The sequence below is a fragment of the Rutilus rutilus genome, assembly GCF_951802725.1.
Source record: "Rutilus rutilus genome assembly, chromosome: 3".
Lineage (NCBI taxonomy): Eukaryota > Metazoa > Chordata > Actinopteri > Cypriniformes > Leuciscidae > Rutilus > Rutilus rutilus.
The window spans coordinates 20,614,781-20,903,138 of NC_140211.1; the positions used below are offsets into that span (position 1 = coordinate 20,614,781).

The following is a 288,358-nucleotide window of genomic DNA, read 5'->3' on the forward strand; positions in this document are numbered from 1 at the left end:
GAGAAAACAAGCCCTGTTTTGAAATTAAAGTTCAAACAGTGAGATAAGACAACTCTGCAGACAACACGAGGCGTGGTTTGAACAGGAAAATGTGCCTGATTTCTCTCGGATTCTTGTACAGGATTCACAGTGCAAGGATATTTGAGCTAACCCGTAATAATCAGCATGGCTGTAGCTGAAAGCAGCAGCAGGTGCAAAGGGAGACTCTCTGCTCGACCCAGCCAAACGCCTGTGTGTGCATGAAATCACTGTGTCAACATTTAATTCATGCTTCTAAGCAGAGACTGTGAGACAAATTACACCACTGGGAGGGACTGCCAATATTAGCTCAAGCAACAAATGTCATCCACTGACCATTGGGCTTCTGACGTAAAGTAAAATACTCAAAGTACTGTCAAAATGATGTTCTAGAATAAAGTTTCTAGAATAAAAAGGAATTTTAAAATGAAAATCGACTACCTTCCTTATTTCTTTGTCAGCTGAACAGATGACTGATCACAAAACGATGTGAAAGAAAGTGCTGTGAGTAAACATTCTCAAGATTTTGGAGTAGAGCAAGAGCGGTAAGGACTGTTTGGTCAGCCATAAAACATCACCCAGCAAACACTGGCCAGGACTATTGTGTCCCGTCAATGCACTTCAGGCCTTTCAGCATGTTGCCAGGCGACTGGGTCCGTTGACACAGCGATGCTGGTCTGAGTGATCAATCCCCTGCGTGTCTGTGTGTTTGGTGTTGTGAGTGGGCAAATGCAGTTGCTTTGTCTCACTAAGAGACCTCCAGTGAGAAGAACAGCACGCTTTTGTGTGTGTAAGTTTTTTTGAGTTTACAACGCACAATGTAAAAGTGGCTGATGCCCAATGCCAAAAACACTAAAAAAGTACAATAGTTTCGAGTTTCTGTCTCTTTCAGAGGAACAATCATTAATAGCACCATGGGCAAATGAACAATCACCTGAAATGATAGACCTTCTTAGCCATCGTTTAACATTAAATCGGTTGTACTTTTTGTAAGTTTGTGATCATTAAGATTTTTTGAAAGAAATGAATACGGTTATTCAGCAAGGATGCGTTCAATTGATCAAAATGACAGTAAAGACTTTTACATTGTTGCAAAAAAAATGTCGCTGTTCTTTTCTATTTTCCTTCTTTCTATTAATAAAAGAAACCTGCAAAAAATATATCATGGTTTCTACAAAAATATTGAGCAGCACAACAGTTTTCAACATTCAAAATAATAAGAAATGTTTCTTGAGCACCAAATCAGAATGATTCCTGAAAGATCATGATACTGAAGACTAGAATAATGGCTGCTGAAAATTCAGCTTTGCCATCACAGGAATAAATTACATTATAAAATATATATCAAAAGAGAAAACAATATTTTATATTTGAATATTATTTCTTCTTTGAAAAAAAAAAAGAATAATCTTACTGACTCCACACTGTTAAAAAAATCTGTAGAAATTACAGTATTATTGGCAGCTGCTTGCCAGTAACTTACTGTAGATTTAAATTGATGTTATTTACTGGCAACAGTTTGTTCAAAGTTAAATGAACATTAAACATTAACAAGTCTTTATCTTTACAGGATAAAACTAAAATAACAGCCTCATGCAAAGCATTCTGGGAACCAAAATCTGAAGGAAAAAAACAGAAAAAGGTTGATGAAGATTTCTGGTTCCCAGAATGCTTTGCATTAGGTTGTTATTTTATAGTTTTATTCTGTAAAGACAAAGACTTGTTAATGTTTAATGTTCATTTAACTTTGAGCAAACTGTTGCCAGTAAATAACATCGATTTAAATCTACAGTAAGTTACTGGCAAACAGCTGCAAAACTACAGCAAATTTTTTACAGTGCAAACTTAATTGTTTTGTTGTAGGGCTTAATAAGAAGAAGCCTTGAAGGAGTTCAGTGTCTGAACACTCAATATTACAAAGTCTGGTTCTGATCTGATAAGGTGGCGCCACTGACCCTCTACCTTTATACTGTAACAGCAGATGACTGACAGTTCCCTAAAGATGACAAGGCCTTGAGGTGCTGCTCTTGTGTAATGCTGAAAACACATACGCTGAAAGAAACACGCAATAACACTTACGGGGCTCCAGAGGCATCAGCATTCATTGTCAAGGAATGTCAAGAAGTTTTTTTGTTGAATATTGTCACAAGTTGGTCCAATTGGTAAAAAGTACAAATTTTAGGTACAAACTAATAATCTGCTTGTCCCTTGAAACTCTTACATTAGGAGCATAATATCGCTCATCATCAGCTATTGGCAAGCAGATAAACAGGTAGCTAAATATTTGACATAACTACACTTTTTACGACGTTACTTTTTCCAAACAACCCAAATAGCCATTTTCAATTATTAACACCCTACCTTAACTGAAGCTCTGGGGCGTCTTCTGGTCTCAGGTGTTGTGATGTTTTAAATGTGCGAGTGTAATGACAGGCTAACCTCTGCCGTTTTCCCTGCAGCCGCTGACTGACAAGTTGATTTAGGCTGAGCAGGAATCTTCCTGGTTTCTCATAAACTAACACCTCTGTGACACTTCAAAGAGCCAGTCGCACCTGAGGTGAGAGAGGGCAGCGTGTTTCTGTGCACAGAGTGAGATGGACAGATAAAGGGTTAGGGTTGCGAATTGCTGGGGGTCAGGTGCTGCTTCCAGCTTTGAGTCGCATTTTTAAGGAATCCCAGAAGGAACGCAAGCATACCTATCACAAATTATAATTTTAGTATTAAAGTCCTCTGTGGTCACTGAAATCTCTAACCTGTATCTAAACCTATCAGCTTCTAAATCTAAATTTAGACTCAAATGATTATAATACAACCTTGCAAGAAACAAACTACAGAATTAAATGAACTAACCAAGGAAGCAAATTACTTACAGCTTTGAAACATTTCCTAAAATATCTTCTCCCAATGTTGCATTAACAGGAAGGAAGAGTACATTTTCTGCTTGGCTCATAACAATGGCCTGAGTTTCTTTGATCTGTGTTAAGTCCTTCCCAATGTCAGGAACTAATAACTGACCTTTTGTAATTGGGATTAACTCCTCTGTGCTTTGTTCATGTTAACTTTGTTCTATTGTCAATGTATTTACAAAGTCAATGAAAAGATAATTAGTAATGAGTAGTGTAGTTTGAACTACCATGAAATCACTTGCCTTTCAAAGCCTTTGTTTCTTTGGAACAACTCCAAGCAGAACTATATCTTCCATTTTTTAACTAAGCTGTGCTGAATGTTTAAAATGATGCTGATGGTGTTTTACATGACACACTAAGGCCTGGTTTCACAAACAGGGCTTAGATTAAGCCAGGATTAGACCTTAGTTCAATTAGGATATTTAAAGGGATAGTTCACCCAAAAATGAAAATTACCCCATGATTTACCAATCTCAAGCCATCCTAGGTGTATATGACTTTCTTCTTTCAGACGAATACAATCGGAGTTATATAAAAAAATAATTTTAGCGTAGCGATGTGAAACATATACATATTTGAAACTACTGTTATAAACTATTGTTTGAACCGCGAGAGGCATTAAAGCTTACGCTACTCCTACGTCATACATTGCGTTAGGGGTTACTCTTTTCTTACAAAAACTCATCGCTTTGCTTCAGAAGGACTTTATTAACCCCCAAGAAGTCGTGTAGATTACCTTTACGATGAGTGAATGCACTTTTTTGGACCGCCATTCACTACCATTACAAAGCTTGGAAAAGCTATAATATTTTTTTAGATAACTCCGATTGTGTTTGTCTGAAAGAAGATAGTCATTTACACCTAGGATGGCTTGAGGGTGAGTAAATCATGGGATAATTGTTTGGGTGAACTATCCCTTTAAGTAGCTTTTATAAATGTACATTAGAAGAAAAAAAAAACATCACTGGAGTGCATCTTGAGACAAAACAGGGGCACTGACATAGTCTGGGACTATTGGCTATTCCTTTAACTCTTAAAAACACTCACTGTAGATGTTGTAGTCTGACTTTACATCACACATGAGATGGTATTTGAACACAGAACCATAGAGCATTATGATAGTGTGACTGACACCTGGATGATGGGCAGAGACTGGTGTTTCTATCTTCCACAGGTGCGTGGCCTCAAGAAAGAGGTGGGCTGAATGTGGTGGAAGCAGTTAGTATTCTGTGAGAGTGAATTACTCAAGCCTCCATAAAAGCACTCTTTCTAAATAAGGGTCAATTTGATTGCTCCCCTTTACCCTTCAGCCAATTTTCACACAATGGATGGAGGAAACTGACCATGTCTTCATTCTGAAAAGTCCAATTCTCCCATCTAGAGCAAAGAAGGATACAGAACTCTAATACAACTGTAACTATGATATATATTACAATATTAATTTTACAATTAAAAGTCAGAATGTTTATTTAATTTAGCAGGCATTATATGCAAAAGCAGCATATGCAAAAATAATGTGAAATGCATTAGTTTTCTAATAAGTTAAATCTGCTTGAATCAGTTTAGTAGGTACACAATTAAATAAACAAATTTCACATTTAAATAAACATTTTTTTTAACTTGTTCTTGACTGTTCTTGACTGCAGGATATACAGTCAGAGTCTATAGATCTGATTATTTAACTAAATGCAAACAGCAGGCTTCATTTTTCCTAGAAAGTCTGAGAGGTACAGATGGACACAAAGAGCAACTGTACCTCAATGTGAGCTGTACTATTTAGGTCAAAGCAAATCAAACAGAACAAGCTGAAGCTGAATAGAATGATTTATTCAAGCAGTGGCAGCTGATTGCCGTGACAACAGATTGCCTCCTGGTAAAGTTCCATTACAACAAACAAAGCTCTCAGGAACTCATAAACCGTCTGATTCATGACACAGTGTTTGAATAAAGTTCTGATGGTTTAATTACAGGCTCATTATTAATGTTTACATTTCTGATCATCAGTGGGAAGTTTGGCCATTGATCAATTTTTTTTAACAATTGCCCTGTTATAATGTCATGAATTTCAGTGCAAAAAATTGGAAGAAAACCATATTTGTGTATAATATTTACTTCAAGGAGTCACCATGATCCATAAATAGATGATTGCATTAGATGAAATATTAAATCATATGACATTCGAAAATAAAGTGCCATTTTTCCAATTACTTTTAAACAAATTGATCTCAAAAGTAATTTTTTGTGAAATCAGTTGACATCAAGAGAAGAGTAACAGAATGAACACTGGTGAATTTGCATTAAAAGTCTGCTTGTGCTATTTCTATTTCTTTTAAATAAACCACTTGATATTTTGTTAACTAATGCATAACATTCAAAAAAATTTAAGCAAGGTTTATGGGTATCAAAATATCTTCTGTGACTGTTTATTTAAAATCAAACAAAATGTGCTCCCCAAAAAAGGCCTTTTTGTCTAGTAATAATTCTATGATTTCTGGTTCAAAATTAGAGCAAAATGTCCATTTATATTGAAGGTAAGTATGTTGAAGTTTTATGTACACTGTACTGTGGTGGTCACCATCCTGAAATGATTGATTTTATATATCTGGGTCACGGTGCCCACTCCTGACTCATTAAAACACCCAGAAAGACCCCAACTCAGCACAACAAGAGACAGTTACAAGGGTAAAATAAGACTGGAGTAAAGCCTCTTACTGAAAAAGAGAAAGACTCCCACCCTAGAGCTCCACAGGACTGAAGAGGGGGCGGTGTCAACATCACATTGTTTATTGGAGTGGTAATTCAGAGCTTGGTGGTCTAATGCGCTTGTGAAGCACTTTTAATTTTACCAAGTTTGCGTTTGAAAGGAACAACGGGTAGCTTTCATTCACAGGTAGCTTTGAAGTCTATACAAGAGGTTCTGACATAGTCAGTCCCTAAAAGTCTGAAACAGAGAACAAACCTCCCAGCTTTCCTTGGACTTGCCACAAAGTAGAAAATCCTTATAACTATCTTTTTCCAGCTGTAGGTTGGAGTTTAAGAGTGAATCAAAAGCGGGGACAAAGCGGGAAAATTTTTCATCGAAATTCATGCTAAAAAAAATTTATACATTTTGAATATGCTAAAGTGTTTATTATACCATTACACAAGCACACACACACACACACATATATATATAATGATCTTCTCTGGGCTCAGATTAGGACTATTTGAGCTTGTATTCACTGATAACTATGGTTCTTCTCTCCCTCTAGTGGTCATAATCACTTCTCTTTCAAATTTGGTAATCCAATGCAAAAAATGACATTAACCGATCAGTGGCTGACAGATGAAATGTTACACCAAAGTAGGGTAACATGACAAAGAAAGTAAACTATTGACATCAGAGCCATGTGACTGCAGATTCATATTTTATAAACCACTGATGAATATAAAATATTCAAATACATTCTGTCAACGATACCTGATTTTCTGAGTATCGTTATTATTCAATCTTATGTTTTGATCCAGTTAAAAAAGTGAATCAAAATCCAGTTAATTGAATAATATCTACTGAGCATTTAAGATTCAAAATCTGAAAGTATTTCATTCCTCTATTCTTGTGGTAAAGAAAACCACTTTGTACTTTCGAGAATCCAGCCTCCAATTGAGGAGAAAATAAATGGGGTGTGTTCTTTACATGCCATAATTCTTTAAAGTTAAACAACCATAAAGGCTAAGAACTCTGACCTTCACCATCTAACTAAGCAAGAAAAGTCAATGATGTGTGAAGGCCCCACTCTCTCGTCATATACTGATTATGATAAAATATGTTTCAGCCTCACGAAAAATAACCGTATGTCATCCATGACAACACGGGGCCAGATTTCAACGAGACCCAAATTTCTTCACCGCTAAAATGTTTTACTGTCGGCTGTAAAGCTCAAACTGATCTGGTCTGGGACTGCATTCATTGGACGTTGTTAGACCCTCCATTCTACAACATTTCACATATACTTTTAGTTTGTAGTCTGTACTACTTTTATCTTATCGCTTTTTCTCTGTCAGGTAACCTAAAAATGAAATCAAATCAAATTAATAATTGTATTTAATTCAGAAATATTATTTAATATCACTAAATCAACTTGACTACATTAGCTTAACAAATCTACAGTGTAGATTATGCTAAATAACATTATTTAAAAATAAACAGAACAGAAAATAAAGTACTAACAACTCACATTTCATGTTTAGATTCACAAATAAAAAAACTAAGTTAGAAAAAAAAAGCTCAAATTCACCTATATGTTTTTTTTTTGTTTTTGTTTTTTTGCATATTTTACATATTAACAGTTGAATATGTATCCAACATTTCTATTTTAGCACTTGCTTGGTTAACAAATAACTGACAGAAGGAAGAAGCCGATAGGTCTGTGGAGCGTCTCCGACTGCCTTTGTAGAGGAGCCATGATGCAGAGGGTGCCATTCCTGCCGAGGGCTCCCTGAGGCCATGCCTCCCTCTCCATCACTGCCATATGTTTGCATACTTACACAAACATATGAGCTTTGCACCCTGTTTGGCTCCGTTAGCATGTATCATTACCCGTTTGGCAGGACAAAATATAGAGCGCGTGGTGGCCTAATTTAACTGCTTGGTGGATTATGTTTAAATTTTAAGATGTTGCTTTAAAAACAAAACCAAGATTGCTTTTTACTGAGCTAACACTGGAGGTGATGGATGTTTTATTTGTTGTTATGACTTCCGCAAAAGTGAAATAAGAAAAAAATCTTTTGTAATGAGAAGTCAAATTGCAATGAGCCATGCTCGAACAATAAACCTGTGAAGTGCCTGATGTTTTATTCACTCTTATTGCAGGAAACAAGAGGATCTTCTTTCATTATCAAGGGTCATTTACAATACCATAACGCATTTTGACGCTAGGGAAACCGTCCCATGATAAATTCTTTGCCGTGCCCTTCACAGTTGTCATAGCAGGACCATAAACAGCATTTATAATAATCTAGCAGGGCGGCGCACCCATCTCGCTGATTAGCATGCAGAAGACGAGGGGATGGGAGAAGTGACAGAGGCCACGGAGCTCATTGATATATCCTCATTGTTCTTCGTCAGAAACACCATGAGTGGTGCAGAAAAGAAAACACACATCAGACATTAATACTTTTGGGGATCATTCCTCTTGTTTTTGTAGTGAAAAAGATGTAAGATAGGCTGTACTTGAATTTGATTTCAATAATTGTGAAATTATACAGAAAAACGTCTCAGGACTCATGACATAAATTACTGCTTGAAAGAACAGTTATGCTGTTAAATTGGGAATGTTTGAGGTAAAGAATTGCTTTATGATATCTAAAATCAAACATTTATCTTCAAAACTTTTGTCATATAGAGTCATAACTCTCAAAGCAATAGTTTACCCCAAAAATCATCTTGTTCCAATAATAACTCATAATTATATATCACATCGTTTAAATATAATTAACATCCATACAACTGAATGTATGTAAAAGAACACTTTCCTTTTCTTCAATTTTGGCTTCCTAATTTTGGTAACCCATTAGCCCACAAAGTATTAATAAACATGCTTCACCACATTATGCTATTATAATAATTGTACATGATAATGGACTTCAATCTCTTTCTGTTCAGACGCTAACGCTGACTTGCAGAATTATGTTTTTTTTTTGTGCTTTAAGCATCTTAAATTCATTATGTAATTCCTTTCATGGACGGTACAATGTTCACCTATATTTCCTGAGATGTTATTCTGTTTGTTGTGGCAAGACTTTTTCGTAAAGAAAACAAAGGACAAAAAAGTAATTAAGTTCCGTAATAAAATCTCAAGCATCATAACACGCAACATTAAATACCCATCCAACTCCATCAATTACTCCAAGAGCTCACACACACACACACACACACACACACACACACACACACACACACACACACACACACACACACACACACACACACACACACACACAAACACACACACACACACACACACACACACACACACACACACACACACACACCTCAGTGCATGCTTCTGTATGGATGACAGTTAATCTCACTCGCAGATTCAGCACTCTGCACCACCCAAACCTTGAATTGCCAGACTAGTTTTAAACGTGTAGATGGAGAGCCTGAAAGCTAAAAATGCTGAAAGCATTAAAGGGATAGTTCACCCAAAAATGAAAATTCTGTCATCATTTACTCACCCTCAAGTTGTTCCAAACCTGTATGAGTTTCTTTGTTCTGCTGAACACAAAGGAAGATATTTGGAAGAACCTTTGTTATTAACAGATCTCGGTCCCCATTGACTTCCATAGTAGGAAAAAAATATACTATGGTAGTCAATGGGGACCGAGATATGTTTGGTTACAAACATTCTTCCAAATATCTTCCTTTGTGTTCAGCAGAACAAAGAAACGCATACAGGTTTGGAACAACTTGAGGGTGAGTAAACAATGATAGAATTTTCATTTTTGGGTGAACTATCCCTTTAAGTCATGTCTGAATGCAAAGTTTCCTTTCCTTAAAAGTCAATGCAGTTAAGCCTTTGGTTTTGGACACAGCCTAGAAATATACAAAAGTTATGTTAGTGAACACTTTTTTAAACTCTGTATTTCCACTTTAGCGAGGGGCTATTCACAGTACTTTAGTATGGAGGCACAGACACAGACACAACTTAAAGAAGTATAAATCACATGTCTACAAAGAACAAAGTTTAAGGGAATTTTTTTTTTTTTTTTTAATAATTGTATTCAGCAAGGATGCATTATTTACAAATTAATCAAAAGTGACAGTAAAGACATTTATAATGTTACAAAATATTTTTATTTCAAACAATTAAAAAAAACGTTTCTTTTACTTTTTATTCTTCAAATCATTTTGAAGAAAATGTATCACAGTTTCCACAACAATTTTAACACTGTTTTCAACCTTGATAATAATAAGAAATGTTTCTTGAGCTCCAAATCAGCATATTAGAATGATTTCTGAAGGATCATGTGACACTGAAGACTGGAGTAATGATGCTAAAAATCCAGCTTTGTCAGTAATTGCATTTGAAAATAAACTAACATAGTTAATTAACAATTAACAGTTATTTAAATAAATGCAGCCTTGGTGAGCATAAGAGTTTTTTTTTAAAATATTACCAACCCCAAACTTTTGAACGGTATGTGTGTTTACATTATTTTCCTTGCCAATTATTTCTCATTTTAATATTGCTTTAAAGTACTTCACCTGAAGCACAGGCATTCAAATATGCAGATCACTGATATAACTAGAATCAGTCTTTAAGAGGTCGGCTGACACACGAGAAGGACACTGTGCACGGCCTCTGCATAAGTTTACTTTGTTTTGGTTTTGGAAGGAAGCAGGATTGTTCACTGAGGCAGGGCATTTATCTTATATTCATCAAAGGCCGCCCACATAACAAACAGCCGTACTTGTTTGATTTTATAAATAATTGAAGTCCACAGGGAGTCACATTGTTTTAGGCCTAAATCTGTTGTTTACTGATAGTGTGTATGTAACAGCACCATTGCAGTGAGTGTGTTTGGATAGAGAGAGTGAATGAGAGAGAGAGAGATAAAAAAAAAAGGGAAACTCACCCAGGGCGGAAGCGCTTGGCGCGGAAATGAAAGCGTCTCTGTTTGTAGGCTGAGAGAGAGCACTGCACTCTCTTCGTGGCCACGGGGCAAGCGCAAGTCCCCAACGAGCACTCAACACGACGTCTCCTCGTGACAGAGAGGCATCAAACAACCCATCTGAAATGAGAGAGTAAATATAAATGAAACCAGAATGTTTTTTTCTAAACATTCTGCATTTATAAATCTCTGTAAGAAGGGTGAAACATGATCTTAATTATTAGTTAGCAAGAAGCAAACTAATAATTTGATCACTTTTGATACATAGCCACCTTTTATGATGACAACTGTGTGAGTGACAGAGGCTTGAGGAGTTTCCTTCATTTGACATCCTCTCATTTTCATTCTGTCATCGTGTACTCCTCAGTCAAAATAAGAAATCGAGATATGACAATAAGTTGATTCTGTATTCTTTTTGTTCCTTCAAGTGCAAGCTTTCATAAAGCTGCAAGGCAGAAATGGGGGAAATCATATATTCATCTCTAAGAGGTCTGTGAGTTAACGTTCTTGGCCAGAACAACCTGTGCAGAAGTTTCAGTCTCCAAATCAATTATTAGCACTGAGGTTTTGACACGCTCAAGAGGAATCAACAACTAGCATTAAGAAAAGTACAAAGCTGATATAAACAACACCAAATGAACTCAAGGCAACCCATGTCTATAAATTATACATGCAATCTAGCAAAGGGCCGGTGTCACCAGAATAGGGGTCCATGACAGAATCACAGCATCTATATGTAAAACAGCAGAGGCCAACACAATGTTCTGGCTGCACTGCTTTAAAGTGCACATAATGAGATGCGTCTTCCCCCCAGTCTGTCTGTTTTTATTTAAGCAATATTTAATAGACTCCATATAAATAAAAATGCATGCTGCCTTTTATTGTTTGCCTATTGGATTACACTAACTTATTCATCTTCTTTCTTTCTTTTTTTTCTCAGATGAATAGGTCATTTTCACTGACCCCACCACAAACGAATTATCTTTTCTTTTTTCTTTTTTTTTCACACAAAAAGTTTTTTTCTTTACAAAAAGAACATTTGTAACAAGCTGGAAAATGTACAATAGAATAGATCATAAAAAAACAAATGTTTAAGCTTGCAAGGTATTAAAAAATGAAGTGTCTATTGAAGCCCCCATTGTTGGCAGAGGCTATTTACATTAACTCCTCCCATTGACGTCTGGTTGGGCCAGACAAAATTACGGAAGACACTAGAGTGTGAAAAGTAGCAATAGTGTAGAGATAAGGCACATGGCAGGAAGTTTTTATGCAAATCGTTGTATCTGCCTTTTGCCTAACTTGCTCTACTCCCTTTTCCCATCACATATCAGATCGGAAAGGCATTTATTTTAAATAAAAATGAAGAAAATATTTGAAAAGTGGAAATAAAGTGTCTAACGTGTGTTTAATAATAAAGTGTTTATCGGTTAGAGGTAGGGGTAATGTGTAGGGAGGGCTTTATTTTTTCACAATAAGGCGGCTGTCACGTTTTAAATAGATTTTTTTTCATGTTTAGAGTTTTTTTTTTTTTTTTTAGCTCTTTTCAAGTTTTGTTCATGTCTGTGTTTCCTAGTTAGTTTTCTAATGTGGTAATTAGTTCAGTCTTCCTAACCTGTTTGTATCCTTGGTTATTGATTAACTAGTTGAGTTCAGGTTTGTCTAATTACCCTCTGTTGTTTTGCTGTGTATTAAAGTCCCGTGTTTTGTCCTGTTTAGAGTTTGTTTCTATTTTCTGGTTGTTCTGTTCTGGTATTCCTGAGAAATCTGAGCTTTTCTGTTAGTTTAATGTTGTTTTCAATAAAAACTGCTGCACTAAGATCCAGTTTCATCTCTGCTGCAACCAGACCCATGACAGCGGCATCCATTTAATAATTTTAATAAACACAATCATTCAGACTCTGTTATTATTGCTTACATTTTAATTGCTTACATTATTTATAAGTATACATAGCATCTAACTACTATTTACACTTATTGCAAAGAAAATATTGCTATTTTTATATAGTGGAAATAGAATCTATTGCTATTTTCACTCAGTGGAAATAGAATCCAGTTGCTACTTACACTTACACAAATAGCCACTGCATAAAAAAAGTCCTTTAAAGCCACGTTATTAAAACCACACGGTAACAAAGTTCACAAAAGTCCTGAACAAAGTCCTCAATGGCCCGGTTGCCTTGACGAAGGTGGATGGTAACTTCTGGGTTCATGGTAAGAGTCTAGCTTTCTGTAACAATCAGTCCACTGAAGGCGAGTTGAAAGAACCCATGTGCAGTTTATTTAAATCCAAAATTGATTCAAAACAATAACTTAAAACAAACATAGCTTGAAACAGACATGACATGACATGACATAGACATGACACAGATATGAAACAGACATGACACCGGTACGGACACACCGACACAGACACTCCAATTATTCACAAGTATAAATAGCATCTAACTACTTTTACTTTTACTAACTTACATTGCAAAGAAAATATTGCTATTTTTATATAGTGGGAATAGAATCTATTGCTTAAGTGGAGGGCCTGGACCACGGAGTGGTGGTGGACCTGGACCGTGGAGAAGTGGTGGGCCTGGACCGTGGAAAAGTGGTGAGCCTGGACCATGAAGAAGTGGTGGGCCTGGACCGTGGAGAAGTGATGGGCCTGAACCGCGGAGCAGTGGTGGGCCTGGACTGTGGAGAAGTGATGGGCCTGGACCGCGGAGAAGTGGTGGGCCTGGACCGTGGAGAAGTGATGGGCCTGGACCGTGGAGAAGTGATGGGCCTGGACCGTGGAGAAGTGATGGGCCTGGACCGTGGAGAAGTGATGGACCTGGACAGTGGAGAAGTGGTGGGCCTGGACCGTGGAGCAGTGGTGGGCCTGGACCGTGGAAAAGTGGTGAGCCTGGACCATGAAGAAGTGGTGGGCCTGGACCGTGGAGAAGTGGTGGGCCTGGACTGCGGAGCAGTGGTGGGCCTGGACCGTGGAGAAGTGATGGGCCTGAACCGCGGAGCAGTGGTGGGCCTGGACCGTGGAGAAGTGATGGGCCTGGACCGCGGAGAAGTGGTGGGCCTGGACCGTGGAGAAGTGATGGGCCTGGACAGTGGAGAAGTGGTGGGCCTGGACCGTGGAGAAGTGATGGGCCTGGACCGTGGAGAAGTGATGGACCTGGACAGTGGAGAAGTGGTGGGCCTGGACCGTGGAGCAGTGGTGGGCCTGGACCGTGGAAAAGTGGTGAGCCTGGACCATGAAGAAGTGGTGGGCCTGGACCGTGGAGAAGTGGTGGGCCTGGACTGCGGAGCAGTGGTGGGCCTGGACCGTGGAGAAGTGATGGGCCTGAACCGCGGAGCAGTGGTGGGCCTGGACCGTGGAGAAGTGATGGGCCTGGACCGCGGAGAAGTGGTGGGCCTGGACCGTGGAGAAGTGATGGGCCTGGACCGTGGAGAAGTAGTGGGCCTGGACCGTGGAGAAGTGATGGGCCTGGACAACGGAGAAGTGATGGGCCTGGACCGCAAAGAAGTGGTGGGCCTGGACCGTGGAGAAGTGATGGGCCTGGACAACGGAGAAGTGATGGGCCTGGACCGCAAAGAAGTGGTGGGCCTGGACCGTGGAGAAGTGGTGGGCCTGGACCTTGGAACAATGGCGAATGAGATGACCACCTCAGTACAGCAAATGGAGGAGCGAAGACCTGGACAATATTCCTGGCTGTGAAATACGGCATAATGAGTTAATATACGGCCTCCGTTGCCATAAAGTGGGGCACAGTGAGTTCAGAAAAAGACACAGCTGCCTTGGGATTAACCGCCGCCTTAGGAGAGCTGTTGCCGTCATCATCGCTGCCACCTCTGGAGGAGTATGTGTGGCTCAAACACACAGAATGGCGGTTGCCATCACAGGCAGGCCGCCGCTGCCTCAGGATGAGGTGTAGCTGTTGTCGTCGCCGCCGCCTCGCGAGGAGTGTGCATGGCCCAAACATATGGCGGTTGCCATCACAGGTAGTGCCGTGGACAAAGTGATCAATTCTCGGACCGCCAGACTTGGACTTGGGACCACTGTCCAAGTCCTCAATGGAGCGTGAAGCAATGGCGGATGAGATGACCACCTCAGGACAGCAAATGACCCCAGGGGATCAGGCGGCTATTGTGGAGCAAAGACCTGGACAATCCTCCTGACCATGACATAGGGCACAATGAGTTATTGGATGGTAACTGCTGGGTTCATGGTAAGAGTCTAGCTTTCTGTAACAATCAGTACACTGACGGCTAGTTGACAGAACCCATGTGCAGTTTATTTAAATCCAAAATTGATTCAAAAACAAAACAATAACTTAAAACAAACATGACTTGAAATAGATATGACATGACATCACATAGACATGACACAGACATGATACAGACATGAAATGACTCCGGCACGGACACGAGCACACAGACATGGAGACAGACCTGAAACACAGACACCGGCACCAGCACGGACACCGGCACACATACATGGACACAGACATAAAACACAGTGCACGGACATGAAGCACGGAGACCGGAACGGAAACGGACACCGGCATGGACACTGGCACACAAACATGGACACGGACATGAAACACGGACACCAGCACGGACACCGGCACAGACACCGGCACGGGCACCAGAACGGACACTGGCACAGACACCGACACTGACACCGGAACGGGCACGGACACTGGCACGGACACCGGAACCGACACTGGCACCAGCACGGACACCGCACCGGCACGGACACCGGCACACAGACAAGGACACAGATATGAAATACAGACACCAGAACGGACACCGGCATGGACACGGACACCGGAGCGAAAACGGCACTGACACGGACACCGGCACACAGACATGGACACAGACACGAAACACGGACACCAGCACAGACAGTGGCACAGGGACCAGCACTGACACCTGCATGGACACTGGCACGGACACCACACCGGCAAGGACACCGGCACACCGGCATGGACACAGACATGAAACACGGACACCGCCACCAGAACGGACACTGGAACGGACACCGGCATGGACACAGACACCGGCATGGACACCGGAACGTAAACGGGCACCGACACAGACACCAGCACGGACACCGGCATGGACACCGGCATGGACACCGGCATGGACACCGGCACGGACACTGGCACACGGACACCGCCACCGGAACGGACACTGGAACAGACACCGGCATGGACACCGGCACGAACACTGGCACAGGGAACAAAAACGGACACCGGCATGTACACCGGAACGACACGGACACCGGCACAGGCATGGACACTGGCACCAGAATGGACAGACACCGGCACAGACACTGCAACGGAAACGGACATCGACACGGACAGCGGAATGGAAACGGACACCGGCAGGGACACCAGCATGGACACCGGAACGGACACCTGAATGGACACCGGCACCACCACGGACACCGGCACCAGCACGGACACCGGCACACAGACATGGACACAGACATGAAACACAGACACCGGCACGGACACCGGAACGGACACCTGAACGGACACCGGAACGGACACCTGAACGGACACCAGCACGAGCACTGGAACAGACACAGACACCCGAACGGACACCCGCACGGGTACGGATACCAGCATGGACACCAGCACAGAGACCGGAACGGAAATGGACACGGATACCGGCACGGACACTGGCACACAGACATGAAACACAGACACCGGCACAGACACCGGAACGGACACCTGAACAGACACCAGCACGAGCACCGGAACAGACACGGACACCCGCAAGGGCACCGGCACGGAAACGGACACCTGCATGGACACCAGCACGGAGACCGGAACGGAAACGGACACCGGCACACAGACATGGACACAGATATGAAACACGGACACACCGGCACGGACACCGGAACGGAAAAGGACACCAGCACGGACACCGGAATGTAAACGGACACCAGTACAGACACCTACATAGGAATGGGCACGGACACTGGAACGGACACCGGCACAGAGACCTACACCGGAATGGGCACGGACACTGGAACGGACACCGGAACGGACACCGGCACAGACACCAGCACAGACACTGGAATGGGCACGGACACCGGAATGGACACCGGCACGGACATCGGCATGGGCATCGATACAATGGACAATTTTTGTGGAAACCGTTTCCCTTTTTTTAACAGGATTCTTTGATGAATGTAAAGAGCAAAATAACAGCAGTTATTTGAAATGTATTTGCAAAATCTAAACGCATTTACTGTCACTTTTGATCAAATTAATGCATCCTTGGTAAATAAAAATATTAATTACTTTAAAAAAAATCTTTTTGAACGGTGGTGTAGCTCTAATAGAATTTTTTGCAGTTGTGTGGTCACAGTGACTGTTTTCCTAAGGCAGAGAGGGATGCCATTCACTGGCTGTCTTCACCCTAATTACTCAGCTGAATAATTGAAATTAAAATAGCCACCGCATCCAGCACCACAAGGATGGGATCGTTCACCTCCGATAGCACCCGCACATTAATAATCAGATTATCAGTGGGCCATGGATAAACAGAAATAGCTGGCCTTAGCATATTTAAGAGCTACTTTAGCCGACTGCTATTAACTCATCTCCCTGGTTATTTATGTCCTCTGCTTCTTAATAAGACTCTTGGCAATATTATTCTAATTATATAAGTCCAATCAGCAGTATTGCATATCTGGCCTCATTTACATTTGCCAGCACTTTGTCTTTCACACTGTGATACTAATTCAATGAGACGTCTAATGTTTACGTTATATGTGGCCTGCAGAGTTTGGCCTCCTCTACCCTTCCAGTCCATTAGAATCGCAGTGTATGTGCAAATATGTTGTGCCTGTATGATTGGGTTTGTCTCTGAGCACATGACTGATTGATCAGGGTTGCTCTATGGCACAATTGAGTTTGCTTTGTAATACAAATATGTGTTTAGTTCTGTGAGGGTGTGCTGGCGGGCTTTTCTAGATGCCTGCCCATAGCAATTATAGCCTGTAGCTGTTGTAAACAAGTTTAATTTCACGAAAAATTCTCTTATCTTGCCTGTGAACATCTACAAAAAATATCAAATGAATGTGTTTTGAGATTTATTAAGTGATTAGGTGAAACTAAGCATCTAGATTGGTGATTAGATAAAATCAACTCACCCTATCCATGTTTAAACCAATATTCTTACAACAGCTGATGCCATCACAAAATAGATCATAATAGGCATATAGATTTTTTTCATAATAAGTTTTTGGAGCTTTTGGGGGAAAAAAGAGAGGTAAATGAAAGGACAGAGGGAAACCAGAGAGAAGCTATGACAACATCCTCAGTGCTCTATCCTCTGTGCTTCTGAAGAATGACATTAATCTGGAAGATTAAAAACTGTCACGTCTGATGATGTACTGCCATCCACCTTCAGAAAACACACAGCAGTGCACACTCTCTATTATTCATGCTCTTTCAGACTGCGATCATAACAATATAGTTGACCTGGAGGACTCAATTACAATAACCGTGGGTCAGAATGTCGACAAGGTGTGTGGCAGTGGATTGTAGGTCTACACAAGCTCAACAATGCATTATCAAGATACCAAATACATTATGTTCAATTGACAAATACATACATCACATTCTTTTCTGACATAATTCCTAGTTCCCCTGGTTCGAGCTGTAATTTTACCTCAACTTGAGATCATTAAGATTACGGACCTTTAATGACATTATATATTAGGCCTAATCTATATGTGATACAATATTGAATTATTGAAAAAGTTGCTTTTTTAAAAACGTAAACATACAAATAAACAGGCCAGGACAGACCTGTATCTTTTGTACATTTTATTCAAATGTAACTTTATAAACAAAGAGTAGCCTATTATTCCTATAGGAGCTGTCATAGCGATCCAATCTATGAATGTTAAAGTTTATTATGGCTTTGTTATAATTAAATCGCCTGTTAAGTTTTAATAAAATGACTAAAGGATGCTAGAGGATGTTAAGATCTGTTCCGCACTTAAGAGTTGGAAGGGGCAATTCAGTAGTTCAAGTTAATCTACTGCCCTCTTGTGGCAGTAGCCTATACAGCCAGTACACAAAGTGTTACACAGCTTCTTCAGCCTTTTCTTGAAAATGGCTAAAGATTTAGCTCGGGTTGAGTTAGGCAGGTCATTCCGTCAGCTTGGAACAGTCAAAGTAAAGGTCAGTGAAAGTGATTTTGTGCCTCTTCTTGCTTTGTAACGCAAGCTTCTGTGGGGCACATAGGTCTGAAGTAGGCTAGTGAGTTTAGGAATAGGGGTGCACAGCCAGTTGTTGTGCTAAGTGGTTGTGCTCATTTAAATCGTTAAATAACAATTAACAAGCGATATAATAATGTATAATTACTGCTTATAAAGTAATCATACAAAAAAAAATAGTTATCATTCAAAAAAAATTATATTAGCCATTTATAACAATGTGATTCAGAGATGAAGGCTATTATACTAATGTTGTCCACTAGAGGGAGCCACATGATAGCAAATCCTTTTAAGATCTCAGTTTAAAGACTGAAATTTTTTAATAAATTGCCTTTTAGTAAAAACTCGCAAATAAATTCATTATAGTTTCATAAAGTTTAATAAAGCCCAGTAGGCTACAATAGTTTGCAAAAACTGTGATCTCCAAAATACTTATAGACCATTCTTTTTTTTTTTTTTATCTTCATTTTAATGATATTTACACAACATATGTCAAGTTGTAGGCATGGATGAAGGTTTGTCCAATTGAAGAGACACAATATTATTTGTCTATAGTAGCCTATATATAATAATATTTCCATAAAGAGACTTAAAGACTAATATTGTATTTGGAAAGAGACATATCCATTGAATAGCCTAACTATATCGTCTGCAAAAGCCATTGTGCTTGGACGCCGATGATCGCCTCAAGTTAAACTGCATTGTTTTATTTACCTTCTGTGTTGTTGCCCACTACGCTTTGGAAGGATACATCTATGCTGCCTTCAAAAATCGATCAGATGAAGGTATCTCAGGAGCTAACATTGGATTCGTACGTGCCCTGATGCCTTTGTTCCTACCTTGGAACGCCCTCCTGCATCACATATTAAAACTGTTGATATCAACACCGATCTTGAGGATGCAATACATCAGGGCAGAATTATATATATGCTGCTCGAAGCTGCAAAGAGCTTCATGAAAAGTATCAGGTTTATGATGGTACGCTCATTTTAAGTTAATATTTTATGTTAAGTATGATTTATGTCAGCTGTTCAAACGTGGATACTAATGTAGGTTGACAATACTGTTCAGACATCAGATTAAAAATGTACTTCAGTTTAACTTCTAGTCTACAAGATACATTGACAATGTTTTATGAATACATATTGTGGAGGAATTTTTTAATTAATCATTACTAAAAATGTTATATTCTTTTGAAAACAGAATGTCCCCAGCACTAGTAAAGAAATTAGGGATTATTCCAGCAACTCAACTCTGCTCAGTGCCCGTGAAAACCAGTGTGTCCGACTGATTCACAGCACTGAAAAACCACACCCCTACAACAAGTTATACCCCCTGCAATGAAACAGCTCCCTCTGGAATAGCTGTCAGCTGCGCCCTAATTCAGAGGCTGCATCCTTCAAAGGCCGATTGCGTCACCTCGGCGCGTAAAAGGCTGTCCCAATTCAAAGGCTTCTTCAAATGCGACCTACAAATGCGTCCTTCGTTTTCCGTGCAATGAAGGATTCAACAGATGGATCCCTCGCGGCCTTGCCTACCCCACCCCATAATTCATTGCGCGCCAGTGACGACAGGATTTTTGAGAGAAATTGGCTTATTTCATCTTTAAACGTAACTATTGGGTTTAAACTTACTCAAATATCATGATAAAAATGTAAAAATAAGAACAAAACTTTAAAGTGGTTCAAATGTTGACTTACATGCGATTATATGTAGCCTAGTTTATATTCTTTATTATATACAGAAATGGACCATGGTAAATATATTTTTTGTTTTGTGAACCCTGTTTTATTTTCAGACAGTTTAATATAACTTTCAAAAAAGTCCAGTACAAACTTTAGACTGTCCCATTTAACAACACTCGTTCCGACCTTCTTGGCCTTCAAAGGTGTTCATCCTTCGTGAAGTTTCAGCTCAAAATACCCAACGGATCATTTATTATAGCATGTCCAATTTGCCCCTATTTGGGTGTGAGCAAAAACACACCATTTTCATGTGCATACCTTTAAACACAAAAGAGCTGCTGCTCCCCGTCCCCTTTCCAGAAGAGGGCGGAGCTTTTACAGCTTGTGCTTTGGATACTCTGGAGTTATGAATCAACTGGGTATTGTGTTTACTGGGGAAATGCACGTACAAGCAAATCATTTTACCTGACTTGGTTGGTGGTTGGGACAGTTTACTTGTCCGTCAGCACCACCCTAACTTCAGGTCTGATGCTGTTGGCCTGGCGCTGCTGTCCTCTGACTGCTGTGACGTGTGGTTCTGCAGTTAGATATTTCTTGTTTTTATGCATGTTTGTCATGAGTTTTTGTTGCATTTACATTGTTTCGACCAGCAGGCGTCATATGTCAGAGTAATGGGCAGTCAGAGTGGATGGCTGCAGGTCAGATTAATGGGCATGCCAAAAGGAGACGTTCCAAAAGGTGAATTGCTACAGCAGAAACTAACCCCTAACCCTACCCCCCACCCATACATATATATAATAAATGTCTGTCCACTGAATGTGACCCACAATCTTTGATTACCCTCCGTGGCCATGGGAAAGTGAACATTTTACACATTCAAAACCACGTGTACTTACAAGTGTTTTTATTAATTTAAACAACAATTAAAAAAAAACTTTATTCTGTATTCTTTTGTCTGGGTGAAATGTGATCAGTTTAACTAATAGTAAACATCAGCCATACTAGCACAAGAAAACACAAAGCATGCTCCATAATAATACAGCATTTTAGCTAATTGTTTGGAAAGGTCACTGCTAGACATCTGCAGCAGAACATTATAGATTATGTTTAGTCATCTCCTCCACAGAGATTAAGTAGAGCTCTCTGGTAGTCACCCTTAGTGTGCTCCTGAAGAGAAAAAGACAATGAAAAGAGATTAAAGAGATTTTGATTAAAATGCTTCTTGAATGAAGGCAAACTAAGAGCAGAAAGAAAAGAAGAGGGAGATAACAACAAAACAAATAAGAAGGATGTATACAATTGGATACTTACTAAAATTGTCTGGTGCAGAGATTTTCCAAAATTCCTCTTAAACTCTGTGCGAATCTTCATTAGATCGACTTCACAGCGGGAGACGACGATGCGCGTTACTACCTTATCTTTCACACTTTTACTCTGCAAACATCAAAATCGATAGAAGAAACTGACCCACATAACTCAAACTTAGCCAATGTCATCTCCTTACATGTCAAATGACACATTTAGATATTCAAATGTGACCGTTTTCAAATTAGATACTCACCTTCATGGAGTCATTGAGTCTGCTGGCAAAAAACAGATGTTTGTTCTCCAAGCTCTCAACTGCAGAAAGACAGAGATCAGTCGTAAGAAAAGGTTACAGGTTCTCTGACTTTGGTAGGAGACTCACTTCAGTTCTCTTTTGGCTTCTTGCCACTGATGCATTTCCTCAAGGCTTTCCACAAAATGTTCCTCAAACAACTTGTGATTATGGTTAACAAGACATGATAAAGAGATTCCCAAGGAAGGAGTAAGAGTGTGAAAGTGTAATTGAGCCAGCAGGCAAAACCATCATCAAATCTGCCAAACACATCTCTTAAGTGTTCTGACAATTTGACGACAGCTTATATAAACAGACAGCTGATGGATACCTAGTGTGAGGAAGGATTTTTCCAGATCTCCTTTCACCTCCTTTCGAATGCTTTCCTTAATGTCATATGGGCTGTATCTCTTGTACCTTTCAAACACTGAGAAAAAGAGGCTTTGATTAGGTTGGTGCACAAAGGATGATCATGAGAGTTGACTTTAAATACATCTCTGTTCATTTGTCACCTTTCTGCAAGTGTGGGACGCTCCTCTCAGAGAAGATTGTAATCCAGGTGGTCACATCAGTTCCTTTTCGCTTCACTCCAGCATCATAAAGAGCCTAAAAATCACCATAATGGACACAGGAACTTTTTGGTTATTCCAGTGGTCATCTGAATGGTTTATCATAATATTATTTTAAGCATGTTGAAGTCAGTTGAATTTCTTAAGTTAAAAGGGCTCTACTCACTCTTGCATCATTGTCAATCTTCTCATAGTCCACCACGTTACTTGGCTCATCTCTCTTGGCCTGTGGACATGAATGAATACAGTATGAGCACAGCAATACATGATATGCACTTTCCAGGCTACGTTGGCAGTAAAGGAATTACCAGTTACTTATTGGGAAATAAAGTGGAATTTGATCATAATTATCACAAATAACTCAATAACTCTATTGGTTAATCTATGTTACCTGTACAAGGGCCAGGAGCAGCTTAGCGACATCACCAGATGTGTCTCCAGAAACATCTTTCTCCAAATCCTTCTTAAACACTGCAGGAGAAAAGGGGATATGAATGCCAGTGTATTTGTGCGTTGCTTGCTTTTTATGCTTTTTAAGGGCACTCACTTTCTCTGTAAACCTTCTTGATTTCCAACAGCTCTTCTTTACTGCGAGAGCACACCACCTCATTAAGACTGTCCTCATCAGTGCCCAGACCCTGCAAAACACATGGCACTGTCACATGAATGCGATGAATGAATACAACTCTAAAGACATTTAGAATGTTATAAAATGTTTTCATTTTTAAATAAATTTTTCAAAAAATACTGAAACAAATGATTTAAAATATTAAGTAGGCTAGATCAACTGTTTTTACTGTGATAATAATAAGATAAGAAATAATTCTTGAGCACCAAATCAGCATATTACAATGATTTCTGAAGGATCTTGTGATACTGAAGACTGGAGTAATGAGGCAATCTTAAAATACACTAATATAGAAAACAGTTATTTTAAATTGCAATAATATTGTACAATATTCATTTGAATTTTGACCAAATAAATGCAGCCTTGGTGAACATAAGAGACTTTCAAAACCATTCAAAAATCTTGCAGACTCCTAACATATGAACGGTAATATGTCCCTTTAATGCATGCTCTTAGCAGGACAGAACATTTTTAAATATGGACCAGGAGCTGAATTTTAAAACAAGGGAGAGCAGAAAGCAAGCAGAGTTTTCATGAACGATTACAGATCAATGCAACGTACTTTCATTGATGATTTCAGTTCAGAGGCATCATACTGTGCTGTGCTCTTCATCAACCCCAGAATCAGATGCTCCAAAGAGCCCGAGAGCGCCCCCTTCAGGGCACTTACCAAATCCTACAACACAAACAGCGTCAGGTTGTTTGAAACTTTGATAGACAATATACAGTATGTACATACATATATTAAAACATAGCTTTCATTAAGGTTAGATGATCCAGTTAAAAAAATAAAATAATTAATTAATTATGGTGTGTAGCCTACCTTCTTTGCACGTTTTTCATACTCAAACGCAATTTCGCTCCTTTGTGAGCAACAGCGTTTTGTCAGAATGTCAATGATCGTCTGCTCATCAACACCTGAAGCGAGAATGAGAGGAGAAGATAGTGATTGAGAAATAAAGCCAGAGAGCATTATTAAGATAAGGCCTCGAAGGACTAATTGCACCTTTTTATTTCCTAGTATAAAATCATTAAACAGTCATTAGCTAATTTGACACTGACACTACTACTAGCATACATTTTTTTAAAGAAACAGAGTGCACAATCCCACGCACTTCAAAACATGGAAGGATGCATGACTCCAATGTTGTGCAGCAAAATATTTATAAAATAGCAATGCTTGAGAGAACTGTTATGTTATTACTTTATATGTATTATGTCTTACAAGGCAGTGCAACACAACCCCGTTTTTCTTTAATTTCTACTAAATTGAAATTCTACATATATTTCCGGATGCTACCTAAATACAAATACCAAGACACTTACTCATATTTGCCAGTTAGCATTAGTTATTTACAAATACTATTTCAACAGAGAAGGGCTCACCACCCATTGAAATATAGAGTCTTAAAGGATCCTGTTTAAGGTATGCCATAAGAGAAGGCCAAAGATAATTTAGTTTGCTAAGCAAATATAAAAACAATGAAAGAAATATTTCCCTGAAACAATTATGAAATGACATTGAGGACTCCTTTTTGTGTTCAACAGGAAAGTTTGGAAAGTTCCTTTGCAAATGTTTGGGGAAAATGTGAAATATTTATGGCACTATAGCCTATAGTTTACCTTTGGTTTTGATGGCTGTCTCTATTTTGGCTGCATCCGCTTCTGGGTTAAAATCATAAGCTGGTACCACTGTAGGGCATTTAGGTTCTCTCTCCTGAAAAAAATACATAAAGAAATATAGATATTATAAAAAAATAATAATATAGAAATATAAATATAACTAGATAATATTCCGAACAGAATCAAAAATAGGTTTTGGCCAAAACAATCTTAATAGCAAAGAAATGTACTTGGTTGCATTTTTTTATAATACTGCATTTTATATTACAGTTGTCATACTCACCCCTCCATAACTCAATGTGAGTTTCGTCAAAAACTCAGACACTAAAGCCATTTTCCTGCAGAGGACAGAGAACACGCAATCATCCAAGGTGAACAATGAAATGAAATAAGAGCTACAATCTGTGTTTTAAGCCACTGTAAAATACAACCTCGCCCATAGTTTCAAAGGTCTAAGTTATAGTTGTCATGGATACAGTGATTAGTGGGGCAGTGTAGATACAGACTTCAGTGTAATCACAGGTCAATAAGCCATTTTACTGGCCTTAAAGGTGTCGATAAGAAAGCTGTATGTCATTAATAAAGACTAAATAACAGCTGTTTGGTGTGTTATTGTTCCTTAGCAGCCAACACAACAGCGGTTAAACTTGGCGCCCTGCAGTGCTGAAATCATTTTCCTTCTGAAGCATACATTATGAGGTGATTTGTGAAGGAGACAAGAAGGTTTGCTGGAACTTTGTTCAGGCGCACCCGAACACACACCCATGACACATTCCACAGACCAGTGAACTTCTGACCATCACACACATACACACACACATTCTTGTACATCTATCTTTATGAGGACATTCATTGACACAATGCAATCTCTAGCCGCTTACCCTAACCTTACCCATCACAACTAAGTGCCTAACCCGAACCCTTACCCTAAACCTACCCATAATTATAACCTTATCCATAAAACCAAGTCTTGACCCTCAAACAGGCCTTTAAAGGGGTCTCAGAAAGTGAGGACCGGCCAAAATGTCCTCACTTTACTCTCTTTGTCCTCACTCCAATGGTCTAAAACTCAAACGGGTCCTCACAAAGATAGTTGTACAAGTACACACACACACACACACACATTATACTGAATAAGAAAATGAAAAGCAGTACAATCAGAAATAAAAATTTCACAATGCTAAACTTTTGATAATATTCACAATACTGCTGTAGTCCTGCCAAGAGAGTCTTACCTTAGATGCTGTGGAGTGTGAAGGTGTAGCTCTGGAGTTCCAGTTGTATCTCTCTCAATGGGATTACCTCTTAAATGCACCCAGCCAATGACTCACTGCCTCCTCCTATCAATCCGCACCCACACCCACTCAAGATGCAGACCCAAAAGTCACATAATAGTTATTCATTTACTGGGCTACACATTCCTTTCAAAAATGGACCATGGCATTCACACTTTGTGCCAAAACGTCATAGTTATTACAGTTAAGGCTGTATAATTGTACATTTTCAAACAGAATTTGGTATTAACCATCACTGCCATCATAAATAAATAAACAGTTGTTTTTGTGTTTTTGTTGTTGTTGTTGTTGTTTCATTTTACATTATTTGAAATGTAATATGAATTAAATTATATTTCTGGCCACATTTTGGAAGTGGTTTTAACATAAAATGAAAATGAATACAGACAAAATTAGAAAATGTGGAGAAATTTCCCAAATTGTTCACATGTAAATCTCTTCAGTTGAACTGAGTCAAATTGTCACCAGCTGTTTTGAAATATGCACTTGCAGTTTTTAAAATTAATAATCTGCATAATTATTAAGGTACCAAGATTTGCCAATTGTGAATCACAAACCCACTCATCTGACTAGTGTTGGGGAAAGTTACATTTAAAAGTAATGAATTACAATATTGCGTTACTCCCTAAAAAAGTAACTAATTGCGTTACTAAGTTACTTTTTATGGAAAGTAATGCTGACTTTTAACTTACTGCTTACTTTTGTATGGAAAGTGACGTTGCGTTACTTTTTCTCACCTGGGCTGGGGTTGCTCGTTTGTTTAATAATAACAACATAAACAAGTTATATTGGCAAATGTGAAGGCCTTTTCACACCAAAAATGAAATGAATAACCCTCGGGCTAATGGAAATGCAAATTCATGTCTGTACAGTAGAGGGCGCAGCTCAAACTAATCTTTCAGCTGTGCTGTCATTCAAAATTTCACACTATTAATTAATTAATTAATTAATTAATTCATAAATAAATGTGGTTTATCTTAAGTCATTTTTTGCTTATTTAGAACGGTTGAATTGGATCATCCAAGGTCAGCAGCAAAGGTGGTGGTTAATAATGTGAGATTAAATACATAAAGTAAGGAATACTGAATCTGTTTTTGTGCAAGAGGAGAAAGTTAACGCTCACATTTAGTCTAGAACTACAATAACCATCATATTTACACAGCACACACAACGCCTCTGCACCTTTACTTCCGATTTCTCTCAACATCGGGACAGGAGAGCTGTCAGTCAATAAATGGGGAAACAAAGTAACTTGCGTTACTTATTTGAAAAAGTAACTCAGATATTTTTTTGTAAATGTAAAAGTAATGTTACTTTACTAGATCACTATAAAAAGTGAACAGTTGGATCAACTTAAAAAAATTACTTCAATTGGTAACACCTAAAGAAATTAAGTTTTCTCAACTTAAATTATCACGTTTTTCCACGATAAAATGTGATAATTTAAGTTGAGAAAACTTAATTTCTTTAGGTGTTACCAATTGAAGTAATTTTTTTAAGTTGATCCAACTGGTCACTTTTTACAGTGACTTGACAAAAGTAATTTGATTATGTAACTCACATTACTTGTAATGTGTTACCCACACTGCATCTGACACAGACATGCATAAATCTTTTTTTATGTCTTTGAATACATGGGAAAAACTCAGTTTGGATGAAAATTACATTATGGTGAATGATGAGAATTAGAGCTGCCCATGTGTTCTTGGCAGAGAGGGCATGAATTAAGACTCACTTGTATGTGGTGTGTGAAATAAAGGCACTATAGCACTACAGCAACTGATGCCAGTTAAACATTCCTAAATTAAAATTCTGCAAACATATTCACTCAGTAACTTACAATGACAATAAAACAGAAATGACAATGTGCTATGTAATCCATACAATCATTGAGAATGAATAAGTAAACACATTTGACTCGCTATCAAAAATAAATGATGGATAAACAACCATCAAGTCTTTTCTTGATGCAATTATTTTATGGATTACAGATTAATTGTTAAGAGTGAGTTAAACAGCCATTAATGTTTAGCAGGATCAACATGTTAATTTGGACAGCCAATATGTTGCATTAGACCATGGTGTGTAGTATTGGGATAATGAGAGTGGTTTAGGGATTCAAAGTAAGTATGTTTGCTGAAGGTGGAGAAGTATTCCTCAATCAGCAGTTCCTGCCTGTACTCTCAGTCAGAGTCACAGTGATAACAGTGGGCTGGGTTTTATAGTGAGAGCAGACAGTACACTGATGTCTACACACACATCTCACACTAGCAGACTACAATCTATTCTGCTGATTTTCTCCTTTGTGCCTTTCTTAACTAAAAGCAAAATAATGAACATAAATGAGGACGACTGTTACAGTAGCTCAGAATAGATGTACAGTAAAAATCCATCTTGCTTAGGGTTCATGTGTTTCCTTAGCAATCATTGTTCTAGACTTGCATCCATGGCAACATATGCAACAAGCACTGAGTAATGACTTACCATAATGAGGTTACTGAATCCATAATCATAAAAAAAGGATCAGTCCATCTGCGCAGTGATAGCAAATACCATCATCATCCCAATCTTAGCATTTTAATCTTGAGTTTGAATTGATCAGAAGCAAACTATTTCATTTTCCTCAAATTCAACTTAAACAGAACTGAAATTATTTTTGTGTTCATATGTGAGGCCTGTTTCTATAGTAAAATGATAGTGACTATACACTCATATATCTTTAATATTTACATACTGTATGAGCTTACATTTTTAAAACTACTGTAAAATTCAGTGTCTTCCAATACTAATATCAAAGAATTGTATGCTATATGTATGCCAATTGTCAATCTTTTTTACGATAGTGGTCCTGAAAGAAAGACTGTGAGCTCCTTTTAATGGAAAACACAGGCAATCACAAAGCAGAATTTCAGAGTCTTGTTGTTTGGTTACCAAACTTACTATTTAGGTTTTTTGAAGTTAAATGCAAATATTCAGAGTAAAAAATAAAATATTAATTCCATAATTAATGCCCCAGGTTCATACATCCTCTATAGAAATGGTTCGCAACTTCCAAGGTTCCTCATGTATGATCATTTTGCTGCTTCTTGATCCTGTTGTTTTTTTAGTTAATTCATTTTCCAGTCTTCATATTCCTTTTCGGACATCGTTGACAAATGAGAAATCACACCCACTCAATGAACCTTTCCATCCTCCCTCCAAACTTATGAAAACGGCTTAGTTTAGTAAGGGGACAAATTGAAACAAGAAATGTGTGGTGTTGTTTTTTTAGCATGTACATTTTTAGAAAAAGTTATATTATGTATTATAACATTAATATAACTTATTTTAATTCTAAGTCATCAAATTTGCTGACGCTGCCTAGAATGAACAAACACGGAAAAGAGAGCAAGAGAAAAAGGACAACTTCGATTTTCATCACAAGCTGTGGGATTTTTTTTTATTGTCCTCAGCACGTTCAACACACTATTTGTCAATGTGTGACATGCGTCTTTAATAAAAGTAATTTAGGGGGTTAAACCTCTAAATACAAAAATCACAACATTAGATGAAAACTGTATTTCAAAGAAAACAATACTTTTGCATTTTTTGTACAGGTGTATATACAAAACAAAGGCAAAATACCTCAAAACGAACAAATAGGAAGAAACCGACTTTTTCTACAGATGTACTGGAGAACTAGTTAAAGAGTGCTTGTGGATTAAGTCAAAAGACCATTGGTTAATCTGTTAAAAATTAAGAATGGAAATATGTACAGAGGAAAAACCCCAGACTTCTAAACAATGAAGTTTTTCTTCAGTACAAACTGTGATCCACTCAAATGACAGCATTACTCACAAATTAGCATATTATGGTGTGCATATCATACAAAACATTTGGTCATTTGTCAGTGAAAATATGACAACCTTAAAAGGGACTGTGTTACTGTGATACTCTTGTTTTAACAGATACATAGAAAGAATAAGTACTCATGCCCCAAAAACCAAAGCAAGAGAAAAATACAATACTGCCTTAGTGATGGACATTTAAAGGATAATTGGCAAATTAAAGAAAGAACATTCCAGGCCTCTGGACTAGCACACAGAGAATACCACATGTTACACATCATAATAATAAACAGCTAGAATTCATACCAAACCTTGATAAGGTCAGAAATCAAAAAGCATTTAATCGATGTAAGAAATGAATTCGCTAACCATTTAAGTGCCATAATACTTCTTTAACAGCCAACCGAAAAGTTAGATATAACCAGCACAAACAGTGGGATTGAGGACTGCTAAAAAGATATTCACAGAGAATACGTAGGCCAAATCAAAATAGGAAAGGGGATAAAGACACTGGGACATGGGAGAGGCCAAACCAAGCGAATTTCAAAGCAAACAAAAACACATGACAAAGTTCTGCATTTAAAGCATTTGCATGCAATTTTCATATTCAAAACATGATTATGCCGTTATTATTGCTTTCTGCTCAGTATTGTTTTGGATAATTCTTCATTTACACACCAGACCCTGATGCTCGAAGAGGATGATTTCACTGTGCTTTTTACACATTATTTATTTTTTCAAACGACTGTACTATACCGCCGTCTCCTTGCAGTTTCTGACTCTCCTCCTCAACTATAAAACAACAGTTTCCCTGAGCAGTCCCAAAATACCCTTTAATGAGGTCAGATATCGGATGGATTGTCTTTCACGGAACAGATACAAACAAGAACACTACAGATAAAGCAGTGCCAGCCCTTACAAAAAACATTAAACAGAGATGTCAGATCGGAACATCTTTACTAAGGTTATTGCTTGTCCTTGTATTTAGGCTGCGTGCTAAATGCATTCAATTTGGTTCAAATGCGTGTTGGTGAAGGGGCACAAAAGTTGACTGTGGGAAAAACAAAAACAAGCCTGTGTACACAGCTGCAAATTAAAGAATGAAACGAAAAAGTGACTATTTTTATTCTCTCCTCAACGCATCTCAAAAAGGGTCAGTTAGGAACAACGTCAAACACCTCCATCCCCACGACATTTAATACAAACTGCTAGATCCCCTGGAATGTCAACACATGCCCCTCATCTGTCAATCATCTCTCTACTCAGCTCACTTTGACGGAAATCTAATTACAGAATCAATATGGCACAACAGGGTGTCACACCACTGTCTAGACAACGCGAGCTGGCTTTAAAAGACAGATTTGACAAAACACAGACTAGTATTTCAGATCTCGCAGATCAAAAATAACCGCATGTTCCTTCAGATTTTTTTCACAAAATGAATTGAAATCGTTTATTGCTGGGAAAAACACAAAGTGCTACCTTTCGTTAAGTTCTATACATCATACATTGCATGATTTAACTAACCATATAACAAGTATATATGCACGTATTTGAGCTCACTGCCTCAGAATATACCATTTGATCATGAAAGTGATTCAGGTCTCATAGTTTGAGTCCCATGTCATGCCTTGTCCCCACTGTCTTCTCCTGCGGCTGGGGCAGTGGTCTTGCCGAATGATGTCCCTGCTGAATGTTTGTATAGTGTAAGAGGTCAGTAAAGGGCAGTGCTGTGATGCTAGCACCAACATGGGCTGTTCATTGGGCCATCGGAGAAGAAAGACAGGGATTTCAGCTCCAGACGTTCATTTCCTGTTCCCTGTGTCTACCCCAGCCAGACACCCCATTACTCTCCATGGCCAGTAGAGGGCGCTGGTGGGGCAGTTAAATGCAGTGGGCGTGTCGGAACAGGAGGCTGAAAGATAAAGCTGTGGGATTGAGGAACGCTCTGATTCACATTACAAAATATCGGCCAGTTTTTTCCCCCCTTGCATCTATATTTTCCTCTTCTTGTCAGCCTTCTGGTGCACGGCCAATGGGGCAAGTTAAAAGTGTAGCTGGACTCTGAGAAGTGCTGTGAGAATGCAGTGTACATGAACTGAGGCTGAAGTGAGATTAGAGTTCTTGTCAGCATGTTAGTATTATCTCTCTCTCTGTGTCTTTTTTTTTTCTCTGAATTTGTGCAGTATTAGGATAAGTCTCTATCAGGCCTCCTGAGGCAGAACTTGCTCAAATTCTGAGCCAAACAGCTCCTTATAGAGTGGAGGGAAGCGTGTTTGGACCGTTTCTGGGTAAAGAGCTCTGAATGCGCTCAGTTTCTCCATGTGGCGACGGCATAACATCCGAACGGTGGACACTTTACAGACAAGCTAAAGGAAGGGGATCAAAAATAGAGAAATTTGACTTGGGTAGACAACTTAGGCAGTCAAATACTTTACAAATGAATACCAATAAATATGTGCACAACATACATACACACATTCACACACACACACACGGTTAAAAGTTTGGGATCTGCAAGATTTTTTTTATGTTTTTGAAAGAAGTCTCTCATGTTCACCAAAGCTGCATTTATTACACATACAGAATCATTAGGCACGTCGATTTTCTGATCATATTTTTTTTTCAGGTACATTTCACCAATTCCAAATTACATTAATCTTAATAACTACTATTCATTTTGTATTTAATCATTTATAAGTGATTTTTCATGAAGGCTGGAAATGAAAAACGCCTTATATTCAGGTGTGCGTAATTATTAGACACGTTTTCTTTTACAGATAAAATAAGCCAAAAAAGAGATTTAACGTATTAAATGCCCATGAGATAGCCTGACTACGTCAGACTTCTTACTTCCGCTCAATTTCATTTCGCTTCTGTAGTCAGTCTGATACAGAGTAATAGCTTTCCGTTTGCCTCCGGCCTGAAAACAGCAGGGCCAATCAACGAACAGAGGGCGGGCTGAGAGCCGTGACGTAGACGCTGATTGTACCGTGGATGCGTTGATTTTTACTTCACATAATCTGCAAAAGTCGCGCACAGCCATGTTCACTCCGGTATTTCGCTCGATGGTTTTGTTTTCGCATCATACATGTGTTTACAGTGGAAGCTAGATGCGGCTGAGCATGCGCATAACACACGCCATAACCAAACGTTATGTGATTGGCTTACGGGTAACCAATGATTTTAAACTTCAGACAAGCGCCCCCCGCGAGAGAGAAAACACTTCTCTATTATGCCATTCCAGACTCTGTCTACGAAGCAAAGCGAAGTAGCAGAGTCTGGTATTACCAGGCTACCCATGAGAAGGATGCAATAGTAGAAATTGCAGTTAAGGCATGACCATTGGACAGTGAAATGCTCAGTGGGTCAGCAGGGTCAGACAAAAACAGGTGGAGAAGAAAAGACACATGTTAACTGCAAAAGAATAAAGAATTAAGTGTGAAAGCATCAGGAACCCTTTAGTCTCCAGCGCCACCAAAGTTTTGGGAGTTCTTTTTTAGTCCATCTCTGCCAAACGGACTTCAGGGTCGGAGATGGACTAAAAATTGACTTCCAAAACTTACTGCCAGATTCTGGAAGATGAATTCTTCAAACAGTGGTACAAGAGGATGTGGTGCTGGTCCTTCAAGAGTCACTCTCAATCAGTCTGTCTATAAAGCCTATAAAAAAAACCAGCCTTCATGTATTTTACTACACTTCAGCTTGTGATTCTTATTAGGTGGGGGTCATTTTTTAGGATTCTTTACCTAACCTAAGTCTCTGAGATCCTGACACCTTGCACTTCTGGAGACTCCAGGTAGGTTGAAGTTCTGGAAAATGGTGGCGCTGGAGACTAAAGGGTTCCTGATGGTTTCACACTTAATTCTTCACCTTAATTATTTGCAGTTAACATGTGTCTTTTCTTCTCCACCTGTTTTTGTCTGACCCTGCTGACCCAATGAGCATTTCACTGTCCAATGCCTTAACTGCAATTTCTAGTATTGCATCCTTCTCATGGGCATTTAATAATTTCTGACTTTTCAGTCTGAGTTAAATCTCTTTTTTGGCTTATTTTATCTGTAAAAGAAAACGTGCCTAATAATTATGCACACCTGAATATAAGGCGTTTTTCATTTGCAGCCTTTATGAACAATTATAAATCACTTATAAATGATTTAATACAAAATTAATAGTAGTTAAGATTAAGATTAATGCGGTTTGGAATTGGTTAAATGTGCCTGGGAAAAAAAAAAGATCAGAAAATCAACGTGCCTAATAATTCTGCACGCACTGTATATGTATACTGTACATATAAATATAATAATAATATATATACACATATACTATATAAACAAAAACTTATGTTAGATCGCAATTAATCGATTTGACAGCACTAATATAAATACATGATATATATATATATAAGCCATATAATATATATAGGATATCTATATAAACTAGTATAATATGAACGTAACCGCATTCATGCGCATATGTACCTTTGTGAGAATTCCCTCATCCCTCTGGTTCTTCTGTAGGAGGTTCTGCAAGGCGATCTTGATCTTCTGCTGGAGTTTCTCCACTCTGGTCTTCTCCTGCAGCCAGGAGCGATCTACACACACAAAAAGAGATCAGCCTCTGTACAGAATCAGCAGGGTTGGGAAACATTCTGATGAGTTGGAATTAGAACTGAATTGGTCACACCCCAGAGAAAGTTCAATTGGAATGACAGGAAGCGGAATTAACTTAATCAAAGAAATTATGTAATGTGTTCTGGGAAATTAAGCGTCCTTCCACAAAAGTGAATTTATTAAATATGATTAAATATAAACTACCTTTCAAACGTTTGGGGTTGGAAAGATTTATTCAATGTTTTTGAAAGGAGTCTCTTTTGCTCACGAAGGCTGCATTTACTTGATCAAAAACAGTAAAACCAGTAATATTGTAAAATACTATTACAATTTTTAAAGAACTCTTAACATTAAAGAAATGTTAAAATGTAATTTATTCCTGCGATCACAAAGCTGAATTTTCAGCATCATTACTCCAGTCTTCAGTGTCACATGATCCTTCAAAAATCATTTTAATATACTGATTTGGTGCTCAAAAAATGTCTAAAAAACAAAAACTTGAAAACAGCTTAATATTTTTGTGGAAACTGATTAATTTGTTTCAGGATTCTTTGATGAATAGGAAGTTCAAAAGAACAATTTTTGTTATCGTTACAAAACCTACCATAACAATACTGAATGAAGTTTGCAACTTAAATAGGCTTTATGTCAAATGTCACATGAATAAAAAGGAAAACGGATCTCATTTCATCCGCTTCTCAGAGAGTGTTAAGCGTAGTACGAACTGAAAGCGATAGCTATGGACTTTTAAGGTAATCAGCTAAACTAAATGGTTCTTTTTATTGTTGCCATTTGATTTAAAAATCTAAATGTTAGTGAGAAGAAAAATAAAAAAACGTTTAAATATTAATCCGCATATGCGATGGACATCGGTTATGCTCATCTTTGCTCGCTCCTTTGAAGGTATCTTAAGTAATATGGCTCTATATAATAAACAAAGCACACACCAAAGGCCTGAACTGGAAGTGATGCCACCTGTTTTACAGAAATTTCTATTTTCTATTTTATTATTGAAGGTGCACAACCCTGATATTCAGAGAACGCAGAATTAAAGCCTCTGCATAACTGATGCAATCCCAACTCCCGTTAATGAATCTCTCTGACATTGCCTTTACTTTTCTTCCCTCACCTGCAGACATCAGCACGTATGATGAAAACAGGCCAATCTCATCCTCACTTAGCTGTAGAGAGTTCAGGCTCTTGGCAAACTCGAACACAGAGCTGATAAGATCATCACAGCCTAGAAAAGCATAAAAACAGTGGTTAATGCTTTGCATTTCATTTTGCAATTTCCTTTTCCTTTAAAGAAATCTAGTTCCTAATGCGCACCCAGAGCTTTGAAGACCTCCGGCCCAGCGTATTTGCTGTCAAAATAGACAGTGTTGTTCTGGGAGTTATATGCCCGACACATCCTCACAAACACAACTTCTAAAGAACCTGAGAAGCAGAAAAACACGCTCATTTTTCAGTGGTTCTGCCACAGTTTGTCACTTCACTGATGTACTGTTGCTGGTTATGTGAACTAGGATATGTTTAGAGGTTTATCTGAGGCGTACCTGCTTTGAGCAGCACGATCTGATCATTCTGACAGAGCTCCATGAATCCATCAATGCGCTTGGCAAACTCAACCACATACTGCACAGCTTCGGTGACTTTAACCGCACACAGCTGCCACATGTCCTCCTGAGTCTAGATGGTGCAGAGAGAGAGTCTGTTAGTACACACACCTGATTATTCCCCATAAAGTGCACTCATCCATCTGTCTGTCTGTCCATCCATTCATACATACAACAACAAAGAGGAAATGTGGGGAAACCAAGAAATAAACTAATTAGCACAAATTGTGCCCTTTTTTAAACTTTTTTCAACACGCACTACTCATAATACATAGCATATGACGCATGCATTCGCTCCTATAGTCGACCAAACGTTAGCCGATGAGAAGAGGCTTAGTCAACCAAGGCTTAGTCGACCAAATTCCACAGGAATTGGCGAAGTCACGTCAGTTCGTGACAGACAGATCGTTAACACAAATGGTCCATGTGGTAATTATGTCAGGCAGGAAATCCAAACATTCGCCTATCATTCATCAACCTCAAACATGGCTTATCATTTAAGAACATTTAAGTAGTAGCCTTATGTTAGCCACTTTACACGGCCGCTCGCTCTAACGTTAATCTAGATAAATGTGTAATATTATTAGGCGCATATCTAGCTAAATTAGTACCACACTTAAATTCAAAATTTGTTACATTTATATCATAAATGTGCGACTAGTCGACTAATGGCTTAAATGAATGGCTACAAGTCGACTAGAAAAATCTTTGGAAGCCCTATAAAATCCAGTGGTGGTCATTTAATACATTTGAGAAATTAAAACGATTCGTCTCGGCTGACCACTTGTGATAAGATCACCCGAGATGTTAATACCGGGTGTGCACAGAGCCTAAAAGACATAACCAAACACCTTCTTTTGGTACGTGTCCAGGTCGGTCTGTAAGACTGTCTGCCAGTTGCTGGGCTGCAGTTCCTCTCGAAGATACTGGCACGTCTCCAGGTGAGACTTGCAGATGTTCTCTGACAGATGTTCTGTGTTAGAAACACACAAATAGAGTCAAACAGCTGGAGCTGACACACATTCCTGGGTTTGTGAAATGCACGTCAGACATTTTGAAGCTGAATATTATTGCCACATTACATTTTCTAAAACAAATTCATTAAGACTAATTTCAGTAAAAAGGGAAAAAAGTGCTCTGGTACTCTTTGACTGGTCTGTGTTAATGAGGCACTTCTTACTAATGACATGTTAAATGGGCCATGGAGGTGAGTTCACAGATCCCTGCTGTTTCAAACCCCACAGCTGTCAATCATGCCCGTAATGGCAGTAATGGCCTTTATAATTATTTAGGGCGGCATAATGTAATTTAATTTGATATTTCCTTTCTATGCAATTACGTGCCAAATGATGCCAACATAACTAATAGTTAATCTATGATAAAAATATTCTATCTATGATGCATTGAATTCAAGCATCCAAAATAAGACTATTTTTTTTAATGTGTAATATATATTTTTGCAAGTGATTAGTATTTTTTAATTGTTACCTAGATCACTGTCAGGAGGTGAAGATTCTCCATTGCTATAGCAACAATACTGATCCAGGCCAGAGTCTGAGCTAAGGTCGCATACAGGTTCTAGTTTAATGCCATCCATGTCTAGACCTGACTGGTCTGGAGAGGGCTGAATGTCCAGATAAAATCCACCAATTGCTGGATCTGCCTTTCCCTCTTCTGGGGTCTGACCATTCACGTATCCACTGAGGTCATCGGGGAGCTCTGTGACGCCATTGGTGGACAGGGCGTAAGACGGTGTGAGTGGCTCTGCCTCTCCTGGAGGTTGAGGTTCCCGTCCCTTCTCTGTCTCATCACCCACTTTCTCCTCCTGCTGCTGTTGGCGGTGTTTCTGAACTTCTGCGAAAAGACTGTCCCTCTGCTTCTTAGACATGCGACCGAACTTCACAGCTGCGAGTGACCACACACACAAGCAAGATGAAAACAGTCGGTTAATCATTAATGACGTTATCATCATACTATATGTTTTAAAGCATCAGTAACGCTTTACAAAAAGGTCCCTTTTGATTTTAATAATGTATTAGTAAATGTTGGGATTAACATCAAGTAGGATTAATAAATGCTTTAAGGCCCCGGTATACTCAAGGCAAAGTTCTTTTCCATTCTTTGATTAGGGGTAAAACGAAGTGCGAAATACGTGAACAGCGATATACCGTTAGCGAACATCCGACACCGCCCACACTGCTAAAGTATTTTAAAAAAGCATAAGAAAAACATCTGAACATAGCAACATGGATATGTTTGCATGAGCTCTGCAATTCGGCACTCTAGTAAAGTCACGTCACGTTTATTTATATATCACTTTATACAATAAATTGCTTAAAAGCAGCTTTACTGTATTAAACATGAAAAACGGTGTCAGTGTCTGGTTTCATCAAAAGGACAGCTTAATTTTCTACTATAAAGCCAGTGCTTTAAAAGATGCAACTGAAATGAAAACTGAATTACAAAATATTTGAATAAATGCAAATGCTTTAACATATGCCATTGCTTAATAACATCAAAGCTCATGGTAAGTTTCTCTATGGAGAAAATGACTGGGATTTTTACATTATAAACCCTACTGTCACACTCTGTATAACTGGGGAGAATTAGATACACCAGCAGCCACATGCACATCACTCAGACTACTGTGAGAGTTGAGAGCATACCATCTCTTGACATGCCCACTGCTAAGCATTTCTGCAGGCGACAGTGCTGGCAGCGGTTTCTGCTGGTACGGTCGATCAGACAGCTCTTCTGCCGAGGACATGAATATGACACAGTGCCCTGCTGACTCCTCCTGAAGAAACCCTGGAAGAAAAAGAGAGAGTGAACACAACAATAGGTCACCTCTAGTTTCAACTTTTGACGTTTGCAGCACGATTCAGATTGATTTATTAAGTCTTTGATCAGTCCAGTAACTAAATAATACATGTGTCTATACCGATTACTGTGGCCATAACATTCCAGTCGCATATTTCCATCCAAATAAGGGACTTCTAAAGGAATATGTCATGAAATGCGCATTTTTATGCCTCTCTTTCCAGTGCAGTGGTGCGTTATGTGAGCTCCAAATGAACTCGGATGCATGAAGAATGCATGAAGTGTAAATGCCTCTAGAGCACTATGGTGTGCGCATGCACCTTCTGTGGTGGTTCGTGCCACACTCACATGAAAGTATAAACAAGGCTTTGGCATAGCATTCTGATTTCACTTTAATCTTTTCGTGTCTGTGTGTAAATTGGAAAAATTTGGGCCATTTTATATATAAAATGAATGAAGGTGAGGAATTTGGGAAAGAAATATATTCTAATATTTGTAACTGAAATATTAATAATAATCTACACAACCATCCAAAAGATTGAGGGTGAGTATTTTTGGGGATTTTTTTATGTTTTGAAAATATGTCTCTTATGCTCACTAAAGCTGAATTTTCAGCATCATTATTCCAGTCATCAGTGTCACATGATCCTACAGAAATCATTCCAATTTGCTGATTTGATGCTCAAGAAACATTTCTTATTATTACCCAAATTAAAAGCAGTTCAGCTGCTTAATATAACCATGCATTCTTCTATGAATGGAAAGTGCAAAAAGCATTTATTTGAAATTTATTTAGAAATCTTTTGCAACATTATAAATGTATTCACTGTAACTTCTGATAAATTAAATGAGTCCTTGCTAAGTATTATTCCATGTATACTCTCACACTATATTTGCTTCTATTTTAGAACACTTGATGATTATCTAATCAACATAACAAAATATGTATTATAATGACAATAAAAAATAACTGAAATCGAATGCATTTCTGATTTGTTTATACGTTTCTGCCAGTTGCATGACGATACGGTTTACTTTCTCAAGGCACTAGCTTTAAATATGCAACTTTGCTGCATGCCGAATGCATAAAAGCGACCATTAAACATTTGGGTCTAATGTTAGCGTCCTCTCAGCCTCGATGCCAAACATAATGCTGTTCTCCACTAATGAAGCATCTAGTCAACAAATGAATTACTTTAGAATGATATGAAAACACGTACGGTAGTGTTACTGTATACATAGTTTTTTTGTCTATGTTTTAAATCCGTATTTGTGCAGTGAGCAGCCTCACGTGTCAAAACAAACACCACGAGGTGTCAGTGATTTTGCCTCTACAGGGCGCTCTTATATTGTATAATGATAGCGGGCCCTTCCCAGCTGCTCCAGCAACGGACGCAACCCGGAAAAACAATAGGTATGGATTTTTGCAGATAACCGATTGTTCCAGCAATACACCAATATAGGATAAAAAAAGACTATGATTTTAAAGAAAATAATCGACTGAGATGTTTCTTTTTCTGGTTGTCTTACCTTGCATCCCTCACAGGTGATAACACCATAATGGATCCCTGATGATTTATCTCCACAGATTTTACAGGGAATACTCTCAATCTGAGCTAAAAACAAAACAAACAAAAAAGACAGAAAGACACTTTTAGGAAATTGAGAAAAAACAAAACAGTTGTAATTTTCTTTTTCTATGCTAAAATACTTTTCCCTGTGCCAGCTTGACATGCAGAGACAGCTATAATTAAGGAAATTTGTTAGTAAGTTTCCCATGAAATTGAAATACTGTGAGGATTTTAACACTGCTCTGTTTGAGCGGCCCAACCATCCATAGCAACACTGGTTCAAACAATTGGCATGAGTTTGGGCTTTTTGTTCCATAGGCTACAACTAAAAACGGGCAGCGCGTTTGGTACACTTGTTTGGGAAAAATCTAGACTAAAGTTCTTTGGCTATCCGTTTTTGTCTCTTGAAAAAATAAGTTTTTATTCATTTAAACTGATCAGCAGAGACCATAATCACATCAAGACTCCTGACAGCTCCTGACCTCCTGAATTAGCAAACAGAGAGAACAAGGCCTGAGGTTTGTTGTGCAGAGTGTAATATATATATATATATATATATATATATTTTTTTTTTATACACACACATTTAAATGAATCCAGACAGCATCACATAAACCACTCCACTTATTCAAGCAGAAAAAATGGCTATGACTATTGAGATCACCCACGGGACTGACATCATCTGTAAGTACAATCTGCTCTCCTAACATCCAACATTCATTTGGTTAACAACAGTATGACAATGCCATCCTCCCTCAAGCCACGAGCTTGCTTCATGATAACGCTGTGGTGCATTTCAGTAAATACATAAAAAAGTCAAAATGCACTCCTAGTTGGAGATGGCGTCTGCGTGCTCTGGATTGTATGCCGTAGTCGTGCACGAGTCCCTCAGCGGCACGGCTGCGGTTGGTTGTGGAAGAGAACGCAGAGACGCAAGGCTGTTGAGAGGGATGCTGGGGGAATAGAGCAGGAGGAGAAATCCATTTAGAGAAGAGCAATGCAGTTGTTCCGGCAGCCCTGAGGCGCATACAGTAGAGGATGAAAAAGTAAAATGCATCTCATCACCAGAGTGCTCTCTTTTCTCTCTCTCTCTCGGTCTTAGACTCGTACGTTTTTTTTTTTTCATCTGCGGACTCTATTTGCAAAGGCATCAGAGTTTGAGAATGACTATTTTCTCATGATTACAGAAAGGGCTAATCCCCTTTGGTTCTGCATGCCGTATTCATTAAGGGCATCCTCACTCTCTCTCATTAGATATGTAAAACCAATCGGCAGTAATTAGTTACTCCAAAGCACAAGACGCTAATCTGGTCTGAATTATGGATTAATACATCAAAGGCACATTCTCCCAGAGCAGCCGCTAAAGTCTTGCAGCAGTAGGTACCGCTGTTCGGCTCTGATGCAAGGGCACGGCTTACAGAGCTGCTATTTCAGACTACAGAAAAGGAACGCTCATGAAGGCCATATACAGATGAGGATTGTGAACGCATGAACACTGCACAACAATAGAAGGGTGTGTGTGTGTAAAGAGATTTGATTGCTGTTCTCAGTAGCACCGATATATCAGCCAGGCCAAATAATTTTATGATATAAAAGTCTAAGTGTTTTTATTTTAGATATATATTAATACAAATTAAAATACTTACACTTTTATATTATACAATTATTCGGCCTGGCTGATATATCGAGACACACACACACACACACACACACACACACTCTGGTTCGCTATCTTTGTGGGGACTCTCCATTGACGTAATGGTTTTTATCCTGTCCAAACTGTATATTCTGTCCCCTTACACTAACCCTACCCATCACACAAAACTTTCTGTATTTTTACATTTTCAAAAAAACTCATTCTGTATGATTTATAAGCTTGTGAACCCATGTTTTCAATTTAGCTCCCCAACAGTCTGTGTGCATTCAGGTTTAAGTCCCCACTGAGACAGAAAAACATGTACACACACACACACACACACACTATAATTTTGTTTAAAAAATTACATTTTCTAACCTACAATTTTTTAAATATGTGTCCATGTGTGCCCCTTAACATTATATATAAACATGCTCATAAATATGGTATTTTATAAATTATTAAATTATTAAATAATATTGCATTATGCATATATATACACATGTTGAAAGTATATATATAATTTGTTTTTGTTTTTTAAGTCTGCGTTTGCGGATAATGGTACACGCTTGTAAAATATTGGTTGGTTTGTAGATGCTTGTCTGTAAAATGTTTCAGACAAGATAAAACATGTAGTGGTGGACTGGTATGGTTTTTTCAGTCTACTGATATTGATGCATATATACAAACCAACCAATATTTTACAAGCGTGTACCATTATCCGCAAACGCAGACTTTCAAACACACAAGACTCTTTTTTCTGTTTGCAAGTGTCGCTTCCTCCTCATGAGATGTTGTGGTTTAACATGTTTGGTTTCTCTCCCGGTGTGAAAGTGCTGATGTGCTGTCTAAGTAGGAAACATAAAACACAACACCCAACCAATGTCAAAGCCTGCAGATACACACGCACAGACACACACATGCGTTCCCTCCCCCTTTGGGGCTTCTGTAATCTGTTGACAACACTGACTCACATCGGCTTGAGATAAACACTCCATCATAACAAAGGAGGAAAGAACATTCTGGCACATAAAATAGTCTTAAACTGAACCATCCTCAAACTTGAAAGGTTTTTGCAAACACATAGACATTATGTCGCTATTTTCTGATTACCCTAATACATTCATTATTGTCATTATCTGTAATTAGGTTGAAAATAAACACTTAAAAATGATCTGCTCCAAGAACAAACTGAATGGTGACCAAGCCCTTTAAATTCAACAAAATTAACATTCATGGCTAACCTTAATTGACACTAAATGAAGCCATGGGGTTCTGTGTGTAAGTGAGTTTCAGTTCTGGCATGTCAGTCTCAGGATGAAACTCTTTAATCTTATTAACCTCTGGTCAGGATGTCAGCAGGTCATGCAAGAAAAAAGAGATGCTTTGGCAACAATCACTAGCTTTTTCGTAGACAAAAAAGATCATTGATAACCAAACATTTTTGTCTGATCTGAAAACAGTGAAGGAGGACACATTTGAAGTGCTGAAATAATCTCTAATCTCTTTGAAAAGGAAACAGCGGAGGCTCACACAGATGTTCCACTGCCCTATACCTTATCACTAATAGATAATGACAGCTGCCAGCAAGACTTTGCATTGCCTGTGTATGTGTGTGCGAGTATATGCGCGCGGTGATTCAGAGTGGGGGTGGGGGGATTAAGTAAGACACAGCCGTTGGTGGAATAAAAATCCATGCGCTCCTATGGCAGTCTACCATAAATAGGTCAGTGGAACAACATTCCCCAATCAACCAGCATGGCAACATTCCCATGCCGTGCCAAACAGCCAACATGGCCGCCCATGTACGAGCTGTCAGAAAGACGCCATCGTATCGCATCACATCCCACCGCACACTTACTGACTTATTAACTTATGCTCACTGCAGTTTCAGATGAACTGAGATGTTCCCTCAAACGCACACAATGCGCATTACTACAAATCAAAAGAGATCTAATAGTCACTTTGCAATTCAAAATAGAAAACATGTAAATGAACATGCAAAACAGCACACAGGACAGTCCATGAGATGTTTTGGAAGCAAAACAGCCACATTATACATCCAAGAGGCATTAAGAGCTCAACACATTAAAGAAACATTAACATAACAGCTCAGAGATATTTCTCATGCACTCAATCTCTCAAGTGCACGCACACACACATTTCCATGGATTTTCCCAACTTGTAAGTCCCTCTCCTACCTTTCATGGCTGTGATCATTAAGTACATCCTGAGGCTCTGTGGCCATGCAGAGGACCGTCAACAGCCTTGCCTCAAGAGCATGTGCAGGTTTGGACACAAGCGTTGTGCTGCCGACTGACTGTAGCGCTGCTGTGCCTCCCTCTGTCTCGTCTCTACCGCATGAGAATCCATGTGACCGTGACATAAGGACTAAAACCCTTTCTTCCCGCCCCCTCAACCCCGGAGTGACAGCTGTGTCACCCAATAGGTGATTAGTGAGCAAGTGTTTAGATGACTATGTGGTTTAAAGGGTTAGTGTTGGCTCACCTTGCACTGCTCTGCAACGTGTTCTACTGATACTATACTGTATGCAGGAAGTGGTCTGCAGTTAACGCTTCACATTATGAAAGCAGACCTAAACATTTTCCCTTCCTCCATTAGAGGCATCGGTTACCTGTAGCCCTTCTCACACCATCAGTAATGATTGCTTTTTTGACGATACATCATCACTATTATTACTTAGCACATTATACATTACCAAGGATCTTATCTAGAAATGAACTAAAGACATATAAAATGTGCTGAATAAATGTTTTGAGTGGACTTTTCACCCTGGAGGTGCTTTGTGGCACTTTTTAAATTGACAAAAGTTATCAATTTACCCAGACTTGTTTTGATTTCACTAACTTACTGCAAGTACAGTAATTTAAAAATGCATGTATGTTTAATGCAAAATATATATATACTACTTTTTAAAAATAAGAATATATACTACTGTTTAAAAATAAGAATATATACTACTGTTTAAAAATAAGAATATATACTACTGTTTAAAAATTTGGGGTCAGTAAGAGATTTTTAATAAATGATTTTATTCAGCAATGATGCATTAAACAGATCAAAGGTCAAGACATTTATGATCTTACACAAGATTTCTATTTCAAATAAATGCTGTTCTTTTGAACTTTCTTTTCATCAAATAATTACAAAAATGTAATCATGGTTTCCACAAAAATATTAAGCAGCACAACTGTCGTCAACATTGATAATAATAAGAAATATTTCTTGAGCACCAACTGAGCATATTATAATGATTTTTCTGAAGGATCATGTGATTAAAGACTGGAGTAATGAAATTTTAGTTTTGAATCACAGAAATAAATTACAATTTAAAAGATATTAAAATAGAAAATAAGATTTCACGATAGTACTGTTGTTTTTACTGATCAAAGTAATCAAGTAATTTTTGATCAAATAAATTTTGATTTGGTGAGCATGAGCATAAAAGACTTCTTTCAAAATCATGAAAGAATGTTACTGACCCCTGAACAGTAATATATATATTAGAAATGTTTGATAACATTTTGTTCCAAATAAAAAAGGTTAATTTAATTGTATGTACATTATTAAGATGATTATTAACTGTTTAAAATAATAGCTTAATAGCTAGAGAATTTTGATGAGATTGTTAATTACATTTTTTGTACATAATCATTAATAAACAATAAATTATGATAAATTATTACTTTTTTTAAATAAATGTGTTTTTATTTTATTTGTATATTCCGTAAAGCCACCAGCAGGACAGCACTGATTTGAAATTGCATGTGTTTGCCTACAGGATAACTGGCTTATTTGAAATTCTACCCATATGTGTGTGGGGGGTACAAACACATGCGCATGTAGCCTTATACAGGTCTGGCTGAATCTTAGGGGAACGTAGCCATCTGAATGCTAATGATCTGGCCTGGACCCAACACAACACCCTCTTCAATCCACTATCGCCAAAAGGTCTGCTCAAAGAAGAAGCCACACAGCTAACTGAACCAAGTATCCAGAAAAACCATCTCTGCGGTTGTGAAAATCACTATTACACAACACAGAAGCTGTAGGTAAGAACCTGCTGGCTAACCATATCAGGTAAACATGTCTCAAAGATGCCGGCCATGTGACCTTAAAGCAACAGTTCAGCCAAAATGAAAATTCTGTCAACATTTACTCACACTTCAAACCAATATGGATTTCTTCTGCGGAACACAAAACATGAATTGATGTTTGGTTTGTTTAATTATTTATTAATTCATTTTAGTTCAATCTAGTTCAATCACTGCATGGACCACAGTTTGAGAACCACAAGCCTCTAAATCATGTTCCCTCTAGAAACATCTTCCACATGCTGTCCAACTGAGGACTGAATAGTTGAAATAGAGATGCTGGAACTGCTTCTGCAGGTCTCATGTTTCACGGGCATGACAGCAGTGTGAGGATGGGGTTCTGTTGTGTGAGACACTCTCATGGAGAGAAATGCATCCCTCTGCAATCCTGAACACAAGCCCTCACTGGGCTGGGTTTAACTTCAGCAGGACAGACATGCTAATACATGCTCCCAGCTGCTGCTTGTTTGCTTGGTGTCTCCAACACAAAAATCAAGACACGCACATGTACAAATACATGTGCAAACGCCTACAGTGACACTCTAACACCAAAATCTCTTAAGAACCACCAAATACATCTGAATGCAATATGAAACTAAGCTCGGGAATAGTACAGCGCATAAACTTGTGCCAACGTTTTTCACACTTTTCTTAAGTATAACACTTTGCTTCAAGTATTTTCAAAGTACACAAGGGACATCTCAGCCAGTAAAGGGGATTTCAAATCATTCAGTGCACAAACAGGAAGTCTCTGTTGGTAAACCACAGAAGCATCCCACTAGTGTGCAATAATTTTTTTGAGCAGCTCCTTTCACCTTGACCAACATTTTTCTGTCATGTAGGCAAAACGTTTCAGCATGAAACGAATATATAAGAAATGACTCTTTCCTGTTTCCTTTAACACCTACATTAGTTTACGAAGGGCATGTAGAGCACATCAATTAATAAAAGAACAGAATTTATTTATGGTTTACGAATTAAACCATCTAAATCAAAATCGTTGTCAAAAGTGTATGTTCTGAAAACAATAGGGCCTTTGCCCTTTCAGGGCTTGGGCCCTAATAATAATAATATAAATAATATATACATTTAATTAAAGGTGACATATCATAAAAATCTGACTTTTTCTGTGTTTAAGTTAGGGCTGGGCGATAAAATCTGTGTGAGAGCATGGGTCAGCTGTACACATCGTCATGTTTTGCGGTGACTGTCCCTGTTTACTGCTTCTGCCGAGCAGACACTCTCAGCCCTAAAGCGAAATAAAACTTATGCCAGATATACGACGGGACAGACTCGACTTTCAGCATTAGCCTCGATGGCGATAGAAAGAGGTTGTTGGGACTGAAACACACAGATAACCTGTACAACAGAGTAAATGAAGTTCTTGAGGAAATAAATAAGGATGGATTTTGTGTAAAAATAATCAGTAGTTTTGGTGAGTATAATAAGAAATAACTTTTAAATTTGTTTTTTCAAACATACATACTTTTATAACATCTAAAGAACGACAGACACGCGAGGCTCCGTTTCGGAACTTTTTAATTGGAACGCAAAACAACTGTACACAAACGCACCAGCCAAACTCGCTCACTCGTTTCTCTACCCGGCCTTTTCCGAACGCACCGCATTATTTCAGAACAGAGTCTGTGCGTTAATAAAAGCGTATTAAGAGGTGGATTAATTCAGGTGGGACACCACTGAAGGCCTAGGTGTGAAATGCACCGCCAGCCACTGATTACATCTTGTGAAAAGGGGCATAATATTTCACCTTTCATATAGGTTAACTTTTTTTTTAAACATAATTTTATATAATGTCATTTTTTTGTATAAGAACAAAATATTTTATATTTATTATAATAGCAGAAATAATACAATAAATTATAATTGATGAAAAATAACAAATTGTATTGTATACACATGTACATACAAACATATATGTGTTTGTGTTTGAGTGTGTGTGTGTGTGTGTGTTGCATAAAAGAGAGAGAGATTGTACATGTAAACATGGTGTGGGGGGAGAGGAGGTGAGAAAGATCAGTTACACCACTGACAAACTGGTAAACACAACTTTAAGCAGCAGCTATATCTCAAAACAATCTTATAGGAGGTGAGGTGCAACAATTACCCAGAAATAAAACCTTCCTGAAAAGTGATGGGCGTTGGTGGCAGAGCACTTTTTTAAACCATCATTTATTATCACCGTCATCTGATCTGCCTATTCTTGAAGATCAAAGCATGCATTTTCACTTTCTCACATTAACCCAAAAAATCTGATTAAACCAAAGTGAGATGGATGTCAAAGTGAGTGTCAACATTCTCTGTTTCTTGAATGCTCGAGAAGTTTGGTGTCTCCTCCTCACTTACATTTTTTAGAATATGTTACAGAAACATCTGTGGCCACAGGAATTTACACTTACATGAAAACTATACTTACACGTGTGTGTTTTCTTTACTGAAGACACATCTGAAAAAGACAAGAAATAAAATGCATATTAAACAGGGCTTGTATATTGTGTGACTTTTTACACCTCTGCCTACATGAGAAATGAAAACAAACAAACAAACAAAAAAACAATTGCGATTTTAGAATAATTTCACTTTGATTTAGATACCACAAAACATTTAGCCTTGAAAAGCTAAGGGATTTTTCAAGATGGATGCTAATATCTAGAGAGCAGGGTGACTACCAGCCAATAATCTGAAAATGGCAAACATTAGTCAATTAAAGGGACACTCCACCCATTTGCATTAAGCTTTGCATTGTTAGAAACCCAGTCATACTATTGAATGGTTGTGCAACACTCTCTCATTTTCCCCTGAGACGGGAGAAATCCGTTATTTACCTCTTACACTTCCTCCTACAATGACGCAAAAATCGTCATTTTGCGTCATTGTAGGAGGAAGTGTAAGAGGGGGGGATTTCTGTTGAGACTACAAGCACTCGTTCCTCATCTTTCCCAGGGGGCGGGACCCGCTCACGCTACAGACCTATTACAGATCAGTGGGTGGGACTTTACTCTCTGAAACTGAAAGCAATATCCTCCATCTTGTTTGAAGCTAAGCTAACAGGCGCTGTGGAGACAGATGTAAAGTTATGACAATAGCGGAGGAGAGTACTCAAAATGATATAGACTAGAGGAAGAGGATTTCGGAAGTCTGATGCTTGAATCAGGTGTTTGTGGCTACCTTTACAAGCCGCATTATAGCGAAGAGCAGCCGAGGCAGAAGACCTGCCTGCCGCGGACGAGGAGCCCGGACTGGCTCGGGTTAGGGCGGACTGGTGGCGCCGGTGATCTCACTATGCAACTACGAACCGCTACGAACACAGAGATAGAGTCCGTCTGTGGCAAAGATTTTCAACGATGACAATTTCTCCTGGACGAAATCTCTGAATCAGACGAGGACACGGACGTTTGTGTTGTGAACTAGTTTCCTAGTTTCGCACCGCATATGTTCTGACTGAACATCCAGGTACCATGCAATAATTCACCTTTTCGAAAGAAATACAAACGAGGAGTAATGCACTAATGAGTTCGCCAACTAACTAGACATTTTGTGTGAATGTGAAATTAATTTCAAGCTCTGGTGGTAGCTAGACTTGTAGACGGAAGAGTGATTTCTCTTATAGGCAGATATGCGCTTTCTGGATTAGTGGGAGTGGCTAGCGGAGCTGTGCAATGTGGTGCATTGTGGGAGTTGTTGTCTTTCATACAAATGCGTCCTGAAGTTATTTTTTGTCTTTTCTCGGTCACAAAGGCACCAAATTCTAAATTTCTTTTACATTTCGACTACATATATGACCCACTTTAAATAAAAAACAATGTTCAAATGGGTGAAATGCCCCTTTAAACGTCCTGGTCAATACATTGCTAAATATGATAATAAAGAAAATACTAAAATATAGTACACATATAGTGCATGAAGTACACGTTCATGTTTATGTAATTGTTTGGAAGAGACCTGAAGGCACTCTGTAATCCCAAGTCATCACAGGCCCTGGCTTACGCTTTTACATTCAGGGCAACTCAGGCCAGCGCAGTCAATCACCATTAATCCATCCACTCCCTTTAATCAGGGCTATTGTACTACAGCCAGCTCTATTGTGATGTAAAGTGTCCATCTGAGAGAAATACAATCTGTCATGACTAGTGATACTGTCGAAACGAGATACAAGTGGTAAATGGCAACTGCCAATCAACAAAGCATTAACCAGTAATTTGTGCCAAATGAATTTCCATCTGCTTGTAAATTAGACTCAGTAATAAAAGAGTTCATGTCCAACACAGCACGAGAAAAATTAGACAACCAATAAATTGAAAGACATTAGGGTTGTCACTGTACCAAAATTCCAGTAGTTGGTACCAATACCAGTACAATTTTACGGTTTCTCGTATAAATTTCGGTACCAGACTGTTGGAACAATTTTACTATTTTATTGAAAATAGAAAATAATAAATTTAGTTTAATTTAATTTATGATGATAATAATTATAAGTAAATAATACATGTAAACAGCATCAGCATGTAGCCTTTGAATGTTTAAGTAAACATTGTTTATAAAAAGATCAAGTAAAAAATGTTTTAATAAAATGAAGGACAAAGAAACACATAGACATAGAACAAGTGGCAGGTCTAATAGTTTGCATTTACACTCTAAGACTTAATGCACATCTATTTTAACATTTTTGTTAACAGTTTTATCCTGCCTGTTGCTATGGTTAATATATCACAGCCAATCAGTTGTAAATCCAGAAACTTTGCAGTGTACTGAGCAGCATGAAAAACAAAACTTTTATTCAAACTATGTGTGACATGTAATAAACAGAAAACTTGCAAAGAGCACTCCCTTTATAATCACTGAAGCTGTCAATCCCTACTATGTTCAGCGCCTGCATAGAGATCTACACTCCTTCAAAAACTCCCGCTATAATCAAAAAAGCGGTCTACACTGCATAATAAATCTCTTAAATCGTGTATACTTTGTTAGCAATAGTGAAAGAATTCACAAGCGTTCAGAAAGTGTCCATTGCTGTGAAGCATAGCGAGCGTTTTCAATTCATTCCTATGGAAGTTGAGCTTCACGCTCGCGCAATGAATTGTGGGATTGACAGCGGGCCAGGGAAAAAGTTGGGAGCTCATTTGCATGAACATTTTCTGAACTCATGTCATTTAACATGCGTCTACATTCTGTCGCCAATGGTCACTGTCGCTTGTGTCGCCAGCTCTGCATTGAAAATGAATGGGATCATGTCGCTTTGTAACTGTGGCGCTGGCAGTGTGAATGGGACTTTAGGCAGTTCCCGACTTTATGCAAATATCAAGCGAATAACGCGGACGGCAGCCATTCCCTGTGAGGTTCAGGTAGTGACGTCTTTCTTGAGCATTTTACACTTTACAATAAGGTTCATTAGTTAACTACATTAGTTAGCATGAACTAAAAATGAACTGCACTTATAAAGCATTTATTAATCTTTGACATTCTTTAACTTATTAATTATTGTTAACTTCAACATTTAGTAATACTTTATTAAAATCTTGTTAACATTAGTTAATGCATTGTGAACTAACATGAACAAACAATGAATTGCTGTATTTTTATTAACTTAAGTTAACAAATACAGTAACACATGTATTGCTCATGGTTAGGTCATGTTAGTTAAGGCGAGACACGGCAGGCAAAAACATCGTTTTTTTTTTTACTGGTCAATTTTGAGATTTTTGGATATTTGTCTTCAATAACATGTCTTCTTTCAGACTTGTGGTGAAAAAAAGTCCGAAATACACATTTAGGTCTTTATTTTATTACACTTTGTCTGTTTGCGTCTGTAGATTTCTCATAAATTCAACAAAAGTTTGCGTCCTTAATCCTCCCGCTGCTCCGTGATCGCTGCCGGTGTTGTGCCGAATTTCGACCCCCTGCCAAATTATTACCCCCCTCGTTGAAGTCAGTACCTGATTGCCTAAACCTAACCCCACCCCTAATCCTAACCCCTCCCCCACAACTAATCTTAAACCTACCAATACTAGGGGGGTAATAATTTGGCGGGGTCGAAATTCGGCACAACACCGGCACCCTGTCATCACATGCACCGTTAGGAAGCTCTCTCTCTTCTGTACAATCCTGTCGGATCCAAATATGGTCATTTCCTTTTTATCAGCAACCAATTGTGAAAGTAAAAGGACTGAATGCGCAATCTCATTGGCTGATGATAAATCTTTAAAGCCCGTTTTCTCAAAATTACTTATCTCTTATACTCCAAGTCCGAAATCTCCACTTCAGTAGCACCTACAGTGAGGAAAATAAGTATTTGAACACCCTGCTATTTTGCAAGTTATCCCACTTGGAAATCATGGAGGGGTCTGAAATTGTCATCGTAGGTGCATGTCCACTGTGAGAGACATAATCTAAAAAAAAAAATCCAGAAATCACAATATATGATTTTTTAACTATTTATTTGTATGATACAGCTGCAAATAAGTATTTGAACACCTGTCTATCAGCTAGAATTCTGACCCTCAAAGACCTGTTAGTCTGCCTTTAAAATGTCCACCTCCACTCCATTTATTATCCTAAATTAGATGCACCTGTTTGAGGTCGTTAGCTGCATAAAGACACCTGTCCACCCCATACAATCAGTAAGAATCAAACTACTAACATTGCCAAGACCAAAGAGCTGTCCAAAGACACTAGAGACAAAATTGTACACTTCCACAAGGCTGGAAAGGGCTACGGGGAAATTGCCAAGCAGCTTGGTGAAAAAAGGTCCACTGTTGGAGCAATCATTAGAAAATGGAAGAAGCTAAACATGACTGTCAATCTCCCTCGGACTGGGGCTCCATGCAAGATCTCACCTCGTGGGGTCTCAATGATCCTAAGAAAGGTGAGAAATCAGCCCAGAACTACACGGGAGGAGCTGGTCAATGACCTGAAAAGAGCTGGGACCACCGTTTGCAAGGTTACTGTTGGTAATACACTAAGACGTCATGGTTTGAAATCATGCATGGCACGGAAGGTTCCCCTGCTTAAACCAGCACATGTCAAGGCCCGTCTTAAGTTTGCCAATGACCATTTGGATGATCCAGAGGAGTCATGGGAGAAAGTCATGTGGTCAGATAGAACTTTTTGGTCATAATTCCACTAAACGTGTTTGGAGGAAGAAGAACGATGAGTACCATCCCAAGAACACCATCCCTACTGTGAAGCATGGGGGTGGTAGCATCATGCTTTGGGGGTGTTTTTCTGCACATGGGACAGGGCGACTGCACTGTATTAAGGAGAGGTTGACCGGGGCCATGTATTGCGAGATTTTGGGGAACAACCTCCTACCCTCAGTTAGAGCATTGAAGATGGGTCGAGGCTGGGTCTTCCAACATGACAATGACCCGAAGCACACAGCCAGGAAACCCAGGAGTGGCTCTGTAAGAAGCATATCAAGGTTCTGGCGTGGCCTAGCCAGTCTCCAGACCTAAACCCAATAGAGAATCTTTGGAGGGAGCTCAAACTCCGTGTTTCTCAGCGACAGCCCAGAAACCTGACTGATCTAGAGAAGATCTGTGTGGAGGAGTGGGCCAAAATCCCTCCTGCAGTGTGTGCAAACCTGGTGAAAAACTACAGGAAACGTTTGACCTCTGTAATTGCAAACAAAGGCTACTGTACCAAATATTAACATTGATTTTCTCAGGTGTTCAAATACTTATTTGCAGCTGTATCATACAAATAAATAGTTAAAAAATCATACATTGTGATTTCTGGATTTTTTTTTTTTAGATTATGTCTTTCACAGTGGACATGCACCTATGATGACAATTTCAGACCCCTCCATTATTTCTAAGTGGGAGAACTTGCAAAATAGCAGGGTGTTCAAATACTTATTTTCCTCACTGTATATACACCAAACTTTCCAGTCTTGTACCTAGTTATATTATGAAGACATTTACAGAGGGATTTGTAAATATATTATTCCTAGCCTGATTTATATAACATTTTATTCCAAAAAAACATGGCGAAAATCATTTTTTTTAAGGCTATTGACAGTATTTTCTGATTTACAGGATAACGAAAGTAGATATCCATAAATCCCTCTGTAATTTTTTTCCCATCTAATATGTGAACACAATGAAAAAATAATTTTTAACCTGGCTTTATCCAATACTCAGATTTCGTTTTATTTATTTTTATTTATTATTTATTTAGCTTTTCATAAACAGGGAAACATTAAAAACAATCACCATATGTTCTACAATAAGTGTCAAAAACAAAGCCTCCCCCCAGCCCTCAAACATAGATAAATTCTATAAGTACAAGTCTTATGTATATATGCATATATGCAAATATATGCAAATTAGTGCATATTTAATTAGATATTGCCTAATTTGCATATTTAAACATTAAATTACAGAAAACTTGTAATACATTTTTTTCTCATCTTAATATAGGTAATCAACTGGGAAAGTTTCATGGTGATATCTGCTAGTTAAACATTGTACCCTATTCAACTGTAGTGTAATGTTAACAAATTAACCTTAGTGTAAAGTGTTACCAAAATATATATATAGATTGTGCCAAGATTGTGTTTATGCTGGATTTAGTGCGTAAATCATATTGTTTACACTTTAGGGCTGTGCAGATGTTATATCATGTATGTTAAATATTGCAGTTTAGATGCTATCACTGTGATTATACTGGCTGGGTTAACAAAAGTTTATAAAATTGACAGCATATCTTTACTTATGGCATTCAGAAACAAGGCTTGCTTCTTTCCAACTGTAATCGCTCATATATGTGATTATTACCAGTGTGTTGGAAAAAAATCGATTAAACATACTCGCTTCAGACACACTCCAAAGTTGAGGCATTTTAGTGTTGTCAGCGGCATTGTGCAGAGTTTTGCCGCTGTAGTGGACATACACCATAAAGTGCGCACTGAACAAAAGCGGATTTTGACAAACACCTCATCTACACCGGATGTGACAGTTATTACGTGTGACAGTTATTATGGGCAGCTTGCGGCTGTCTACACTAGATGCGACGAAGCGACCGTTTTCGTGTCAGAATTAGCGCGAGCGCCTGAAGAACATCAGAAATAGAATGGGGCATAAGTTTACTGTCGGGAATTTGTAGTGTCGCACCGCATCTAGTGTAGACAGCATTTACTGATTATATTGGGTTCTATTTGATTTTGAGGCGTCACATCACACCGCTTGCGTCCGGTGTAGACACGGTGTAACAAACACCTCTGATTGGACATTGTGTTGACACGCTCAACAGATATGTCTGTGATTGCTCAACGCTTCAAAAACACGCTATAAAAAGAAACATTTGAAACTCTTCACAGAGCACTTACAGAGATACACACAGGAGCATTTGAAAGCAGTAGCCTATCAGTGGGTACCGAAAATACCCAGTACTCTATTACCAGTAATGCAGAAATCCTATTAGCATCACACTTTAAAATTTCAGTACAGACTTGATGCCGAAGTACCGGAAATCTTGACAACCATAGAAGACATAGTAAATGATGTGCAATTTCATATGTTAGATTTAAGCTTATTTTTCAAGAATGTATTTGATCACAGATGTGAAAGTGATAATGTTGAAAACCTCAAGTATCCGTATTAAAATGTGTATTGTTTGTAAAATGACTGTAGGATCTTAAGAAGGAGATTATAATGACATGATGCTTAAACCAGCATATTCATTAAACTGATGAGAAGAGCTTTCTCTTTTCTTAGCTCTTTTTCATGTGTTATTTTCAGCTGGACTAGAACAAATGTTCTGGCTTACGGCTTTTGAGCAGGCACATTCATTATTCCTCTCCAGCTGAAAATCAGAATGATGAAAAGAGTGAATCTGACTGCAAACCTTTATTTATCAATCTATTTATGAAATGAAACTGAAGAGGCACGAAAAAACAAGCCCGCTTTGTTTCCTTTTATTCACAAAGCTAAGTAAAGAAGGGGCTTCAGATCTGATGATACTCAGCAGCGAAATGACAGCGAATCTCCAGTCGTTGTTCTTTCCATCCATTTCTAATTGGTTTAACTCCTTGGTCTCAGTCTCAAACAGCCTACCCCTGAGTCTCTTTGTTTCTGTCTGTTCATATTGAAATTTCCCTGTAATTCTCATTCCATGCTGAGTTTGGCTCCTATGCGAACAGAGAGCATGTTTTTGTGGATGTGCATGAAAAGAAAAAAAAATGGCTGAAGAGGATTAGACCGCAATAACACTGAAACAGTGTGGAAAGCAAAGATCAGATGAACGTCTCGTAGTCATATCCTGTAAAATTCTATTGCTGTTTAGATTGATAAAAACGTATGGTTCATTATGTCTGTCAAACTATATTGTATTTATCTATCTTATAAGTCAGTTGGTGTGTGCGTGTGGTCAATTAGTGTGTGTATAGGCTATATGTCTAGAATTAAAGAAAACAAATGAGATCAAAAGATGTAAATGGGTATTATGGAATTGAAAGCAGTGACATCAGTGTTGTGCAAATTAATCAAACTATTTTTACAAAAACATTCGGTTACACTTTATTTGAAAGTGTCCTTGTTACAGTGTAATTAGACATTTAAGTACTGAGTATTTTTAATTAACTATATGTGCTTACTATATGGTTAGGGCAGGATTAGGATTGGTTTAGTTGCATGCAATTAGGCAAAGGTTATAGTTCTAACTATAGTAACAAGGACACTGTAAAATAAAGTGTTACCCAACATTCTTCTAATTTTTATATAATTATTAGGCATGTAGTATTCATGACAGTTGTTATTTATTGAGAGAGCATTTCTTCAAATTAACACATTAAGGATTCCCATACAACACTATGGTTGTTATAGTAGTCTATATTCTGCTATTCTGAAAAATAAAGAAAACCACGAGAAGAAAACATTGTCACTATCTAATTCTGTTTGTTTGCGGGACAACTTTAAATGCTACTTTCAATTTTTTCTCACAGGACCTGTTTTTCTTACAAATGGTCTTTTAGACAATGAGATAAAACTGGAATGCAGGCCAAAAAGTTGTTACAGCTCACTCATTCCACTCCGCTCCATACTCTTTTGCACTCTGTTCGACTATTTCAGTGCTTCATAATGGGATAGTTCACCGGCTGAACACAAAAGAAGATATTTTGAAGAGTGTCTGTATTGTTTTTTCCATACTATGGAAGTCCGTGGGAGTCAGCGAATGTCAGTTACACTGGTGCCAGGTATTCTCTCTTCAAAATTCTCAGGTTTGAAGATCGCACTGATATCCATGACAGACTTTACACTCACACAGCTCTAGCTCTGCACACTCCCTGGGACACAAACATCATAAACTCCTGAATCAATCAACGTCAAACAAAGTTGATGCAGCAAAGAAATGTTATAAAACAAATATTACAGACTCTGGAATCTGATTGGATGGGCCATGTTGTAGCCGTTGTTAATATAGATAAACATATAACTGTAACTGCACATACTGTATATTAATGTGCCAAGTTGCTACTTTTTTGGGAAAGTGTACACAAAGGCTAGGCTGATGAACTATATTACTTTGCGGAATAATTATTTACTCAGATTACTGATATCAATAAATGTAATTTGCTATTATATACCATTTGAATTCATTATGAATTATTTAAAGGATTATTTATAATTATTTAATAAAATAAGAAACGGATTTGTACTGCACAGAGCACACTTGCCAATTATAGGGCAACTAAATGGTCACAAATGTGACAAAACAATTTAAAATCTAAATTGTTGATAAAACTGTGTATGCGGTTTTGTCAGATATCATCTCGTTACCGTGCGCAGTCCATGTTTGTGTCTGTCATTTAACAAATGAATGAAAGACTGAAATAATCATTTATGGAGCCCTGTGGCCTGGTTTCAGTTGCTACCCAGGTAAGTTCGAGATTAGTTTGAGCAAACTCTGTTTTTTCGGGCACAAGAAGGTGGATTGGCTTTTAGCGGTGTTCATCGCCATGGCAACTTGCGCTACACACCTAACCTGCTCCAGAGTGTGGATTTATTCGGAATTAGAGATCGCAAACCCAAACTGGACCAATCAGCTGTAAGCAGAGTGACACGATGCAACAAAGCCACTCCCCCTGTATCTCCAGCTGCAGTTTATATAAAAAATAATAATAATAAATTATTTATCACATATATTCTAATTAAGAACATATTTTTTTAATTCATATAATATATTCATATAATTATTATATAGTATATATATATATATATATATATATATATATATATATATAGTATAGAATAATTACATATTACATTATATATATATATAATGCTTTTAAACGTCAGATATAGTGAGATATTTTCTTTCAGCTGCCTTCTCAAACTTTCACTGAAGCAGCGTTTATTCCTGCCTTGTAAACGCTTATAATTTCATGATCATTTTCGAAATGATTTCTTAACCCTTCAGAAGAGAAGTAAATTGTGCTGTCTCTCTTGCGAGAAGTGAATCAAACGGACGCTCTCCATGTTTCGTGTGATTGGCTGTCACACTTTCAGGTGCACACGCTTCAGAGTCAAGCGCAAACTCTGGATCAAACCTGAATTGACAGAGAACATTTAAGCCGAACTTTGTGAGACCGCTGAACCTGATCTAAACCAAGTTGGATTTATCTGGATTTGTCAACTCTAAACCCACTCTGAAACTCAGAGTTTGTTCAGCTAGCTTCGTGCAACAGGCCACTGAACTATCAATAAGTAACTAAAGCAAAATGTGGAGTTTATATGTCAACAAAGTAACCTCTGTTGTCTGTTGTTGTTGTCAAAGCAGATGTTGGGGTCTTTTTGATGGAATATTGCAGTGTTTATTATAAACGATTTATCCGTGCACATACATTTTTTTTACTTCAAATACTCGTAATCTTTAATCAAATGAACTCCCCCTCCCTCTTGCAGCATTATCTCTTCTTCTCTCTGATGACGTGTTTATTGGCACAAGGGTGGGACAACCTGTCACTCACATGACGTCACAGCAATATCAAACAACAACGATCTGACAATCCAATCAATTCCCCATGGACAAAATCATGTCCCGCCCAACATTTTTTCCAATTCGAGAAGCCATTTCACACGGATAAACGTCAGTCACAATAGGGAAGAAAAATTACTACCACAACTTCCGTTTCAGGCTGACTTTAAAGGCATAAGGAAATGGAGAATATTAAGCATCAGTCAGGTTCAGGTAGAGTTTCACATTATATTTAATCGCCTTTCCAGTCCATTTTCTCTCTTTCACATCCTTCACACCACTATTTCTTTTGTATTTTTCCATCAGTCTATTTCTGGCTGACAGGCTTACAAGAGATGATGATCGCATTTACGTAATAGGCACACACGAGTGCACAGACACACACACACACACACACACACACACACACACACACACACACACACACACACACACACACACACACACACACACACACACACACACACACACACACACAGAGAGATCCAGACAGCACTTACACAAACACTCCCACTGTGCATTACAGCACAACACTAAGATTATGCCAAATTGGGTTAGTAGAGCAGTACTGTGTTACACAGAACAACAAATACACACTGAGGAGGTACGAGAAGGGAAGAGAAGACAAGAAAGAAGATAAAGGGAGGGGAACGACTGGTCATGTAGTGAACTGCCAACACCAGCTCATTTGATTGCTTATGACCCGCTCTGCATGTTAATCTCTGCAAGGAAAAAGCATGTTGATGTTCCCCTGCCGTGCGTAATGAGGGGGCTATCAGCTCCTACTGCGGAGAGGAAAATAACGGTTATGCACCAAAGGGAGGGAGAGAGAGAGAGAGCGAGAGATCACATAAAGAGATCATGGAGAGTGTATGTTAGCAGCAGGATAACAGAGTTTAAACCTCCAAAGGGATTAATAAAATCTGGTTTCCAGGGACTCTGGGATATTTGAATTTAAAGGTTTAAATATGGAAGTAAAATAATGACAAATGTTTTTGAAAAAAAAAAAGGCTTGTTGAATTGCACTACTTGAAAAAACATGCATTGCTTGCATTTTAATGCATAGTATTTTTAGGGCTTGAATTTTTATGGGCTGAAATTCAACATGGTTGTATATTTAAGCTGTGAATATATTTTAATTCAAAATATTTCACACACGTTTTCATTAACAAAATTCAATAATCCATATTCACCTTTCAGATTTCACTTCCAAAATATTCATTCTGTTTAAAAATTCAACCTATAAAATTCGACAGGCAATTTTCGGCTTCTCAAAACAAAATATTTATTAAATAAAACTAACTTAGCAGTCAAATGGCAACGTAACGGCATGTAGGAACGACAATACTGGATAACTCAACTGAGAGCAAAGAGGAACTTAAATACACAGTTATGACGACTAAATAACTAACAGGTGTGATGATCGAATGAATGTCCATGACAACTAAAGACTGGCGGGAAAATAGAACAAAGGAAACAGGTAATTAAAGAGAAACAAACAAAAACAAAAGTCCATGAAAATGAAACTAAACACTCAGATCGTGACAGAACGCCCCCCTCCCGGGAAGGCCCGTGCTTGCACCATGATGGATGGCTTGAGGGACGAAGGGTGTTGGTTCAGGAGGTGGACGAGGGACCGGCGAGGCGCTGGAAATCCATGGGGGGCAGATGGAAGGAAGCATGGAGGATAGGATGGTGGAAGGACCCATGGAGGAGTTGACGAAGGGGGGACCCATGGAGAAGTTGATGGTGATAAGATCCAGGGAGGAATGGATGGCCGACCCAGAAGACGGCCATGAAGGAGGCGACCCACGGTGGCAGTGATGGAGGGAGGAGCCAAGGTGGTCCTTTGAGCCCAACCAAAAGCAATGATGCCTAGAGATGTAAAGGCCCAGGTGGAGTCCGTTGGACCGAGAAACCTGGTGATGCTGAAGGAATGGGAGACCAAGGCAGAGTCAGAGGGCCAGAGGACCAAGGCAACGCCTATGTGAGTAAGGATCGCGGTGGAACCTCAGGGATGGAGGAGGATGACGGAGCCGTGGGGGTGGAGGGATTGAGCGCAGCAGACAGCCCGGAAGTCTGTGGCGATGATGGGGCAATGTCTGACCAAGGTGAGGCCGGTAGGAGGAGAGAGCCCAGTGGAGCCAAAGGGGGTGAGGAGCTGATGGGCTGAAGAAAGTCAGTGGAGGCAGAGCCAAGGGAATGGCTGGCTTTGGTGGAGAGGAGAGGAAGACTGGGTGTGGAAGCAGGGTCTGTGATGGACAGGGATGGTGGTGACGAAGACAACTCAGTGCTGGACAATGATTGCGTCACAATTTAGTCCAGATGGTGATGATGATGAAGAGCCAAAAGATTTTCCAAAACAAAAGATTTATTACATAAAACAAACTCAGGTAATCCACAAATGATTAGCAGGCGAATGGCAACGTTACAGCGTGTAGGAACGGCAATACTGGACAACTCAACTGAGAACAAAGAGGAACTTAAATGCACAATGATGACTAAATAATGAACAGGTATGATGACTGAATGGATGTACATGACAACTAACGACTGGTGGAAAACTATAACAAAGGAAACAGGAAACTGAAGAGAAACAAACTAAAAGTCCATGAAAATTTAACTACAGAACTCTCAGATTGTGGCATTTATGTTACAAAAGATTTCTATTTAAACGCTGTTCTATTCTTCTATTCATTCATGGTTTTCAACATAAGAAATGTTCAAGCACACAAATCAGCATATTAGGATGATTTCTGAAGGATCATGTGACACTGAAGACTAGAGTAATGATGCTGAAAATTCAGCTTTGCCATCACAGGAATAATTACCCTGGAAATCCAGAGTTCTCGCGAGAGCACAAGTTGAATTTGCTTACAAGTTGAGTTTACTCTGGCGTCGAGTAATGATGCTCATTAAATATGCTCAAATCGTTCCTTTGCAAGAAGGGCGTTTTTGCTGTTTTGCCGACCGGATAAGGCAAGAGTCTAATCTACCAGTTAGCTCCACTGGTAGCTAAGCGTATGGGGTTTATTATTGTGATTGGTCGTAGTGTTATCCAATTGCGTGCAGTGAGATTTTCAAATGCATGCTTTGCCCCTCGAGCTGGCCGATTTTCATTAGTCGATGCCAGACCATTAATCTTTCAGATTTAGGTCTGGATTTCCAGGCTAAGGAATAATTGTAATTTTAAAATACCGGTATACTAAAATAGAAAACCTTTGGTTACAAAGGTAATAGTGTCTTTGTTACACTATAATTATACATAAGTACTGAGTAACTACATGCAATTACTATAGGGTTAGGATTAGGGTTTGGTTTGGTTTGGTTTAGGGTTAGCATGTAATTATGTATAATTTATAGTTATTACTAAAGTAACTACATGTAACAGATTCAACACATGAAAATAAAGTATTGCCAAACCTTTAAAAAAGGTTTAATTTTGTATTCTTAATTTTGAATGAAATTCAGGAATATAAAACATATATAAATTAGTTATGAATTAAAAAAACATTTTATAAAAAAAGAAGATTTTTTGGAATTTCTTAGTAGTTTGTTCCTCTTTTGCTTTAATGACAGCAGCAGTCCACTCAAGCCTAACTCCACAGGTTTCTGTACAAATACAATTTTAAAAACCTGATCAAAAACCTGTTCTCCAGCATGATTTGAGAATGATCTATAACAGGGCTCCTGCCGATCGACTGTCCTGCACAGTTTATCTCCAACCCTAATCAAAAACACCTGAAGCTACCAATTAACGTCTCCAGGATCGCTTGAAAATTAAAGGCAGGTGTGTTTGATTAGGGTTGGAGATGAACTGGACAGTCGATGATTTTAACATTGAGCTCATTTTTTTGTACATTTGGAGTGCTGTCAGTACAGAGAACGACGACAAAAGTCGGTGTTGCCTACACTGTGTTATCCTCGTTTTAAAATGTGCACCCTGTTGACTTCAATGGGGCAAGTTTTAAACCTGCTTTTAGCCTCTTAACATCCTTGATGTGTCATTTCAAGTGCACAGGTCATGTGAGTGATTCCTTTGGAGTGAACGCGGGTGAATCTGACTGCAGTAGATGTGAAAGAAATATATAAAAAATGATGTTTATTCAGCCAGCGCACATACCTGTATTTACATCCTGTTCTCGGTCGAAGTCCACAGTGGTCGATTGTCGAGTTCACGCGCGTGATCATAGGTACTAAACCTATGCGCGTGAACTCGACAATCGATTACTGTGGACTTCTACTGCAGTCAGATTCACCCGCGTTCACTCCGAAGGAATCACTCACATGACCTGTGCACTTGTAATGACACATCAAGGATGTTAAGAGGCTAAAAGCAGGTTTAAAACTTGCCCCATTGAAGTCAACAGGGTGCAAATTTTAAAACGAGGATAACACAGTGTAGGCAACACCGATTTTTGTCGTTGTTCTCTGTACTGACAGCACTCCAAATGTACAAAAAAATGAGTTCAATGTTAAAATTGACATGAGTTCTCCTTTAAAGCATATTAAAAACACCACATAGACATAAATAAAATTAAAAACTTGATTTTAACCACAGGGGGACATTAATAAATGCAAAGCTGATTGTAAATGTTCTGTATTATTCTCTGTTAACTTTATATGGTTCTTTAATTACTGACCGACAAAGTGTAGAATATAAAATATGTATTCTTAATTTTGTCAATGTTTCTTTATTATCAATGTTTAAAAATACTCTAACATTAAGTTCATTTCCAGACTTAAATTAATTCTGAAATCCCATATTTTCAGAATGATCTCAGACTTTTGGCCCCCAATGTGTATGCTGAAACTTGCTGTTTCTCAATTGCTGTTCTGTCAATAATCTGTTCATAAAACCATCTGCTACTGTACAGATGCATAGTGGGCAGATGCCAGTATAGATTCTTATGTAATATGTTGCTTTTATGAATCACCCACGAGATGTCACTCTCAACGGCACTAAAAGACTTGATCACATTTCACAGCATGAGAAAAAGGTCATGTTGTCAGTTTTATGAAGACCATCGCCCCCTCATGGCACATAAAATTAATGCATGTAATCAAGTAATCTCAAATCAATCTCAGAATCCACCAACTACTGAGCAGTATGATTAAACAGGCAAATAAAAACGGGGAAAACATCAGCATTTATATGTAAAACCTGTTGTATTCTTTCTTATTAAGAATATCTCTTGTCGATAATGTATTTTTTATATCCAAGTAATAAAAAAAGAGTGCAGGAGGAGAGGCGGTGAGAGAAATAGCAGATGTGACTACGAGAGAGAGAGAGAGAGAGAGAGAGAGAGAGAGAGAGAATAAAATACACTTTGAATGCAGACTTTATATAATCCCAATCACTAAGGATTAGCTTCATCTTACATAAACCCATGGCTCGGCTCTCTCCTCCCTCCCATCCAGATGCTGCATCTGTCAAATGACTCATTTCCGCCACTGCCAGGTTTCCACTAACAACAATTCCACTAACATCTCCTCTCCAGACAACAAGCACTCATGTTTTTACTTGATATTCTGGACTAAACGAAACATTAAATCTCATAAAATGTAACTGTAAGAGTCCATTTTAATTCCTGACATTTGCTAGTTTGCCAAAAAACAAAAAAACAATGTACACTGACGCATATTATTATATTATTAATAGCACCCACTAGTGGCACTGTGACGCTTTAGAGTGAGATACCATTTAAATAATCAGAAAGTGCCGTTTCCCCCACTGAAGGGAAGTGCTGTGACAGAGCAGCTAATGCATTTGAGTCACCAAATCACATACACACTTACGACAGCCAGCCATAACATTACAATTCAAGTAGACACCTAACAGTGACGGATATGATGATGAGGCATCTTTAAGAGCTGTTCTGCTCAAACGCACTTGAAAGATGTTTATTTGACAAAATAGTTGGTGAAGGTGGACGCATATGTGTTTATAACTGCAACGAGACAGAGCCGGTAGATTCAGTCCCACTGGCTGCATGTGTTTAACAGGATGGAGAATGAGTTTAATGGAAAAATGTAATGGCTTTATTGACATCATCTCCGTTTTAAAATTCCACATCGCTCTTACTCTGGATGCAGATTTCCCTGGGCCACAGTCATGTGTGTCTGCTTCCAACAGCGTCGCTCTCGCTCACGATCTCGAATTCATCAAAGATCGCTCATCAGCACAAAACCCTTTTGACTCAGATGTTATCTCATGGTAAGCTCACGCTTTTCATTTAATGATAAATAAAGTCGCCTGATGAAATTTGAGATTTGCACACATAACGCCATGTTTAAACTGATGCGCTGGTTGGGACAACTGGTTTGCCCTGTTTGGATGTGGCTAAAGTCATGCCTTAAACTTTCCCTGTGTTATGTACAAAGATATATCACTATTTTCACTCGCATTTTCTGTGTTAGTGTAAGAGCAGAGAGAAAGAGAAAGAGAGAGAAGTGAAAGAGAAGGGGAAACGGGTGGACATGAGATAGACATACATTTACTAACTGGATATTTGTGTTACAAGGGGCACCGGGGCTAGTTGTCACACTGGGAAGTTGTTGGTAAGATTTTCCAATTAAACAAATTGTCCACCTAAAGGTTTTTGTTTTTGTAAGAAATTAATACTTATTTTTAGCAAGGATGCATTAAATTGATTAAAAGTGTCAATAAAGACTTTTACATTGTTCTGAAAAAGTTATTTATATAATTTTTTTTTTATAAAATTATTTTAAACAAATGATGTTCTTCTGAATTTTCTATTCATCAAATAAACCTGAGAAATACTGCAAGTTTCACGATTTCCACAAAAATATAAAGCAGCACAATTCTTTTCAACATTGATAATAATAAGAAATGTTTCTTGAGCTCCAAAACTGCATATTAGAATGATTTCTGAAGGATCATGTGACACTGAAGACTGGAGTAATATTCAGCTTTGCCAACACAGAAAAAAATATATACATTTCAAAAATATTACAATAGAAAACAGTGAGCAAAAGAGACTTTCAAAAACAAAAACATTACAAAATATTACAGACCCCATATTTTAATTACATTTTTTTGTGTTGAAGTGGTTTTGTTGGTTTCAAACATGTAGTTTACTTATTAGAATATTAAAATAATTTTTTATTAAATTAAAAAAACAAAAAACATTTGTTAACCCTTGTGTTATGTTGGAATTCTGTGTACTCCCCTTATGGTTCGGGTCAAATTGACCCTAATTGGATTCAATACAATTCCTCATAAATCACACTATGAAAAACAACAAAGATTCAGGTACAAACGGTAAACTTTTAATATCAACATTTGTCAAATATTCCAAAAAATATATATCTGAAGATATGATTTAATGAAAATGTTTTTTAACCATTTTTTAAAACTGTTTTGTTTTGACAAAATTTGAATACACATTATATTTATATATATTTGCATAAAAATTATTATTTTTTTGCTTAGAACATCTTAACTGAACAATTAATCAATTAATCTGAGCTCATTTTTCCTGCTGTCTATGTCGAAGTCTCAAGATATTTCAGATATCTTGAATATATAAATGAGAGCTTATTTTACTATCTGTGTCTGTCAAAGATTTTCATTTGTAATTTTCAATTCATTCTGAACACCATGATTTAGCTTTTTCAAGTGTGTTTGGTTTGGGTTAGGGCACTTTTAGATACACTTACACTTTATTACTGGAATTGATGCCCTGACATACATAAAATAAATGTTTTTATTTTGTGTCTGTACAGTTGCTTTTGAATAGCTGCCTATGATGGTCAAATTGACCTGCGAACATCACAAACGTAATAGTAATTTTTTGAATATGTCAAAAAAAAAAAAAAACACCAGCATGTTGAAACTTTGCATGCATGTTCATGATGATAAATGCGAAAAAGTCACAAAATATATATATATATATATATATATATATATATATATTATTATTATTATTATTATTTCAGGTAGCTTGAAAAAATAAATGATAGGTAATTTTTACCATCTGTGGCTGACAAAATATTTTTCTGTATTGAAATAAGTTTGGAAAACCTCATTTTTTAGCTTCATAAGGTAGTAAAAAAATAAAATAAAGTATAACCAAGAAATGTTATTATTTTGGGTCCGTACAGTTGCCTTAGAGCGTTAAAATATGCGGGTCAAATTGACCCGCGAACATCACGAACGTAATAGTAATTTTGTTTGTATATGTCAAAAAACACCAGCATGTTGAAACTTTGCATGCATGTTCATGATGATAAATGAGAAAAAGTCACAAAATATCAAGAAAAAAAAACATAGGTTAACCAGTATTTCCAACAACTATAAAATCTAAACGGGTCAAATTGACCCGCAACATAACACAAGGGTTAAAGCTCTTAGTTAAAGCGAACACAATAAAATATCACTGGGACACAGTGAAGGAAGTGTAAACTACATTATGCATTTGATTGTGTGCTCCGGATAAGTTTCCGATTAGATTTTATTTTTGTAAATCAGCTGTTGTGTTTCATGAATTGTTTTACGTCTAAATAATGCAGTAAACTCATTATTATAGCCTAAAATATTTGTTTATTTACAGGTTCCCAATGGGACAGCACCTAATGAACTTGTGCGCCAGAGAAACAAGCGCGCAGCCATCTTTAGAATTTTATCTTTGAACTTTCCATTTTTGCAGTAGCTGTTCATTTTTATAGCAATGCTGTCGAAGAGTAATTAGCTGGTGAAGTGGATTTACTTATTGTAGAGTTAACAAATGTTATCATGAGAATTGTAATGTTTGAAGAGGATGACATAACAAATGTCACCAGTAAGTCTTTAAAACGAGTGGTTCATTCATAAAATCGTAAGATGTTACCTTCATGCTGAGGAAATACAAAACGGAAGACAGAACACAATGAGCGCAGCGCTGAAAAGGGCCGGGGCTACATAAGGTCTACATCAGTGTTCTATAAACTGTATCTTTTTTTTCTAGGCAACAACAAAACAAGAACACGAGAACAGAACATACTGAACATTTATCCAAAAATGAACTAGTACTTCTCTATGGTTACTGTGGTTAAAGTACAACTTCAACAAGAAGGTTTGTGGTAACAACCCAGAGGATGATGTAAATAACCAGTTCTGCTACTGTATAAATCACTATGAGTTGCATAACTGGTTCACTACATATTCCTGCCTGACACTGGCTGTTAAGTTTATCAAGATAAGACGATAAGGTCTAATTTTAAAAGGTCTAATTACAAAGTCCTTTAACAAGTTATAACAGAGTATGTTACAACACTGATCACAAGAAAAAACAAAAAAAAAGCTTTATGGAAAAACAGATGTTCTCTCACTGTAGTGCACCACTGCTACAGTGTATCACATACCATCTCACTTGCAGATGTGCTGTGTAAGGGTAGCTGAACCACCTGCCTAAACCAGTGGGAAAACTGTCACAGAAGACAAATAGCCTGGCCTCAGTCCAGTAGCTTAATGAACGAGATGTTTACTCTAACCTGGCAGAGGCCAAACATAATGGCCAAATGACCTATCCATACCCAACAAATTTTATGCATATGGAATTATAAATAACATTTAGTAGGCCTGTATGTGCACATTTTCAAAGGATCAAATTAAGTAAGAAAGAATAACTGGACAATCTCACTGACAACTAAACATGAAATATAATGGGGTTATGTGATTATAATGTAGCATACTACTGTGTGAAACATTCATGGTTGCATAATGAGTTGTTTCATACACCTTTTTTTTTTTTATCGTTGTATACTGTACAGCAGGTCTATTTAACAGGACCCAAGGACCAAATGGAAAAAACCTTTAAGGCATGTGGGTCGAGAGAGGATTTTTTATATATAATGGAAAAACTACTATAAATGAGATAACAGTGCTACAATAAAGTTTAATATTTGATCACTATATAAAATGTCAGTATTTATAGCTTTTAAAGGTTTCGTCATTAGAAACATTTTAACCTTGTGCACATTATTCTATACTTAAGCACTAAGCTAGTATTGTATTCTGAGCATAGCCTAAACGTTCTTTACAGATGTCTTTAGATGCACTGCAGTGTTCCTTTAGCTCAAACAGTAGAGCATGGCACTTGCAACACCAAGGCCATGGGTTCAATTCCCAGGGAATGCATGAACTGATCAAATTTATGCAATGTTTGTCACTAGGGCGCGAGTCCATTACAGATTTGCATAAAACATTTGCGATTTTTTTCTAAATGTCAACAAAATATTTTTTTGAGAAATGACGGTGTTTCCATTGGACGTTATGCGACTTTCCTCTCGAGATAAGTCATTCCAAAACTCATGGCGACGGATGTTGGTAGGTTTATATCCCAGCCACTGCACTGGCCATTATTATTAATCGAAGGAGACGTATGTGTGTTATCCGAGCATTAATGGTAAGGAAAGACCCTTACACTTGGAGTGGCTGGTGTTTCTGGGTGTTTCTCCCTCATATCTGCTTCGAGGTCTTGATTGTGGCATTTCTTTGAGGTTTAGAATTCTTTTGTCTTTTATGAATTTAATAAAGAACTCCGTCTCGTATTCTGTCCAAACATACTGCGTCAGCTACGTCAGGTGAACAATAAGGGTTACTGTCGTAACCCTGGTTCTCTGAAACATTGAGTGGAGAGATCCACTAGCTTTGCCCCACTTGCCACACGAGAAGCGAATATACTTACTGGAGAATAGCAGCGATTGCAGGGCGGGGGCGGGGGCCTTACCTGGCATTGGCTGCGCGCTTCTGTCTGTCTAGCCAGACTTGGTGCAATTGGATGCTTCTGCAGAGGTCAGGTACGGATGCCCTTCCCATAGGTGGATCTCTCCACTCGATGTTTCAGAGAACCGGGGTTACGACAGTAACCTATTGTTATCCGGTTAGCCGAAGACCTACACAATATAAAAAACAACAGGTTCTGATTCTAAGAAACACGTTGGTCCAAATAAAGTGGGTACTGTCCCATCTTTAATGGATAAACGTTTTGCAAATCCCATTTAGAAATTAGACCTCATGGAGATTTGAGAAGTCGTCGTAAAAAGGTTATACAGCTGTTATACTGTGGTAATTTTAACTACTGACTCATCACATTCTCTTCCTTTGGAAGTGTTTACAAAGACAATTTGCTTTTGCAGAGCAGAAAACAGCGTCTTCTCGACATGTACTCAACACGAACCAGCTACAGTGTTTGAGGGAAGGTCAAAGTAGACGTTGTTCGCGGGCAACCATTGAAGACCATAGGCGGGCATTATACCGCGTTACGTATGCAGGTATATCGTGCAGCCCTACTCCAGCTGGATAAGAGAAAGGAGGATGTTTTGTCCAGGCTACTTGACATGACACTCTGACAAATGATACTGAGATTATCACACTGTTTAGACTGGAACTCTGTGCAATGGAAAATAGGATTCAACACAAACATCTTCTCTTGGAAGGTCAGTGTGTGTGCGTATACTGACAATTTATCAAATTAAAGAGATTAGATGATTCATCTGAACTCAAATCTTCTGGCAAAAGAAAGTTGTGAACATCATCAGTGATGATGAAATAGTCACTCAATGAAACATTCCTGTGAAGAAAGGAACTTTCAAAAACAGCAGGGATTTGCAAAACGACATATTTTCAAAGCTGACTGGTCAGTTGACTGAACAACTAGCAGACTTGTCTGTCTTGAGGTATAATTGGGCAAAACAACATGTAAAATGGCAGATTTTTGACTAGTCGTGGGTTGGCTGACCAAGACTTGAGGAAATCCTGTATTAGGCTGGTTTTTAGTTTCTTTTAAGAAGAGTCAGTTCAGTTTGCAGTCATATTTGCAATACCTTTGGGCAGATAATTCCGGCATGCAAGACCAACGCCTATTTACTTGAATGGGGAAATACTGAAATCTCAAAACCTGCTTGCCAAACCCACATTAAAATGACATAAATTGGCAAAACAATCTGACATAAATCTGATGTACCTTATACAGTAAATTTCAAGTTATGCGCATATGCCAAAAGCGCATTTCAGCACACAGACCATTTCTATGGCAGGTGCATTGATGCTATGACTTTAACAATTGCCGATTGGCTCTTTTATTTAGAAGGCAGGACTTATTCTGTGATATTGCACAATGCAATTTTTTCTTTTTGACAGCATGCAGTGTTTTATTTTTTCTACACATTATTAGAATAGTGTTATAAACCTGAAATGAAACATTTTGAATTCTGTTAAAAATTAAGGCTGTCAACAGAATAAAATAATTGCAATTAATGTTATGGTTTTCGACTTTCAAGCTAGTCGACTCCATTAACCAATTAGCTCCATTCCTATGGAGTGCAAACTTTTTGACCTACTCATCAAAACACCCTAATACACAATGTACCACAATGACTCATGGGGAACCTGTGAGGTGGAGAGGCTTTAAATGTAAACAATCTAGTAGCTCTCTGGTACATGCTGCAGGGGAAACATGAGGCATGCAACGGGACCCAATCCATGGTTACAGCCCAGCGGGGAGTACACGGAGTACAGTGCAGCGTATTCAGATAAACTCAGCATGAACGCTTGCCCCTTTTCTTCTGGAATGTCACTGAGCAAGAAGGTAAAAAGAGCACCAAAAAACAACAACAATCCTGTGAATGTCATCTCCCCTTCCAACAAGTCCCGATTATCTTGTTGGTTCTACGGATTATCTTATCAAATTTTCCTGTCGTGTGAGGTGTGTTAAGTGATTGAATCTGCTCTTAAGAAGAACGTCAGGGCCGAACCGATCTCAAATCATAAATATCCAACATAAAATCCTGTTGTGTTGGGGGAACCCCGAGGACAAACATGCACGCACTCTGTAGATTGTCATGTGGAACAAAACGATAGCCAATCAGAAAGCAAGCTGTATTTTGTGACATTTTCTGTATTTTTACTTACCTCCCGCTCACGTTGTAACATGTAAAGTCCAACATGACTTCATCCAAACCTTTTTCTTTTTTTCTGCACGTTTTCCATAAAAAGCAGTCCAAACACTATTATCGCAATTTCTTCTTGCCTGTCGACCCAAATCTATGTTTGTTTACTCTAAAAGTCACGTTTGACTGCGAGAGATTTTGCGAGATTTCCCATGTTCACAGTCGGGACTCTGATGTCTCCCGGTCACATTTTGTATTTGGCATTGCCAAAATGCTAAATGTTATTAGATGGAAAGAAATGGAAGCGTTACATGACAAATGGACAATTTCCTGGACCTACTGACTTTGGTAAATGAGTGTAAAGTGAGATTCCAAACATCAGTGTATCATGTAATCAAATATTCCAACAGATGGACAACGCATTTCTCCTCGACCTAAAAGAGCAGTTAATGATTTGTATCTACTTGAAAGCTCGTCTTCATATCAGCAGCTCCTCAACAACCCCATTTACAATCGGTTCAATGTTCTGTACTTCTGAACCGTCTAAATCCACAGCAATTCTCAGGTTACAGTGAGGCCCGGTATCAAAAGCCAATTAGCCCAGAGTGAGTAGATCATTTAGAAGCTCCTCTCGCCAAACGACATGCTATGGCCATTTTGCAAGTGCTTTAAATGGTGTGTAGAGTACTTAGAAACCTGGCAGCATCAGATAGGCTGCACCTGTAGCCAATTACGACTGTCACCACTGCAATAGCACTATCGCTAGGGTGTTTTCTCTCTCTGTGTGAGTATGTTCATTTTTCTGTGTTTCTCCACAATTCCAGACAAGACTTTGTCAAAGCCAATTCTAAAACACCAGTTGCATGGACTTTGGAAACTTCCCTTATTCCCCCACTTGTGTTGAAGGCAACATGCCCATATTCATTTCATTCCACTGGAAACCCACACATCCTAAGACAGTATTTTCCTCATTCACTCCTATATTCATGTTAACAATACAAGCCTTTTAATAGCAAAGGCCTGATCAATACCTAAGGTGGTGGCCAATATATACATATGTGCCCAAATCTGTTGAAAATAATGCTTATTTTACACAATATTTACTGGAATAAATTACAATGAATTTACAGGGCAGTAGATGTTGGAACTAAGGCTGTGTTCACAAAATTCTATAAATACCGTAATTACTGACAACCCGGGACGTCCTACTTGGAGCTGTTCATGTTCTATGGCAACACTATGAAAGTCGAAATTAATCTGTGTAATTTGAGTAATTAATAAATAAAACTATAATACAACAATTAACAGTTGTTATGCAAATACCTTATTAATAAACATTATGAATAAAAATAGTTTATTTAGGGCATTAGAAAGTTATTCAACTCTGCGCCAGCTACATTAAACTGTATCTGTTCTTGGATTATTAACACATTACCAATATTCAATTATAGGAATTATTAGAAATATTATGAAATAACTGTTTCACTACATTTTACTGCTGAGGCCGCTGCCATTTCGAGTGTTTCTGCATGACATTGCAGAGGTCAGGTGGAACAAGTCGGGGCTCTCCAAAAATTCAGAATATACTAGGGTGTAATGATACCCTCATGTCACGATTCAACGCATATCACTCATGATACAATATTATGGCGATACTCCAAGACATACGGTAAAAGGTTAACAAAAAATGCACTGTTGATTAAAATGCACAATTTGGTTTTACATTGGGGGTGGAAATGAATAGGCTTGGACTTGGTGCTGGAAACCCAATGCACAGGACAATGGTGACACCAGAATAAAAATATTCATGATTATGAAGCTGAAAATAAAGAATTATTTTAGACGAAATTTTTTTACTGGTAATATAAGACATTTGCCATTATCAGGAGGACTCACAAATATCCCCACATTGCGTTACTATATATTATATTCAACATTATATATAGTAGTTTAATGTAGTACTGACACCAAATCTCAAAATCTCAGCATTTTTGTATTGTGACACAATATATTGTTACATCCCTAGAATATACAGGTTGTAATTATGACTTTTATGAGGACTGGAACACTTGACCAAGTTGGAATCACAAATTTTGGTAATTCCAACATGGCCGGTGTGAACACACATTAACATTACACCGAATGACTGCTTCTGTTCATGTAGACACTGTTATTAGCCAACGCATCATTCTCCTTCAACTGAAGTCCATTGCTTAGACATGTAATACAGCTCCTCTCCTCGTTTGTTTGTTGCATTTGAGCACAATCTTGCGCCTCACTACACAAAAGCCTCAAGTAGACAGAAGATGCTCAGCAATGGCCTTGCGCATTTTTGGCTGAGTGCTAGTGTGTAGCCACTTGTCCACCCTGAGGCCCACCAACTCCACTGGGGTGAAGAATTTGAGGAAGCACAAGAGGTTATGTAACATCATCTCGAGTAGGTAGTCCCTGTGCGGTGTAAAACATGGGAGCTTTTAGAGTGAGTGCTGAGTGGAAGAGTCTCAGCTGCTGTGGCTGAAGAAAACTCCTTAAAGGGATAGTTTACCCAAAAATGTCAAATACAAAATGTAGATATTTTGAAGAATACAGGTTTGAAACGACATGAGGGCGAGTAAATAATGACAAAATTTCCATAGTTTGGGCCTAGGTATGAGGAATAAAAAAATGTCTTCTGTACTTTGGTGTAGGGCACAACAGGGCTAAAGGTGCACCGGGTAAAAGGCTCCTTTGATTTTATTTTCCTCTAAACCACTAGATGACACAAAAAATTGTCGCAGCACTTTCCAAAACATCCGCTTTTCAAGATGCATATGGAAATTTGGCTGATCATTGACACGATCGCAGGCAGCAGCGCAAGTTCTCAGTTTTGTTCAAGGCAAATAAAGCAACAGTTTTTCAATAACGGAAGAATATGTAAAAATATGGTATTTGGGGTAAAAGGCAATAGGTAAAGGCGAAAAGCACAATAATTAACATGATAACAAATAACTGGCTGACTTTTGCATTTGTTGACATGACATGGTTAGATTCAGATGGTAAATATCATATATTAAATTGGGTGTCCACTTTAGAGAAAATCACCATATTTATAATGAAACAATCATATTTAAAAAATATGATATTAATCATATCATATATTAAAATATAATTTATTTTTACTACTGTAAATATATATTAAATTACTGAGGGATCTCCTTCGATGCTTTCAGAATCTATACTTTTTAAAATAATTAAAATGTTTAAATCAACATATTTTAATGACAGTATATTGAACAAAAATTATTTTATTTATCAAAATAAACTAAATTGTGCAAACTTATATAAATTGTGATAAATTGATTGTTTTGAGAATTAAGGAAGTATTACAGTTTTTCTCAGTCTTTTTGGTGCATTTCTCAGATCAGAAATGAAATTATCAAAACTACTTGTGCACAAGTGACTAGATGATGTGGAGGTTGAACATCATAAAAGCAGTTTCTCATTCTTTTGAACAAGTTGCGATTGCTTTGGTACATTCATGCAATTGATTAAGTACAATTGTCTGCGGTTTCCTACATTATCAGTTGCTAATGCCATGTTGCTCAAAATGTATTAAATAGTTCTCTGTGCAATAGTCTTACCCCTCAAAACATCAAGTCATGAGTTCATCGTGTAAGTCATTAAATGCAAAATGGTTGATCTAGGCTAGTTGTCATAAACTGTCAAGCATATTTTCTACACATTTCTATTAGACTTTGTGCAAATGTGTCATGAATTGATGAATTGTGCTGGTGAATCTTGACTTTCACTAATGAAGAGAATGCAGATCAACCAATGAGAAACCAGTTCTCTGAAATAGCTCAAAGTTGCATCTCATGAACCTTCAATTGGCAAGCATACAGTGCTGCATGCAAAAGCACAGTTTTGCCTAAGGGGTCTTTCCTGTGTTTGCCTTTCTAATGTTGTATTTTCGCCTTTGTGCCCCTATTTCTTTTTCTTTTCTATATCACAATAATATTGTAATGTTTTTTTGTTTTGTTTGTTTTGTCAGGCCACTAGTAAAAGTGTAACTGTGAACCCTATCCAGTCTCTTTCAATCAATAACTCACGTACAGTAGTGTGTAAATTTGTACTTTTGAAATGGATATAATTGGCATACAGAAGCGCTGCTTTGTACATTTCAATACAGTAACTGTCATCCAAACTGTTGCCATAGTTTACATCAGGTAATACTAACAGAGTGCAGTGTTTTATTGACAACATGACTAAGCAATTTGACTGTCTTATCCGTACACAATGACACAAGGACTTGTCATTCTGATGGCACTGACATGTTCATTGACAGACATTTACTTTTGAGAGATGAACTAAGGATTTTGAACAAGAGACTGGCTTTTGCAGGTAATCCATGGTGTTTTGCTATTTGTACGAATCGTTTTGAGAAATGCACTTACTGTTTTGCAAATGTCGAGGATGAGTCGAGAAATGTACCAAAGCGACTGAGAAAAACTGTAACTTAGACTTTATGCAAAATATAATATTTTACCGAAGTATTTGTATCAATAATGTGTGCCTTTTGCCCCATGCTGGTGAGCCTTTTACCCCGTGGGGTGTGGGGTAAAAGGCTCACCTTGCCACCTCATACATTTATATGATTTTTAAACAAAATAAACCACTTTCATGATTTATTTTCACACAAAATCAGCTGCTCCATCAATGTTCAATACAAACATATTTTTTCTGCAATCATACACTATGGAAGAAGTGAAAAGCACATTTTTCTTAAGGTGTGCCTTTAGCCCCGTTGTACCCTATATCAGAGTGAAACAAATTATGGAGAAGAAAAAAATGTAGGGTGGGAACTTGTTTTTATCCATCAGTTGTTGATAGGATGGAAGCATCTGAATGCTAGCTTGCAGTTAATTGTAAGAAAGGGGTGGGGTTTAAGCAGACTAAATGATTGGAGAAGTCCAGTATATGTCACCAGAGAGAAGTATGTTGTTTCACTGTAAGTTATGACATTTTGATTAAAAATTGAGCTAAAAAAGTATTAAAAATGAAACTTATGGATCGATGAATCATTCACAATAAGACCAACAAGATGCATTTACAAAATATATAGGGTGAATTTTCATTTCATGCTAACTTTTTTTGCTCTACTTGCATAATGTTTGATAACATTGACAACAACAACAAAAAAACATTTAAATCACATATGGATCAATATGCCAGTGAACAATTTTCATGAACTGACTATGGACAGAGTGATTACAGCGGCTGATTAATTATGTTGACCATCCAGGGTTTTAATGTGGATTTAAAAAAAAAAAAAAAAAAAAATGTATAACTGTATCCTAAATCATTCCTATCTGCTATGATTTAAACCTCACCCAGTGTAAAACGATGTTTTTGTTCTCCACGCACGCACCGTTAAATTATTCTTCAATACTGGGCAAATATTTTGGCCAAATATCAGAGAAAGTTATCTTAACCAAGCAGGAGCATTTGAAAATATAGGTTAGCGGGTTAGGAGTGTCAGACCCTTTTTTTTTTCCTGAGTCCAACTGAAACTCCTCGAGCGGCCGGATCCATAAGCGTACCTGCCCTCGTTCTCTAGTTACGTAACCGGACAGCGCGACCGTGTATCCGCGAAGAGAAAACGAGGCAACCGTGTCAACACACATTTAAAAACCGCAGTAGTCAGGCATGAAACCCCATTTGTTTACACGAGCAGTAAAAACAAGAAAATATCCCTTCATATCCTCTCCTTCTGTGTGTGACTTAACCTGTTACATAACAGCGCTCCACACACACGCAAGCACAGCGAAACGCCTGCCAGACACACGGGCGGCGTCTCAATACCAAATAAGCTGCCTATTCAGACAGCATTTGAAGGCGACATAGTAGCATATGATGCTCAAAAATACTGCAAAGCTAGGAAGCTACACTAGGTTTTAAAGCACAGCCACGACTGCCAAAGCCAAGCGGACCTGAAATCTGCTCTGACTAAACTGTCAACTATGATAGTCTACCGTACCGAATGACACATTAACCGACCTTTCTTTGACTTGTATCCCCAAATCAGAAACATACAAAAGGGGTGTGGCAGTCCCATGTAAAAAAAAAAAAAAAAAAACGGCTTTATGCTTATTTTACACACTAGAAATCACCACTTCGCTATGCAAATATTCTCTCGTCTGTGCTTATAGTGACCTAAAACATTTAGTGGAATAGACGTTGCATTCAAATGTGTATTATTAGTAGCCAACTGAAACATGTGGACACGTTGGCCACACTGCTGTCTATCGACTACATACACAATGAGAGCAGGAGTAGATAAAGAAGATACACTCGTGAAAAATGACAACAGTTTGATTAACTAGTAAACAGCATGTGAGTAATAGATCAGAAATGACAGGTAGCCAGTGGCAAGTAATGTGGGCTCGCTTACAAAATGTGTGTATTATTAGTTAATTTGCACTAAGCGTGCATGAGCTAGCTAGAATACCACAAGGCCTCCATATATGAAAAATAACATATTTAATCTGTTTAATCCATTGTAAAATCAGAGCTAATGTGAAACGGGTCACATGCAAGGACTGGAGTTTAAGATTAAACTCAAAATTTGATCTCCGTGAACTTGAATAAAATGGAAAATAATCCACAAGCAGGCTTTGGTTCTGTTCTTCAAGCTTACCCTTGTTGGTACTTGAGCAACTCTGCCGCCGAACTGGAGCGGGTTTGTCGGTTTCAGCCTTGCTGTCCAGTTTCACCGGGCTGTCCTCCACCGAAGCGTCCGCTTCAGAAGCGCTCTTGCGCGGCACCGTGACGGACTCTGGCGGAGACTCCATCTTCATCTGCGGCTTTCAGTTACTTTTACAATAGGATCGCTTTGTAGAACAATTCGGATTCGTTTTACATCGTCTTTTGGTTCGGATTGCACTTGAGCGTGTGACAGATCTGTTAGTGTTCATGGGAGCGGGTGTGGCTCTTCTGTCCACAGACAGCGCTGTTGAGCGCGCGAGACATGGTCACGCCAAACACACTATTGACATGCTCTCTAAAACATTCCTGTAAAGCCATATGTGGCACATTTTGTTCAAGTTGTATTAACATAGCAGTTTATTGCGACCAAATTCAGTTTGCAGCCACGACTCATCTTAGAAAAATGAAAATATCGGCTAATTTAGAACAAATTATGATTTGCATTTACAATAAACAACGATAAAATTCATTTTGAACAAGTAAAAATGCTAATGCTCATTAAAATAAACAAATAAACTATATTTCCCTGTACTTTACCCATGTACAATTTAATTAAACTGATCATTTCGAAACGAATAGACGAACCAGTTTCAAACGGTTCATTAAAAGATCAGACTCAACAGAACGATTTCGTTCACTAATAAGACATTAAGATAATAATAATCTTTGAAATGTAGATCTGCTCACATCGACAATTGACTGGGAAATGCATGTCGTCAATATTTGTGCTCAATTTGGGTGATTTATATATTTTCTTTGTGACAATAATTGAACAACTCCTCTGCGTTGTCAAAATTTGAAGTCGTTTGTCCCAAAATACAAGTTATTAGTGAATATAGGCATTTACTCAGTAAATCAAAGGCTGTCTCGTCTAGACTTGTAGGCCTGCCTTTAATTTCCTCTATCACACACACAAACACACAGGACAGACAGCATGCTTGACATGTGATGAGCGAACATGCTGCTGACGTACTTCCGCTGAACGCGTTCCAGTCGAGGCGCAGTGCGTGGACTTCACGTTGTCGTCATGTTGTGTTGAAGGACTATACTGTATGTAGGCTATCTAGAAACACAATATATAATACAAACAAACAACAGATTTATTTCAGGCTTTTATTAGGTATCCTGCTGCTGACAGTCTTTTCGAGTTTCTAAAAGTGTATTTTTATTTTCACTATTGAGAATTGCAACCTTTAGACCCAATTTTCATCAGCATTAACAGCTAATTTGCTAGATTACAATAATACATTTAACTATGAAAAGTATGTACATTATGTAATGCACAATAGACCATTAGTTTAAAAAACGTTTATAGCCTATAGATAAAAAAATAAAAATAAACCTCAATAGTGATCTTCTCAATAGACACCTGGTTCAAAGTATTGGCTCTTGCATAAGAACTCTGTTCTATAAAGGCCCTTTAACTGACACTTTAAAGTTTAGTACAAAAAGAAAATCCACTTCCCCCCAATTTGGATTTTTTTCATACTTAATGAAAGCATTTTTTTCCCCATTATTTAACTGTGTGATTCTCTAAATGCACTTAAAGTTGTATCCAGGTGCAATACTATAGTTTACATGTACAGTGGCATAATCATAGTTTTCACAATAAAGTTCAGTCTAAGACTGTAGATCAGATACTAGCTTTATTGTCCTGTATTGACATGATCACAGTTACAGAACACAGTATGCTTCTAAAAATGTGCTTTTATCTAGAGAAGCTGATGAGATCAGGAAATTATAATGTAAAGCCTGACATTCCTCGTGTTTGCATTGGATTCGATTATTTATTATGTTTTTGGTGTCTTTAGCTGTTACAGCTGTAACTGTAACACTGTGGCATTGACCTGTGGGCGTATCTGGTCTTCTGATGCATAGGAAATAGGAGGACATGGAAAGACCCACCGCAGAGGGCATGGGATAACCAACCTCTCCTTTCCTGCCCACACCAGGCCAATAGGGGTCACTTGCACCCACATCCAGGAAGCCGAGTTACTTAGCAACTTGGAGAGGATCCATTGCCAGGTGCTTTGATACTACATTCACTGTACATCATTGTGGGAAAACTCTGGAATACAGTGCAAGCTTTCCTTGCCATATAGACACGCACCCTTTAATCATATCATGGTTACTTACAAAACAAACATGTAACCATGTAACCATGAGAGGTAGAGCTAAGCTTATGTCATAGTCTCCACCTCAAATTCCAGGTGTGGTCTGCCATTTTAACTAATTGTGGAACAACAATGACACTTTCTCTACAGTCATAGTAAACCATGTCTTCAAGTGCAGTGCAAGGGACAAAAGAGGCATATGTGTTCTGTAAAACAATACAAAAGAAAACAAAACATTTGAATGTTATAATTTTTAAGTGGAGAGCAATCTTATGCATCATTGTTGAGTACATTTACGCAACACCTGTGGAAGGATGATCTAGAAAAGAAAAGGAGAGTACTATATATGTCAGCTTTTTGTCTTCTTTTTTGACAGGATTTGTGATCAAGGTAAGTGAGCTAAACTGGACAAGCTTCACATTGCACATTACAGTTGTACATCGCAGTTATTTTTTGTAGCAAGTGCCATTAAAAAAAATGATCTCTTTTAACATATTTGTTTTCAAGACACCACACAAAACAAAATAACAAAAGGCAAAGTGCTTAGATCAAGAAAGTCTAGTGCTAACTCCAAAATTTCAGAGATACATTTAAAACTTCAGTGAGTTTAACTTATATATTTGCCAACAAACCAAAACATTTACATACAGTAACTAATGCTTTGAATGCAAGGCAGGATAATAATCTTTGGAGATGTGGCCACACGTTTACGTAGTTCGACTGATTTAAATTTTGCCCATTTTGATGAAGCGCTGAGATTTCTGTCTTGCCATCTGATATTGCTTGCGTGAAAACGTGGCATTGTCGATTCCTTCTCGTAGTCTCTGTGGAGTGTGAAGCAAAAGAGGTCAAAGAGGTCAGTTTGTTCTTGACAGAAAATTAAATGCAGTCATTTTGATAGCTATTTGCTCAATGTAAAAGCAAATGTGAGCCAGAAAGGGATAATACTAGTGCAACCTGTGTAACTACCTTGATCACAGCTTAAAATCTATTAAATAGCAAGCTAAATATAAAATGCCCAGTACCATATTCAACACTGGGGATTGAAATTTTCGCTTTAATGAAATTACATTCATTAAAACCCAACAAAATTTCGGATAATTTCAAAACAAACAAACGCCTGTGATGTTTACCTCAGCCATGTCAGCATGTTTCATGTGTATCACTTTCACTAGCGGCTGTCCATCCTTCCTAATGAGGTTCATTTTGTTCTGTTCCTGCACCAACATCAAGATTGTTGTCAAGCAATGATCACTTATTCACCATATATCAGTTAGAAAGCCTGTACAATTGTCAATCTACTATCAATGTAATTCCGTATCTGCTAATACTAAAAGTAGCATTTATGTACCCGGTAGTATATCTTCAAATCTCCTCCCTCTGAGCTTGGAGCCCTTAGGAAATTCTCAAACTGACATTCCCATTCTTTATTGAAATGTCCAATCACATCGATCTCCTTCACACACATCACTCTCCTGAATGAAAAAGAAACCAATACACACAGCATATGGAAAAGAGAAAATTAGGAAAATGTCACTGTTTTCACCATTTTCCTGTTGTTGGAATACCTGTTGGTGATAATGATGTTTGTTTTTCTGTGCCCTGGGTACTCATAGTGTTCTCTGAAGATCTCTCCATCCAACTGTTTAATCTCAGACCTCTGAAAGACATACACACTCATGCAGCACTATACACAAGATACGGCACACGCTGCTTTATGGCTCTGCACGTATACTCTTTCAGCAATAACAATCGGAATCATTTTCAAATTAACAAATCATAAATCATCTGAAATGCATAAAATGATCATAGTTTCATGTCAAAGAGGAGTATTGATTTATTCCAGGTTAATCACAGGAGTCAAGCAAGCTCTTCAGTTAACACAATTACAACACAGTAAAGCCACATTAAAACAAATGATTACATGACAATTATGTGTTATGTACTGTATATAAGATAAATATACTATAAAGTATATAGGAAAATACATCAGACATCAATTCCAACATGCACTGTAAAATGCCTATTTATTTATTGCATATAAATGAGGTTGCATATATTTATATGCACATTTGATGTATTCACAATGATTAAGAATAAACATGTCAATAAATATATTTTATATAGACTGTAATTGTATGTTATCAGAGTTCAGATGCATGGAAATGCATTTACAGACATAAGTTTTAAGAAATTAAAATGAAGTTTAGAAAAATAGACAAACTTTGCCAGCTCCATATCCTATTCAAAACAAATCCAATAATTATTTAAATATTAATACGGAAAATCTATTATTGTTTGCCATCATATGGTCTTAAAACTACCTTGTTTTCTTAAATTTAGGAAATTAAATTTAAATAAAGGATATAGTGATAAAAAACTACTAACAATGTTTGAGGTATAATGGTGAAATTATTTTTGGCAAAACGAATAGAGACAAATAAAATAAAAAAGTTTTCTAGATAAGAAAAGTAGCAAAGCTGTAAAGGTGCACAAGACAGACAACTTCAGATGCAGACTTAGGATATTATGTAATTTCCTAAACATTCCATTGTAGGTGGACCAGGCTAGACTGGATCTAGCACTGAATATCCAGTTTGGTTCATTTAAGTGCAACAATATCTGAAAAGTTATTTAATAACATGGATCTTTAAGATAATAGTCCCAAACCCCATCTCCCACTCCCATTTTACATTTCCTCAGGCTGCATTTGGGAAAAGACAGAAAAGAGAGAAAATATGAAATATTAAAACAGGAATTCATTTCTTCACAGCAGGGATGGAGTCAGTTCAACTTTTGAGTTTAAGGTCAGTTTCAATTAAGAATACAATTAGAATATTTGGAATTTGGTTGAGTTTAAAGGCAAAACACCACAGTTAAACATCATAAAAAATACATCTGGGGTTAAAAAAAAATATATATTTTGTTGACACATTAGAGTTAAATGTTTTTTATAGAGTGGATTTTGGATATCTCTTTTGATCAATGTCAACTGTCAGAAGACAAAAACTATCATGTTTTTAAGAATAAAATGTGTAAAACAGGAAAGTTTGGTATACGTAAGTGGAGATTTCTGGCACAATGAATGAGAAATATTGAGAACAGCCTTTAAAAGGTATGTACTGTAATCAAAATCCATAGACACAAATAGATAAAATAAACACTTAAATATGGGTTTTTCTCCCCACTAGTCTGAAAGAAGACAATGTAATGAAGAAAAATAGCCCCAAATCCTCAAAATTGACCAGTGCATGAAAAAAAAACAAAAAAACATTGGTTTAGCCTGTAGTGTGTTGCCTTAATCTGTCAAGCTGACTCCAATCCTTCAAAACAATTTGGCTGTTAGTAGTTGTAAAATTAAAACAGAGGGTCATGCTGAATTTAATCCTTCTCATCGGGTTTAGTAGCCTGGTCACTAGGGTTGACAGGTGACCTCACCTGAAAGAGGTCATAGCCCCCCGACTCATGGTGGTCGTAGGGCCGTATGATGCCGTCCTCTTGTACGAGACGCACTGGCCTTAATTTGGTCACCTCTTCAGTTGATTCTGCTACCCTGCAAATCAAGTCAGAAACAGCATCTTAGATAACTCTGACAAAGACGACATCCTGTGATCTAGCGGTTTTATATCCATGTAAAAATGCGTGGGCAACGGGTGAGTCATTCTTAGTGAACAGAATCTACTCAATTAAAGTTCATCTAAGCATGCCCGAACAGCCTTGATCAAACGCAATGCATCTCAAGAGTCATTTAAAAACAAAGTTTCTTTGTGCTATTGCGTGCAGTGTCTGATTCCTTAAGCCCTCTCTCACCTTTGGTTACTTCTACAGGGCGAGCATGGAAAAGCAACATGATTAGTTCACACAGTTAGCGTTGATCAGTTCGGATCACGTTATGGGGAGCATAACGAATGGATGGATGATTGAATGTATAAGCTAGAGAGTCACTGGAGGGGTGGGGGGGGCATCGCTGTTCCAGCTTGTCAGGAAAGGTTTGGCATGAAAAAGCCAGGGGTGGGAACACAGTAAAACACAACAGATTTGCCAACTCATCTTTTCAGGGCAGAATTAATGGAATGGGTGAAAAATGTGATTGGTTAGCCTGGTCATCGACTGCCTTTAAAATCATAATGCTTCTCTTGCTATTGCGCGTGGTTACACCATAGAGTCCAGTGCATCAGCAGTGCAGTGAGCTCGTGCGGTGGACTTGGTCTGACAAGCAGAGCAGTCGGAGAGTTCACCCAAAGTTCACCCCAAAAAATGGAACTTATTTACTCACCCTCATGTTGTTACATTACTTTTACATTACTAGTAAATGATGACAGAATCTTTTACCCCTTTAACTATGTTTGATTATTGAGACACTATGTATAAAAACACATGTCCATTTTTGGATTTAAAAGGACCACTTCCCTTAATATAGTTACAAGTGAGTACGTGTGCTTATCTGTACTTCCGCTCCTCTATATTACATCTCTGCTCCTGTCTGTGCTGTTCTGCTCATCAGACTTTCCACTGGCCCCAAAATGCACCAGTGAAAGGGGTGTGGATATAAGAAGCAAATGTTACAATGATGGGAAAATAGGCACATGTTGATGAATCCAGTTATAAGGGGATTTTTGAACTGTAGATTACGGCAGAATGCTCTGCGCTACAGCTCACATCCTTTGCATCCCAAGATGCAATACTTACCTTTCAACAATTCACACCCTGTAAGATTAAAAATTCATTCATGCTGCCAAATTTTTTTGGACTCAAGCAAACCCAACTGAGTGAATGCAGAGGGATCATTCACTGTCATCTCTCTGGGTAACATGGGCATAAATACACATACATTCACGCTTCAGTCATCCAGACCTTCATACGCACATCTGTACACATACACTCATGAGTGTCCAAATACTCACAGAACTAAAAAGAACAAACACATCCAGGAATTAACTTATGAAAAACATGAAAGAAAGAGTCACAAAATTAGTTGACACTCAGGGAAAAAAAAAAGAAGAAAAAAAGAACAAGACAACAAAATACAAAAGAGACACAAATTAAGACACTGACACAATACAGTAGATACATCTTAATTGATAGTCTACGGTATATAAAAAAATTGCCACAGGAACACGTTTCTTGTCCTTTCAGAATGGATATCATCATCAATATCTTCCTCCCTTCCAAAAGATTGCTTAGATAATATAAATATTTTTTAATTTAGAGTGCAATGACATCTGCGCTTACATAATATGATACATCAAAACATTCTCTCTGTCCTATAGCAGGAAGTAGATAAGATTTCCAAGCTATACTTAGGATGGGGGGAAGTGGCCTCATGACTTCCACTCTGCAATGAGTAAATGTGGGTCCCCTTCAAACTGCTTGTGGTCCTATTATGACTACATATTGGTTTTTGGATTCAAAATATTGCTTAATAAACATCTTCATTTGAAAATAGGAACTATGTGAATATATACACTACAGTTAAATTGTTTGAGGTCCGTAAGATTTTCTTTTGTTTTAATAAAATTGATCTGACTGAATAGAAATTCGAAAGAAAACAGCATTAATTTGAAATAGAAATCTTTTGTGACATTATAAATATCTTTACTGTGACTTTTGATCAATTTAATGCATCCTTGCTGAATAAAAGTTCATTTCTTAAAAAAAAAAATCGTATTAACCCCATACTTTTGAACAGTGTGTTTGTATGCGTGTATATAGATGTAATATTCATGTGCATGTGTGTCTCACCTCTGAATGCCCTGAAAAGTACTGCTTGCCATGTCTATGATGCCCCCTGTAGGTCTGGCCACCACTCCAACCAGGCCTTTCCCAATGCCCTTGAAGAAGCCTGCAGCCCCCTCTTTCTTCGCACCTAAACCCATGACAGATTATTAAATGACATATTATACATTCTTGTCCAAGGTTCTGCTGTTGAGTGGTTGCCATTATATACTGTATGTACTTGTGTATTTTCAACTGGCCAATAAATTGTTACTGTTTACCTATTTATTTTTACAAATATTTTTGCCAAAGCTGAATACAAAAATAGATAGAATCTATCCCAAGTGATGCATCAGCAGTAAACTGTCATACCTTCCACCGGTTTTGTCACAATTCCTGTTACTCCACCAACCACTCCCTGAAGGAGAACATGACAAAAGTCAATTCATGCTATACACAATGAAACTTTGTTATATAATGGAAACATAGAAAGGGTAATGCTTGGATGTTTTCTTGGATGTATTTTTATGGAAGTCAGGAACTTCAGTACCTTAAGGAAACCCTTTCCTCCTTTAGCCAGACTTTCTCCAAAGTCCTTAGTGGGTCTGTTCATTTCCTCCCTCCGTTTCTGCTGATACTCTTTGTCCATAGTGATGGCAGCCAAGCCTTTACCTACAGAGCCTGTTATACGGGACACCATGCCAGCTGCGCCCCCTAGGAAGATAATGTAGAAACAAAATAAGAATGTGCAGTAAGGATCCTCAGTGAGTATATACAGGCTTTAGAGAGAAAAGCAAGGTGCCTTACCCACTGTGTGGCCCAGCAAACTTCGAACACCGATAACAAAACCTTCTGCAAATTCCTCAGGTCCTTGAACAGCCCCCTACACACACAAACAAATAGCACAAATGTAACCAATCTCAGACCACACAAATCATAACTTGATAACCTTGTAAACCTGACACTGCAATGGTGATTTAAATAAATATACCTCAAATCTGTACTTATATCTGGCATTTAAAAGAGAACACACTCACATTTGTACTGAATTAAATGATGAGGCCTGAATGAACATATAAATTAACAGCATTTGTCTGACCTGGATGGGCTCATAAAAGAAAGCCTCCACTCCTTCTGATAAGCCTCGGATCAAGCCAAATGGATTTCCAAGAACATCCAGACCCAAAACCAACACGTACATCTGCGTCAAGAACTATGAGGAGAGAAAAAGACTTTCAGATACAATGATGATGTGTGTTAGAGTGTATGCTCATGTAACAACCTCTGACATTGTATGAGTGTGTATTTAGATCACCCACTTGTTCAGTGTAGTGTCCGATCACCGCCCACATCAGTTTCTCTCGCCGGTAGAACTGATATTTCACCTCAAAGTAAGCAAGTCTGAAAAAAAAAAAGAGCGAGACAAAAAGACGTCAATCAATGCCTAAGTGAATCGTATTTTCAAAGAGGCATATGAGTCAGTATTAGAGTGCATGCACATCTGAAAGCCTTACTTGAAAATCAGATCATCTACATCAGTGAGTGTGGCACCAATGCTTTTGAGCAGGAGGTTGACGGACTGGATGGCCACCATATCACCCTGCTCAGAATCATCTCCACTGGAGCCCAGAGACAGACTCAGATGCAGCTATACACACACACAAACACAAACAGGTTAAACATAAACAATTACATGACTTGTTTGATGCAGCTACCCATCAAGGAAATTTATCAATCATTTCTCATTATTAAATCATTCATATGCTGGTAGACAAGTAAGATTCAGTTGATTCAGTTTAGTCTTTCATATGAAAGTATAGGCAAGCACATCATTAACTTGGGTAAACATTGGGGGGGAAAAGGTTGACACTGGTAGATCTTGTTTTGCTCATTAAATGGTTAATAATGGACAGAGTTTTTGAAAGTAAGAGACAGAATATAAATGAATAGAATTTATATGAAACTCCACCACTGTTCAAAAGATTGGGGTCAGTATTTAAAAGAAATTCAGAAATAATGCATTAAAAGTGAAGGTAAAGATATTTAAGATGTCTATTTCAAATAAATCCTGTTCTTTTGAACTTTCTAGTTATCAAGGAATCCTGATTTTTTTTTATCTCAATTTCCCAAAAAATATTATGAAGAACAACTATTTTCAACATTGATAATAATACGAAATGTTTCTAGAGCACTAAATTGGCATATTATAATGATTTCTGAAGGATCATGTGACACTGAAGACTGGAGTAATGATGTTGAAAATTCAGCTTTGCAATTACAGGAATAAATTACATTTTAAAATACATTAAAATAACAGTAATAATATTTCCAAATATTACTGTTTTACTGTATATTTGATAAATAAATGCAACCTTTGTGAGCATAAGAGTCTTCTTTCAAAAACATTAAAAACTGTATCGAGTCGACCCCAAACTATTGAACAGTAGTGTGTCACTGTCCAATCATGCTGTAGCATGTGGAAGACTGAAACTAGAGAGAAGGTCTTAATTAAAATGTTGTTGACAAGTGACCCTGAAGAGATCATGTGCTGTGTTTTGAAGTGGACTGTGGTGCTGATTCATTACTTTAATAGGGGAGATGTGGAAATGCTCAAAGAAGCTCAGGCCCGAGGTGTCTGTCATGGAGCACTCCATCAGCTGAGCCTGCAGCGCCTCCAGATCCTTCTCTATCAGCTTATTCTGAAGCACAGAGAAACGCATACTGACATCTCCAGCCCACTCTCCATTCACATTTCATAAAGCCACACATGAGTGAAACAAACACAGAAGAATGTAACGATGGAGGAAATGTTTACCACTGCGATCATTGTGGATTCATTTCACTAGTAACATTATGTGATAGAATGTGAACACCTGCAGGAGGATGCAGTAGTTACCTTCTGTTTACAATCCTGGGACTCGATGGCTGGGGTTAACAGGTTGATGATTGCCCCCAAGAAACCCTGATCGAGCTTCACTGCCATCTCCTGTACTAATGCCATAAAGTACCTACAGAAAAACAAGCACTGCCAGTCAAAGGTTTGGATCTACTCATTCTTTCTACTTACAAATAACAATAAAGTCATCAAAACTATGAAATAACACATGGAATTAAGGTAATTATGTAGTGTCCAATTTTGTTTATTTAAAAAACCCCAAAAAAAACAAAAAAACATACACTTCCATTCAAAAATTTGGGGACAGTAAGAAATTGTTATGTTTTTGAAAGAAGTCTCTTATGCTCACCAAGGCTGCAAGTATTTAATTTAAAATACAGTAAAACAGTAATATTGTGAAATATTATTATAATTTAAAGTAATTGTGGAAACCGTAAAAATAAAATCAGGATTCTTTAATAATGATGATAAAAATTACATTTATATAGCGCTTTTCTTTTTATGGAAGGGGGAATCTCCTCAACCACCAGCAGTGTGCAGAATCCACCTGGATGATGCGACGGCAGCCATACTGCGCCAGAATGCCCACCACACACCAGCTTATTGGTGGAGAGGAGACAGAGTGACGAAGCCAATCAGTATATGGGGATGATTAGGAGGCCATAATGATGGACAGAGACCAATGGGCAAACCAGTGGGATTTTTAATGACCTCAGAGAGTCAGGACCTTGGTTTAACGTCTCATCCGAAGGACGGTGCTTTTTGACAGTATAGTGTCCCCATTACTGGGGTGTTAGGACCCTCACAGACCACAGGGTGAGCACCCCCTGCTGGCCTCACCAACACCTCTTCCAGCAGCAACCTAGATTTCCCAGGAGGTCTCCCATCCAGGTACTGACTAGGCTCAACCCTGCTTAGCTTCAGTTGGCAACCATTCTTTGGCTATTTGGGACATTTAGTATAAATGAACAAACGCTATAACTTAATCGCAAAAAGTAATTACATCCCATTACTCCTTTAATACATTTAATACATGTCTACATTAATAATATAATAAAATTTTACATGAATACCCCACATTTCCGTCACAATACCATAGTGCAGTTAGTGTTACAAAAGTAAATCCATGGTAAATGATAGTGATTTGTAGATTGAAAAGCCATCTGTCTGTATCGTTGCACAGTTTTTCTCCTGCTTGTCAGCGCTGTTTCATCTTCATCTGGCTTTAAATTAGTTTAAATCACCAAGACATTTGTGTTCTTCACTGATTTCAAACGCTTGACACTGGATCTCACAGCGATGTTTAGTTGTCGCGTGATCGAGACCGATTGAGCCGAACGGATAAATGGTCAGTGTGACGCGTTTCAAATGTTTTTGTTACGCTTTTGGCGTATATCAAACATTTATCTCTTTTTATCGTTATATCGAGAAAAAATATATAGTGAAAATTATCATTAAGATTTTATCGCCCAGCCCTAATTTTACACAAGAGAGAAGAATGCAATGTGGTTAATTGATTTTAATTAGTACATGTACATTTAAAAAAAAAAAAATTAAATCAGGGTGCCATCACTTACTTAAACTGCATGACTTGGCTGTGCTCATTAAACCTTGTGATGACGCTCACGTCAATAAATGGCTTCGGCTCTAAAGATAAAGGGGATATGGTGTGTTCATGTCCACTCACTCTAAATGTGCACTCAGAACTGTATTAGCTTAGATGCAGCCTTTATATGTTAGCTGGTGTTTGTACCTGTGTCTTGAACAATAGATTTTGGAAGAGGAACAGGATGAAAAACAGTAGGAAATATAGCTCCCGGCAGCTGATTATCCACCTGGAACAAATATATGGTGAACATAATAACTGAACGACTGCCAAAAACGACGGAAGTGTGATATTCAACAAGTACGTTGTGTGTGGGTGTTACCTGTAGCCAATAGAGTTGTGCACGTAGACTCCTCTGGTGAGGCGACTGTTTCAACTCAACATGAATGCCTGGCAGGAAGTTTCTCCTGATATAGCAGGATAATGGCTGTCTCATCAACATGGGCAATCTCCCAAAGTTGACCTGTTTTAATAAAGAATACTATAAAGTCTAACAACACAAACAATCTTATTAATCAAAGTTTTCCTGGTAAAGTCCTTTATTACCTCTAGGCCAGTTTCTAGTCTAGTCCAGACTGGTTCACTCTTGCTGCTGATGTGGTTCTGGTAGGCTTTCTCCAACAGTCCGATGTTCTTGTTGTTAAAGGACTTCCAGCGGTTCTTTGGTCTCATCTCCCAAACCACACCAGAACTTAAAAACACAATTCAATCCATCATCAAAAATCACTTTGACAGTCAAGTGGAATTTAGGTTCCCCTTAGAAGCATTTTAAACTAGATGTACCGCATGGCGGTACAAAATATGACCGCCGCTCAGGCCTGCACTGGCTTTCCACAAAAATAAATGACGTGGAGCAATTTGGCTGTATTGCGTGTTTATGTATATAAGTTGTATATTTTAAAAGACTGTCTGGAGTATTCCTGTGGATCATGGATAATTTAGAGTTTTGTAATTATTTGCTATTACTATTTAAGTTTTATATCAAAAGTCATTAGTTTAGACACTTAACATCCGTAATGTGAAAATGTCACATTCATAACAGTGGTTTTCCCTACATAATGTATTATAAAAATGAGTTTCAAAAACACACTTATTGTGTTCAAGCAAGTCTTTTTCATGCTACATTGGTAACAACAAACAGCTTTTTAAACAAAAAACAAACAAAATTAAACTCATTCCCACTGTACCTAGTAGAACACTTAAGTAAATGTCCCATTGAAATTAATGGGATTTTATGGATTTAGGTGAAGAAAGTGTACACATAATACATTTTGGTCTGTACCATGAAGAGAAAACTGATTCAACTATATAAACTATATATTTTCTGAAAGCGTAGACTCTCAGGATGTGATCTAACATGGCATGAAACATGTCCCACCCACCTCATTAGTATACTGCCCAAGCATAACACATTGGGTATTGGTAAATCGGGTATATGGCTGATACCTAAAAAAAGTAGTAGTATGTGCATGTCTGTCTGTGTGTGTGTGTGTGTGTGTGTATGTGTGTGTGTGTTTGTGTATGTGTGTGTCTGTGCGTGTATATATGCGTGCGTACATGTGTGTGCGCGTGTGTGTTTGTGTGTGTGTGTCTGTGCGTGTGGATGTCAGTGTGTGTGCATGTTTGCGTTTGTTTGTATTCCTGCATGTGTGTGTGTGACAGTATCATCCTAAACCAGCAACCCTTCGCTCAACAGCACCATCTACAGGCCGATGAGTGTACAGTCACTAAATGTGCACATAAATGAATTTATTTTATACCCCCCCCCATGGATGAAATTCTACGAAACTTAGCATACCCCGAGAGGATGTCAAGTTAATCATACACATGAAATATGGTGCAGTTCTGAACATCTCAACTGAAGATAGGGGCGATTAAAGCAGAATAATATTGCATTTGAATTTTTTATGGGAAGGGGCGCAAATCACTAATGAGTGATTATGGGCTAGGTTGATGTGTCATAATTATTAGTGTTACAACAACACTACTGAATGCAGGGTGTGGGTTTATTTACCTGGTGATGCCAACGTATGCAATCTCCTGCCTGATGTCATTGTTGATGAGTGACAGGCCCAGGTTCTGTAATGAGATGTTGACTTCCTGCTGGAACTGCTCCAGCTCCTCCGCCTGCCGTGCTTTTGTGACTATGCCGACATCCTCGGTGAAGATCAGCACCCGCTGGCGGCCGTCCAGGAAAGACACCCAGTGAGTCTGAACTAAGCTGCTATAAGAAAACTGCCCACACTCGTCCTAAAGACAATAACATGGGAATGACATGAGCAGCAACATAAGACGATCAGCAGATTCACTGACCCAGAATCCTTCTCTAACCTTGACAAGGTCCAGTTCTCCACTGTGGTCTTGACAGCTCCAGCAAAGCTTCCTCTCCCCTGCTGGATCGTCCCATGCAAAACGCTGAGCTTCACCTGGTCTCAGTGCCCAAGACTCCTCACATCCTCTGCACAAGCAGAGACACAGACACCGATTAGAGTTAGGAAACATATTCACACACACAGATGTAAAAAAAAAAAAAAAAAAAAAGTACCAGTACTTTTGGTACCACAGTGGAAAAAGGAGAACTTGTGCACAGCTCGCATGTGAAAGACACTTCGTAATCAAATTCCTTGTCTTGACGATTGGTTTGGTTTAACACCCAGGTAAAAATAATAATAATATTAATAATATTTTGGATCTGTGCATTAAACAGTTTAAATGAGATCTTACAGATCTTTCTTTGAACATTAAATATATTTTTTAGTTTATTATTATTTAACACTGTATATACTATACAATACAGACTGTATTTGATCAAAAATACAGTAAATACAGTAATGTTGTAAAATATGATTACAATTTAACAACTTTTTTCATTTTAATATATTTTAAAACACTAGCTGCAATAGCTGCTTCTTAAGGATTCTTCGATAAATAGAAAGAACATTTTTGTAACAATATAAATATCTTCACTTTTGATCAATTTAATGCATCCTTGCTTAATAAAAGTATAACCACAAACCACAAATGTATTTAATTGTTTATATTCATTTGTTTTGTTTGTATTTTTTCTTTTGTCTTTATTTTACTACTGGCTTAATTCAGTTAAAACAACAGAATGTAGTCTTCAAGTATTCCTCAATTAAGTAAACATCGCTCTTAAGTTAATATTTATATCAACATTTAACATTTAAATAAAACAGCGTTGTCAATAGCAATTCGTTTTTGCTGTGGTATAACAATTACTTTGTGAGATTTGTGAAATCATGGTATTGGTCTTATTGACTACTGAAACCTGGGTATTGTGATAACCCTAAGTTTTCACAAAAGACCTTTGATTAGATTAGATTTAGATTTTCTAGATCTTCATGGTCTATCTCTTCAGACATATTCAGACTTTTCATTCATCTGTCATATGAAGTAAAATATTAAAGCGGTCAGACCTCTGTCTAAAGTTGACCGTTGCTGCGGGCGTGTGGTTCACAACCAAAGCAGGTGCAGCTCCATCATAGTAATCAGTGAAGCTGACGACAGTGGAGTGGTCTGAGATATTCACATCCGCTATAACGCCACCATACTGATGGAAAAGAAGATTAGAATTAGTTGCTCAATACGGTCTAATAAAGTATGTTTAGCATCCTGTTTACATTCAGAGCATGTTCACCTGATCCATGCGCAGCAGAGTCCCGCTGTCCTGCTTGCTGAAGAAGAACGATTTGGAGGTAGATTCAGATCCCACAACTCGTGCACACAGCTTCCCTGTGCTGGACTCAGGCCAAAAAGGCAAACACTGTAACACACACAATTGTACAGTCAACACAAATACAATGAGTGCATACTGCTGCCTTTGATAAAAGATGAATTCATCTCTGACCTCAGTGGAGGAGATGTAGTGCCACTTGTTGCTGAAAACATTGTTATTTTGCACCTCTCCAACCTCAAGCTCAAACGAAGACTTGTTGACCAGCGTGTAGAAGGGACTCATGGTAACAATTCGTGTCAGATTAAAGCTGCTCATCTTGATGCTGACCCCAACCTGGTACATCAAATGAGATTTTCCATACTGTACATTATAATGTTGTTGTGTCTAAATTCACATGTACAGTAGCGTTTATTTTTAATGTATTTTAGTGTATAGATTTTTAATATCGGGCATCTCTAATCAGCCATAACATGAAAATAATAAAATATAAGAGAGATGCACCAATATTAAAATTCTTTGACGATTCATGGACAACCTGTCACTCACATAACATCACAGCAATAGCAAACTACTATGATCCAAAAAACAACAACAACAATCCAATCAATTCCAGATGGACAAAATCAAGTCCCGCTCTACATTTTTCTTGTTCGAGAAGCCGTTTCACTCGGATATATGTCACAATAACGGAAGAAAAGATTATCGCAACTACCGTTTCATGCTGAATTTAAATGTTCAAAGCATTTACCAGGTAGTCCCCGCCTTTGTCTGGACAGCGCACACATCCATAGCTGCCGACAGTGTCCAATGAGAAGCCATCAGACCAGGAGCTGGTGGACACACAGAGTTGCACCTGAAAGGAAGAGCAGCATGTTAATTTAGAAAGGAATATCTGAACATTTTGTATTCAAATCTACAGGTAAAACATGGCTTTCTGAACATGACAGTCCAAACACATTTTTATTCATGATTTGGCTAATAGCTGGTACAGATTTATTGTTCAAACACTGCCAACGAGCACAATCCAACCTTATTTTTGCTGAAGAGATTCTTCTTTTTAAAGGAGAACAGAATGACGTCTCTGAAGTCGGATGGGTGTTTCACACAGGTATCCTCGGCACGATACTGCAGCACGCGGGACGTCTTATTGATGATCCAGTATGGACTATAAACAGAGAGGATCATTTTGCTGTTCACGTGAGACACATGCACACCCACGTCCAAGGTCAGTCCCTCTGTGGTGTCGCAGGTGAAGCAGACGGAGAAGAACTCAGGCATGTCTCTGCTAACCCTCATACGCCCAGTCCAGTTGCGACCTTGGTACTTGATCAAAACAAGTTCCATTATTTCACCGCCAACATTCGAATTCAGCACATCAGCCGCACTGCCCTCCTGAAGCTCATAGAAGTCAGCAGAGCCCTATGAGAGACGTGATGAGGTTAATAAATGTATGTTGGCTAATATGAAATAGGTAATAAATCATACTGATTTTTAATATGAACGTGTCATACAAAAATGTTTGGGGTCAGTACGATTTTTTGAATTATTTTTTTATTCAGCAAGGACAAATTAAATTGATCAAGAGTGACACTATTGACATTTAAAATATATTAAATTACGAAAAAGGTATTTTAAATTGTAATAATATTTCACAATATTACTGTTGTGACTGTATTTTTGATCAAATAAATGCAGTCTTGGTGAGCATAAGAGACTTTTTAACATTTAAACAAATCTTACTGACCACAAACTTTTAAATGGTAGTGAATGTCAAATGGATTTTAGCATTTGTGTATTGAAACTGCAATATTCCACACCTCCAGTAGATAGCGTATTGAGTAAGGTAGCAGGTTTTTGACAGTCACAGCTGGGTGCAGGTGGATAACATAAGCAGGGTCCCAGTCCCCTTCCCCGTGGCTGGCGATGTGGCTGAGGTCATCAGGCACAGCCAGTGTGTTCACCACCAGTGGCAGGAAGCTGCTGTCTATGGCAGGGCACTGCAGCACTGCTTGAACCTCGGAGCTCAGGTGCACCTGTTCCTTCCATGAGATGCACGTGGACGATGCGCGATACAGATCTTCTAAAGGACCAACAGGCAGCAAGAACAGCTGACTCCTGATGGAATACATATAGCACAGAAAGTTACATTATAAAGTACAAAAAAGTACAGGTAGTTTATTTGACAGTATATTGCAGGGGTGTCAAGCTCAAGATAAAAAAAATACTAAATTATGCAAAAAAAGAATTAAATGTTTGTGATCATTTACAATTTTGTATATTTGTAATATATTATATTTTTTAGCTTTTTGATAGGGTCGCAGAACTCTTTAATGTGTTGTTTTGGACCTTTTCGTTCGCTTTGTACTCTGAAATGGATAATTAAATCTGAAGTTATCCAGCTAAGAGCAGCATGTTGCTTCTCTTTTTCTTGTCAAATGATGATTGTTTGATTAATATTCTCTAATTGGCGATTTTATATGTAAATGTAATCTAAAGCCCCCTGGTGCATGAAAACAATACACTTGACACCCCTGGTATAGTGATTGAATTGTAAATATGCATGATATGTAGTCAAAGATCTTCTTTACAGTTGCCACTCATGATATTTAACGCATGTGAATTCAAAATGCACTGAAACAAAGCAATTACACTTAGCCCATACCTGTAAGCTTCTAGGGGAACATGACACTCCTTCTCAGGCTCAGCAACCCCTACATTCACCATCACTCCAAGTTCAGAAGAGTACTTCAGAATGGCAAAAGGCACTGAGAAATGGTTCTTTATCTGTTAACACATAATTGACATACAGTTAACGTACAATAAAATATCAATGTCACCGTGATTTTAACAAGGTCGTTTTCATGAATGATTATTTCTTTATCGAGACAGGTGGACAGATGTACGCTCTCTGCAGGTAAAAGTGAGCAGACGAACCTGTAGGGGGGACCGTACTGTGATGACCTTGTTGCCCTCGCTGGCGTCGATCTGAAGCAGCACAGACACAGCTTCCATTTGCATGGGTCCTCTGACATTATACAGTCTGCGGCCAGGCTTACCCAACGGGATATTTGAAATCTCACTATAACCTGAGGGAACTGCACAGAGGACATTTAGGGTAGGGCATTCATGACCTAAAAAGTATTACACTATCTCAAATATCATAGGATAATATAAAAATGATTTAAGTAAATAAACAATTTCAAGTATTCAAGGTAATTTCAAGGTAATATAACAAATAGAATAACCAGATCTGACTTCCTATATGCTTGTATGGGTAACTTAAGCCGTTTCTCAATACCAAGTACGCAAAGTTCGGACTTGAGTCCTTGGTAGTTCGGACTGACAAGTTCGACTCAGGAGAACGAACTCCCGAGGACGGGAGGACACAAGTCCGATAATTCTGCAAATGGAACAGCGGCGTACTTGATAGCGTCACTCATGCAGCTCGCTCTGGCTACTCCGGTTATCTCTTTAGGCTACAAATAAAACAAAATATGTTATAAACCACCACTTTGCCTCTTTTCATTTTCATTTAAAAAAAAATCTTTAACATAATGGCCACACAAATGTGGTTCAGGAAGCGCAATTGATTATCTTCACTGCATATTTACAACAACACGAAATATAAAGCACAACCCTGACTCTTTTTGTTTTCATTTTAAAAATATGATGAATAAAAAACATTATAATATTGATCATTAAAACGAATATTTAGCAAAAAGAGACAGGGTTGTGTCATATATGTATATACAGTGAAGAGAATAGGCATGCAGACTATAATAAAATATTGTATAGGCTATGTTTTAAATAGCCTATATAAAATAAAATGACATAACCTTTTTTGTTAAATGTCAGTTTTAATGATCAATAATAGCCATTCTAAAAGTATAAGTAGGCTAGCCTAAAAGGTATAAGAAGCTATACAACAATAAAGCCACAACGATTCAGTCAAACATAAGTCAGCTCTCGCTAAAACGTTAAATTTAAATAGACTAACGTTAAATAAAGCTATGAAACTTCACTTTGCTCTCAGCTAAAACGTTTTGCCAGGGAACAAATTATACATTAATGAGACAAATAAAATAAATAAATCGCCTGTTGGATATACACAAGACGATTTATATCTCATGTTAGTTAAACCACTAGACTAGACATCCGAGCCACCGGCAAGTCAGCAGCACTAGCCGAGAGAGGCTGTTCTCGGCGGGGTACGAGCGCCGAGCGTCCGATTGCCTGGTTCTCAAAACTCCGAAAACGTCAGATCAAATTTTCAAATAGGCGCTATCTTTATAAATAAACCAAAGATTTGAGCTTTTAACAACTACATTCTCGCCTGAAATACTCTTAAAACTACATTTTGTGACACAATTATAGCAGTATTTTTAAATTACGCGGGGTTTCTCCTCTGCTATTGACGCTTGCTGGTTGGTGTGAGATGCATTCTGGGATACCTGGCTGTCTGAAGTCCGCACAAGTCACCTCTCGATGCATCCTCGGTAAAAGGGGCGGATCAAGAACACATCCGGGGATTCGAACTGGACTTGGCTAGATGTGAACTTTGAATTGGAACAGTACTAGGGCAGCGACTGATGACGTTTCACAAGTCCACAAGAACACAAGTACAGACAAGTTCGCATATTGAGAAACGGCTTTAGACAGCGACCTACCAAGACAGCATTTTTGGGCATCATAGACATGCTTGAACTTTCTAAGTGCATATTATGCCCAAAAATGCTATCTAGGTAGGCAGCTTACTAGGTTTTGGGGTGCAACCGTAGGCATTTGAATAGTTTACAAGGTGTATATTATCCATGTTACTGACCTACACTGAGATTAAATAAGCAGCTTTCCTGCCTCTGCAGTGTGGACAGTCGTGATGAACGCTCAAACGATGAATGGTCTAAATCCACACTTTTATCCACAGCCAATTCATGCAGTTTTCCCGGTGTGGATGAGCCAACCAAACGCAGGTTAGCGCTGTGCTGAACAATGAGAGGAATGCCTAATGAATTGCGAATGGTGAATGAGGATTTCTCCTTGAGAGAATGGTCGAAAGTGGAGGCTGTGCTCTCGGAGAATGCCTGACAAGAGAGAAATAAATGAACAAGTTTAATTTGTATATGTTTAGCATACACTACTGTTCAAAAGTTTTGGGTTGGATTTTTTCTTTTTATGTTTCCGAAAGAAGTCTTTTATTCTCACCAAGGATGCATTTATTTAACAAACATACAGTAAAACAGTAATATTGTGAAATATTAAAACATTTTAAAATAACAGTTTTCTATTTTAATATATTTTATATTTCCTGCTGAATTTTCAGCATCATCACTCCAGTCTTCAGTGTCACATAATCCTTCAGAAATCATTCTAATATGACGATTTGGTGTTCATGAAACATTTCTTATTATTATCAAATGTTGAAAACAGTTGTGCTACTTAAAAGTTTTGTGGAAACCATGATACTTTTTTTTCAGGATTGTTGGATCCTTCATGCGAAAAGTAAAAAAAAAACAAAAAAAAATCTTTTAGAACATTATAAAGGAATATATTAATGTCACTTTTTGTTTACCTTAGCCAGGTTGTTGAAGACACCGAGGCAGCACTTGGACACTGTGATGTTCATGGTGTCTTTGGAACATATGGTGATGGCTGTGCGAGGTTCTGGCAACATAATAAAATCCTCCCCAGGACCTGGACTTTTATCTCGAACAGGGTTATTCTTCATCTGCACACAGAAACACACAAATAATCACTAACACAACAACCTTCAAGATATTTGATAGGGTGGGAACGTGGATTCATGTGTATACGCAGAAGTGAAAAAAGAAGCGAAATTCTACTTGCGTCTAATTTGAGCTTCCACCTCTGTTTCCCATTGTCCACTCTCTCAAGCAGTGGCTCCCATACTGCATGAGTCTCGTTGAAGTAATTCACCTCCAGTGTCATATCCGCAGAGACACTAAGCAATGACGACCAGTTCTGAGCAGTACCGGTGAACGATGATTCTGCAAGCAGCAAGGGAACAGTCCGATGCCCCAAGCCGGACTCCAACGTGACCTGCACCACCTTCACGCTCAACCTAAAACTCTCTCCGTCCTTACTGCTGTCCACGTCCTTAAAGCTCTCGGTGACCTCGGAGGCCATGTCCACACCAAGGAACCAGTAGTTTGCATTAGCAACTTTTATCAAAGACCAGAGACTGTTCAGGTCATCGGGCGTCTGCTGTGACGGCTCTTCTTTAGGTTTGGGAGCCATGGCCGCCGTGATGGTAATGAAAGTGTTAAGAATGATGGGAGAGATCTGAGACAGCAAGAGGGAGAAAAAGCAGGTTAGTTCAACACAGATTAGTAAATACTCAAATGATATGTAATGAAAACATAAGATATTTGCATAATACTGTATACATTTACACAGAGAGGTCAGATGTCAGATGTCATAATCTTGACATACAGTTACAGCATCTTTGTACACACAAAAAAAAAGGTGTAGTCTTTTACAGTTTAGGGAGCAAATACACTAGCGTTCAAAAGTCTGGGGTCAGTAGAAATCAATACTGTTATTCACAAGGATGCATTAAATTGATTAAATGTGACTGTAAATTTCTACTTCAACTACTGAAAATGGAATTCCTTTGAACTTCTAATCATCAAAGAATCAAAGAATCCACAAAAATATTAAACAGCAGAAATGTGTCTTAACATTGATAAAAAGAAATGTTTCTTGAGCTACAAATCAGTGTATCAGAAGGATTTCAGAAGAATCATGTGACACTGAAGACTGGAGTAATAATACTGAAAATTCAGCTTTTCCATCACAGGAATAAATTACATTTTAAAATAATTAAAACAGAAAAAAGTTATTTTAAACTGTAATAATATTTCACAATATTACTGTTTTACTGTATATTTGATAAATAAATGCAGCCTTGGAGAGCATAAGAGACTTCTTTTCTAAAACATTAAAAATTGTATCGACCCTAAACTACTGAACGGTAATGTATATGTTCCTCTATTTATTTCACAAGATATCAATATGGCAAACAGATAACACCCACTTTTACTATGACCTCCTCTACAGTTACAGAACCAGTTAATGGGGCATTGGCTGGCATTTTGGTCTCAAAGTCAACAGAGCACGGTCTCAGCACCTGCACAAATTCATAGTTTGCAAATCATTAAAGAGACAACTGCAGTTACATAACATGCAATATATTTTCGCTGCACCTCATGAAAAAAACAAACATAAAACTTTATTCCTGTTGTAAAAATAGAGTTAAAACAGAAAAACAGTAGGAATCAATAAACATACGGTGGTCACGGCTTTGTCACCCTCCGTCCTGATGAAGGGGCAGGCGAGCACTTTGAGGCTTTTGACGCTGGCCTTCATGGCCTGGCCGGTGTCTTCAGACAGCAGGCTAAAATTACACTGGAATGAGGCTACCAGCGCAGGAGCATCGGCCTTCATCAGATCAGCCACAAACACAACCTCTGGGTCCATCACAACTGCTCGCAGTTTTGTTCTCGGAGCTGGGGCTGATGATAGAAAAGAAGTTTTTTTTTTTAAACACAATTTTCCATGATTTTCCCAGTTATGAATGATGATCAGATAAATATTTTTGTTTTAATTTATAGACACTGTACTCAAGTATTTCTAGCCAAAATACTTTAGAACTGATAAGAAAATGCATATTATTGACTATAACTATTTTCATGATCAGGAAGGTTTGATTAATTTCCATGACTTTTCCAGGTCTGGAAATAACACTTTTGAAATTCCCTGACATTTCCTATTTCCAGGACTGTGAGACACAAACATTATTTTTGCAGTTCTGTTTGACGCTGCTGGTAGCAAAAAATGACAAACTTAACCTTTACAACTGCAAGTACAGGTTTAACCCAAATTGTTCTGAGACCCTCAATGACAAAAAGTTGTTCACAGTGTAAATCTACAATATACTGGCATCGCACAACATTTTACATGCAACAGCTCATTTTGTTCAGCATAAGCATTCACACCTGCTTTAGGTTCACACTGGAATTTGGGTTCTGAGACGTATTTGAGCGGCAGCTGATTGGTTTTCTCTTGCTGTGTAGGCGAACTTGTAGGCAGGGCTTGCACAAAAAAGTCGGCAACAGCCAACAGGAACTCCACGCTAGCACACAGATAGAGCTTCTGCAGCACAGCGACCACCGAGCGCTCATCCACACTCTGAGAATATTTCACATCAATCATGGGATCCGTTGTCTCCTCATCACGCCTTCCCAGCATCCTATAGGTAAAAATAATAATGAGCGATCAAACCAGAGGGATGAGGCCTAGAAACAAGACTGTACAAAAAGTAGATGCTTATTTCTTCTGAAATGCTCTGTCTGTCAATTATTTTATGTAATGTAACATTAAATAAAAGTGTTTCTTAGCTGTAATTAAATGTTTAAAACTATTTTTTTTTACATTTCATGTTTTTGAAAGAAGTCTCTTGTGCTCACCAAGGCTAGATTTATTTGACCAAAATAAAGAAAAAACATTAATATTATGAAATATTATTACAATTTAAATGAACTGTTTTCAATTTTCATATATTTTAAAAAGTAATTTATTCCTGTGATTCCTGTGGCACACTCCAGTTTTCAGTGTCACATGATCTTTTCAAAAACATTTACAAAAATGTTTTAATCATAGCTAACTTTTGACCGGTAGTACACATATTGTAATTTATAAATAATATATATATAATTATATATATAATTATTATTTATTATAATAAATTATGTTTATTAGGTGTATAATGTATTATATAATTGTCAGTTATTGTATTAGGTTTTATTATGTGTAAATCACCTGGATGTGACTCTTTGAATGCCGCTCCTCCTGTCATCCAGTGTGCATGTGGTGAGGATGGTGGAGACCTCTATATTTCCATTACTAAACATTTTGCCTGAAGTCTCCATTTTACGCAGCATAAATTCACCTAAACACAATTGCTCCTGATGTACAGAGGGCTACAGAAAGAAAGAGAGATAGAGAGGGGGGGGATAAAATGCTTTTTTTAAATGATCACTTTAGGACTGTAACTGTAAACAGTCACTGTTGTCCACCAATCTGTAGGCTTTATACACACCTGTACAGGGTCGTTACTGTAGAGCATGAGGCCAAGCGACTCAACATTAAATCTGAATTTGACACTCTCCAGAAGCTCCGTCTCCTTCAGTTTATTTTCAGACAGCTTCTCCACAAGAATCTCAGAGCCTACACAAAAGAAGGCCATCCGTTGAGTTCTACTCTATAAGCAAGATCATTATATAAAACATCTGTGTGTAACTGTTTTCTCTCACCAGTGGCTGTACGTGCTCTGACAAGCACACTCTCTTGTTTGAGGGCTAACTCTGAGCCAATCGGTGTGTCAGATTGAAGGCTGCTCGCCTCCCCGATGTTCTCCATCAGAATCCGCAGCAGGACAGTCAGGTCATCTTGACACAGAGCCACCTGGAACATGTGAGAATCTTAATTCATTTTCCAACAATCACTCCAATTTTATAATTACATATAACCAGATCCCAGAATATATGGACCAGCCAAAACTATAATAATTATTATAGTTTATAAAAATAGTAATTTCCACAGACAGTGACATTAGATCCATTTAAAGGGATAGTTCACCCAAAAATGAAAATTCTGTCATCATTAACTCACCCTCAAGTTGTTCAAAACCTATATGAATTTCTTTGTTATGTGGAACATAAAAGAATACATTTTGAAGAATGTTTGTAACCAAACAGTTGTGGGGCACTATTGACTTCCATAGTATTTTTTTCATATTATGGAAATCAATGGTTCCCCACAATTGTTTGGTTGCCTTCAAAATATTAATTTTTTGTTCAGCAGAAGAAAGAACACAAGAACAGGTTTGGAACAACTTGAGGGTGAGTAAAAGCATGAAGTAAAAACATTTATTTTTTCTAATTGCATGTTAATGATGTTAGAGTGAACGATTTATCAATGCAAATTATTATTTTTTTCTTTGTTATTTTAATAAAAATATAACTAGATCTTGCAGAGAAACTACCAGACTTTTTCAATAACCTGGTTAAAAAAAATTATAATTCACTCTCTATCTATCAGGGTTTCTCAAACTCGGTCCTGGAGGGCCACTGTCCTGCACAGTTTAGCTCCAACCCTGATCAAACACACCTGAGCAAGCTAATCAATGTCTTCAGGATCACTAGAAACTCACAGCTAGCTGTGTTTGATCAGGGTTGGAGCTAAACTGTGCAGGACAGTGGCCCTCCAGGACCGAGTTTGAGAAACCCTGCTCTATATACTTTGCTACTTCTGTTATATTGCGACTTTTTAAAAAGCGGAGAATATGTTCTGGCATAATACATGCGGTATGTGAACAGACCTTCATGGGCTTCAGATCTCCATCCACCTCTATGGCAGCCATCTTCTGGTACCATGATGCCGCCAGGTTACGTTTTACAGACAGAACCAGGTTGACTGGCTCCAACAGTTTTGAACTAGGCTGATTTGAGTCCTGCTCCATGAAAATTCTGAGGATATCGGACAAAAGGATGCATAAGAGGAAACATGCAAAGTTGTATAATGGACAACTAGAATGCTGGCTTTGAAAATTCATGAAATGAATTCTGTTCAGTTTATTATCAGATCTTTAAATGGACATATGCTGCATATAATTATACTGTGCAAAGTAAGTCTGAGAATCCTAGATAAGCTTCATGGCAGTGGGCTACCTGGACAGCTTTAGCTGAGTGAGCTCGATATCCATATTATCTATGACAGCAGGCAGCGGACAACCTTCCACTGGGAGCAGAGAGAAGCTGTTTCTCACAGTAATGAGACCCAGGTCCGCCTCCACAGCATTATGGGATGTGGAGGACTGAGGGATTATGATAAGGGGGGCCTTCAGTCTAATGTTCATGGCAAGTCTGAAGCTCTTTTGAGCAAAATCCCTCACACTGGAAGCTGCTTTCTCCGCGGCCTGAGCCGTGGCGGCACTGAGAGCCTCTTTAGCTGTCTGGAAGTTATTACTGAAATTCTGTAGAGAGAGAGAGAAAGTAAAGGTAAGTTAGTGTGCTTGAATTAGCAGAGGCCATGGGTGCAATTCAAACTCACCAGCAATGACATGACAAATTTGTGAAGGTAGACCACTTGAATACAGCCCACGTTGAGTTTCACTTTGCCATCGACATTTGAAGTGTCTGTATACCCAGCCCCCTCAGTGGCTTTGGGTGTTAGACTCATGCTGAAGCTGAACACCTCATCGCCAACGATGGAGATGGCCTAGAGAACCAGAAATAACAAATAACAGATATTGCAGTTCACTTTACTTTCACTTCAGTTGTATTTTGTTTAAATAAAATCCAACTTAAAAATACATAATTGTAAATAAAAGAGTAAATAGTTAAATGAATGGTAAAAGTCTATAAGATTAACTGTCTGGCTAACTTGCCTTCTTGTGAATTGTTTTAGGATCCACATTGATGACGATGAAGTCACGCAGACGTGTGGATATGTGTGTCTGAGTTCCTTGCATTTGTAGAGAACCATCCAAACCTACAGGAGGAGCAGTTTTATAATCAACCACCAAACAAAACCAGCTTTAGAATAAACAAGAAATATATATAAGCAGATGATACACAGAAAACAAATAAACAAGTTGCTTTAATACAACCATTTAAAAAAAAAAATACAATAATACAACGTGATTATAAAATTTTCTGGCAAAAAACTAAAGAAATATCCTAAATACAATAATAATGATGTACTAAAAGCTTACATTTTAAAGCCTGTATTAATTTATTATTGTTTTGCAGTAGCAGTAATGTAGTAACTTTATAACAATATATAGCACATACGTGTTTTTTCATTTTCAAAAAAGAAATGGATTGAAACCTTGAATCTTGATGTCTGCCATGTTGCTCTTCTGGTCACACACCAACACATTAAATGCACCAAGCTGCATATTCACCATCAGGTCAATGATGTCACCATCAGAGGGAGAGCTCAATGCAGCTAAGACAAAAAACAATTCTTTATTACTTCATTCTTAAAATGTGTGAAAGAATTCAGTGTTTGTCAGTTTCAGTATGTTTACTGGATTTAGCTGAGGTAGTTCTCATGTCGTCACTCTTTTTGATCTCTCTCTCAGGCGAGGGCAGACTGCTGGTGGTCAGGGCAGCAGACAGGAAGTCCATAGTAGAGAGGAGAGCCTCAGTATGCAACATCAAGTCTAGGGAGGAGAATACCACCTAAAGACACACAAAGGCCTGTCACACCCTAAATTTCCAAAACTGTATATTATTTTACATTATTTACAGATGCTTACATTGATCTTCTGCTCAGTATTCTGGTAAACGCTAGCAAAGTTGGGCCCATTTCGATCAGCCTACAAAGACAGGAATCAAGTTTAAGATCTCCATTCATGCATTCAATGGAGCATGAACCTCTCAACCCCTGCTACTTGTTTGTCTTCCATTATGAAGATTTCAACTAATTCTAGGAATACATTAAAAATAATCCAATCAATATTGAAAGATCAATTAGCACTGTTTCTGAAAATATTACATAGCCATCTATACATTTACACATCTATGCATTTCATCAGAACTTGATAATTATGCATTCATGTCTCTGGACTTTTAACAGTATACTCATGAATGACAGTCTCAATTCAGAGAAATGGCCATCAGGAGCTAAAATAAAAGGCACTCCATAAACACTAAATAGCGTAATGGCTAATAGCTGGATTTAATTGTCCAGATGCTTTGAATTCATGTGCTGACTTTAATTAAAACCCAAACACAAAATTTGTTGTCATCATTTACTCACCCTCAAGTTATTCTAAACCTGTATGAGTTTCTTACTTCTGTTGAACAAAAAAGAAGATATTTTAAAGACTGTTGGTAACCAGACAGTTGACGGCACCCATTGACTTCCATAGTTTTTTTTTTCCTACTATGGAAGTCAATGGGTGCCATCAACTTACCAACATTCTTTAAAATATCTTATTTTTTGTTCAACAGTAGAAACAAACTCACACAGGTTTAGAACAACATGAGGGTGAGTAAATTACAAAATTTAAATTTTTGGGTGAACTACCCCTTGACAATATAGGCTTGACTATATTTTCAATCACTTGAAAATATAGGAGGTTTTTAACAATGTTGGTATAGGGAGTTTGAGCTTACAGATTATGCAATGATTGAAATTGTGCACTCACATTTGTACATCAGAAAGAATAGATACCTTAAAATATTTGACTTCAAAAAGATCTGCTCCAGACTCTGCTGAAGAACTGATTATACAGAGCGGCTCTCCATTTGAATCTAGAAAAAAAAGAAGATTTATTTATATTATATACTTAAAATATGTGTTTATAGGTTCACAAATATAAATTAATTCTACTAATTTATAAAATTGTGTTGCTTTGCACTGTGAGGTTTTTAAACCAAGCGCTACAAACCAGGGAATTCTAGGCACTTCATGGAAATGGTTTTGATGTATGTTGTGGCCTCCATGTCATATTTTCGAACTTTGGTATCAATTCCAAGCTGAGCTACATGGAGAACCAAAAAGGGAGACTCTTGCCCATTTTTAGCCTTTTTCAACTTCAGCATAACCTACAAAAATGGGAATATACAGGATTCTCAGTCCACACCAGGTTTCTAGTCAACAAATCTGAAGTTATTACTGCAAGACAACTGAAAATAAGAACTTAAGTGAGGTTAATCACCTCCTTGATTTCAAAATTGAGCAGCACATTGACAACATTCTCAGTAAAAGCACCATTGGTCAATTCAGGTTGAAGCCCTGTCCCCACAGGAAGTGTCACTATCAGTCCTTCATCTATAACAGCTTCATCTGTGGAGGAAAAAAGGGTCAAATTAAGTACTCAAAGAAACTTTACTGACTGAAGTTTAGTGACAGATTAAACCTTTAGCAGAAGTTTTTGTTCCCTCCACCGCAGCGGTCCTGCTTCCCTCGCCAATGTTCTCTGCTAGGATTCTCATGAGGACCCCAAAATCCTCCTGGCCAAGAGCCATCTACAGATACCAGAAAAGTACTAATCTTTAGTCTTTAGTTCTCTCCAGGCAATCATCTTTGGCTCCCATTTTAAATTTTAGATTAAACACTTTCACTTTCGAAACATCCACAAGAAACTCACGTTCATTGATCTAAGTACTCCTTTGACCTCCACTCCAGGAATTTTGTTGTACCAGTTGGAAGCCAAATTACGCTTGACTAAAAGCTCGAGATTTATGGGCTCCAGAATTTCAATATCTAGATGAGCAGCATCATGCTTCAGAACAGTCCTGGAGAAAGAAGATCAAATATACAAGACTGAGAAAGTTAGGAGCCATCTCTAAATCATCTGAATCAAACACCAAACAGGTTCAGAAAATCAGTGTTGTTATTGTTAATAAACTAAAGCTATTAATTAAAAAGTACTTAGATTTTACTCAAAAGGTTGCCTTGCCAACGAACTGAATTAAATAAATGTATTTTGAAGTACTAACATTACTAAAACTAAAACTGAAAAGTAAATAAATCTAGATAAAAAAAAGAAGTTTTTATACAAACCCACAAAACATAATACTTAATAGCATTAATACCCAAGCATAAAACTTAAACTAAAATTAAAATGAAAAAAATAAAAAATAATATTATATATATATATATATATATATATATATATATATATATACACACAGTACTGTGCAAATGACCAAAGAGTTTCGATATTTTTCCTATTTAAAACTTGACTCTTCTGTAGTTACATCATGAACTAAGACCGACGGAAAATGTAAAGTTGCGATTTTCTAGGCTGATATGGCTAGGAACTATACTCTCATTCCTGCGTAATAATCAAGAAACTTTGCTGCCGTACCATGAGTCCAGCAGGCGTAATGATATGACGCAGCGCCTGAAAATAGTCCCCAGCTCGTAACTTCCAACGTGACCGGGAGTTTGTCTAAGTTTGTCTAACCTATTAGACCTATTTTCAGGCGCTGCGTCATATCATTACGCCTGCTGCACTCATGGTACGGCATATCGAAACTCTTTGGTCATTTTTTTGAGAGAGATGCTAATGGTCTTGTCCGATTCAATGATCTATGCTAAGCTATGCTAAAAGTGGTACTGCCAGACCCGGAGATCGGCTGAATGGATTCGAAAACAGTAAAACTCAACTGTTTTACTCTGGGGGAGTTGTAAAATGAGCCTATTTCCAAAAAAAGTGGAGTATCCCTTTGAGTCAGTTATTTATATATTTTGCTGTAGTGTGTCAGTAGGAAATATCAGTTTACATTTCCAAACATTCTTTTTGCCATTAATTGTAATAATCCAGTGAGATTTGTGTATGCACAAGGAGTCTGACAACAGCCGGTATCTGATCTCACCATCATCGAGTCCGTCTGTGATTACATGAAGAAACAGAAAAAACTGAGACAGACTAAATCCAGAAGAACTGCGGGAACGTCTCCAAGATGCTTGAAGAAAACCTTCCTCCAAAGCTACAGTACTGTGAAAAGTACTGACACTTGTGTTAAAATGCTGTAAAGTGAGAATGCTTTCAAAAATAAAAATCACAAATTGAATTTATTTATGATTTAACTTCTATTAACAAATTCAAATCAATATATGGTGTAACGACCCTTTGCGTTTAAAACTGCTTTTGTCCAGGTACACTTGCGCATAGTTTTTCAGGTAGCTTTGCAGGAAGGTTTCCTCAAGCGTCTTGGAGACGTTCCCGCAGTTCTTCTGGATTTAGTCTCTCTCAGTTTTTTCTGTTTCTTCATGTAATCACAGACGGACTCGATGATGGTGAGATCAGATACCGGCTGTTGTCAGACTCCTTGTGCATACACAAATCTCACTGGATTATTACAATTAATGGCAAAAAGAATGTTTGGAAATGTAAACTGATATTTCCTACTGACACACTACAGCAAAATATATAAATAACTGACTTAAAACCATTTTTTTGGGGGGACGGGGGGTGGGGGATATTAACATGCCTAAGACTTTTGCACAGTGCTGTATATATATATATATACACACACATTATAAATACTATAGTATTATAGTATTTGTAATACTTTAGTAAATACTAATAGTTTGTTAATACTAAAATAATTCTGCCACTAAGACTAAAATTACCTGAATATAATGCACAATTTTTTAACTTGATTGTAAAATCTGTAAGATCTCCAGCTTTCTTTGTTACCTAGATAGTTTGAGCTGCGTGAGTTTTACATCCATGGTCTCCAAAACTGCAGGCAATGGGAAGCCCTCAGCTGCCAGCAGAGAGAAGCTGTTTCCCACAGTAATGAGACCCAGGTCAACCACAAATGCATTATATGACGTGGAGGACTGAGGGATTATGATAAGGGGGGCCTTCAGTCTGATGTCCATGGCAAGTCTGAAGCTCCTCAGAGCAAAATCCCTCACACTGGAAGCTGCTTTCTCCGCGGCCTGAGCCGTGGCGGCACTGAGAGCCTCTTTAGCTGTCTGGAAGTTATCCACAAACATCTATGGAAGACAACCAACAGTTAGTTACAGCTTAGTGTGACTTGACATGGATGTGAGGGAAGGTTTTAATGTGACAGCTTGGGATCCATAGTAGGAAAAGTTCATGCAGGGATGTTCTTGTCTTTTAAAATGCCTGAAAGCCAAATTTACAACAAAAAGTTGCAAATTCAACATGGGTGGAAAAAGCAGTGCTGGTGTGAAACAGTCTATTTTTTGTGAGATAAAGTAGTAAAGTTGATGATTATATTGTCTGGGTATGACAGGTGAGCTGTTTCTATTAAGCATGTCGAGAATGAAAGTTAGAACCAGTAAAATAAAGGCATCCATATCGTGCGAAATTCCATCTCATATTTCAGTGATTTCTACTTCAGTGTGCGTTATGAGATACAAGCAGACATGCAAATCCACACATTCGTGATCAAGTCATTTAAATATGCTGGGCCTTACTGCATGTAAAGAACACCATAGCGTGAATATGCATAATTTAATGTCCACTTCTTTAACTATATCTCACAGGAATACCTCACAATTAAAACTAAGTAGTGAATGCTAATATACTTAATTACAAAAAACAGCATTAAAGCTGCAGTATGTAATTTCTGTAACATTAGCAGCAGCGAACAGAATCGTGAACTGTTACTGACTCAATACTGACTTAACCCTTGGCATTTGCAGGTGCCAGAAAAGAAATTCCAAACTGCAGTTTTAATGTTTAAACAATCTCAAGTATGGATGCAATCTTTTGAGAGATGCACAAAAAGACAAACCTTTCCTGTGGTATTTTGAACTCCCTTATTTGAAAAGTAAAGCATAACTAAAAATTCATACCCATTATAAAAGAGTTTATTATATATCAGTGGTATATATAAATGTAATGCAAGCAATACTGAAATATTATTAACAATATTAGTGACTAGAAACTGCTTTAGTTTAAATCTAATTCAATTCTCATGACTAAGCAGCAGAGCTAACAAATTCTAAATAGTGTTTTCCAGCTTTCAGAATATATATTTTTCTTTAATATTGTTCTTTATTTTTTTAACCAGTATTAACTATTAGTATTAACCTGCCACTAGAACAGTGTTTCTCAACCTTTTTGACCCAAAGTCCCCCACCCAATACTTCCGGTATTTCTGCTGCAATAATGACAAAGCTGCTTTTTTTCCCCAAACTTTTTTATAAATTATTTTATTTATTATTATTCATTAATATTAATTCATTTTGTGATTCCAGAAGTTTCAAAAACTGCTGTTTTTATTAAAACAGCATGATTTCAGCTTACATATTATTATTATTTTTAGCATTTTAATTTAGATTATAGTAAATATTTCATTTTTATATACAGATACAACATTTTGATTATTATTAATTTAATTTCTTTCATGAATTGTATTAATCTAAATACTTTTAAGTCATCCAGCTGCTCCCTTAAAAGTTTGCTGAGGCCTAGTTGAGAATCACTGCACTAGAAACAAAACAAAGGCAGTCATAAACATCGCTGTGAATGTTGTTAACCTGGATTAACGTTTCCATCTTACAATCAAATTAAAGGTTTAATTATGTGCACAACAAATTCAGTACAGTTTAGTGGGGTGTAGACATATTTCAGTGTGTGCAGAGGTGCAGTAGTTAAGCTGCAAAGCAAAAGACTTTAATGCAGCATGCCCAAGGCTGTACCTCATCAGCAGAGTACTGATAGCTAAAAGAGTCCTGAAAAGAGGAAGACACAGTTAACAAAAACTATGAGGGGGGGAGGAGGAGGTGTCCGAGCAAAAAAAAAAAGGGGGGGGGGGGGGGGTATGGGACATGTCCAGACAAAATACAAAAAAATAAAATAAATACAGACACAGAGAAATACTGATTTTCAAAAGCTTTGTCCCTGTTTGTTTTAGCAATAAGTGACTTATCTATCGGTATTAACTTTAGATGACAGAGTAATACAGGCGACAGCATTTGAGAACATATATGAAAGGGAAGTGCATTTGCATTCATTCTCACCAATAAAGACATAAGGAACTTGTGCAAGTAGACAATCTGGATACAGCCAAGTCTCAAGATAACTTTCCCATCCACTTTGGAGGTGTCAGTGTAGCCTTCGCCTTCAGTGGCCCCAGGGTACAAGGTCATCTTGAAGCTGAACACCTCTTCTCCAACAATTGACACCGCCTGGTGGGATTCACACAAATATGACTGGAGCAAAGAAACTCGGCATCTGTAAATTTTCCAAAAACAGTATGACTGATCTCTTACCTTTTTATGGATGGTTTTAGGGTCCACATCAAGAACCACAATGTCACGAAGACGGGCAAAAACATCTGTTTCTTTGGCCTGGACCACCACAGATGCATCAATGCCTGACATAAATGAAAGCACCATGTTTTGTTAACTTGCATAAAATGTTCTTATGGATTTTTTTTTTTAATTAATATATAATGCAATGTAATCATTTTAAGAAAAGCTGACTTTGATGTACAGACACTTTAGTTTTTTCTACCTTGGATCCGTATGTCAGCAATGTTGCTTCTGTCATCGCAGACAGCCACTCTGAAGGAGCCAAGCACAGCAGACAGTTTAAAGTTCACAACACCAGAGTCCTTCGAACCCTTGGACACTAAGAAAACATAGAAACTCCAGTTAAAACACTCAAACAACTCACTGTGTGACAATCTGAAACCAGTACTGTCTGCAACATGCTTTAACACAAGCAAAACAGATACTCTTTCAGACTCCTGTTAGTACATGTCATGTCAAGACCAGTGCAAGGGTTAAAAAAACAACAACATTAGTTACCCATGAAAAAACCTATAAAGTGGAGACAAAGACAACATGGATGCATGAGGAATATTCAGGGACAACCTAATAATTTGACAAGCAAAATGCATTTGTTTTCACACAAGTATTGTCAATATGTGTGTGTGCCTGCGTTTCCTACCTGTCTTCCCTGCTGCTACTCTCTGGTCTTGTCTCTTGGTTTCTCTTTCTTTAGAGGCTGTAAGGTCTTGTGGTATTGCCGAATTCATGTAGTTGATGGTAGACAGCAAAGCTTTAGTGTGCAGCATGAAGTCCAATGAGGAAAACTCCACCTGTGAAATAAAATAAATCAATACCTTAATTTAACTTTTCAATAAAGCTTTTTCAAAAGAAAAACAAATTAAGTATTTGTTTCTGAATAGAAAACCAAAAAAAGACTAAAGGCCTGTGTTCACACCAAAGACTACAACTATAACGATAGTTTTATAAATCATTCTAAATGTAAAAGAATAGTCACACTACAACTGTATCAATAATGGCACAGAGGAACGATATCATTGGAATATATACATATATGGAATATATATATCATATATATATGATATATGATATATATGATATATGATATATATATATATATATATATAGTCAAATACATACAATAAAAACTTTTTTACTACATTAAATATATTTATTCATTTTATTTTTTACTAAATATATTTATTTTACTTTTTTATCTTGATAGAATGAATGAATGAATGAATGAATGAATGAATGAATGAATGAATGAATGAATGAATGAATGAATGAAAATTGGCATTCAATTATTTGGAACTGTAAAACTGAAACATACCTTCAGTGTCTGTTCTGTATTATTAAATAAGGTGTTAAAGCTGGGTCCATTCACATCAGCCTAAAGGACACAAAAAGGCCACGCAGACCAGCACAAATCAAACCACTTAGCTAAATCAACCCATTTAAGAGAGTCTTTTATAGAGTGCTTGATAAGCGAGATGCTCATGCTTACTTTGATGTACTCTACTTTCAATAGATCAGAGCCATGCTTGTCTGAAGAGGTAATTAAATGAAGTGGCTGATTTTGCGCATCTGAAAAATATACACACAAGAATGAGAGAGACAGCATCCCTGAAACAACATGAAGTACTTCAAACAACTAAACGTTGATCACACGTAATGTATGTGCATGTACCTTTTGTCTCACAGTAATCCAGGCTGATCTTGCGCAGGTAAGATGTGACAGTGAGATCGAAGGTTCGCATCTTGCCCTCAGCACCCAGTTGAGACACACTGAGAGCCAAAACAACATCTTCCTGAGTGGCCTGCCGCGTAAGCTCCAACAACACCTACATATACACATATATAGACACGTATACATAACTTCACACTGAAACACACAATGGTCAACATAAACATAAAGAGGAATCATAAACAAAATAGTTGTAATCAACTAGTGGAATTCAGATTTTTTTGATCATGACAGCTTTTATGAAATGTGGAGCTCTTGTGACCACTGGTGAACTGGTATGCCTTTTTAAAAGGAGAATTTTATGGTGTGAACAAAGTAATGAGAAGAATGTACCTCTTTGACTTCAAACTGAAACTGCACTTCGGTCAGCTCCTCTAAGGTTGATCTGAGAGTCTCTTCATCCACAGACTTCTCACTGATGTCTTCCTCAGATTCTAAACACACAAGCAAGATCACACACACAGACAGATACTTATCTGCATATAAACAGTAAGAAAATCTGTATAATTATATGAACAGAGTCAATTAAAAACAAAAGACTGGTGTGGCATTCATTTAAGAATGTTTTGATTTTTCTAAATGAAAGAAGTGATTTCTTCTGTGTGAAAGTACATGCGAGTATTTGGATGAATTCTGACCTGACGCAACAGTATAGGACAGAACTGTGGGGTCTAAACCCAAGACCTTTGGCCTGGCATCAGACAGCGGCATCCCCAACCCCTTCTGAAGAACATCATCATTATTATACAAACAAATTATAAGGTGAAAAAATATATTTTCTCAATTTGTTTGCTTCCTATACATGTGCAGAAAGCTCATACTCTCAACAAAAACTAAGGGCCAGATTTACTAAACAGAGCAAATTAGCAATCTCATAAAAGCGACGATAGGAAAGGGAAAGTTCTGCGCGTGATCTACTAACAATGCGCAAATTAAAGTACACAGATGCAGCTGGATCATTTCCATAATGACCAACGCAATCTATCAAGTGCATTTAAATATTGTCCTTCCATAAATTTTGCATCAGAAAGGGAATCCCAAAAAAGGGTTTGCGCTGGCACAAGCTGTTAGTAAATCTGGCCCTAAATGGTGGCAACATTGGGGGAAAATGTGCATAATTGATTAAATGGATATGTTTGGTTGCATTGTAGTCAACTGATAACATTTTTGCAATAATGTATTTCAAGGAGAAAGTTTTTTTTTTTTTTATAAAATAAAAATTTCTTTTTCATATTTTTCCAAACAAATTTTCACTACTGTTCACAAGATTTGGGGTCGGTAAGATTTAGTCTATTATGTTATCCAAGCCAAGGTTGCATTTATTCGATAAAAAATACAGTAAAACAGTAATGTGAAATATTACAATTTGAAATAACTGTTGTTTATTTTATACATTATATAAATAAACTGTTATTTATTTTAATACATTTTAATATACCGTTGATTTTAATATATTTTTGTATGATTAAAAATATATTTACAGTAATTTCTTATCAATTTAATATTGATAATAAAAAGAATTCACTTAATTTTATTGCTGAAATTAGTATTCATTTCTTTTAAAAATCTTAATGACCCCAAACTCTTGAATAGTTGTGTAGATTTTATATTTATTATTCATATTTAATTTATATTTATCTAGATGATGATATCTAGAACATCCTTCAACATTAATTTTGTGAAGTAAACTAGTAAGGGCTTTTTCTTGCTTGTTGAGGCAGCAAGTCCACTAATAAGATACAGCACATGGCTCATTGGGTAGAGAGACAGTGATGCTGATTGTTGATAATGTCTTTCCTGAGTTGTGTAATCTGTGGAGACTGAAGCTGCACTGTCACGCTCACAGAGCAAATTCAGGAACTAAATATAAAAGCAAGCAACTCTTTGTTTTGGATTAAGACATAGCACATGACTCTGAAAACAATAAGTACATTGCAATTAGTTTAAGAGGCTTGAAATTTTCATGGCTTTCAGAAAAACAACAGCAATGACAATAGTATCAAATACCTGTGGAGTCCTACCAAGAAACTAAAGTCATGAAGCAACACAATAGCCAGTACAGAGAGACTGTACTGCTGTAGACTGTCTTTTTTAATTTGTCATGTTTTCTGACCTTTTTTGTGGGAGTGCTAGGAGGGGTTGAGGTAGTCTGAGGGAGAGGAATACTGTCCACCAGTTCCAGAACACCCTGGATCTTCTGGTCAGAGATCTTCACATGAAGTAACGGCAGCTCCCCTGATACTTTGAACCTGGAAAGGAACGGATATTAATGCATGTGTGAGGAATAAAAAAGACATGCGATAGAGAGCGAACGCTAACCTGGGCATACGGGAATCTTTGTCCACCATACATTTAGCGAGTTGAAGCGTGAAGTCCATTGGCTGCAGGATGTGCTGATGGGAGAAGCCTTCAAGACGAGCATTTTTCCATTTCTCTCCTTCAAAAAAGAGCCACCGGGGTGAATAAAATAGCTTGTTCAGGCAGTTCAGTTCTTTGCTGTGTTCTTGCATTGTGTTTACCTGATTTGCTATAGAGTATCTGGACACTGCGAAGCTCCAATGAATATCTTTCATATGCTCTATCCATGATTTCCTCCAGTGATGAGAAACTTGCAGATATCTGCTGATGGCTGCCCTGATCTACACTGTTCAACTACACACACATGCACACAAATATACAGTCAGACATTATTAGCAGAAAGATTTCTCTCTTAAATATGCTTTTACTTCCCTCCCTTACCTGTAGGTAACCAAAATCAACAATCATGAGGTCCGATTTGCCATCATAGAACCCAGACTTGGGCAGCAGTAAGTAGGAGGGTTTTAAATCGATCCTCAAGTCCAGCACCTTGCGTGTCTCAATGATATGAGACAAACCTGTATTCATTTAAAGACAAAGGGAAAGTATTACTGATGGCTGCTGACATACTCTCTCCCAGTGTGACCATTTCTCTTTGGGTATGATGGGAAATGAGGAGAGTGTTACCGCTGGCTGTCTTCTCTTTGATCTCCTCAAGTTTGCTGAGTGTTGCTGAAGTGAGGACCTCCAGGTCAACTCCTTTCCCCGTCTTAAAGAATTCTGCTATGCTGATGACTGTCAGCTATAAAACAGGTAAATGAATGGTACACTAAAAATGTAAGGCTAACCACTTTCTAATTATATTTAGTCTAATTATCTAAATAAAAAAAATATATTAATTATATTATTTCATTACATAAAATTAAGCACAAAATATATACATATTTATATGAATAAATACATTATATTTAATCGAATTATCTAAATCTCAATCATTTTTAATTGTAATTATGTTGTTTTATTTTATTATATTGTTTTACAATATTAGGCATAAGATCCAACTCAGTTGGACTGACCAAATATTGACATATCTTTGTCTACTTTGTAACAATGATATTTGTGCAACTAAATATTGACATATCTTTGTCTACTTTGTAACAATGATATTTGTGCAACTAAATATTGACATATCTTTGTCTACTTTGTAACAATGATATTTGTGCAACTAAATTAAATAAAAGAAAGTAACAGTTGTAATCTGCTACCAAAATCCAAATATCCAATGACTCCAATGTCTGAAATCAAAGGGACAACTATAGTGTGCGTGCACTTGTCTCTTACGGCATCATAGATGATCTCTACAGGCTGTGAATGAACTCTGAGTAGCTGGTCAGCTGTGCTGTCCTGTGGATTGAGCTCAAAGAGCACGCTGAGCAGAGAGGAGTCAGAGCCCCCAACTGACGCTATGAGAGACGGCACTTCCCCCTGCTGCTGCAGACCAGTCACGTACCAGTGTGCCAGTTTAGCCTCCACTCTACAAAACACACACATTTCACACTGAACCATAGCAAGACCAAACTAACTGAGCTCCTAAAGACACTGTATTCTTTACATAAAGCCCTATATATATTTGTTGGCCAATGCAAAGGGTTTCCCTGTATGTATTCGTAATGCATACCTGATGGCCTGTGCTCCTGGTCTCTGTGAGATGGACGTACTGAGGTCAATCATCTGCACTTTGAGGATCTCTGGAACGCCAGGCTCCTCTCTGAATGTTACTGAGGTGCTCAACAGTTTAAAGTTGACTATCACAGCAACATACTGCACATAAGCACATAAATATATGAGTATATGTCCAAGCTAAGGAAGGTATGCTTAAAATAAGGTATCTGAAACATCTTGCGCAACAAGTTTTATGAAGGTGAAGTTTCGCAGCCAAAAAAAACATCCATCGTCAATAGTCTAGCACACAAAAATCACCGTCAAACAGTGTCTGTTGGTCAATGCGCTGAATCCACATGACCAAATTGAATCCACTGCGCAATATGTGTAGGGAAATCTTTCACCCTCAATCGAAAATACTGATCACATGAATTCTTGTTGAAATGGTTAGATTTCACGAAAAAAAGGTTAAATGTGACTACACCCTCACAGTGTTGTAAATGTATATTTTCCACTCACATGTTTTGGTAAGGTAAGGTTATGTGAGCTCCCGCTGTAGCCAATGGCTGTGTAGAGTTTAGTTTTCTCTTCAGGAGTCATGATGGAATCAATACCTGATAATAAATACATGTACATAAATATGTATGTACATCAAAAAAAGCATTAATTCAAAGGCAAGTTTAGCAAATATATCAGAGATTAAATACTCACTCTCAGGCTCTTTATCCTCCTCTTCCTCTTTTTTCTTTCCTTCTTTCTTGCCAAAAAACCCGCTGAAGAAACCTCCTCCACTCGGTTTCTGAGGGGTGGCCTTTTTAGCAACCAGCTTCTGTCCTGACCGAACCACCTGTGGAGAGAGAAAGTGAACTTACAGTACTACACTGGATTAAAAATATCAAAATATCAGAAGAATTCGGTTTTGGTACATGTTGTCATACCTCCATCTGAACCTGCTGTCTGGCCAATACAATGTTGAACACATCCAGAACTTTCTCCAGCTCCTGAGGGAAACACAATAAATAAATGTATATACAGTTTGGTCTAAAAGAGACTGTTAGTGGAAAATAACTGTTTTTTATTTTTTTTATTATTATTATTAATTTAAAACATATATAATATTTATTTTAAATATTCATAAAAAAAATTTCTTCAATCATTATAAACTATTTCATCAGCATAACAACTTTTATGAAAAGTTATATTGAAAATGAATTTCCGATTTGTTAGTATTTGGTTTCACATGTAGCTGATACCTTGATCTGTTTCTCTGTGTCTTCTCGGACTTTGCCCTGAGTAAGTTTGTCTTTGTATGCTGCTTTGTAAGCTTTAAGCGCGTGCCTGTGCTTCTTGATGTTGGCCCAGTCCCACATCTGGTTAAAGCGCTTGATATGCACTTCTAGTATACTGTTGATGCTGTATTTCCACCTGACCAATCAGAAGAGCCATGTAAGAAACAACAAGCTCCAGTTAATCAGCCAATCATCATATGAAGATCTAAAGTACTTACCATTGCCTGGCATTTCTGTGCACTGGAACATCAGGCCTAAATTTTCTGTAGGGGCTGTTCTTCACCATGCAGTCTACAGACTCCAGCAGATCCACCATAGAAAGATACTAGAATCACCCCAAAACAACATTGTTGTATCTTGGCTTTGACCAAAGATAATTCACCAGTCCCAATTCAATTATACAACAGAATCATTTATATTTTGAGTAACAATTTGCATGTATTTATGTTATATATCTGTAATTATCTATCTAGAGTGGTCCTGTAAATTTCCCAACAAGCACACTACCATTCAAAAGTTTAGGTTTAATGTTTCTGAAAGAAGTCTCTAAGGTTCACCAAGATTTGATCAAAAATACAGTAAAACATATTATTATACTACTGTTACACTTAAAATAACTGTTTTCTATTTAAATATACAGTATTTAAAAATTCACTTCATTCCTGTGATGGCAAAGCTAAATTGAAATTTCTTATTATTATCAATGTTGTGCTGCCTAATATTTTTGCAAAAGAACAGCATTTTTTTAAACCATGTAAGTCTTTACTGTCACTTTTGCACAATTTTATCTTTTCTTACATAATGAAAGTATACATTTCTTTAAAAAATTAATAATAATATCTTAGTGACCCCAAAACTTTTGAATGGTAATTTGAGAGTACGCAATATGACACATGACAATACCTGAGGCTTGGTCATCTCAATTGCAATGTTCTGAACCTCAAGGTGCAGGTTTGCTTTGGGTGATTTTAGCTCAACTTCAGCATTAGGGTTGATGCACATCCTTGCAGAGGCAAAAATGGGTTTGAAAACTGTACGAAGAAACAAATCAGTTCATCATGATGAGTGCCATGGTTTATGATACTAATACTAAGTTGGTCATAAATTCTTTAACCATTAAAGTAATTTCATTATGTCTAACTGGCAAACGCTCAGTGCATTCATATGTATGTTAATTGGAACTGTATTACCATTCTTTCTGACATTTGTGGATTAACTTTAGTACTTGTAATAATGAGACTGTAGTAGAAATAGTACACATTGTGATTACTGGAGTTTGTGTGCTTTAAGGAGGTGTGTCATGTGTGCAGTTTGAGATCACATAGCCTGTTTAAACAGAAAATCAAAAAGAAACTGTGGCAGGTAACACACACACCCAGAAAAATCAGCATTAAAACAATAGGATTAGCAACAGTGAAACATGATTTATCCATATTAATTTTTACTATTTACAATTTACCATTTACTTCTTATAAGGCTTTCAACATCCATGTTGTTCTTTTTTGCCTTGTCATGTCTAATATTTATATTCTTTCAACACCTCTTCAGTTGAGCACAACACCAAAACATACTGGCAAAGCTAAACTAAACAGCTCAAGGCCAGATAATAATAAATTTCCCATGAACTTTCTGTGGATAAGATAATACTGTGACACTTTACAATAAAGTCTCATAATGTAACATGAACTAATAATGAGAAATACATTTGATACAGTATTTATTCATCTTTGTTAATGTTAGTTAATACAAAATATATAGTCTTTCATTGTTTGTTCATGTTAGTTCACAGTGCATTAACTAATGTTAAAAAATATTGCATCAAATGTTGAAATGAACATGTACTATGATTAAAAAACTCTATAGAAGTATTGTTCATTCTTTGTTCATGTTAACTAAAGTAGTAAACTAATGTTAACTAATAAAACCTTTTTGTAGTGTTACCGACAATACATACTGTATTGATAGTCTCGCAGTTCCTCATTTTTTGAGCTGATTCCTGCTTTCAGCTTGTCCTGCAAACACAAAAAAACAATATCAAGTGATTTTAGATATGTTTAAGATATATTTTTACAAATTAGCTACAAATGTAAATTGATGAATAAAACTAAGAAACTTGCAGAATCTATTTCTAGGATTAGATAGAAGAAAAAAAAATCTTTTAAAATGCTGTCTCAGACCTTTGGTCTCGACTGCATACACATGTATGTTGCAGGAGGGGGGAAATAAATATGTATTTTTTTAAGTCTGAAAAAGCCATCCCACAGCTAAAATCTCATTTTTGTGCAGCACATTATTTTAGTGTGTACTTAGGCCTCTTACTAACTGAGAATATCCTCTTTACCAGTGAGCATAGCATCCTCCACAGATTATACAAACCACACCCTCAAACACACCACTAGAAACCACCATCATGATGAATAAACACCATTTTGCTTAGTTAACTAGATCAAATCTACTTGGTTTTGAAGCCAGTTTCGTGCCCATTTTAAGACAGTTAGACAAAGAGCATGTGCATACTAGAGTCAGTTATACTGTTATCTGTTTGAGGCAGTCTGTGTTAAGCTGATTGCAAAAACCACTGAGAGCATGTTCAAATACTGCTTTTGCCTCTCTGAGAGACTAAGAAAGATTAAGAGATATAAGAGAGAGATGGTGTGAGAGGGAGAGATTAAAAGATAAAAAAGTGCTAGGATCCAAGCAGATTCAACCATCACTGCATTTCCTTAGAAGTCACATGCCTTGATTAGAGATGAGTCAAATAATGCCTCCAGCTAAAGAGTCTTCAGACTGACTCACAAACTAACCGGAAGAGCTTTCAGCTGCTGAGTTAATGTCAACATCAAAGATCTTCAGTACAGACATTCATGATAAACTACAATCGACAATTTTTCTACCTGATATGATCACAAATAAATACTCGTCACGCTATAAAATAATAAAAGTTCAAATGTATTTAATATTTTATTATGCGTCTTAACAACTCTTATCAACTTTTATTGTCCTTTCTTTTATAATACCTACAGTACAGCCCTAGTTTTACAATGTAACTGCTAACCAATATAAATGGAAAGCTTTTCAAAGTACCGAATGCAATTCATGCTTCCTACATGTGCGTCTTTTAAATAAAAAATTTAGTCGACCCAAAAATGGAAATTCTGTCATCAATTACTCACCCTCATGTCATTCCACTTTTGTTCATCGTCAAAACAAAAATGAAGATTTTTTTTTAATGAAACCCAAGATATTTTTTAAACTCTAAAAGAACTTCAAAAAGTTCATAAAGATGTTGTAAACAATTCATATGAATCCAGTGGTTTAATCAAAGTCTTCTGAAGAGACATACTCACTTTATATGATGAACAGATTTAATGCAGGTTTTTACTCACATATAAATATTAATCAGCACACGCATGTCAAGAACATCAAATATGGAAAAAGGGAGTGTAACTGTAACTGTGAAATTGTAAACATGCTTGCGTGACAAATCTCATTGATTATCGTGCATCAAACAAGTACAGTTGAGCTTCCGTTTATCATATTTAATGCGCTAAATTTATGTGCATTAATCAATGTTTATACCTAAATAAAAACCTAAATGAAATCTGTTTATCATATTCAGTAATTGTATATCTTCATAAGACTTGGATTAAACCAATATATTTATTAAAAAGATTACTTTTACAATGTCTTTATGAAGTGTCAAATTTTTTGGTTGAATGAACTTTCAATGGAGGGACAGAAATCTTTCAAGTTTCATTAAAAATAATCTTCATTTGTGTTTTGAAGATTAATGAAAGTCTTATCAGTTTGGAACAACGTGAGGGTAATTGATGACAGAATTTTTATCAGAATTTAATCTGATTGATCAGATCAGATTTTAAACTGTTCAATATGATGCACCATTTACAATGCCTGCCGACAACATAGCAGTCTTCAATACTAGATCAATACTATGAAAATCCTACTGTACATAAACACCACCAGAAAGCTTAGCTGTTATGAAATATGAAAGGCACATTACCACTATCTCTTCCCAGGAGCCTCTGTAGAATATTGGGCTGTTCACGTTCCAATAGGCACAAAAACACTCCAGGCGGCCCAGCTTATGTAGAGAATACACGCAGACACACACATAAGACACACAACCACAGTTGTTGTGTGAAATCTTATTATTATGGAATATAAGATATGTACACTGTTGGCTTACTTTATAGATGATCTTGGCAGCTTCATTTAGAATACAAGTCTTCCAGTTCTCATCTGCTGTCTATAAGAGAGAAAAACTGATACTTAAAGACCAGAGTGTGCAAATATGAACTGCTCATCTCAAATTAATTGTAATAGAGCCTGCTTCACTTTGTGACATTTATATGAAAGTATTTTGAGAGAGCACCTGTAGACTGAGTTCTGAAAGAGTCAGGCCCATAGAAAGAGGTTTTTGTGGATCTGACACCTGAAGCACAGCGAGAAAATGCATGACACGTAAGTTCAACAAACTTGTACCATTAAATTGCACAATTAAAAGCCACATCTGCATTCAAAAATACACGTAACTGAAGACATGTATGTAGAGTCAACACTTACATCATCCTCATATCTGATGTGAATGCTGGTGATTTTGACCTGGAGGTTTTTGATAACTTGTGTAGCCAGTTTTTCAGTGAACGTGTCTTTCTTTTCCTCATGAGGCTTCTCTGAAATTAAAAAAATGATTCAGTAAACATGAATGAAGGGTTTATCTTAACCCCATCCTATTTGTCATTCTAATCCCTTAATCCAACACTTATGTAAACATATTTAATATTCAACAAACAGAATAAAGTTTGCTCATATTTGCCACGATGAGTCGATCACAGTCGCTTTGGGCCACCCACCTGCTTTATGTTCATACTTTTTAGATCTCCTAAAGGGTTTTTTATGCTTTTTAAGCTTACGTCCTTTGTCTTAGAGCGCAGCATTGGGGGAGAGAGAAAAGTTGGTGAAGTAGAAAAGAATCATAGTGCAGCAATAAACACTCACCCTTGCAATAAACACACACTTGCATTAAAATGCACAAAAGCACACCAAGCAGTGAGAAGGAAAAAAAGGATGTCTACACATGTACACCCTCAGTAAACACTCAAAAAAAAAAAAGAAAAAAAAAAGAGTATGTCTCTTTGAATAGAAGACGGGTGTCTGATTGGCCTGCTATAAGAATGGGTCTGTACGTACCCCGTGGTGGATTCTTATACACATAATTCTCCAGATCAAACATAAACTCTCCAGCCTGAGAGCCTGCGGTCCATCAGATGCAGCACAAAGCAAACACACACAGCTGTTAAGGATAGAGATCTGAATGTACAGACGGACAGATGGACGGATTGGTACATGAATGAAGGGGTGGGTGGATGGATGTTTGGTGTGAATTGATTGAAGGGTTGATGTGATTCAATGAATGTAGGGATGCACCGATATTGAAACTCTATTGATATTCTGTCATACTATGGCCACTCACAGATAAATGGACAATATTATAAATCTATATAGAAAACACACTATCAAAACCTAACTTCAAAAGTCTCTTATCTCACCAAGGCTGCATTTATTTGGTCAAAATACAGTAAAACATTTATATTGTACAATATTATAACTATGTAAAATAATTGTTTTCTATTTTAATATACTGTATTTTAAAATGTAATGTATTACTGTGATAGCAAGATGACATTTTAAAACAGTTGTGCTGCTTAAAGTCACCACGAAATCAAAATGGACAAATGTTATTTTTTCCTGTAATACTGCAGTAATTATTATAAATAATTTATCTGTGCAGTGTGCACATCATTGTTTTTTAAAAACAAGTGCCCTCATATTCTTTAATCAAAATAACTTCTCCTCCCTCTAGCAGCATCATCTCTTCTCCGGCTGGACAACCTGTCACTCACATGATCACTCCAATAGCAAATCACAACAATGTAACTGGAGAAGCTGTTTCACTGGAAAATATGTCACAATAGCAAAGAAAAGGCTTCCGTTTCATGCAGAGTATTCATTTCTTTGAAAAAAATACAAATAAAATCTTACTGACCCCAAACTTTTGAACGGTAGTGTAAAGACTTTTATTTAGACATCATAACATTACATGTGACTTCAATATGAAAGATGGATCAATATTTATTTAGAAATCTGCTATAAAAAAGAACATACAGTTTGAATTAGGAAAAATAAGTGCTAATAACAGGGACCCCTGGGTGCTGGTTAGACAGTCCCAGAAAAACTATAAGAGAGTTTAAGCACATTTCAGAATAATTAATAACTGCTGATGTTTTTTTTTCTACTTCAATAAATAAACAACCCATTTTTTACGCACAGACACCTACAGCTTTGATAATGTTACATACGCACAACTCCCTCTACATGTGATCTTAAAGGTTTGTCATATACTACTGCTATCCCTTTAAGTTGGTGCTAGATGATGATAATGATTAAACCTCAAAAAAGCCAGAAGCAATTAAGACTTATTGAGCAACCTTAAAGGGATACTCCACTTTTTTTGGAAATAGGCTCATTTTACAACTCCCCCAGAGTTAAACAGTTGAGTCTTACCGTTTTCGAATCCATTCAGCCGAACTCCGGGTCTGGTGGTACCACTTTAAGCATAGCTTAGCATAGATCATTGAATCGGACAGGACCATTAGCATCTCTCTCAAAAATATGACCAAAGAGTTTAGATATTTTTCCTATTTAAAACTTGACTCGAATGAGTAATGAGAGTATAGTTCCTAGCCATATCAGCCTAGAAAATCGCAACTTTTCATTTTCCGTCGGTCTTAGTACACGATGTAACTACAGAAGAGTCAAGTTTTAAATAGGAAAAATATCTAAACTCTTCGGTCATTTTTTTGAGAGAGATGCTAATGGTCCTGTCCGATTCAATGATCTATGCTAAGCTATGCTAAAAGTGGTACCGCCAGACCCGGAGATCGGCTGAATGGATTCGAAAACGGTAAAACTCAACTGTTTAACTCTGGGGGAGTTGTAAAATGAGCCTATTTCCAAAAAAAGTGGAGTATCCCTTTAAATAAATGGATGAATGAATGATGAATGAGATTGAATGAGATTGAAAAAGACTGAAAAGACTGAAGACCATGAATGGATGGATGGGGATAAAGTAATTGATGAACATCCGTTAATAAAGTCCAACGTCCAACACTTGTGTATAAATTGCACACCATAAGGAGAGAGCTAGCAAAAATTGACTATGCACAAGTTCAAGAAAATTATTACATTCGGTGTAAACAAACAGACAAGTGGTTTCTCACCTCTGCGAGCGACCAGCTGAAGGGTCTCCTCAATGCGCTGAAGCTCCTTCTGTTTGGCCTCCTGAAGGTAACGCTCTTCTTTAACTGCATCATACTTAATCGCTTCAAACACACAACACACACAGTTAGAGGCAAACGAACATCACAGACAATATTAATATCATTCACACCTCAGAAGTCTTTCATTTATTACTAAACAGTTTTTACAACTGCCACCTAACATTGTCTTCAGATACGCACAGATGTACACGTGGAAAAAAAACAAGTATAGATTCACACACTGTGAGCGCTCAACCATGTAATAACAGAAAAGTAATTTACAATGACCACCTCTCTCTCTTTGCACTTTGACTCATAAGTAGCTAAAGTCCAATGCTGCTCATTCAAGCAGACTTAAGATTTATATTGCGGCTCTATTCTCTGCTCTGGCAACCACTCGTAAAGCTCTATCAGGAAAGACTGGTTTTAGACGAATCGATGAGAAACAAAAAGGCACTGTTTATCCTTCTTCATTAGGGTAATTGCAAAGTAGCCATAGAAAATGGCAGAATTTTTTTTTTTTTTTTTTTGCCATAGCTTATTTTTGTTCTAGACAGACCAAAAGGGTTTGAGGAGTTCCTGAGGCAATTCAATCCATTAGAGAGATAGTGTATTCATTCTGTTATCTCATTCTGAAGTGATCAAACTTCACAGCACATCTTTCCACAATGTTGTTTAGAGTATGTGGCTTAAACATATGCTCCCAAAGAGAAAAGCTTGTGTATATCTTAAAAAAACAACAACGTTTGATTAGCATTTAGAACTTGACTGTCTTCATTCCAAGAGACAGAGACAGACTTTCATGCTTTAAAAATAATTTGATTACTGCGTTTTACATACATGCATTATACACAATTGATCGGTTTATAAGATAAAGCAGAGCACAAAAGAAATATGGGGGGGGGGGGGGGGGAACGGTAACAATTTTGAACACTTGATTAAGAGACTTTCAATACATGCTATCAAAGGCTCACCAAAACAAACACTTGTATTTATATGATTAGACATTGTAACCGCAGGTAAAAAATAAAGTTTGCCACAATAATCAAAGAGTCAGATACACACGAGAACAGCTTATCGGTCCGGGTCCCAAACCACCACCCTGCTACCCACCTTCTACACCTGGCTTACCATTGTTAGGTGAGGAAAATAACTTAGACTCAGCTGTAACATGTAAAAGACAATGTCAGTTGAAGCAGCCCAATAGAAATAGAAGATATATACTGTATCAAAGAAATACAGTTATTCAGTATGTTTGTAACTGCTGCTTTACTAGGCATACAAATAACATCCTCAGTTTTTAAATGAGTCTTAGATAATAAAATGGTTCAAGAGCTAAGAGTTTTTAGGCATTGTTCATTGTCAATGGATAACACCCCAAATTATTTCATTACAAATATCAAAAGTATACAGTATTTTGTGTCTAGTTTTCATTAATACAATCTTTCCTAATAATTTAAGTTTCTTTGTGCAGTGAAAAGTAGTGTATAATGCAAGACGCTTGGTGAATTCAGAACCATAAACTAGCAAACTACTTCTACTACTTCTGTCATAGAAAGATATTGTAAAAGTAGTAAGAGCATTATAGTAGTATGTGGTTCCGAATTCAGAAACTGTATACACCCTCTGTTAAAAGGCAGGAAACCATCTAGGTTATAAATAAATCATGCAATTATTCTTAAGAGGAGATGTTATAACAAGAAATGAAAGAATTATGCAAATGACTGCAGTAAAGTGCCATGAAATAAACAGCATGATGCTTCAGCCTAGATATATAAAACATTGAAACTTCCAGATGTTTAAGAGATGTGTTGCATTAAGAACATTTTAAGTAAAACAAAAAAACTATAAGCACTTACTTGCACCAGGAACCACCAGAAGGTATAATCCATCTAATGTGGCCACCACTGCTTCATTGTAAAGGTTTTTCCAAGGGATCTTCAGAGTCAGTTTACCTAAAGAGCAGACATTTTCAATTCAATGTCTCAGTTAAAAGTAAGGGCCTGTTTACACCTTGTCACCTAGCTATCCGATCATGAAAAGACCAGGAGTAAATCCCCTCTGAAACGCTTTCAAGATGGATTTAAATCCGATCACTCAAGCCACTTTAGGACTCAGGATGTGATTTGAGATGATTCCAAATGAAACTGGACAAGTGTAAATGCATCTAGGTGTTGAAACCACATATGTAAATTTTACTCCTCCAAAAACATAAAAACATGTACGTGTGAAAGTGTGTTATAATATAGGCTATATGACATGTTAGTCAGATATGACAAGGGCTACTGCAAAACGCATCACCACAGAATAGTAGCTAAGTATCTCTTCAGCAAGCCAACGCACAAACTGACACAAATGAAAGTGAAAGTAAGGCGTCACAGACTCAACACACAATCATCTTCATTAAAAGTACCAGTGCTGATGCTGCTCTTTCTCCTATTGCAGTCTTTGATCATGAAATTAGCTGATGATAAATAAAATGCAGTAGCAACTCATATCTGTTGCTTTTGCAAATAGCGTGGGGATCAAATATCAGATTTATATTTGTTTTGCAGAGACACATTTATGTGGCCAAGTGTAAATGGAGCAATTTTTTACAAATCAGATAGCTATCCGATCAGTAAAAACACGTGACGTGAAGGGACCAGATGTAAACGGGCCTTATGACACACATTAAACAATATAAACATGGTTTTTAGGCAGAATCAGAGTCAGTTAAAAATAACAAGAGCAGTTGATCATAGATTCCTTCTCGAAAAATGTAAATATGTAAGTTGGATTATTGGGTGACATATGGCTAGAAATCTTTTGATCGAGGACATATAATAAGCAGAATAAAAGCAGACCTTTTTATTTAAGATTTTCTTAAATGTAGTAAATATGCAGAGAATTTCACTGAAATTCTCAGACTAGCATGTTGTCCTTGTTAACCAATTACTTTTTACAACTTGACATCTAGGCACACTGTCCAGCAGATGTTTAAAGTCATCTGACAGGATCATGTGATAAGCTGCTTCTTATTGGCAAGGCATCTGTGCTGCAATGTTTGCTGAATTAGAAGTAGCCTATCTGTTAAAACTGATTCAACTCAACAGACAAATCTGTTGAAGAAAAAAAACTGTGAAAGCAGACCACAAACTTTAAACTTTTACTTTTATTTGACTTTTATTGCAAAGTTCAGTCTTGAGTAGCACAATAGGGGAAATGCAATTCATCACACCGAACACAGAAACTTTTTTTCAACTTCAATCTCCTTGGTTACAGGTTATCAACACGCAAGGCAGAATGTTAGGAAGTACAAATTTCATACTTTTTTTCATAACAAATCACATGCCACAGCACAGAGAAAGTTGGATACTCACCAATCTGACCAGCCTTCACTTTAAAAGGGACATCAAACTCGCTCTAAAGAACAAAGATAAAATGGGCAAATGGGTTTAAATGCATATTTCAAGCAGACAATATTAAAACACCATTTTGTGCACATATACATATAAAAACTCTAGTTATTATAATTTAGTTGTGGAAACATCAGCAAATCTCATTGTGTTAACACTCTTGATTCAGCAGAAGCCACAGGCGCTTAAGAGGTGACCACAGTGTGACATAAACAAACACGCTCTCTCTTATCAAGATAAATATGGTTCTTTCATGTTTTTTGCTATATACTTTAAGTTTTGAGACATGACATTGTTAATAAATAATACTTTAAAATTATATCTAACAAGTAATTAAACTTGGTGAATGAGGTTAACATTGTCAAATACAAACTTACCAAAGCATTTTCTTTCACCCTCAGATTTTCCAACACCACATTTCCTTAAAAAAAAAAAAAAAATGTAGGTATTCAATGACATGTGTATTGCAGACTGTATTTGTATTATGTGGTCTGTGTTAAATTTTTGACAATGCAATTCGACTTTTATGGAATAATACAGTATATCCATCCACCGAAATACCAGAACCTCGTCATTCTGCCAGTGTCAAAAATAAGAAACACTACCACGAAACACATAAATAAATGAATCCAGATATGATTGGCCACTTTTGACATTGACGATAATTGGACTGGCATCACAGAAAAGAAATAAATGTCAACCAGAGCAGCCTATCTGGTGCTGGGATAAAGATGTCACCTTATCAAACTAAATAACAGGGCACCCATCCTGATCTGGCCAAGGATTGTCTAAATCCCTGTGGAGTCTCTCACACCTATGAAAGCTGACTGTTTAATATAGTAAAACGGTTCCCTCCTCTCCTTCTCTCATTTTAACAACAGCTGACAATTTTAAACTTGCAATAAAATGAAAGTAACAACAGATATACTTCTACTATTTCCATATTGGGGTGTAAATCAGATTCTAACGGATTATCGGAAAAGTAAAAAACGTATGGCGGGGACTCTTCTATGCATCGGTTGTTGGTTGAATTTTTTGCACTCAAAAACTGTGGCAGATGAATGTCAGCTTGCAGGGGCGGTTTTAAGCAGACTAAATGGTTGGAGAAATCCTGATTGGGATTGCATACGTCACCATACGTCACCAGAGAGAACTCTTCCGGAAGATCCAGTAATGAAATTGATTAAAAATTGCCAGGTGATTTTTATTTATTTTTAAATAGAAGATATACATGTAACTGAAAGAATCTAGTTGGAGTTGTTCCAGCAGTGACACATCCAGTAACGTGACTATAATAACACAGCAGAATGACAGAAATTTGATATATGACTCCTTTCAAAGCATATACTAAAGGATAAACTCAACTGAATGGACACACATATTTGCACAAAACCTACTGTACATTAACAATACATTGTCCACAAAAAGAAAGATTAAGCACAGATGGGAATTTTATGGGAATTGAGAGGGTCATGTTTCCATCAGTGGTAATGGGAATAATAGATGGACCTCACCCCACCAATAATATTTCTAATTATTAATTAATTCTTATTTTGAATAATTATTGCACATTGATTTGATTAATCATAGCAAATGTTACACTTGAACCACAGCTGCAATATTTGAAAATTTGGATAAATAAATAAAATTATTAATTAATTAATTTTTTTTTTTTTTTTAAGATATACAACCAATTGTACAGTAAATTGTGTAAGTTACATAATGTACAAAAGTTTACATGCTAAAACTCTAAAGTTGGAATCATTAGTATTGTAATGATAGGAGTGATTTGGGTCATAGAGCCATTGATGTTTATCTGTAGTGAAATGTAGTGCTCAAGGTTTTTCCAAATAGATATTTGGAATTGAACTTTTCCAATATATTTTGAATCTGTTCCTTCAATGTAACACTCTGAATTGAATACTGAATTCCACTCAGTATGAATTTTGCAGAGTAAGTGTAAAGCAGTCCCTTCAAAATGAAAAGAACAAAAGTTTTTAGGAAAATGATTTACTATTATCTAACGTTATGAAGGTGCACTTCAAACCATTTTCTGTGTGGTCTTATCTATAAGACAATTGTTTGTGCGCGCGCGTGTGTGTGTGTGTTAATGTGAAATTAACAGGCTTAAATAATGTTTATGACTGTGATACATACTACATAATAGGGCGGAAACTCTATAAATAATATAAGTAAACCGTATAAATAACGATTGTTTTCATCGCCTACGTCCAAACAATTTGACAGACTGCCAATTCTTACAGAACAGAAACCAATCAAACATTAATGACATTAATGGACACTGCAGTACATGTACACCTAGCTTGCACTACATATCGGAATAGGACGTTCTGCAACAGAAAACAAACCAGCGGAAAAGACGAGCGTTCGTTGTTGACGAGCTGTTTGACGAATGCACGCTTACCTCCCCATATGCCAATCTTAAGCTGCGACTTGTCCAGGTTTTCCACATAATCTCCAATAAACCTGTTCAAGAGATCACTGACTAAAGACTCAAACACCATGGTGAGTCGAGAACGACAGCGACACTGTCGCAGACAACACGCTAAAATGCCACAATACGCATTTGATAAGGTTACTTCCCTCCTTGTGTGACAGGCGTTTACATCAAGATCGACTCATTCGGTGATCCACTCACACTGTCTGCATCTGGGGTCGCGCGATTACATTATAAACAGGCCGGCTAGTTGATTGTAGAACAATGTTTGCAAAGTGAAAGTGTACTGGTGACTAATGCTCATTTGTATACCAAATGAGAGACGCCTAAAGAAGATTAACAAGATATAAAATTACTGTTTACTTTAATTTGTCTCTGTGGGACATTCATATTATTCAATTTACCTAAATGTAAATATATTCTGAAATGTGAAAACATGTATTAATCATTAACTATTTCCATTTGCTGACTGAATTAATAGGAAATACTTTGACATAACCTGCATATATAGTTAATTTGTTAGCTGAAATAAAGATGGAGAGGCTGACTGTAGCCTAACTGTGATGGCATTTTCCCACCTCACATGCATCCATCAAACTCCCCTTTGTCCCCTGGCTGTGGTTTTGCTTAGGGAAGTTTTCAGGCTCTTCAGACAGATTGGTCCACGTGGTCATCTGGGAATCTGGTTGCAAGTTGATCTTATGATGTTTGAGCACATAGAGGCTTTTTGTCTTTGTGCTGAATCGTTTAACCCCAAACATGTTGTCTAGGATCTCAAACCTGTAACAGATACTGAAAGATACACTGAAAGATACACTGTAAGCTGTTGTTGTCTGTAAACAAGACTTCAGACTTGGTATCCATATTGCATGCACAGATGTTCAATGACAAAATATAATTTAGGCACAAACCTTAATAATTAATCATCCGATTAACAAATGCATGAATAACTATTCCTATTGTAAGATAAAAATTCATTAGGGTATGCAGAATGTTGGCAAACTGCACGAAAAAAACTACTAATGAACAGCTTCTCACAAATTTCATATATTAGCAAAGTATTTAATTACATGTATGCTACAATGAAAATAATCTGTGTGGGGCTTTGAATGACAAATAACAAATCCACACCTTTAATTAAATGAATTCTCCCCCACCACTAAGTTCATTGTAATGGAAATAACAGTCGGTGCTTCCTTATTCAAGAAAAAGATGAGAGCAACAGCCCCATCTACGGGTGAATGGATGTAAGAACCTTTTCGGTCAAGTTTGAAAAATAAAAACACTAAACCAGGGGTTTAGTCCGTACATTTTCAGACACACATTTAAAATTTTACGTTTTTATTCTAAAATATCGATGCCGTAAAGTAAGAGAATGACTAGTTACAATAGGGTTGGACATTCATTTGACTACAATTCTTAATGACTGGAGAATTATTTAAAGTTGTCTTAAAATCACATCATCATTTTACAAATATACTCCTTATGGGGTTTTTTTTCTTCTTTTACTGGCTACACAATTTTTGACAGTCATATTAAACAAAGTCATCTTAAAGTTATTCCAAGTTCAGGAAGGTGAAGTCATAGATGTAGCCAGGCCTACCTGTTTCCTGCAAAACAGTTATTAAATTGCATAAGGGGTCATAAACCAGGCTATAAACCTAAATATTCCTAAATTTGAATGTTTGATTATTGAGAAATTACATTATTTCCTGTGTTAAATTCATACTAGTCATCATTTCAGAATTGTGGTGTAGAAAGACCATGAAGCTGCCTGCACAGCCTGACCACCATGGTAAACATCATAAGAAAAACAAAACCCCTGTAATACTACACTTTTATCCATAGAGAGCAGCATTTAGGCACTTAGAGACACAAACTAAAGTGGTCTAATGGTCTGGGATTCAAAGTACATTTAATAGAGTTAAGGATCAGCAGAAATTCCTACAAGGTTGTCAATATTGTTTTGAAAGCCACATATTTCATGATAGAGAGTGATAGGGTGTTCAAAAGGGTGATAGAGAGGAATTTTGAGTTTTTAGGGCAGGATAGGTGTTCTCCATAGAATGTGTGGAATGCTGTTGTGGGCTCACCCCTGTTTGAGCTTTTTTGGGTCAACACTTCTGTAACACATTCCAGGTGACTGACCACACAATCCGTGACTGCTTGAGGCTAGATCCTTTAAAACTGAGCAGATGATTTACAACTGCACATGCATCAAAAACAGAGAGTAGGCCTAATACAGTGAGAAAGAGAAAGACAAGACTGGGGGAAAATAACTTTTGTATCACTAACATACCCCAAGAATGCTTAAAGGGGGTCAAATTGACCTGTATTCATTTCCTATGGAATTTTGACTCAACAGTAATTTTTGGATACATTTTTGTCAATACTAATATTTATTTTCTTTAAACTTTATGGATTACTTAAAAAAAATGCTCTGAGCCAAGAATTTGCCTCAGATACCAATCCTGTGTCTGAATATGAATCGCCTATCTCCTTACTAGGGCACGCTATAGCAGCTGAAAAGCTGTATCTGAAATTAGTATGTCTGAATTCACAGTATTCGTAAAACAGTATAGGCAAAAAAGTACCTGGATGAACTACTGCTTCTGCCATGATTCTCACATCCAATGGACACTTTACACATGCTGGAGAAATGAGTAGGGAAACAATGCAACTCATTCTATAGCTCATGATCACAATGCTAACATGGCAGCGGATGTAGCATCAGATACATTCATATTACAAACATTCATGCTTGATAATACTTTATTCATACTGTAGGCCTACACATGAATACTTTTTTAACAGATTGTCACGAAGTTCTCAAATGAAGAGCCTACTCAGACAGTATGCAATTTCAGATGCATAAGTAAAGAAAAGCTACAAGGACAGCTGATGGCAAAAACAAAGGAAGCGGTGCAAAGTCTACCCAAAAGTTATGCTTAGAAAGGTGCAAATATAATGTGAAATGTTCTGCCTCCTTATGCAAAGATCTTTTTCACATGGTCTTTGAGAAATGTGACGAGTGAAGGTTCAGAGTAGAATATACTTTATATATATTAGTTTGAGTTTGTTTAAACATTTGTGCATTCTAGGGTTAAATAATAATATTATGGTTATCAAGAAATAAACTGACGAGACTATGATGGCTATTTTTGCCAGGCGTTTGTGTGTGTGTGTGTGTGTGTGTGTGTGTGTAGTGCAGGCCTAATATTATTATTTATTAGACTATATAACTATTATATCAATATTGGTTGGTAGTTTATATTGAATTAATATTATACAGTATATGTGACCCTGGACCACAAAACCAGTCTTATGGGTAATTTTATTAAAATTGAGATTTATACATCATCTGAAAGCTGAACACATAATCTTTCCACTGATGTATGGTTTGTTAGGATAGGACAATATTTTGCCGCGATACACCTATTTGAAAATCAGGAATCTGAGGGTGCAGAAAAATCGAAATATTGAGAAAATCACCTTTAAAGTTGTCCATTTCTATTCGCGATTGTGCTGCATCCACTCACAAAAATATATTTTTTAGATATTTATGGTGGGAAATTTACAAACTTTCTTCATGGAACATGACCTTTACTTAATATCCTAATGATTTTTGGCATAAAAGAAAAATCGATAATTTTGACCCATACAATGTTTTGTTGGCTATTGCCACAAATATACCTCTGCTACTTAAGACTGGTTTTGTCATCCAGGGTCACATATAACAAAATATTATTATGTAAGAATAATTTACTAAGAAGGCCGACTACAAATCAGGACTACATTCCCCTTAATTCTGGTCTGCATGACGCATTTCCTCTATTCCCACCTCGGCTGAGCTCGGTAAATTCCGTAAATCGAAAAGGGATTTACTCCAAAGAGGCAGGACAAGACCGTAGTTTACTCTGCATCGAGCGGCTGAGGGCTTGCAATGAAACTGCGGTAAACAAACTCACCGGTAAGACCCAGTGTGCTCAGATTTCAGTGTTCGGCGGATTGTGCACAGAAAGACCCGCGATCGCTGTGCGTTATGTATTAATACGGCAAGACTGATCTCACATGCAGTGTTGAATGGATTGGGATTTGGAGGTGCGTGGAAATAAGCAGTGTGTGCTGGAAAGAGACGTGCTTAGAGTCCTTATCTCATCTGACATGATACACATGCTTCACCAGTTGCTAATGAGGAGAATTAATTCATGCGCACATTAATCGATGGGAACATTGTGGGTATCTGCATTGTAATTGGTAAGTTTAACTAGGTTACTTAAAGTAAACGTTTGTCTCTTTAATGCAGAAGACTGATGATGATTGATATTTGCAGTGAGGCAAATGTTTGCTCGCGCTTTCACGAGACGGAGGGAGACTATGGATGAATCAAAACGGCTGCAATATAAGAAATAATCTTTTTTATTTCAAACTTGGCGAGACTTGCATGTTTTTTCTAAATATGTAATGCTTTAACTTTTATGGATTGCAACTACACCTACCGTCATATTCAGCACATAATGTGTTTGATAAAAGTTTACTTTAATAGTTCATTTCAGATTAAAATAGTGGTCGTTTTTTGAGTAGAATTTAATAGCATATTTTACCTGCTTTATCAGGGCAGAAGTTACCTTCTTTAGAAGAATTAATTTACACTGTGGTTATATCAAAACAGTAAGCATGTTCGAGGACTGATTCCTAATTCAAAAGTATTACTTCCAGATTAAAACATTTAAACACTCTTAACTACACCAATCCAGCCTTAGCAGTGGGATATAAAATGCTTTTGTGGTTGTCCAGACACATGCAGCCCATGCTGACGCCACACCCCTCTGTGTCATCACATTTAAACATCCCCTCAGACGTTTGCAAATTTATACTTGTGGATTCGCCATTGTTCTTTAAAGATGTATTGTTTGGTTTTCATTACATTACTCACCCTGCTTTTTATCTAATTAACTGTTATTTGCCGAATTGCATAGGCTGTTCACTACAACAAGTTTAGCAAACATATGTTTATTGGTTTTGAGAACATAATCAAGTAGTAGGGAAGACCCAGGACAAGGTTATCTCAGGTTTTGATTACACAAATATTTTTGCATGTTGGCTTACAACACCTTGTTCAAGCTGTTGTTATATTTTGCAATTTTATACCATTACGTTTTTTTGTTTTTTTTTGGCTGAAACATATACACATATTGTATATTATCTATTTCATGAGGTGTTTTTAATATTAATATGGTTGAAAATCCTATTATAAGCTATTTATTGGCAGGTTCCCATTCTGACAACATAGTCATATCTGACATATAGTGGTACAATATGTCCCAACATTAGGCTACTTTTATACTTTTATTCTTTGTCATATTCTCTTGGCATTTAAAAAAAAAAAACTTATGAAAGGAGATGCCATACAAAGATGAGTATCTTTCTTTTTCCTGAATTTTCATTGACATGGTTGTTCAAAGTATGCTAAATGAGAGTTGCTTTGCATAGGTTAATCATCTGTTTTATTACTATATGATGGTATGCAAGTACATTGTTCTTTTTGCTTTGGCACTTCTCTTCAGCTTCATCTTGTTTGTCATTGTCAAGGTCAAGAACTAACTTTTTCCAATAGTGCTTTTTTAGTGACAGTCCGGTAAAGACGGTTTCTCTTACATCATGAGCAGGACTCGTGTATCCAGCGCATTCCTAAGGTTTTTAAGCACTTTTATCAGTCAGTGTAACTCATCCTCCTCTCTCTCTCCTTCTAAGAGCTTGTAATCTCTTTTTGAGACGCATGGAATTGCAAGACTGTGGGTTTTATATTTGTTTTTACCTTTTATCAGCATTGTAGACCTACTTTGCTTTTAAAGTCTTAAGTTCATCTTGCAGTATTCAATGTCTGACCTGAAGGAGACAGACAGGTCTGCTTACTGTGTATGTGGTGATGGACTGCTGATGCTGATGAATCCAGTAGCTTAGGAAAAGGCATCAAGCAGAGTACTGTCTGCTGTCCCTTTGATAAACTGCTGCTTTTTATCACCACTGTCACTTTTATTGGTAGCTTGCCCATGGGTCATACCTCATTGGCAAGGTTCCTGTTATTTAGCTTGAGTGTACACTGTATAGGTGACAGGATCATTGACTTGTGCTAGCGACTCATCACTTGTCGCTTTCTTCACTCCAACAATGTCCCACATATTCTCTTTTAAAACACCATTTAATTGGAAGGCCAGAGTCAGCTGAGTGTAAATGTTAATTTTGTACACACCATGTTGAACGTGACTGTAAATAAAGAAAAGGGTTCCCTTATGCCACGGATCAGTTGGTTTCTTTAGGGAGAATTAGGCATATGTCATATGGGACCAATGAGTGAAACGTGCCATCTTATAATAGAACCTCAAACAGTCCATTTAATTGTTCTCTTTTCTTTGAATTATGAATGGTCACTTATCACAAAATGTCATTTTTGTTTATTTTGCCAGGCACTTATGATTCAGATAAGCCTGCTGCTACTATGAACAATATTGCATGAGAAATGAGGTCTGTCTGCTAATCATACCCTTCATTATATTGATGTTGACCCAGCTGTATGTCAGCCAGCATAGATTATGAATGTGCTTGTTTAGAAAAATAGTTTTCATCACTAATTTGCCACTTATTGTTATCACTTAAACTATCGTTAAAAGTGTGGGATCGGTAAGATTATTTTAAAAATCTTTTTCAAAGAAGTTTCTTTAATAAAAGTACAGTAGAACTGTAATATTGAGAAATATTATTATTATTATTATTATTACAATTTAAAAGAACTGTTTTTGATTTTTATACATTTATACATTTTTAAACATGCTGAGTCAATACTCAGTCTTCAGTGTCACATGATCCTTCAGAAATTATTCTAATATGCTGCTTTGGCGCTCTAGAAACATTACTTATTATTATCAATGTTGAAAACAGTTGAAACCACAATTATTTTTTCAGGATTCTTGGTGATTAATAGAGAGTTCAAAAGAGCATTTTGTTGCACATGTTAACTCATCCTTGATAAAAGTGTTAATTCTTAATTCTCAATCTTACTGACCACAAACTTTTAAACAGTAGTGTATTTATTAAGCACATTTCACTGTATGCCTTTGGACCACCGGCAATCTTGGTGTTTTGAAGGGCATTTTTGTTTGTTTATTGTAACAGGAATTGTAGCAAACGAATGTAGGCCTATGTGAGGGCATTCAAATGAGCCTCTGAACACCTGCCATGTTCTGCCCAAATCTAGTTTTACCTTGGGCAAGTGTTGCATTTTCCATTCTACATTCCAGAGAACCATTAGAAACTGTTTTTGAGTCAGTATAGAGGTTTTTACAAATGTTAAAATTCCTGTCATTCTGAATTCCACATTATCAGACAACTTAGATCTTTTACAAGCCCTCATGTCATTCCAAACTTGTATGATTGCCTTTCTTACATTGAACACAAAATGAGAAGCTTAGCAAAATGTTCACACATGAATGAGCAGCTGCTGTCATCAAGCTCCATTTGTGTTAAAAGATCACTATAAAATGACAAGATTTGTGGATAGAGTGTAAGTTTGTAAATTTAAGTCCCATTCCACTGAAAATCTACCCCTCTGCAATGGTTTAATTTTTTTTTTGAACATTCTGATCAACTATTTTTGTGTTCATAGAAGGAACAAAGTGGTTTGGAACAACATGAGAGTGAGTAAATAACAGAATTTAAATTTGTGAACTATTCCTTGAAGAATTCGTATTCACACAGAAAGTTGAGGTGGCAGTCTGACTGAAACTTCTCCTCAAATGCAGCTGATATAATTAGCAGGGGTGTCGTTGGGTATGCGGGTGTCACATCCTTTTGCTCCAGTGAGTTCTGAGCACGACTGCCAATAGAAACTGATAAAACACTACACCTCCACACACTACTGTCATCATTCTCTCTTTTTGAACTCTACTTTCCATATTTTGCCACTCACTTCTATCTGCACCTTCATCTTGAATGAAAATGCCTGGTTGTTTATTCTGGCTTCAGAAGTTTTGGTAAAGCTTTAGGTTTATTGAGTTGTCACAAAACCCTATAATTAAGTTACCTGTTATTGTTACCTGTCATAAAAACCGATTAGACATTTTGTCTAGCTCAGATTTGTGTTCATAGATCTAGTCAGCTTTTATGAGAAAGCTATTCCTGAAAATGAAAATTCTGTTATTTACTCACCCTCATGTCATTCCCAGAAAGAAAATCGAAATATATTTAGATTATTAAGAAAGTAAGTCTTATTAATAAGTTACTTAAAAAATGAGTTATTTTAGCTCTTGACTTTTGAAATACGCTAATGACTGATTTATTTTTTTTATTAGGAAATTAATACTTTTATTTAGCAAGGATGCATTAAATTGATTAAAAGTGACAGTAAAGAATTTTACATGACAAAATATTTTTCTAACTCTCTGTTCATCAAAGAATATTAAAAAAGGTATAGCGTATTTCACAAAGATGTGAAGCATCACAGCCATTTAAAAAAAAAAACATTGATAATAATAATAAATGTTTTTTATGGAGTAAATCAGCTTATTAGAATGATTTCTGAAGGTTCATGTGACACTGAAAACTGGAGTAATGATGCTGTAAATTCAGATTTGCTGTCACAGGAATAATTACATTTTAAAATATATTAAAAAAGAAAAACTGTTATTATAAATTGTAATAATGTTTCATAAAATTACTGTTTTTACTTTGATTTTGATTAAATGCAGTCTTGGTGAGCATAACTTGGAACATACATGGTGAATAACATGCATATTTTAATTGTGTGAAAGTGTTTACCCAACAAAATGTCCGGCTCCATACAGGCAGACACAGGACACCTATTGGAGCCTTGGAGTTTAGTTTGACTCTGGGGGCCTGAGGCTGTTTCTACCCCCACATTCTCTGTGCCGAAAAAGGATCCAGGACAGGTCAGTCTGTTATATTAGGAACTTCTGCTATTGCTGCCTCCCCTTCAGCAGAATGGTTAACTGGCTCATCGTGATCTTTTGTGCTCACTAAGAGTTGGTTGCCAGAATGGGCAGATACAATTACCATCCAAACTGCTATGAGGGTTCAAGCAAGCTGCTCTAATTTGAACACATTCCACTGGAGCAGTAGATGAGTGAGCTAAGAAAGGTGTTGAAAGAAAAATACAGTGGTCTGATGGATTGTTGGACAATGTATTAGGTAAAGAACATAGTTCTTCATAGTAGTTCCAAAACTAAAACATTGCATGCATCCCATCACTTTGAATGGTGCTTTTTCTGTCAGGGTATTTTTAGGAATTTCGGGGTATTCTTTGCCCTCTGACATGAGGCTCAATATGGTTACATGAAATCAGAGCGTCGAGAAGGGTTTTCTGAGCCAGTCTACAGCTGGCTGGGTGGCGTAGATATCTGGCATTCCCAGATTCCCTGTATTGTAGAGCTGACACAGACTGGACTATATTGTGTATACAATATATGTATATATATATATAAATTGTATACACAGTATAGCCTAGTCTGTGTCAGCTCTACTATACAGGGAATCTGGGAATGCCAGATATCTACGCCACCCAGCCAGCTGTAGACTGGCTCAGAAAACCCTTCTCGACTAATTTATATATAAAAATAATTGATTCCTCTATTTTAATATAAGACAATGGATTTGAAAGATAATTTAGAATAATTGTTTTTATTTTAAGATATTGATTATACTTTTGCCATCCACTAGCACAATCTTATAGGGATAGTTTACCAAAATATATATATATATTTTATCATTACTTACTATTACTTTCTTTGCTGGAACATAAAATATATGAGATATTAAATACAGATAAACATATGTAGAGAAAAAATTCTCTGTGGGTTTATTTTACACAATGAAAGTCGGTGGGGTCCAGTGTTGTTTGGACCTAATTGACTTTCAAAATAATACAAAATAAAGATTAAAGAAACATCCCGTTATGGAAGCTGTAACTTTGTCTTTTGGTGTTTTTTTTATGTGTGTGACATTTAAATATTTGTAACAAGAAAGGCTGCATATTTCACAAAGAGTCTAGGGACCTAAAGCATATACGCACAGTAACATGCACAGGGTTTAGAGAAGTTGTGAAGAATCATGTGATGTAACTTTGTAAACTGAACTTGCAGAAATGATCTATCTTCACTCACTTGGGTTATTTAGGTACACCGTCAACTCAAGTATTATAAACATGCAAGTTAAGTTACATTTATATAGCTATATATATAGCTTGGCAACACAGTTCTTTAAATGGACCCTGCTGGTCCTAAATGACAGATGGATCTATAGAGTGAACATAGCTTGGATTCATCTCAAGACCATTTGGGTATTATTAGAGTTAATATTTTCAGATAATTGTGTTTTTGTGATGTGTCATGACCTTTTTAAATCTTATTTACTACATAGGAGTGTGTTGATATTCTTTTGTAAGAGTGTTTTTACCCACAGTGTTGTTGGAAAATGTGTGATGTATTTGACACTTATTTGTACATGCAGATAAATGTCATATTTCAACAACATTGTTTGACTTGCTGAGAAAAAAAACATTGAAGTTTCAGCATTTAAAGCACTCTTAATAAATGTTGGCAGTGTTTCATTGCGTGAAGATGAGTCGGGTGGTGTCTTAGTCTGTGTCCAATTTTATCTGTCTCTCTGTCTGTCTATCACTCTCAATCTCAGTTTACTACCTTCTTGGCCCCCTCTGTCCTTCTAAAGTTGGAATTTGGCTTGACGTAGAGATGCTAATATTTGTCGACCATCCGTTTAACCTTCACAGGGCTATGTGTTGACAGCATCTGTCTAAATTATGGATTATTTATGAATGTATGCCTTTATCAAAGGTCAGGGATTGGTAAATCATAAAAAAAATATATATTTTTTTGTACATATTCTGTTTAAGTCATTTTAAGTCCAAATGTGACATTTTTGATGTTCTGCGCAAATACAGGTTCCTAAAAATACACTTTGTTTACACAAATTACTACCCATTAGGACAAGATCATGTTGAAGACTATGAGGGATTTGGAGCCAGATGTTACTTCCTACATGACCCGTAGATCTATATAAGGAGATTTGTTGTGTTTATGGGTGAGAACAACACCAGTGGGATTCCAGCCAATGTCTAGTGTTGTATAGCCACACAGAGAGGAAAAGCCAAACCTAGATGTCATGCTCCATGACTGTTACCTCCCCCCCTATACTTTATCGCCCTCTCAATGTGAATCACTTTTTGGAAAGGGTGTCATGAGAACTCCAGCTGGATCCGATTACATGCGGAGAGCTCTGCGTTAATCAAATGCTTGAAAATAGCCTTTTATTTGTGTGGTATGCCATCAGAGTTCCCTAATGCTGAAATAAATGGATACAACAGACTAGGACAGGCTATTTAGGCTCCTGACTGGCATGTTTACTGGAAGGCTACGTGGTGTAATCCTCTGAGGTGCATCTCGTAGCACAGGACATAATGTCCATAACCAGATCTGTGTGATCTGTTACAGCTGTTTGCTCTGAGGTCATAGTTGTGGCTCAGAAAATCATATGATCCGTACCTTACTTGTGGGCGGAATTCCAACTGTGGTTCTTCCTGGCAGTGTATAAGTCATTTGTTAAAGTTTGCAGATGATACTCTAGTGGCTGTACTTATACTCTATTTGAGAACGGACTTCAAACTTGGTACATACAAAATGAGTAATAGCCTCATTAGCTGGCACTGGCAGTGGTTTTAGTTGCTAATCCCCACAATCTCAGTGACAGTTCAGATTAAGCTGTCTAGCGCTGCTCTTTTTTACCGGAATAGCTAGCTGCTTTATGAAAGTGTGCAGCATGTAAAATGTTGCCCCAGTCGTGTTAAACGAGCTCTATTGTCAGTGAAAATACAGTCATTAAACCAGCTAATGACTAGCAGGAGGCTGCTGATTGGCTGCTCGGCTGCAGCAGGAGATTCTTTTGCAGATGTTATTGGGGTTGACTGAAGTCTATTTCCATTTGAAAACTGTTTTGCTGTTACTGTTTGCAAAATATGTTGGAGGCATTATTTTTGCTCCATTTCTGGAATGATCGGACTTGCTTTGGAACTACTGAATGGAAATGATCTCTATTTGAATGATGATGTGTTATATCAGTGTACATATGAGTGAGTGTGTGTATAATATCAGTGCATGTATATAGAAGTGTGTCCCATCTCAGTGCGCAGCAAACTATAAGCACGCCATTGTTAGGTTCATTTCCTTAAAGTGTAAACTTTGGTTCTGTAGGTCCATCAAAATATAGTGTGTTTAAGCATCCCATCTTGGCTTACTGATGGAAGACAGGCGGAGTGTTGAGGAAATAAAATCAGTGTGTGTCTGTGCAGGTTTTTTTTTTTAATCACACCAATTTAATTTTGTTAAACAGATGTCACACCATGTAGCTGTTCCAGCTGTGTAAAGCCATGTCAATCCCATGATCCACAACATGAGCTGGCTGCCAGTGCAATATAAATTTCTACTTTTGCCTGCCCCCTTTTTGGAGGGGTAATTATTTTAGAATGATGGTTTAATGTGCCCTCCTACATTTAAAATCATTCATACACCCCTGTGCCCAGGCTAGACTCTATATTCCTGCTGTGAGTTAATCTAGCCTGGAAGCATATTGAGTTTTGCTGATCCAGCAGGAATGTTGCTTGTCTTTCAAGGGCCAGACCTGCTAACAGCTAACCGGTCTGTGACAACACAGACTTTACATTTGGCCAGAAACCCAAAGATTTCAGAATTAGCTGATTTTGTAGCTCAGTTTCCTTGAATGTTGTTTTGAACTTTAATGGATAGTTGTCCCAAAAATGAAAATTCATGTCATTCCAAAACCCATAAGACTTTTGTTCATCTTCTACAAATGAAGATACTGTTAATGGAGAGGTTCCCCAACTTTTTAGAGTGACATTTAACATCCTTCTATGTACCCTCTTCCACTTAGCCTGGAGTCACACCTTTTCTGTTAAGGGACAATGTTTGCCCACCTTAAATTGATTTTCAGGTCCATTTTTTAAACCTTTAAAATTCCATTAATATAACTATTAATATATTAAATAAAGCAATAAATTACACAAAATCAATAATTTCAATCAAATGAGAAATTCTCAACAAAAGCCATCTTTGCACTGCAGTGGTACAAGCTGCATAGATGTATTTACAGACTGTTTAATTTTGCTCAGATGTAGCATGAATGCCATTACAATGGCATAAATAATGTTATGAGACAGTTTTAAATTAAAAATGTTCAATAGAGAAATATGAAATGATGGTCAAAGCGAAGTGATTCTTTTAAATATTAAACTAAAACCAGCAGTAGGTAGTGGCAAGTCGCTGTCTTAATGAGTGAGTCATCGAGTCATTCATTCATCCTTTCATTTACTAAGCAAGTGGCTGTATTTTTGAATGGGTCATTGAATCATTGACTCTCCCAATTCGTTCAAAGCCCCAGATTCATTCACTGACCGAACACTGCTGTGTGTTGCTTGGTGACACAAAATGTGTTTCAGCCCTCACAGTCATTCCCCCATACTAAAGCCCAATTTATACTTCTGCGTCGAACTCACGCTGTAGCTACTTCGTAGGCTGTGTGTAGCACGCGTAGCCTACGGCGTACCCTGCGCGCACTTCTCCAAAAATGTAACAACGTCAATTATACGCGGACCGCAAGCGCTGTGATTAGTCTGCTAGAACCCCTCCCTCTGGTTTCACATGATCCCTCTGCATGTGTAATTGCACGTCAACACGTACAATGACGCAGAAGTATAAATGAAATCCGATGCCTAGCCTACAACATAGAGACTATGGCGTTGGTCCGACTCAGAAGTATAAATCAGCCTTAACACATAACAGGTGTCTTAACCCCACTTAATAAATGACACTCCCCTTTTAGCATTGGTCACATTACTTTTCCATTACATGGCTCCTACACTATTATTTAATTGCAAAATAGAGCAAACAATACTCTATGTACATCACTTATTATTACAATTTTGTTTGTTTAACTTAAATTAATGTCACATTTGCAATCGTGTGGATATTCGGGGGAAAAATTGCATTACACTCGTATAATACACTCACCTAAAGGATTATTAGGAACACCATACTAATACTGTGTTTGACCCCCTTTCGCCTTCAGAACTGCCTTAATTCTATGTGGCATTGATTCAACAAGGTGCTGAAAGCATTCTTTAGAAATGTTGGCCCATATTGATAGGATAGCATCTTGCAGTTGATGGAGATTTGTGGGATGCACATCCAGGGCACGAAGCTCGCGTTCCACCACATCCCAAAGATGCTCTATTGGGTTGAGATCTGGTGACTGTGGGGGCCATTTTAGTACAGTGAACTCATTGTCATGTTCAAGAAACCAATTTGAAATGATTCGAGCTTTGTGACATGGTGCATTATCCTGCTGGAAGTAGCCATCAGAGGATGGGTACATAGTGGTCATAAAGGGATGGACATGGTCAGAAACAATGCTCAGGTAGGCCGTGGCATTTAAACGATGCCCAATTGGCACTAAGGGGCCTAAAGTGTGCCAAGAAAACATCCCCCACACCATTACACCACCACCACCAGCCTGCACAGTGGTAACAAGGCATGATGGATCCATGTTCTCATTCTGTTTACGCCAAATTCTGACTCTACCATCTGAATGTCTCAACAGAAATCGAGACTCATCAGACCAGGCAACATTTTTCCAGTCTTCAACTGTCCAATTTTGGTGAGCTCGTGCAAATTGTAGCCTCTTTTTCCTATTTGTAGTGGAGATGAGTGGTACCCGGTGGGGTCTTCTGCTGTTGTAGCCCATCCGCCTCAAGGTTGTGCGTGTTGTGGCTTCACAAATGCTTTGCTGCATACCTCGGTTGTAACGAGTGGTTATTTCAGTCAAAGTTGCTCTTCTATCAGCTTGAATCAGTCGGCCCATTCTCCTCTGACCTCTAGCATCAACAAGGCATTTTCGCCCACAGGACTGCCGCATACTGGATGTTTTTCCCTTTTCACACCATTCTTTGTAAACCCTAGAAATGGTTGTGCGTGAAAATCCCAGTAACTGAGCAGATTGTGAAATATTCAGACCGGCCCGTCTGGCACCAACAACCATGCCACGCTCAAAATTGCTTAAATCACCTTTCTTTCCCATTCTGACATTCAGTTTGGAGTTCAGGAGATTGTCTTGACCAGGACCACACCCCTAAATGCATTGAAGCAACTGCCATGTGATTGGTTGATTAGATAATTGCATTAATGAGAAATTGAACAGGTGTTCCTAATAATCCTTTAGGTGAGTGTATATTATCAACTTTAAAAACTAACTTGCACTGTGTTTTATAGTATCAAAGCGAGTCTTAAATGGATCTCTATGTACAGTGTGTCTATATTTGTTTTTCATGCTAGTAAGTGCTAAAACCCCACTTTCCCTGTTTTTACACTGGGGCCTTGTGCCTGTTAGAAATACATGCTCAGTTTGAATGATATTTTATAGTGGGGTAGAATTAAATGAAAGGCAAAACTCAGCATTTTGTTCTGAGAGATTTCTCTCCCTCCATTGAAGCGTAAAATTTTTAGTGTAATGGACTTTCAAAGAGTTTATAAATTCTAAATGCAATCCATATGACTCAAGCTGTTTGATCCAAGTCTTCTGAAGAGACACACTTTATGCACAGATTTAATTTAGGATTTTATTCGCATATAAACATTGCTCAGCACACATACATGGAGTACATCAAAAATGGTGAAAAGCTCAACCATACTTGCTTGAAGCACAAGATCCAATGAGGTTTGTTGTCGTTCATATTTAATTTCTGAAATTTGCAGTATGTTTTTAGAGGGCATTGAACTCTTGTCTCAAAAGATAGGGACAATTTGATTCCTTATGATTCTTTAATGACCAATTTCTGTATTATTCAATCTAAAATATAATGCTTATAATGATGCACTAAGACTTTTGTTAAAAAAGCCGAGATGGATTAGTGCCGGTGACTTGTTTGTGTCTGCTCGAGTTAACACATTGAAGGCTGTTTTGAGAAACATAATGTATAATTTCATTTGTCGACTTAATGAGTCTGGAAATAGTGTCATCATGACTAACACTGAATATAGCGCCATACGCTACACATCTAAACCTTGGAGACACTGGTATGACTGTCTTTTGAAAGAATAGAATAGAATAGAATTCTAAATAATTTTTTTTTTTTTTTTTTGTATGTATTTAATGTGATGTGTTTTAATTTTTTTGCTGTCTGTTGTTTTTTATGAAGTATGGACCATGAGTCTGCAATAAAAGTCTATCCATCTATCCATCTATCATCTATCATCTATCATCTATCTAGTAAATAGTCTCTGCTTTATAGGCTGTGCATGGACTGAATTTTACTTGGAATCAATCTGTTGTCCTGTTTAAACATGCTGCATGTACAGGGGGTTGTTCATTCTGTCTTTCAGTGAATGTGAGTCATTGGGAAGCTGTCTGACACACTGTTGCCATCATGAACATGTGAACTTCACCGCCTACACATGCAAGTCATGCCAGTGATGGCCATGTCTGGTGTTCATCAAACAGGCCTTCTCGATCATCATGCTTTACCAGTCACTCGTTTTTTTTTTTCTCTATCCATCTCTCCAACCTGTCCCTTATTTTCCGTAGTGCTCTTGGCAGCAAAAGGAACATCTGAATATTTGTAATTGTGATTTAATTAAAATGGCTATTGTACTTTTTCAGAATTTATTATGGTGCTATGATGGTTATTTATTATCTACTTTTTGTGATTCAACATTTATTTGAGAAGTTATTAGATTTCCAGCTTGGCATAAATGATAAAGTGCTCATTAGTCTGTATAGATTTAAAGGAATAGTTCACTAAAAATAATTAAATTGTCACGCACCCTTGTTGTTCCAAACCTCAATGACTTTCTTCCATGAAACACAAAGGAGAGTTGTTGAAGAATGTTCTAGCAATTTTCTATGAAATTCTCCCATTCCATTTTCTTATGAAATGGATGTTGCGACGCATATTGTGGCATATTGATTACCTATTGTGACGCATATCCAAGTGAAAATTTTAGGGTGGGACTTGATTTTGTGCATCCAGAATTGATTGGATAGTTGGATTGTTGTGCTTTGCTATTGCTGTGATCTCATTTGAGTGACAGGTTGTCATTTTTTGACTATTGGTTTTCAAATACTGTGTATTCTGACATACTACACCCTTGGCATGCTGTTTTTCACATACTATATATCAGAGAAGTAGGCATATTCGGACATGAGGAGAATGTACTCTCTAAAAAAAAAAAAGCTGTGTTGCTTCAACCTATGTTTGGGTCAAATATGGACAAACCCAACTGTTGGGTTTAAAATTTAATAAAAAAAATTGAACCAATGGTTGAGTTTGTCCATACTTGACCGAGACATTTTTTTTGAAATGTGTGAGTTTGCCATGATTAATCAGTGTATTTAATGATCTGTACTGGACTCTTGTTGACCTCTGTAGTGGTCGAATGGCAACAGCTGCTATGCAGATGTTCCTACCACTCACTGAGGTCACTTACCACACACACAATGCAACTCAATACAGCAGCAGCTCTATGACCCTTGTCTGCTATCTGGGCTAGTCACACCAGTGGGGAAGTGTGTATAGTGGTTGATACTTATAGACAACGTCATACAGTAATTTCATATGCTACTGTCTTCAGATTTAGAAGAACTTATTGTCTCATTCTTGATATTGTTTCCCCTGAAGCTGTTAATGTTATTTTTGCTAATGTTAGATGTTGTAGTCGATATATGTGTTAAAATGCTGTTATATGCTCTAACTTGATTTACTTACACCTTTAATGTCACCTTTTAGTTAATAAGCTCATTTGGTAATTTAGGAGTTTAGTATGAGCTCTTGTCTTTTAAGTGTGTTTAGAGGCTTCTGGCCTTGAGTCAGCTCTGCAGTCATGAGATCATTAGTAGATGGACCTGGGTTAATTACTGCGGCTTTAACTCATCCCTCATGAGGCTATAACACGCACGCCATCACTGGTAGGATTTCCATGTTAAATTAGCTGCTTTTCTCTTTCCGAACTTGCCTATCTGTTATATCTTCCACCTAACATGGCTAATGGGAATAACATTTTGACTGAATAATCTGTCATTGATAAACTGATAAACTTTGTGATGGAATAAGATCTTTAAAGCTAGATTGTGGATAAACCTTCTCAGGGTCCAATTAAATATCCGTTACTGTGGTTTCATTTGAAATGTCTTTTTGATTAGCATTTTTAAAGTTGTGCTTGACTGACCATCAGTCTTTCTTTCTTACTGTCTCCATAGATCTGCAGTGCTTTAGAGTTGCATACGCCTCAAATTTACGGTAAGACCAAGCTCTCTGTACCTCTTTCAAAATATTTTTTGTGCTGCTTTTAATTGTATTTCATTGCTGTAGAAAAGTCTTTCCCAGCCTTTTTTTGTTTTATGTACACCAAACAGTCCCATTAGTAGGGTTCAGGTACCCCTTCATCAACACCAAACCCAATTTTTTTTTTTTTTTTTGGATATCATTAAGCATTAGCATTATTAAAATGTGCATTACCCACTATAGTTATTCACATTTAATCTAAAAGCAATCAATACTTTCTTTTACCAAAATAATTAAAGCTAAATAGAAATGTATAGAAAAATGACAAACTTCAACAAAAATTAAAACGAGAACTGAAAATATAAAAAAGCAAATTAAAAAATATTAATATATTTCTTTTTTATAGGTTTAAGTTAATTGAAATCTCTCAAAGTAATCAGTTTTATGCACATTTATACACTATTTGAGGAGTTAACACTAACTTTGTGGAGGGTGGAGTTTAGCGCCGTAATCATATTTCAGTAGCCCACAGTTACTATAGTAACACTGGTGACAGACATGAGTCACGTCTAGAAGTGTGTCTATGAGTGTATGACTCAATGGGAGAATATAGCTGCCGAGTCTTGCTGATATGAGGCAGTGGAAATAAAAGGTTGTGTTAATTGAATGGCTGCATGTGTGCGTTTCATTACTGTAAGAACTTGAGTGAGTAATCAGACTTCAGTCAGTCTGCTAACCTGAATGTAGCATGTGATCCTGTTAAATGTCTAAAAATGGAAGAGCATTCTCTAGAGTGTTATGATGTCCCGGGCTCTCTAGAGCCACCGGTGGGCTGGTCTAGTCAGTGCTTGTGGATCTTGCAAACATTGAATGCAGAAGAGAAGTTACGCCCGATCAGACAGGAATTTTGTGTTGTTCACAACATGGGCTGATTTTCTGTACAGGGGTTTGGTGTTCTACTGAATTGAGGTGATGTATTTAAAGGAAAACTGCTCATTTCTGCACCACTAACAACACCAGATGGAATTGCAAAAAGTAATTTGATCCCCAAACAGCTTTTCAAAACGCTACTCCTCCACCCCATCTCCTACAAAAAAAGAACAGTGCAACCAGTGTAGTCTGATTCACAAGCAAATGACTCTTGTGAACATGTTGTTTTAATGAATGCTTCTAAAAGATTCACAAACTTCAGTAGTTTTGAATCAGTCTGATGAATCTTTTACTGAATGAACTAACTGAATCACTCAGAGCAGTTACTGAATCAACATTTGACTCGTGGCTCAATACTTTTAGTGATGTCTGTCTCAAAATGAAGCAAGTTGTTTTATACTTAATAGTCATGACACAATGTCTGATTCAACTCTGCGTATATTGAGTTTCCAACAATGCATTTCCTGAACTATATATGTCTGTCTAAAATGGCTTGGAGCTCTCCAGCTTGTCCCTGACATACTAGGTCAGATCGCTGCCAAACCCATGCCAGTGTTCAGTGTGCCAACTGTGCACAAGGGCATCCTCTATCCCCACAGACATACATACAGACTAAAGGTTAGCTGAATGCTGAGAGATATTCTGACTTTAAGATAATAGTTTTGGTTCTGTATTGGATGTTGATTTAATGCTAATTTTGAAGGGAATTAACGGTTATAATTCTTTTTATGCACTAGTCAAAGTGATTTGATTTTGAACCTTCAAAGTGAAACGCTATCCTCTGTCTAGTATTATGTTGTGTCTTTTTTTCTGTGTGTGTGTGTGTGTGTGTGTGTGTGTGTGTGTGTGTTTAAACTAAACAGGGTTTCATTAATGCGCAGTTTGGATAGTGCTGAAAGCAGAAAGACAGCTGACTGGGAGCTCAGGTGCTAACAGTAAAGTGTGTGTGTGAGAGAGGGGGAGAGGATGGACCGAATCCTGATACCTTTCTAATAACAGACATAATGTCAAACAGGAAAATGAGTTTTAGGTACAGATTATGTGTATTAGAGGGCCAAAACTATTAAAAAGTGTAAGAATGTAATTGGTTCAAATGTTCATGCTGCTTTAATGATTAATGTGAGCAATTTGTATTGGGGGTAACATAATATTACAGATGGAGATGGACAGTGATTTTTCCTTATTCCACAGTTTCCACAAAAATATTATGAGAAATATGTAATGTTTCTAGTGCTCCAAAACAGCATATTAGAATTATTTCTATAAGATCATATGACACTGAAGAGTGAAGACTGGAATAATTATGCTGACAATTCAGCTTTGCCATCACAGGAATAAATTATTATTATTATTAATTTTTTTTTTTTTTTTTTTTTTTTTTTTACACTGTATTTATAATCACATACATGCAGTCTAGGTGAGAATAAGAGACTATTTAAAAATTTACCAAGTACCAACTCCAAACTTTTGAACGTTGGTGTATATTTATTAACATTTTTGTATTTAGTGAGGGAACACTTTGCTGACAGTCAGTACATTTTGGGGGGGAAATTCAAATAAATGAATTAGCATAATTTTTTTTAGGCCGAAACATTTTTTGTCACATACAGCAAACATCTCCTCACTATCCGTTAGCTGCCTGTCCCCTGAACACACTGTAAAAAAAAACGCGATCTCTGTAGACAGCCCAGGCTCCACAAACGGCAAGAAAAACAAACTGGCCCAGCCTGGACCATGAAACATAACAAACAGTGTTCCAGCCAATAACTGACAAGAATGATTTGGGGGTGGGGGTTGGGGGAAGAGAGAAGCATGAAGAGGGAAGTTAGCTAGAGGAGAGATGTCCTAGACAACGATTACGACTGACGTTAGAATTATATTCTCTTGAATTTTGATATGGCCGACACGCGACCAAAGAGACGACGTTCCGATGAACAAATAGCAAAGAAGAGGGAAAAGTAGAAGGAACGCGCGAAGTCCCGAATTCACATCGGAAAAGCCTTCGACTCGTTCGTGACTGTTTCAGGAAGCACGGAAGGGAGGGGGAGGGGACGGGATGAGGAGGAGGGAGGGTCGAGCTTGACAATACTTCGAACGTCAACAAGAAGTGACGTCACCCAACATCGCTTAGAGCTTTAATTAACAATGAACATGTTTGACAATATTTGCATTTACATCTTTTATGAGAATCAGAATGTTGATGAAAGTCCTAAAATCAGCATCATTCAAATGCACACGTTCTCTCTTCTGTTCTCCGTCCCTCTCATCTCCTTCCATCTCTCCACAGGTGCAGAGTCTTTGTAATACTTGAGCTGGCAGGATGGTGGCGCTGTCTTTGAAGATCTGTGTGAGACAGTGTAATGTGGTGAAGACGATGCAGTTTGAGCCATCAACGGCAGTGTACGATGCATGCCGGGTCATCCGAGAGAGGGTTCAGGAAGCCCAAACAGGACAGGGTGAGACATGCTTGCTTTCTTTGTTCCTTGTATAGTAAGATTTTCTAGTTGCTAATGTTGCATACTTTTTTCAAATGCAAGCTCTAATACAGTGCCTGTTGTTTCTCAGCTTCAGAATATGGGCTGTTTCTGTCAGATGAAGATCCCAGGAAAGGCATCTGGCTGGAAGGGGGCCGGACGCTGGATTATTACATGCTGAGAAATGGGGTAAGTTCTTTGATCTTCTGTCTCTCTCTCTCTGTTTTACAAGCTGTTGTCAAATGTTCTGTGACATGTCTTTGGACTCTGGTTTTTTGTGACATGTCTTCGCAACAGATTTTGAGTATGTGTGTGTGATGAAAGATGAGAACTCTGCTCTTAGTTATTTTTATAGGCTCTGTGTATGTGTGATTTAAGGACATTGGTCACTGCAGCATGTGGTTTTTGTTTGTATTTGTTTACGCTTGTAAGTCTCTCTGATTGTGTGAAGTATGAGAAGTGTTGCATAGAAAGACAAAACCGAATGCTTGTTCCCTCAGGAAGAAATAAAAATGTGTGTGCGGTGTAAATTGAGAAGTGTTAAATGAAGATTTCATCAGTAGTGTTTCATCTTTTGTCAGAAGTTGACATCAAAAGACCTCTTCTTCTCCCTCATACATGCACACACAGATGTTCAGCTCTCACAACCACGTCTTGCTTGTCTAATTTGTTGTATTTTGCAAAAAAAAATCCTTTTCCTCTTGTTTCTCTCACAAACTCATTCACATTCATTACAGTGTTTGCAAGGCAGCACCTAATTTATATTCCTCAAACATTCTGGTTAGGGTTTGTTCTTTTTGCAATTCTGCAAATGCAACACGAACCGCTTCGGATACAGAACTTTATTTTGTAGATAATCTCAGTCTTAGGTTAAAGATCGTTAAAAATGTAACCAGCATTTATCATAATATTAACATACTGAATTGTCATTGATCTTATTTCTTACATCTATTTTGCTTGCTCATTTTTATTGTCTTCCTTGCATATATTTAACCATAAATAGTAATGTTTTGCCTTTAGGCTGCACAAATTTGATTCTTGTGTGCTGCTGGCTGAAAACAAGACGTGTGGTGAATTTCTTGCATACAGCAAAACAACTCAGATGCAGAATTTCATTCAGAATCAAAACATCTTTCCTTTAAACTTTAAAACTATTTGTTTACTGAGCTTGGGAAATCTAGTTTCTCTCTCTCTCTCGGTCTCTTAGGACATACTGGAGTATAAGAAAAAACAGAGACCTCAGAAGATAAAAATGCTGGATGGCGCTGTGAAGACCATCATGGTGGATGATTCCAAAACTGTGGGAGAGCTGCTTGTCACCATCTGCAGTAGAATAGGTCAGTGATGCTCTTATACAGGTTACTATCTGATATAACTGTATCATATACAGTTATTCTCTTGTATGGGTTATTTTGAGGGGGAACTTGTGGTTCCGTGGGGGGTGGGGGGTTAACTTGGTAGTAAATGATTAAAAAAAAGATGTTAGTATACTGGTTTAGTTTTTATTTAAAGTTCAAGGCAACCTGTGTTTAAACAGTGATTTGCACACAAATTCAACTCCATTGGACTGACCAAATATATACATGTTAATGCATGATCTGCCATAGCTTTTAAGACAAATGCATTATACATTATTGTTCAAAAAAAAATTGATTTGAGAAATTTCAAAAGTGTTACCAAAGATTTCTATTCCAAATTAATCCATTTCTCATCCAACTCATCAAAGCATGCTGAAAAAACAAAAATAATAAACAGCTATTCTCAACATTGATAATTATTGATAAGTTTCTTGAGCAGCAAATCAGCATATTAGAATGATTTCTGAAGGATCATGTGACACTGAAGACTGGAGTAATGATACTGAAAATTCAGCTTTGTCATCACAGGAATGAATTACATTTTAAAATATTCTCAGAGAGAAAATATATTTCACAATATTACTGTTTTTACTCTATTACTGATCAAATAAATTCTGCCTTGGTGAGTATTAGAGAGAGACTTCTTTCACAAACACTAAAAATGTATACCATCACAAAACTTCAGTAGAACAAATCAGTAATTTGTCTATGTATACTTCTGCCGTTATACACACAACACAGGCCATAACAAGTCTATAACTATGTCTCATTTCTCCTTCCAGGAATCACTAACTATGAAGAGTACTCTCTCATCCAGGAGGTGGTAGAGGAGAAGAAAGATGAAGGGACGGGCACACTGAAGAAAGACAGGACTTTACTGAGGGAGGAGAGGAAGATGGAGAAGCTCAAAGCTAAACTGCACACAGATGATGACTGTAGGTAACACATCATCACCCACCATGTGCAGATAGACATACTGAACTGCTAAATGGGCCACAATAAGTCAATAAAGTTTAGGTTTAAAATTCTTTCAGGGTTATCTTTGCTTCCCTTTAGTCTATCCCTTTTATTATATTTTCTTAAATTTTTGTTTCTAAGTATTCTCTTATTCTATTATTTTATATATAAATAAATATATAAATAAATGAATACTTTTATTCAGCAAGAATGCCTAAAATTGATCAAAAGAGACAGTAAATACATTTTTTTTTTTTTATAATATTACAAAATGTATAATATTTATAATATTACAAAATGTATAATATTTAGGGGTGTCCCCGACTATGGATTTTCATAGTCGAATCAGAATCGTCAAGTCTTGCCTATAGTCGACTAATAGTCGAATCATGTGTATGGGGGCGGGGCTTTAACATTTCAAAGCCGCGATGTACAGAAAATCACACAAAGATATAGAAGAAAATGTATAAAAACATTTTGGATCAATAAAACTAAGAAATAACATAATTAACTCCAGAAAGGCCACACTGCAGACAGGATTTATATTTCACATGCAAATCAAATTAAATCGGCTAAATTACCTGTGCGAGCAGGCTCTAAGTACAGCACAACATTGATGCACCGAAAAAAATAAACAATTAATTTACTAAATTAAATTAGAACAGAATATACCTTTCTAATAAATAAAAATACAAAACGAAATCAATCAGAATCAAGTCACAAGATAAGGAGCAAATGTGTGCAAAATGCCTAAAGTGCAGGGGAACATATATTCAAAACACAAGCCACAAATAGTTAGATTAGATAACCCTGACAGATCAATAAATACAATTAAAATAAAGAAATTATTAAAATAACGATAGTAGCCAGAATTTTCAACTTTGTCTTTTTAACTGCAGAAACAACAATAAATGCTAAACTGGAGTGGCAGTCTTTTTAGCTAAAAATGTTCACAGCATCCAAAAATCTAATTAGAACCGGCTGAAAAGTTTTGAAATCACTTGTACCCTACCTGATCGAGAGAACAAATCCAGTCTTTCACTCTGTCTGTGTCCGTTGGAGTCTTTTCAAATTGTGCTCGCGGATAAAATACATTCTAAAACACTTAACGTGAAAAACGTTTAACGACTTAATCTCCTAAAATAGTTAAATTAAAATATGAAAACGCTTTACTATAGGAGGAACGCATTGCGTTCATTTTCTGGGTTCATCTGCTTATCTGCACATAGTATGGTTTCTTAATAAAGTGTGTACTGTGTACATGCATTAAGCCACGTTAAAGTGCCTTTTAAGCGTTTTAAAAGCTTTTTTCACGTTAAGCATTTTAGAATGTCTTGTTAACGTTGGCCGGCAGAAGTGCGATCATGGTTTTCCTGATGCTAAATCCAGCCTTGGAGAATATCCTTTCTGATGGTGTACATTCACACTTTAGATTTTCTTATCCCAGACATTGTTAAAGATTTAAATCCTTGCCGCCAAGACGTTCCTCTGTCGGTCACGGATTGAAAGTGAAACTTAAATCTGTCACGGGGTGTTTGGATTTATTCACGCACGTTAAAAAATATTTATTAAAAGCTTCTTTCTTTGCACATTTTTATATACAGCATTATCATAATAGGCTGAATATTAACGTATTGACAGAAAACCGGTAGTTCTATGTGAAATCAGACATTGAGCGCCCTCATATAGCCAAAGTGGCATGATCCTCGTTTCATAACACGCCTGCGAAGATTCGACCGTGAGATCGGTAGTCGAATCAGGCTCCTCCTATCAAAGCATCGAATCTTCGACTATTCGGGGTCACCCCTAATAATATTTATAATATTACAAAAGATTTCTATTTCAAATAAATGATGTTCTTTTAAACTTTCTATTCATCAAAGAATCCTAAAAAAATTATCATGGTTTCCACAAAAATATTAAGCAGCGCAACTATTTTCCACATTAATGATAATCAGAAATGTTTCTTGAGCACCCAATCAGCATATTAGAATGATTTATGAAGGATCATGACTCTGACGACTGAAGTAATGGTTAATAAAGAGTGATCTTAAATTGTAATAATACCTCATGATATCATTTATTTGTCTTTATTTTTGATCCAAAAAATGCAGCCTTGGTGAGCATGACCCCAAACCTTTGAACTGTAGTGGATCTTCTGTTAATAACTCTGTAAAAACAGTTTGATATATGAAAAAATATATAAATAGTTTATTTCTGTTTCTCTCACAGTGAATTGGTTGGATCATGGGCGTACGTTTAGAGAACAGGGAGTCGAGGAGAGTGAAACGCTACTGTTGAGACGAAAGTTCTTCTACTCCGATCAAAACGTGGACTCGCGAGATCCTGTGCAGCTCAATCTGCTCTATGTACAGGTTAGACACGCCTCTTCTCTCTTACTGTATTTTATAATGATATGAGGTGAAAGCCATGATCGGTATCCAACCGCCTCATGTTGACCTAAATGATCTGATTCCACGGTTCTCTACTTGTCCGTTCAATATAATGTATACAGATCGAAATACTGTAAATCTCTTATCGACATATGACCCTAAAAGCCTCTTGAGTGCTGCACTACATGCTGTTATACACATTGTATCGATCTGGAAAGTAGTGCAGTCCCTATTACCTTTTTATAAGTTCTCCTTCTGTGAGGGACTCGGTTCCTGATCTGGATCATTTCTGCTGTTTGATTTCTAAAGGCTTTGATAACAAATGTGTCATCCTGCATGTGTTTCCCCAGGCGCGTGACGACATCCTGAATGGTTCTCATCCCGTGTCATTTGACAAGGCTTGTGAATTTGGTGGAATTCAAACACAGATCCAGTTCGGGCCTCATATAGAACATAAACACAAGTCTGGATTTCTGGAGTAAGACCAAATCCCAGTACTTTCAGTTATAGTACACAGTGTTTACTGCCCCTCTGCTTCATAATCAAGGGTGCTGCATTATTAAAAGCCATCATGAAATGATGTGAAAAATCTAGATATTGTAATGACCATATGGTCCATTCAGGTAATGAGCTTAACAAACTCGAATGAAATGTGCTTAATGCATTTAAATATTGTATGCGTATCGTATAACTGTAATGCCAGTTTCAGTTTAATGTATTGTTGCTTATCTTCTCACTTTGAATGTGAATATCATTTCGTTCAGCTTGAAGGAGTTTCTGCCTAAGGAATACATCAAACAGAGAGGAGCAGAGAAGAAGATCTTTCAGGTGGGCCAGTTTATCCTGCACTTGGTTATACACTTGTCTGTTTATCTTGAATTTCACTCTTTGTAAGCAGAGATGAATGAGATAAATGAATTAATTAGGTGAATAAACGCTTTGTGAATTTAACAGGAACATAAGGCTTGTGGAGAAATGACAGAGATTGAAGCCAAAGTGAAATATGTGAAGCTTGCGAGATCACTCAGAACATATGGAGTGTCTTTCTTCTTGGTGAAGGTAAAATGCATGTGTGTTTGTGTTGTACTTGGTTATATAAACTGTTTATTACAGTGGAATGTCCAGACTTCCCAGATGATGATGATGATGATGATGATGATGATAAAATAATAATAATAGCTTAAATCTTATTTATAATTGGTTGTGTGTTTGTATGTGTTGTGTATGTACAACCAAAAATTGACTCTGCTTTAAATTCCCATGTGCAAGAAGGTTATTGAAGGTCCCACCCCCGAGTTGATTAGAATAGTAGGCCGCACCTATGATGGGCAATCAAATTTCTTGGCCAGGGCCACCCATATGGACATGCACCTATTGCATAGAGGGTATGCATTGATGTCACTTTCCCGCCCCCCTCAGCCGGACTGAGTGGCAAAAGAGCCTGCTGCGGGACTGGATTTAATAGGGGAAACTGCGAAAACGCGAGTAAAACAAACGATTATCAGTTTAAACTAAAGGTTGGACTCGATTATAGTGTTCCTTACAAATTACCAAAGACCCAGTGATCCATGGATATTAACATGCAGCCAGGAATTGTGTTTCCTGACATTGCCTGATTTCAACGCCATAAAGCACATTTTCCTGTGAACGCTTTAAGTTATATAAATACAATATAGGTAAGTCTAAATCCGGGTGATCACTTATATCAATGTTATACATAAGGGATAATGTAGTACATCCAGCCGGTTGTTCTCTCAAAATAAAGAGCTTCGCGTCGGGCTCCTCATCAACCTGTCAGGGGTTTATTTTGAGAGAACAACCGGCTGGATGTAGCCTACATTATCCCGCTTATTACACGGCTAATTGCCACATAAGTAAATAATTACAGACACGAAATAATGATCTTTAAGTCTTTAAACGCAAAGCTTCCACGGAGAGAGCAGTTGCTGGCATGGCAAGTTTAAACTAGATGGACATTTAAGAGATACGGTATACAGTCATACCATTTATTACACAGCATTTTGACACATAAATAATTATGGAGATAAGAGATATTGATTTCAGATTAAACCGTTTTAAAATTGTACCTGTTTGTATCTTATTATCCAACAGTGTAACGTTACAAAACAATAGTCACAAAATGGCAGCAGCTGCGTTTGTATGAAACAAGAGCGAGCGAGTCCATGATACTGGATGGCATAATTAAATAACTATACACCAAATATTGATTCGACTGAGTTTTAATATTTTATTAGCTCACCAAATGCAAAACTCGTTCCTTCCAATCACATTTCTGAATCAGCTCACATATTGTAAAGGTGTTTTTGAGATCAGCAGTCCTGAGTCACAATGTCAGTGTTCTTTCATTCCCAAGTCCAGATATTTTCTTCGATGTACATGTTGCCAATCAATTGTTCTCATAAGAGAGGAATTCCACCTCCAGAATTCTTCCATCTCTTCCACCCCCCATTCCTGGCCAGTGGTGGTCTGCATGACTCATGCACTGATTACAATTCAGCTCTGCTTGAGTTGTAAAGTTAAGGTGGAGCAGATGTGCTGGTTGCCTGAAATGAAGATCTCAAGTTACTGATTTTAGTTTTGGGCTGGCTTTTATTTATCTCTTATGACCAATATAATTATTGTCTGTATTCATAAACTCAAACTATTTGCAGTTTGGCTATTTATTTATTTATTGGCCTTTAGTGGTAAATGCATCTTTGCAAAAAAGCTAAAGTGAGAAATATTGGCACAACTCGGAAACTCAGACAGGCAAGCAGAGCTCAGCTCATCCATCTGCTGACAGCTCTGTACAGAAACAAAAGAAAAACAGTAAGCTTTAGAGAATCTGAGAGGATACTGGAAGAGTGTTATGTGGAATAAGTGTTACATTTTTTTGTCAACTGTTAAATACACCAGCAGGATTTTGGTAGATCATTTGCATTGTTCTGAACATAGTGAATTTTATTTTGTGTTGATTTTTGTTTCTTAGGAAAAAATGAAAAGTAAAAATAAGCTGGTCCCAAGGCTGCTGGGTATAACCAAAGAATCCGTGATGCGAGTGGATGAGAAAACCAAAGACGTGGTTCAAGAGTGGCCACTTACTACAGTGAAGAGATGGGCCGCCTCACCTAAGAGCTTTACACTGGTACTTATATAACAGACATTGACTTCCAGATGGCTCAAGGGCTTTTTTCATATATTCACAACTGTTGAAAAGTAAAGTAAAGTTTTTGAAGTCTCTTATGCTCACATAGGCTGCATTTATTTGATATTTGATTCATTTATATGAAATATTATTGTAACTTAAAACGTCTATTTCAAAATAATTGAAATGTAATTTATTCCTGTGATGGCAAAGCTGAATTTTTAGCATCATTACTCCAGTCTTCAGTGTCACATGATCCTTCTGAAATCATTCTAATTTGGTGCTCAAAAAACATTTCTTCTTATTATCACAGTTAAAAACAATTGTGCTGCTTAATATTTTTGTGGAAACCATGTTACGATTTGTTTCCAGGATTCTTTTATTGATTTATTTAAGTTCTAAAGAACAGCATTTATGTAAAATATAATACTTTTGTAACATTATAAATGTCTTTTCTGTAACTTTTGATCAATTTAACATTGTCTTGCTGATTCAAACTATTATTTCCATTAAAAAAAATACTGACCCCAAAGTTTTGAACGCACACGCGCACTTTATACCCATTATTTATTCTCATTCTCATTAAAATCTGACAACCTGTGTTTTTCTCCATATGAAGGATTTCGGGGAGTATCAGGAGAGCTACTACTCTGTTCAGACCACAGAGGGGGAGCAGATATCGCAACTTATAGCTGGCTACATCGATATCATTCTCAAGAAGGCCTGTATTAACTCCTTTATCTGCCTTTCCTTCATGAAACAGTCAACAATCAGTTGTCCTGTTCTTTTCCTGATAGATAATCTCCTGGATTATGAAGGGTTTTTGTATTACAGATTAACAGTGTTCAGATTACAGCATACACAATGTTACAGTAAATACCAGATTAAACCTGAGTTTTATGTGTAAATGTGTTTATTTTTGAATGTTTGGCCCTACAGAAACAAAGCAAGGACCGTTTTGGTTTAGAGGGAGATGAGGAGGCCACCATGTTGGAGGAATCAGTAAATCCGAAAAAGTAAGACGTACACATTTTGAGTCAGCAGTGATAAGAACCATATTTCCTTTCAAGGTTTTGTAATTTTCTGCCAGTTGTCTTCGGAAATACTTTTGTAATCAGACCAGTGCAGCATAACAGGAAAATCACAGTGGAAAAACCTTATCTCAGTTTCTATTTATCTAGATTGAGCTGAGGTTACCTGTTCCACACACAGTAATATATTCAGCCTGTTTTTAAAGAGTGCCGGCGGGAGTCTCCTCTTCTTGAATAACCCCTGTAGCACTAATACAAAATGAAAAATGTACTTGAACTTTTGTACCTTTCTGTGTCATTTCATTTATCTTTTTTTTTTCTCTCTATCTTTCACAGATCTACTATATTGCAGCAGCAGTTTAACCGTGCCGGACGGGTAGAGCATGGCTCAGTGGCATTGCCTGGGATCTTGAGGTCAGGTTCTGTCGGCCCAGAAGAGCTAAACATGGGTACCATGCCCTCTCCACAACAACAGATCACTACTGGACAGATGCATCTTGGGCATATGCCACCACTGGTGAGTCTACATATGCAAATGCTCACATTCATAGAACACTTGGTTAATTCAGCAAAGTTAATTAATTGTCCATTATTGGTTATAGGCCACCTTGCTGTCTAGATATCAGCATGAGTCCCTTCATAACACATATTGGTTGATCATCAATTAACAGCTGTCAAAGTTAGATATATAGATATATTAGTGGATGAATGTGTAATTACTGCCATCCTTAATGTGGCGATCAGAGCGCAGCCCAACAGGCTCTCGTGGGAACCATTAGCACCAGTATGCAAGCGGTGCAACAGGCACAGGAGGACCTGGAGGAGGTGGAAGAGCTGCCACCACTTGGAGATGATATGGTGAGAAAATGCATACGTGACACTTCACATTTACTCTCCTGTACCTATTACCAATATTTTGCTTTGTGTTTAAATGTAGTGAATGCACACAACTTGTATTTTTCTTTATTTCAGGCTTCTAAAATGTGGATTCAGAACAAGGTGGATGAGTCCAAGCATGATATTCACTCTCAGGTGGACGCCATTGCAGCTGGAACTGCCTCTGTGGTTAATCTTACTGCTGGTAAAACCTTGGCTGTATTAAATCTGATTAAATTAGTCAAATGTTTCACAACACTTACTATCCAGCTGTACTGTAAAGACAAATGAAAAACCTGACAGACCCTTCAAAATGAAAAGCCTTACTCCTTTACATTTTGAATATACATCTGCAGCTTCCTATTCCATTTCCCAGGTGATCCGACGGACACAGATTATACAGCGGTAGGCTGTGCGATTACCACCATCTCCTCTAATCTGACGGAGATGTCCAAAGGTGTGAAGCTGCTGGCAGCTTTGATGGAGGATGAGGTGGGCAGTGGGCATGACCTCATGAGGGCTGCCAGGACCCTCACTGGAGCTGTATCTGACCTGCTCAAAGCTGTGGAGCCTGCATCAGGAGAGGTGCGAGCAAAGGATGTCCTGCAGATAATCACTATCTGTCATTTTGATGGATTGTGCTGTACATTTTCTGTACAGTTTTTGTTTTTCCAAACATTATATGCAGATGTATGCCATTTCTGTATGGTTTCGTCTTGAGATACACATACAAGAATAAATGTCATTTTGATACATTTGACCAATCCAACTGCCTTTGCACGACCATAAAGATTTTGAGTGACTATGTTTAATAGTCTGTGTGCATGTTTTTTCTCATGCAGCCACGACAGACGGTTCTGACTGCAGCCGGCAGCATCGGTCAAGCCAGTGGAGATCTGCTTAGACAGATTGGAGAGAATGAAACGGACGAGCGCTTCCAGGTACACAGATGTCTTATGAAATACATGATGTACATTTGTGTTTTTGAGTGTTGATCACTCTCTATGTGTGCTTGTGTTTCAGGATGTTCTGATGAACCTAGCTAAAGCTGTGGCTAATGCAGCAGCTATGATGGTTCTGAAGGCCAAGAACGTGGCACAGTTCTCTGAAGACAGCGTCCTGCAGAACAGGGTTATTGCAGCTGCGACCCAGTGTGCCCTCTCCACTTCTCAACTAGTGGCCTGTGCCAAGGTGGAGTTCACCTACATGTGCTTCTAATCCAGATTGATTAAAAGAAATAAAACTGTGGATAACCGTTTTTTGTTCATGTGTTTGTGTATCAGGTTGTGAGCCCCACTATCAGCTCCCCTGTGTGTCAAGAGCAGCTGATTGAAGCAGGGAAGCTGGTGGATCGTTCAGTAGAAGGTTGTGTGAAGGCCTGCCTGTCAGCTACCAGTGATGGAGAGCTTCTCAAGGCCGTCAGCGCAGCAGCTGGTATCGTCACACAGGCTCTTAGTGACCTACTCACGCATGTGAGGAACTACGCCACTCGTGGGGAGCCCATCGGACGCTACGACCAGGCCACGGACACCATCATGACGGTTACAGAGAATATTTTCTGCTCCATGGGTGATGCTGGTAAAATAAATACATCATATACACCACTGTTCAAAAGTTTGGGGGTTGGCAAAGCTGAATTTTCAGCAGCCATTACTCCAGTCTTCAGTGTCACATGATCCTTAAGAAAAAAAACCTTAATGACTCCCCACTTTTGAACAGTAGTCTACATTGTATATTTTATTTGCTTAGTTGTTTTAGGCTGTATAATAGTAAAGATTTACCAATCTGTTCCGTAGGTGAGATGGTCCGACAGGCACGGGTTCTTGCCCAGGCGACATCTGACCTGGTGAACGCCATGAGATCAGATGCTGAGGTGGAAGTGGATGTGAACAACTCCAAGAAGCTTCTTGCAGCTGCCAAACTGCTTGCGGATGCCACCGCTCGAATGGTTGAGGCTGCTAAGGTGGGTTTAGCAAACCTTGGCTCGCATTAGAAACATATGACTACATTTAAGTGAAATATATTTTTCTAATCTCCTATGCCAGTGGTTTGTAACCTTTTTCACTCGAAGAACGTATTTCTGCTGTAATTGAGACAACTGCTTGCTTTAACCTTTTTTTATTGAAATAGATGGTATTGAAAGAAATATTATATAAATTAATCTGAATAAATTTTTCACTACAGATGTTTTAAGAACTGTATGTTTTTCAATAAAAACAATAATTAGTGAGGGATAATAAAAATACATGTTTTTATTTTACATCTTGATTTTGAGGTTTTTACACTTTAATTTAAGTTCAAATTTAACTTAATTAGTTTACTGTACACTACTGTTCAAAAGTTTTGAGTCAGTAAGATTTTCTTCTTGTTTTTGAAAGAAATTAATACTTATTTTCAGCAAGGATGCATTGAATTGATCAAGTGACAGTAAAGACATTTTACATTGTTACATCAAAATTAATAAAACAAAAAACAAATGCTGTTCTTTTTTTCAACTCTTTATCGAAGAATCCTGAAATATTCTTAAGCAGCAAATCAGCATATTAGAATGATTTCTGAAGGATCATGTGAAAGAAGAAAAATCATACAAATTCTTAAGTATTTAATAATTTGGACATATTTTCTGCACTGATATAGCATTTCCCTATAGTTATCATCTCTCTGGTTAATAAATCGGTGACCTAATATATATCCAATAGACTTGTTACACGTCTCTGTGTGTGTGTGTGTGTGTGTGTGTTAAGGGAGCTGCTGCATACCCTGAGAATGAAGACCAGCAGCAGAAGCTGCGGGAGGCTGCGGAGGGGCTGCGTGTGGCCACCAACGCGGCTGCACAGAATGCCATCAAGAAAAAACTCATAACAAGACTGGAGGTCAGTGACTGATGGTTATGATTGAGAAAAGTCATTCAGTTTAGACAGGATTATATGTGATCGACGCAAGGGATTGTTTGACGTAAATCCAACCGTTTGAATTATGAGTCTGTTTTCTATATTTCCAGAATGCTGCTAAACAAGCTGCTGCCGCTGCCACTCAAACTATAGCGGCATCCCAGAATGCAGCAGCTTCTAACAAGAATACTGCTGCCCACCAACAACTTGTTCAAAGCTGCAGGGTTTGTTAGAAGTATTAGTTTGTGAATATCTAAAGTGTTATTAATGAAAGTATTCCTAATGTTTATACCACTGTATTCTCTATATGTCAACGTGTGTTAGGCTGTAGCTGACCATATTCCCCAGCTGGTGCAGGGAGTGAGGGGCAGTCAGGGTCAGCCAGAGGATGGTAGTGCCCAGCTTGCCCTCATCATTGCCAGCCAGAACTTCCTTCAGGTAACCATCTACCCTTTCACTGATACTAATCACCTTTCACTCATCAGATAACATCACTCTACTTTAAAAGTGCTCTTTTAAAAAGCTTCTCCTTCAATTCTAAAATGTCTTATTCCATGTCTTTGCTTTCCAGCCTGGAAGTAAGATGGTTTCTTCAGCGAAGTCGTCTGTGCCAACTGTTTCGGATCAGGCGGCAGCCATGCAGCTTGGGCAGTGTGCAAAGAACCTGGCCACCAGCCTGGCTGAACTCCGCACTGCTGCACAGACGGTACTTAATCTGTCTTCTCCACACATGTATTTAATGAGTAAGATGCCGCGTTCTGTTTACCTTGAAAGTCGGATGTCGCCGCTGGAAATTACGTCACACCCTAGTTGTGACCGTGTTCCAATACACAGTTGGACAACCAAGATGGACGTGTGCACCACTGAGTTTGAGACAAACAGAAGTGCTAATAAACAATATATTACTGTTGTTTCACTTCTGTTGATGCGCTGAGTGAGCAGCCATATTGGATTCTGAAGTCAGGGTTGTTTGTGGTTCCTCTGAGCTTCCAAATTGGAACCCTAACTTGGGGGGCAATTCCAGTTAAAAATTTCTACTGGGAGCTTGGAATTTCTGACTTCCAAGTACAAAACGAACTCACCATAAGATCCACATATTTTAAGTACTAAAGGGATATGCAAATGAAAATTCTCGTTCCAAACCTTAATGACTGACTGACTTCTGTGGAACATAAAAAATATATATTTTGAAGAATGTTGGTAACCGAACAGTTTCGGTACCAAAATTCTTTACAAATCTCCTTATTAGTTCTGCAGAAGAAAGAAATTAGTGTTTGGAATGATATCAGGGTGAGTAAATGATGCTATGAGCTATCCATTAATGAAATCCTGTCATGTGATATCTAGGCTCATGAAGCGTGCGGCCCCATGGAGATAGACTCTGCCCTTATAGCGGTGCAGACGCTTAAGAATGAACTCCAGGATGCAAAACTGGCAACTTCTGAAGGACAGCTGAAACCATTACCTGGAGAATCAGTGAGTTGATCAGTGATACTATGATTCTTTTACACTGCCTCTGAACACTGTCTTCTCAGCACAGACTTATTGATTGATTGTGTGAATTATGCATCCATTTTGGGATGTAATTTGTTTGCTTTAGTTGGAAAAGTGTACTCAGGATCTGGGTGGTACATCTAAGGGCGTTGGTTCATCAATGGCCCAACTGCTTACCTGTGCAGCACAGGGAAATGAGCATTACACAGGTAATACACTCACTAGCATAGGAAACGCATTTATTTGGCTAAATGGAGACTTACCTTAAAGCTCTGTTGTTTTAAGTAACTAATCCTAACCATAACCATATAGTAAGTGGGTCATTGACGAATAAGGTTTTTAAAAGTGTAAAAAAATAGAATGGAGATATAACTATATTTGAAACCATTTTTTTGTTTACCTAGGTGTTAACAATAAGATTTTGTGGTTTGTACAATCAATTAACACTGTTTTGTGTAATTTTTTTTTTTACAAGATGGAAAAAATGTGTCACCAAAAAAGTCATTCGGTTTAACCACTGATTTGAAAGTTAAAAACTGATTTGACATTGATGCTGAGATAGTGTATAGTGTACCACAGAAGAAATATTAAATAAAATTATCACTGATCTCATTAATGTAATCATTTATTGGACTGCTCTAAAGACTCCAACATATTCAAGTAAAACATTGCACAGGGAAAGGAGAAAAGGGGAAATGTAAAAAAAAAGAGCCTTATCTGCTTTATATTTGTATTATTGTAGTTCCTTTAGATATTAAAAACAATATTATTCCATTTAAATATTTACTATATCGGTTTTACCGAATGACCTTTTGACACTTCAAAATCTTTAAAATACCTTTATATGTAGTAAAATATAATTAAAACCTTTTGGATTCAGTAAAAGAGATCAAGTTGTACTACCTTACATACTTTGAATGTTATATATTTGTTTTTTTATTATTATTAAGGCCTTTGGACAAAAAAATGACCCGTCACATCATTGACCCAAGTACATGTAGTTAATTAATAATACTCTGTACTTATTTGGGTAATTACACTGTAACAACGTCACTTTAAAATAGTGTAACCTTATTTTTTTTTTTTTTAAATTTTGAGGAGGTTTTGTAAAATTAAGATAGCTTACAGGGGCTGTTTTTTTCTAAGTGAGCTCAAACAAATATACATTCTTGTTCACTCACACACACACACACACACACATACTCCCAAACACATGAATTGTATGTGTTCGCAGGTGTTGCTGCTAGCGAAACTGCCCAGGCTCTCAAGACATTAGCACAGGCTGCGAGGGGTGTTGCTGCCACCACATCAGACCCTGCTGGAGCCGTAGCCATGTTGGATTCTGCTTGTGAGGTTATGGAAGGGTCGGCTAAATTGATTTCTGAAGCCAAGGAGGCGCTGGTTGCTCCTGGTGATGCAGAGATACAACAGAGGCTAGCACAGGTGAGGGAGGAAGAGATGTAAATGTAATATGAATAATACAAAAAGAAGGCATTTAATAATCTATCAGATATCCATTCTTGCTACATAAAAGTGTTCATTTTCTTTCCAAAGAAATAATCTTACTGACCACAAACATTATTTTACTGACTTTATTGTTGTGTATGTCTCTGTTTTGTGTACTAGGTAGCAAAGGCTGTGTCTCACTCACTGAACGCATGTGTGAACTGTCTACCTGGACAAAAAGATGTTGATATGGCTCTGAAAAGCATTGGTGAAGCCAGCAAAAAACTACTTGTAGAGACGGTGAGTAACAAACAAGAAAATCCTTTTTTTTATTTCCTCCAAAAAATATTGTAGCTTGAAGATTGCTAGAGCTATTCCTTAATATACTCTCTCTGCCCTCAACATAGTGCATGCAGTTATTAAATGCACATGGCCCTAATGTGTCTCTGGAGTGTTTTGTGACCTTTTTTATTTATTTATTGCAGCTCCCTCCTTGCAGTAAGACCTTCCAGGAGGCTCAGAGTGACCTGAACCAGACCGCAGCCGATCTGAACCAGTCCGCAGGTGATGTGGTCCATGCCTCTAGAGGGACCACTGTCAAGCTTGCAGATGCTTCTGGGAAGTTCAGTGAGGACTTTGATGAGTTTCTGGATGCTGGCATTGAGATGGCTGGCCATACACAGGTACGATGTGTGGAGCAGGACAGGACGTGAGAAGGTGGATAGGTCTTCCTTTTCCTAAAATAAAAAGTAATTCTTGGTTGTTTTTAGGGTAAGGATGATCAGATACAGGTGATTGGGAATTTGAAGAACATCTCAATGGCCTCCAGTAAGCTGCTGTTGGCTGCCAAGTCTTTATCTGTGGACCCTGGAGCAGGAAATGCAAAGAACCTGCTCGCTGCTGCTGCCAGGTACTTAACGCCATGTTTATTCATTTGTGTATTATATATGCTCTTGTTTCTATTTTTAACCTCACTCCCCTGCATGTTTATTCAGAACGGTGACCGACAGCATCAATCAGCTGATTACCCTGTGTACCCAGAATGCCCCAGGACAGAGGGAATGTGACAATGCTCTAAGAGAGCTTGAGGTATTATAAATAAACAATGCACTGTACTAAGTAATTTGTCTTACTATTGAAAAAAAAAATGGGATATTGTCTCTTTTTGTGGGTTACAGGCTGTTAGGGGACTGCTAGATAACCCGAATGAGCCAGTCAGTGATCTCTCCTACTTTGACTGCATTGAAAGTGTCATGGAGAACTCTAAGGTAACCGCAACATGATTATATTGGAGGTAGTGATGCACAAATTGCAGTTTGGGATTGGGTGGGTCAAGCAATAAAAAAAATTACATTCCAAAAATTGAGGGTGGATGAGAGAGAAATCGGCGAAGACATTTCACGGTAAAATGCAATGAACGTGCGTCGTTTTTACTTTTGTTTTCAAGAACAACGTATACAGTATATCTCTTCAGGGAAAACATGCCTAGAGCACCTCTTAGTGGTCATTATATCAAACATAAAGGAACCTACATGAGACATTGCTTAATAACTTGACATCTTTAACTCAAAACAAACACAAGCTTAAGAGAAAGTGTTTTCCAACATAATGATGGAAGCAATTTTCCATAAAATTAGTTTTAATTTGGTCAAATTCATGCTCACCACGTTCACATCACCAAAAGCAACAGAATGGGCTTCATTTTATTTATCATCAGCTAATTTCAAGATCAAAGACCACAATGGGGGAGAGAGCAGCATCAGCACATGTAATATAATTTAGTCTCGCTTTTTTTAATGAAGACAACTGTGTGTTGAGCTTCAGGATGCAACGCTGAACATTTTAAGTCTGCCTGAAGAGATACTGAGCTATTTGAAACGCATGAAGCGACCAGCATTGAACATGCATCGCCGTCATTGTGATTTGTGTGGAATGTTTAATGGGACTTTATATAGCCTACTTTATCTATACCATTAGCTTTGCTTTTTCTCAAAGCTAAGCGCTAAAAAAAAGTGGAACTAGCTGTAAGCTGTCAGTCAGTAACTCTTGTGTGCATGTGATGCACAGCGCTAGTGCTTTCAGAGCTGCATAATTTAAGAGACTTGCATCATTTAAATCTCACAATTTATACATATTTGTAGTTCCTTAATAAAACAAGCTGGTTTACTACGATGAATTATTACCTCAAAATGTAGATCTGTATGCAGGTGCGATATACTTTATCTAAATTAAATACATGCATACATAAATATCTCGCTTTTGCTCATGTGCCAGTAATTACCCCTCTGTGTGGCATATAGGTTGCCAACCCCTGCAGATATCTAAATCAGAGAAAATCATAGGTGCGGGTGGGTGTCAGGTGGATAATTTGTTTTTAAAAAGCGGATTCGGGTGACGTTAGAGCTGATCCGTGCAAGAGCAGATGATCTACTGACATCGTGCAAATTAAAGAACTCGGATGCAGCCGGACCATTCAGTAATGATCAACGTAAATAATGGGAGGTAAATAATGGTGCAAATACCAGTTAATTGACTAGCGCAAACCTTGGTAAATCACCTTGCATGATTAATTGAAGTACTCTACAACCATACATTTTGTGTCTAAAAGGGAAACTCTTTCAAATGCATATTCAAAATTCAAATTTTTCACTATGTGTCTTTAGTAAATCTTGGCGGTAGTTTTTTAACGCCAAAAGAGGGTTTTCACTGGCGCAAGCTGTTAGTAAATCTGGCCCTAAATGCGCAAAATTCCTGTTAAGATGCTGAACTGCAAGCATTCATATAGCCTGTTGATATTGGTAAATGTTAATGCACATCACTAAATGATGACTGATCTGTAATCCACGTCTTTCTGTTAGATACTCGGTGAGTCTATGGCCGGTATCTCGCATAACTGTAAGACAGGAGATGTTCCAGCGTTTGGAGACTGTGTTGGTGGAGCCTCTAAAGCTCTGTGTGGACTGACCGAAGCAGCTGGTCAGGTAACAAATACTACCAGCTCTGCCCTTCAATGTCATATTTCACTCTCAACCATTAAACATTTTTACCTCTGAACATTTTTACTTTGTGTATGTGCCGTTCATACTTGTTTTTTGGTGTGTCTCTAGGCTTCTTACTTAGTGGGTGTGTCTGACCCCAACAGCCAAGCTGGACATCCAGGCTTAGTGGATCCTATCCAGTTTGCTCGTGCTAATCAGGCAATCCAGATGGCTTGCCAAAATCTTGTTGACCCAGACAGTAGTCCTTCACAGGTAGCTTCGTTCTGTCAGATCTTGGGCATGTAGTGTTTCTTTCTGCAACATCTTAATCTGCACTTTTAAGGCCAAAATGTTAAAATGTACTTGTTGCAGGTGCTCTCAGCTGCCACCATTGTTGCCAAGCACACCTCAGCGCTGTGTAATGCTTGTCGACTGGCTTCATCTAAGACTGCCAACCCTGTGGCTAAAAGACACTTTGTGCAGTCAGCCAAAGAAGTGGCCAACAGCACAGCCAGCCTGGTCAAAACAATCAAGGTTAAACCACTCCTCTTTATAAATGATTCCAACTTTTATCCACTCCAATGACAGCAAATGATTGCTTTCCAGCATCATTTATTTTCCCTCTTCTCTCCCACCATAGGCATTAGATGGGGATTTCTCTGAGGAAAACCGTGAGAAATGTCGTGTTGCAACAGCGCCGCTCATTGAAGCTGTTGACAATCTGACTACGTTTGCTTCCAATCCGGAGTTTGCTAGTGTACCTGCACAGATAAGTAAAGAGGTATGAGTTTCTTCTTCATTGAAATGTTATTCACAATTGAGTCATTCTTCTTGTTAATGATATTTATATTTTTATACTCACAATTTAGGGTTCTGCTGCACAGGAGCCAATCATCCAATCAGCACACTCCATGCTTGGCAGCTCCACCCACCTTTTGAAGACAGCACGGTCATTAGTTATGAACCCTAAAGATCCACCCACGTGGTCATTACTGGCAAGTCATTCACGCACCGTGTCAGATTCCATCAAAAGCCTCATCACTGCTATCAGGTAACACATATATACTCACTTTTGTTGTTAATATGAGACATGCAATAGAAATAAAGGTAAATAATTTGTGTTTATGTGATTTGGTATTACAGGGATAAAGCCCCTGGCCAAAAGGAATGTGACTCAGCCATTGATAATATAAATAAATGCATCCGAGATATTGAGCAGGCCTCTCTTGCAGCTGTCAGCCAGAATCTTCCTCCTAGAGATGAAGTTTCATCTGAGGTAAATGTGTTTCTACAATAGCTACTCAGAATAGGGTTTATTTCTAGCTTCATGGCTGTTATCACAACTCTATTGAGCAGTATATCAATTAGGGATGGGTTGCGATGGTCAGCTAGTGGTCTCTTTTTATATAAATTTTTAACACACACACACACACACACACACACACACACACACACACACACACACACACACACACACACACGTGTATATATATGTGTGTGTGTGTGTGTGTGTAGCCATGTTAGAGCCTTGAAAGAAGAAATAAAAGAGAGTTTTCTATCTAGGAGTCCTTAACACATGTTGTATTGTATCAGGCTTTGCAGGAGCAGTTAACATCATCTGTTCAGGAGGTGGGTCACCTGATTGAGCCGATTTCCACAGCAGCAAAAGGAGAAGCAGCACAGCTGGGACATAAGGTAAATAAATTGATGAAGCCTTTCCAGTCTAAAATTAGTTTTCATATAGTTTTCAACTCTAATGCATGCCATGAGTATGAACTCAAACCTTTCTCTGTTCCTCAGGTCTCTCAGTTGGTCAGTTACTTCACCCCGCTGGTCTCAGCCTCGATGGGCATGGCCTCCAAAATCTTTGATCATCAGCAGCAGATGAACCTTCTGGATCAGACCAAGACTCTGACTGAGTCTGCTCTACAAATGCTGTATGCTGCCAAGGAGGGTGGTGGAAACCCTAAGGTACATGTCATCCATTCAAATATGTGATACCTCCATGTAAATGTTTAATCTTTGAACAGTTTCATTAACCCATTTTCTTTAGGCGTTTCATACCCATGATGCCATAGCAGAAGCTGCACAGCTGATGAGGGAAGCTGTTGATGACCTCTTGCTGACCCTGAATGAAGCTGCTAGTGAGGTTGGCATGGTCAGTGGCATGGTGGATTCGATTGCTGACGCTATGGGGAAGGTAATAACCCACATACTTTTGCATTATAAACAGCCTTAATATACTTTATAATTACATTTAAATGAAAACTATTTGATATTTTAAAGGGCACCTATTATACAAAATGAACTTTTACATGGTGTTTGAGCATAAATGTATTGGCAGTGTGTGTACACAACCACCCTATAAAGATAAAAATCCACCAAGTGCTTTTTTTTTTTCTTTTTTTTTTTTTTTAAATCCCCATAAATCATAAGGACTGTCTCAGAACAAGCGATTTGCAGATTCTGGGCAAAGTGGCGTCACTTTGCACAGGTCCCTCCCACGACTGTTGACAGACACTGCCGTATTAGCATAGACCCACCCTGTGTGAGCTGTACACAGTCCGCCATTGTTTCGACGCTTGAGCAGCTGTAGACAAGAATGTCTCCGAAGCGATTGAGGTGTTTTGTTGTTGGATGTAAGAATGAACATAGCAGTCTTCGTTTACTCCCGACATCTAAACCACCGAAGAGGAAGTGGATTACTTTTGTTTTTATGAAGGGAATGCTTCATTCTTCATTAAATGCTTCATTCCCAATCTACCTAAATGTGTTATGTTTGCACAAAGCATTTTACACCAGACTGCTTTGTGAACGAGGATCAGTACAAAGCAGGCTTTGCTAAAAAGTTGTTACTCAAGGATGGATCTGTACCAACTGTTCGTGATCCAGCTTACACTCTCCGGAGTGATAGGCCTAACGTTACTGATCACGGTAGTAATGAAAGGGAGAGTGCGCATTTTATTACAGAGTTTATTATCAGAGTTGTTTTACGGATATAAAGTTTACCAGTTTATTAAGTACCCACTGAAAAGGTCTGTATATTGTTTACTGTTAGTTGTATTGAGTGTTTTTGTGTAATTTGCTGTATGTGTTGATGATAATGCAAGGGAGAGAGAGAGTTTATGGATAAGACTTTAAATCACACTTCTTGTACTGTTTTATTCAGCTCTTACAGTGATTTTCTGAAGTAAACCGGACGCTTCATCTTTTGTTTGAAGTACAATAAACTTCATAAAAATCATCAGTTAATTTTTGGTCATCATTCGGACAGGGTCCGCTGCAGCAGGCTTGTACTAATAGTGGATAATAGCAAGATGACAAATAAGTTATAACCGTAATTAAACAAACTATACCAGTTCTATCTCCATACAGCATATATTCTCTGGCTCTGTAGGCATTATTGTCCGACTCAAGTTCAAAATGAACACCGCTACTGAGAGTTTCTGTTCTGATATTTTCATTTCGTGAGATGAGATTGTCCTTACACCGAGGTGTGAGCACCAGCTCATTTGCATTTAAAGGGACACACACAAAAACACACACACACAGTATTTGCTCACCCCCAAAAAGTGGCAATTTTAACATGCTGTAAAGTATCTGTGGGGTATTTTGAGCTAAAACTTAACATACACACATCAGAGACTTATTTTACATCTTGTAAAAAGGGGCATAATAGGTGCCCTTTAAGTGTTTAAAATCATTTAAAACAGCCATGTAATGTTTAAATGATCTTGTGATCCTGTAGTTAGGTGAAGGTTCTCCACCAGAACCAGAAGGTTCATTTGTGGAATATCAGACCACCATGGTGAGATACTCCAAAGCTATTGCTGTCAGTGCGCAGGAGATGGTGAGCAATCGTAATTTTCTACATTTAATGTGTTTTATGCTGTATATCTACAAAACACAGTATAACATAAACATCTATGCATAGACTTATGTGTCCAGTTTCATTGTATCGCTTTATTCTCTCCCTCAGATCACTAAATCAGTGAGTGCTCCAGAGGATCTGGGCAGTTTGGCCTCACAGGTCACTGCAGACTACAGTCAGCTTGCAGTTCAAGGACGTCTAGCTGCTGCTACTGCGGAACCAGAGGAGGTCATTGACATACAGATGCACGGTCGGTCACTCTTTGTGTATCTCTCACTCACACGCTGACCCCTGTTTTGGTGATTTTTTTTTTTAGATCGGGTTCCAGATAAAGACACGTGTGCAGGAACTGGGGCACGGCTGCATTGTTCTCGTTCAGAAGGCTGGAGCGCTGCAGATCAGTCCATCTGACTCGTTCACAAAGAGAGAACTTATTGAGTGTGTACGAGCCGTCACTGAGAAGGTGCCGGAACAACACAGAGCAAATACAGATGCATTACTTACAACTATCTTTCAAAGAATTGATGTTGTTCTCTGTTGAAATTACAGTTTCTCCATATCGTAGAATTGATTTTAATGTGTGTTTGTTTTCTGTAGGTGTCTATGGTGCTGTCTGCATTGCAAGCCGGTAATAAGGGCACTCAAGCCTGTATCACTGCAGCCAGTGCTGTATCGGGCATCATTGCTGACCTGGACACCACCATCATGTTTGCTTCTGCTGGTACACTCAATGCTGAGAACGATTCAGACTCCTTCGCTGATCACAGGTATCACACAAATATATAATACAACTGGGTAATTTACAGTCTACAGCTGTTGGTGATACACTGAAATATAAAGTTATTGGACGAAACCAAACATTTTGGACACATTGGGTCAAAAAATTTAATCTGAAAGCAGAATATTAATACTTTAAATTACACTTTTTTTGCAATAGAATTTTGACCCTTTTTCGGCTATAATTTTTAGATGGACAAAACTTCGGTGCATCTCTATCGGTCATTATTATACAAAATAAAGCTAACGGAGTGGCCTTGTATCATCCTGAAGGAATTTATTTTGCAGTTATTACCAGGTAACTAACCAATATCACGCTTAATTACACTGCTGCTTACCAAATTATTAAATAAGTGGACATTAAATATAGAATATATTTTGAATTGAACTTATTTTATATATTGAATTTATTAAAGGGATAGTTCAATGAAAATTCTGTGATCATTTACTCACCCTCAAGTTGTTCCAAACCTGTATGAATTTCTTTCTTCTGCTGAACACAAAAGAAGATATTTTGAAGAATGTCAGTAACCAAACAGTTGATGGGTCCCATTGACTTTCATAGTATTTTTTCCCATACTATGGAAGTCAATGGGGCCCATCAACTGTTTGTTACCCATATTCCTTAATGTGTGGTTTCTTTAATATATTGAATTTTATTTTATGAATTGAATTGAATTTATTTTAATATAAAAAAAATTATATTCTGTGAGAGGAAATACTAGAGGGATACTACCATGGATGGATAAACATTAAACAACACAGGAGATAGAACCGTCAAAAATATTTGACCCCAGAGCGCCACAATTGACCGATCAAGAAGGCAGCATATGCAGTCATTAAAATGCAAAAAGGCAGCATACAATCACATATGTACAAAAGCATTATTATCAAACTTTTATCACTTCTCTCTCTCTCTTTTTGTTTTTAGGGAGAATATTCTGAAGACAGCTAAAGCGCTGGTGGAGGACACTAAGAACCTTGTTTCAGGTGCAGCATCAAGTCAAGAGAAGCTGGCCCAGGCTGCCCAATCTTCTGCCAAGACCATCACACAACTTACAGATGTGGTGAAATTGGGAGCGGCCAGCATAGGCCCAGATGACCCAGAAACACAGGTGAGAGACAGTGATGAAAGTGATGAGGACAGAACAGAAGTCCAACACAGAGATTTAGCAGCAGCCAGTCGTAAGTCATCTTCCTGGAATGTGCATGTGTTATTATCATTCATCTCCTCGTAGGTGGTGTTGATCAACGCAGTGAAGGATGTTGCTAAAGCTTTGGCTGAGCTCATTAGTGCCACCAAGTGTGCAGCAGGAAAAGCTGCCGACGACCCCTCAATGTACCAGCTCAAGAGTGCAGCCAAGGTAGGACTGTGAAAAACGCTCAGGCCTCGTTTCTGCGTAACGTAAATATTATTCTCCCTTTTGCGAATTTTCCTTCATACCTCAAGAGCACAGAACTTACTTAGAAACAGTCCAGCTAGACAATTAGCTGTTATAAATTTGTCTCTGAAACTGTAATCTCCCAGTTGTCCCTCAGAAATCTGGCCGCAGGGGTGGAAATGTCTCCTAACTCAGATATCAGTAGAAGTGTTCTGGTGAGAAACTCATTTCAGTGTGTGCCATTAATCAGATTAATTATGAATGAGGAAATTAATCTGTGTTCTTTTCCATCCGCTACTGCACATTTAGTCCAACTATTGTGCCATAAATTGAACTACATGCTCTATTAATGGCATAGTTCTGCATGAGTTTGGAGTCAATAATTTTTAAAATTCAAAGAAATCATGGTTTAATCAATTTAACCTTGGATCCTTTAATTAGAATTAAGCAAGTGTATAAAGCTCTAGGGTATACATAGCAATTTTTGTCTTTTTAATTTAATTTAAAAACTGTAGTCTATAAATAGCTGGTTTTCAAAGGAACTATTTTGCAATACTGAATTTTGACATCAGATGTTTTCCTGTAAAAGTGCAATTAATGTTCGCAAAGAATGTGATGTTCTTGAATCTAAAATGTAAGTGACTGACTTGTGTGTGTTTGTGTCTCATCTTCTGTGTTCAGATTATGGTAACTAATGTAACATCCTTACTAAAAACGGTGAAGGCAGTGGAGGATGAGGCTTCAAGAGGAACCAGAGCTCTGGAATCCACTATCGAGTGCATTAAACAGGAACTCACAGTAAGACGGCAAATGCAGAAAACATGGTGTACTAATTGTCTATTTTTTTATGTTCCTTTTTTCTTTCCTTTTATTTTTCCAGCCCATAAAGTTTTTTAAAAGTTAAGGCCCTGATATACAAAGTTCTTTTTTGTTCTTAATTTAGGGGTAAAAAAAAGTTTGAAATACCTTTGCTGCTGAATACCATTAGCAATCATCCCCGACACCACCCATGCTTCTTAGAGTGCCGTTTAGATGACAGTGGTGAGAAAACAGCAGTAAAGAAAGCATTTAATCATGGTGATGTGCATATGTTTGTACAAGCTCTGCAATATGGCACTTCAGTCAAGTCACGTAACCTTTATTTATTTACCACTTTTTGCAATATATTGCTTTAAAACAAGCAGCTTTGCAGTATTAAACATGAATAAACAGTGTCAGTATCGCTTTCAATTATAATTACTTCAATATCTACTATAAAATAACTCTCCAGTTTGTTCTTGTCTCACTCGTGTCTGACCTCGACAGAATAAATGAACTGGAGAAAATGTAAAAATCAAAGAAGGCGGAGCCTCATAGCACAACCTACGTATTACGTAATCACCACAAACCAATGCTGCTTACCAATCGGAGTGAACTTAGCTTGTCAAAAGCAACCTTTTCCAGATGTTTCGAACTCCAAACGAATTTTGTTTTGGCTTGGTTTTGTTTGAAATAATAATAATAATAATAATAATAATGTTGTTTTCATTTATACAGCACCTTTCCCAAGCTCAAGGACGCTTCACAATAACAGTAAAGAACAAACAATCAGTTCATACATAATTGGACAATAGACATTTGCCCAGTCCAAAAAAAGAGCGATTGCAGTTGCATATCGCATTGCCATTGAATATATTGTAAACGTGAGATAGAGTGTGCCGGTAGTCCAGAAAAAAGAACATTACAGTAGTCGAGGCGAGATGTGATAAACGCATGTACCAGTGATTCAGCGTCTTTTGGGCTGACATAGGGACGGAGTTTGGCAATACGGCGGAGATGAAAAATGCAGCTTTACAGAGTTGACTAATATAAGCGTCGAAGGGTCAAGAGTAATACCCAAGTTTTTGACAGTGGCAGATGGAATAATTGATGTAGCTTCAAGGTCAAGTGTGGGTGTATTAGTTATATTTTTTGTTAGAGATGGTGGACCAGTAATTAAGATTTCTGTTTTAGTCAGATTCAAACTGAGAAAATTGTAGTTTAGCCAGGTCTTTAATTCATTAATACATGATGATAGTGATGTAGTCTGGTGAATAGAGTCCAGTCGGCAAGCAATATATATCTGAATATCGTCTGCATAACAGTGGTATTGAAAACCATGGTGGCGAATAATTTGTCCGAGAGGCAAAATGTAAATAATAATAGTAATAGGCCGAGAACTGATCCCTGTGGAACACCTTGTTTGAGAATGACAGTGGGAGATTTATAATTGTGCATGGTGATGTGGTATTTTCTGTCTGTCAGATAGGAGGAAAACCAGGATAGCATGATCCTGAGATGCCAATCTCTGAGAGGCTCATGAGTAAGAATATGACAGACGGTATCAAAAGCTGAGCTGAGGTCGAGTAATAAAAGTATGGAGAGGTTTCCCGAGTCACCAGAGAGTAAGAGGTCAATGATAACCCTTAAAATGAAAATGAAATGACGTCACACCAGGTTGTTCTTCGATTTCCCTTGAAGTGCATCAAGGCCTTTAAAGTTAACCATGCTTTTCTTTCATTTGACCTTCATTTTGACCTATTTTTATTTGTTAAGTGCTAATTACAAATCTTACACAAACATAGGCATGCATGGTTACAAAGCAAAATTTGAAACATCCCAATTGACAATCATGTTGTCATTTTACTCAGATGTTCCAGTCTAAAGAAGCCCCTGAGAAGTCAACTACTCCAGAAGAGTTCATTCGCATGACGAAGGGCATCACCACTGCAACTGCGAAAGCTGTTGCAGCAGGAAATTCTGCCAGACAGGAAGATGTCATCTCCACGGCGAACCTCAGCCGCAAGGTCATAACCGATATGCTGACCACATGCAAGGTGTGTTTTCTGCCAGTGTCCATATGTGCTTTATTATCTGTGGGTTAGCGAAGTTGGTTTTGGTGTGCGTAATGGACTCAGTATTTTCCACCTCAGCAAGCGGCATATCACGAGGAAGTGAGTGACGACGTCAGGAGAAGAGCTCTGTTATACGGCACTGAATGTACCAATGGATATATAGATCTCCTAGAACTTGTCCTACAGGTACAAACACACACTCGTTCACACACAAAATGCATCTGTACAGTGCTTTGCTGCTTCAGGATTATGCTCTTTTGAAGGTTTCTAAATTTGGTTTTGGAGGTCTCCTACAATAGGTTTACATGCATCCAAGGTCAAAAACACTTTAATTTGATCTTAATATACATTGCAACATCGATGTACAGTGCCTTGCGAAAGTAGTTGTAGCCCTTCATTTTTTTCCCCACATTTTATGTTGCAGACTAATGCTAAACTGCTTTAAATGACTTTTCCCCCCCATCAATCTAAACTCCATACACCATAATGACAAAGAAAACAACAGATTTGTTCTCTAAATTTATTAAAAATAAATTATTACATTGATTACTCAAATAATTACATTGTCCCAGAAAAGGGTATGAATACTTTTAGCCTATTCTGGGAAGCTCAAGAGCATTCCAATTTCGCTTGTAGATGTTACTACACTTTCAGTGGAGTTAACCTGTGGCTAAATTAATTGAATGGGTATGATTTAGAAAGGCACACATCTCTCAATAAAAGGTTTAACAGCTGAAAATGCATATCAGAGCAAAGACCAAGCCATGAGGTCAAAGGAACTGCCTATAGGGCTCAGAGACACGGTTGTGTCAAGACAGATCTGGGATAGACTACAAAAAAAAATTCTGCTGCATTAAAGAGGCATGTAGCCTCCATAATCCTTAATGGAAAAGTTTGGAACAACCAGAACTCTTCCTAGAGCTGGCCTCCTAGCCAAACTGAGCAATCGATGAAGAAGGCCTTTGGTTAGAGTGTTGAGCAAGAAGCTGATGGTCACTTTATTTTAGCTCCATGATCATATATGGAGATGGGAGAAACTTGCAGAAGGACAAATATCACTGCAACACTCCACCGATCTGGGCTTTATGGCAGTGTGGCCAGACTAAAACCTCTCCTGAAGACACTTGAAAACTAACTTGGAATTAGCAAAAAAGCTCCTAAATGCGACTCTCAGACTGTGAGATACAAGAATATCTGATCTGATGAGTCTTAGTTCCAAGCGTCATGTGTGGAGGAAACCAGGCACTGCTCATCACCTTCACAATACCATCCCAACAGTAAAGTGTGGTGGTAGCAGCATCATGCTGTGGGGGTGATCTTCTGTGGTAGGGACTGGGCGACTTGTTAGGTTAGGAGGAAAGCTCAACGCAGCAGAATATAGAGTTAGCCTTAATGAAAACCTAGTCCAGAGCATTCAGAACCTCAGACTGGGCAGACGGTTCACATACCAACTGGACAGTGACCCTAAATGCACAGCTAATACAATGCAAGAGTGGCTTATAAACAGCTATGTGAATGTCCTTGAGTGGCACAGCCAGAGCCTGGGCTTGAACCCAATAGAATGTCTATGAAGAAACCTGAAAATGTTTGCCCATCCAACCTGACAGAGCATGAGAGGATCTGAGAAGAATGGCAGAAAATACCCAAATGCAGATGTACAAAGCTTGTCACATCATACCCAAAAAGACTTGAGGCTGTAAAAGTGCTTCAACTAAGTACTGAGTTAAGGGTACAAATACTTATGCAATGTACTTATTTCAGTTGTACAACAACGTTGTCACATCTGTTTTGTTTTTTTGCTTTGTCATTATGGTGTATAGCTTGATGTGAAAAAAGTAATTTAAAGTAGTTAAAGGCAGCAACATAAAATGTGGGAAAAAAATTAAGGGGTACGAATAGTTTCACAAGGCACTGTGTATATTATGTGAGATGTGAGCTGTGAGCTTTTCTCTCCTATCCGAGAGCCTACTCTGCTCTAATTGGTCAGACGGCCCAGTCTGTTTTGATTGGTCTACCGCTTATTCATTCATTCATTCATTCATTTTATTTTATTTAAGTGTCATGCACAAAATTTGCGCCCAGCCCACATGGGCTTATAAGACACTGACATTTCAAATTAATATTGTAGTTAATATTGTAATATTGCTTATAGTGCTTGTTGGCAGGGCCGGAGTGGGGCCACTTTTCAGCCCTGGAGTTCAGGCCCAAGACCGGCCCACTTTTTCCATGGTGGAATTCCAAATTAGCACTTTTTCCAATTTGGATAAATGAAGCAACAGTTCAGCTGTTACTATTGTGTAGTTTGTATTAATACCATAGTTCAACAAATAATGTAAAGGTTAAATAATAATTAACTTAGACTTTATAAGAAGCAATTGCGACTTTATATCACACAATTCTGACTATATCTCGCAATTCTGAATTTCTGACTTTAAAAGAAGCAATTGCAACTTTATTTCATGCAGTTCTGACTTTATATCTTGCAATTTCTGACTATAAGAAGCAATTGCGACTTTAATTCACACAATTCTGACTTTATAACACGCAATTGCGACTTTATATCTCAAAATTTTGACTTTATATCTCGCAATGCTGACTTTATAAGAGACTTTATTTCACGCAATTCTGATGTATTCCGAGATGTAAACTCGCAATTGTGAGATAAAAAGTCGCAATTATCTTTTAAAATGTTTTATTCTGTGGCGGAAACAAGCTTCCATACCTCCTGGCCTCTTCCTCCCATCCATCCTCCCTGACGCGTACCGTTACGGTAGGGCCGGCCCAGCTATTGGTAGGCGCCGGCGATGCCGCGGGCCCGCGGCCGCGGTAGCCTACCTAAAACTTTTTGGAAAAGACGGGCTATGGACCCAACCAACCCAACCAGGGGAGGGGAGAACTCCCTCACATGGTACAACCCATGCAGAGGCTGCGCGCTGCAGTGTCAGAAGGCGGAACGTGTAATGTTACTAACGTGACATTGAAATGTGAAACAAACAAAAAAAAATCCTCGACCGGCCCAAAAGTGAAGCGGCCCACCGGGAATTCTCCCGATTCTCCCGATTACCCAATCCGGGCCTGCTTGTTGGAAACAAAACGTCCATTACCATATGTGAATTTCCGCTCTGGGGGTTTTTTCAGCACTTTTATACACAGGGATGCGGACAGTAACGATGGCCTCAGTTTAACTGTGTCAATTCAAGCCTGAGTCCTCATCCTTTGGAAATGCATGCAATGTGGATTTGCTTTCGCAGAGCATAAAACAGCGTATTTTTGACATGTTGGCAAAACGAACCAAACTCTTCCAGGCCTCAGCTATAACTAACTACAGTGTTTGAGGGTAGGTCAAAGTAGACATTTTTCGCAGGCAGCCAATGAAGACCATAGGCTGGAATTATGCAAATTTGTTAAAAACTTATGAAAGTTTGTGCAGGAAGAAAGACTGGAATTACTGACGACTCATTTCAAGCAGTTCAGAATTGGTCTGTTCTTTTGGGGCGATAATAACTCCATTTATCATGCAACTTTACCAGCCTTTTTACATTCACAAACAGCTATACAACACACTACATGAAAAGCAAACAGCATGAACTGTTTATGTACATAAATATTTGTTTCAGGTCTTACAAAAGCCAACAGGTGACCAGAAACAGAAGTTGGCGATGTTCTCTAAGAAGGTTGCTGCAGCTGTTACTGAACTGATTCAAACAGCAGAGGCCATGAAAGGTAACCTCACTCACAGACACACACCTTCATTAAGACGTATACACACTCGCTCAGTGTAATCTGTGGATTTATTGTGCTGAGTAAAGTTTCCTGTCTTTCCCGTCTCGCTCAAGATGTGGGTGAGTACCATTAGACTACAAATGTTATTCCATCTTTGCAAACTCCATTTAGAACACTTATTTATTTAACCACATTTGTGTCTTGTTCATTTGTTTTGATTCATTTCATTTGTGGGCAAAATGAATTACACTCTGGCATGTTTGTTTTAAAAGGCATCATCCATTGCCCATGCAACTGACACACACGTTTAGTTATTGCAGCATGCCGTCTATGTGTTGAATCTAGGCCTGCCAAACAGTTGATCAGTGTGTGTATTGTGTGTTTAGGCACTGAGTGGGTCGACCCTGAGGATCCTACTGTGATCGCTGAAACTGAGTTATTGGGAGCTGCTGCCTCAATTGAAGCAGCGGCCAAGAAACTTGAGCAGCTCAAACCAAGAGCCAAACCAAGGGTAATGCACATGCTTAATGCACTGTTTAAAGACTCACCAACGCTGCATTTATGATTTTTGGAATGTGTGACTCTGAAGACTGGAGTAATGGCTGCTGAAAATTCAGCTTTGCCATTACATGAATACATTACATTTTGAAATATAATAGAAAACAGCTTTGTTTTATTTCACAATATTTCACAATGTTACTATTTTTACTGTATTTTTGATCAAATAAATGCAGCCCTGGTGAGCATAAGAGATTCTTAATCTAAATCGTAATTTGACTGGTAGTATATTAATGTAATATTTATTAATTCTATATCATGTATATTTGTATTCTATAATAAATTTAAAACTGTTATGTTTGTGTGTATTTGTAATGTACTGGAATTCAAAATGCCACTAGTAGTTCCTTGTGTGTCTTTGAACACTTGCCATATAAATGAAAACCATATAAATATGAACCCTGAACATCCTAAGCTCAAACCTTTTATACAGTTACAATTTACTACTTCTCATGTAAATGAAGTGGTTACTGTTTTAACAGCTGTGCCCTGTATGTTAATAAGGTTCAGACACCCTATTGTCTGAACCCTCTCAGATTCCCACACATGTTCCCATTTTAAAATTGATGACTATTTGCTTAGGATGTGGTGCACTTAAATGGGGCATAAACAATTAAATTGGGGACTTTGTTGTTCTCTATGATAATTAAGCCATTTTTGGGGAATGAGCATGATCAACCACCTATCTTGGAATGGAACCTGGGTCGGAGCAGACTATAATTTCTTACAGGAGCGAATTCCTTATTAACCCTTTAAGAAACTGCATTGCTGATCATTTTCAGTTCAGAAGACCCTTTTTGTTATTGTTGTTCCACCCATCAAATTAAATGTAACAACTGAACTTTTCCTATTTTTTTCTTTGCAGCAAGCTGATGAGAGTTTAAACTTTGAAGAACAGATACTTGAGGCAGCCAAATCTATTGCTGCAGCCACCAGCGCCCTTGTAAAGTCAGCTTCAGCAGCTCAGAGAGAACTCGTAGCCCAAGGCAAGGTAAGAAAACATAGCATGAACCAAAAAAAGCTTGACTAGTCCATATAATGTTCGCATGAAACGGACATTGCAATAGTCTTTTCTTCCCTATTGTGACGTACTGTATATCCTTCTTGAATGAGAAATAATTGTAGGGCGTGACTTGATTTTGTCCATGGGGAATTGATTGGATCGTTGTGATTTGCTGTTGCTGTGATCTCATGTGAGAGACAGGTTGTCCCGCCCTCGTCATCAGAGAAGAGAAAGGATCATGCTGCAAGAGGGGAGGGGAAGCGGTTTTGATTCAATATTACGAGGGCACATGAATTTTGAAAAAAATAATGATGTACATGAATACATTGACTTCATAGCCTGACTTTAAAAGCAACTGTTTCTTGCATTTTTCATTGACTCATTGCCATCTTTTTTTCCTTTGTGAAGGTGGGAACCATCCCTGCCAATGCTGTGGATGATGGACAGTGGTCTCAAGGGCTGATATCTGCTGTAAGTCCTTAAGCATTTAACAGTGACAATAAAATGTCATCATGTTGTATCCCTGTATGACTGCTTTGTTTCCTCACTGTTGCAGGCACGCATGGTTGCCGCAGCCACCAGTAACCTCTGTGAGGCAGCAAACGCATCAGTCCAAGGCCATGCCAGTGAAGAAAAGCTCATCTCTTCTGCCAAACAAGTGGCTGCTTCCACTGCACAGCTGTTGGTGGCGTGCAAGGTTAAAGCTGACCAGGATTCAGAGGCTATGAGGAGGCTACAGGTATATACGGTTGCATAAAGAAAAAAGATTGAATTAATTCTGATATTCAAATAGTAACTGCACTGTAAAGGCCCCGATATACTCACGGTGAAGTTCTTTCGTCGGTGACGACGATTACTGTCAGCGAACATCCGATGCTGAGAGCGGCATTTAGATGAATATGTAAATAGGTGCTGTGCGCTTTCCTCTCAACAACAAAATAAACACACAACAAAAATTTGAAAACAGCAAGCATTTTTTAATAAAGCATAAGAAAAGCATCTGATCATCATAGCAAGGTGGATATGTTTGCACAAGCTCTGCAATTCGTCACTTAATGCTGGGTACACGCCAAAAGATAATCGGGCTGATTTTGGGCCGATTTCCCCCCTTCCGACAATCCTAGCTATGTCCCGATTATCTTGATGGTTCTACAGATTATCTTATCAGATTTTCCCTTGGTGTGAGGTGTGTTAAAGGGATATGGCGTAATGATATGATGCAGCGCATGCCGCCTGATAATAGGCTACCGAGCTGGGGACTATTATCAGGCGCTGCGTCATATCATTACGCCTGCTGCACTCATGGTACTGCAGCAAAGTTTCTTGATTATTACGCAGGAATGAGAGTATAGTTCCTAGCCATATCAGCCTAGAAAATCGCAACTTTACATTTTCCGTCGGCCTTAGTACACGATGTAACTACAGAAGAGTCAAGTTTTAAATAGGAAAAATATCGAAACTCTTTGTTAATTTTTTTGAGAGAGATGCTAATGGTCTTGTCCGATTCAATGATCTATGCTAAGCTATGCTAAAAGTGGTACTGCCAGACCCGGAGATCGGCTGAATGGATTCCAAAACGGTAAAACTCAACTGTTTAACTCTGGGGGAGTTGTAAAATGAGCCTATTTCCAAAAAAAGTGGAGTATCCCTTTAAGAGTGTCCGAACCTGATCGGAAGAACGTCGGAGCCACCCCGATCGCGAATCGAGATGATGGAAGACGGAAGCATAACAAACGCAGTCATGGTGCAGCACAAAGTGAAATTGATGTGGACAGCAGAGATGAAGAACCAGCTTGTTGATTTGTGGCAACAGCACGAATTTTTATACAACGTGTTCTGTGAAAATCATTCCAAACACTATCATCGCAGTTTCTTCCTGCATATCGTCCGCAATGCTTATTCAGAAGTCTCGCGAGATTTCCTGTGTTCACAGTCGAGAATCTGGTTGAAAATCTGTTTGTGTGTGGTGTGCTGTCTTTGTCACATCATGGCACACCACACACTAAACGGTTAAATCTAGGATTTTTTGTCCTCATGTTTGTGGTCACATTTTGAACATCTTATAAGATGTAAAAAATCTTTTGGTGTGTACCCAGCATAAGTAAAGTCACGTCATGTTTATTTATAAATCACTTTATACAAAAGATTGCTTAAAATCAAGCAGCTTTAATGTATTAAACATGAAAATCAAACAGCGCTCCTGTGTGTTGATGTTTTCCCTCACGGACGAAAAGTTTTGCTTTGGCAAGATGTTTCGAACTCCCAAACCGAACTCTAAACGAACTTCGTTTTGGCCTGACGAAATGACGTCCCAGCAGTTCATTCTTCGATTTCGCTTGCTGTATGTCGGGGCCTTAAATGTTCACATGTAAGCCTTACCGTACTATCTTCATTTACTATGTATTTCATTGACATATTTCTTGAACTTGTGCGATCTGCAGGCTGCAGGCAATGCTGTGAAACGTGCCTCTGACAGTCTGGTTCGAGCTGCCCAGAAAGCTGCTTTCAACAAGTCTGATGATGACAATGTGGTGGTCAAGACCAGGTTTGTCGGAGGAATTGCTCAGGTACGATTTACAGGCTGAATTCTATCTATGCTTTATTTAATAATAATTAGATAATAATGTACTATTTTTTTTTTATAATCTATATTAATAATATATTTGATTATTATTGTTGTTAATAAAAATAAATAAATATTTACGTATAAAATGGTAACACTTTACAATAAGGTTCATTAGTTAACTACCTTAGTTAACATGAACTAAGAATGAACAATACTTCTATAGCATTTATTAATCTTAGTTAATATTAATTTCAACATTTACTAATACATTATTAAAATCAAAGGTTGTATTTGTTAACATTAGTTAATGCACTGTGAACTAACATGAACAAACAATGAACCGCTGTATTTTTATTGAACAAAGATGAACTAATACAGTAACAAATGTATTGCTCATTGTTAGTTCATGTTAGTTAATACAGTAAATAATGTTAACTAATGAACCTTATTGTAAAGTGTTACCTATAACCTATACACTCGGAATGCACTTAGGCTTTTTTATTGTAGTTATTTATAATACAATTTTTATCTAAATTTATCTAGAAAATTAAATGTGTGTAAATGTGCAATTTAATACAAAACCACTGAATGTCTAAAATGCATCTTTACCAATAATTTTTTTCTTGATGCCTATGTTTTTGTTGTTAAGTTAAATAGATAAAGTTAAGTAAATAAATACATTTATGTAGACGACAAAATGTGTCTAAATGAGTAATGTAATGCAAAACCACTCTGAATACATTTTTTGGCACGTTCCCTGTCGTGTGTGTGTGTGTGTTATTCAATTTATGCTGCCCCATATTAAGCTTTATTCAGTTATTGTTTTAATTGTGTTCCATTGTCTGTTTGGCCCAGATTATTGCTGCTCAGGAGGAGATGTTGAGGAAGGAGAGGGAGCTGGAAGAGGCCCGTAAGAAGCTGGCACAGATCAGACAACAACAGTACAAGTTCCTGCCAAGTGAACTCAGAGAAGATGAGGACTAAAACATATATGTTGGCTTCCTCGTGATCAAGTTGTCCACCATTTGATTTTTGCCTTCAGAGCGCAGATGGATTTCTCTTCAACCTATAGTGCAGTCCATACAACACCTACGAAACTGATGAAGGGTTATTGAATTAGTTGACTGGACTGTGAATTTTTTTAAATATTTAAACTCTTGAAGAACTATACAAACAACAACCATCTCATCTCCTTTACCGTGAATGTGTTCATGCCTCCACCACACCCTCATGAAGAAGCTTTGGATTTCTGGCATGATTCTGAACTTGTCAGTGTGTGTGTGCATGTTCGTGCCGAACAGCGGGATTACACTTGTGGGATTGGAGTGTTGAAGATGAACTAATGAGGCCTGTTTGAGCTCAGTCATTAAAATAAAGCATTTTAGGGTTTCAAACAAGGTACAGACTTTGACGTTTACATCAAGTTTAAAGTCGAGCAGAAAGGAGTAATGAAAGGAGTAAACCTGATTGTTAGAGAACAGCCTTTTAAACTCCAGTTGAATGTTTAACACTTGTACATTTGTAATGGTGAGATACGTTTTTTTTATGCTTCACTTTCATTGCTTCGAAGTTCACAAAGTATACAAATAAAAGATATTTATGTAGCGAAATGTGCGTACATGTGCAATGTAAAACAAAATCACTCAGAATGAAAGGTCTAAAATGCAGCTTCTCAAATGATTTTTTTTCTTGCTGACCATACGCTTTTTGAGAATGCAATGACCGGATGTAGTGATTCATGGATTATAAATGGAGAATCAAAAGACCATATTAACCTCAAAAAAGTACTGTGGAAAATCCACCTCCAACTCCTTAAAACCTTTTTAAAATATGACCTTAAACCACATCAGTTTTTTTTTCTTTTTTTTACATGAATGAATCCTAAATACTGAATGTATGTGTTAAAATGTAATGGAATTGAATTTCTCATATTTGTTGTCTGCAGGCATGAGGATGTATGTTTAAAAGGCTGATTGAATGTTTTTTTTTTTCACTTTTGGTAGAGCCAGACATACTGTAACTTCAACATTTATGCACATTTTTAAGAATGAATTTTTTTTTTTTTCTCGTCCTGAAATGATTGGCCACTGCAGTATTTTATAGTGCTGTTTGTAGCTACTTTTGAGTTTTTTTTTTCTTTTCATCATATACCTTATCTAAATGTTCTAAATCATTTGATGCTGGTATGACTTTGATTTTTAGCCTTATATTCTGGTGTGTCACTTTTATGCTTGTATGATGGTCATATGCAATCCTGGAAATCACATTCGGTTCTCAGTGCTTCATTGCTTTGCTACTACAGCCCTCCTTTCTCTGGCTTTATGTGCATTTAGTTTCAGTGCCTTAGTTTATCAGTCAAATGAACGTATCAGTTCTCTGACTGCAGGAGACAAGATCAGGTGTGTACATTCTGGCTTGCATTCACCGTAGTGTGTCTGTCAAAGCTGAGTTGCTGCTTATCTGTTACTACTTTTGTGCTCTCTCATGCTCAGAGCTGGAAGAGTACGAGTTGAAGTTTGGTAATTACTGCAACAAGTCATTGTCGGTCATAACGTGGCCTGTGCAACTCACTTTAAGCAGTTCCTCCTTTAGCTAGTTCTGTCATGGCTTATATACGAATATGTGTTTATGTTAGCACATGTTTGTCCTGCATTTCTTGTGCATGCTTCATGTCATCTAATGGCAGAGTTGCAGAATGATCAATGTTGCCATCTCATGCATTGACTATAGAAGAGTCTAAAATATTGAGAAATTACTATATGTGACTTCACATTTTGAAAAATCAATTGACTTGTTTATTTTTGGGTGTCTTTGAATAATTGCTTGTAGCATTGCCGTAAAAGCGTAGACCTGAAGTTACATGTAAAGCATCTGTCTATAATGAAGAACATTTTAACTTAAAATAAAGGGTTTCAAAGTATAGTTCTCTTTATATGATGTTCATCTTCACATGGAATGCTTTTCTTATACCTTGCCTGAGAGTGAATTGGCAATGGAACCACAGTATAAGTTGCTGGTTGTGCACTGAACCGTGTTAGAGAGTTAACAATCACAATTCTTATTTTATAAGGCTTCTTATATGGTATATTGGAGAATGAACTTATTATATGAATTTATTATATTACAAAAACATTTGCATGGGCTTCAGCTGCCTGTCACTTCCCTTAGTAAATCACTTGTAATGTGTACAGTAATAATAATGTATTAATACTTCATTCATTTTATAATATTAGTATTAGTAATAATAATACTGATAGTTGTAGTAATTATTAATTGTATTCATACTTTTTTATTCATACAGTTTAAATCAACATTTAAAAAACATGCACGGAAAACATGTCAAATTTATGTAAAGATTTTGTATACATTTTCTTTTAAGTAAATTTCACATAAGGAATTAAGTTAACTCTACTTAACTTAGTTAAGTAAAATGAACAAAGAAAATGACTAACTTGGCCAGTAAAGGTTTGAGTAATTTCTACTTAGTTGGATTTTACTTTGCAAAACTTTTTACTCAAACAATATAACTCTGAATTAAACCACACTTTTAAAGTGTATGCTTTACTTAGGAACATCTAAGTATATAAAACAATAGATATTGTGTAGACACCATTTCTACGTAATTGACAAAATGTGATACCTGAACACAGAGACCTCTGCTTGATACACAATGACAGTAACATTCGATGGATCGTTTTTGAGTATACAGTATGAATGTGTCATTTTGAGTATAGCAAATAAACTCCAGATGTCACAAAATGGCAAGTCACTAAACCTGACAACAAAAGCAAAGATAAAACCATGTAAATACAGCAGGAAAACAGAGAAAACTTGTTAATTAGTCATGCCCCAGTGCATGATGGGAACACCAGTATCAAAAAACAAACAAAAATGTTGAGTAGGTTTTACTTAATTTTTATATTTTTTTACGATTTAAGTTCTACAAGCTTGAATTGAGTACTAATGTAGAATTTACTTAAATTCTTGACTTAACTATTTCATGTAGAAATTAAATTTGTTTTTCTGTAGTATTTACTTCACCACAGAATCATTTTTATCAGTAGACAGGCAATAAAGGGAAACAAAAAGTACTATAAAAGAGTCGGCAGCTGAGAGACAGTGTGTTCAAAATGTTCATCACAAAAGGGTCAAATACAAAAGTTTAGTATTTGTGACAAATCTTCCTTTGAGAAAAAATATTAATATTTTGCTATCTCGCATGACGCTTGAGTTTGGATTAATGTTCTATGCAGTCATCTGTAAATATGTATAGTCTCAATTTAGAAAGTTATAAATCTTTTGCAAGATGCCAAATAGAAGCAAGTTTACCTTCTATGTACCTTCTCACCCTTCTCCCCAAATAGTAAGGCTTTGTGAGATTTATATATACATTTAAAAAAAGGTACTTACTTTGCATCTGTGATTTGTTAAATCGACTGACACAAACATTGTCTCGTTCTTTTAAAGCATGTATCAGTGTCCTGTTTCTACCGGTTTTGCTGTTATTCTGAGATATTCTTTATGATTGTGAACTGAGAAAATGTAATCTGGTCCTAGATCAACTCTGTATGGCAGTACTGCACTAAGTTCAGGCTGGCTGCCCCTTTAAGCCATTGGTCTTTGGCATGGGGTAGGGCTGAGGTGGTATGTCTTAGTCAGCATGAGAGTATGGGGCTATATTGGGTGGGATCACATACTCAGAGAGGTGCTAATTTTAGTCCCCTGTGGGGAGATGATCATAGCAGATATGCATGTTTAAAGATTTACAGTTAGTACAATTGGAGTTTCAGTTGGTTTGGCAAGTAGAACTGGTAAATGTTCTTAGGCAGACGTTTCATGCATTATGATTTTAGTGGGAGAGAGGGAAAGATGGTGAGAAGTGAACCCATTGTGTATGGTTATGTTTTATTTCTCAACATAATGGAGTTCATGGCTATTTAATTCTATTCCATCATAATAGCACTAGCAATACTTTAATCTTAGATCTCAGTTAACAGAATATAATTCTAAACATTTAAAGTGTCAATTTTACTAGTTTTCATTAGCAACATTTAATTAGCTGCTTTCTGTAAATCAATTTCAGACTAAATTCCTAAAAATTAAGGTGGCATTGCTTCACTGAAAGGTTCTTCGAAAAACTCAGACTGGTTATTTTATGGCCTTGCTGTGAAAACTCACATTTGGAACATTTTAAGAGTGTGTATAACTGCAAATGACATCATACAAATGATACAAAATAGTATCAAAGTTAGCAGCATCCAGAAAATCTTGAAGTTAAATCAAAGGCATTTAGCAGGCTGAAGTGCCAGGCGTAAATGTACCGTTGAAAGGCTTTCCCCGTGAGGAAGCTTTGCACGTCTGCTTAAATGTTTCTGGCTATAACTTGTTAGTCTGATCTTTCTGGAAGACTAAAAGCGGTGAGAAAAGAATGAAGCTAGACTAGTTGATTTGAATCTATCTTAAGGCATACAGAAACAATTCTATGTGTGTGTTTTTCCATCAGCATCTCTGCACAAAAAACGTTGCTTTAACGCAATGTAAGACCATGAAGGCAAAGAAAGTGTCCATGTTACATATTTCATGCATACTGAATGACAGCACTAAACATGCACATAAAAACGGTTCCGTACAAATTAAGTGCATGTAGTTCATTAGTATAGTTCAGTACATTTGTAATAGGAGGCTACACAATGATATAAACACTGTTGTGTGATCCATGATTAAGATTAGTTGTGCATGTTGCAAAGCTTGTCTTACAACAGCTAAGAAGAGACTGTGGCAGGTGCTTCCTTCAGGGTAAAAATAACCTCCTGGAAAAAGTTCTTGGAGTGGGAATGTGAGAGTGTAAGAAATTAGCCTAATGTTAAGTGCAAACACCTCAGCTTTGTAGAAACACTCTTGTGATCTTCTTATCCAACAACACCTTTGCATTAAAAATGTTATGAAGGTAAAAACTGTATCAAATAGCCTACAATGTAGCCCATTTTCTCTCCTAACTTGCACGTGTGCGATATTGACCCAAGTAACCTCAGTCGTAAGTGACAATTTATTAAATGGTGTAGCAAAGTCCATATAGACGCGTTACATGAGGCTTGTATCTTCGCGGCATGGCCGACAGCTGTAGCTTTGCCACACGGCACGTCGTTGTGATTCCAAGAGATTTGGGGGGCTTTTACCGCGGCCGATTAAAGCCAGCACGATACTTGAATGAATGCTAGCGTGCTGAGAGATTGCTGTTCAACAGCCACCGTATCTAAAGCTCTTCAGATTATGAACAATGCCTGAGGGACTCGTTGACATGCCTCTCTGTTACGAGGCTGACCCAGAGATAGTAACGCCTTTCCTTAAGATAATCACTTTCATGAGACCCTCGCGTGCTGTATAAAACCAATCGATTTTTTTCTCACAAAGACTTTTACTTTTCTTTGTAAAGAGTTTATGAGGGGAAATAATAAACATTTTATATGTTGGGGTTAGCATATTCAGCGTTTAGCATGAATTGGACAGCGGGTAAATTGCTTTCCGGACAGTTTTACTCCTCTTCCCAAGATTTCTCTTCAGGTTCAGGGTGTTAGAAATAGGAACGCGGCCCCCTTGCAAGACGTCTTGGCCCTCAGATCCCATATATAGGCATTTCAATGGTCAAATGTCTGAGGGCAGCGAATCGCCGTCCAGATCCTTAAAAAAAGACGCGAGGCAGGAGGAACCGCCAAGGGTCCTTCCCTAAAAAGTATTGGGTGTCTTGCGGAACTTCTCAGGCTCCTGTGAAGGCACATATTTGACAGGCTACAGCGAGACGAGCTCGCACTCCAGCTCAGCGTTCGGTTCAGCACAGACGCTCATCGCCTCTCTCAGTTCGGTGTGACCACCCATACACTAACACAGCCATGGATGCCATTAAGAAGAAGATGCAGATGCTCAAGCTCGACAAGGAGAATGCCTTGGACAGAGCAGAGCAGGCTGAGGGCGATAAGAAGGGAGCAGAGGACAGAAGCAAACAGGTTGGACATGGGCACCCGGGTGTCTCTTGTACACCTTTATAGATCAGACTTTATGAAGTTGGATTTGTGTTTTCTCAACTTATTATGCTGTAGCATATGCTATTATTCTATTTTTAATACGTTTTTCTATATCTAGTTCATAATCTATTTTATTTCTATTTCTCATTCTATTTTCATAATAGATATCTCACTAATACTTTAGACTGTCTTTTTTTATAGGCCTGCATGGTTAATTGATGTATGGCAGTTGTTCTTGTGCCTATCCATGTCCATTGACACACGTGCTCTTCTTGCAGCTTGAGGATGACCTGGTCGCCCTGCAGAAGAAACTGAAGGGTACTGAGGATGAGTTGGACAAATACTCAGAGGCCCTTAAGGATGCTCAGGAGAAACTGGAGCTGGCTGAGAAGAAAGCTACCGATGTAAGCATGCCGTCTGATGTCACGCGTAACCTGTGCCCACCCCTGCTAGGCAGTCTGTTAAACTTATTATATAGGCTACACGTGATTTCATATTTACCATCTCGTACTTTGGCAATGCTTTACCGACTAAACTTTATCGGAAACTACAAAATTTGTATTTTAAAATGACTCAAGGCCATTCTTAAAAGTTGTTGCTCCACCTGGTAAACGAATGCCATATGTGCAGGAGAGTGTATGCAAACGGCGAGTTAAATTTAGCAGTGCGCTTTATAAGGCAAGCGTCTGGGGGGTTCGTCTTGCCCACCTACAATCGTCTTAATAGGGTCCGTGTAGAATTTCACCTCACCCTCGTTGGATACTTAAGACCATCAGCCATCATCCATCTATTCTAGATAGTATGATAAACGATACAAATAATTATATTGTATAATAAAAGTTATATCTGTTAAATAGTCCTGGACTAAAAATGAATATCAACCCATTATTCGTTATACAATACAAAACAATATAGCCTAATATAGGAATATAGATTTATGGCCCAATTTAGAATTTTTTTATTTTTTTTTATAAATAAAGACTTGTTCATAGACTTTCAGGGGGTCAATGCCTGAAACGATTTGTGTCAGTAATTTTGTGGGCTCAAATAATCAAAGGAGGGTCATTCTATGCGTTTGGCGCCCCTAGCGAAGTTAGCTAACGTTAGCCGTCAGCACTGTTGCCTATATATTTGTGATGTCTTAAATAAAGAAATAATGCCCTCATATTTTTGTCGATGCAGCGATCTAGCTGCTGTTGCTATAGACAGTTATACCTTCAAACAAAAGCAACTTAAGTTCGCGAGCATCTATTTAGCGCTCACTAACTAAAGGTAGCCTAATTTTTCTAAAGTTTCAAAACGCTTTTGAAGCTAACGTTATAACTTATAGCTATGTTAAAATAAAATAGGTACCCTTGTAGGACCTCCTCTTTGTTTGTAGTTCCTTGGGAAGAGGCGCCATGATGTCATTAGAGAAGAAGCCCAGAATTCCCAGTTTCACCAAACGAAAACAATCTGTATTGCACCTCCTTGGGAGAAATTGTGCTCCACTTGTATTGCAGAATCACATCACAAGATGGCGCTGTACGCTCAGAAAATCGAACACAGTTAAATGAGTATAAAATCTGTAGAGGCCACAATGTGAAAAGAATAGACGGAGAGATTGTCGCATTTAATATACACTTAAACAATTTGCAGTTTCGCAAATCCAATTCATTACATTTATTTTTTATTTATTAAATTTTTAATAGTGTTCCTTATTGTCAGCATTCATTCTTGCCATAATACACGAAACGCAATGACATTTCTCTTGTAATTTATAAACAAATCTTGTGGCCAAAGCGGTAGTTTAAAATGCGATAATACGGCGTAAATGAATTGACTTCCGGTGTTTGTTAAAGCGTTACCACCAGACTGGGAATGAACCCAGTCGAACGACTTGCTTAACCGGATCGCAGTCACGTCCTGTGATAACCATTCAGACAACCAGTATATTCCGTGATGGCTGGTACGGCACATCTTGAGGCTGTGAAAAAGAAAATCAGATCGCTGCAAGAACAAGCAGACGATGCTGAAAGCAACATGCTGAGACTACAAGAGGAGCTCGCGTCCGAGCGCGCAGCCAGGCAATCTGTGAGCTTACCTGCCATAATCATTTAAGTGCATTAGTAGGCCAACTGTAGCGCGTTTTCCCATCAATCACGTCAGAAAGCAGGATATGTCATGAAAACTATGTTTAAACAACGTTGTCAGTGTTTCGCGTCGTTAGAAAGTCGCGATAATTGATGGTGAACTGGCGCTTAACAGATGGAGAGGGCGGTGAAGCTTTTTGACAGCTCCCGTCCTCCTGCCTTTCAGTGCTAATGTTTACCAAAAATCCTAGACGATAACCTTTACATGTTGTGTGGTATTGGTGAACAACTCGCAGAAAACCTTTATTAGCGAGAGCGTTAAGTTCTAGAGATATTTCTCAAACCCTGTCTGTCTGCATCTAGTGAAATGTGCATTTCTAGGCGTATGAGTGCGCGCTCATGTTCATTGCTGTGTGTGTGCGCGCAGGCTGAGGCTGACGTCGCTTCCCTGAACAGACGCATCCAGCTGGTTGAGGAGGAGTTGGATCGCGCTCAGGAGCGTCTGGCCACTGCTCTGCAGAAGCTGGAGGAGGCTGAGAAGGCTGCTGATGAGAGTGAGAGGTGTGTATGGAAACAAAGTTGGGCCTGAGACTCTTAAAAACAATTTTGAAAAGTGAAATATCAGGAGGTCAAACTACCCCCCCCCCCCCCCCCCCTCCCAAATATGTTCCTAGTAAAAAAATAAAAAACAGTGTATAAAAAAGATACATATAAATACAATTTAAACCAATGATATGGACTGTAATAGCTATTAACATTAAACAAATATAAAATTAAATCAGTTTAATAAAAGTCAATAAAAAAAATTGGAAATTAAAATGAGTTTATATTACAGTTTTTACTACAGTGAATTGAATATCAATTCAGTAGATTTTGTCAAGTTATGGCAAAGTATGATTTTAATTGATAGATATAAAGCCAAAACCTCTGACATAGGATAGCCAAAAATCCCCATTTTAAGAGGAGGATAGACGTTTGATGTTTCGAAACTAGCAAATTTTGATGCAGTGTTAGTTTATCAAACATATGTAATAGGTCGCGTGATTTTTAGGGAGCGAAATAACACCCAAAGTCTCTCTCTCTCTCGCTTTCAGAGGCATGAAGGTCATTGAGAACAGGGCCCTGAAGGATGAGGAGAAGATGGAACTGCAGGAGATCCAGTTGAAGGAGGCCAAGCACATTGCTGAGGAGGCTGACCGCAAGTATGAGGAGGTTAGTTCTCTCTCATTTCTCTCTCTCTTATAATTTATTATAAATAAATATAATCCAAATATAAAAAAAAATCCGATAAAATAATTGTCTTCCCCTTGGACAGCATAAACAAATGCATGTACGCTCACAACTTTTCTCTTTTGTGATGGTACACAGGTGGCCCGTAAACTGGTGATTGTTGAGTCTGAGCTGGAGCGTACTGAGGAGCGCGCTGAGCTCAATGAGGGGTAAAAACAAACAAATTGAATACTTTTTAAACACATGCTTACCTTAACCTATGCCTGGCTATTTTTGTCTCACATTTTCTGTCACTCTCTCCCACAGCAAGTGCTCTGAGCTGGAGGAGGAGTTGAAAACCGTGACCAACACCATGAAGTCTCTGGAGGCCCAGGCTGAGAAGGTAAGCGTGTAAATGTTTGTGTGTGTGTGTGTGTGTGTGTGTGTAGAGGTATTTATGTGTATGCATGAATGATCATCTGCGTATATTTGTTTTGTGTGTTGGTGTTTATAGACAGTCCTTTAATCCTTTTTTTCCATCTACAGTACTCAGCCAAGGAGGACAAATATGAGGAGGAGATCAAGGTCTTGACTGACAAACTGAAGGAGGTGAGTTCATCACCTATTTTTTGTGTGTGTGAGCATTGATATAAGAGGGCCTGACAAACTTTCTGTGTTCCAGGCTGAGACTCGTGCTGAGTTCGCTGAGAGATCAGTCGCCAAGCTTGAGAAGACCATTGATGATCTGGAGGGTATGTCAACTTGTACCTCACTGTTTTTCATGCTGCTATTAGACACGGGTTAAAACAAGCTATTTAGAATCAATGTGAGACTTACTTTTTCATTTTATAGAGAGACGCTAGTTTCATCCTTAGAATAACAGGTTCAAGTCCTTTTTGCATTCATACACTTACAAATAAAGGTTGTTTATTGGCATCTATGGTTCCATGAAGAACCTTTAACATCCAATGGAACAATGGGAATTCCAATAGTGGAAAAATGTTCTTTAGATTATTAAAATGTTCTTCACGTGAAGAAAAAAAATGGTTCTTTAAAGAACTGTTCACTGAAAGGTTCTTTGGGGAAACCCAAATGGTTCTTCTATGGCATCGCTGGGAAAACCATTTTGGAACCTTTATTTCTAAGAGGACATGTTGCTATTAACAATTCCTATAGTGATTTAAAAGATACGCCTTTAAATTAACAGCAGTACTTATCGGCACTGCTATCTTTAGGTATTTAAAAGATCATATTTTTCTCATTATTGAAGAAGGTAATCTCACCTCATTTCATTTCTGTTTAATTCTGTCTCTCTATGGCCACTTGTCACTGTTCAATCCGCCTTTGCACTGCTTCCTCTCCCTTATTTTCTTGTTTCTCCATTCTTTTCCATTCCTCTCCATTCAACACCCTCCACCGTTCTGGCCTTTAATTGGCTACTTTAGATGAATTGTATGCTCAGAAACTCAAGTACAAAGCCATCAGCGAGGAGCTGGACCACGCTCTCAACGACATGACCTCCATGTAACTATCCCCACCTGTTACTCCAGTGTGCACACGTGCTTTTGGATTAATAGCATTTCCAGATTCTCTGTCTGCTAATATAAATACATTTTCAGGTTTGCTGATGGATTTTAGAATCCACTATACATTTTAGAGCCTGCATCACATAAGCGTTTCTATTGATTAACTCAGTATAAAGTGATGTAGAAGAGTAGATTACACAGATAAGCAAACACTTGATCTCTTGCATGCCCTTTGTTGTTCAATATCACCATCTATCATTTGTTTCAACTCTTTTTTTCTCTCTCTCTTTTTCCCCCTGCACAGTTAAATTTTTTACATCTCATCTCTGGCTCCGGGCACCATCTGAGCGGCATCTCCTTCATTTTCTTCTATGTTTCTCTCCTTTTCTCTGTTGCCGCCTTCTCCATCACACTATTCTCAGTGGGGATGGAGCACTCAGCACTATAGTCCCATCACTTGTACAGAAATTTTTTGCTTTCTGTAAAATAAAACTTCCTCCCATCTCTGTAAGCTCCCCACTCCTTTCTCTCTTTAGTATGTCTTAACTCTTTTGATTTCATATGTCCTTAATTTATTGTCGAGAAGCTTGAATAAAATCCAAAGAAAAAAGCTCATTCTCATCACCTCATGTTGCTTCTCTCTTCGACAGCTTACGTTCACCTGTAATGATCATATTCATACCATCATGATTTTGCACCAAAGGTTCTATGGCAATGTAAATATAGAATTGAAAGAAAGATTTCAGCATAATCTTTAATAAACCATTTTGGGTAAATGCTCTTACTAACATCTTTCCTTTAATTTTCTCTCTTCTCTTCTCTTCTCTTCTCTTCTCTTCTCTTCTCTTCTCTTCTCTTCTCTTCTCTTCTCTTCTCTTCTCTTCTCTTCTCTTCTCTTCTCTTCTCTTCAGACCCCCTATATCAACAGCTCCAGAAAAACCGGGTCCTTTCACATGAGCTTAGTTTAGCACTTAATGAATTCTAATCTCACTATATAAGAAAAAAAAACAGGGTGTACACTAAATATTACATTCTGTCTATTGTTTGTGGTGTTCACAAAGTAACCAATAATGGATGACAGACAATCCATAATTTCATTATTCTATTATTGTTGATACTGGAGATCTTGATCTTTTTATCTCAGGGCTAAAAAAAATATATAATAAAATAAAAAAGATTTATCCACAAAACCTAAAGCTTAAATATTAAATAAAAAAAAAATCATGGCAACCTGTGTCCATTAAATGATTAACAGCCTAAATGAAATACAGCCAACCTGTATTTTACGTAGAGGGAAAAGTTTACATAGAAAGGTAGAAGTGCCTTCTGCATTATATAACTCACTTTGGATCATTACCAAAGGTGTGTTGTGTTATAAGAGTTGATTATTTATAGGCTACATGTCAGAAGTACTTTTAAAATCAGAACATATGACTAGAGCAAGTAACTGAATAAGACACTTGTAAAACTATCAACCCATTGTCATCACATGTAACATGCATGCAATGCACCACCCTCAGGTAACTTACACAAATATAAAAGTTTACATTTTATTTTTATTTTTTTTTCAACTGCCAAAATTATCAATATACCTGAATAAAAAAAATCGAATCTCAAAATGCCTAATGTCTTGTTTTTTTATTGACCAAATACATAGAAAGGAACATTTAAAGATAAAAAGAGAAGTAATGGGATGAATTTTGAATAATGAATTGCCATCGTGAGAACAAGTAATCATGTAATCAGTAAAAAAAAGTAACTAGTCTAATTACGAGTATTTTAAAACGTAATATCAGAGAATGTCTAATAAGGCGAGAAGTTTCACTCTCAGTACACTTCTGGCTTCTGAAATGGTTGCAGTTCCACTTTGATTCCATATGAGGGCGCTCACAGGACGAGTGCAGAATGAATGGAGGTCTATGGCAGTATACCCATCAAAATCCACTTTTCTCAGGATATAATTTTTTGTCTAGTAATTTGAATATTGTATTCGAAAGGAGATGCAAAGAAATTACACATTGCTGGGTGTTAGATTTTTTAGAGTCACTTATTTGCTTTAAAAAGTATTTTAAAGTGTCAATGACGTCATACACATCGTACGACCAGAGATACTGCTTTACGGCAATCCTTCAGTCACTCTGGTGCTTTCGCGCTCTGCACTTTCTTTTCTCTTGAGGCATCGACAACACAGCTGACACAGGTAAATACACATGCTAGACGAGTTTTTGTTTTGTTTGTTTCTGGTCCCGCTTCGGATGCCACGATGCCATCAAGCGGTATCTCTGGTCGTAATCAGTCCTTCACTGACCAATCAGCGTTCATTAGCAGAATGCTAGCGTGTTATGGGCAACAACTCAACCTGTAAGAAATCGAAAGGACATAAGTACTCGTTCATTCAACTTTCGACCTATCCCATGTTGAACTTGCAAAACCTACTATCGAATCTGAGATTTCTCAACGGCAATTGGGTGAAAGAGACAAATTTAGCCGTCTAGCCCCATAGACTCCCATTCATTCCAATATTATGAAGCTGCACTCATGGGCGATCGCCCCCAGTGGAACTCTGGTGGAACTACAACCAAAATTCGGTGGCATGAAACCATAGACAGTAAAAGAAATGGACACAGCAACCCCATTGGATTCAACGGAGACAAAGTGAAGTCAATTAGAAACTCTTACTTCCTGGGGGTCGAGCGTACTGCGCAGACTCAAACTGAGCTTGACGACGTAGATGTGACGTGAGCAACCCGTCTGTCTTCTAGTAGCTGTGCCAAGAGAAATCTGAATCATTCCCTTCCGAAACTTGCAGAGACGGAGAGTGTGAGTAGGAGGTGTCCATCTGCTAGGAGCAGGAGCAACTTTTGCTAAGTATTCTGATTAATTACTTTGTCAATTTGCCTCCACGTCCCCCCGATTGCGCACGAGCTTCTCCTCCTGTCAATACGGTAATTCTCTACTGTGCGACAGAGAGTCGCGTGGTTATGACGCAATCGTTAGCCTATTTTTACAAAAATTGCTTCTATGGGGGCATACGGGAAGCTACAAGGTAATGAAGCCTTTTATACATTTTCGTGTTTCTTTAGAAATAAATAATGGACAAATGGAGTCTTTAAACGCCTCAGATGTGAAGTTATTCGCTGTCAAAGTGACGCCAAAATGAATGGGAGTCAATGGGATGCTAACAGCAGGTGGGGGTCCGCTAGCCAATGGCGGCGCCCGGGGGCGATATTTTTTTTCACAGGATGGTAGGGGAAGACTCATGAATATTCATTAGGGAAGTCATCCCTGATTGGTCTTAACCCCAGTGACGGGTAGGTTTAGGGCGGGGTTAGGGGTAGGTCATCAGACCCCCAGTGGCGGGTAGGTTTAGGGGTGGGGTTAGGGGTAGGTCATCAGACCAATCAGGGATGACTTCCCTAATGAATATTCATGAGTCTTCCTCTACCATCCTGTGAAAAAAAATATCGCCGCCTGGGGGTACCTTCAAAATAATAGAAAACCCTGCCCCCCTGCATGAAACGGAAGTTGAGATTGTCATTTTTTCCTTGTTGTGACGTATATTCGAGTGAAACGGCTTCTGAAATTAGAAAAAAAATATAGGGCGGGGATTGATTTCGACCTTCGGGAATTGATTGGATCATTGGATGTTGGGCGTTCTAAACAAAATGGAGGCAGATTTGAATGCCAGTTTACATTCAGTTGTGGAGGATTTCTCTCCACCGGACTACCCACCGTTACCCTCCCATGAAGGATTTTTTATTGAGGAGCCCGGCAACGAGAACGAGGAGCTAAATTTTCAGGCAGGAATCAGCCCATATTTATATGAGCCTCCCGCGAACCAAGATAATTCAAGTCAAGTTATCAGTCAAGTTCACCCTCGAGAGCATCTCGACATGTCCGAATGGTAGGCTGCTATCTATCTTAAACACCGATAGCCGCACCCTCATCGGCACTGGCCGCACCCTCATCGGCTCTGGCCGCACCCTTTCGCCATGGCACGTGACCGAAAGAGAAGAGAGGTCGTTTCGAGGGGGGAGGGAAGGGTAATGTATTTGATTAAAGATTATAAGGGTACATGAATTTAAAAAAAATAATGAAGTGCACAGATAAATCATTTATAATAAACACTACAATATTACATATAAAAAGAAGATTTGTCAAATTTGATTTCATGCCGACTTTAATAGGGAGTGGGCAGGCTCTCCGTAGACGGGCTCTGGTAATATAATCTAATTACAAGTAGGCCTACTTAATTTTTGGAATTTTATTATGTAATCCAGATTACTTTTTATAAAAATGACTTTATAAAATAAAGGCTGACTGTACTAGACTGTATATAATTTCTTATTTAAATCATCTTTACTGAAAACTTGTATTTAAAACAGATCGTAAATGCACACACAGTAAACATGTTCCAGTAGTCAGCTGTGTTTCTGAGGTCTGTTGTCAGACTTTTAAACAACTTCCGGTTCGCTTCCGTGTGTAGGGTCAAATGTGAGAAGATAATCCGTGTGAAAATGGAAGGGGATGCAGCTCCTCCAAACACCTTGTGGGAAAGCAAAGCAGAAATTGTCCTGAGTAATGTCGCCGTGGTCGTGGAAAGGATTTTGACATTTGTGCCGACTAAAAATCTCTTCCGGATCGCAAGGTAACGTTACTGTAGATGTTTTAGCCTGTTAGCTTTGAGCTAATTATTAGAAGACCCCGTTCAGTCCATCACAGCCAGTTTAAGTGGTATTATATAAACTTATTTTCTAATTTAACGGGATATGTGTATCCACGTTTACGTTGTTGAGTGATTGATTTGGTCCGATCTCACAGGTTCCGATGTTCCCTCTCAAATTACGTTAGATAAACTAACGTTAACTTAGCCTAGAATACATCAGTTGTTGATGTAACGGTGGGTTCAAGCTCTGGTTCAAGTCATCTCGTATAGATCGTATTTACGAGTTGAACGCACAATTTCGTAAATAGTGTGAAGCTCTGGATTTTCTTTAAGCTCCGATCTTTACGAGTTGTGGGCTTGTCAGTGAGAAACATGGCGGAATACCACAACACCGAAAGGTATTTAGCAGTGATATTGTCAGGCTTTTCTATTTACAGCGTAGTAAGCTAATTACCTGCACAGAATATGATGGCATTATAATATAACAATGTAATATGTAACGATAAAGTTTGCAGTGGCTTCATAAATGAATTAAAAACATTAAAAATCAAAGCACACCTGATGCAAATTTTCTTTTTTCTTCATTTTCTAGAACTAGAGTACCTTTGTGTAATTAATTAAGAGAAAGTAAGTTACACACCGCCATCTTACTCCGACGAAAATGACTTGAACTCAACTGCCGCCGTAAACACAAACGTTAACGTTACTTCCCAATCCCACCTCGTTAGTACGAACTTTGCCAGGAGGACTTTAACGCACCATTAGATCCGCATTGTTTTTAAAGTGTGATGTTGTATCAATAATGTTGTATTCAGTTGTCACTCATCATACTTTCAGATGATTGATTTATTTGGATTTCTTCTTAACAGCTTTTCAGCTGACCTGTTGAAAGTTTATCTTAAATGTTTAAAATGCAAACACCAAGCTCCAGACTAAAGAAAAAATGACTTGGGAACCGTTGGCCCCTACAACTAAACACTTAAAAAATATTTGTACTTGCACATATATTTATTACTTGTACAGTTTGTTCAAAAGCGCTGCCGTTCATTCATTGCGAAGATTATGATTGTACCATTTAACAACAGTCACTGTCATTACGACACTATCTTTTTTAAACAGTTATAAACTGATATAAACATATCGGATGTAAAAACTGTATAAACTAAAGTGTCTAAGAGTTTTTTTTTTTGTGTGTGTGTTTGTTTTATAATGTCACTTTTTATTAATTAACAATATTGTTCCTCACTTGATTTTGTGTCTGCCTGTTTGATAAATATAAAATGGTTTGTTGATTTATATGGCTGTATCTTTTGGATAATACTTTTGGTATTAATAAAATTTTACCTAAAATGAACTATAGATTTTAAAATGCATAATTTGATCAATAAAGTATCAAAAGCAAGTAATATTCTGGTTTAATTGAACAGTACTGTTAAAATAATTTATGTAATAGTATGTGCGTGCATGTATGCAATTTATTGATTTATTAATACAAAATGCCTTGATTATCTTTATTTACACATTTCCATATGAACAACCAGTTGCAGACTGAAGTCCGTCAAAACTAAAATAATCATTGTTTCTTTTCTCCGTAGTGTGTGCAGGCTATGGAGGAATTGTGCACAGAGAGTCCTGAGGAGGAGGCAGAGATTTACCTGGCTCTCCGCCTCTGGCTCATCCATATACGAAGAGCATGTTTTGCTTAGAACTATGACACAAGACTTGGAGGTCTGATGGTCTTTGCTGCACTAGAAATGACAATCTCACTCTTTCCAATTTGTTTTAATGTTTGTCTTTTGTCTGACCCCCTTGCAGAATATCTGTCTGCTGCCCCAGACAGCTCTCTTAATGGTAAATCATGAGAACTTCAGAGGGTCTGTTAGTCACAGACACAGGAAGGGTACGTTACTTGATTACTTGTATATAAAAATAAAAAATAAACTGTCAGTCATGATGAGGAGACTCACCTGTTCTCTTCGATCCTCCCTCTGCAGCCAGGAGGTGTGAGGATGGAGTGGACTCAGATCCTGTTGAGAAGCTGAGACGCTTACTACCTAGCAGTTGTGAAGTAATGGGCGTAGTCGCACCAGGAATTGTGGGTAAGACTCATTTTCCCTCTTTCCCTGTGTTTCCCTGTGCTGTGTTTGATTGCAATGTCAGTGCAACAGTAAAACTGTCATTTCTTATGCTGTGTTCTATAGTGACCCCCAGTGGATTACCCAGCAGCCCCCCACAGGAGCATGAGGAGGGAGAAGCTGGCTTCAGTCTGCTTTTCCCTGCCATGGATGGGGTCACCATCCGGCTTTTCCACTTCTGCAAAAAGACTATAAGTGAACCAATGGCAATGGAGGATGCAGGTAAAGCGTTGCCGTTTAGATTGTTGGACAAGACCGTAACATTTAGACAACAATAGTAACGAAAGTATGGGGTCATTTAAGATTTTTTTAAATGTTTTTTTAAATCTCTTATGCCTCACCAAGACTGCATTTACGTGATACAGTTAAAAAAGTAACAATGTGAAATATTGCAATTTAAAATAACTTTTTTTTTTTTTTTAAATGTAACATTTTCGGCAGCCATTACTCCAGTCTTCAGTGTCACATGATCCGTTAAAAACTGTGCTCATGAAACTATTCTCATTATCATTGATTAAAACAGTTGTGCTGCTTAATATTGTTGTGGAAACCATTATAGTTTTTTTCAGGATTCTTTGATTAATAGAAACTTCAAAAGAACAGCATTATTATTTAATTTTTTTACTAGAATCTTTTGTAACATTAAAAATATCTTTGTCACTTTTAATTTGTTTAATTCATCCTTGCTGAATAAAAGTATTAATGTATATTTATATATAATAAAAGAGAGAAATCGTGTATATAACCAATGAATTAGTTGAATGGTAAGTCATTTCAAAATACTCTGTATTTGATTTCAGGGTTGATTAATAACCCTGATCTAAAGGTGGTGCTGGTGTTCGACTACAACACATATAAACCTGGAGGTGGACGTTTTCTTAACAAGCTTCTGAAACCTCTTTCCCAAAGTAATGTACTTATTATTGGAGGACAAGTTGAGGACGTCTTTACCAATAACAAAACCTGGTAAGTATAGAAAATTCATGGTAAACTTGATTTTAGATTAGTCAAGTTAGTTTTTTCTCGTGTTGTAAAGAGTTGTTATGGTCAGCAACTCTACATACAACAATTGCCCCTATGTGAACATGAGATTTACTCAGCATGTTTTCACACTATGTTTTTCTAACATCATCTGCATCATGATAGTTTGTAATTTAACATTGCTTTAGTGTCACATACAGGAAGCTATTTTTCTCTTCTTATTTCCTCACATTACCCCTACAGTCTCAGACATTACAATGAAATCTCCATTATACAATCTCTCTTTGCAGCTGTTCTCCAGGCTCTTTTGGGGCAGTAGGACTAACCTTCAGTGGCTCCAAGATCCAGGGTGCCTCAGTTCTGGTGGACCAGGACGTAAACAGCTCGAAAGCAGTAGAAGCCACTATCCAGCGGCTGAAGGCTGCTAATATCCCAGAGAGAAACACCATGGGCTTCATGTTTGCTTGTGTGGGCCGTGGCCACAAGAACTACAATGACCAGCATAACGTGGAGGCCAACGCCTTTCGGAAGATCTTCTCCAACATTCCGCTTTTGGGATTCTTTGGAAACGGGGAGATCGGCTGCGACCGTATTGTCAAAGAGAACTACACATTGAGCGAGACAGATGCTGATGGACTACAACACTCTTTTACTACAGTCATGAGTCTGGTGCATTTTGGCTAACACAGCAACTAGGAAACCCGCTAGTTAACTTGGTGTTTTGAGGAGAGACACCGGGTGCTTGTTTAAGATAACTGAGCAGTTCCTATTTTGATCAGGTATAATTCTTTTAGGTTCTTTTCCTTGATTTCTTGTCCGTAAATCAGGATGTCAGAGGGACAATTAGCAGTTGTTTAACATCATATTTACAAGACTGCCCATGTAAGAGCCCCTGCTTTGAGCTAAAAGTCATCAGCTTTGGCATCAAAACACAAATCGGGGGAAGTGAAAACCTCGTTCGTAGCTGCAATTTTAGAGCATGCTAATTTTGATGTCTGAAAACACTGAAGTGTCCTCTTACACCATGGTTTGGTATGGTCATTACTTGCAGAACAGTTATGAAGAACAATTAGGATTTAGTTTTAATGGCATGGTGCTAAACCTTGTCTTCTGACTTCAGTTTTATGTGTAACTCTCTTTTGTGTAGAGCAGAGCTGAAATCTGTCAGCTGATCAGATTTATTGTGGGTTGTACGGCTCACTCAGGCCTTATATATACAAATGGTTTGTAAACATATTCAGGCACTTTCGAAAAAATTAAAAGCCAACTTTGATGGAATGGCTAATGATGGAGCCGTTTATCAACATTGGTACAGATTCTGGAAATTCCACTATCTTCACTTCTGTTTTTACGTGATATGTCCAGCTGTATGTGTAAGTTTCATCAGCTACATAGACTCTCCTAATTGTCTCATGGTCTCTTCTCACAACAAGTGCTAAGAAACTACAGAAAAAGTATTAACAGTGTGGAAAGCTTAACCTTATTTATATACAGTAACCATAGACTTGCAAGCAGTTTGAAATGACCAGATCAGAGTAGTAAAGGACAGAAGTGGAATTTCTTTGTAATGTATTTGTGTATGTTCCAATCAAAATTTAGCAGGGTAATTCTCCATTTCAGTTCATCAGTTTAGTTCTTGTTAAATGTTATTCTTTTATTCTGTGCACTAGCTAAATAACAGTGTTGATCACAGATAAGAGCTGTTTGCCTGTGGGGATCTATTTGTTGCAATATTTAGAAGGTTGATTCAAACATTGCTGTTGCCAAATCGCTTTGATTTGCCCTGATCTGATACATAATACTTGGATTTTGTCTTGCCTTTACTTTAAGGAAAATACGATTTCCTACTGTCATGTTTTTTTATGGCAGTGTTTTGATGTTTTTTTGTTTTTTTTTTCTCTTCACTGTCAAATATCTTAGGTCTAATTAATCTGACAGGTATATAATAATGTATATAATAAAATCGATGATGTCAATTAGTTTGCAGTCTTAAGTCTTTTTTTTTTTTACATAAGAATATGGAACACACATACATAGATATAGAGAGAGAGATAGAGAGAGAGATATAGAGAGAGATATATATATATAGAGAGAGAGATATAGAAAAAAAATACTGTAAATAAATAGGAATACGAGATATATATATATATATATATATATATATATATATATATATATAGTATTCCCATTTATTTACAGTATTTTTTTTTTTAATGCGCTATTGCGTTAAAAAAAAAAATAGAGAAATGAATTCCCGTGCTAAGAGCAGCCGGAAGAGAGAAAGATGCTCAGAAACAACATAGCTCCAGTATTTTCACTTTTTGTAATTTAGTGCCAGAATAATATAACTCACAGTATAGTTTTACAAATTAAAAAAAAAAGAAAATATTACTTTACTAGTCTGTAAAAAGGGTCCGAGAATTCGTAAATGCGTTCTGTCTTATCTTATTTTTCCAGTAGATGGCGCTCTCGTGCAACAGCACTTTAAAGTGATCAAGTAGGCGCTTTTCCACTGTCGGCTCATTTATATGGTAATTCCAGTTAAAATGATCCCTAAATAACATCTTAATACCAAAACATCATTTTAAAAATAAACCAATAAAAAGACTAAATAAATCGATCATTTAGGGTACTGTTACATTAATTATGAAAGTGATTGAACACAAATGCTTGTCACAATTTGAGGAACTCCAGCTTTCTCTTTTGTGCGTGTGTGGGCACTGGGAAGGTATTATATACGTCAATGGCAATGCCGCGTGCATCACAACAGGCAACAGGCCATGTCAATGGTAGCACACAAGCTGTTTACTGTTTCTGCGGTTATAGCCTGGAGCAGGTCTTGGTCGAGGCAGTGGTCAGATAGTGGATTGCCCCAGGACTAATGCAAACCGAAGCCATTTAGGGCTGCAGTACAAATCCCATGACTACGCTGGCACAGCAGGTGAACGCCACTTACAGGTAAAGTGTGGGTTATTTTAAAGTCCCTTCACCACAAAAAGAGTGAAAACATCTGTTTACCTCCTAACAATCTCTTTGGTCACATTCCATAGACACTGCCACTCAAAAAGGCCCCTGTGGAATTGTGGTAAATCTGACTTTCAGGAACAAACACAGCATTTTGGAGGAACATGGCTTCTCGATGTGCACTAAAAGTGGATCTGTTGGGGTGCAGGTGTTTTCAAACCTGTACATTGTCGCCTCAGGGCTCTTGGAGTAAAGGCATTCAGGCTCACTTTAAGACTCTTTCCCTGTTGAGAGCAGACTCAGAAACAAGACAGACAGACCCGAGCTTTGGGACCGTTGTCATAAAGAGCAATGTTTTGTAGGTCAGACACAGGGGGTGGGCCACTTTGCTCAGAGTTAGGCATCCCAAGTGTGCGAAATTTAGTCAGGCATTTTATAGAAAAAAACACTTTTTTTTTGTAGAATGTCTTGAAAGCAGAGTAGACAGCATAATATAGATAGACAATATAATAATGTATCTAATATCTGTCATTTCCTCATCTGTGATGTATGGATAAATATAACAAATATTACAAAACCTTTGAATGAATCTCATGTTATCCAGAATGGAATTTAACATAAATTGATTTGAAGTGAGGCAAGTAATGCAATGTAAAAAGTAGTTTTTAGGATTAGTAGGTATTTATTCATTTACATTTGAAATGTCAAATGTGCACATATTTATAAATGCATGTGCCCAATTAGTTCATCTGGTTTAGTGATGCTAAATTGAATCTACTATATGTTTCTTATGCATTTTAATACTGTCAGTAACACTCACACCAGCCAAAGTTTATTGCATAAAGAAATATAAAAAGATGCAACTAAATAATAATAATAATTTTAAGTTTGTAAGATTTCTAAATAAAGTAATGTTAATGATGTGTTTGTTCAGTATCTGCACTGATGTGAAAAGGCTCAGCTCCATTATCATTCGAGGAGCTGTCACAAGCATGTCTGGATTTTCTTTAATTAGCATCATGCTAATTAGCTATTATTAATTCAACACAATTTTGTTGTGAATTAAATGTATTCAAATATTTAGGCAAGGGTGTTCATTTAATGCAAGGCAGGCATTCAACGACAAACTAAATGCATGACATGCTAATATGACAAACTGTTGCTAATTGTGCAAAGAGCCGGAAAATGAAGATTGATACTATTTGTTCCCTAGCCAAACCATAATGTCAGTCATAATTATTCATATATACAGGCTACTGTATTAATATATACCAGTATTTGAGAGAGATCTACAAACCTTTTCACTATTACGTTTCATATAACCCACAATTAGTTAGGCTCCTCTGGATGATGCATTATCATGTTTACTGTTATTACCTTGTCAATTCATAATAAAAGAGCCATGTCTGCAGTTGTGCCACCCGGACATTTAATATACAAATTGTTGGACAAAAGTTTTTAAAGTATCTCAAACAGCTTTAAAACTACTGATATTTATAATAATGTGGTTATATGAAAGGTTTTAAACCTAAAATGATGCCTTAGTATTCAGTTTTAATTTTTTTATTATTAAGACATACACCTTTTTTTTTTGCTTTTTTTTTTTTGACAGTTGCACCACCTGACATTTTGGGGGTTTAAGATAACAAAACATAACATAATATTCATTATTTAAATGTACTAAAACTGAATCCACTAAATAGGTTTTTATAAAATAATATATGTCATGAATTTATCAAATTATTTTAAAAGGAAATACTGTGTTTTCATTAAATTACAGAAAAACACAATCACACTATTTATTTTAAATAATAAAATTTTAAATCATATATATTTTTGGAAGATCCTCAAAAACATTCAATAAATTATTCAGTGAAGGAACTCTAAAGAAACTGCAATGCCGGATGGTCAGACAGTGCCCTAAATACCAAAAGAGTTTAAAAAGAGCCATCAAACCCGCATGTATGGACACACTCACACCCTGAATTCACTTCTCAAACGAATGCAATGCCTCAATAATACCATTGGGTGGAATAATGGACAGTTGAGAATTCACAGGGGAGACAATCTACATGTTTCGTCTGACTACCTCTGCTCTGTCTCTGGGTCATTCAAGTTTTTGTGGTTTATGACCAAACTTTTGATCTTCTGTAGTCGACCCCACAAAGTGCCAAAACCACACCAGCATTCACACAGCAAACACAGCTTTAATAAAACCACATCAGGCAGTTATTGTCATGACTTTTCATCTAAAGCAAATATAAACGTATAGATCTTATTTTCAATGTAACATTTCCAACTGTCCTTTGTTACAAATGCCCTTGATATGTGGTAGTACTCGGTAGGTGCGCTTTTATAAATCCTCATATCATATCAGGTCTCGTCTCTGTTTGATGGAGTGTTTAAGTGAAGAAAACTGCCCTGAAACTACCTCAGAGATACTTTTGACACTGATAGAGGGAGACAGTAATTTGAGGAAACAATGAAAGGGTTGAGTGCAGATATATGTGAGTGTTCCTGCTCTGACCATTAGACATTAAACTCAATAATTCAGAACTTTCATAACCAGTCCGCTTGAACTGTGACTTTAATCACATTAACTTTGCATGACCACAATCAAAAATCGTATCTTAGAAATATCAGATATTTGAACAATAGTGGGATTAGGCATCACTCATTTGGAATATTATTTCCTCAGGGAATAATCCCACACTGTCACGTATGACCAGATTACAGACAGAAAAATACTGATAAATGTTTAAATGCATTCATGAATTAGATTGCGTGAGAGATTCATATTCAAAGTGATAAAAGTATTAAACCAAAGACTGACCCATATCACTCTAGACATTAAATTCATGATGTTGCTGAGAGAATTCTTTAAGACATCTCACCATGGTAGTTTAAGAGAATCTAAGTTTTTAGATAACAAGCAGAGATCATGAGCAGATATACACCAATTCATAATATAAAGCCTTTAAGGTTTGCCTTTAAAATCAGTTCCAAAAGGAGCATTTTGAAAAGTTTAGATGTTTACAGAGAACAAATAATGATAAAAATGCTGCTGTAGCATTTATTCTTTTGTGTTCAATAAATGTGCTGAATTCATACTACTGAGCATCTGGATTCATAGCAAAATCAATACACAAGTTACCCAAACAAGAATATTGCTGTGTTGTAGCATTGAACGCAGTTAGTCAAATGGCCACCACGTCTAATCCCAAACCATCTTTCAAAGAGATATGAGCCAGGAGAAAAACGCAAATAAATTATACATCATATTTTAAAAAGCTTCTCGGGTTTCTTTTTGAAAACATTCTTCTTAAGTGCATAGCACCCTGGTGAAGTGAAATTGCTCGGTAGAAGACATCTACTCCAGAGACTGTTGCCATGGCTACAGAGGAGTTTTTACACTTCACATTTACATAAAAGTTTTCCGCTGGATGGAGCAGGATTTTATCCTCTACTTTCTGTAGAAGTGGGTCAGTCACAAAGAGCAAAACCGGTAGACTGGGAGAGCTGGATTTAGACTGAGGGACAGGAGAAGAAGATGCAATTCAAACACACCTGGCTATGAAATCCATTGAACAATTGAGTGAGTGAAGGAGCAAATTACAAATGAATGAAATGTGAGAACTGTATAAAAGTGTAAACTCTTATATAAAAATATTTTTAATTGTGATTATATCCAGTGGAAAACTTGTAGAAGCCTTTTCCATGCCATGAGATATTCTACCATTATCACCACGGGACCGTTTCACCGTTTATATAGGCCTATGCTACTTCACTGTAAAAATGTGTAACCTGCTTTTGTTACCTTATATAGTTTTTTACTTGATTAACCCATAAAAATGTATTTTGTCGGTACAAATGTATGGATTTAATTCAGCAATATTAAATAATATTTTTGACTTAATTTATACGTTATCATTTTTAGGTTACCTTTCTTTTTCAGTGAAAATTTAATGGCCTGTTGTTCCAGATAAATATTATTTTATACGCAGCTACAGTAAATGTTGTTCATTATGGTATTCTTTGTAACAGTTTTTTCCAGGCCAAGCTCATTAGAAGAACGTACCTGTGGCAACATTTTTGCAAAATACGTTGCGTCGTGCACATTTATTTCGCGACAGTTCTGAATTGAAATGTCCGGTGAGTGGCGCCTAAAGCTTAATGCTCCATTTTAAAATAACGTACACCTACACTTAACCTACCCGATAATGTTAACAAAAGCAAATGTGACATAAAAACGCAATAGTCTAACCACGGCATTTTAGCTTGTTTTTTTAACTCTTCGTGCTCTTTTATCGTGACTCGTCTGTCACGTGATTCGTACCCGAGGTCTGCTTCACAAAGTACAGAGTATGTAGTGTTATTGTATGTTTCATGTTTTCCTTTATTCCTTAATTTTGTGTTGAGTTTATTTCGTGCTATTTCACTGATAGTGTGAGTATGTATGACGTCATGAGTATGTGTAGTCGAGTGAACTTGGATGAATATGCGTACTAATATGCGTATGCTATGCGTACTGTGATTGGCTCATCGCGTTTGGGGGCGTGGTTTAGCCATTGGTCAATTAGCATACATGCGCAGGGAAAAATAAATGTAGAAATGTGGAAATACAGAAATAAATAAATGTAGAAATGTGGAAATACAGAAATAAATAAATGTAGAAATGTGGAAATACAGAAATAAATAAATGTAGGAATAAATAAATGTATAAATAAATACATATATAAATTTATAAATAAATATATATATAAATACATAAATATATAAATAAATGTATAAATACATATAGAAATGCATAAATAAATAAATACATACATACATGTAAAAATACAGAAATAGCCATTTATATTACCAAAATGTATTTATTTTTACTATTATTTCTGCATTTATTTATTTATTTCTACTTTTATTTATTTATTTATTTTTCGTTCTGTCATTTTTAGTCCTTCATAGAATAGGCTATACGGCATGAATGGAATTTGAGTGTTTACATTACCAGCATGTAATTTAAACCTGTGTGTAAAAGTATGAGACTATGCACATGTTAATGTACATATTTTATATTTGATATTAAAAATGGATGCCATACCATTTGATATTGTTCACAAACAGATTTATTAAAATAAAAGAACAATGTCTCTCTCAATAACAGACTATGTTTGTTTGACTCACGTGAGTGCGTGCGTGTGTGTGTGTGTGTGTGTGTGTGTGTGTGTGTGTGTGTGTGTGTGTATTCTTTATCAGAATCACAGTTCTGACAGATGAATGATGCTGGTGACCCTGGAGTGCAGGCTTGATGGGCCCAGAAACTGCATAGGGCGCATTTCACCCAAACCTTCTTTGGCTTTGAGTTTTTAAATTGCTCCATGCAAACCACTTTTTATAAAACACTGGCAGAGACACCCCTGTCAGTCTTTCTTTTTTCTATGCCCTAGTTATTCTTTAAAAACATTAAAATCAAGAAAATTCTTAGTTATAATCTTAGTAAGGGGATGGTTGTAACACTTTTTAAATGCCAGCCAATGTTTAGCTAGCTGTATTAGCATAGTGGTTTGAAATTAGCAGTGGGGAAATGCGTCACTTATTGCCTAAGAAACTACTGTTTAATCTAATATAAGTCATACAGTTTTATCTGCAATAGTACAGATAGCCTACTAAACAAAATAGTCTTTGTCAAAAAAATTACTTTTTGACCTCAAAATCAGTTTCTTTTTTCTATATTCTGCATGTGCCTGTTTCCAGCCTTGACAATCACCATGATGGATTGTGGAGCAAGTAGGAAAATACTGAAGTGATCACATGACACACATATCTTATCCCTAATTGGTGGAATTGATGGTGTTACAACTCTCCCCATGTTACAAACATCCCCAGTCTCCCTACATAAAATATATAATATAAATTAGGTTTTATAAATTACTTGACACGTTTTCTTTTGTTAATGATACATAGATTAAATGGTTTTACATGCACTGACCTAGCAAGACAGGTTTTAGATATTTTTCCCAGCAGTTTTTAACTTTTTGCTGTTATGTAAGTGCATTTAAACTTTTTCATATTTTTCATATTCATATTTAATCTTAAGAAGAGATTTAAATAACACTGACTGTCAGAAAAGAATCCGGCTGTTGCTTAGTGTGACTTGCTACTGTTAGCTGCTGGTTTATATGCCATGTGCATGATCTGTCTGTTAACAAAACTGCATGTCTCTAGAGCACCAAAAGTTAAATAGTGTACCATTAAGTAAAGAAATAACAATGATTATAATTTGTGATCAATAACAGTTACAAATAAATGCTTCAGAATATTATATGTTTGTTATATCAGCTAATTTTGAAATGTTTTGAAATGTAAACTAATATTTCACTGACTCACTACAGCAAAAACTAAAAAAATAACTGGCTTAAAGACAATTTTTGTATACTATTGGTGGCTCTGGCTGCTAGCTATGCTGTTGTGTTGGCTAATAAAATCTATTCAGCGGTAAAACTAACTACAGATTGGTTTAGCCAACGTTAAAGGGGTCATATAATGCCATTTTTGTACAAGTTATTATGATTCTTTAGGGTCTAAATGAAAAGTTTGTAATACACTTTAATTAAAAATTCTCATTAGTATTGTAAGAAAACACAAATTTTACCTGGTCAAAAACAGCTCTGTTTTCAGCACGCCATTTAAGTGCATGTGTCTTTAAATGATAATGAGCTTTGCTCACCCCGCCCCTCTGTTCTGTGCATACACAGTTTGTAATAACACAATAACCATAACGCGTTGTTCATTATAAACTTGGGATTATGAATTATATTGAGAACGTTGTACATAGAAAACATGCCGAAATGTACCCTGAGTGTAAACAGCCGCATTCATCGTGAAGCGAGCAAACGATTTGTAAAGATGAATATAAAGGTTAATAAAACGTTACACTCACTTCTTCTTGAGGTGCATCAGGAACACGAATAGTTGGTACCGATCCTTTTTTCAGGAGCAGCTTCTTAGCAAAACCAGCTTTATACTGACCCTCCTTTATAAAGCAGTCTGTGAAGAAATGATTCGCCACCACACATAATACAAAACACAACACAATGTAAAATCCAGGCCTGTGCCCGGTTGCATAAAGCACCTTAAGTGTAATTCCCCCTTATGAGCGCCCTTAGGTTTCCCTTAAACTTAAGGGTATTTCTTTAGGTGAAACGTTGCTCGCCATGTTACAAGTTCTCTTGCTCGTTTTCAATTCAATTGCTGTGAGGTTCGGGATGTGACGTCTGTCTTTAGAGCATAAAAGACTCTAAAGATAAAAATATACAGATTGTGCCGGTGTTATTGCTGGATTTAGTACGTAAATCGTTTTGTTTACAAATTAGAGGCTTTGCAGTTGTTATATATGTTAAATATTTTATTTTGGATGTGTTCATTGTGATTATATTGACTGGGTTTATAAAAGTTTATAAATTTGAAAGGATATCTTTGCTTGGTGCATTTGGAAACAATTGCTTGTCTGTTTCTAAATGTAATCGCGTGCATCTCTGATGATACTGTCCGTGTGTTGAAAAAACTTAGATTAAACACACTCGCAACGGACACACCCCAAAGCGGAGGCGTTATAGCGTTGCTAGCTACCCTGGTAATCCAGAGTTCTCGCGAGAGCACAAGTTGAATTTGCTCAGCGAGTTACTCTGGTGTCGAGTAATGATGCTCATTAAATATGCTCCTCTATCTGAGCTGCACCAATCACATCGGGTTATCTGATATAGGCGGGCCAGAGGCGAGATGACGACAGCACTGCAGCGTTGGAGTCATTAGTAAACATTGCAAGATGGCTATGGATGAACACCATTTGTTTGAAACGGCTTTGGCCGCTACAATGAAAGATTTAGACTTTTTCTCTAAAAGAGGAACAGAAGACGGGGCTCGAATCGTTCCTTTGCAAGAAGGGCGTTTTTGCTGTTTTGCCGACCGGATACGGTAAGAGTCTAATCTACCAGTTAGCTCCGCTGGTAGCTAAGCGATAACTTGTTGTGATTGGTCGTAGTGTTATCCAATTGCGTGCAGTGAGATTTTCAAATGCATGCTTGGTGCTGCCCCTCGAGCTGGACGATTTTCATTAGTCGACGCCAGACCATTAATCTTTTAGATATAGGTCTGGATTTCCAGGCTAGTTGCTAGCGGCACTGAGCGGAGTTTTGTCGCTGTAGTGGACACGCACTGGCACGGAGCGAGCGTTTTCAATACGCTCTATGCACGAACGCTGCTGACGTATTTCCGGTAGAATCTCAGCCAGCGTCTTTACTTCCGCATTGCACGTTCTATAGCGAAGTGTACTTGCGGCAAAACTTTCATAAAATACATTTTCTCAGAAACGGAGACAACGATTTTAGAAACCGATTCGCTAGTCGGATTTCACATGATATGAGAGAATACTCACCCTCAAAGTTGACGATGTAGCTCGGAATATATAATTTAAAGCCCTTCTCTTTCTTAGAGACAGCTGTGACCGCTAACTGCCTCACAATATTGTTAATATCATTCACGTTAACCGCTGGAAGTTCTTGTAAACAGCGAGTGTAATTTGCCATTATCTCCACCTAATGCAGAAACGGCTTCCGACGCAGCACCGGATGTAACTAGGCGGGCTGAGACATATGTAGCCAACCTATTGGTACGTATTTTGCGTTTTGCAAAACTTTTGCCACAGGTAGGCTACCTTCTTCCAATGAGCCTGTGTTTTTTGTTTTTTTTCAGGGTTAACCACCATGTGACCACAATAAACCATCTGAAGGGAATACATTCAAATTGTGTGACAATTAAGGACACACTTTAAAAGAGTTGAACTTCACTGATCATGCATGGATACTTAGAGCACTCTAACAAAACCGGCTCTAGATACTCCCCTTCAACCATACATAGGGCATGGGTGGGGGTAAGGGTTCGGAGCCCGACAGCACTTCCCTGTGGCCCCTCCTGGGAGCCGCCCATCAGCTGCGCTCAGCTAAATGCACTCACATATGAATATTTCAGTGCCATTTAATGCTCCTGCTGCAGCCCCTGAGGAGCCTAGCATCAATTTGTGAACATGCCGTTAAAAGCCAGGACGTATAATCCAGAGTGAGAGCTGCTCTCCTCCCCACCAGGCCTTCAGTCCCCAGCTACTAGCGAACAGCTTTGGCAACTTTTTCCTGCCAAACTCTGCTGACTTCCCCCACCCCGGTTTAAAAATATATGCATCTGAGAGAAGAAGTAGACAAGTGGTCTTGTCGTTTGCCCCCGGTTGGTCAGTTTTCCCAGAGAGCTTGTTGCTGTGCAGTCTGCTGGCAGTGGAGAGGGCAGTGATAGTCTGTTCATCTTCTGGCCCCATGGTGCTGCTGTAATGCTCACATGGAGCAGAAGAGCAAGTATAAAATAGCCACGCTCACACCATCTGCCTGCCCACTAGTCCCATAGGAACCTGAAGCAGAAATCACCACATTTAGATATACACACCTCATTGTTCACTTGTCAGGTGTGAAAACATGAGCACTCTGCACCTCATTAAACAGCTGGAATCCTAATCAATCCTATAACCATGAGTAGAGAGCACAATGAAAATGCTGGTACACCCTGAACAAGGCTTTTCAAGGAGCAGAATGTTGGCTTAAATTCACAATCATCAAACTAAAATGTCTCATTTCAAAAGTCAACACATACAATTATGGAACAAAGAAATGGCATAAAATTATTCTGACAATTTATAATGGTGCCACTATTCTGAAATACAAATGCATTAATGCATTTTTTTCCCCATATGAAACATTAGTGAAACTTAATCATTATCAGAAATATCTTTATCCTCTAAATGTGCACAAATGCACAAGAAATGTGTTGTGGATTTCAGGAGCTCTGGGTACATACTGTACATATAACAAGACATATATAAGATAAATAAGATAAGATAATATAAAGAAAAAATAAACAAGTAGGATTAAAAATTAAAAACTATAAAAGTAACATACATCTAGATGGATGTCACGTTCTGTTTGTGATTAGTTTCATTTTCATGGACTGTTAGATTGTTTCTCTTCAGTTACACGTTCTCTTTGTTGTAGTTTCCTGCCACTCATTAGTTACTATGAACACTCATGTCATCATTACACCTGTTCATCATTTAGTTCGTTATCATTGCATGTTTAAGTTCCTCCTTGTATTCAGTTGATTGTCGGGTATTGTTTTGTCTACACGGTTTCATTGTTTAATAAATCTTTTTTTTTTTTTTTACCATTTTGGTACCCTTTCTCATCATCATCTGGACAAGATAGAGTATTTTTTGTTGTTGTTTTTCATTTTTATTCTTTAATTTTAGAAGCCACAACAAATTCCATGTTTTGCATTTAAAAACCAAAAATCTTCTTCCTTTAATAAAATTGAATTTGAAGACACAATGGCATTTACACTATAATTTACTTTTCACCTGTAATTTTTCAGTACACAATTGCAGGAAAAAGTACATGGCCAAAAGTTTTGGCAGTGACATAAATTTTGTTTCGCAAAGTTTGCTGCTTCAGTATTTGTAGATAATTTTTTCAAATGTTTCGGTATACTGGAAAATAATGATAAGCATAAGTTTTGAGTCAATATTTACAGTGTTGACCCTTCACCTTCATAACCTCTGCAATTCGCTCTGGCATGCTGAATATCAGCTTCTGGGCCAAATCCTGACTAATGGTGATCCATTCTTGTCGTATTAGTGCTAAGAGTTTGTGAACATCTGCTTGTCCACTCGCTTTATGTGGATTGAACACAGGTTAATGGGGTTAAGATCCAGGGAGTTCCCTGGCCCCTGGATCCAAACTTTCAATGTAATAATCTCCGATCCACTTCATTATCACTCTTGCCTTGTGATGTGGTGCTCCACTGGAAAATGCACGGATCATCACCAAATTGCTCCTGGATCGTTGGGAGAAGTTGCTCTTGCAGGACTTTTTGATACAATTCTTTATTCATGACTGTTTTTGGGCAGAATTGTGAGAGTCCAGTCCCATGGTTTAAAAGCAACCCCACACACAGATGGTCTCAGGATGCTTCACTGTTGGCATGACACAAGACTCATGGCATCATTCACCTTTTCTTCTCAAACAGTCAGAAAATACCTTTGCACCAGCCTTCTGCTCTCCAATCCTTGTACTTCCTGCAAAATCCAGTCTGTCCTTGATGGGGTTTTTTTTTGGAGAGAAGTGACTTTATGCTACCCTTCATGAAACCAGGCCGTTGTCCAAAAGTTTTGGCCTTGCCATACATGCAGATGAACTCACACCCACCTGCTGTCAATACATGATTCCGTAGCGGATTCCTCAGAGGGAGACGGTCCTGGCACGTGCTGGACACTCTGGGACGTCCTGAAGCTTTCTTCACGGCATTTGATCCTCTCTCATTGAAGATTTTGATGATCTGGTAAATGGTTCTTTCAGGTGGTGCAATATTCTTTGCATGTAAGGCCATTTTTAAGGCAAAGCGATGATGGCTGCACATCTTTCTTTGATGATAACCATTACTAAAATAAGAACACGATGACCAGAAGCACTTCTTCCCTCATTTTATAGCAATCCATCAGTATATGATTACTGAGTGATATCACACTTTCCCATATGCTGGTGATATGATTAGTGAAATTATGTTAACTGTTCATTTTTCAAAACAGTTCTTTGTTTTTTGGCCAATAAAGCTTTTTGTAATTATTTAAAATGCATCTTATCACTCTTAATCTTTTATTAACCTAGAAACTACAAAATCAACACCACAACATTGAAGCAGCAAACTTTGTGAAACACAAAAATGATGTCACTGCCAATTCTTTTGGCCTCAGCTGTATATGAACAATTGAAAAATTCTGTAAACCTGCATTAACTGGTCATAAAATTCTATCTGAATATCCATAAAAACATTTTTGCACCCCTGAAAGTCAACAGAGGCTGTTTGATGCAACAACTCAAAGCACAGGAGTAAATCAACAGCAGAAGACAATATGGTTTGGCACGATTTTAAGAGAGTGATTCATACCCATATATCCCAAGCTTACTGCTGAATTGAAACAGCTTTGTAAAGATAGATAGTGCAAAATTCCTATTGACAGTTGTGCTGGTCTGAAGGGATCATTTTGTTAAAGGTATTTCTGCCAAAAGAGTTATTTTCTCCCACATACTTTTCCCTACCCTGCACTGTGAAGGTTCATATTGTGTTCAACAAGGACATGAAAATGTCTTTATTGACAAGTTGTTGTTTGTGTGTAATTTTTTTAACAGACTGCATGTTTCTATTATTGTAAAATAACATCAAATTTTATAACCGCTTTATGCAGAAATCAAAAGAGTTCACAATGATATTCCTGCAACTGCATCTGAAAGGAGTTAACCCTTGGGAAATAATGTACTGAAAACAATGAATGAACGACACAGGAGTGAATACTCAGTTTCTCATGGTGGTCCGCAGAGGAGCTGTTACCTTCATTAGAGTGACAGACATATTTGTTACAGCTCTTAATAAATGTGCAAGAGCTGTTCTGTGTTGGCAGGGGCAGAGATACAAGCTCAGCATTTGTAAAATAAAAGGCCAGACTGACAGCAACACTGTTTTGATAATAATGGCACTACTTCCTCTGCCAACAATGCAGAAATGCCCTAAGGCAGCAATCAAAAATTAATACTAATTATTATGTGAATGCTGCATTAAATCAGACGTATGTTGAATTATATATAAGCAACATGATTCTACTTTCAGAGGAGCATGCATGAGGTCCTGTTTTTTTTTTCTTTTTTTTTCATCAGCGTTATTCTGAGCTGGTGGTAAAATTGTCCGTAAGCCATTTATATGAAAAAGTCTTATCAAGAGAAAAAAATAGGAAAAACTATATGTACATTTAAAAAATAAAGACAATTGAACAAGAATTACCTTTAATAATAATCATTGCTATTTATGGTCATGGCATGATTTATTTATTTCCGTTTAAAATTGTGTGCATTGAATTCTGACTGTGGTTTTGGTTTTGGCACATGGAGCTGTTCTGGGGCTGGCTGGACACACAGCACTTTAAGTCTCATTTCTGATGAGAGCAGTAAATAATTTAGGGCTTAAAGCTGCCATTAGCCACACTTAAACTCTGCTAATGCAGACCCCTGACAGCTGGCCTATCCCCATTGGATGGGGCCCTGGATCAAACGGTTCTGAACGAAATAATGGGCCATGGTAAAGCACAAAATCTGTCAATGGGCATGTTGTTTTTAAATTCTGCATGTTTGTTGGTTGCACTGCGGTATTCCCATTACACAGGAGGAAATGCATTTAATGTTTACATGCATGTACAATGCACATTAAGAATGTACAGGATATTACAATTAAAAACAGTGACCTTGTGGCAGCCTTATAGATAATATTACTTTTTTTCTTGCTCTACTGCATTCAGTAAAATAATTTAAAAAACATTCAGATGTAATAAATCTAATGATTCATTCTGGATGTTATTTTTTTCAGTCATCATGCTCTATCCTTATTGTGACATTTCAGACAGTAGGCTACTTTGTTTGTTTAAGTGACCATGCACATCTCACTTGATGTAGTAAGAGTATTAACCTTAAAGGGATAGTTCAGCCAAAAAGAAAATGTCTGTCGTCATTTATTTACTCACCCTCATATCGTTCCAAACATGTATAACTTTCATTCTTCTGTGGAACATAAAGAGGATATTGTAAACATCATTAGATTCTCATCAAGTAACTAAGAGAAATCAAAACAAATAACAAGTGTAGGCTATCAATTGAAAAGAGCCAATTAATTTTGAATAAAAATAAAAATGATAAAACAACAACAAAATATCATCATCCACGTTTTTATTTTTTTATGTGAATTAATTAAAAGAAGAAGCTTTACCATGATGCAAATTAAATTTCCTTTCTTGAGGTCAGGTGTACAAATGTTTTTTTTTTTTTTTTTCGTTAAAAACGGCAGAAACAGCAAAAAAGTCATGTGACTTTGCCTCAAGTCATGTGACTGAATAGTTCGATCTATAATGCGATCACATGGTTGGAAACATTTTTATCTTGTAGGTTAGGTGAGAAGTGAAAAATTCAGAGTGAGAAACCCGAATTATTTTAATTAATTTAAACATAGGCTAATAAATATATGCTAATTAATTAAAACATAATTATTTTTCAATGAGAGCTCCCAATCCCTTCCAAATGCCGCAAACCGCTGCTGTTTTCATCAATAGTTTAATACTTTTGATTATAATATCGCATGGCTAACGACAGTTATTTTTTCCATCAGAATCTCCCGAGAGCTGCTGCACTCACCTTTCAGTTCGAGCGCTGGGTGTCACTATATAAGCTACTTTATCGCGGTAGTGCCCTTGGGTTTCAGAGATCGAAGAGGGTGTAGAAGAGGAGGAAGATAACATGGAAGTTCGTCTTGACGAGCAAAGATGTGCAGTGTATGGCCGGGTAGATTTGTTTTCTCCCTGACGAATTGTGGGTGATGGGCAGGAGCCAGGTTTTCATTAAGCAGAGGTTAAAATATATTATAAAATGTAAAACTTACTTTTTTATTATTTTCTCTATGAGCTCATGTGTCATTAGTCCCAACAGCCCCCAAAAAATTATGCATGTGATTTTTCCATTATATGAACTGAAATAGTACACGTCATTGTGACATGCCGTGTTCACATGCTCCTGAGCATGCAGTCTGAAAAAAACGGAAATATAAGTTTTGAATAACATACAGTTTGAAATGCATACTGCACTTGCACTTAAAGTGAGCTCTTATGCTTTGCGTTGACAGCACTCGTGTGTCTAAACAATATGAGAGACAGATTTTGTGTCAATGACTGTAACTATGTTATTTTGTGCTTTGTATCTCATGCATTATTTTTCCCTTATTTAAGTTTATCTGCTTGCTAATATAGAACTTTCCCATAAATTGTGTACATTTTCAATTTATTGTGGTAATCAAATTAACAAAGCCTACTCTAACAATAATTTCATTTTAAGAATTTTAATTTGAAATGGTTAAATTTAGGAAACATTAAAAAATTGGCAATGTAGGCCTGCTATAAACACAGATTTCGAAATAAATAAATAAATACAAATAACGGAGATCTATCTCCCTCTTGGATTTGGTTTTTCGTAGCCTATGTGGGGAATAAAACTCTTATATTTGTGTTAGTGCATGTTGGACATTTACAACGAAAGACATGCATAGAAATAAGATCTCTTTGTGAAAAAGTCCTACATCCATCCTAGAGAGTATTATTTCCTCTAGAGATTTATTCGTCTGCTAAATGAATAAATGTAAATGTTTTAGGCTATAAGAATCTCTTTGAGAGATGTTCTCTTTGGGAGACCTTTATCTATTGTGTTATAGCTTCGTTTATTTTCGAGTTTAATTAAATTATTTTATATGTCCCTGGCTTCTAACGTTCATAACACTGTTTTTGAATGTCCACGTCTTGGCCCTTTATTTGTAATGGCCTTAAAAAAAATTGGGTTTTTCATATAACAATAGGCTATTGTTTATATTATGATACCAATCTGACAACAACAATGCGTACTTGCATTATTTTTTTATTGGCCAAGCTAAATTAGCCATTTTGAAATCCTACCAGTGCAGAAATGCATGATATGTTGACATGGAGTAGCCATTGAGTAGCCTATATCAATATATAATGTTGCTTTTTTTAATGGATAGGGGTGTGAAAGAGACACTGGTGACTGTGAATGAGTACGGAAGTTTAGTTTTTTAATTGGAAAATTGTGTTTACATGTTTATTCCTAACCCTTATTGTCCTAAATGAAGGGGCTTTTTAAAGCAAAAACGTCTGTGTCTGTGTAAAATGTGAATAATCATGTGGTAAAACTGTCTAAAAACACTGCTTTGCCGCTTTTAGATTTTGGATTGACACGAATCCAAATTAGGCACCAATAAAAAATAATAATCAAAAAAAGTAAAATAGTTACGAATGAGATTTTTTTCGGGTTCGTGGTTAAACTTTTCAACCAGTAGATGTCACCCTGATAGTAGCCTACTTCGACCTTAATGAGCCACTTGGAAGACTTTTCTGTCGTTCCTATATAGATAGCATAATGTGAATCCAGGACCCAAAAAAAAGTCTACCTCAAATTGCCTAAATCCTTTTGTTTGTTTTTTGCATATTTTCATGTCTTACCTTCCTGCAGCATAGCCTACAAATTAAGATGTTTTCATATTGTTCTGAATCAACACGCAGAGTTATCTGATCATGTCTAGGGAGTGAAAAGAATCAATACTGGGTTCAGTGTGACTTGTTGCCCCCTAGTGACGCGTCTTAGTTCGGATTTACGCCTGACGTCACGTCTTGTGCACCAGACAGCTCTCGTCTCAGCCCCTGTTCCTGTGTTTACACCCCTCTCCATCTCCTCACTCTGGACTGAAGTTGCGGGGCAGCCGGGAGCGCGCAGTACCTTCCTTTTCTATCTTCTCTCTTTTCTCGCAAGCGATCTTCTCTTTAAGGCAACCTGTATGGTGGATATAATATTCAGCTCTTCTTTTTTGAATGATATGGGCGATCATTCCAAAAGTAAGCATTTCCGTAAAAAACTTTATTTTTAAAAGTAGCCTAGCTTTTAAATTTGTTGCAGTTGAAAATTTATTTTGAAAATAATTTCTGTTTTAAGACCTACTGATTCTCCATCTGCCCTCTGAGAAATGTGACATCTGAGATGTTTTGATTTTGCTCTAGCCCTGTGCTAGTTTTTACACACTCGAAGATATGATTTCGATGTTTTTTTGTTTTGTTTTTATTGAGAAAACACTTGAAGGTGCCATCGGTGCTCAATAAACTCCTGTATAACAGCTCACAACAATGTTTTTTCTTCTTCATGTGCAGAGAAGTCCGGACTTGCGATGTGTGTAGGCTGCGGCAGTCAAATCCATGACCAGTACATCCTGCGGGTCTCCCCCGACCTGGAGTGGCACGCAGCCTGTTTGAAATGCGTGGAGTGCAACCAATACCTGGACGAGACATGCACTTGCTTCGTACGGGACGGGAAAACATATTGTAAGAGAGATTATGTAAGGTAGGTTTTTTTTGTTTGGTTTGTTTCTGAAAAACAATTAATTATTTCATAAATCTGTAACCAGTCGCTAATCAGATGTAGGCTATTTTCATATTTTTAATGATCAAAACATCTGGCAGTAGCCTAGACTGTTAAATTAAAGTGGATTAATGCTGTAATCATTGCACATAAATTCTTTTTCTTTCCCACATCAAACAGATTGTTCGGTATAAAATGCACGAAATGCACTTTGGGCTTTAGCAGCAGTGATTTGGTCATGAGAGCTCGGGGCAATGTGTATCACATCGAATGTTTCCGCTGCTCGGTGTGTAGCCGGCAGCTTTTGCCCGGGGACGAGTTCTCTGTCCGGGACGAGGAACTGCTGTGTCGAGCGGATCATGGTTTGGCTCTGGAGCGCGGATCAGGCGGCAGCCCTCTTAGTCCGGGAAACATCCGCAGCAGAGGATTACATATGGCAGGTCAGTATAGCACAATTACAATCAACTGACCACCGTCATATTGGACACAATCAAGGATTAAATGGCTTGGATATTGCATTTAAAAACGAACAAATATTATTTGGAACGGTTAGAACTTTAAGGTCAATTTTGAAACTCATGGCCCTCAGGGCATAACCAAAGGCTAAACTGAAATGTAATTATATTGGCTATACTGTGGGAGGAATCGTGTAATGTTGTTACATAATAGCTATTACAGGCTGATCCGCCTGATAACTTTGTTTAGTCAACCACTGATAAGCCTGAGCGGCAGGGCTATACGAAAGACGATGGTCTTTAATGCATATCCTTTTTTTTTTAAATAAATAAATAATTTTTAATACATTATATTATTGGTTAAATTAAATGTAATATTGGTATTGATTATTGACACCTTTCAGAAAGCCAGAGCAATTCATTTGCAGATTTCAAGTTCTATTCAAAAATTATTTGTTGCAGGGATATTCAAAATACAAGTTATCTATCTATCTATCTATCTATCTATCTATCTATCTATCTATCTATCTATCTATCTATCTATCTATCTATCTATCTATCTATCTATATTCAAAATGCAGATGGCTATATAGCCATCTATATCACGGGTGAAATGTAAATTATCTTTCAACAGCATTATTGTTATTATTGACATTTATATTCGCTAGTAGCCTGTTTAATGTTGGCTACTTATTCTTTTTAATTTAACATTTAAAACCATTTCTTCAGCCGACCCGGTGTCGGTCCGACAAACTCCTCATCGGAACCACGTGCACAAGCAATCGGAGAAGACCACTCGGGTGAGGACGGTGTTAAACGAAAAGCAGCTACACACTTTACGGACGTGCTACAACGCAAACCCGCGCCCAGATGCGCTCATGAAGGAGCAGCTGGTGGAGATGACAGGCCTGAGCCCGCGGGTCATTCGAGTTTGGTTCCAAAACAAGCGCTGTAAGGATAAGAAGAGATCTATACTCATGAAACAGTTACAACAGCATCATGGCGATAAGACGGTAAGTGTCTTGCTAATGCGCTTTCAATGTGAGAAATTTACCACGTGCGAAAAAACAGAGTTTGAGCGTTGCGGCTTTTGAGTGATCCCTGACACTTGAACTGATCCGAGATTATTTGAATTTGGTCTGTAATTCGACTGCAGTGTTGGCTGGAAGCAAACCACAGACTCCTCCTACAGTGTGTAGCCTATAGTTTGGGGAATGTTTTAAACTCAGTTTTCTTCTCGAACTGTCTAATGCACTGTATGAATAGTTTGCTTTTAATTATCAAAAGTTTTGGGGGAAATTTAACACTGTTTTAAGATGAATTCTCTCAATATGAAATGGTCTGTGTGGCTGTGTCACCTCATCGCAGACTTTTTTTGGTTCAGAATCTGCAGGGTATGACGGGCACTGCACTAGTTGCAGGCAGCCCAATAAGACATAACCCTTCAATGCCAGGACACCCGGTGGAAGTGCAGACTTACCAACCACCCTGGAAAGCTCTTAGCGAATTTGCACTTCAGAGTGACTTGGATCAACCTGCATTTCAACAGCTGGTGAGTGAATAAATAAATTGTGCATTTGATGTTTTTCTTTTTGGATTTCAAACTTTATAATGTAGGCTAAGCATAAGACACTACCAGACCAAGACTAGTAGTTGGCTAGTAGTAGTATTAGGCTATGTCTAGTTGTTTATTTATTTCGAGTTAACTTTGCCTCTCTCTTTTAGGTGTCTTTCTCGGAATCCGGTTCTTTAGGAAATTCATCGGGCAGCGACGTGACCTCTCTTTCTTCACAGTTACCGGACACACCGAACAGCATGGTACCGAGCCCGGTGGAGACGTGAGAGCGACTGCTCGTCTGTTCCCCGGCAAATCATGAGAACAGCTTGTATCACGGACTCGGGAAAGTTCATTACCACCACCGGACAGCGCTATCAGATCTATCGCAACAACCTGCTATAAGAACAGAGGAATCCTTTTCTCGAAAATACGTCAACAAATCCGTTGTGGGCCTCGGAGTGAAATGATGGAAAGTGACACTCTGCATATAGACCTACACTAAAAGAAGGGACTATGTTCAGTTGAAATGGATATTCGTTATTCGTTATGATGACCGATTCGTTATCTGTGGTTTTTGGACATTTTTTTGAAAAATATCTTTTCAAAAGACTATTTCAGAAGTTAGGATTTTTTTTTCTTTTTTTTCCGTTGTGAATTAATGCAGACTATTTGTGTCTTTGAACAAAATTTAAGTTATTGTTATTTATTGTCACATCAATTCGCAAAAAAAATAAAAATAAATCAGCACAGACAATTATTTTATTTATATTTGTAATTAAAATGCGTGTATAGGCCTAAATGAAAATCTTTAATTTGTAGACTACAGAAAAATTAAACAGACAATGGCTATTAAACAGACAATGATAATATAAACAATCATATTTGTATGGCATAATTTTATATTATAATTATTACAAAAAAAACAAAATCTATGGAGAAAACGCCGTTTCTTAACGTTCCACTACTTAATTGGTTTTAGCAGAAAAATAGGCTATGTTTACACATATTCGTTCAAATCAACTAATTAAATAAAGAGATAGGCTATATGGCTAATATGATAAATTAGCTAATTTGCCGAATAGGAAACATCTTGAAGCTGCCCAATTTGTAAAGGTAGGCTCAATCCTGAATTTAATTATTATTATTATTATTAAACTGATGGCCATGGTTAAGAGTGATGTCGTAGGCTATGTTGTTGTTTTTTTTCGTGGTCAGATCGCTAACATGATTAGTCCTATTTTTCCTTGTCTAGACAAATGGCTAGTTCAGGATCGGTTGTGCTATATGCTTTTGCCATCACAATAAACATTAACAGACGCGGAGCGTGCGCAAATTCACCAAAGTAGGCCTAGGCCTACCAAGAAAAGTTTGCACAGGAAATCATATAGCCTAAATTAAATTGCTTATTGCCTTGCTTATTGTTTAGGCCAATTCAATTATTTTGTTATTCGTTAACAACCCCTTTTTTATTCTAAAAGCCATTCATGGGGTACATTTACGTGAATTAAAAGTTGAAAGCTGTTAGCTGAGCAGAAACGGTGATATTATCGATTCACTAATTGTTAGGTCTTACACGTTTTGAAATATGGCTGAAAATGTCAAGGTCAACAAGACTTTTTCCTAAAAATAATGGCTATATGATCAGTGTTGTCACGCAAGCAATACAGCTAATCAAAATATGAGAAGATGGACTTGAACAGTGAATTGCGTAAGCTTGATATTGGCTGACAGGTTTGGGTTTGTTTTTAGCTATACTTCTGTAGGCCTAACCTTTCTTATTAAATTAAATGTTGCACATAATCTAAAAGATAGCAAAACAAAACTACATAATCATAATAATAGCCCTAACATTTCTTTTTGACAGTATAGCTGGCTTTATAGGACCTTTACCTTCAATATCAAGGTACTATTGATACTGATGCAAATAGACAAGATAGCCTAAATATACACAAGTTCATGCAACACAAAGCTTCCTGTAGCCTACTTCTTTTGCTTGTTCTCATGAGTTAATCAGAGACAGAAAGGAATCAAGGCATTACAAGATGAACCGTTGTCAGCTCTCAGGTTTTGCAACTACATCTAGTGCTGACCATTTGTCATAGGATCATCCGAGCCAGAAATGAGAAGTTGTAAATGGGGTCTAGCTGTGTTGACAATTTCACCGATTCGGTTTACCCACTGAAATAGTATTCTGACGTTTCTTTTAATAACTGTGTGTTTGTGTGTGTTCACACGGATCTTACAGCAACATTTTTAACCTATTTCTTGCAATAGAACTATAAATCAAGCAACCCCACCCACCATGAAGACATAATAAAAATAATGAATTCCCATTAGAATAAACACACACAAGGACACCACTAGCAGGCCAACACACACACACAATTAAAAGCATGGAGGGAGGTCAAAGCCACCCACTCTATATAACAGACTATAAAACAGAGTTCACAATGGCAGCGTTCAAGCAGGCTCTGTCATTCAGAAGAAATACAAGCATCTGGCATTTGAGGGAGAGAGACGTCTAGAATTCTATGAAGTGGCTCTGCAGAATAATACAATCCCTCTGCATAATCCAAGATACAGAAATAGCTACACAGTCAAGTTTGGAAGCTTCCTTCATATGTGGGCCGGATCACATCAGACAGTGGGATTTTGGTCACACACAGGTACGGGTGCAGAGCTTGGGCCAAATTAAAGAAGATGGTGGGGGTGAAGCGCTGTGACCATGGCTCCATAAATAACTAGGATTTATTAGATCTTAAAAACACTTTTAACAATACCGACCCTAATGCATTCTATGTTTGATAATGCACTCAGGGCCTTAAGAGTGGGATAAACAGACCTATAACTCATGTTTTTATCATTCCAGCATGAGGAGAACACAGAATGTGTTCTACAGCAGCGTTCAAAGGGTCAGCGCAATATTGCTTTCAAATTAATGGCTAGCATCACAGAAAACAAACCATCCTCAAACTAGAGTCAGTCTCTTAAATTTTGCCAGCAATTGTTCATTTTATGTAAATGTTTGTGTTATAGATATTCACTTTGTGAAGTTATATGACAGAACTGTGTGTGGAAATATGTACACTATGTACCCTCTAAAAACAAATGTTTTCAAATGTTGTTAAACGACAAAATTACGGAACAGTTTAATCCATTCTTTTGTGACAACTTCTAATGAAATTATGTTCAACCAAAAAACATTGAGTAACAGGAACTTAATAATTTAAGTAACCAAGTTAATTTTTTTCATTTCAACATTTAGTGGTGGCACTTAGAACCAATTAATTTGATTTCAGTTCAAATTAACAGCATTAACATGTAAACTCTTCAGGATAAACCACAAAAACTTCAACTCTTTTAAATGTCAAAGGTCTTTCCCTTTACTAAAACACATTAAATAACATTTCATTTAAACAAAATTATTATCCTTCTCCAGTCCTAAGCAAAGCATGCTGGGAACTAGAAATCCACTGCCCAATTTTCAAAGTTATCAAGATTACAACTTATTATTACACTTATGCAGAAATTTCAGTTTAAATTACATACAATATTAGGTTGATGTAGCCTAATTATCAAAATGATGTCAACAGAACTCAAAAAGGTTTAATTATATCAATAAATTAGACCTTTTTTTTTTTACTAGTAACCATGCATTTATTTAGGTTTTGGTGATAGGTCCTCTGAATTTCTTTTTAGAGTGATGTACAGCAGTGAAATCTTCTGCATGCCAAAGATTTTAGTAGTAGACATAAAAAACCTGAACTTAAAAGGAAATTAAATATGTCATTCAATTTGGATGAAAAATATTCCTTTGACTAATGACTTCTTTAGAGGCACAGTTTATCAAACACAACAACAGTTTTTTAATGAACAGCAATATATTATTCTACAGCCGTCACTGGGTGTAGCCTGAGTGACGGAGCATTTCATGTGAGTTTTAAAAGAGCAGCCTATATGGGTGAATCATCTCAATCTGATGACGTTCCTGGCTACGTTTTATTCGCATATTTATATATATTTTTTTGGGAATGAATCAAGGGTTCTGTTCTGTGCCAAAGTGCTCTCAAAGGATAATGTGTGGTGGAATAAATCATAAATACAGCATGAAAATCAGGAAATTAATGTCTTTTCAGAATATTAAAAACTAACATCGATGATGTACAAGGTAATGATTCTCCTTAGGGTATTTTGAGGAGTTAGAATATGTTAGATACATCAAAGAGGGGGTTCCTCTATGGAACAGAAAAGAAGCCGTTCTGAAGACTGTTTGTCCGTACAATGAAAGTCAGATGGTTCCAAAACAACACTAAAGAAAAAACCTAAACCACCTTATTTGTGTTCAACAGAAGGTAGACATACAGGTTTGAAACTGAGAGGGAGTAAATGTTTACAGGATTTTTAGGAGACAGGATGTTTCTTGCAACAGATCAAATGGTACATCATCATTGTCCCATGGTCCTGACATTATACCACACACACACACACAGACTGAATGAATGGGTTGTGTCAGAGGCTGGCCTTGGGGTCAGCGTTGCTTTCTTGTGCCAAAACTGTTTATGTTATCCTAGGGGAGAAGAAAGAGGCCGAACATGTTCCCTGCCAAACATTTATCCTGTCTCAAGCTTGCACCCAACACATACCAGGAGCCACTGACTGAAGCTGCCCTTAACATCAAACATCAGAGATGGGCACTCGTAAAATACCCCGTGCTGAACTTCACCCGGTAAAAGAAAACAGAACGTTAGCAGTGGGTCAACGCTCTGAAATGAAACTGGCACAATAAATAAGAGATTCTGCATCCTTGTTCAATAAACTTTGTTAAAAGCACACTCTCGTCTACAGTTGCTGACAGGTAAGCTTTCCATGTGGCTGACATGATGACAGGGACGTGTTACAGATGCTCAGATTAATTTGGAAACTCTCACTGAGCATCTGAAGCATTTGAAAGCGAAATAATATATAGTATTATTTAGTATTTAAATGATCTTTTCTTTATAAAAATATCATTTTGAAATCATCATTTCAGTACTATTAATGTATATGGAACAGCATACATTCCTCGTTAGATTGTTAGACCTGAGAGAACTTGAACAGATTCATCTTTCAGCTCTCTTAGTTTAATTACAGTTTCCCATTTAGTATTAATTACGCAAATCAGCTGGAATGCCCTAAATAGATTTATGTTTAAATTAGTGAGAAAAGGCAGGAAAGAGCATGAATGCCATAAAACGTCCTGAGAAGACTGGCTCTAGTTGAAACGGTCATAATCTTATTCTGGGCCTAAACCAGAGCCAAGGAAGGGTTTTTTTTAGCAGACCGTCTCTTTGCTGCAGACTGTGGAAGTGTATTAGATAAGAGGCCGTCTTGTTCTCAGATGAAAGCTAAACTCACTTCCAAATTAGCTCTAATAAACTCATTAAGTAATTAGTCTCCGTCATTAAAACCCCGAAACCGCCAGAGTCAGACACTCGGCTTACATAAACTCAGATGTGTTTATTCAGTGTTTAGAGGAGTCAGTCAAGATCATGGCCAATATGCATGGCTTTAATACAAGCCTTTGATTTCAGTTGAGCAAGCTTCCACCGCTAATACCCACTTCCTCTTCTAAATGCCATAGGTATGTGTTACCTAGCCGAGTGCAGTGCCCTGAGGAAAGGACCTAAGTGTTGATACTGTGAGCGAACGGGATGCTGGGAGAGCTTGCTGGTCACACTTCACGCTTTGCTGGACTCACTGAGACTGGTATTAGATAACGTGTCACTGCCAAGTACCTGTCGGTACCGCATGGCTAACGGAGGACAGAGTGCTCTTTATGTAAAGATTAAGACGTCGGGTTTTGCCTTCTGAAACAGAAACATAAAGATTTTACTTTTAGCAAGGTCTGCAGCTGAATACAAGGAATCAAATTATTATTTTGAAAGAAAATCAATCTTTATTCATCATGGATGCATTAAATTGATCAAAAGTGGCAATGTTTAGGATGTTACAAAGATTTTTGCATTTCAAATCAATGCTGTTCTTTTGAAATCTCTATTAATTAAAGCCTGACAAAAAAATTGCATCATGGTTTCCACAAAAATAAAATCAGTATACCAAATCAGTATACTAGAATGATTTCTGAAGGATCATGTGACACTGCAGACTTGAGTGATGATGCTGAATAAATTAAATGTAAAAAATATTAACATTTTCAAATTGTAATAATATTTCACAATATTGCTGTTTTTGCTGTACTTTTGATCAAATAAATGCAGCCTTACTGAACATAAGAGACTTAACATAAGACTTGACCTAACCCTAATCCTAACTGACCACAAACTTTTGAGAGACTTTGTAATGCAAAAAATACATGATCTAACTGTTAGCAGAAGGGGGAAATCATGATGCTAAAGTGTTTTCCTTTCACTATTGGCAGATAAACCAACCAACTGACTAACAAACAAACAAATCAAGATGGTTCTAAAAGGTTTGAAAATAGATTTAGCAAATAAAAGTGTCAGCGACTAGTTCAGTTTACTTCTCATTGATGGAGGACAGGCAACCAGTGACATGCAGCTGGACTACATGACATCACCAATTCAACATACAGCAGCTGTAGTCAATACACTCAGAAAGCTCTCTGCGTACTTGTGCAGTACATCACAAACTTGGAGGGAGGAAACAATTTACATAAAAGCATTATTTGAAGTGTTCACACACTTTTCATTACAGAGAAGTGCAACTTGTGTACAATGAAACTTTCGAAATTCCTTCTGATCACTGTCACTTTATAAATTTACACTATATTTGAAAGTTTAGATTCTCAGGGCAAGAGGTGACCTCCAAAAACTTTACAGAGGAATCCATGGGAATTGTCTACACAATAGAGGACTTGACATTTGATAGCTTCCTTTTCAGCATAAGCCAACTGCACTAGAGCATCATGGGAGCAACGATTAATTTGTCTTTGAATGACAGGTCGAGAGAGCTCGTTCTCTCTCTGCCCACGTCGTAACAAATCACGGCTAATTGGGTTATTAGTAAATCTCAGGCTCTCCCAGAGTCCTACAACAACTGGATGGAAGTGAATCTACTTCTCAGAACATTCATTCACACCAACTGCAAAAAATATACAAAGGAAGAGAGAATTAGACAGAATCTAAAAAATAAAGAGAAAGAATAAGATGCTAATCTAAAACTTTCATGCTATAGCTAATTCACATTCATGTGTTTTGCTATAATAGTTAACCATTTGTTTAGTAGATACATAAAGTTTGGTAAACTACACACACGCACATATATATATATATATATATATATACAAATATATATATTTTTTACTATTGTGATCAGACACACTGGTTTGTAGTTTTACAGGTTATTATTTTTATTTTATTTATTATTTAATGAATTTGAAATCTCACAGTTTCTCTGGAAATGGCTTAATTCTGCATTGAAGAATAAGGTGGATACTCTGGCAACACACCAACTGCATACACAACATACTGCATCACTTCACAGTGTTACATGTCCAACTTTTACCACAGTTTACCATAGACCACACTGTAAAAAAAACTGCACTAAAAATCCTCTAAATAGACCAATTTATATGACAACATCTCGGATCAGTCAAGCACATTCAGAGTTTCTAGTTACATGGTTGCCATTATTTGACTTCAAAACCATCAGAGATTTTTTTTTTCCAGCATTAACAACAATCTATGCTTTGGCACAAAACAGCTTTAAAAAAAAAAAAAAAATGTCTGGCATTCCCTGCAGGTCTGAGGGTACGGATTCTGACAACATGACTACAGTGTAGACAGCTCTGAGCGGCAGAACGGCAGTACAGCCTGATGATTGTAATGTGGCCAAACCCATCAAACCACAGCCTGTACCTCAACACTGTTTCTGACCTGACATGTCAGAGCTTTTGAGTAGCAATTTGGGAAAGTGACAGGCCTCTGCTTCTCCTATTACAGGTCAACTATGCGCAGTTGACTTGGTGCAGCTCCAAGACACATGTGTGCACACACACACAAAGATATATGCACAAAAAACACACATACACTCACACGCTGCGGCATTCCTTCAGGCTTGCTGTCAGAGTTCACATCCGATAGTGTTGGGCTCACTCAAGCGGACTCTACCTTGGACTCTCTCCGCAGTGGGTGTAGTTCTGATGGCTGGCAGCTACTAAACAACGACCATATTGTTCATCTTCCAGTAATTCTGCCTTATCTTGTAGTGGTGGGATTCAGTTTCGCAGTGGCTTCTCACCGAGAGGCTGGGCCTGTGTGCGTGTCAAAGAGAGAGGCAGAGAGATGGAGAGGAAGCCAGTGTGCATATGTATGTGTTAATGGATGAGATTAATAAGTGTGAAAAGTGGAGTGCTCATCGGAAGCCATTCGCAAACAAGGTGCAACAGCAGCCAATGAGGAAATAAAGCCTCTTTATTTATGCACACAAGGAGAAAGCCTGAATTACCTAATAAATACCAGCCATATAAACAATAAGAGAACACAAAGCCATTTATAAAGATACCATAATGAATGCATTCAATTAAAAATGTGAATTATATAAAATATGAAAAATATTTATACCATTTGCAGCAAATCTTTTCTTTTTTTTTAAGTTTAAATTGAACTACTTTATTGAAAATATCATGTGTTGTAACCAAGTAAAAAGAAGTAACATATTTTACATGCACCTTCTTGAGCATCTTAAAGTCGGGATGAAACGAAAATTTGAAAAATCGGCATGAAATAGAAAATCTATTTTCTAAAAGCATTCTAGATCTTATTGTGAATGATGAGTATACAGGACTTCTCCAATCATTTAGTCCAATTAAACCACCGCCCCTGCAAGCTCACTGCCACCGTGCCACGGTCATGTTTAGTTTCATTATCATGTCTTGTATCAGAGTTTCATAATCATGCTCTGTTTTTGCTGCCTTCACGTGCTATCGGAAATTTCCTACTTTCCACTTGTGAAGTTGTGATTACGGGCTTGTAAGTGCTTTGTCATGGAGGACACCAGGTTTATTCTTGCCTATTTATTGGGGAAATAATTTAAAAGCCAAAATTATATTTAGTGTCCAATTCGCTAACAACCACATAAACATTCAGAGCGTTATCTATAGTCAGCTTGTGTAAACGCCCACTGCTGTGATTGGCTGACATACTTGCATATGAAATATTTAGCATTACATGTGGAACTCTCTCGAAAACTTTTACTATTACAGCTATTATATGTTTTTACTATTGTTATCGGGATTAACGAATCGTATTTTTTAAGTATTTAGATCTATTCCCATCACATACCCAGATAGCACACGTACGTCTGCAAGATGTCTGTTAAAGATCACTTCATCTGGAAAGCATCTGCTGTTTACTAACATCTGATAGACATCTTTAAGATGTCAGTTTAACATACATTCTAAATCATTACATCTTAAAGACATCTTCTAAACGTCTATTTGACATCTGACAGGAAACGTCGTTGTGCAGTGTAACAGCGTCATTGATTTCATAATGAGTTTTGGCAAGTGTCCAGATAAACTCACGCTGTGTGATTGACAGCTTGGGCGATTGGAAAGGGATTGTTCTTTGATCGCTTTCTGTATATATATTAATCACAGTTTAAGTAAGATTATTTTCATCCTACTAAGAGAAACGACGTGAAGTTGTTCGTTTAGTCACTGCCTTGATTTACTGATGCATAAACAGTATTGAATGACTTTGAGAGAAAGATTATCTGTCTGAACAATTACACATCAGACATTCACATAACCAGAGGTGTAGTGGTAAAAAAAGAGGTGGGTAAACTATAAATTCTGGTGGACCACGACGTGGTCACCCGGTAAGGTGGGCCACTCCCTACCGGTGTATATGTGTATCCTGATATCATCGCTATAGGCTATCATTTGATGGCACTACCAAGGGTATCACTGGTTGTTCCGTCATCATAGGTCACACAATCACAATTCAATTCATACATTAATCTAAGTTCTTGTTAAAGAACTCAAGAAGGAATAATATGGTTGAAATCTATCAAGTTCACTAAATGACAAAACAGAGAGAACAAAAATATTTAAGAGAGATAGAGAAGGGTACAGTTGGGTTTCGACATGCTCCCTAGTCCCTACATTAAACCAGCTGTCTGTAATAAAAAAATAAAAAAAACTTTCCTGTTGCAGCTGCTATTGAAAAGGCCGAAAATATGCCGTCCCGCCCCTCCGTGTTCGGCAATCAGGTTTCATTCTCGCGCAGCTTGTTTAGTAATTTGACGAGCGTGTCTTTTCCGCTCCGTGTGTGCGCCATTCTCTTTGTTCCGTGTGTGTGTGTCGGCGCGCTGCGCTCTCTGCTCAATGTTCTGCTCTGTGTTTGCGCTGCGCGTTCTGCTCTGTCGTTAACGGCCGAAATGCTCGAATCATGTACCGATCGGCGATCACTCACTGGAAAAGCAAAGTCCGCTCAAATAACGTGAAATTTAGAGGTGGATAAACGCAATTTAGAGGTGGACAAACGCACTTTGGAGGTGGGTAAACGCTATTTCCGAATTTTGGGAGGTGCGTAAACGGCGTTTACGTGCGTTTAGCCTCCACTACATCCCTGCACATAACCCACTGGTTCTTCAGAGGCTCGGATGAAGGAACTAAAAAAAATACTTTTGTGTTCATTTGTACATCCAAACACTGAGCAACTGCCATGCTTCGCTCGTTTGCAAGCCATGATGTCTCTCGAGGAAAAAACAATATCACGCTCGCGCAGCTCATTTTCTCATGGGCGGGCCAAATTCCTTTTGCGGGCAAAGAAGAGAAACGGGAGGTAACCTTTCCCCTTATGACGACATAAAGGGAAGATTCTAGATTCGCCCGTCTGAGCTTTCATTTTCGTCTTGCCACTGGGGGACCATAGGCAGGCTAGGGAAACTCATATTAAGGTTAAAAAAACATCATAAAGTGAAATTTTCATGCAATGTGACCTTTAAAGTTATGGTAGATGTTCTCGCTCTTTGTGTTTACAGTCTGTTTCATCAGTCATTCTGCATCACGCATCTCTTTATATTGGATACACGCATCTGTGACACTCACGTTCATCGATCTCCATTATTGAGTGCAATGCCCACATCTTAAAATCCAATCTTGAACCAATGCAGAACCAAGTACCGGCCTTCACTCAGAAGTCATAATACGTATATGATGTGTTGCTACTTCTGTTTCATCGCACTTCATCATAATGTTTTTCTTTAAAGTTTTTATATAGGTAAAAAGCTTTTAATTAACATAATGAACTAATACAGTAATTCCAAAATGTCAATACATTTTACAACCTCAACTCTATCGGAAATTCTTTGATACTTTCTACTTTGTCAGTTGGATTTTAAAACTGCTTCATAGATTTTCTTTCCTAAGAAATGTCAATTGATTAAGTGCCAAACTTATTGAAAATTCCATGTACAAATACATTACTAATTGTATGCATTTTTGAATGTCACCTCTTCAGTGGTCCCAAAGTCCAAAAGAGCTATTAACATTCAGATGTTCCTCAAGATGCTTTTCAGTAAACCACTAGCTCCGATATAGCCTTTGTATATTTAGTCTGCATCTCTTTGTGAGTTTGTGTCATTTCTGTATAATGTGCATTAAGAAGGCTCTCAGCATGAATGTCAGAGAGTATCTGTGCCTGTCACTTCAGGAAGGTGTATTTGTGTTTGTTCAAAGTTTGTTGAGTAAACACTCTGTTTCCTGGCTGCAGATTTTTCTTACTCAGTGCTGCTTCCCGCTGGTGTGTACACATAAGTACATGAGTATGCTGAGAAAAAAAGTGAGGAGTACAAATATTTCACACACACACACAGTTATACAAAAATCTCTTTCTTAATGATTAAGCATCTTAAATGAATCTGTGATCTCAAATAAGCTCAAACATTATTTGTGCGAGCATCATTATGTGAAGAGAAAAAGAGTAAGTCTGTATTCAAGTATATATAACTGTCCAGTGTAAGGTAGATATAGAATTTATTGGCACTAAACCTCAGGTAAACTTCAGCAGTATGTGTGTGTGTGTGTGTGTGTGTGTGTATAAGGGACTACCTGTAGACGGGGTGCCCCCCTCGACTGAAAGTTAAGCTGACCTGCATTGTTCTGGGAGGGAAGAACAGGAGTTCCAGTCAAAAGCAGCCAAGCGGAGAAGGGGATCACATTGCCCCAACAGAGAGAAGAGATTTACTTCTGGCATCTTTCTTTCACTCCATCACTGGCTTTCTCTGTCTCCGCATACCATCTCTTGTTCTACTATTTCTTATTTTCCAAGTGTTTGCTACTCTCTATTTTCAGGGTTAAATGAAACCAAGGAATTAAAACATTGTCTAGTAAATATATGAGAAAAGTCATGCATTGAGAATTCAATTGAGAAAGATCTGCAATCATATTTCAGCAAATATGTATTAATATGTATTTTAGAATTCATATTACACATCAGCAATACAACATTCATCATGAAAGGTTAAACCAATCTTTACCAGGAGGTGTCAATGTTTTTAATATCCAGATAGCCTACCATTAGTTGTGTTTTTTTTTTTTGTTGTTGTTGCATTTTTAATTCGTTTTTATTTTTGTATTTTCTGTTTTGATTTAAATGTTGTTTTTTTTATAAATGTTCTTGATATTTTATTCTGTTTTTTTTTTAAATAAATATTTCTAGTATTCTTTTTTATTTTTAGGTTAGGTCTGAGTAATCAAATTAAACTAAATAAAAGTGATAGGCCTACATTGCTTTCTATCTAAAAAAAAAACTTTAAAAAAGTAAAAAAAAAAACAACAACTTTATTTTACTTAAAGGGTTAGTTCACACAATTTTGGATTGTTTTTTATTCTGTCATTAATGACTCACCCTCATGTCGTTCCAAACCCGTAAAGACCTTTGTGACCTCATTTTCGGAACACAAAAGATATTTTTTGATGAAATCGAGAGCTTTCAGTCCCTTCATTGGGAACAACGCAATTTACACATTCAAGGTCCAGAACGACAGGAAAAACATTATTAAAGTTATCCATGTGACTACAGTGGTTTAACCTCAATTTTATGAAGCGACGCTGGTGCTTTGTTTGCGCAAAAAAAAACATAATTTACGTCTATATTTACAAAGCGCGTTCAAGGAACAACTTCCGGTCTTGAGTCAACAACACACATGCGTCGTTATGCTCCCCCTACTGGTCTGCAGGTGATTTTTTCGTAAATAAAGTGGTAAATTATGGTTTTTTTTGTGCAAACAAAGCACTTGCGTCGCTTCATAAATTTAAGGTTAAACCACTGGAGTCACATGGATAACTTTAATGATGTCTTTAATATCGTTATGGAGTTTGAATTTTTAAATTGCTCCAAATGGAGGGACTGAAAGTTCTCGGATTTGATCAAAAATATCTTCCTTTGTGTTCCGATCCGAAGATGAACGAAGGTCTTGCGGGTGTGGAACGATTGTAATTAATGACCTAATTAATTAAACTTACCCTTTCAGTTAACGTTTTATTATATATATATATATATATATATATATATATATATATATATATATATATATATATATATATATATATATATATATATATATATAATTATTATTATTATTTTATTTATTTTTTACTTAAATGTTTTTAGTTTTAATTATAACCCTGGGATGCATTCCCAAGAGTGTCCAATAATCAATCAGGATTGTTCTAACTGAAAGAAAGAAAGAAAGAAAGAAAGAAAGAAAGAAAGAAAGAAAGAAAGAAAGAAAGAAAGAAAGAAAGAAAGAAAGAAAGAAAGAAAGAAAGAAAGAAAGAAAGAAAAGCTTGTTGGCAGGTAGCCTGATCGAGGTTCAACAGACTCCGGTCATGGGCCAGTTAAACAAAATATTTCATGTGAGATCCCTGATGGTCCAACTATGAAGCACAAAAGAAGCATGTAGCAGCACTGACATACGAGGAGATGAATGGTGGTGCCGAAATATAAGAAGCTATTGAGTCAACAGGGAGATGCTCATATCTCAAATATGCCTTTTGTTCGGTGAAGGACTCCCTGTCTGTGTGTCTGTCGGTGTGTGCATCTGCCAAGACATCTTAGAGATGGAATATATTGTTTTAGTCTGAGACCACAGAGTCATAGCTGCATGAATGAGTTGTGATGGAGTGTGTGTGTGCACCCATCTCTCCTTCTCTTACTGTAATTTGACACAACGTAGAAAGGAAAAAGGCACAACATATTGCAGACAACTAATCAATAACACAGTGTACTGCAATAAAAATCAAATGACTTTTGGTTTATGTTAGCAAGAGAGCTGTTGGCCCGCTCCATGTAAAATAAAACAGCTCTTAACTCTATTAGGCTAGTAAGGCTACTGATAGGCCTATGTCTGGATTCTCCATAGGTTTAGTGAACGTGATTTTAAACATATTTTCAAAAGCACTATTCATTTCTTTATGTATGAAATGTTTGATGAGGAAAAAATTACTGAGTGCACCATTACGATGATTGGCTGTAAATATTTACTTTCATTTCTAAACTGAATTTTCTCCGGTCTGTTCTGGCAGCTTACCTTCTTGCAATGTTGATTCTGTAAAAGCAAATTCCTGTAACAAACACTACAAAAACACTCTCTGAACTTGTGAAACAGTGCATCCTCAGCCAGTTGAGAGAATAAACACAAGACTCACAGTGCCGCTGCCACCTAGTGGATTCCAGCTTTACGTCACTTCTTGGCAAGAATCTCTTTGACTAACAGTTCCCAAGCATTCTATAACAGTAGTGAAGTTACTCAACTAACGACAGGATACTGTTACAAATGTGGGCAAGTTTTTAGCGTGAGGGGGTGTCACCTGAAGTGGATAAACAATAGTTTGGTTTTTAAATTGTGAGGCAAAGTTTGTGCTATGAAAATAGGCCTATATAATTTCTCAATGAGGTGGGGCATATGATTATATTACACTGATCTGTAATGATAACCTGTACTGATCAACTTGAATGACTAAGAATTTTTTCAAAGAAATTTTCCTTGCTTGAGGACTAAGAATTTTGCACAAAAAAAAAAAAAAAAAAAATTCTCCCTTTGAATTGTGCACACTCGTTCATAATGTTACAAAATATTTCTTTTTCAAATAAATGCTCTTCTTTTGAGCTTTTTTTATTGATCAAAGAATCATAAAAAAAAAAAAAAAATCCACAATGATTTCTGAAGGATAACTGCTAAATATCCAGCTTTTCCATACCAGGAATAAATTACATTTTTAAATATATAATAAAATAGAAAACACTGTAATAACATTTAACAACATAATATTATATTAGCCTCAGTGAACATAAGAGACATCTTTCAAAAACAGTAAAACAATCTTACTAACCCCAGCGTTTTGAACGGTAGTGTATGTGTGCATGCATGCATGTGTCCTATATGATACTCTTCACCTTTGACCCTCTCCAACTGGATGACAGCTTGCGGTGCCTCAATATCCCCCTTTTCTCTTCTCCTATTACACACACGTCCTTCTGCCCGGACTCTCTCCGATCCTTCCTCCTACTCCCCCATTTTATTTTATTCCCGTGCTCCTAAATCACTTTTGTTATCTTCCCTGATTCTTACCCCTTATGCTCTGGCCTTTATCCCTTGTTCTCTTTCCTCCTCCCCTCATTTTCCAGTCTCTCTCATCTCATCAGTAAAAATCTATCAACACATTAATGTTTTCTCTCACTTATTCTGTGACTGATATCATGAATGCTGTCTATTGATCACATCTGATCTGATCAGTAGACAGTTTCTGCTTTTTTATTTTATTTTTTATTTACCTCTTATTACCGCACACTAACATTCTCCTTGCTGTCTGATAGTGAGACTCCAGCCTTCTCAGTGACTGCATAAGCCAGAGCCAGAACAGTGATTGATCTGTGTGTCTGCCTGTGTGTAAGAAAGAAGGACAGAGAGAAAAGAGAGGAGATAGACGACTTGTCCTCCACCCTCAGTGTCAGAATAAGGGGGAGATAAGAGATAAGAGAGAAGGAAGGGTCAGGAGAGGTCAGGTGGGTTATAGGAAAGGTCAAGCTGTGTTGGTCTGTTTATTTTACCCTGTCTCTGATTTCCTGCCTGCTCAGGATTCACCCCATTCACATCTGTCCTCTAAACAACCTGGAAACAGCCTTTGATGTATCTGCCAAAAACATCCCAGGCTCATCACATAAAGACTGATCTATCTAAATTCAGCACAATGGAGATCATAATAACAGAGTTTAAATCAGAATTCCTTTTCATCTACACAGCACACATATTTGCTAGAACTTAAAAAACATTTGACTTTTTACTTACTGTTTGTGATGCTTGTCAGATGCTATTTTATTTTTTATTAAGATTTTTATTTTTTTTATATATTCGGATGCTATTTTATATCCATTTATCTATCCATCTATTCATCTACAAATCTATCCATCTATCCATCCATCTATCTATCTATCTATCTATCTATCTATCTATCTATCTATCTATCTATCTATCTATCTATCTATCTATCTATCTATCTATCTATCTATCTATCTATCTATCTATCTATCTATCTATCTATCTATCTATATCTCTGTCTGTTTGTCTGTCTACCCACTCGCCATCCATCCATCCACCGATCTACCCATCTATTCATCTACAAATCTATCCATCTATCTATCTATCTATCTATCTATCTATCTATCTATCTATCTATCTATCTATCTATCTATCTATCTATCTATCTATCTATCTATCTATCTATCTATCTATCTATCTATCTATCTATCTATCTATCTATCTATCTCTGTCTGTTTGTCTGTCTACCCACTCGCCATCCATCCATCCACCGATCTACCCATCTATTCATCTACAAATCTATCTATCTATCTATCTATCTATCTATCTATCTATCTATCTATCTATCTATCTATCTATCTATCTATCTATCTATCTATCTATCTATCTATCTATCTATCTATCTATCTATCTATCTATCTATCTATCTATCTATCTATCTATCTATCTCTGTCTGTTTGTCTGTCTACCCACTCGCCATCCATCCATCCATCCATCCAATTTTAATGGATGTAAATAACTAATAATATATAAAACAGTATGTGCTTGTCAGATGGCTATACTTTTTAATTTTATTAGATTTTCTATTTATGTCTATCTATCCGTCTGTCCGTCCATCCATCCAATTTTAATGGGTGTGAAATAAATATGATAAAATATTACATAATAAAATAATAAATTAAATGTCTTTTATTTTACCAGCACAGCACTTCAAGTGTCTATTTGGCAATCTGTCTATCTATCCATTTAGACCACATTTTTAATGGATTTAAAGTATAAAATATATAAGATACTATTTAAAATATTTTAATTGAATAAGCTGTAACGGTTTGTGCTTCTTGTCAGGATCTATCCATCCATCAATCCATTTATATATAGGCTACCAAAATATATTACTATTTTGTTGAATATATTCTGTCTTAAGGATTATGGTTCATGAAGGAAGAGAGGAAGGGCAAGCCAGAGAGAGCGAGACAGGAAGAGAATAGTTATAATCCAAACAGAGGCGCAGGTCCAGAGAAATCAAACAAAAACATATACATCAGAGGAAACACGCCCAATACTCTCAAACAGTTGAACCACACACACTCACACACAGACAGAAACGCATATACACACAGCCGTGCTTACTGTGCCAAACAGCTGGGCTTCCTCTAGTCTCACTCACATATCTGCATTTCTCACACTGTCACAGTGATGTGGGTGCAGATAGCATCTGTGTGTGTGTGTGTGTGCACGTGTTGAGTGTTTATAGAGCTTTGGCGCCAACACGGTGAACTGCTGCCCACGTATAATAGGTTAGACCCTCTCAATCACCCAAGCTGACAACAGTGGGCTAAATTAGAATTATAACACTCCAAAACACTCTTTAAATCACAATTTTAAAGAACTACAGGCAGGAAAACCCTTTCACAGAGAAGACGAAAAATATGTGCACTCAGTGCTGTGAGGAAACACACTACAATGTATTCACGGGTTCAGTGCCGTTAGTTAAATGTGCCCTTTAGAAGAGTGCTCATCTCTCTCTCTCTCTCTCTGTCAGTTCAGGTATGGAGCTGCTGACACTGATAAATAGCTCTCCGCTAACAGGAGGCAGACAGACGCCAGGCGACACCACTGACCTGAGATCAGTCATTCAGCATCCACAACAGATGAACACAGCTGAACCTGCATCACTGAAACATGACCTTACAGAAAGAGAGAGAGTTTTGAAAATTAACAACCTAGTTTGCACAGGCATCTCATGTAGTAATTCTCATCTGTACGTGCTCTCCTTTCAGACACAAAGTACCTTGAAACCATCTGGACTGGCCTGGGGTGCAAAGGGGTGATAGTCATAGAAATGATCCAATTTTCCCTTTCAAAGCATGGCGATCTAAGATCCTTGACTTCCTGCATCATGATGGAAAGAAAAAAAATATTATGAAAATGAAATGTTAATAATATGGATTGAAATATTGAAGAATCAATGTTTCCATATTTTAGTTCACTAACATCCCTCACGGTGTCATCATGTGCTGGTTAAAGGCATCGTTTTGATGGGATGCTCTTAACCAATTAGCAGAAAAGCTCTTGAAAGGTGTGAGACAGATGGATCGATCGCAAGCTTTCTGCTTCAATCACACAGAGTGGCTATGAATCAGACTCATGTGTGATTTTGTGCATGTACACACACACCGACAGTGGCATTTAACATCTACATAAGACAACTTTTCACTTATAGTCTGACAGTAATAGAACAATCCAATCCATCACGTTTTTTATTTCTTCAAGTTCAAATGGTCTTCTGCATTATCTAAAGAGATGATACAGACAACAAAAATGAACATTGTTATGGAGAAATAATCTTGAATAGAAAGACAAAAACTCCAGATGCAGCCTGTGTCTTATATTATGAATGACTTTTTACATGAGAAAAGGAAGTAAATGTTTACAAATGAAGTAGAAAGAAAGGGTTTTCCCATCTTAAAACTAGACAGCCATTTGTGTAAGATTAACCTTCTCCAATTCCACAAATCATTTACATCATCTGTTGCTTGGTATACACATGAGTTGTTGAAAACCTATTGGAATATATTGGAACTTGGGTCCTTCACTCTCAGAAAAAAAGGTACAAAAGCTGTCACTGGGACAGTACCCTTCAAAAGGGTTCTAATATGTACCATTTAGGTACTAATATGTACACGTTTGGTACCAATATGTACCTTTGAGGGACTTAAATGCACTCTTTAGGTACAAAGGTGTACCTTTTGAAAAGGTACCGCCACAGTGACAGCTTTTGTACCTTTTTTTTTCTGAGAGTGCTGTAATATATTGAAAAGCTCCTATCCCTTGGACATGTAGCATAGCTTATTTCCTTATTGTTTATATTCAATCCTATTTTGTAGAGTCATTATGAGCTGTAAAGATGAGACCAATCAAGCACATGGCTATTGCACTCCAGACTGGCTTTGTGTGTAGTGAGTTTAAGGGTTATGGTCATGAATTCAGGCCAGTGACTCCAGTTATCAGAGATATGTAGGGTGGGGGCAAGGCTTTTGAACTGACTCTTGACCCCACGGCCTCTTGGGTATTTGCTTTTTTGTGTTCAGAGAGCAGCCATTTAACAAAAATGAACCTGCCATAATGCTTCTAGTCCATCTTTAATTTATTTGATCACACACATAAATATTTGGCTTTATCCGCGCACATAATGTCTGACAATATCAACCACAAAGCTTGCTGTTTTTCTGACTTAAAAACACCATTCACTCCTCTGATTTTGATCTTTAAATTCTCCTCACATCGCCAGGCGGTCAGAATTGATGACTAGATCTCAGACTAAACAAAAGGACATCATCATATTCACCAACTTCACCACAGGGCAGAGGAGATACTGGAAAAGCTACATTTTCCTCTTGAGCAACAATAATAAGACTTCACTTTACTTGATTTGATCCAGTTAAAAGTCTGAAGGTTCATGCCTTCTTCAGTCTTCAGTAACTCTGCTTCAACAGTTTACTTCTCAGAACCATTTGAATCATAGTATGTATTTTCAAAGCTACTTCCCCCTTTGACAGAGATATTGCTCAACAAATATACTCAGAGGAATACTTCTGAGAGAAGGCACATGGGAGTTTATTCACAAGAAGCAGCGTCATGCCTTTATTTATGGAAGGGAAGTGAATAGTGTTTATAGATATGAAACTCAGATTATCTTGGTTGCATTACATTTGGAGGAGTTCAGAGTAGAGCTTTTTACTTTCACAACAATTTAATGGTTATCAGATTATTAATTCTGGGTTCTGTTTTCCTTTTTGCGTCTAACAATTTCATAATTTATGTTCCAAATAAATCATTGTTTTAAACATAACTGTTAAAGAAAATATCACTAGCTAAAATCATATTACAAATACTGAAATATTTAAGATACATTATATACTACAATATATATTACAATATTGTAAAAAAGTGTTGTAAAAATTATGTTTTTGAAAGAAGTCTTGGTTACACTTTATTTTAAGGTGTCCTTGTTACACTGTTATACATACATTTAAGCACAGAGTAATATTAATAAAAAACATGTAATTACTATAGAGTTAGGGAAATAATTATGGTTTGGTTTAGGGTTTAATTGCATGTGATTATGTATAATTTACTGTTATTTCCACAATAAGTACATGAAACATGTAACAAAGACACTAAAATAAAGTGTTACCGAAGGCTCTTATGTTAACCAAGGCTGCATTTATTTGACCAATATTACAGTATAAACAGAAATATTATGAAATAATATTACAATTTAAATGAAGTATTTCTATTTTAATATATTTTAAAATGCATTTTATTTCTGTGATGGCAAAGCTGAGATTTCAGCATCATTACTCCAGTCTTCAGTGTCACATGATCCTACAGAAATATTATTATCAGTGTTGAAAATGGTTTTATCAATGTAATGCATCCTTGCTGAATTAAAGTGTCAATTTCCTTCTCCTTGTATTAGACCACTCAGACAATATTTGGTATTGATTTATTGCCAAATGTATGTTCATCAAGCAGTTTCCACTTTGACCATCACAGCTGTTGGTTTTCTTTAAAGATTTGGTTAATTGTATAGTGTGATACCTAATCAGAACATTACCATAAACTACTACAACCACAAAAAATGATCTGTTAATAGATCCCTAATTTGTAAAGCACAAACCTAAAGTGTGGCATGAGTCATCGTCATTATTGGAATCGCAAACATTAATAGAGCTTTTTTTTTTTACCAGTCACCCTGTCATGTGTATGGTGCCAGACAGGGGTCAGACTTAGTGCCTGAATCACACTGACAAGAGTTCAGATATACAGTGACTTACTTGCATGCATAAACTGACTGTTGTTCGTCAAACACTACGCTTGTTATTGTAACAGGAGGTGACTAGGAGCCAGCTGACCCCTGACTGCGTCATAACAACCGAGACAGACCACCATCATGACATGACTCATAAAATGAAAGCCATGTGAGTCTGAGGTCTGGTCATCAGGATCTGCTAGCCTATAGGAGGAAAACGAACAAAACTGTAATACAAAATGTTATTATATATTGAAAAACATCAATCATCAGAAAATGAAAATGGCATCTATGATCAAAACTTATTTGAGTTTCAATTACTCAAATAACGTCTTGCCTAGATCCTGCTGACAAAATAGTATCATAAATAAGTGAAAAGAGAGGAGTAGGATAATGGTTTTCAATTTAGCAGTTAGGATGTCAGTACATAAAATTTAAGTAGATAAGATATGTTTGGGGTCAATAAGGTTTTATAATGTGTTTGAAAAAAGTCAAGGCTGCATTTATTTGATCAAAAATACAGTAAGAACTGTAAAGTTGTAAACATATATTAATAATTCTTTTAGATAAATTAACTAGTAAAATCCACTAGAACCAGTGACACGCAACAGTGTGTGTAATTAAACTAATCTTTATCAGATTTCATAAGTCTTATTTCTAAATGTCTGCCTCCCTTTGCCATAAAATATTATTATCATGTGTCATTAAATATTGCCCAACACATAAAAAAAAAACAGTTCTATTTGTGTGAAGCTGTATATCAAAAAACTTGACAGAAGTACAAACAGAAATGGAGAGAGAAAGCGAATGGGAAGGAGAGCAAAAGAGGAAAAAGGAGTAAGAGAACTGTGTCTTTCTGAGAGACGCCAGATTATCTGCTTCACTGCTTGAGTGAAACACATTAGCAAGCTGGATTATTCAGCTCAGTGCTTCAGAGAACAAGTGCTGAAATGAAAGCATGTCTGTGTGTCTGTGTGTGTGTGTGTGCGCCTGTCCTGTCTTCTCTGTCGTACCTTTGAGTTTGAACCTCTTCATCTTCTATGTTTTAAAGAAACCAGAGGCATCTTCAAAAATGTTGTATAAGACACACTGTAATGCTCCTTATTTAACCCTCTGTATTTCACTTCCCATCGCCAGGATCAGCTGGACATAGAGACTGTTTGACTACAAACTAGGAGTGATTATCTCAGTGAGGAGTAAATGATGACAAGGTGGTTTTAGGAGGTGAAATCTGAATACCTGTGGCAGGAAGGGAGAGAGAGAGAGAGAAAGAGACTGTAGACCACAGGATGACATATCATTAAGTGCCCCAGTCAACAGCATATTACCGCCTCTGAAGAATCATTGAGTCTGGTTATGTGACCTGTCACACAGACTTGCATCATGAACAGGAACATGTTACGAACACTTACACAAAGAGAGATGAGAAAGAAGAAAAGAGGAAACATTTGCACACACAGTGGTTGGTTTGCATAGAATCATCATGCATAAAAGCATGTGAAATAATGGCAGTTAACCATGGCACAGTGGGTAAAAAAATATGCTTGGTGACATTAAAAGTCACCATGAAATCAAAACTGACTTGTTTTACAGAGAATATTGCAGTATTTATTATAAAAAAAATTATCCGTGCACATTATTATTTTTTAAAATGAATGTGCCCTCATAATCTTTATTCAAAATAACCTTGCAGCATTATCTCTTCTCCTCTCTGATGACGTGTTTACTGGCGTGAGGGCGGGACAACCTGTCACTCACATGACATCACAGAAATAGCAAACCACAACGATCCAACCATCCAATCAATTCCCCATGGACAAAATTAAGTCCTGCCCTAGACTTTTTTAAAGAAGCCGTTTCACTTCGATATACACATCACAATAGTAAAGAAAACCCTACCGCAATTTCATGCTGACTTCATGAGTGGCTGTGCTCACAAAGACAGTTTGGTGCCTGTAATGTCTCAAATCCATTCACCCTATGAAACCCTATTGTATATCTTCCATGCTTTCCTATAAATGATCAAAACATGCAATGAAAATGAACTTTGCAATGATTGTAAGGTCGAAAAATATAATAATATTAAAGAATTAGAAGCAAAGGAATAGGACCAGTGAGCTCACATACGCAACACCCCCAGCTGAATCATTGATCCAGAGAGCCTTACATCACATGACGGGAAACTCGAGCCAGAGAGGAACACTGGACTTGACAACAAGAACACAGATAATATTTGCTCATCTGAGACACACACATCCACATATTCACGGTATGATATACAGGGTATATGCACAAATGTGAATGATAAAGAGTTACCACCATAGGCCTCACGCAAAGATAAGATATCACGTAAAGATAGGCCTCCTTTATGGCCGAAATATAAAAGGTGCAGGAGTTTTTTGCTTATAATCAATTAAAAAGATAATTAAATAAGCAGATATAAACGTAGGCAGGCACAGACAAATACACACACTTGTTAAGAGATGAGCCAATCTTATGCCTTCTAACAGAGCGATCAATGATCACACAGCCCTCAGGATATCACTCAAACTGATCCATCTATCATCAGCTGAATTATTCATACATGACCGACAGTGAGTGTGTGTATTTGTGAGAGTGTGTCCTTAATAGGGCAGTTTGGGCAGATTTGCAGTTTCTTCTATTTGTTTATCTTTAGCACAACTGTCCAACCAACTAATATCACTGCAAAAAAAATAAAAAAATAATAATAATTCTGAAAATGATCCTTCAAAATTAAACAAACACTAACCACACATATACAGTAAACGCACAAATCAAAACAGTTCACACAGAGCCCAGCTGGCAATCGTGGTCCAATCGAGTAAAGGATAATCCTGATCAATATCTAGGCTATACTTCCTGAGGGATCGGTTTTCATAGGGATATCAATATAGAACATGATTTTCAGCACTAAGTGTTTATACAATTAAACGTGCTTCAAAAAGCCACACACCACACCAAATAACAATAAAAAAAAAGAAGTTTTTATAAAGGGTTCATCACAATAAACCTGCCTGAAAATAAGTTGAAATGTGTATTATTTTATACAGTGGACTTCTAAAAACGTTTCTATTTTACATTTTCTTTAATTTAACAGACTGTTTTGACCTTTTTTGAAAAATGTTACTTCTTTGTATATATATATATAGGCCTATAAATATATGTATTAGGGCTGGGAAAAAATTAATCGCGATTAATCGCATCCAAAATAAAAGTTTGTGTTTGCATAATATATGTGTGTGTACTGTGTATAATTATTTTGTATATATAAATACACACATATGCATGTATATATTTAAGGTTTTTATTTATTTATATATAAATTATTTATATTTATATATAATATAAATTATGTATAAATTTATATACAGTATATACATGCAAATATTTCTAAAATACATGCATGCATATGTGTGTATTTATATATACAAAATAATTATACACAGTACACACACATATAATATGCAAACACAAACTTTTATTTTGGATGCGATTAATCGCGATTAATTTTTTCCCAGCACTAATATATATATATATATATATATATATATATATATATATATATATATATATATATATATATATAGCCTATATATATATATATATTTTTTTTTTAATTCTGAAACTTTCTGTTTTTACATTGATGGTTTCTAAATTGATTTCATTTATAATTTGAATCCAAGCTTTCCAATGTGGTCTCAGACTTTTGGACCCCGCTCATACATATTTAATAATACATACATATTTAAGTAACATAAAGGATACATTTTATCTAAAATTATGTTTGTAATAATTTATATGTTAGAGGAGATCATAACTAAAGTGTTCTTGGGAGCTCAATTGTGCAGACTTTTTTTTATAACAATTGATTAACAATTGGTAAACAATTGATAAATAAAATTATACCTTATTTTAACTGAAATGCCAATGCACTTTTAATCAATAATCCTAAAACAATGCTGAGCCATGTGTTTTTTCACACCTCTGACAAACATACTGTACTAACACGCACACACACACACACACACACACACACACACACACACACACACACATACATTACTGACAGTCCGGAACAAACTCATCAGTCTCATTCACACGTTGAGAGCTATTCTGGTCGACTTCCTGGTGTGACTGAGGCATAAGATATCTCAAGCCCCTTGTCTGCAGGAGGGCACAAGCACACTGGCAGCAAAGGTCACAGCACACCGCTTATCTCAATCACTTAGCAACACACGTCAAGTCTTGTGAACATGTCTCACCACATCCAGAGCTTATGTACCTGCATTAAGACAAAGTAGCATGAATATATGAATATGCATTGCCTGCAGTTTATATTAAGGACTGGATCTGGATCAGTGCAAAGCCCCACATCCTTCTTTTAATATTTAGAAACAACAGTGAGTATCTGACTTACTAACTGCTCACTATCCATCTTCATCAGGCAGTCTCTCAAGTAAACATTGCTTCCTCATACGTGGAGCCAGAGAATAAAAGTATTTGCCATGTACCGGTAATTAAAGAAGATACATTGAAAAAAAAACTTGTTGGTTAAACTTAAAGTACGTGTTCATGCTGCATTCTAAGTTTAGTCAACCTGAAATGTGAAGTTGTCTTAACTGACAGCTTTCTTCTCTATTGTTATGATATTTCATTAAAACTATGTGCTAGTTATCTCTAGTACCATGATGACCCTAATGAACCACAGTATTCCACATAATGCAAAAGCATTATTAACATATAACGCTGTGGCAAGTAGGCGGGGCCAAGAGCTGTGGAAACTGAGCGAGGTCGGTGGCACAATTGTTAATGAACGTCACCTGCGCGTCACACCGGTCTCGAGTCCCACAGAGGAGCTCTGGAAGGATAAAAGGAGGAGTTATGACAGTGGAAGACAAGAAAGGACCAGGCCTGGACTTTATGTTGTTGTTTTGTTTAAGTTTATTCACCAGTCATCCGGCTAGCTACCACTTTACTTTTGTTTTGTTATTGGTTTATTTTGTATAATTAAAGTTAAGTTGAACGTTTGCCAGTTCCCGCCTCCTTCTTTCCTGAACCTGAACATTGTTACAAATGCATTATAAAAGCATTAAAGGTATTAAAAGTAATGCAGGTACTTATCATATTTCACTAATGAGGCCTCAAAGCAAAAGTTTACCCACAATTTTTAATTCTGTCATGATTCCAAACCTGTATGACTTTTTCTTTTGCATAACTTAAAAGAAGCGATTCTGAAGAAGATTTTAACCTGTTTTTATCCATTTAATGAAAGTCAGCCATCTATGACATGCAATCTATGACAATCTTTGAAATCAAACTATAACGAGTATTCCCAAATTTGACAGAAGCAGTTAAAATGATGTTTGGGAGGAGACTAAATAAATCTGTATCCACTGAATCACCTGTTCGACTACTAATAAGACTGCTACTCTCTCTCTCTGTGTGTGTGTGTGTGTGTGTGTTTTATAGCCACTCACAAACTCTCACTGAGGTGGTCTCCACAGCTTGTGTAACATGATCCTTTCAACAGAAAATGCACAGGACGAGAGGGGGAGAGAGAGGCTGGACAAAAGCTCCTAACAGCAGTGCTGTCCAGTAGGTAAAAGTGGAGTTATCTGAATGGCTGTGTTCGATTGGTGTGTAATGCATTCTGAGGGCTGGTGGTGGGAGCAGGACGGATGGCGCCACGCTGCTGCCCCACTGATACACTACACCAGCAAACACAGCCCAAGGGAAGCAAGCGCGTCAATACACACACACACACACACACACACACACACACACACACACACAAACAAACATATAGAGCACCTGCAGGCCAGCTGGAAACCCAAAAGCATCTGAGAAGGTGTTGATGTTAATCACTGCAAGAAAATGTGTATGATTGTGACAGGATAGGGAACAATATGGGTGTGTGTTTGCTGCTAGCGTGTTCTAGTGTTTTGCGGTAGCAGTTCATTCATCTCATGCAGGGCTGGCACCAAACCTGTATGTATTTGTGAACCCCTCCTACTCTGAAGGTCATCCCTGATGTCTTGAAAGAGAGGAAATCCAGATCGATTATGATAAAAATACACCTGCAAAGGACACAGACACACCCAGAGATACTACTATTTCATTGAAACACTTTGTCATCTGCAAGGACACTTTACTATCTAGGAATGAAGCCTCAAATAACATATTGTGTAAATGATGGCTAGGTAGCAATGGTGAGGATTATGAGTTCCTATTTCTGGAGATTTTAATATCAAGCTCCTGTTAAAGTGTAGGAAGTTTACTCAATATATCTTTACAATGACCAATACTGGAAAAATGTGTATTGCTACCCCTAAAAAGACAATTGTAGCCAGTTACTAGTGCTCTGGCTGAAATATATTTAAAAAATTTAATATTAACAACATTTATATACTCATTATATTTGAGTATTTTATAATCAATTATTTATATATTTTACATACATTTCTGTAAGCAAATTATTTTGTTTTGATTTGTATTGTGCACTCTGTAAAAAAGACATCTATGTCAAATCAGTTATAACAAGTATAATATTTAAGTAACCTAAAAATGCACGTCATGTAAACTAGCGGATTTGTCCAAATGAAATGTACATTCTATAATAAATATAAATACATTTATAAGAAATATAAATAAATCAACCCAACTGTATTAGGTTACACCAACATAACTGAACAAAAGACATGTTGATAAGGGTAGAAATAGGGCAGCAAATACACGTTTTCACAGTATACTCTAATTGAACATGTTCTTACTGCAAATACATGTGAAACCAGACACAAAAAATGGTACCAAAAATGACATTCAACACACACACACACACACACACACACACACACACACACACACACACACACTACGTCAGTCTGTCTGACTCTGCAGCCTAACCACAATCCTCTTGCCTGCTGTGGTGACCGCAAGCAGTCAACAATGCCACAATCAGCATCATACTGCATAACAGAACAATCAATACACGCACACACACAAACCACCACCACACTGTTCATCACATCAATCGATAATTATGTACACCACCACATAGCTCAACAGCAGTTATGCATACTTCTTCTTATGTCTATAAATACATAAATACATAACTATGTAAATATATAAATATTCACAAGTGCATGCTGCCTGTACTCACAATCTCCTCCACACACAAGGACAAACAGAAAGGATATTGCCAAGCGCATACCCATATCAAGCTACCAATGAGCTGGTAGGTAGCTTGGTAAAATGATATTTTACCTGATCTAACAATGCTCTTTAAAAATGCTCTTTTCGTTGTAATGAAGAAAGGTTGTTACATTATATCATATTTAGATGTTGCCACAATCTAAATATTAAATTTTTAATTGTTCAAAATCAACTAATTGAAAAAAAAAAAACTATTTTTTTTGGTTACCAGACAACACTTTTTTTCTTTTTTTTACAGTGGTAGGCCTAATAATAATAACTGAGAAATGTTGAACTGGTTGCATTGACTGTGTAGTGTAGTTAATTAATGTGTGATTATTACACAGTAACATTAGGAAGGTTCTCTTTCCTTCTACCCTCCATCTAAAAATCTACACCCCCACCCTCCTCCTCCATTCCTAAATCTGAAATTGTCCAGCTGGTTTAACTTATTATAAGTGCTGAAGAAAATAAAACTACAAATCTGTCAACCAGTGAGCAGGTTGCATATGACTGTTTTTTTGTTTTTTTTTACAATCGCTGGGACACATTTCTCAATACTTGGGTCACTTTTTCAAAACAATTCACACAGTGTGCAGACTGTGCACAACAGCAGTCTATATGGACCAAACTGTGGATCATTTGGCCTTGGCACAAAATGCATTCAATGCACTTTCAAATTTCATAAATTATTTTCTCACTCAGACACAACCACCACCAAAACTCTTTAGCTAAAGTCCAATTTGCATGTTCATTTACTCAAAACTGTTCAACATAAATCCTTTTGGCACTCAAGCGGTTAAAAACCAAACTGCATGCATTTAGTGGAAGAACATTGTTTTGGTAGTGAGCTCAAGTGGTGCTCACTGCAGAGTCAAATGACATTCAGCTCCACCTCCATGGACGTCTAATGGGGTGGAGGGATGGAGTTGTGGTTAGGGTGTGGTCGTTGGATATTACATTCACTTCCTAGACGTAAGCTCCACCCATTTGCTCTGCAGTAGGCTTGAGATGAAAAGTGCGTTCGACATCAGTAGGGAAGGAGCTAAAAAAAAAAGTGTGAATTCTGACACTTTCTGCTTCCCGTAGTGCTCATGTGTTGTTTGCATACTTTATATGCAATATTTGTCAAATACACTGACGTTTCAGAGATGTTTTCATTTAATACTTTATGTAGGCCTACTGCATAAACATGACACAATATAATATTGCGACTACATGAATAGAGCGCTTACTGTTATAAAAAAAAATTCTTAGTTCTCATCATCTCGAAAAGCCAAGCCAGTGTTGATTCTCGTTTTATTATGATGTCTGTCACGTTCTCTGCAACGCTAAATGTTAAGTTTTCCTACAAACATTCCGACACACAAATGAAGCATTAACGTGACTGGAAAGAAAGTGAGGCTTCGTTTTTCGTTGATTGCGTGTTTCTCTGAAAACAATAAGCTTCAGTGTCGTAAAATCAACCTGCACAGGTGTCTTTCAATTTCATTACCATCTATAGGCTACAAAAGGGACAACTTAGGAATTTTTTACTGTAATGTAAACATGGAAAATGTAACAAACTGCAGTGAATTACAAACAGTTGAGACTTGAGTGTCATTCTTGATTTTGTAAAGAAATTTTACAAAAGAAATCAGTGTGTAATACTACCTGTTGTTAGTGTTTTTAGATCATTGTTTTATGAGTGACAAAGTATTTGTTGGATGACAACCTTTGCTATTGTTAGGAATGAGATACAATTGAGACATATTAAATGTTTTGGTAGTTTTCATGCATTTTGAATGTGAAAAGCTGAAAGCTGGTAAGGAGAACTATGTGAAGAGTTTTAAAAAAGTGACCCAAGTATTGAGAAATGTGTCCTAGCGATTGGAAAAAAACGTTTTGGTTACTAACATAACCTTGGTTCCCCAAGATAATGGGACCGAGCATTGTGTCAGTAATGGGGTGGGGCCGACTGCCTATTTAAGAAAGCCATTTTCATCAGAATTTTTTGACTGAGCAGCAGCGTCGACTCATGTGCAGGCACAGTAGCATGGCAAGTTATGCAATGTTCGTTCCCGTTATCTCAGAGAACCAAGATTACGTTAGTAACCGAAATGTTCCCTTTCAATACAGTTCACTCACATTACGTCAGCACCTGACACATATGGGGAACGCAATTCAAAGGGCCATGCTACTAGCGCAGAACGGAAGGCTGTTATGTGAGCCCGTAGCCTGGGGGCGCTTGGTGACAAGGGCCCCATAGCAGGCTACATGAGAGATAGGGACATAAAAGGTTTGTCCAGCAAAACAGTCTAGGGTCAGGAGCGGACAATATCTGTGCCTGAAGAGCAGGGACGTCCAATTTGTAAAACCTGGCAAAGGTGGACGGCGAGGACCAGCCGGCAATGGACACTCCGCTAGACTAAGCGGAAGAGGAGGCCATTCCCCTGGTGGAGTGGGCCCTCACCTCTTTAAGGCACTGCAAGCCCAGGGACTTATAACCCAGCTCTTTCGTGTCCACTATCCAATGAGATGGTCTGCTTCGTAACTGGCAGCCCCTTTGAGCAGTCTCCAAAGCACACAAATAGTTGAACTGACTGCTGGAACTGGCTAGGGCTCAATGTATACCCTATAGTGCCCAGACTGGGCAGAGTAGGTGTGGCACCTGCTCATCCTCAGTGGAAGGAAGAGCAGAGAGCATTATGACCTGTGCTCTAAAGGGCGTGGAAAGCACCTTATGCACATAGCCTCTTCTTGGTCAAAGGACAAATTTACTGTCATTAGGCTTGAACTCGAGGGGCTTCAGCGAGAGAGGCCGAAGGTCAGCCGATGCAAGTGGCTCAAACGGAGGGCCTCAGAGTGCCCTCAGGACTGTGGACAGGTCCCAAGATGGAACCGTGTGGGGGTGAGGCGCTGAAGGAGAATTAAATAGGCAGTCGGCCCCACCCAATTTGGCTGGCTAAAGAGCCATTGCCATTTGTCTGTGCAGGTGATCTGTTTTTCCCCATGCGCATCACTGATGCAATGCGACTCCAGGTGCACACTGTGCAGTTTATCACAGTCCTTTACAATTGTTGCTTGTCAGACTGTACGAACATGATCACTGATGTAATCCATGTCACACTGCAAGATCTGAGTTGTCATAAATATCAGACTGTTCGACAGTCAAGATGTGTTAAAAACGGACGCACGCAAGATAACTTGTCCGGAGTTTCACATCATCAATCAATGACGCGTTCGGTGAGCTGCATAACACACGGGACTGAAATGGTGGCTACAAAGAAATCTCTAACGTTAATTTTGATCATGGCTTGTCTTGAAAAACAAAGACAATTTGACGGTCGTCGTAGGAGTCACACTGCACTGTGAGTCAAATCTTCTGACATGCAGAATTTCGTCGGAGCCTCGGAGGTCAAATGTTATCGCAGCGGTCATCGGCTGTCGGTGAACATGTCAAACAGAGGAATCTTTTAGGATTTGCAAAATTTGTCTCAGAGTCAGATGGTCAAATCGTGGCCAAATTCATACAGTGTGACCCGTATCGAAAGGGAACTGAAATGCATACCGCAAACTGTTCTACACTCATAAGCGTTGACTTATGTTTTATAGTGAGATAATGATATTTTCTATCCCTTAAACCTGACCGTCACAAACATTTTAAACATTTCAGCATTTTTGAAATTTCTTAGTATATTTCATTTGTTAATTATTTATACTATATACTTGATTTATTCACAGATTAAAACCTGATCAAACCTGTAAGTGTTACTTCCATTATCATCATCAACAACACACGTAGGCTACATCTTGTTGCACGTGCGCACAGACAAGGCATGCTTTTAGGACCTCCTCTTTGCAAAGAGGCTGTTTAAATTTTCACACTGTAGGCCTATATTGATCCAAAGTGTGATGCTTGCTGCACCCAGACACTTGATCGGTTTCTCATTGTTGAGCCAGGTGAAGTCTGATCTGAAGTAACCTACCCCACAGCCACACTAGCCTACACTCTTTCAGATTTGGAGGGTTGTGTCTCCCTCTTTTGGCTTAAGTGTGTTATAGCAATTCTTCGCCCAGAAAAAGGAGAGCCAGCCAGCCAGGACAGTGATAATGGAAAAGAAACGAGAGCACAGATTTTTGTTCACATTGGCATTCAACGGCGATTTTTTTTACTGCCGCTTTATACCGATTTAAGCTTGTTTTGCTTTGTTCCTTAATATCGTCCTAACTATATATGAAAAATACCTAATCCCCTAACAAATGTTTACTGTTGAAATAAAATCGTAAACATAGACTGTTTGAACTAACTGTAGGCCTATTTTATCAGGTCGTTTGATCGTTAAGCCAATTTCATTGTCATCTCTGTAGAAATTGCGTGCTGAACCGTTTAAAACAGTGACATCAACATGATTCTTCCTCTTTCAAAGAGCATAGACGTCAAGAGATCAAAGTTGACCAGCTGAAACCGCCACGCAGTTTCTTCCTCGTTTCAAACTTTTCATTTGACTGTTGCCTCTGTAGCGTGTGTTTCTTCAACTTTTACAGCAACTTTAATGTAATCTGTCTCAGCGGGGTTTGTCGGTGGGTGTTCAGGAGACACTTCTGAGGACTAAACATTCAAGATGGCTTTACTGTTCTGCGATGCCTTTTGGGTAAGTTATTGTTTATAGTAAGCCTCTCACGCTTAAGTAAAAATTCTTACTACGGGGAATACAACTTCCTATAGTTCCATTTCAAGAATAATGGATTTTTTTGTGTTTTCTGAATTGAACTAGTAAAAATTTCCACTCTAATAAAACTTGCACTTGTTTTATAGGGTGTAGGCTTATTTCCTTTTATTAACGTCACGTTTTAAGAGCAGTTAAATTTAAAACTATAATCTTGCAAAGTCCTATTCAAGAACATTTTAATATTTAATTGTTTACTTGTTTTTAACAGTTCCCCACTGCATAGTGTCATTAGGTTGCATGTTTGGTGTCTTTTTAGGGTACAGACTTTATGGATCAGTCGGGTTATGATGCCATATTGCAGAGGTTACATGATGGCAGGCATATGTGCAAAGACGTAGAAGACCTGTTGAAAATGAGGTATGGAAAATGAGGTAATTATGTCTGTGTGTCTCTATAAATGTCTTGTGTGTGACTTCTGCTCTCCTTCACAGAGCGCTGGCGGAGGAGAAGTATGGACGAGATCTGGTGGCGATTGCTCGGAAGGCAGAAGGTCAAACCGAGATTGGGTCAGTTGGTCTGTGAATATCATGCAAACTTATTCAAATTCAAACACTCTGAATTCAAATGATGTGTTGATTCAGTGAATGCCACTTCTGAATAACTTAACTATTCCTACCTTATATTAAAATAAAACTTTTTATCTACGTATGCATTCAAAGGTAGGCCTGAAATGTATGTGTCATGTACTCATTTCACTATCTGTTTTTTATACTCAGAACATTAAAGGCATCGTTTGACAAGTTAAAAGCAGGTATTTCCTTTTATTCCTTTTTGCCTCGCACCTATAAAAATACTTGAATGCTAGAGTCCCCAACTTGAGTTGCATTGTTTTCTAGAGATTGAGAAGGCAGGAAACCTGCACATCCAACTATCTGAAAGGATAAAGGAGGAAGTTCTCAAAATCGAGGTGTTTCGAGAACACCAGAGGGAACAGAGAAAAAAGGTAAAAATAAATCAATCAAATGATCAAGACAAATTATGCACACAGCCCAGCACTTAAGATATGTTTCCATGGTTGTTGCTGTGGTTATTCAATATAGAGGAAGGAAGCTGGCACTTTCCTTTTTGAGCACAAAAACGCTGTAAATTATCACTTAAATAAACTTAGACACCATTTGTTGTATTTTGTAAGGAGTGAACACCAATTAATTAATGAATAATGCAACTGATAAAAGATAGAAACTTGTATCTATTTTCTGTCCTAATTAGCTTGAAGAGATTATTGAAAAACTTCAGAAGCCTAAAATGGTGTTGCACAAGAAGACCATGGAGGTAAGTACTGTAAATGAGATTAAAACAAGCATCTATTTTCCAACCCTAGGTCCTCTTGTTTCCCATTTTAGAAATGACTGTCATTAGTAGTTCGGGGCATAAATGAAACATCATTCTCAGGGTCCACCCAAAATTCAGTATCAGCCGAAAGAGGAAGAGAGTTAGAAACTGAAAGAAGAAACATGAATGCAGTGACTATGTTTGCAGAATGTATTTGGACATGATTAGACAGCACACATTAGATAAATGCAGGGTTTGTTCATTGGCTTAGGGTTTGAAGACTAACTCAAACATTTATTTTGACCACCAAGAAATGTGTAGAGAAAGAGGTAGGAAAGTAAAAGTGAAATAGAAACCGACGATGACAGGAATGAGAGAAAAAAAGAGAATAGCTTGGTTGGTTTGTAGGTAAGGTATGCATGCTGTCTCTGGATATAATAAGACTTGAACTTCCTGTGCTGTACAACCACAGAAACACCACAGATAGTGAGATACGTTTTAGACACACATAAAGAGCTCTACACCCCCCCTCCCTGTTCTCGATTATCTTGCACTTTTACTCACTTTGAATCTATTGTATGTCCTATACAGTCAAAAAGGTTATATGAGCAGAGGTTTAAGGAGGCTGATGAAGCTGAACAAGCAGTGGGTAAGAAGACAAACGTGAACGCCTCCACCCACCGGCAATCAGAAAAGGTGTGAGGGCGTAAACATTTAACACATACTATAACTTTTTATACACTAAAAATACACTAAGTTAAAGACCCCCTGTGGTGAAATGTTATGTTGTTTATATGTCTATGTGGGGTTTTTAATATGCTTTAAGACAAACCCTTAAAACTGCAGTGAACCAAAGTCAGTTTCAAAAACGCAGTTGGAAATCGCCTGTGTTTCTTACCTCACAAACTACCTTGTAACCAATCACGTCAACGTGCCGTAATGTCTTCTTTAGCATATCATTAACTATTCTCTGAAGCAGGGGAGTCTCAAGAGAAGCCAGGTCCTGCCCTGGTATATTTTTCTGTTGATATGAAAAATCGTGTACATTTAGCAATATATATGATGTATATTACAATGTTATGATGAACTATATGCCTTTCTCCACCAACATTCTGAGTTCTTCAAAGCGTTTCTAATGATTGTAAGAAGGCAGACTGAGATGGCGAACGTAAACATGGTTTGTGTAACATTAGCAACACATTATTAGCTGTTTGATAATGTAGTCAACCAAAAAGCTAATCATATTAATTACTGTCATGTGTCCAACGTTGTAAAGAGCGATACCATTGTGCAGCTTTAACCTCAGCCTGTGCATCTCCGAGCTGGTGCGATTGAGTGGATTCACGGGGTCTCGTATACTAAGTGAAGCAAGGGTGTAGAGTTACATTCAAGCTATTTTAAGGCATGACACATTTTTTTTCTCAAGAAAAAAAACTTTAAAATATGTTAAAAAAAAAACATTTTGGTGATCAAAGATGCGTTTTAAGGGATACAAGTATTGACTACAGGGGGACTTTAAATATTTTACAAACACTTCCTAAAGAGAACTGTTCATTTTAATTCTGGAATTTTGGGCAGTTGTGAAAAATAACCTATGGCAGGTTTGTGGTCACAGTAAGGCCAAAATGAGGATTAAACTTGTTTCAGTCTGACTGGGCATCATTTGACCTCAGTGTTGAAAGAAACTCTTAATACCATCAGACAGTGCATCACTTTCATTTCTTTAGAATAGAATCTTGTTCTGATATGTTACAGATACTGCTAATGTGTAAACTTACACTTCAGGTCAGGTCCAAATACTGAATTTGTCTATTTATCAATCTATGTTGTACTATGTTGTAGGTGATGAACAGGGCCAGATTATGCAGGCAAGCAGCCAACCTGGCAGGTTCGTGCTTACAAACTTCTCTGTTGTAATAATCCTGCTGGCAGAAGGAAGATAAATGCAATGTAATGTCTGTGTATGTTTGTTAAGATGAACATTAATATGTCTGAAAGCATAAGTGTTGATGAAAGTACATGATCCTTCAAAAATCATTTTAATATGTTGATATGGTGCTCAAGATCCATTTTTTATTATTTTAAAAATGCTTAATATTTTTGTGGAAACCATGACACATTTTTCTGGATTCTTAGAAAGTATAACAATTAAAATTAAATAAAAGTATTTATTTCTTATTTAAAAAAAAAAAAATCTTTCTGAGCCCAAACTATTGAACAGTGATGTAGATATGAGAGCTTGAGATATATCTGGAAATGTCCAAACTTTGTAAGTGAAGCAGTAGCTATTTGTGACATGTTAATGATAATGAAGAGCTGACTTCATTTTATTTCCTTTGCTGGTTCAGAAAAGCAATACAGATGGAATGTTGATCAACTAGAGAAAACTTCCCAGGACTGGGAGAGCACATACAGGAGTGCATGTGAGGTAAAGAACGTGTATACATGTAAGCAGAAGGAGTGTATGCAGAAATAAGCAAAACTTCATGATTTCTTTAGGGTGATGACTAAGTAAGATATCACACAATCTCATAGGCATGTGATAAGCAGTCATAGCACTCCGACGTTGAAGTGACTGATGTAGAACAAAGATTTAAATAAGTCAGGAAAATGTCATTGCCGAAAATAGTTGTAAAAAAATTTCTGGGTTTGTTTCAAAAGGAAGTTACATCCAACATTTTACAAAAGAAACAAGATGTTTTGTAATTTTTGTGTCGTTTTCTAGGTGTTTCAGCAGCAGGAGTCTGAGCGCATTAATATCTTGCGCTGTGTGTTATGGGATCATTGCAATCTGCTTTCGATTCAATGCGTCCGGGACGATGATGTAAATGTCCTCCTTTGTCTATCTTTATAATTACAAGCCTAGCTAAATGCTGTTTACATTTACAATTTTAACTATTTTCTTTTGTAGTGCTATGAGGAAGTAAGGAAGATTCTTGAGCAGTGCGACATCATCACTGACAACAACTGTTTCATTAAGATGAAAAAGACTGGATGTCGCCCCCCACGTAAATTCATCACATTTATCCAGATTTTCTTCAGAAATGTATCAGCTGTCTGTTTGAAGAGTTGACATAGGATGATGTGATGCTTTTAAGAAATGCTACATAAATTGACAGTCACTCCTCCATCTCTCTTCAGCTCCCATTGAGTTTCAGTGTTACTCTGACGTGGACACCAATGGAGGAGTCGGGAGGGTTGAAACGAACAGGTGAATGTCTGAATAATTAAGAATGAGTTAAAGTCCCCCTGTAGTCAATAATTTTATCCCCCTTAAAACTCATCTTTGATCACTAAAATTACATTTAAATGTTTTTTTCCTGTGGAAAAAAGTAGCTTGAATGTAACTCGACACCCTTGCTTCATTTAGTTTATGTGGCTCCATGAATATGCTAATTAGCCCCGCCTCCTCTCACTCGCGCCCGCTCACAGATTTACTCGGCCAACTTACTGAGGTTAAAGCTGCACAATGGTATCGCTCTTTACAATGTTGGACACATGACGGTAATTAATATGATTTGCCTTTTGCTTGACTATGTTATTAAACAGCTACTAATGTGTTGGTTAATATTACACAAACAATGTTCCCGTTCGCCATCTCAGTCTGCCTTCTAACAATAATCAGAAACGCTTTGAAGAACTCAGAATGTCAGTGGAGAAGGGCATATAGTTCATCATAACATCGTAATATACATCATAGACCCGCTATATTGCTAAATCTACCCAATTTTTCATATCAACAAAAAAATATTGAGATAATATAGACCCCCCTACTGGTTCGCATTAATGATATGCTAAAGCCCGCCGGCACGTTGACGTGATTGGTTACAAGGTAGTTTTTGATGTCGGGAAAAACTAGCGATTTCAAACCGTGCTTTTAAGGCTGTCTTTGGTTCACTGCAGTTTTAAGGAGAAAATACTCAGCAATGATGTTGATTTATGAATTTGCACATGGTTTGTTAAGCACAATAAAAACACCACATAGACATAAACAACATTAAAAACTTGATTTTCACCACAGGGGGACTTTAAGACATTTTTGTTCTTTGAAACTTGATCGTGAAACTCTTTCATATCTGAACTGTCTACAGATTATCTGTCCTGCTTCCAAGGATACCTTCTAGTGGTCAGTATTCCTTCTCTGAAGTCTTAAACTTATAGTTTATGCTTTAAGACATTATGCAAAGAGCATTAAACTAAATTCACAAGGAATTTTAGTGAAGTCAAGTAGTTGAATGTGGAGCATTGAGCACCGCTGTCCTTACATCACAGGCTGCCCTGAAGCTGGCAGTAATTTGAGTGGAACATATACACCGGCTCAACAAAGGGGAGGAGGAACTGAGGAAAAGTACATGGTGTTATATGATTTTAAAGCTCAGGTAAATAAATACAGTATCAATGTATTTATTTATAGTTAGTTGTTATCCCAGAGATACAAACTTGTTCAAGTATTTGTTGTTACTAGTAATACTTAGTGTTTGATTTAGAGAAATTTGATTTAGAGGAAGTAAATAAAACATGTAAAGTGTAAAAAAAACCCTGATAAGTGTAATTTTAACCAACACAGTTTGCCTGACATCCTTGTTGAAAAGTTTAAAAAGTAAAAAGCTTTATAGGTTTATAAACAAAGTTTATAGGCCTTACAGACTGATAAACAGAGTTGTGTACTCTATTCCCTGCCCTTTCTAGGAAGATGACGAGCTGTCTGTCAGTAAAGGACAAGTTGTGACAATAACTGAGCAAGGCGAGGATGGGTGGTGGAGAGCGTGGAGGGATGGAATATCTGGGCTGGTCCCTGGAACGTACTTGACCAAAATCTCACCGCACAGTACACATCTTGCTGCCACTCAGCCTGAATGTAATCCTATCAAATAGAATTTAGCAAGTTTTACTAAGATTCTCTGCAAATTATTTCAGCCTACAAGTTGATGTAGAATGAATACATTTACGTGTACTAGAAATATGAAAGATATTAGCTTTCTTCACAGGCATAAAAAAAATTATATTATGAATAATGGAAGTTATTCTGCAGCCGTTTGTATAATGATTCTATTCTACATGAGGTTTAATCTAGCTTTTATAGTTTATAGTCAGAAGTTGTATAATACAAAAAATTGTGTTGTTTTAGAATTATGAATTCTAAAGTTTTTATATATATATATGTATACTGTAATATATGTATAAAATTTGTATTAACAATTTTGTTACGTAATTACTATAGTTTATCATGGCCTATTTGTCTGGTATACAGCATAGTAATCCATTCAAAATAAATATGTGCCCTAATTTGCATTCAAGTCCACTCAAAACATGCAAAACCCATATGCTTTAGCAAAGCATAAAGACATTCAACTGAAGACATCCCTGTAATATGATCAGAAGTATCGTGAGATGAGAGATGTGCAAACATTGGTTTGAGCCTATTCGGTCACTTTGTTGGTAGTTTTTTGTGTTACCCAACTGCTAATATGGAATAAAATGACCCAAAATATGGAATATAAACAGCAGCACATTTAATATAAGAGACCAAAACTACATAAGACTAGAAAACTGTCAGTTGGCGACCACTAGTGGAGAAAGTCCCAAAATAGTTGGTACATACAGTCAAACCAAAATGTATATTCATTTAGGTCAAAGTGTCTGAATAATTTTTGGTAGTCCACTGTATGAATAATTTTTGGGTAAAATATGTCACAGTTTACTTTATTTTGCCACCCTCACTTACTAGTTAAAAAAATAACAAAAATGATATCTGGTGTCTGAATAATTTTTGGTTTGACAGTATAAATACTGCTCATGCAGTATAATGCAATAACTGCCCAAACCCATCATATCAACAAATAATCAAGTTTTCTTTCTTTCTTCAGAGTGGTTTGGAGAATGGATTGATGTTAGGACTAAACTGTGTACATTTAAATTAAAACACCCCATTGAATCATTTATTTATTTTAGGTTTGGTCCTTCAAACTGAGCAGACAGATTCATGCAAACATTTTACACAAGATGAAAAATTACTTGAGATCTTAAGAGTGCAATAGACATGCAAAACATGGATACATTACATTTGACAGTAAAATGTCTGACCTCATTATCACAAATGCTTAACCCCTCAGTTTCTATATGTTAAAATACCTAAAATGTGAATACCACTCTTAATACTAAGTGCCTTAACACAAGACATACATTGTTACTCAAACTTTGCATACATATCAAAATACTGGGCATACAAATCCTTTTTGTTTCATTGCATATTTCCTTTCACTGACAGTTGATTCTTTTAAAAACCATGTAGCCATTTATGTAGTGAATATAACGGAATTATGTTCTCTGACTTTTAATAGTATTTCTTTTAGTTTGGTTGCCTAGTTTTAGGAGAAGAGTTGTTTTCTACTCAGGAATGGCAAATGAAAGAGATAAGCCCACAGAAAAGAGGAAAAGAAGTTTTGGCAGGTTAACATCACTTTTTTTTTTTTTGCTCATTTACTATTTTAATAATTACAAAATTTATAAAAAACGTAATTTTCAGTACTTCAGTTTGCAATATTGTTGCACTTTTGACACATAAAACCTTTGAGACTTGTTTTCAGGAAATGTACAGTATCTTTCATGTTAGTTATATTTGAGGTCAGGCATTGTTTTTGTACGAGAAGGCCTGGCTCGCGACGCAATCTCCATTCTAATTCATCCCAAAGGTGTTTGGGGTTGAGGTCAGTGCTCTCTGTGGACCAGTTAAGTTCTCCCACATTAAACTAATTTTACCATATCTTTATGCATCTTGCTTTGTACACTAGGGCACAGACGCTGGAAATGAAACGGGCCTTCCCCAAACTGTTCCCACAAAGTTGGAAGCATAGCATTGTCCAAAATATCTTGGTATGGTGAAGCATTAAGATTTCCCATATCAAGGCCAAGCCCAACCCTTGAAAAGCAGCCCCATACCATTATCCATCCTCCACCAACGTTCAGTTGGCAGAATGCAGTAATGCAAGTACCGTTCTCCTTGCATTCGCCAAACCCAGACCAGTCCGTCAGACTGCCAAACGGAGAAGCATGATTCGTCACTGCACAGAACACGTTTCCACGAGTCCAGTGGCGGTGTGCTTTACACCACTCCATTCGACGCTTGGCATTGTACTTGGTGATGTGAGGCTTGCATGCAGCTGCTCAGCCATGGCTCCCGCCGCATGGTTTTTGTGCATATATGAATGCCAGTGGAAGTTTAGAACTCTTCAGCTATGGAATCAGCAGAGCGTTGGTGACTTATACTCACCCTCAGCACTCGGTGATCCCACTCTGTAACGTTATGTGGTCTTCCTCTTTGTGGCTGTTCTTAAATGCTTCCACTTTTCAATAAAACCACTACAGTTAATTGACTTAATTGCAAAGGTGGCCCCATGCTTGAAATCACTGAGCGCTTCAGAACGACCCATTTTTTCACAAATGTTTGTAAATGCAGACTGCGTGGCTATGTGCTTGATTTTATACTTTATACACCTGTGGCAATGCGTCTGATCGAAACACCTAAATTCAATAAATAATAGGTGTGTCCCAATACTTTTGTCCACATATTGTATATGAATTATTTCTCATTGTCATCAAGGCATTCTCTGCAGTGAATGAGTCATTTTCCATTTGGCCTTGTACTTTTACATGCGTTTTGCATTAGGTTTGTTTTCGGTGTGTGTATATGTGTGTGTTTTCATTATAAACTAATGTTTGCATGTGACCTATGTGTAAATGTAAGCACCTTTAAGGTTGCTCGGGCATTAAGTAAACTGTATGAACCAAGTATATCTTATTTCTATTACATTTAATGTGGTGTGTTGTAGTGGATTAGTTGGTTTCAGTTCAGCTTTCACCACTGTGACTCTAAATAAGACATTTAAAGGGTTAGTTCACCCAAAAATTCTGTCATTAATGGCTCACCTTCACCTGTAAGACTTTCTTTCATCATCGGAACACAAATAACGCTCTTTTTTAATGAAATCTGAGAGCTTTCTGTCCCTCTGTTGACAGCCTACCACTTTCAAGCCTCAGAAAAGTAGTAAAGACATCATTAAAGTTATCTATGTGACTCCAGTGGTTTGACATAAATTTCATTATGCGACACAAGTGCTTTGTTTGTGCAAAAAAAAAAAACAAACATTTATTTACAAAATATTAATCTCCAACGTGCGATCACGCAACAACGTCTGCTCTCGTGTCAACGAAATACACATACGTTGTGGTGCTCTTGTGAATGTGCATTGGAGATTTATGTTTTGTAAATAAAGTGGTAAATTTGAAAATGCTTCATAAGAGATAAACCACTAGAGTCACATGGATTACTTTTATGATGTCTTTACTACCTTTCTGGGGCTTGAAAGTGGTAGTTGCATAGACTGTCAATGGAGGGACAGAAAGCTCTCAGGTTTCATCAAAAATAATTGTATTTGTGTTCTGAAGATGAATGAAAGTCTTACAGGTTTGGAACGACATGAAGGTGAGTCATTAATGACAGAATTTTCATTTTGGGGTGAACAAACCTTTAATCCATGTTGCTCAGGGACATAATGTTCATTTTTGCATAAACTAACTCTTTAATCCCATGTTGCTCAGGGACATAATGTGCATTTTTGCATAAACTAACCCTTTAACCCCATGTTGCTCCCGGGACCGGTTGTTCAAAAGTAATCTGATCGGATCTCGGCTACCAGATTGGATCAAATCCTGGAAATAGGTTGTTCAAAAGAAAAAAGGAATCTGAAATCAGATTAGATTACACAATCTGTATTACCAGTGCTCCAAGAGAGCTGGGTTGGTCTGAGCAAGCCCTCTGCTAACGGTGAATGGGTGTGGAGTGATGGAAGTGAAGAGACTTTTAAGAAATGGAAAAGTGGTCAACCAAATGACCCGGACACTGACTTTTGTACCAAGAGTTCAGCTGGTGAATTGTTGGACTACGGATGTAATCAAAATATGCCTTTTTTCTGTTACAAGTGGGAGCCTGAACTGATTCTGGTAACGGAAAACAAGAGCTGGGAGGAAGCATTAGAACACTGCAGAACTGAACACTCTGACTTGGCCTGTCTGCCAACCAGTTTACATCTCTTTCAAGCCCAAAACAAGACTGCAGTCACTCAAACCCCCAGTGTGTGGACAGGTTTGCGCTTCTTGTCAGGTTCCTGGTTCTGGGTGAGTGGGGAATCTCTGGGAAATGTGGTTCAACTGCCAGTATGCCCTGCCAATGCCCAATACTGTGGATCTCGAAACCTGAAAGCTAAAAGTTGGGAGAACAGAGACTGTACGGAGAAACTCAACTTCGTATGTTATTAAAGAGAAGGGTAAGAACCAAAGCATATATTTGTGTTTCAATCAATACCAGGGACGTGCACAGGAATTTTGAGGGGCAGTTGCTCTGACCTGAAAAAAGGGCACCCCTGAAAAAACTCACAGGCTATATGAAGGACTGAGAATAACAGGGTCTTTATTACAATATATATACACAAAGAAGTAAAACACTGAAATACAGCACGCAATCACCTTAACTAGCCTACTACTAATAATAACACAGATTTTATCAATATAATGCCACTAACGATTCTGATTATTGATCCGATTCTTTAACGATTCTTCTTGATAGCACTGTGTGGAAAAATGTAGTAATACGCTTTTTAAAAAACAAATGGTTTTATTTATTTTAAAGCTTGAGTAAGCAAACTGTACTTTTTATGTTATTTATATAATAAATAGAACCTTATTGTAAAGTGTTACTGATTAGTTATACACCGATTCAGACGTCTACTGAGTTCACTGTTGGAAAGATCAGTTGTTTTAACTATTCATTAAAATAAATCGGTTCAATGGAGTCATTAGTTCGCGTATTGGACGTGTCATGCGCGTTGTGTGATTATCCCAGCAGTTAGGACATGGACATCCAAGATTTCTGTCAACACAGAAAACATTTCATCACTGGATAGTTTTTTTTTTTTTCCTTTTCGTTTTCGTTTTATTAAAGTGTTGTTTTATGCCAGCTGAATGTCCGGAACGCTTTTCAGAGAAGATAAGGCAACTTATTTAGCACAATTCACACCCAGCGGTATTTCAGGAAAAAAAATGCCCCACATGAAACTTTTGGTCTTCCGACCTTTTACCACCGTGTCGATTTATTTTGATTAAAATGTGCGAGGGAGAGAGAGCAAGACACCGTTTAGTTTGGAGACGGTGTCTTGTTTACACTTTCGCCTGTCTCCGAAGAGAGAGAGTGCGCGCGCGCGACCGGGTGTCTCTCTCTCTCTCTCTCTCTCTCTCTCTTTCTCTCTCTCTCTCTCTCTCTCTCTGCTTGTTCCTGTCACAAGCGCAGCAGTTCATCTACATTACTCACCGATCAAATAAGACTTTGGCGGGACAAAAAATCAATTTGGCGGGCGCTAAAACAAGTTCAATGCAGGAAAATTCATGCGTGAATTTAACTGAGTAGTAGCCTACATGCATGACCATGCACTTGCACAAATGCGACCACATCAAATTTTAACTCGCACATTCTCAAAAAATGGTCGCAGTCTGGAACCCTGATGATGATCGTTCGTTTGTTATACATCACAAACTCACCTTTTCCGACAACGTTGAGTCGTCTGACAACCGCGACAATCTCCTTCTAGGTCCGCTCATGCAGGCTCAGCTCATGTGCCGGTGTCGTGCCGAAAAGTGATGGTCTGCCGAAAATTGATTGCATTATTTATTGCAATAAATAGAGGCTTCAATCATTTTGTTATAAGTAGAATACTGCATTCCCAGTGGGCATTTGATGTCAATTTGACATCAAATTGATGTCAAAATTACGTCAAGAAATTGGTCAAAAATGAAAATCAAATTGACGTCAAAGTGTTGATGTCAATTTGATGTCAAGATTTGACCTCTGCTGATGTCATTTTGCCAAACAAAAAGGTGAAACGCATGGCCGTACACTTATCACCAGCTTCACTTAAAACTAACCAGATTTATTTTATTTAATTTCCGGTTTAAATAAATATAATATTTAAATAGTTTAAAATATATTAAACATATTTTGATGACACCATGATGGTGGTTAGCGTTTGCTTTAGTTGTGCTCTTGACCCTTGACTCTTTAATATAAAATTTTCTCTGGCTGCTATAACTGTGTGTTTATAAAGCACAACTGTTGTAGCTAAAAAAGCCATGAGAAACTGAGATCAGGAGATGTTGGCGGTTTATTGAAGATGATGACAATATCATCATGTAATTGCCTGAATCGCTGATCTTATTCAGTGTCTAATCTTTGGTTATATAGGACTTGTGATTTTAATGTTGTATTATAATATAAGCCATTTAATTTAACAGCATGAGAATAATGTTTTTTTTTTTTAATTAATAAAGGATTTTAAAAACATTTAATGCATTAAACTTAACATTATTACTTAGCTATCAAGAATCAGTGTATGACTCTCAACAATGGTGACAATCAATGAAATGCTTCATGCTGCAGTGCATGCTGGGTACCACCAATCAAAACTCACCCATATCTCCCAGCATGCATTGCAGCTTTAATAAATTATGCAGCTGGAGTTGATCTGATTATCTGGATATTTTGTTTGATTGTCACCATTGTTGAGATTCATACGCTGTTTCTTGATGTCTGTGTGCGTCTAATTAATGCCATAGATGACAGGGTTTTGTGCACTAAATAGTTTTTAAAAAAACAAGTGCATTATTTGATAAACAACACTTCTAGATATGCTGTAGAATCAAATTACTTCTGTCATGAATAAAACCGCTTTTAAACCACAAATCCCATATAATCAAAGCATTAGACACTGAACATGATCAGGGATTCAGGCATTTACATGATGATATCATCAATAAACCGCCAACATCTCCTGATCTCAGTTTCTGATGGCTTTTTTAGCTACAACAGTTGTGCTTTATAAACACACAGTTATAGCAGCCAGAGAAAATTTAATATTAAAGAGTCAAGGGCCAAGAGTACAACTAAAGCAAACGCTAGCCACCATCATGGTGTCATCAAAATATGTTTAATATATTTTAAACTATTTAAATATTATATTTATTTAAACCGGAAATTATATAAAGTAAATCTGGTTAGTTTAAGTGAAGCTGGTAATAAGTGTACGGCCATGCGTTTCACCTTTTTGTTTGGCAAAATGACATCAGCAGAGGTCAAACTCTTGACGTCAAATTGACATCAACACTTTGACGTCAATTTGATTTTCATTTTTGACCAATTTCTTGACGTAATTTTGACATCAATTTGATGTCAAATTGACATCAAGGTGCCCGCTGGGTTTTATGGGTTGTTTTCGACATTTTAAGGTATTTTAACAGGTAAAAAGGGCTGGATTTGTTGGTACACAGCAGGTAAAATAATGCAGAGTTATACGGATATTTGCAAAAGAGATCATGTCTTTATTTTATATATAGCTTAGCAGTAAGTCATGTTATTATAGGCTACAGTCCGTTTTCCAAATACAAACACGTATTCCATCGGCAACAACAGGCTTCATTATTTACTATAATCATGTAAATGTCATACCTGATTAAGCTATAAACTGCAAACACTTATTTGGCCACAATTGTTATTATTATGTTAAAAGAAACGTTAAAGTATCACACAGACATACCTTTGCTATTACCACGGACATAAACTGATGGTTATTTGCACGTTATGTATGTTTAATCCAGCTGTAGACGTTAGGAGACTGGGCGCAATCAATTTTAGGCGGACCATCACTTTTCGGCACGACACCCGGTCGCGTGCAGCGCTGCAGCCACGTAAACAGAGTTTGCCCTTCCCCTACTGACTTTAACTTTCGGTGCCCGAATGGAAGTGAATGAGGCTTTGCGGTTTTTTTAAAAAAAAAATTTTTATCTAGGCCTACGTAAAATTCTGCCTCCATTGTACTTTTTATTTATTTATTTTTTCCCCCTCGGAAGGGCAAAGTGAGTCGAGAAGGGCATATGGGCAGTTGCCCGGGCAACCTGAGCAACCCCCCTGTGCACGTCCCTGATCAATACATTGCTCATATTCATGATGGCATTTTTTTCATTGTCTATTTGTTTAATCCATAACAAATATTGTAAATAAAATTAAAATGTATATTTGAAGACACACACATTTATGCTTGGCAGACCTATTACATATCAAGTTAACATTATTATATGCTGCTTTATTCATATAATGCAGTAGAATATATATTGAAATAATGTAGTATTTTGTGTGTGTGTTTTTTTTTTCAGAGGCGATGGGAAGAGCACCAGATAAAAACAAATGAAGAAATTATAAATAAAAAATAGCCCTCTATTTAACTTAAAAACAACGTGAATTAGCACAACATAATGTCTAAAAGTTATGTTGAAGTAATGCTTATGCTCCTTTATTTGCATTCTGTACGTCTTATATATGCTGTACGTTTATAACTCGTTTAAATTGAAAAACACTGGATGATACATCACTTTGAAACATACATTTGTTTTCAAACTATACATTTAGTAAGTTTATATTTTTTATAGATTTGCTGTACTTTTCACTGTGTAGATCGGGATAAAATGGAAGGCCCTGTGATGGAGGTGATACATCTGATGACAGGGAGTCATGTTTACTTTTAGGACGAGCGCCCCTTTTCTCGGCCAGCCACTCAATATTTATTTTAGCCACGGCACAAGTAATCACCTCCACCAGCTCCTCATATGCTGGGGAAAGAGGTGGCGAATCCTCTTCCCCCTTATTGTCATCTTCAATACTCAATACATCTAGTTCCTCAGAACTAAAGCACTGGAGCATTGGGCTCTTGCCGGGTGGAAGAAGCCTCTGGATGGGCTTCCGACACCGGAGAGAGAGTGCTGGATCCCTCGGGTAAGGGAAGAGAAAGGGCTGAGCCCGTCTCTAACCCTGCCGAAAGATCCATTTGTGATCCCCAAGAATGCCTTCTCCGTGCTGCCTCAGGATCCATGAGGATCGCGAGCCTGCCCACTTTCCTCAAAAAGTGACAGGTGAGAGCGGAGTGGAAGCCTCTCACAATGCTGACAGTCAGCCCCCTCGAAGGCTGACACAGTGGCTCGCAATCTCCATTCTAGTTCATCCCAAAGGTGTTTGGGGTTGAGGTCAGTGCTCTCTGTGGACCAGTCAAGTTCTCCCACATCAAACTCATTTTACCATATCTTTATGCATCTTGCTTTGTACACTAGGGCAGTGGTTCTCAATTCCAGTCCTCGTGACCCCTTGCTCTGCACATTTTGTATGTCTCTCTTATCTGACACACTCAGTTCAGTTCATGGAGTCTCTCCTAATGAGCTGATGATCTGGTTCAGGTGTGTTAAATAAGGGAGACATACAAAATGTGCAGAGCAGCGGGTCCCGAGGACTGGAATTGAGAACCACTACACTAGGGCACAGACGCTGGAAATGAAACGGGCCTTCCCCAAACTGTTCCCACAAAGTTGGAAGCATAGCATTGTCCAAAATATCTTGGTATGGTGAAGCATTAAGATTTCCCATATCAAGGCCAAGCCCAACCCTTGAAAAGCAGCCCCATACCATTATCCATCCTCCACCAACGTTCAGTTGGCAGAATGCAGTAATGCAAGTACCGTTCTCCTTGCATTCGCCAAACCCAGACCAGTCCGTCAGACTGCCAAACGGAGAAGCATGATTCGTCACTGCACAGAACACGTTTCCACGAGTCCAGTGGCGGTGTGCTTTACACCACTCCATTCGACGCTTGGCATTGTACTTGGTGATGTGAGGCTTGCATGCAGCTGCTCAGCCATGGCTCCCGCCGCATGGTTTTTGTGCATATATGAATGCCAGTGGAAGTTTAGAACTCTTCAGCTATGGAATCAGCAGAGCGTTGGTGACTTATACTCACCCTCAGCACTCGGTGATCCCACTCTGTAACGTTATGTGGTCTTCCTCTTTGTGGCTGTTCTTAAATGCTTCCACTTTTCAATAAAACCACTACAGTTAATTGACTTAATTGCAAAGGTGGCCCCATGCTTGAAATCACTGAGCGCTTCAGAACGACCCATTTTTTCACAAATGTTTGTAAATGCAGACTGCGTGGCTATGTGCTTGATTTTATACTTTATACACCTGTGGCAATGGGTCTGATCGAAACACCTAAATTCAATAAATAATAGGTGTGTCCCAATACTTTTGTCCGCATATTGTATATGAATTATTTCTCATTGTCAACAAGGCATTCTCTGCAGTGGATGAGTCATTTTCCATTTGGCTTCAGACATTTTCCATTTGGCCTTGTACTTTTACATGCGTTTTGCATTAGGTTTGTTTTCAGTGTGTGTATGTGTGTGTGTTTTCATTATAAACTAATGTTTGCATGTGACCTACGTGTAAATGTAAGCACCTTTAAGGTTGCTCGGGCATTAAGGGAACTGTATGAACCAAGTATATCTTATTTCTATTACATTTAATGTGGTGTGTTGTAGTGGATTAGTTGGTTTCAGTTCAGCTTTCACCACTGTGACTCTAAATAAGACATTTAAAGGGTTAGTTCACCCAAAAATTCTGTCATTAATGGCTCACCTTCACCTGTAAGACTTTCTTTCATCATCGGAACACAAATAACGCTCTTTTTAATGAAATCTGAGAGCTTTCTGTCCCTCTGTTGACAGCCTACCACTTTCAAGCCTCAGAAAAGTAGTAAAGACATCATTAAAGTTATCTATGTGACTCCAGTGGTTTAACATAAATTTCATTATGCGACACAAGTGCTTTGTTTGTGCAAAAAAAACAATAACATTTATTTACAAAATATTAATCTCCAACGTGCGATCACGCAACAACGTCTGCTCTCGTGTCAACGAAATACACATACGTTGTGGTGCTCTTGTGAATGTGCATTGGATATTTATGTTTTGTAAATAAAGTGGTAAATTTGAAAATGCTTCATAAGAGATAAACCACTAGAGTCACATGGATTACTTTTATGATGTCTTTACTACCTTTCTGGGGCTTGAAAGTGGTAGTTGCATAGACTGTCAATGGAGGGACAGAAAGCTCTCAGGTTTCATCAAAAATAATTGTATTTGTGTTCTGAAGATGAATGAAAGTCTTACAGGTTTGGAACGACATGAAGGTGAGTCATTAATGACAGAATTTTCATTTTGGGGTGAACAAACCTTTAATCCATGTTGCTCAGGGACATAATGTTCATTTTTGCATAAACTAACCCTTTAATCCCATGTTGCTCAGGGACATAATGTGCATTTTTGCATAAACTAACCCTTTAACCCCATGTTGCTCCCGGGACCGGTTGTTCAAAAGTAATCTGATCGGATCTCGGCTACCAGATTGGATCAAATCCTGGAAATAGGTTGTTCAAAAGAAAAAAGGAATCTGAAATCAGATTAGATTACACAATCTGTATTACCAGTGCTCCAAGAGAGCTGGGTTGGTCTGAGCAAGCCCTCTGCTAACGGTGAATGGGTGTGGAGTGATGGAAGTGAAGAGACTTTTAAGAAATGGAAAAGTGGTCAACCAAATGACCCAGACACTGACTTTTGTACCAAGAGTTCAGCTGGTGAATTGTTGGACTACGGATGTAATCAAAATATGCCTTTTTTCTGTTACAAGTGGGAGCCTGAACTGATTCTGGTAACGGAAAACAAGAGCTGGGAGGAAGCATTAGAACACTGCAGAACTGAACACTCTGACTTGGCCTGTCTGCCAACCAGTTTACATCTCTTTCAAGCCCAAAACAAGACTGCAGTCACTCAAACCCCCAGTGTGTGGACAGGTTTGCGCTTCTTGTCAGGTTCCTGGTTCTGGGTGAGTGGGGAATCTCTGGGAAATGTGGTTCAACTGCCAGTATGCCCTGCCAATGCCCAATACTGTGGATCTCGAAACCTGAAAGCTAAAAGTTGGGAGAACAGAGACTGTACGGAGAAACTCAACTTCGTATGTTATTAAAGAGAAGGGTAAGAACCAAAGCATATATTTGTGTTTCAATCAATACATTGCTCATATTCATGATGGCATTTTTTTTCATTGTCTATTTGTTTAATCCATAACAAATATTGTAAATAAAATTAAAATGTATATTTGAAGACACACACACATTTATGCTTGGCAGACCTATTACATATAAAGTTAACATTATTATATGCTGCTTTATTCATATAATGCAGTAGAATATATATTGAAATAATGTAGTATTTTGTGTGTGTGTTTTTTTTTTCAGAGGCGATGGGAAGAGCACCAGATAAAAACAAATGAAGAAATTATAAATAAAAAATAGCCCTCTATTTAACTTAAAAACAACGTGAATTAGCACAACATAATGTCTAAAAGTTATGTTGAAGTAATGCTTATGCTCCTTTATTTGCATTCTGTACGTCTTATATATGCTGTACGTTTATAACTCGTTTAAATTGAAAAACACTGGATGATACATCACTTTGAAACATACATTTGTTTTCAAACTATACATTTAGTAAGTTTATATTTTTTATAGATTTGCTGTACTTTTCACTGTGTAGATCGGGATAAAATGGAAGGCCCCGTGATGGAGGTGATACATCTGATGACAGGGAGTCATGTTTACTTTTAGGACGAGCGCCCCTTTTCTCGGCCAGCCACTCAATATTTATTTTAGCCACGGCACAAGTAATCACCTCCACCAGCTCCTCATATGCTGGGGAAAGAGGTGGCGAATCCTCTTCCCCCTTATTGTCATCTTCAATACTCAATACATCTAGTTCCTCAGAACTAAAGCACTGGAGCATTGGGCTCTTGCCGGGTGGAAGAAGCCTCTGGATGGGCTTCCGACACCGGAGAGAGAGTGCTGGATCCCTCGGGTAAGGGAAGAGAAAGGGCTGAGCCCGTCTCTAACCCTGCCGAAAGATCCATTTGTGATCCCCAAGAATGCCTTCTCCGTGCTGCCTCAGGATCCATGAGGATCGCGAGCCTGCCCACTTTCCTCAAAAAGTGACAGGTGAGAGCGGAGTGGAAGCCTCTCACAATGCTGACAGTCAGCCCCCTCGAAGGCTGACACAGTGGCTCGCAATCTCCATTCTAGTTCATCCCAAAGGTGTTTGGGGTTGAGGTCAGTGCTCTCTGTGGACCAGTCAAGTTCTCCCACATCAAACTCATTTTACCATATCTTTATGCATCTTGCTTTGTACACTAGGGCAGTGGTTCTCAATTCCAGTCCTCGTGACCCCTTGCTCTGCACATTTTGTATGTCTCTCTTATCTGACACACTCAGTTCAGTTCATGGAGTCTCTCCTAATGAGCTGATGATCTGGTTCAGGTGTGTTAAATAAGGGAGACATACAAAATGTGCAGAGCAGCGGGTCCCGAGGACTGGAATTGAGAACCACTACACTAGGGCACAGACGCTGGAAATGAAACGGGCCTTCCCCAAACTGTTCCCACAAAGTTGGAAGCATAGCATTGTCCAAAATATCTTGGTATGGTGAAGCATTAAGATTTCCCATATCAAGGCCAAGCCCAACCCTTGAAAAGCAGCCCCATACCATTATCCATCCTCCACCAACGTTCAGTTGGCAGAATGCAGTAATGCAAGTACCGTTCTCCTTGCATTCGCCAAACCCAGACCAGTCCGTCAGACTGCCAAACGGAGAAGCATGATTCGTCACTGCACAGAACACGTTTCCACGAGTCCAGTGGCGGTGTGCTTTACACCACTCCATTCGACGCTTGGCATTGTACTTGGTGATGTGAGGCTTGCATGCAGCTGCTCAGCCATGGCTCCCGCCGCATGGTTTTTGTGCATATATGAATGCCAGTGGAAGTTTAGAACTCTTCAGCTATGGAATCAGCAGAGCGTTGGTGACTTATACTCACCCTCAGCACTCGGTGATCCCACTCTGTAACGTTATGTGGTCTTCCTCTTTGTGGCTGTTCTTAAATGCTTCCACTTTTCAATAAAACCACTACAGTTAATTGACTTAATTGCAAAGGTGGCCCCATGCTTGAAATCACTGAGCGCTTCAGAACGACCCATTTTTTCACAAATGTTTGTAAATGCAGACTGCGTGGCTATGTGCTTGATTTTATACTTTATACACCTGTGGCAATGGGTCTGATCGAAACACCTAAATTCAATAAATAATAGGTGTGTCCCAATACTTTTGTCCGCATATTGTATATGAATTATTTCTCATTGTCAACAAGGCATTCTCTGCAGTGAATGAGTCATTTTCCATTTGGCTTCAGACATTTTCCATTTGGCCTTGTACTTTTACATGCGTTTTGCATTAGGTTTGTTTTCGGTGTGTGTATGTGTGTGTGTTTTCATTATAAACTAATGTTTGCATGTGACCTACGTGTAAATGTAAGCACCTTTAAGGTTGCTCGGGCATTAAGGGAACTGTATGAACCAAGTATATCTTATTTCTATTACATTTAATGTGGTGTGTTGTAGTGGATTAGTTGGTTTCAGTTCAGCTTTCACCACTGTGACTCTAAATAAGACATTTAAAGGGTTAGTTCACCCAAAAATTCTGTCATTAATGGCTCACCTTCACCTGTAAGACTTTCTTTCATCATCGGAACACAAATAACGCTCTTTTTAATGAAATCTGAGAGCTTTCTGTCCCTCTGTTGACAGCCTACCACTTTCAAGCCTCAGAAAAGTAGTAAAGACATCATTAAAGTTATCTATGTGACTCCAGTGGTTTAACATAAATTTCATTATGCGACGCAAGTGCTTTGTTTGTGCAAAAAAACCAACAACATTTATTTACAAAATATTAATCTCCAACGTGCGATCACGCAACAACGTCTGCTCTCGTGTCAACGAAATACACATACGTTGTGGTGCTCTTGTGAATGTGCATTGGAGATTTATGTTTTGTAAATAAAGTGGTAAATTTGAAAATGCTTCATAAGAGATAAACCACTAGAGTCACATGGATTACTTTTATGATGTCTTTACTACCTTTCTGGGGCTTGAAAGTGGTAGTTGCATAGACTGTCAATGGAGGGACAGAAAGCTCTCAGGTTTCATCAAAAATAATTGTATTTGTGTTCTGAAGATGAATGAAAGTCTTACAGGTTTGGAACGACATGAAGGTGAGTCATTAATGACAGAATTTTCATTTTGGGGTGAACAAACCTTTAATCCATGTTGCTCAGGGACATAATGTGCATTTTTGCATAAACTAACCCTTTAACCCCATGTTGCTCCCGGGCCCAGTTGTTCAAAAGTAATCTGATCGGATCTCGGCTACCAGATTGGATCAAATCCTGGAAATAGGTTGTTCAAAAGAAAAAAGGAATCTGAAATCAGATTAGATTACACAATCTGTATTACCAGTGCTCCAAATGGGGTTACATTTCACAGTATTTGCAGCTAGTGAAGTACAACAGGTAGAAGTGTCAGTGTGGGTCACTTTAAGTTTTTTTATATGAAGAGAAAGAAAACAACATAAACAAACAAAAATGTCATTTTCAAATTCCTTTGAGCAATCAGACTAAGGGGCATGGTGATAAAAAAAAAATTAAAAAAAATGAAATGGGACGAAAAACGTGATTTTTCAAATCTAATTATGATCTAGATTAAACTTTTTGAACAACTGGGAGTTTTATTTATAGTGTACTTGAAATAATTTTCCTATCTTATAAAATATGGATTCCCATTATTGCCACAACTGCTGTTATATAATGTTTTTGGTCAGTCTCTCTCTCTCCCTACCTTTTTTTCCTTTGTTTGTTTATATTTCAGTAGAACTAATGTTTTAAATTCTGTGACCTAATAATTCAATTGCTGTATAAAGGCACCTGACATCATAAGAAAGATTTTTCTGAGCTCATAGTGTGAGATTAGTCATTACAGTCTTTGTTCTGCATTTGTGACATTTGACTAAGTGAATATTTGCATACATTGCTGAATAACAAATTGGGAAATTAGCTTTTATATTTAC

General features: G+C 37.5%; 8 protein-coding genes across 14 annotated transcripts; 5 read left to right on the forward strand and 3 right to left on the reverse strand.

The window, feature by feature from the left end:
• Positions 1 to 21,412: 21,412 nt before the first annotated feature.
• On the reverse strand, positions 21,413 to 26,206 carry anxa2b (annexin A2b). The gene is made up of 13 exons (XM_084404439.1): positions 26,145 to 26,206; positions 25,193 to 25,247; positions 24,910 to 25,003; positions 24,110 to 24,204; positions 23,849 to 23,962; positions 23,206 to 23,296; positions 23,050 to 23,129; positions 22,825 to 22,884; positions 22,602 to 22,695; positions 22,421 to 22,516; positions 22,054 to 22,112; positions 21,804 to 21,926; positions 21,413 to 21,659 (listed from the first exon to the last, which is right to left on the reverse strand). The coding sequence occupies exons 2-13, from the start codon at positions 25,241 to 25,243 to the stop codon at positions 21,600 to 21,602; spliced, it is 1,017 nt and encodes a 338-aa protein (XP_084260565.1). The 5' UTR covers positions 25,244 to 25,247; positions 26,145 to 26,206; the 3' UTR covers positions 21,413 to 21,599.
• Positions 26,207 to 32,030: 5,824 nt separating this feature from the next.
• rorab (RAR-related orphan receptor A, paralog b) lies at positions 32,031 to 79,950 on the reverse strand. 3 transcript variants are annotated; one of them, XM_084405680.1, is made up of 11 exons: positions 78,963 to 79,950; positions 48,837 to 48,866; positions 40,611 to 40,696; positions 38,927 to 39,068; positions 37,749 to 38,165; positions 37,112 to 37,233; positions 36,201 to 36,333; positions 35,974 to 36,081; positions 35,774 to 35,884; positions 34,513 to 34,625; positions 32,031 to 32,400 (listed from the first exon to the last, which is right to left on the reverse strand). In XM_084405680.1, the coding sequence occupies exons 1-11, from the start codon at positions 79,120 to 79,122 to the stop codon at positions 32,236 to 32,238; spliced, it is 1,587 nt and encodes a 528-aa protein (XP_084261806.1). In that variant the 5' UTR covers positions 79,123 to 79,950; the 3' UTR covers positions 32,031 to 32,235. The 3 variants fall into 3 exon arrangements, with proteins under 3 accessions (XP_084261806.1, XP_084261807.1, XP_084261808.1); XM_084405681.1 differs by lacking the exon at positions 48,837 to 48,866 and having other exon boundaries at positions 78,963 to 79,352; XM_084405682.1 differs by lacking the exons at positions 48,837 to 48,866; positions 78,963 to 79,950 and adding an exon at positions 44,489 to 44,657.
• Positions 79,951 to 80,659: 709 nt separating this feature from the next.
• vps13c (vacuolar protein sorting 13 homolog C) lies at positions 80,660 to 134,279 on the reverse strand. Of its 2 annotated transcripts, XM_084405125.1 has the most exons (84): positions 134,037 to 134,277; positions 131,989 to 132,032; positions 131,576 to 131,618; positions 130,073 to 130,168; positions 128,175 to 128,276; positions 126,085 to 126,147; positions 125,748 to 125,816; positions 125,458 to 125,567; positions 125,267 to 125,326; positions 125,081 to 125,140; positions 124,895 to 124,975; positions 122,828 to 122,885; positions 121,777 to 121,904; positions 121,092 to 121,198; positions 120,838 to 121,009; positions 120,523 to 120,585; positions 120,296 to 120,431; positions 120,104 to 120,198; positions 119,601 to 119,743; positions 119,264 to 119,456; positions 118,610 to 118,724; positions 118,364 to 118,500; positions 118,144 to 118,276; positions 117,944 to 118,061; positions 117,738 to 117,873; positions 116,263 to 116,347; positions 115,958 to 116,058; positions 115,568 to 115,721; positions 115,385 to 115,464; positions 115,211 to 115,270; positions 114,539 to 114,689; positions 114,101 to 114,217; positions 113,857 to 113,960; positions 113,605 to 113,772; positions 111,302 to 111,606; positions 109,241 to 109,388; positions 109,010 to 109,118; positions 108,809 to 108,936; positions 108,539 to 108,695; positions 108,322 to 108,401; positions 107,402 to 107,461; positions 107,171 to 107,324; positions 106,969 to 107,088; positions 106,526 to 106,629; positions 106,189 to 106,356; positions 105,807 to 106,111; positions 105,458 to 105,605; positions 104,391 to 104,541; positions 104,177 to 104,304; positions 103,897 to 104,057; positions 103,074 to 103,327; positions 102,367 to 102,590; positions 102,113 to 102,205; positions 100,903 to 101,358; positions 100,628 to 100,783; positions 99,881 to 100,139; positions 97,993 to 98,153; positions 97,721 to 97,842; positions 96,876 to 97,173; positions 96,088 to 96,477; positions 95,807 to 95,911; positions 95,230 to 95,391; positions 95,020 to 95,145; positions 94,799 to 94,932; positions 93,693 to 93,819; positions 93,376 to 93,611; positions 91,908 to 92,052; positions 91,684 to 91,824; positions 91,509 to 91,590; positions 91,333 to 91,402; positions 89,756 to 89,867; positions 89,445 to 89,558; positions 88,374 to 88,507; positions 88,179 to 88,260; positions 87,959 to 88,072; positions 87,667 to 87,742; positions 87,410 to 87,573; positions 87,232 to 87,277; positions 86,887 to 87,010; positions 84,583 to 84,697; positions 82,713 to 82,804; positions 82,496 to 82,619; positions 82,278 to 82,361; positions 80,660 to 81,968 (listed from the first exon to the last, which is right to left on the reverse strand). In XM_084405125.1, the coding sequence occupies exons 1-84, from the start codon at positions 134,134 to 134,136 to the stop codon at positions 81,870 to 81,872; spliced, it is 11,229 nt and encodes a 3,742-aa protein (XP_084261251.1). In that variant the 5' UTR covers positions 134,137 to 134,277; the 3' UTR covers positions 80,660 to 81,869. The 2 variants fall into 2 exon arrangements, with proteins under 2 accessions (XP_084261251.1, XP_084261252.1); XM_084405126.1 differs by lacking the exons at positions 125,748 to 125,816; positions 126,085 to 126,147 and having other exon boundaries at positions 134,037 to 134,279.
• Positions 134,280 to 137,935: 3,656 nt separating this feature from the next.
• Positions 137,936 to 194,137, forward strand: tln2a (talin 2a). Its single transcript, XM_084405524.1, has 59 exons — positions 137,936 to 138,326; positions 152,421 to 152,460; positions 155,663 to 155,831; positions 155,941 to 156,038; positions 157,057 to 157,186; positions 157,990 to 158,142; positions 160,397 to 160,539; positions 160,908 to 161,035; positions 161,322 to 161,385; positions 161,512 to 161,616; positions 163,547 to 163,702; positions 164,322 to 164,423; positions 164,642 to 164,718; positions 165,070 to 165,250; positions 165,478 to 165,591; positions 165,706 to 165,814; positions 165,986 to 166,194; positions 166,452 to 166,550; positions 166,633 to 166,800; positions 166,893 to 167,187; positions 167,406 to 167,572; positions 168,354 to 168,482; positions 168,611 to 168,724; positions 168,825 to 168,938; positions 169,072 to 169,206; positions 169,848 to 169,976; positions 170,101 to 170,203; positions 171,229 to 171,437; positions 171,621 to 171,740; positions 171,926 to 172,123; positions 172,211 to 172,350; positions 172,436 to 172,529; positions 172,619 to 172,708; positions 174,299 to 174,421; positions 174,548 to 174,691; positions 174,791 to 174,952; positions 175,059 to 175,199; positions 175,288 to 175,469; positions 175,562 to 175,694; positions 176,012 to 176,113; positions 176,219 to 176,389; positions 176,472 to 176,618; positions 178,167 to 178,268; positions 178,398 to 178,517; positions 178,606 to 178,752; positions 178,887 to 179,056; positions 179,998 to 180,181; positions 180,305 to 180,430; positions 180,595 to 180,663; positions 181,130 to 181,246; positions 183,118 to 183,303; positions 183,400 to 183,507; positions 186,939 to 187,044; positions 187,431 to 187,555; positions 188,468 to 188,593; positions 189,014 to 189,076; positions 189,162 to 189,344; positions 191,047 to 191,172; positions 192,027 to 194,137. Exons 3-59 carry the CDS (start codon positions 155,696 to 155,698, stop codon positions 192,153 to 192,155), a joined length of 7,701 nt encoding a protein of 2,566 aa, XP_084261650.1. The 5' UTR covers positions 137,936 to 138,326; positions 152,421 to 152,460; positions 155,663 to 155,695; the 3' UTR covers positions 192,156 to 194,137.
• Positions 194,138 to 197,823: 3,686 nt separating this feature from the next.
• tpma (alpha-tropomyosin) lies at positions 197,824 to 204,044 on the forward strand. 2 transcript variants are annotated; one of them, XM_084405797.1, is made up of 10 exons: positions 197,824 to 198,172; positions 198,469 to 198,594; positions 200,690 to 200,823; positions 201,357 to 201,474; positions 201,631 to 201,701; positions 201,799 to 201,874; positions 202,018 to 202,080; positions 202,154 to 202,223; positions 202,917 to 202,995; positions 203,302 to 203,612. In XM_084405797.1, the coding sequence occupies exons 1-10, from the start codon at positions 198,059 to 198,061 to the stop codon at positions 203,303 to 203,305; spliced, it is 855 nt and encodes a 284-aa protein (XP_084261923.1). In that variant the 5' UTR covers positions 197,824 to 198,058; the 3' UTR covers positions 203,306 to 203,612. The 2 variants fall into 2 exon arrangements, with proteins under 2 accessions (XP_084261923.1, XP_084261924.1); XM_084405798.1 differs by lacking the exons at positions 202,917 to 202,995; positions 203,302 to 203,612 and adding an exon at positions 203,909 to 204,044 and having other exon boundaries at positions 197,947 to 198,172.
• A 3,439-nt stretch (positions 204,045 to 207,483) lies between these two features.
• Positions 207,484 to 212,755, forward strand: fbxo22 (F-box protein 22). The gene is made up of 7 exons (XM_084404943.1): positions 207,484 to 207,645; positions 209,259 to 209,391; positions 209,479 to 209,563; positions 209,658 to 209,762; positions 209,865 to 210,020; positions 210,599 to 210,764; positions 211,070 to 212,755. Exons 1-7 carry the CDS (start codon positions 207,515 to 207,517, stop codon positions 211,461 to 211,463), a joined length of 1,170 nt encoding a protein of 389 aa, XP_084261069.1. The 5' UTR covers positions 207,484 to 207,514; the 3' UTR covers positions 211,464 to 212,755.
• Positions 212,756 to 230,118: 17,363 nt separating this feature from the next.
• On the forward strand, positions 230,119 to 233,578 carry isl2b (ISL LIM homeobox 2b). 2 transcript variants are annotated; one of them, XM_084405231.1, is made up of 6 exons: positions 230,119 to 230,325; positions 230,635 to 230,824; positions 231,023 to 231,282; positions 232,027 to 232,310; positions 232,682 to 232,849; positions 233,023 to 233,578. In XM_084405231.1, the coding sequence occupies exons 1-6, from the start codon at positions 230,268 to 230,270 to the stop codon at positions 233,137 to 233,139; spliced, it is 1,077 nt and encodes a 358-aa protein (XP_084261357.1). In that variant the 5' UTR covers positions 230,119 to 230,267; the 3' UTR covers positions 233,140 to 233,578. The 2 variants fall into 2 exon arrangements, with proteins under 2 accessions (XP_084261357.1, XP_084261358.1); XM_084405232.1 differs by having other exon boundaries at positions 230,168 to 230,325; positions 230,635 to 230,805.
• Positions 233,579 to 265,531: 31,953 nt separating this feature from the next.
• On the forward strand, positions 265,532 to 272,725 carry pstpip1b (proline-serine-threonine phosphatase interacting protein 1b). 2 transcript variants are annotated; one of them, XM_084406124.1, is made up of 15 exons: positions 265,532 to 266,083; positions 266,418 to 266,518; positions 266,593 to 266,667; positions 266,878 to 266,912; positions 266,998 to 267,104; positions 267,371 to 267,433; positions 268,025 to 268,129; positions 269,276 to 269,321; positions 269,782 to 269,861; positions 270,159 to 270,257; positions 270,345 to 270,441; positions 270,575 to 270,644; positions 271,525 to 271,559; positions 271,706 to 271,812; positions 272,123 to 272,725. In XM_084406124.1, the coding sequence occupies exons 1-15, from the start codon at positions 266,054 to 266,056 to the stop codon at positions 272,306 to 272,308; spliced, it is 1,236 nt and encodes a 411-aa protein (XP_084262250.1). In that variant the 5' UTR covers positions 265,532 to 266,053; the 3' UTR covers positions 272,309 to 272,725. The 2 variants fall into 2 exon arrangements, with proteins under 2 accessions (XP_084262250.1, XP_084262251.1); XM_084406125.1 differs by lacking the exon at positions 268,025 to 268,129 and having other exon boundaries at positions 265,909 to 266,083; positions 272,123 to 272,457.
• The last annotated feature ends 15,633 nt before the right edge of the window (positions 272,726 to 288,358 follow it).

Excerpts from the sequence above, each read along its gene's own strand:
- anxa2b (XM_084404439.1), bottom strand. The coding sequence starts at position 25,243 with ATGGCTTTAGTGTCTGAGTTTTTGACGAAACTCACATTGAGTTATGGA. Across the intron at positions 23,130-23,205 it reads CAAGAAGGTTTACAGAGAAA|TGTTTAAGAAGGATTTGGAG; the intron begins GTGAGTGCCCTT and ends TTTCTCCTGCAG. Across the intron at positions 22,696-22,824 it reads AGATTGACAATGATGCAAGA|GCTCTTTATGATGCTGGAGT; the intron begins GTGAGTAGAGCC and ends GGTGATTTTTAG.
- rorab (XM_084405680.1), bottom strand. The coding sequence starts at position 79,122 with ATGAAGATGGAGTCTCCGCCAGAGTCCGTCACGGTGCCGCGCAAGAGC. Across the intron at positions 39,069-40,610 it reads TCACCTGTGAGGGATGCAAG|GGTTTCTTCAGGAGGAGTCA; the intron begins GTAAGACAACCA and ends TTTTTCTTCCAG. Across the intron at positions 34,626-35,773 it reads ATACGTGCTGATGTCTGCAG|ATCGCTCCTGGCTGCAGGAG; the intron begins GTGAGGGAAGAA and ends TTGTGTGTGTAG.
- vps13c (XM_084405125.1), bottom strand. The coding sequence starts at position 134,136 with ATGGTGTTTGAGTCTTTAGTCAGTGATCTCTTGAACAGGTTTATTGGA. Across the intron at positions 128,277-130,072 it reads TCTGGTGGTTCCTGGTGCAA|CGATTAAGTATGATGCAGTT; the intron begins GTAAGTGCTTAT and ends GTGTGTTTGAAG. Across the intron at positions 118,501-118,609 it reads CAAAGAGAAGACAGCCAGCG|GTTTGTCTCATATCATTGAG; the intron begins GTAACACTCTCC and ends AAATGAATACAG.
- tln2a (XM_084405524.1), top strand. The coding sequence starts at position 155,696 with ATGGTGGCGCTGTCTTTGAAGATCTGTGTGAGACAGTGTAATGTGGTG. Across the intron at positions 166,551-166,632 it reads AAACGGACGAGCGCTTCCAG|GATGTTCTGATGAACCTAGC; the intron begins GTACACAGATGT and ends CTTGTGTTTCAG. Across the intron at positions 167,188-167,405 it reads CTGCTCCATGGGTGATGCTG|GTGAGATGGTCCGACAGGCA; the intron begins GTAAAATAAATA and ends TCTGTTCCGTAG.
- tpma (XM_084405797.1), top strand. The coding sequence starts at position 198,059 with ATGGATGCCATTAAGAAGAAGATGCAGATGCTCAAGCTCGACAAGGAG. Across the intron at positions 201,702-201,798 it reads CGCGCTGAGCTCAATGAGGG|CAAGTGCTCTGAGCTGGAGG; the intron begins GTAAAAACAAAC and ends TCTCTCCCACAG. Across the intron at positions 202,224-202,916 it reads GACCATTGATGATCTGGAGG|ATGAATTGTATGCTCAGAAA; the intron begins GTATGTCAACTT and ends TGGCTACTTTAG.
- fbxo22 (XM_084404943.1), top strand. The coding sequence starts at position 207,515 with ATGGAAGGGGATGCAGCTCCTCCAAACACCTTGTGGGAAAGCAAAGCA. Across the intron at positions 209,392-209,478 it reads CTATGACACAAGACTTGGAG|AATATCTGTCTGCTGCCCCA; the intron begins GTCTGATGGTCT and ends ACCCCCTTGCAG. Across the intron at positions 210,021-210,598 it reads AATGGCAATGGAGGATGCAG|GGTTGATTAATAACCCTGAT; the intron begins GTAAAGCGTTGC and ends ATTTGATTTCAG.
- isl2b (XM_084405231.1), top strand. The coding sequence starts at position 230,268 with ATGGTGGATATAATATTCAGCTCTTCTTTTTTGAATGATATGGGCGAT. Across the intron at positions 230,326-230,634 it reads TATGGGCGATCATTCCAAAA|AGAAGTCCGGACTTGCGATG; the intron begins GTAAGCATTTCC and ends CTTCATGTGCAG. Across the intron at positions 230,825-231,022 it reads TGTAAGAGAGATTATGTAAG|ATTGTTCGGTATAAAATGCA; the intron begins GTAGGTTTTTTT and ends CACATCAAACAG.
- pstpip1b (XM_084406124.1), top strand. The coding sequence starts at position 266,054 with ATGGCTTTACTGTTCTGCGATGCCTTTTGG. Across the intron at positions 266,913-266,997 it reads GTTTGACAAGTTAAAAGCAG|AGATTGAGAAGGCAGGAAAC; the intron begins GTATTTCCTTTT and ends ATTGTTTTCTAG. Across the intron at positions 270,258-270,344 it reads AATGCGTCCGGGACGATGAT|TGCTATGAGGAAGTAAGGAA; the intron begins GTAAATGTCCTC and ends TTTCTTTTGTAG.